This window comes from Eumetopias jubatus, unplaced genomic scaffold, assembly GCF_037043125.1.
Source record: "Eumetopias jubatus isolate StellerSeaLion01/CBP00866 unplaced genomic scaffold, mEumJub1_p1.0 scaffold_3, whole genome shotgun sequence".
Lineage (NCBI taxonomy): Eukaryota > Metazoa > Chordata > Mammalia > Carnivora > Otariidae > Eumetopias > Eumetopias jubatus.
The window spans coordinates 62,383,531-62,671,888 of NW_028274809.1; the positions used below are offsets into that span (position 1 = coordinate 62,383,531).

Sequence of the window (288,358 nt, forward strand, 5' to 3'; positions counted from 1 at the left end):
TGAATAAAGAGGATTTTTCTAACATGCTTGAACTAAAGACACCTAAACTAGCAATTTACATCAAGGCTGAAAATTAAAAATAGCTCTTAGCATTAGCAAGTATTTAACTATTTTCTCTGCAATTTTTCAGATTTGCCATTCTTTTAAATGTAGTTTGTAAACCCTGAACAGTAATAATCTTTTGCACAGTATCTTGTATACCTCAGGCAGTCAGTAAATGAAGAAGAACAATAAATTATACACACTACAAAGAAAAAAAGACAAAGTCCACATTCTAAATACATCCAACTGTGAAAAAAAAAGCTGTTTTAAAGTGTTGATTTTGTAGAGGTAGAGAAGATTCCCTCCTTAAATTTCAAATTCCTTGCTAGCTAAATGGAATCTTAATATACACTATACATTACAGGGTCAGAAGAGACATTTCATTCCACAGAATGATTCTGACCTGCACCCAGTGTTGATGCTACCAGGAGAAAAATTCACTACAAAGGTATTTTACTTTTTACCAAGTGTCCAACATTCCATATTACCTTTGAAAAGTAGAGATTATAAGGTGTTAACCCTACTGATTCAACTGTAAATACACATAGGATTTTTCTTGACCATTAATCACTGCGTTAAGGGAAGAGTGGGGGTTAAGCATGGGAATTCACCCATTATGTGCCAGTCTACAATGATAAATAAGGGACTCCAAATCCTGAATTCTCTTTCTTTCACTACACCCCAGAACAGTGATTACTGGGTCATTTCTATGGATTCAGTCAGACATTATACACACAAACACACCCATGGGACCGCATGGCACTTGGAAGATTGCCCACTATTTCCCACTTATTAAGATCTGGATCATATTTCTCAATGCTCTGAAGATATGTTCCCTTTGAGTAGGAGTATCCCCCAGTGACATAAATACATCCATTCATGATGACGGCACCACACTCCATCCTCCTTTCCATCATGGGAGCTATTTCTCTCCATTCATTTTGTTCAGGGTCATAGCATTCCGTGATTGTAGTTTGTCCACCAACTAGATAGAGCTTATTTTCAAATGGGACTGAACACAATCCATATTCTATTAAAAAGAAAAAAGCAAATTTTTATTAGGATAACAAACAAAAGAGATACCTTAGGTTGGTGATATAATAATCCCTTACAATGTAGCATACAAAAATAAGAGTCTTGACATTTTGATTCCTCTATCACAACATTGAGCCTTAAAATCCATCCCCTATCACCTGATTCAGATTACCTCTCCCTGCCATTCTCCTTGGGTAATCCTTCATCCAGCTTTGCAGGATGCCAGGGAGGAACTCATCCTCAGACCACTACCCTTCTGGGAAGTCTCCAGCACAGACACCTTTTATTCTATACTTCTGTGTACAAGTTGTGGAGACCCTCTGACATTCTGACATAAAGGTGTCTGAGGGAACGGGTGTAGGTTCCTTCGGGTCTTAGTTAGTAGCCACCCCCTACAACTAGGGGCAGGTGATCTGTAGCATCTGTCGCCCCGGGGGCCAGATGGATGGCCTGGCTCCCCTCGCTCACACTGCTGCTCAAGTTAAGGAGTTAGCGAAACACACAACCAGATTAGTGGGGAACTAGAGTCTATAGTCCTAAGAGACTAAAAGAAGCTCAAAGGCAGACAGCTATGTGAGGTCTGGGTCCCAGGCTGGGAGTCTGCCTCGGTTGGGGGGTGTAGGCAGCCTTCTGGGCTGTTTTAATTTTTCCCATGTTATGTATCCCCCCCATCCACATGCAAACCTGCTGGCTCTTCAGGGTACCCAGCTCTTTTGCAACCTCACTCCCTCTCCCTTCCCAGGACTGTCACTAGGGCGAGGCAGGCGGGATGCCCATGGTGCTCATTCTCTGAGGGACTCCGATTCTGTGCCTCTGGTGTCTCTCTGGCCTCACCCTGGTCCCCGCCGTGCTTCTTCCACGTCCCCATTTCCAGCACCACTACTAGCCTATGAGTTCATTCTCTGGGAATATCAACCATAAGATTACACTTAAATACGTCTAGCTGCAGGCCTGAAGGAAGAGCAGGACTCGTCAGGGGCCCTACTGTTACGGCAGATAAACGAAGACTCAGCTTGCCATTGCTGAGGGGTTCCTTCTGCCTAGAAACTCTTCTTTTCCCAGGACTTTGCACAGCCGCCTCCTTCTTATCATCCAGGTCTCATCTTACGGTCATCTCCTCAGAGGGCTCTCCCCTGACCACCCTGCCTGATGTGGCCAGCCAGGCATCCCCAGCACAGCGCCCAGTTTTCATGTGCTCCACAGCACTTCTCACTGTCTGATGTTTCTGGGTTACTGTCCCTCTCCCCTCTAACAGTGTGGCGACTGCGTCTCCATTCCTACTGGGGAATGGCAAGTGTTTGGAACCTTGTAAGGACTCAATAAAAAGTCTGTTGGATCAATGAATGAATTGGACCTTGTACCTTCTGTACCCAAATGTGCACTCCCATTACTTTGTGGAAAAAAAACCTTATAAACCCCGCTTTAGGAAGAGAGAATGTATAATCAAAAATGTGATTTCCCCTTTAAGAATGCAAGCACATTCTTATCAGTAAAGTTCTTGCTATCTAGGTTTCAAAGGCTAAGGAAAAATCTCAGAAGATGGGTATTTTTGCTTTGAGTCCACATACTGTTGTTCTCAAGAATCTGACAGCCAGGAAAATAAGAATTTTTCCACCTCTGAAAACCCCATTTATTTTACCTGAGTTTCCAGTTATTATACCATGCAGAATTTTTATAGAATTTACTTGTTTCAGTACTTGTGAAACTTTATTTATATAAATTATATGAATCATTCTATCAAATGGTTGTGAAAATTAATGATTCAGAAATTTTATTAGTTGGTGTAAGTGATTCAACAATGAGTTCACTAGGCTTTTCTTAAATTTCAAAGTTTAAAAAAATCCTCAATTTGTGGTTCTCATGTTAAGAAAAATATCTCAATCTTCCTATAGCAGGAAAAATGTTTAAAATAAGGCGATTCCTGATAGGTTTTTTTTTTCCTGTTACCCAAATACAACATAACCTACATAACCTTCTATTACTGTTGATGGAACCTTTTTCTTCCACAGCTGTAACCGCCTTTTTCCTGTTGGTCACTCTACGAAGCTACTGAGCCTAAGGGACTGTGCCTTGTTTATTGAGCTCCTAGCACTATACATCACATGTGGGAAAGGCTCAGCAAACCTCTGTTGGACAAATGAAGGAACGAACAATTTCAACCTAACTACAACAATGGCACCATCTGTCAATGCTCAAAAAGTTTACACACAAATATTCGCTATAAATACCCAGCAGTCTGTATTCATTGTTGCATGAGTGATAGGAATAAAGCCATGCAGGGATTCAGAGACAACCACAATATTTTCAGGTATTCAATATCCATTGAAATGATTTAGACTTTTTTTTTAAAGATCTTTATTTATTTATTTGACAGAGAGAGAGAGACAGTGAGAGAGGGAACACAAGCAGGGGGAATGGGAGAGGGAGAAGCAGGCTTCCCGTGGAGCAGGGAGCCTGATGTGGGGCTCGATCCCAGGACCCTGGGATCATGACCTGAGCCAAAGGCAGACACTTAATGACTGAGCCACCCAGGCGCCCCATGATTTAGACTTTTTTCCTAAGATTATTCTCACTGAAAAGACCTGTAAAGCTTATCTAACTTCTTAACTAGAAAGTAAGACCCAAGAGCTCAAGCCGCTGCCCAAGATTAGCCATGTGAATAAATGGCGGAGCCCGGAAAGAACTCTCTTCCCACTTCACATAGCTCTCCACAGGTTTTTCCCCTTTATCACTTCTTGCTTCTTCCCTGTTCTTCCCACGCTCTTCCTTTCCAGCTCATCCCTTAACTAGTGCTGTTTCCCCACTCTGTGCATAGCTGTACTTAGTCCTACCCTCCCAAGTCATCTCAACCAACTCCTCACCCACAGTCATCACCTCCAAGCAAATGACACCCAGATCTCTAAATTCAACTGCACTCTTCCTCCTAAACTGCAGACCCATATTTCCCATTGCTTGCTGGACAACTCTTCTGGGTGATCCAACTAGTCCTCCACAGTAAACTATAAAACTGAGCTCCAACTCAGTTCCTCTTTTCCCTTCCCACCAGCTTGTCCTTCAACTCTCCCCATGTTGAATCCATAACATTCCTCACATCTAGGCGTTTTCATCTCCTACCATTTCAGGCTTTCAGCATTTCTCACCTGGTGTATTACAATAGTTATAATGGATTTCCTTGCTGTGTTCCTCCTAATCTATTCTAAAAGGCTCTAAAACCTTTGGTAGTGCTCCATTTTTAAAATTTTCCTGACTGCCATTCAAAGCCCTCCATGAAATATTCCTCAACTGAACTCTCCCAACCAATCTCTCATTCCACCCCCTCACATCTCATCATATACATTCACTCAGTACCCAAATAAACCTGGAACTTGCCTTTCTGCCTTCCATCACTGGCTAACTTTCTGCCAGAAAACCTTCTTCAAAAAATACCTTAATTGTAGCCATTCTTTAAGGCCTAAATCATAACAACATACTCTTGGAAGCCTTCTAAGATTTCCAGATTTCCCTTAGACTCAAGCTCTTTCTACCCTCAATTTCAAGAGCACTTACTTGTATAACTGCCTTGTATTCCTGTTATGTATGTATATTTGCTACTAGATTCTGGGCTCCTGGAGCAGTAGAGACTAGTTCTTAATCATTTTTGTGTCTTATGCAATAACTAGAATAGTATCTTTCCCAAGGTAAGGTCTCAATAAATGTTATCTTGAATTTAATGGAATTAGAGTCCCCTGGTTTTTCACTTCCCAAACTACCACTCTTAAAGGCATTGAGAAAAAAAGATAACATTTATATTACCTTTGAAAAATAACAGTAGTCATGATTTCTTTGTAGTCTAAGCTATTATCTATAAGGGAGACCCAAGACTGGCACTTTACATTCCTCAGGAGGTGCTCCTACAATGCAGAAGAAGCATACTTGCTACAGTTCACAAGATGCAGATCCAAATGCCTTCAAGGGCTAAGGAGCTAACGGACTAGCTGAACGGAAAGCAAGCCAGGGATAGGAGAAGGAGAAGCAAGGGCACAGGCCCCCAGGTCTATGCCGGGATGAGAATGGAAGAGACTAGTGAAATGGAGCACGCAAGCGCCATCTTAAAGGGAACAGCCGCTACGGGGCTCCAGTGATCGCTGCCAGAAAGGAATGTAGTCCAAGGTTGCTACAATTATTCTAAAGGCCAGAAATCATGATTTTTATTTGAAATCTCCTGAATTTTAAATATTGGTAACAAGCCAGTTAAAAATATCTTAGGGGCACCTGGGTGGCTCAGTCATTAAGCGTCTGCCTTCAGCTCAGGTCATGGTCCCAGGGTCCTGGGATTGAGCCCCGCATCGGGCTCCCTGCTCAGCGGGAAGCCTGCTTCTCCCTCTCCCACTCCCCCTGCTTGTGTTCCCTCTCTTGCTGCGGCTCTGTCAAACAAATAAATACAATCTTAAAAAAAAAAATACCTTAAGCACTGAGAGCCAAAAAGAACAGAACATGTAGGGGGCCAATTTGCTACCTTTGTTTCTTGCATTATGGCAGGAAAAAGTCCAATGGAAAGCAAAAGTTGACAAACATTATATGTTCCCATTGATTTATACTCGAATTTAATATTTATTTACGATTGATTTTTCAGTTGGCCATGGATTTTCATGCTTTGGCTTACATCTCATTGCCTTTTAGACTCCCTTTCAAGCAGTGAACAAGTTACATACAACTTAAATATGTTACAAGATGTTTATTTTTAAAAGAACCCTTATATGAAATATATATTAAATTTGTAATGTAAATAACTGCCCTCTGATTTGTTAATCTGACTTTTCATATATTGGGTTTTCTTTGTAAAGATGTCAAAGTCATATCTAATTGATAAGGTTAACAGGAGGATCAAATGAGACAGCTGTGCAGTTGTTAAAAACATGGCCTCCCTGCTGGATTGCCTGGATTTGAACTCCACCTCTAACGAGCACTAGCTAACTGATCTCGGGCAATTTATTTACCGTCTCTGTGCCCCAGTGACCTACAAAATGAGATAACAGTAGTACCTAGCTCACAGGATTGCTGTGAGGTTTAAATAGATCAAGACATGTAAAATTAGTGGAATAGTTAGTGCCCGGCTCATATTTACTAAATAAATGTTAGCTATTACTTAATATGAGCTGGTATTATTACTTTCCATTATAACTTCATTGGTCAGAACAGAAAATGGTGGGGAGTCTGGGCTAATACATCTGGGCTCCTAGGAGATAGAAGGCTACCTGTTCCATGATGTCTTCAGAGCCAGGACAGCCTGTGGCTGAAGTCACTTGTTAGGCAAAGCCCGTGGCATATGGAGATGCAGCACCAGGTGCGGGGCGCTTCCCCTGAACTGCAAGACGAAATGTATGTTGCCTGGATGGATACAGTTACACTGGTCACGAGCAGGACAGCCCCGCTCCCTTAAGGAGAGGGGGGCTGTTTAGTGGCTACAGCACAGATTATACAATCAGACTGCCAAAATGAATCCTGGTCTACCACTTCCAAACCGTGCGAACTTATCCTTTCTTGCCTCCCTATCTAAATATGTAAAATGGGGGTAAATCATACCTATTCACAAGGTTGTAGACAGAATTTAAGGTAATATTACATGTAAAGTCCTTAGTCAGTACCTGACCTATAGAAAGTGTTCAAGAAGGTTAACTGTTACTTACTATCACTCTCAGATTGTTCAAGCTTGTGAATTCCAATTATGCTCACCAGTGACTCACACAGAAAGAAGCCTAATGTTATATGGAAAATGACTCAAAGTAGTATAGTGATATGATGATATAAATCTTTCCTAATGAAAAATCTTAAACACGTGTCATAACTGTAACAGGCTATGGCTCATACTTCCTCGGAGCTCTTCACAAAGGGACAAGTCAAAGAACAAAGACACAGAAGGCAGAAGGCCGGCCATTCTTTGTGGGCAGACCACATGTCCCCTTCGTGATTGTTAAAGTAAGGCTAACACAGGGTTCTGCCTATCACAGGATGGAAGTGTCTGAACCCAGAAAGAACATGCTTTTAAAAGAAACCATCTCCTGTTGAGCTCAATCAATGGGCACTCCTCCCAATTGTTTGACAGACTAGTGCTTTTTTTTTTTTTTTTGGCAGTTCTGTGACTTTTTTTTAAATTTAAATTCAATTAGCAAACATATATCATCAGTTTCAGATACAGTGTTCAATGATTTACCAATTGCATATAACACTCAGTGCTCATCACCTCACATGCCCTTCTTAATGCCCATCACCCAGTTACCCCCATCCCACTACCCACCTCCCCTCCAGCAATTCTTAGTTTGTTTCCTATAGTTAAGAGTCTCTCCTGGTTTTTCTCCATCTCTGATGACTTCCCATTCAATTTTCCCTCCCTTCCCCTATGGTCCTCTGTGCTGTTTCTTGTATTCCACATATGAGTGAAACGATACAGTGTCTTTCTCTGATTGACTTATTTAGCTCAGCATAATACCCTCCAGTTCCATCTATGTCGATGTAAATGATAAGTATTCATCCCTTCTGATGGCTGAGTAATATTCAAATGTGTACACACACCACATCTTCTTTATCCATTCATCTGTTGATGGACATCTGGGCTCTTTCCATAGTTTGGCTATTGTGGACATTGCTGCTATATACATTGGGGTGCAGGTGCCCCTTCACATCACTACATTTCTATCTTTGGGGTAAATACCCAGTATGCAATTGCTGGGTCATAGGGTAGCTCTATTTTCAACTTTTTGAGGAACCTCCATACTGTTTTCCAGAGTGGCTGCACCAGCTTGCATTCCCACCAACAGTATAAGAGGGTTCCCCTTTCTCCACATCCCTGCCAACATCTGTCCTTTCCTGACTTGTTAATTTTAGCCATTCTGACTGGTGTGAGGTGGTATCTCACTGAGGTTTTGATTCGGATTTCCCTGATGCCAAACGATGTGGAGCACTTTTTCATGTGTCTGTTGGCCATTTGTATCAGACTAGTACTTTTTAATTGTCCATAAGACTTGTGTTTTATATAATGTATATACATGAAAGAAAGTACACAAGAGAGGAATAAGAAACACAACAAAAGAATCTAGGTGAAAAAAAATTTAAAAAGAAACTACCATTTTTAATCACACAGGCTTAAAATGTGTCCCATAAAGACATCAGGGAAAGTATTTGTAGATGTGAAATCAGAATAGCTTGTGATTATTGTTAGATGGGCATATGAATATTTTGAGCCTTCTAATTACACCCATGGGTAGTCTGCTATAAATCTAGCATTTTCTTTTTCCAGGCCATTTTTAGCTGCCTGTCATACTGCTAAGCTGTATTGCAACATGTGCTATCTAGAAGAGTATTTAATTACCTGGATGTGGACTGGAGGTGATGAGGCTCCACTCGTTGATATCTGAGTTGTAGCTCTGGACTTTGTCATAGGTACAGCTCCCTCTGTAACCGCAGTGGCCGCCGATGACATAGATAACTTCATGTAAGACACAGGCAGTCGCGTTTCCCACACCTGAGTGTTAATTAAAATCATGTCTTCAGATTGATCTATCGTTGTGTTTTACAATGAATATTGGGCTAAGTTTATTATTGTTTCTGTTATTATTGACAGTAGATGCCAGGCCCTGTGCTAGGCACTATGAGGGACGGAAGAATGAACAAGAAAGGCTCCTTGCACTCTTTTAAGAGAGGGTGAGACACTTACACAAGTAATTAGAGCACAGGGTACGGAACCACTGTGAACGTTCAGAGCAAGGTGACATTGCTTAGGGCAGGTAAATCACGGCCGGAGGTGGCAGAATTCAATCTGGGTCTCGGCAGGTAGGACTTTAGCAGGTAGAGGGGAGAGGAAGCCATCCCACACGGAGGAAAAGGCAAGTGCAAAGGCTCAGTGGGCAAAGGCGAGTAGCCCCGTTTGATGCCAGCACGCGCAAGGGCAGGTGGCCCAGGTGGAGTCGTCGGATGGGAACTGAAGCTGACGCAGTAAGTTGGAAGCCACATCGCAAAGGATCCTGGCACCCAACTACGAAATGCAGATTTCATTCAGCAAGATTTTAAAGATTTTTAAACAGAGGAAGGGAGAGACTACAAAAGCAGAAGGACAAAAAGAGTCAGAAAGGGGCGCCTGGGTGGCTCAGTTGGTTAAGCGACTGCCTTCGGCTCAGGTCATGATCCTGGAGTCCCAGGATCGAGTCCCACATCGGGCTCCCTGCTCGGCAGGGAGTCTGCTTCTCCCTCTGACCCTCTTCCCTCTCGTGCTATCTCTCTCTCTCTCTCTCTCAAATAAATAAAAAATCTTAAAAAAAAAGTCAGAAAGATCCAGATATTGGCCTAGGTACAAAGTATTGAGGGCCTGATTTAGAAGGCGCTTTGGGTGTGGAGGGAAGGGCATGGAGGCAAGAGACACAGGTAAACACATAAGGCTTGATGACTGTGTCAGAAACAAGCAAAACTAATGGTGAGGCCCCAAGCTTGGAAAATCGGGAACTGCTGATGCTCCAGGAATATGGGGAGGAAGAGATGAGTAAAGAGAGAGAAGAAAGGAAGTAAAATGAGAGAGAGAAGTGAAGATGAGGCTCGTTTTAGTCGAATACATCGGTTTAGTCTTTCATTCAACTCTTATATACCACTGATACATGCTGGGTGCAGTTCAAGCTCCTTGTGCGTATCTACTCCAATGTAAATGTGAGTTTATAAGCAGGGCAGTTATGGTGAGGGAGAAAAAAAAAAGTCAGGAGCTCCTAAACAACCAAGTATTTATTTCTTCTCCGTACATCCCCAAACCAAAAAAGGAAATGAATTTGAAATTTGACTCTACCCAATTTAAGTTCTGATTACCAGGGGAAGCTGCTAGTTCACTTCAGGACTACAAAATAAAACAAACTGGGAAAAGTAATGTCACCCTTGCAACAGAAAATGAGAAACTTAAAGCTCAAAACCAGCATTGGCCAAAGCTAGGTATAATCGACACAGGGTTACCCTTCCCAAGGATGATTAGATATAACCAGGAATCAAACTTCAAGGTGAAAGTATAACTAAAACTTTGGAATTTCAGACACAGCTAGTGTGAGTGTGGCGGGGGGAGGTACTTCAGTGTATGAGGGTCTCCCATTCTACTCAAGGTGAAGGCAAGAACACATATGGCTTTCTTTAACTTTGGACCCACCATGGAAGCATTTCTTTTCAGCAAGCGTGTTTCAGATATGATTTTTTAAAACAGCAATAAAGTAATAAACTTTCATCTTCATGGAAATATGCTCTTAACTATGTAACCATGACAACTGTTATCTCATCATTAAGAAAGAGAGGCAGAAATGTATCCAGGTTAACAACAGCTGCTACAGTATTTGAACCTTCCTTGTTTCTTTAATAGGAAAGGAGTCAGGAGGACATTGAGGACCATCCTGGGGAGGAGACCAGGAAGGGGGTCAAGCTCAGGCAGAGTCCAAAACCAGAACAGCAAGAGCAGTGGGCTCTAAGCCCCCCTGTCCCCCTCTACCAACTACTACTGAACCTTCGGGCATGCAGGAGGGCAGACGTGATGTAGTATGAAAGATATTTTTGCTCTGTCAAAGTTGACATGTTCCTTTATAACGATCTTCATTATGACAATAATGAACAATGAATAATGACAATAATACCTACAACAACAATTCCTAAGGCTTACTGAGTGCTTACTCTGCTCCAGACACTGTTCGACACACCTCACATGCATAAATTTACTTAATCCTCTCAAAACACCAACAAGGAAATGGAAAGGCGGGATTTGGACCCAAGCAGTCTGGCTTTAGGAGCAACGGTGCCTGATCACAAGACTGGTCTGCCTCTTGGGCTTCCTGCTTGTCGTCCGACGATCACACCAGGTCAGATTCCCAGACCAGGTCAGATTCCCACACCCTCACTAGTATTAAAACAGAAACAGAAAGGCCTGGGAAGGAACACTGGGAATAAAATGACACAAATTTAGAAACAACCTACCAGTTGCTTTTGTGCAACTCCCCAGCACAAATGAGTAAAGGGAATTAAGTAAGATTTCAGTTTAACTTTTTTTTTGCCAGTGGGAGGGAAGGAGAGCAAGGCTAATCCAGTACTGAACACAGCAGAAAATACAGTGTTTATCAGACAGACATTGAAACCCAACAGTGTGCCTGGCTGTGTGGGCCACATGAGGGAGGGGAGGGGGTCTATCCCTATCTTTTACCCTCGGAACCAAGACCTGAATCACAAAAAGCAGGGGCAATCTGTCTCTAGTTTTTGAGAATGTAATTTGTTATGCTCTGTAGGGACCGAAACTTTCAAGGTTTTAGTGAAAGACCTTTGAAAAGAGAGAGATGATCCGATAGTGGGAGGGAAAAAGAATATTTAAAAGGAGAACTGAAAACGGTTTAACTTCAAGGGCAAGCAAAAATGAGTAATTGAATATGAATAAAACCACCCAACTTTCTCTTTTCGTTTAGTCTTTGACTTAAATATAAATTCTTAAGACCTGAAGCAAGATCTAGGCTTGAAAGAGGCTGTAAAGTAGAATTGCACTGTTTTCTTATGTAAGTGATATTTTTCTAGTCTGAGGAGCACACTCTAATCACATAACCTCAGACAAGTTGGGGACTTCTCTACTATGCTTCTACTTGGAACATTTTGTCCACCATTATTTATATAATCTATTATAGTTCCTAGATAGCATTCCAAAGCGATACATTCTTTTTAAAGTTCTTTGCAAGAGAATTTAGACCACTGGCCTAACCTGAACACCTAAAAATTTATAGAATAAATATAATCTATACTTACCTTTAATCATATTTGCAATAGGAATCCATTTCTCTTTTAATGGATCATAAAACTCGGCCTCTTCTGCAGGAGCCCCTTTTCTGTAACCGCCTAAAGCGTAGACACAGCCCCCCAAGGTGACTGCACAGTGGTAGTACCTGGCATTGAGCATTGGCAAACCTTCTGTCCATTCATCACTTTCACTGTTATAGATCCACACTGTGTCAAGAGCTTCTATGTTATCTGTCCTATAACCCCCAGTTACATAAATGTTGGGTCCCAAACATGTAACACCATAGCTCTCCCTAGTATAGTCTGGTATTTCTGCTCCCTGAATCCAAACATTTGTCAGAGGATCCCATATGTGAACCTCTGATAAAGGATGCCAGTAATAGCCTCCAATGATGTACATTGTGGCTGTGGACCTCTGGGAAATCTCTTTATGCAGGGGATTCAGAGCATTGTATATTAGAGATCGTATCTTATTTTCGGTTAGTAGGCAGCTTCTTTGAAGACCTAAAGCTGTTTTTAAATACACTGGATCTATATCTATGTTTACATAGCTTAGTACGTTATACAGGCATTCAATTCGATTTTCCACATCATGAGCAGTCCACTTAATAACAGGCTCTATGATAGCTTCTTCTTTCCAAACACTGAGATTCTTTCTGGACAATATAAAGAGAAACTTTTCAAGGCTGATTTCCAGAAATTCTTCTTGTTGCCACACTTCCTTAAACCTTGAACATAGAATTCTTCGAGATTCCTTCTCTAGTTCTGGACACATGTGAAATTCTGCAAAGGAGTGCATTCCAATACAATTATCAATATCCAAGTGCCTTACCAAAAACTGCTCACAAGCTTTCTTTACTGAAAGGAACTGTAGCAGATCTGCTGCTTCAAGCAGGCTTTGAACATTTCTTTTAGTTATTTCAATCTGGGAAGTGTATGCATAATTCACAAGGCCTTCCAAAATATCATGGTGGATGCCAGAGATTTTTATTTTATTTTTAAATTTTTCTTTCATATCAGCTGTGAACATTGCCTTAAAATAATTGCTGCAAGCAGCTAAAACAGCTCGGTGACAATGGAAAATTATGCCTGAAGGACACTGAAGGGTAATATCAGTAAATAATCCATCCAAGTAAAATGTTCTGAATGCATCTAGAAAATCCACTGGATGCGCTGTATCCTTGAAAAGGTAAATATAATCTTCTTGTCCTTTTAGAGCCATGGCTGCAATAAACATGAAATAAACGTGTTTTCAGTTTTGCAGATTACCGCAAATAATCAATGCTAAATACACCAATCCTTATGATGACTGATTAGCATCGCATATACTCCAAACCTAGACTAAGTTCAGCATTCTAAGTAACAAACCCAAAATGTGGATAGACTATTTCGTAATTTATGTGGTCAATTTAAATTCCGGGTAGCTTGAAGCCTGAAACGAGCCCCCCCCCCCCCCCGGTTTTCAGTAATCTTTTAAAGACGAAATATTGATTTGCTACCCCATTCACCCAGTCTCCGAAATCGGACCCGAGCTGGCGGTCCGAGAGAGAGAAGCCCCGCTTGGCAAACCAACTGTCCGAAGGGTCACCCCACTAGAGACCGGACTTTGGCCGTCTCGGCTCGGCCCCAATTCAACCTTCTTTCACTAGCTCCATCTCCCTTGCAAGTCGCATCGAGCTGCGGAGGATCGAAATATAATTGGAAAAGAAGAAATCTTGGAAAAGGGAAACCCTGTACCTTTCCGCTTAAGAAAGGAGAGAAAAGAAAGCGGCCGGGCCGCGGCCCCTGCACCCCCGCGCGCCCTCCCCCGCGGCTGCCGCAGGGGTTTCCGCGCGCCGCGCGCCCCGCGCCTGGGCCCCGGGCCCGCGTTCCCGCCCGGAGACCGCCCCGCCCCGGCCCTGGCGCGGGGAGTCGACTCGAGGGCGCCGCGCGCCGCCCGCCGGGCCGGGTGTCCGCGTCCCTCTGCCCCGGGACGCCGCACAGGTGTGGGGAGGGCGCCGCGGGCGGCCCCGCGCTCGGCCCGGCCCGGCGCCCGCGCGGCCATTGTCTCCGCGCCTCTGCCGCGGGCGGGCTCGGGAGGCGGCGCGGCCTCGCTCTCCCGCGCCCGGCCCCACTGGCTCCCCTTCGGCTGGCCCCGGGCGGCGGGGCCGCGGGGCACCTACCTCCGGCGGCGGCTCCGGGACGCGGTGCTGGCCGACAGGCTAGCGGCGAGCGGGGGCGGGGGCGCCTCCGGACCCTCTGACCATCTTTGGAAGAGGCGCGGCGGAGGGTGCCTGCTAGTGCAGCTCCAGCCCACAAGCGGCTCCTATTTTGGTGCCCCGGCTGCTCCCCGCCTCCAACCCAACAGCCCCCCGCGCGGCCTGGGCGCGGGGCCACTCGCGGGAACTCCCGGGTGGCGGGGCCGCGCTGCGAGCAGGGGCGGGGCGGGGGGGGGTACGGGCACGCGGCTGCGGCCCCTTCCCGGCGGTTCCTCCGCGCAGCAGGTGGGAAGGCTGCCCTGAGACCGCTTGCGCGACTACTTTCCCCTCTCTCCCTGGGTCTGGGTCTTAAACACAGCACACACCCCCGAGCGTTTTCGGTCTAGACAAACTCCCGAATTAAGACCACCTGTGGGGGCTGGAGGGGGATGCCTTTCCCCCTCCTTCGGTAGCTCTCACCAGCCCACGCCCTAGAGGGAGAGATGGAGGGGGAAGTGTGGAGAGAATGCTGCAAACCTTAAAGGTTTGGGCTCGAGGTGGCCTTGAGAATGCCAGAAGTAGCTGCCGCTTTCCCACGAACACCATCCCGCCCCCCAGCAGAGACCTCAGGAGGGAGCGCCTGGGGCTGATTTGCACACCAACCTGGAAGCCTTCAGAAAAAACGGAGAGCAGCCAGGGTGAAGGATTCAGCTTAAGGTATTTAGAGCAGAGTAGCTGGAAGAAGCAGCCTCTAGTCTTTCTTCCTGGTGACAGCAAGTCCCATCAAAGATGTCCATGTGCTACACCAGAAGGTTCATTTTGTTCTTCCAGCAAAAGCCAGTATCAAATCTTATCATTTATAATTCGTCCATTCATTTGCAAGTTTTTATTGAGGGTCTGATAGGGCTAGGCTCTGGTACCTAGAGTTCTTACGGAGCTTACAGTCTAGCTATGGTAAGGGAGGAAAGAGACCAGGATGAAATGAACACCAGAAGCCCAGTGTGTTTCTCGGAGTATGGGCTGAGGGAGAGAATATGCAAATGTGGGCAATGGCCAAACTGTATGTGAACACAGAACTCCGAACCATGTAAGAAGCCCAGGAAGCCACACCATAACCTCTGCAGCCGGACCAGAACAGTCAGGACGTCCTCAAGGACTACCAACTTCCCTATTTTTGCTGGACTTCCAATTCAGGACCAACCAGGGAAAACCAATATGCTCCCCAAACCAAATCACATAGAATACCCCCTGCCTCTAGTAGCCCTCCTCCAGCTTTCCCAGGCCAACAACCTCCAATCAGAAGATACCTGAGACCTTCCTCCTTTTTTCAGTTTTCTAAAGTTTTCCCACTCCCCTGCCTGCCTTTGAGCCTCTGCCAAAAACAAGTGATGGTGGCTGACTCTGTTGCTATAGCAAGAGCTGAATAAATAACATCTGCTTGTTCTCATTTGGGTGGTTTTAGTTTCATTCTACAGGTCAATCTTAATGACGCAGCACCCCACAAACACCACCACCACCCGGACTTCTCTGAGGTGGAGACCTAGGAATCTGTATTCTATTCAAGGGGCGGTGATTCTTTTTGCACATTTAGAAGAATGGATGTTGGACCCAAAATGGAAGGAACAAAATAAGGTTCAATACCTCAACATCTGGTAAACAGTTTGGTAGAGCATTGGACCCAAAATGGAAGAAAAACAAAACATTCAATATCTCAACATCTGGTAAACAGTTTGGTAGAGAAGAAAAGTATACGAGATTTTGTTTTATGCTTAAGGTTCATCTCTGCCACTTTTGTAACATACAGCCTTAAGCAAGTCACTAAATTTCTCTGATCTTTAGTTTTCTGATATGTAAAACAGAAAATACCACACTCTTCTCAACCTAAGATTATCGGAAAGACAAAATAAAATTACAAATGTGAGAGCGTGTTGGATGTGGCATATAAATGTTATATATGAAAGCTATTATAATGAAAGGATATTTATACTTAATTCTCCATCACAACCTCAACTGGGAAATTAGTATTTTTACACGTCTTCAAAAAATTATAAACTTTGGGTGCCTGGGTGGCTCAGTTGGTTAAGCGATGGCCTTCGGCTCAGGTCATGATCCTGGAGTCCCAGGATTGAGTCCCGCATCGGGCTTCCTGCTCAGCAGGGAGTCTGCTTCTCCCTCTGACCCTCTCATGCTCTCTCTCATTCTCTCTCTCAAATAAATAAATAAAATCTTTAAAAAAATTATAAACTTTGTAGTTAGTTGTGATTATAGACAGCTTGTCCTTCATGACTGATAGGAATGTTATTGTTGGTGCTATCATTCAAGGCCATGATTGTGACTGATTGAAGATGGGGCATTATTTCCATGTTTGTCACTGAAGTGTCACAGATGACTATGATGCCAATTTTGATGCAAAGAAAATACTATAGACTCCACCTAACTAAGAGCAGGGGCTTCTAGAATCAAGAGGGCATGGGATAAATTACTACTGAATAATAGAATTCACTATATTGTCATTGGTGCGGTTTTTTCAGATTGCTGTACAGACCAATTAAAACTTTTGCTTCGGGAACACCTGGGCGGTTCAGTCAGTTAAGCATCTGCCTTTGGCTCAGGTCGTGGTTCCAGGATCCTGGGATGGAGCCCCACGTCGGGCTCCCTGCTCAGTGGGGAGTCTGCTTTTCCTTCTCTGCCTGCCCCTCCCCCTGCTTGTGCTCTCTCTCTTTCTCTCAAATAAATACATAAAATCTTAAAAAAAAAAAAAACTTTTACTTCCATTGCCTGACGTTTCCTGGTTGTGAATTATTACTTAAAAGTGTATATGTTACACATCAATTATATCTCAATTTTTTAAAATGCCAAAAAAAGTGTCTATGAGTATATATTAGACTGCCTCAACTTGCCAAGGGAAGAGCAGGTCCTGTAGGGGACTGCCAGAGCAATTTCTCTTTACCACATGCTTTGTCAAAGAGACCACTGCAAATGCTAATAGATTTGATGCACTCAGAAACATATAATTAGCATTCATAAGTTAAATAAAGTAATGACACTGTTCAAGAAAACAAATGTGCCATCTGTGAATTCAAATCTTAAGGAAATAAAGAGCCACCATGGAGATGAGATATAAATGACTCTTGGCAGATATTGTGCTTGGCATGGAGTTAGATGCCTTTTGACATCACGTTTTGCTTTTCAAAAGACCCTTGGTTTCTAAAAATAACAATTTTATTTATTGTTTTTACTGTATTAGTACATCTTTCCACTAAGTATTGCTATGTCATTAAATGTTTGATATGCTGATTGTGATGTCATTATCAATGTGTGTAAATGATAGATATATACAGGAAGTTTTGTATACTTCATTTACATACTGGATTAAATAAGTTGCTGCTAAGTATAAAATAGTAGGTATAATTTATAAGGCCACCACATACAGCTCTGTAAGTTGTGCACTGCCTGCTTCCAGCTCATTCCCCTCAAGTAGAGTGCAGTGTGAACACTGTCCTTAGGAGTTGTACAGTACACAACGAGCGCAGGTGTATAATAGCTGCCTTAGAGCTGATAACATCTGGCAAAGCTTTTTGGGTATGCTTCCTGGAAAATAAGAAAGTGAACATTCCAATGACTGGGTAAAGAGTACTTTTGTAAGTCAGAAGTTTTCGAATTCCTTGTTTTTAGCAAAAGTCAAAGAGCATTTTTGACAAATAACTTGGAAAGAATCCACAAAATGAGTGGTACTGCTATAATAAAATTCCTCTCATTCCCATCTACTTGTCTATGTGAACACATTTTCTCATGGACTTTATCTACAGAAATGAAAAACAGGAATATCGTTGATCTAAACTCTGTCTCATTCCAACTGCAAGCAATACTTAGCCAAAGACATATGGCTTAAGTGAAAAGAAAATAGCCCAATTCATCAGATTGAAATAATTTTTGAAATTTTTACTTTTAATTTAAACACGTTTATGTTGTTTGAGCAATTATAATAATTGTAATGTTCATCAGCCCAGAATTCGTTTTACTACTTAAGAATAAAGGATATAAAGTAGTTTAAATTTTAATTTATGTCCATTTTTGTAGCCAACAAATTTAAAGAGGTGACTAACAAAAACTATAAAAGTATACAGACAATCCTTTCTTTGAATGGTTCCAACATGCATGAATTTCAGTTACCATGGCTTAGTTAAATAACACCAAATCCCCTAAACAGGATTCAAATTTCAATTACTATGGTATATTAATTGTAATTGCACAAAATACAAATTTCGCCCCTGCCTCTTCAATCCATGAGTCACCACATAAATAACAGATGAACATCCTGGTCAGTGACTAATCATGTTTCTTCTTTCAAAATCACTGGTGATTGGGCACTGTGCATTTCTTATTCAGTTCACATGCGGACAGCAAAGCTTGTAGTTGTCTTATCTCCATGTCTGCCAGTGGTAAATGTAGGTAATATTTTTTTATTAACAATTTTATTTATTTGTCAGAGACAGAGCACACGTGCATGCATGAGCACAGCAAGGAGTAGAGGGAGAAGCAGGTCCCAAGCAGAGCAAAGTGCCTGACGCGGGACTCGATCCAGGACCCTGAGATCATGACCTGGGCCGAAGGCAGACGCTTCACTGACTGAGCCACCCAAGTGTCCCTGTGTGTAATATTTTACAAAAAATAGATCATTGAAAGAGGACATTGGCCAGCAAAGAAATGAAGGATCCTGCCACAAGTGAAATTTGAATTGAATAGAATGAAAGTCTAGAAGAAACCACTGACCATGGGAATGTAGACACTGCCACCACTCGAGAGAGTATGGCTATGCAGCCGGTGGAAATTGCTGCAGGCCAACTTAGTGACTTAAGGGAGGAAACTGGTTGTTGACAAAAAGAATGAAGATGTCCCAGAAGAAGAGATGTTGGCAAAAAACTTCATATTAAAGGAACTTATGGAGATTCTTCACAGCACTGAAAATGCAAAGGATAAAATGTTGGAAGCCGATCCCAACTTAGAAAAAAGTATGACAATTCACTAGGGCACAGACTCTGTATTGTAAATAGTATGACGAAAAGAAGGCAAGAACTGTTCAAACTACTCAGTAAAATTTTTTTACAAAGAAATACTTTCATCCTCAATGTTTCTAACTGCAGTGCACTAAGTAAATACTGATACTGCTATGTTTTTCATTTTCCTATACATTTGTAACTGATAGTAAGTTTTTTTTTTTAAGATTTTATTTATTTATTTGACAGAGAGAGACAAAGCGAGAGGGAGAACACAAGCAGGGGGAGTGGGAGAGGGAGAAGCAGGCTTCCCGCGGAGCAGAGAGCCCGATGTGGGGCTCCATCCCAGGACCCCGGAATCATGACCTGAGCTGAAGGCAGACACTTAATGACTGAGCCACCCAGGCGCCCCAGTAAGACAGTTTTTAATGTTCTTATCAAAAAATGTAAAGGTCACAAGACAATTAAAATGCTTCCCACTAATTATTAACATTACTCTGCACAGTAATCTTACATGGTCATTTTATGCTCCCACACTCTGTGTGAAATGAGGACTGCCTGTATTTTCAGTAGGACAGCATTTTATGGGAGAAGTGGAACAGAAAAATGGGCTCAAGAAGAAAAAGGAAAGAGCTTAAAAATTTTCCACTGTTGAATAAAAGGTACGGCACAGGGAATATAGTCAATGGTATGGTAATAGGGTTGCATGGTGACGGATGGTAGCTACATTTGTGGTGTGCACAACATAATGTATAAGATTGTATAAACTTTTCCAATCACTATGTTGCATGCCTGAAACTAATGTAACATTGTGTGTCAATTATAATTCTATAAAAAAAGGGGAAAAAATTCACACTGTTAAAGAACAATTTATTTATGTCCTTTTTTTTTTTTTAACGATTTTAAGTAATATCTACACCCAACATGGGGCTTCAACCCACAGCCCCAAGATCAAGAGTTGCATGCTCCACTGACCGAGACAGCCAGGTGACCCTTGTTTATGTATTTTTAAATGAATGATGTTTTCAAATTACTATAGATAGCTTTTACTAAATAGATTTAAAAGTTATTTAAACTCCTATTAAAAAATCATCCCTGGGGCGCCTGAGTGGCTCAGTTGGTTAAGCGACTGCCTTCGGCTCAGGTCATGATCCTGGAGTCCCGGGATCGAGTCCCGTATCGGACTCCCTGCTCAGCGGGGAGTCTGCTTCTCCCTCTGACCCTCTTCCCTCTCGTGCTCTCTATCTCTCCTTCTCTCTCTCTCTCTAATAAATAAATAAATTCTTTAAAAAAAAAATCATCCCTGGATGGTTGGCTGGCTCAGTCAGTGGAGGGCACAACTTGATCTCGGGGTTGTGGGTTTGAGCCCCATGTTTGGTGTAGAGATCACTTAAAAAAAATCTTTTTTAAAAAAGTCATTCTTTATAATATATTAGAAATCACAACCTTGGGGGGCACCTGAGTGGCTCAGTCAGTTGAGTGTCCAACTCTTGATTTCAGCTCAGGTCATTATCTTGAGGTCATAGGATCAAGCCCCAGATCAGGCTCCGCGCTTAGTGTGGAGTCTGCTTGAGATTCTCTCCCTCTGCCCTTCCACTCCACTTGCACTCTCTATCTCTCTGGAAATAAGTAAAATCTTTAAACTCTCTCCAAAAAGAAATAAATAAAAATCTTTAAAAAAAAATTACAGACTTAGAAAATGTTTAAATTTATGATGAAAAGTTTTCAATATCAGTCTGAAAATGTAGAAGTGAGTACATAATGTTTCAGTTGTTTGGGAGCACTTGTTCAAAAACCTTATGAAAGGGGCGCCTGGGTGGCTCAGATGGTTAAGCGTCTGCCTTCGGCTCAGGTCATGATCCCAGGGTCATGGGATCAAGCCCCACATTGGGCTCCTGGCTCAGTGAGGAGCCTGCTTCTCCCTCTGCCTCTCTCCCTGCTCATGCTTTCTCTCTCTGTATCTCTGTGTCTCAAATGAATAAATAAAAAATCTTTAAAAAAATAAAAAAAAAACTTATGAAAGACTCAAAACAGGAACTAGTCTACTACTTTGTGGGGAAGGGTCACTTAAAAGATAGCAGTTTATTGAGAATATGTTTTTGGTGCCACAATTAAAGCTAAATTCCAGATAAAATTAATAGAAGACAGGATATAATAAACTAGAAATTTTTCTTTTTTTTAAATTTTATTTATTTATTTGACAGAGAGACACAGTGAGAGAAGGAACACAAGCAGGGAGAGTGAGAGAGGGAGAAGCAGGCTTCCTGCTGAGCAGGGAGCCTGATGCAGGGCTCAATCCCAGGACCCTGGGATCATGAAGGCAGACGCTTAACGAATGAGCCACCCAGGCACCCCTAGAAACTTTTTCAATTACAAGCAACAGAAACCCAATTCTTATGACCAGGAAAAAAAAATGGTAAGAACATTGGCCCAAATAAACCAAGACAAACTGATATTTTTAAATAAATCAGAGATTAAAGCTCTCCAATGACTTTGTGTCTCATTTAGTAAAAGCCAAATTTCGTGTAATGGCCTCCTGGACCCCACACCCAGCTGTGCTTTCTGCCCTCACTAGGGACAGCATTGCTTCTGTCCTCACTACTGGCTATTTCTTTTGCCTACAACTGCTTTTTGCGGCTACTGCTACACGACCCCCTCACTCGCCTCCATCAGGTTTTTACTCAAATATCAACTTCTCAGTGAGGCCTTCTTCTACAAACCTATTTAAAATGGTTTCCCTGCCCCACCTGTTATTTCCTATCCCTCTTACTGGCTTTATTTTAATCCATAGTACTTATTGCCATCTAGAAAATTATACCTATTTGCTTATTTATCAGATTATTGTGTGACTTCTCCCACTAGGATGTAAGCTCCTTGAAAGCACTGATTTTTGTCTGTTCATAGTTGTTATCTCTAATTCACTTCTGTATTTTTAGAACAATGTCTGCATGTAACAGGTGTTCAATAAATATTTGTTGTATAAATGAAAACATGAATGTATTAAAAGGAAGACTTTTGGAATTTTGTTTAAAAATTTGCTCAAGATCCCATAGTTCTCTAGGAAATGACATAAGTGTCTTAATCCACAGTCGTGCAGATTAGCATATGGTCTAAAAGGGTCAACTGTTTTTTAATTTTCAAATTCAAAGCATCTGGTTTATCCCTTCATTTTAATTCTCTTATCAGGTCTCTGTCCCTTCTCACTTGGTTTATAGCAAGACTTTCCTGTGTCATCTTTCCCCTTTTCTCCCAAGCTGTCCACCTTTCAATCTCCCCAAACACGACTTTGTGCACATCAGTTCCCTTTGCTTACTCCTGACAGCATCGCAGGAAGAATTCAAACTCCAGCAGTTAGCTTTCAAACCTGTCCATAAATTGGTCAAATCCCACTTACAAAACTGATTCCAGTCCTCCCCAGTTTAAACCCTTGACTTCATCACCTCATCACTGCCTCATGAATATGCTGTGCTCATTCCCATCTTGGTTCAAGTTATTCCCTTCATCTGGGAAGCTCTATACTTTTCATCTCTCCAAATCCTTTCCATTTTTTAAAAGTAATCTCCATGCCCAGCATGGGGCTTGAAAAATGACCCCGAGATCAAGAGCCATATGCTCTGCTGACGCAGCCAGCCAGGTACCCCTCCTTTCCATTTTTTAAGGTGTGGATCACAGTCAACCGCTTTCATAAAGCTTCTCTTATATCACAATTAATCAATTGATGGAGTGCAAAACACTGTGCTAAATGGTCAATTAGTCCTTTCTTGACCTAAGTACTTTCAGCTTATGCTAATTACTAAGATGCATTATGAAGCATACTTTGGTATTGTGCATTATAAATGTACATGTCCCACATCTTCAATCAAATTGTAAATTCTTAGAAGGGTATCTTTCTTTGGAAGAGATAGTCCTATACTTCCACAGGTTTTTGTTTTGTTTGCACATAGCAGGTGCCAAAAAAAAAAAAAAAATATTTGTTGAATGATTTTTAGCTTCCAAAATTGTGCAATAGGATTTTCTAGATTTAAGTGTGAGAAGCGCTAAGCTGTTAATAGATCCCTGAAAGGACATACTTTCATATTGAACTGAGGATAATAAAATATTGTTTGGACCAACTTGTGAAAAGAATTGTGATTTTTGTGTGTAACACAATCCAGAAAATGACTAAATGGTAGAAAAAATGTGAATGAGGGGAGCCTGGGTGGCTCAGGCAAGTAAGTGTTGGACTCTTGATTTTGGCTCAGGTCACGATCTCAGTGTCATAAGATCGAGCCCCACAGTGGACTCTGTGCTCAGTCAGGAGTCTGTCGCTCTCTCTCTCTCTCTCTCTCCCTCTGCCCCACTGCCCCAAGCTCATGCTCTCTCTCTAAAATAAATAAATCTTTTTTAAAATGTGAATAAGGAAGGTTTCCATTTTGCACTGATCATACAAATCTTATGAAGTAAAAAATATTTAGTTTAATTGTAAATAAATACTATTTACTCGTTGTTTAGATACACAAATGACATTTTATTATTTAAATATATAACAAACTGATTTTTTTTTACTAAGTAACATTTTCCACAAACAATGGGACTTTCTAAGAATTTCTGTGTTAGGAAACATCTAGGTTAATATTTTGTTTCCATTTGAACAGTCATCATACAGACATCAGTTTGTATGACATAAATGAGGATAGATGTAGCTTTTGGCCTAGATTATTCCACGAACCCTCATACAGCACATCAAAAATATCTGTCTACAACAGAACTATCATATTGTCCACCTAAAAAAGAAATCAAATAGGGTGCACAAAATGATAGGGTATTAGGTAAAAGAATGTAGTCAATTATTGTTTATACATTTCCTACAGTGAGTCTCATATGAAGATGTGTTGTGCGGTTATTACATCAGTAGAGAACTCTTCTCATCTTCTGTAAAAGAGCGTATCTGATTATAGGGGTAGGGAAGTGGCTATAAGTTCTAGTCCCACTCACACTATTAGCAGAGCTACTCCACCCCATCTGGAGTCTGCCCGCCGTTGCCCCACTGACACATCAGCCACCCCTTGAAGCAGCTTAGGAGACTATAAAAAAAAAGTCTTTTCTAACTCTCTTTCAGGGCTAGTATAAACCAGGAGCTGAAAAATTGAAATGCTGTAAAAGCAAATCAGTATGTGGGCGTATCAGGGGCGCCTGGATGGTTCAGTCAGTTAAGCATCCAACTCTTGGTTTCGGCTTAGGTCATGATCTCGGGGTCCTGGGATCGAGCCCCACATCGGGCTCCCTGCTCAGCGGGGAGCCTGCTTCTCCTTCTCCCTCTGCCCCTCCCCCTGCTCATGCTCTCTAATAAAGTCTTTTAAAAAAAAGGCAAAAAAAAAAAAAAAAGATGGCTAGATACAGGGATGTATAGATTATGTGAAAAAAACAGAGTTAAATGTTAATGGTAAAATGTAAATAATAGGTACACATCTATAAAAATAAAAGGTATTTAATAAGGGAATATTACAAAAAATCTCTGTCCCTGAATTTCACAAATTACATGAAGTCAAGTCCTTGAGAGACACTATGGTGGTTTTAAGGTATATCCAACATTCTTTAACTCCCTCTTCAAAAGCAGAGTCTAAGTCCCCCCTCCTTGGAGTGTGGGCTTAGCTTAGTGTTCTGTTTTAATAAATAGAGTATGGCAGAAGTGATGGTGTTTGGCTCCTGAGGCTAGGTCACAAAAGGCATTGTGGTTTCCTCTCTGCCCTCTCTCTTGGATCACTCACATGGCAGGAAACCAAGTCTTTGGGACACTCAAGCAGTTCTTTGGAAAGGCCCAAGTGGTTGGAAATTGAGGCCTCTTGCCAACAACCAGCAATAAATTGAGACTTCCTGATAACAAGCAGTGAGGAACTACAGCCTCCTGCCAAAAGCCATGTGAGCAAGCCACCTTGCAAGCAGATCCTCCAGCCTTAGTGGAAATTTCATGACTACAAGCCCAGCCGACATCTTGACCCATTAAAGATCCCGAACAACCCAGTGAAGTGCTCCTGAATGCCTCACCCACAGAAACTGTGAGATAATGCTTACTTTTAAGCTATTAAATTCTGAGGTAATTTGCTATGCAGCAATACATAAACATAGTCAACAAATGACCAAAGTTTACTCAAGAAAAATAATTCAACCTGGATAGTTCTGTACCTATTAAGGAAATTGAATTAGTAGCTAAAAATCTGCCAACAAAGAAAACTCCAGGCCTGGATGGCTTCACTGTTGAATTGTATCAAACATTTAAGAAAGAAATAATGCCAGCTATTAGATTAATTGTTGTTCTTTTCAATGTCATTTTTTTCTCTGACTGCTTTTTCCATCTTTGGTTATGAGTAGTTTTACAGTGCTGTGATTCCATGTGGTTTTTCTTTTTATTTATCTTGTTTGGGATTTGTAAAGACTCTTGAATTTATTTTGATGTTGTAAAGTTCTCCGTCATTATCTTTTAAAACACTGCATATTTAATTTTCTTTCTCCTCTCCTTCTGGGACACCAATTTCTTATGTTAGACCTTACATATCTTCCATGTTTCTTAATTTTTCTTCTGTATTTTCATTGTTTTGTCTCTCTCCACATCGTTCTGGATGTTTTCTTCTAACTTGTGCTCATTCACTAACTCTTCAGCTGTACCTGTTTTGCTGTCAAATTCATCCACCAAGATTCTAATTTCGGTCATGGTAATTTTCAGTTCTAGTATTTCCATATTGTTTATGTAATTTTCAGTTCTTTGTCAAAATTCACGTAAGTTTAGTTTGTGTCTGAATATGCTAATATCTAGAGGTCCTGCAGATATGTTTAAATGGAAGCTTCTGCTTCTGCTGGTATTCATTCATGTCTTTTGGTGTGGCTACTTTTTATTGTATGCCCTATAAGGTACTTGCAAAACTATTTATAGAAATTATTTTGAGGCCTATGGCATTAATTTTTCTATTGCTGCATAACAGTATTACCACAAATTTAGCATCTTAAAACAACAGGCATTGATTATCTCATAGGTTCTGTGGGTCATGAGTCCAAACATACCTCCACTGGGTCTTCTGTCCTGGGTTCTCACAAAGCCAAATCAAGATGTCAGCCTGAGCTGTGATCTCAGCTGAGGTTCCACTAGGAAGGGATCCACTTTCAAGCTCACATAGTTGCAGCATGCAGTTCCCTAAGGACTACTGGACCCAGGGCCTACTTTTTGCTGTTGGCTAGAGGCCACCCTCAATTGCTTGCCATGTGGCCCTCTCTGAAGTCCTGGTCACAACATAGCAGCTTGCTTCTTTATTCTGTATTTTTTTTTAAGATTTTATTTATTTATTTGACAGAGAGAGAGCAGGAGAACACAAGCAGTGGGAGTGGCAGAGGGAGAGGGAGAAGCAGGCCCCCCACCGAGTAGGGAGCCCAATGAGGGGCTCGATCGTAGGACCCCAAGATCATAACCCAAGCCAAAGGCAGTCGCTTAACCAACTGAGCCACCCAGGTGCCCCAGCAGCTTGCTTCTTTAAAATCAAGAGAGAGAATTAAAATAACAAAAATAAAATAGGGGCACCTGGGTTGCTCGGTTGGTTAAGCCTTGGACTCTTGGTTTCAGCTCAGATCAGGATCTGAGGGTTGTGAAATTGAGCCCCACATTGGGCTCCATGTTCAGCATGGAGTCTGTTTGGGATCCTTTCTGCTTCTCCCCCTGCTCACACACATGCGCACGCTCTCTCTTTCTCTCAAATAAATAGATCTTTAAAATAAAATAAAATAAAATTAGAGAGAATTCCTTAACAAGATGAGCATTACAATCTGATGTAATGTAATCATGTCACATTATCACATACAGCCCATCATCTTTGTGGTGTTCCATTGATTAGAAGCAAATCATAGGGCACCCCTACACACACACACACACACACATACACACACACACACACACACACACACACAAGAATACCAGGATACAGGGATCATGGGGGGCCACCTTAGAGTCAGTCCACCACACTTAGGATATTAATTTCCTCTTGGCTTCTGCCAAGCACCTGGGAGCTCTAAATAACCTAGATAATCTCATTTCATTTCTTACTCAATTACCTAAAAATAAACGTGTTTCAACATAATCTAATTTATTAATTTACAGCAAAACAAAGATTTACTTTTTTAGCCTAGAAAAAATAGATGGCACAAAATTTTCCCATTAAATTATATTGAAAATCTATTTTTGGAGATTTCCATAACGGAAAGAAAATTCTATTATTACATAATGGAAATTTATGCCTAAAACATGAAAATCTAGAAATTAGCATAGAATTATAAAACTTTCAAAGCAGTTGATGTTTTGCTAATATCCTCATATGAAAGTCTCTTAAATGTTGAATATTCCTACTATTATATATTGTATCACTCAAGCCTGCATTACTAATCTTGAGAAAGAAGAACAAAGCTGCAAGTATCACAATCCTAGATTTCAAGATATACTACAAAGCTATAATAATCAAAACAGTATGGTACCAGTACAAAAATAGACACACAGATAATGGAACAGAATAGAGTCCGAAATAAACCTAAAATTATGTGCCCAATTAATTTACAATAAAAGAGGCAAAAATATACAATAAGGAAAAGACAGTCTCTTTCATCAATGGTGCTGGGAAGGGGTGCCTGGGTGGCTCAATCACTTAAGTGTCTGACTCTTGATTTTGGCTCAGGTCGTGATCTCAGGATCATAAGATCCAGCCCCGCATCAGACTCTGCACCAGGTGTGGAGGCTGCTTGGGATTCTCTCTGTCCCTCTGCCCCTCCCCACTCTCTCTATTTCTCTCTCTCTCTCAAAAAGAAAAAGGAAGGAAGGAAGGAAGGAAGGAAGGAAGGAAGGAAGGAAGGAAGGAAGGAAGGAAGGAAAGAAAGGGCTCATATTTAAAAATAATAATAAATAAATGGTGCTGGGAAAACTGGACAGCTACATGCAAAAGAATAAAACCAGACTCTTTCTTACACCATACACATAAATTCAAAATGGATTAAAGACCTAAATGTGAGACTTGAAACCATAAAACCCCCAGATGAAAACAGGCAGTAATCTCTTTGACGCTGGCCTTAGCAACATTTTTCCAGATATATCTCCTCCAGGCAAAGGAAACAAAAGCAAAAATTAACTACTAGGACTACACCAAAATAAAAAGCTTTTGCACAGCAAAGAGAAACATCAACAAAACAGAAAGGCAAACTACTGAATGGGAGACAATATTTGCAAATGATATATCCAATAAGGGGTTAATATCCAACATGTATAAAGAACTTATACAATTCAACACCAAAGAAATAATCCAATTTAAAAAATGGGCAGGAAAAAAAAAACAGGCAGAGGACTTGAATAGACATTTTTCCAAAGAAGACATAGATGGCTAAGAGACACATGAAAAGATGCTGAACATCACTAATCATCAGGGAAATGCAAATCAAAACCACAGTGAGATGCCACTTTACACCTGTCAGAATGGCTAGTAACAAAAAGACAAGAAATGGTAAGTGTTGGCAAGGATGTGGGGAAAAAAGAACCCTCATGTACTGCCAGTGGGAATGTAGATTGATGCAGCCACCATGGAAAACAGTATGAAGGTTCATTAAAAAAAAAAAATGTAAATACTACATAAATCAGTAATTCCACTATGGGGTATTTACCGAAAGAAAACAAAAACACTAATTCAAAAAGATATATGCACCCCTATGTTTATTGCATTATGTATAACAGCCAAGATACGGAAGCAAGCTAAGTGTCTATCATAGATGAATAAATCAGATATGATGTGCACACACACACACACACACAGGAATATTACTCAGCCACAAAAAGGAACGGTAGCTTGCCATCTGCAAAAATATGGATGGGCCTAGAGGACATTAGGCTAAGTGAAATAAGTCAGGGAAAGACATATACCATATGATTTCACTTATATGTGTAGTCTGAAAAATAAAACAAAGCAGAAACAGACCCATAAATATTGAGAATAAACCCATGGTTGCCAGGAGTGTGGGGTGGAGGGAAGGGAGAATGGGTGAAGAGGAGTGGGAGATATAGGCTTCCAGTTATGGAATGAGTAAGTCACAGGATGAGAGGTACAGTATAGAGAATAGAGTCAACAGTATTGTACACGGTGACGGATGGGAGTTACACCTGTGCTGAACTTAGCCTGCTAAGTTCATAAACATGTAACATATAAACCTGTCCAGCCACTATGTTGTACACCTGAAACTAATGTAACACGGTATCAACTAAACTTAAAGAATACAAAGAAAGAAAAACAACAATAAAAAATGGGGCATGTGGCTCAGTCGGTTAAGCATCTGACTCTTGATCTCAGCTCAGATCTCAATTTCAGGGTTGTGAGTTCAAGCCCTGAGTTGGGCTCCATGCTGGCTGTGGAGCCTACTTAAAAAAAAAATAAAATAAAAGCTTGCATCGCTAAATAGAAATAACATACGGACTAAACCAGCATACTGGAATTATAGTCTGTGATGCTGATATAAATTTAAAATATTTGAAGAATGTTAATTTATTTCACTTTAAAAAGGAAAATCTGAAATTCATAAAAATTTGTGCAATAGACACTGCATCCCTATCTTTAAAATACTGATTTTAAAGCACGTGGGTGGCTCAGTTGGTTGAGCAGCCAGCCGACTCTTGGTTTTGGCTCAGGGCATGATCTCAGGGTCCTGGGATTACCCATGTCAGGCTCCACACTCAGCAGGGAGTCTGTGGATTCTTTCTCTGCCCCTCCTCTGCTCATGCTCTCTCAAATAAATAAATCTTTTTTTTTAAAGATTCTGTTTATTTGACAGAGACACAGCGAGAGAAGGAACACAAGCAGGGAGAGTGGGAGAGGGAGAAGCAGGCTTCCCGCTGAGCAGGGAGCCCGATGCGGGACTCGATCCCAGGACCCTGGGATCATGACCTGAGCCGAAGGCAGACGCTTAACAACTGAGCCACCCAGGCGCCCTCAAATAAATAAATCTTAAAAAAATAAAATATTGACTTGGGAGTAGGACATTATATACATTTTGGAATCTCTTATTCTTTTTTTTTAAAGATATTTATTTGTCTTAGAGAGAGAGAGAGAGCACGCGCACACAAGCAGGGAGAGCAGCAGGCAGAGGGAGAAGCAGACTCCCTGCTGAGCAATGAGCCACATGCGGGGCTCGATCCCAGGACCTGGGGATCATGACCTGAGCCGAAGGCAGATGCTTAACGGAGCCACCCAGGCGCCCCGCAACCTTTTATTCTTATGTGAATAAAGTATCAGGTTTATTCTTAAGCTTTGTAACGATGAGACATGCTTTTGAGGTAAGCATCTAAGAAACTAAAATATATGACTACTCTCTCTGGGAATAAATTTAAAAATATAATCTACCTATCACCCACCTTCGGTAGAGACACTAATTGCACCTACCTCAATCCCGTCCTCCTTTTTTCCTCCAATGTTCCCCAGGCATATGGTCGTCTGGAATAAAGGCTTTAGTTTTTCATCTTTCCTTGCAGTTAGGTGGGGGGCCCTCTCCCTTGCCGACTAGTGTTGATGCCAGGGAAAAGGCTTGAACAGCGATCTTGGATGTTAGACAGAACCCAAGTGCGGATGTTGCTAGAGCACACAGCAGCCTTGGGATACTTACCTCTGAAATTCTTTTAAGTGAGAGGGAAAACAAACTTTCTTTTTTTAAAACCACTGGTATTTGGGGTTTTGGTTTTATGCTGTTGTACCTAACCTTAACCGATACACATTTCAGTTGTTGGCATATTACTCCTTTATTAGAAATTGTAAATGAGAAATTATTTCAACACCTGAAGACCAAACTATAACAGAAGACTCCATAGGTTCAAGATTGTGAGACATTCTGGAAAGAGTTTTCTGTAAAGTGTATCCTTTCCGTGGCATGGCAACATCATTCTTCTTTAAAAAAGTTACCGGGCAGACATCATTTCCACCATCACCTATATAAACAATTCGTGTATAATTCACTCCCTTTTGTAACTGTTTATCTACAAATTCTACCAAAACTACATTTTTGCAAAGATTTTTTGGGCACCTGTTGCAAGAATGAGCATGATAATTTTCCACAGTGAGATGACCATTGCTATCAAAAGCTGCTGGATTTGTAAACACTTTATCAAACACATCACGAAAACTGGTAGCTTCTAAAACCCAATCTATGAAGACTGAATTTGAATCTGAAATAATGATGCAGTCAAATTTATCCTTGTTCTTTCTTATAAAGTTCAAAAGTTCCACCATCCCTAGAGTGAAAGGCATTGATGTCACTGCTCTTTTCATTTCATCTTCTCTTACACCTTCATCTCCCAAATACTTAAAGACTCTGCCCATAAATTCTGTCCAAAATCCTTTTTTGTAAGAATCTTGTAGTTCAATAGGAAGCTTTTTCTCTGGAGCACACTGTACAATCCAGGTGTCACTATTATCATCTATGATTGTATTGTCAAAGTCAAAAACAAGCAAAATTTTCATGGTTCCAAAAGCAAATGTGGGTTACCTGAAAAAGAAGAAATATTGTTTCCTAAACACACTGTTTTACATGTCCAGCTATTATACTTACTTAACAAACATTACTGAGTGTTAATCTGCTAAAACAAAGGGTTAATATAAAAAAATTAAAATGATTAAGCATTTAAGACTATCATTTAAGCACTTTTTCCTAAGAAGCAAAGTCCATTTTGAGTATTTTAAGTAAATGGAAACAAAATATCTAAAAGGATATTCACAGTATTTTTGTGTTCCGGTAGGGATGATTCTTTGAGCACTCAGAATTAAACTACAGAGTAAGTCAATGAGAGGAGTAATGAAATAATTATCCTCTTATAGTCTAATTTAGAAAATTTATTAAAAAAAAGTAGGCTAATCACTCTTATTGTTAAAATTATCAACCACAAATTAGCTTAAAATATTTACAATAATCCACATATAAAATAACAAGTCATATATAAATCCTCTGTATACTGACCTAAATTCTGACCAAATTTAACACTATGACATCTTGCAAAATTTGAGTAATTTTCCTAAAAAAGGTATTTAGCTTGAAATCATTAATGCCAGTGTTATAACTAAATGGTTGCTTGATGCTATACTTGAAATCCTAAACAAATTACTTAAAGTTCGGAGTCAATTCTATTCTTCTAGACTAGAAGTAACTTTTGTTAACAATTTTCACATTTATATTTTCTTGAGACAGTTTAGCTCTGGAATACCAAATAATCTGGGTATGTGTGAAAAATCGCATTGCTTATGATATGACAATTACTTAATTCTTTATTTTCATTAAATGATAATGAAGGTCATTAATTATAAATCTCAAGAAAAGGAAAAACTGGCCAACAGATGGTATGGATAAAAATTATGTAAAAAAGACAGTTATAAAGAATACCCAAGAGAAGCTACAATTACTGTGTATAAACAACAAAGAAATCTTTTTTTAAAGAGTAACTAATACTTTTAAAGATATCACAATACACCAGGCACTAGGCTAAGAACTTTACAATCTCATCATCTCACTGAACTTCATAACCCTATTAAATAGAAATTACTATCCTCATCTTAAAGATGCATAAACTGAAGCTTAAGTATTAGTTAAGTTAGTTAAGTTTTAGTTAAGTGGAAGAGCTGAAATTTGGACTCAGGTCCACTTGACTCCAAAGTCATGCTTCAAGAACCATATTCTAGTGCCCAAGAAATAGAATATTTAAAGCTTATTAATCAGTTTATTTTCTAAGTCTATTTATTTACTTTTTTGGAATCCCTACACCCATATGGGGCTCAAACTTACAACCCCAAGATCAAGAGTCACATGGTCCTCCAAATGAGCCAGCCAGGTACCCCACTTATTAATCAGTTTAAAAATAAATACTAGGTAGGTCATTTTGACAAAAAGATGTTTATCACATGAAAACATTCATTAGTCCCAAAGTACACACTAACCATAATACCACATCACGACCTACTTATAACCACTCTGAGGTTTTAACAACAAATCCTAAAAAGAAAGTGAAGAACCTCACCAATAAGAAAAAGAAGATATCAATCAGAAATGGAAAACATGGCATTTAACCACATATATTCTCTGGTTTCGCCAGGAGGTGAATAGATATCCAGCAGGTGAAAGTGAGAATAGAGTTTATTAACTCATACAAGACTAAGTATTCTATGTCTCTCAATTTAGAATATCTGGAGAATAACTAATCTAGAAGGGTAGCTCTTGTGTGAATTTAGACAGTATATAATACTGTGATACTCTGGATCCTTGTATCTCTAAGTATCTAATCCAGGTGTCTATGACTGGCTCCCAGAGATTTAAGTTCAGAATTCACTGTCATACAAACAATGTAACAAATAGCAATAAGGCATAGTTGGCAAACACGTTAGTACTACACTCTAGGCACACTTTAAATTAAACATGCTTGGGGCACCTGGGTGGCTCAGTCATTAAGCATCTGCCTTCAGCTCAGGTCATGATCCCGGGGTCCTGGGATCGAGCCTTCATTGGGCTCCTTGCTTGGCGGGAAGCCTGCTTCTCCCTCTTCCACTCCCCCTGCTTGTGTTCCTGCTCTCGCTATCTCTCTCTCTCTGTCAAATAAATAAATAAATAAATTTTAAAAATCTTGGAAAAAATAAATTAAACATGCTTTTCAAGCATTCTGTATTTATACTTTTTTTTTAAGTTTTTCAAATGTAACTCATTGGTTGAAAACTGTCTCAAACCTAGAATTAATGAGCCACAAGTTATCCAAATTCCTGAACTATTAACCTCAAAATAATAAGATATATCATAAGCCTGAAGTTAACATAGTTCTGCTATTGACTATTAATTTCTAACTGAAAGTGTACTTTTTTTTTTAAAGATTTTATTTATTTGACAGAGAGAGAGACAGTGAGAGAGGGAACACAAGCAGGGGGAGTGGGAGAGGGAGAGGGAGAAGCAGGCTCTCTGCCGAGCAGGGAGCCCGATGCAGGGCTCAATCCCAGGACCCTGGGATCATGACCTGAGCCGAAGGCAGATGCTTAATGACTGAGCCACCCAGGCACCCCTGAAAGTGTACTTTTCTTAATTTCAGATCTTTTTCTATCAGTTTTTTTGTCACCACTCAACATAAACCTTTATTAAAAAATACTTACCCAACTTAGTATTTCCAAGACAATTATTTTTACTTCAGAATAGGGTTTAGGTTAAACAGTCATGACAATCTTCAGTTTTAAACACCAGCCAGTTTTTAACCAACATTACTCCTACTCTATACGCAGGGAACAAAGTCTTCTGGTTTGGAGCAAAGAAAACGGAGACTTCTTAACTCCTAAAATTAATAAAAGTATTTAAAATATTTTTAAATTTATGTTTTCTAATTATGCTGTTTTCTCTTCTATCAGAGAGGCACGTATTGGCAATGGGAGAAACAAAATCTTGATTAAACAGAGGTCTTAATTATAAAACAGGGTATGTTATATGAATCTACCACTTTCATCCAGTGGATAAAATCACAAGTGTTAGGCTGATTATGTTGAGATTTCCAGATTCCATTTTTTATTTTTACTTGTTAAATAACAGACAAGTACTACATTCTGTTGTCAATAAGTTTTCAAAGATTAGTGCTATATTTTTTTAAAAAGGTCTCCAAAACTTAAGGATGTGCACAAAAATTTAGTTTTAAGAATGTGAATCTATTTTGAATCAAATTTGTTAAAATTCCAAAAGCAGTTATTAACTATTCTCTTCAAAAGCATGAGCAGTATCTATTTGGTATCTCTGCAATGTTTCCAGTATTAACAATAGCCTATGTGTTTTTTACAATAATGAAAATTGGAAACTACATAGACATCCAAGGATTGGGGACTGATTAAATAAGATATGTATGTGATAGCCGGATAATGGAATATTTATTTAGCCAGTAAAAGCTAAGATGTTTAGTACAAATTAGTCACTAAACAGTGTGTACTGTATAATCTCATTTTTGTTTTAAAAAAAATCTATGTGTACAGCGGTAGGATCATGGGTGCTTCAATTTCAGTGCATTCTTTTTCTACACTGATTTTATAATAATTTTTCCCCAGAATAATTTAAACTGTTCCAGATCAAAATGCAAATGCTACCTTAATTTCACAACAAAATGAAACACAGGAGTGGAGTCAGAGAGATAAATAACTAACTCTAGATAGACTTAGTTGTAAACGTCCATGGGTTAGGTGAACCAGGTATTGGAAGTTGAATGATATCGGGCTATCATGTCAAATTGGCAAATTACTGACATCGAATTTTAATGATTCAATACTTTCTGTAACCTATTTAGTTAAAATTCCAGAGAATTTTTGTTGTGAGGTAATTCTCCATGGGTCTCTATTGGTTCTACATGCCTTACAAGCAAGACATTCACTGCGCTATGCTCTGGGCTATTGTCTCAAAAATGTATGTATAGTGAAAAGTCTTGAAAGGCATGTTTATTGTTAAGTATAATAAATATTATGGTTCCCTAAGCTCAGGGCTCCCGTCCTGTAATGCAACACACCCCACCTGCAGGTGACTTCTGGTCCTCTTTCCATCACCCTGTGGGAAGTGGGGCAAAACTGCTGATATTGGGGCTACTGTTACTGCTGTACGTAATTCATCTCTGCCTAGGGGTCTGTGTCTTTACAAAACCGTGGCAGACTGCTGTTAGCGTGCAAGTGGGATAACAATTTCTGACCCTTCCCAGCTCTTGACATTTTCTAAAACTATGCTTTCAAAAAAACCCCACCAATGCTATATGTGCAAAAGCTAATTTCTGTCAACAAATATTTTATTAATCCCTTCATACTTACCAGCATTATTACGGTGGAACATCTGATAGAAAACCTGAAGAAAAACAGTACAACTATGTGTTAGAACTTTAGTGATTAAAAATCTTACCTCCTTTCATTTGAGCGACTCTAGTTTGGTGCCTAATGTGTAGGTGTCCTAGCCAACTAGCTTATAATGAAATCATCTGTACCCCGATGTGTCAGAAAAGGATCTTCTGAAACCAAGCCTGCATCCACTCTTAACAGATTTTTGTGTCCTTCGTGGTCTGACTGGTCCCACAGATACATTCAATTTCACTACACTGTATTTACCAAGCAATTTAAAATGTCCTAAAGGTCCTAACATGAATGTTCTGGGACAATATCCAAGTTCCCTCTCTTGCGGTGTCTCTCTCTGTCAAATAAATAAATAAAATCTTAAAAAAAAAATAAGGTTCATCTAGCCTGGATCATGGCTTAGAAACCAAAATATTTAAAAACAGATTTTCTGTCCATTAATCTCTGGGTTTCAATGGAAGGGAGGCCTCCGCCCTCCACCTTCCACCCACGAGGAGGTCTGTGGGCCGCACACAGCAAGCCCAGGCCTCGCTCTCCCACACACCTGCAGGGTCCGCCCTGAACGGAGGCGCAGGCACCTCGCTGGGGGTCATCCCCTGTGAGGAGAGCGTTGGATGAGTATGGGAGCACCAGGCCGGGCCGGGTCCCCAGGACTCCTCACTGACCCAGACCAGGCGTCAGCAGCTGTTCTGGCCCCCGTGCGGCTCCCGCGTACTCTGCCCTCCGACCTCGTTCCTGTGCCTGTCAGTGAGGGTAACCCAACATGCACGCTGGGCCACGACTTCCTGCGCAGGCGCAGTCCCGGTTTCCCAGCCCTACGGCCCGTTGCAGCGCGTTCAACGTTCCTTGGCGGCGGCGGCCGTCACTTCCGGCGGCGTTGCTAAGCAACTGAGCCGTTTGGCAAACATTCGGCCAGCTGGAGTTCTACTCGGCCAGCGTCGGAGTCGCCTTTCCAAGTCACAGAGTGCCAAGGGCACCCCGTCAGAGATGCTGGTGCGGTTTGGAAGGCGCTGTGGACGGCCGAAGGAAGGCACAGGTGAGCTAAACTGGCCTATCTAGGCACAGGGATCGTTTCTGGCCTCCAGGCATAGGGTGAGAGGCAAGGGTGGCAAATGAGAGTTTTGGTTACTTTTTGAAAAGGGCTCCACCAACTCGAAAGCAGCCCCATGGGCATTGTTGGGCTCTGTGTAAATGGACAGTTTTGCCTTCAAATAAATGGGTAGGTGGGGGAAAGTTTACACATATAGGAGCGGAGAAAAGATAAGTCAGAGACTCCCAGTTGACCAGTTGGTCTGATCCTCAAGCTGTGCAGTTGACCCTCCAAGAGTCTGGTGTTTGCTGAATTCCCTTAAGCTTTTGTTATTCATTGAGTGAATTGGTATATATTTTGGAAATATCAATGACCTCATTAGAGTCTTGGCTGTGCTGTGAACCTACTGAGTACTCTTAGGAAAGTCTCTAATGGAAATGTCTCTATTTCTTCATCTCTAGAGTGAAGGAGTGTAAAAAATAATGCTACTTAGGTATTGTAATCTAGATGACCTGTTATAAAAATCTGATTTCTGAATAGAGGAGGCCTAGGGGGACATCTAAAGAACTCTTTAGCAATTCCAATGATTTTATTTTAAGTCTGTAAATTCCCAATTAATGTTGTCATGGTGACCACTTGAACTTTGGGAGTTTGGACTTTCTTCATGTCATTGCCTGAATTTCTGTAGCAATAGAGCCTCCTTATGCCAGATGCAGAGTGAGGGCCAGCCATTATCTCACCAGTGGACACTACTGGGTATTTCTGCAGTGAAGGGCCATAAGTAGCAGCAGAAGGTCCTGACTGGTTGGAGAGAGACAGTACCCATGTGACATGTATTGAAAAAACACAACTCTCACATACTCATTGTATTATATACACAGTACTACAATAAAAGACTTTGACTTCTCTGATGTTAAATAATGTTTTGTGTCATTTGGTCCAAAAGTTACCATCTGAGGGGTATCTGACTGGCTCAGTTGGTAGAGCATGTGACTCTTGATCTCCAGATCGTGGGTGTGAGCCGCATATTGGGTGTGGAGATTACAAATAAATAAACTTAAAAAAAAGTTACTATCTGAGCCTCACTGCTAAATTATTATCTCCATTTAGAAGAGGGTGAAGTAGGAGAGGGGTTCAGATAGGTAGACAGCTATCTGTAAAACAACTATCTAAAGATTTAGTGGGGTGACATCAGCCAGAAAGGTGGCATAAGAATCTCCAAAAGTCCTCCTCTCTATTAAATCAAAAAGAACACTGACAAAAAGATTGTCAGAACCAACTTTTTTTTGAGAACTCAGGAAGTTAACCAAAGGCTTGCAACAACCAGGAGTGTTTGTCAGGAAAAATAGCTGAATCTTGGTAACAACAATAAGTTTTTTGGCATTTTAACTTGCTCTAATCCCATACTTTTCTCCTAGTCCCGTGGAAGTCTAGAAAACCACTGCAACCACAGTGAAATTCAGTGGCTTAGTAACCTGTGGAGGGGGCAGAACAGGATTGGATCCTCCCCAAAGCCTCACCCCCTTTCTTTAGATAACTGTTATTTGACCTGTCTCACAGTTCCCCTGGAAAATCCCACTCACAGGGCTTGACTTTATTTGACCTGACTCAGAACTTACTGGGTATGTTTGTTAAAATGATCAGTAGCAATTTTTTTTTAAGATTTTATTTATTTATTTGACACAGAGAGAAAGAACAAGCAGAGGGAGTGGCAAGCAGAGAGAGAGGGAGAAACGGGTTCCTGCTAAGCAAGGAGCCCAATGCAGAGCTCTATCCCAGGACCCTGGGATCATGACCGGGGCTGAAGGCAGCCGATTAACCAACTGAGCCACCCAGGCACCCCAGCAATTTTTTTTTAACATCACAGCTATCTGACATAGTGATAACTGTTGGGTATAAACAACAAACTAACCAAAAAACTTAAGAATACCTGGGAAATGAGATGTCCATAAGGGGCAGAAGCTCCCTACTTATTCCTGGGAATCCAGGACAAATACATGCGTAGTGCTATGCACATGCCCAGGAAGTACCTGAGAATGAAGCTTTCACCTCTGGCTGAATTTGAGGCTCTCTGTGAGAAAAAAAGTAAAGGCTAAGGCAGAGTTGTAAACTATCTGCCTGAGAGTCGAAGTCATGCTCCACCACTCACAGAGAGTTTCTTGGCAAAGTCTGGGAAACTTATTTAAGAAAATTTAATTTAATTTAAGGAAACTCTATCCAGTTATTAGCTGACAACTAAACTAACCAAGCTGAGATTCCAATAGCCACATACAACAAAGAATACAGACTTTACAGGCTTAGTTCAGGAAAATCACTAAACAAACAACAACAACAACAACAAAAACCTTGGGTGTAGGGGGAATCTAACATCTAGACTTGCCACATATTACTTAAAATGACAAGCATGCAAAGAAATAAGAAAGTATGTCCCAAACAGGACAAAAGTTTTAATAGGAACTGTTCCTGAGGAAGCCAGATGTTAGACTTCCTAAACAATTTTCTTGTGTAAATTTATAGCTATTGTGAGTATATTCAAAGAACTAAATGTCAAAGGAACTACAGGAAAATATTAAGAATGCCGTCTCACAAAATAGACCATATCAATAAAGATACAGAAGTTATAAACAGAAACTAAATAGAAATTTTGGAGTTGAAAAGCACAATAGTTTAAATGAAAAATTCACTAAAGGGTCTCAATAGCAGATTTGAGCTTGCAGAAGAAAAATTCCATGAATTTGAACATATGTTGATTGAAAGTGTCCAGTCTAAGGGGTAGGAAGTAAAAAAGAATGAATAAAAATGAGCAGATCCTCAGAGAAATGTAGGACACCAACAAGTATACCAACATGCATGCAGTTTGAGTCTTAGAAGGAGAAGAGGAGAGAAAGGGGGTAGAAGAAAATATTTGAAGAAATAATGACTGTAAACTTCACAAATTTGATGAAAAACATTACATATTACATATTAAAGAGCTCATTGATCCTCTAGATAAAATAAACTCAAACAGATCCAGAACCAGACATAGCTTGAGCAAACTGTCAAAAGACAAAAGCAAGAGCAGCATATATATTCCTCTCAAATGCACATGGGACTTTTTTAGGATAGACCATATGATAGGCCATAAAACAAGTCTTTATACATTTAAAAGAATAGAAATCATACAAAATATATTATCCAGACACAGTGGAATGACATTAGAAATCAATAATAGAAATTTGGGGAATTCACAAATATGAAGAAAGTAAATGCTTTTAGATTTTAAAAAATGGGTCAAAGAAGAAACTATGCAAATCAAAACCACAATAAATGGTGGCTGTATGGTGACTAACATAACATAATAAAAAGATGGTGGCTGTTAGAATGGCTATTATCAAAAGGATAAGAAATAACAAATGTTGGTGAGGATGTGGAGAAAAGGGAAGCCTTGTGCACTCTTGTTGGAAATGTAAATTGGTGCAGCCACTATAGAAAACAGTATGGAGTTTCCTCAAAAAATTACAGATGGGGCGCCTGGGTGGTTCAGTTGTTAAGTGTCTGCCTTCGGCTCAGGTCATGATCCCAGGGTCCTGGGATCAAGCCCCGCATCGGGCTCCCTGCTCAACGGGAAGTCTGCTTCTCCCTCTCCCACTCCCCCTGCTTGTGTTCCCTCTCTCGCTGTGTCTATCTCAGATAAATAAATAAAATATTTTAAAAAATTACAAATAGAATTACCATATGATCCAGGAGTTCCACTTCTTGGTACTTACCCAAAGAAAATAAGGACACTAATTCAGAGAGAGATCTGCACCTCCATGTGCATTGCAGTATTATTTATACAAGTCAGGATATGGAAACAACCTAAGTGTCTACTGATGGGTGAATAGGTAAAGAAAATATGGTTTATATGTACAAAAATATTATTTATACACAGAAAAGAATAAAATCTTGCCATTTGCAATAACATGGACTTTGAGGGCAATAAATCAGACAGAGAAAGACAAATACTGTATGATGTCACTTATATATGCGGAACGTAAAAAACAAACAAAAAACTCCGCAAACCTCCCCCAAAAAACCAAGCTCATAGATAACAGAGAACAGATTGATGGTTGCCAGAGGCAGGAGGTGGGCCGTGGGAGAAATGGTGAAGGAGGTCAAAAGGTACAAATTTGCAGTAAGTCCTGGGGATGTAATGTACAGCATGGTGACTATAGTTAATAATACTATACTGCATAATTGAAACTTGCTAAGGGAGTAGATCTTAAGAGTTGTCACAAGAAAAAGATATCAATATGCTTAACAATATGTTAATCAAAAGGTAGATGGTTTAACCTAGTAGCCTTTGTTTAGTTAGCCTTTAATTGCAAGTAGCACAAATAAAGTTGAGACAGTTTAGGCAAAACAAAGGAAATTTGTTAGAAGGATGTATTTGTCAGGACTCTTTGGTTACAAGTGACGAATCGAACTCATAATAGTTAAAAGGGGACGATTTTGGCTCACATAGCTGGGAATTTAGGTATAACTTGATCCAGGACACTATTCTACTTCCCAGCTTTGTGTAGTAGCTTTATTCTGTAGGCGGATACTTGGTATGTGATAGGCAAGATGGTACCTATGGTTCTAAACTCACACTTAACTTTAGCAACCAATTTCTCAATCCCATCAACCTTAATTCAAACCCCAAGGAGACTCTTAATTGATTCTGGCGGCTTTTCTCTCAGTATCTTTATCTCTTTCTGAAGTCATGTGATTTCTTCTGCTTTTCTCTGTATATGTTTCATTCCTCTTATAATAAAAATAGTAAACATAATAATAGCTAACATATATTGAGAACATATTGTGTGCCACACCCTATTCTAAATTTTTTACATATATAACTTCATTTAATTCTCACACCAACCACATAAAATAGGTCCTATTAATATCTCCATTTTGCAATTAAGGAATTAGTTAAATAATTTTGTCTAGATTTACATAGTTCATATGTGGTATGTTCATTTAGGATGCTTTTTAATTCATATATAGAATACCCAGCTCAATCATATTTAAAAATAAGGAAATTTATTTGCTCATGAAACAGGAACTCCAGGCTTCAGGTCTGATTGATTTGGCATCATAATGAGATCCTCATTGCCCCACATTCCTCCTTTGTTTTTCCTTTGTGGTTCACAGTAATAGCTTCATTGTAAGGCTACTTCCTTTTGTGGCCATAGGATGGTTGCCTATCCGTTCTTCATGCTTCCTTGTTCATATCTAGTTTAAGAGTCACTCTCAAATGTCTCTCCCAGAAGAACAAGAAAGAACTTTTCTAAAAGTCTCAAATAAATCTCTTTTCCTTTTGTTTTCTTATTACAGAAATAATTATTGGCAAAGGAGATGCAAGTATTCTTAAACTAATGAGACCTACCCTGAGACCGTTCTCCAAATTACATTGTTGCTACTCAGTTAGGAAGGGGTTGAATAGAGTCAATGATGATGTCTACAACTTCTAAAGATGAACGTCCCCGAAATTATCCATTTATAGACTGCTACTTGGTTAATTTTGAAAAAATGGGTTTTTTTTTTTTAAGATTTTTTATTTGACACAGAGAGAGAGAGAGATCACAAGGTGGGGGGAGGGGGCAGGCAGAGGGAGAGGGAGAAGCAGGCTCCTGGCTGAGCAGGGAGGCTGATGCGGGGCTCCATCCCAGGACCCTGGGATCATGACCTGAGCCAAAGGCAGACACTTAACCAACTGAGCCACCCAGGAGCCCCTGAAAAAAAAGTTTTAATAACATTTGTTTAAAACAACAATGTTTAATAATGATGTTTTAATAACAAAAAGGTATTATTGATCTCAACTTCAAAGATGTTGATACTGAGTCTCCAAAAAGTTAAATGACTTGCCTAAGTTTACAGAGTAAGGAAATGACCGAGGAAAGACTCAAATCTGTCTTTTGATTTCAAGTTCTTATATACTTTGCACTTAATCTCAGTGTTCTTAAAATCACAAGAATAAAATTATTTAAAACAATTTCCAGATATGACAATACAGAAATGTCTGAGAAAAAATATTTAAACTTTTGAAAGTCTTTAATATTCATTTTTAAAAATTTATTAGAAATAAAGAACTCTGAAGAAGATCAAGCTCTCTATCCACCTCTTCTACCTAGCAAGGTAGATCTCCGGCAGGTTACCATAATTCCACACAATGAGTGGAAAAGGATTCAAGATAGCCTTGACAGTTTGACAAGAGAAGCAGCATGTCTTCGTGCAGAAAGAAAGGCAAAGAAAGAAATGCATTTCCGGTCCCAAGAAATGGTAAAGCACTGGACTAATACATATGCAGTAAGTATTAATCACCCAGGAGTACACATGCACTGAAGACTGACTCTTTTTTCTTAGTACTCTTTTATAAGTATTTTTTACATGTAAAATCATAAAAAATACTTTGAAACACATTTTCAATAGCTTTATTTAGGAGAAGTGACATACAATAAAGTAGACGTATTTAAAGTGTACAATTTGATGTTTTGACATATTTACACATCCCTGAAACCATTATAATTAAGATAATGAACATACTCATCACCCAAAGTTTCCTCATACCCAGTTTACTCCCTCTCATTCCTCCCCACCCTTCTTCAGGCAACTGATCTGCTTTCTTTCTTTTTTTCTTTCAAGATTTTATTTTTAAATAATCTCTACACCCAACTGGGGCTTGAACTCACAACCCCGAAATCAAAAGTTACATGCTCCATCAACTGAGCCAGCCAGGCAGTCTTGATCTGCTTTCTTTCTTTTTTTTTTTCCTTTAAGATTTATGTATTTATTTGAGAGAGTGTGTGCACCTGTGCACACACAAGCAGGAGGAGGGGCAGAGGGAGAATCTCAAGCAGACTCCCCGCTGAACACGGAGCTGAATGCAGGGCTCCATCTCAGAACCCTGAGATCATGACTTGAGCTGAAATCTAGAGTCCATCACTTAACTGACTAAGCCACCCAGGTGCTCCTGCCCTCATCTGCTTTGTATTGTAAATTTCATTCAACACAATTATTTTGAAATTCTATCATGTTGTTGTGTATATCAATTGTTCATTCATTTTTATTGCTGAGTAGTATTCCATTGTATCACACTTTGTTTATCTGTTCAATTGTTGATGATTTTGGCATCAACCAAATCTTGATATATGAGCTGTTTCCAGTTTTCGGCTATTATAAATAAAGCTGCATATGAATATTCATGTATAAGTCTATTTGTAGACATATGCTTTCACTTCTCCTGGGTAAATATCTGGGTAGAATGGCTGGATAATATTATGGTTGCATATTTAACTTTGTAAGAAACTTCCGAACTGTTTTTAAAAGTAGTTGTAATTTTACATTGCTGTAAGAAGTGTATAAGTGTTCTATTTTCTCCACATTCTTACCAACTTGCTATTGTGAGTCTTTTTAATTATAGACATTCTAATAGGTATGAAGTAGTTTTAATTTGAATTTCTCTAATTACAATGATGCTGAACATCTTTTTATGAACTTTTTTAAAAAATTTTATTTATTTACTTCATAGAGAGAGAGAGAGATCACAAGTAGGCAGACAGGCAGGCAGGCAGGCTGAGGGAGAGGGAGAAGCAGGCTCCCTGCCAAGCACGGAGCCCAATGCAGGGGTCGATCCCAGGCCACTGGGATTATGACCTGAGCCAAAGGCAGATGCCCAACCGAATGAGCCACCCAGGCGCCCCTTATTTTCTATTGTCTGTCTTTGGTGAAGTGTTTATTCAAATCTTTTGCCCATGTTTAAATGGGGTTTGTTTTGGTGTGCACCTAGTGGTTCAGTTAGTTGAGCGTTTGACTCTTGGTTTCACCTCAGGTCATGATCTCAGGGTCCTGGGATCAAGCCCCGAGTTGTGCTCCGTGCTCAGAGCAGAGTCTGCTTGAGAGCCTCTCTCTCTCTCTCTCTCTCTCTAAACTAAACAATTAAATCTTTAAAAAATAAATGGGGTTTGTTTTCTTATTTCTTATTATTGGGTTTAGGGAATTTTAAAAATATATTCTGAATACAGATCCTTTATTAGATATTTGATTCAAAAATATTTTCTCCCAGCTGTGGGAAGGGACACAGAAACTTGTAGTACTTTGCTTTAGGAACAGTGTTCATAATTTATTCTTTTTTCTAGAAGAGGGAAAAATATCGTGACATATCATAATATTACATGTAATATTATAAATATTACATGTAATATATATTACATATACCATATATTACATTCTGAAAAATGCAAAACTACAGGGAAAGGAAACGGATCAGTGGTTGTCAGGGCCTGCAGATGGGGGAGTGGTTGGTATAACAGGGCATGAGGGTATTTTTGGGGGGGATGGAACTGTTCTATGAGTGACAACTGTGCATTTGTAAAACTACACTAAAAGGGTATGTAAATTATACTCTAAAAAAACTTGATTTTAGAGAAGTACCTGTCCATAAAGGGATGGGGGAGTGGAATATACTATATATACACACAGAAGTAGCACACTGTACGTAATACTTTATATCTCCATGGATGTTAAAATATAAGAAGAAATATAGTAAATGCGGTAGAAATGTAGTCATAAAAACTGTTTTATAGGCACAGAGATTGACAAAATAATAGATCGTAAGAGAGAGCCTAGAAACACTCACATGTTATATATGGGAACTTGACATATGACAAATGTCAGTCAAGTCAGAAGGGAAAGGATTGGGTATTCTATAACTAATACTGAGATAATTGGCATATGGAAAGATGAAATTATATCCTTATGGTATAGAATATACAAAAATGAATTTCAGCTGGATGAAAGACCCAGATGTGAAAAGTAAAACAGTAAAAATTTAAAATAAATCATAGAATATCTTCAGGATTTTAGGGTAAAGTAAGATTTTCTTAAGACATAAAAAGTATGACCCATAGAGGAGAAGAGAGACTTCATCTGACATGATACATTGGATAGACTCCTCATAGGTGTAGAAGAGCATATAAATATGCTACTGTTGATTTTTTTAAAGGAATAAAAACAGTAATATATATATTTATATAAATATGGAAAGGAACTTTGGAAGCAAATATAAGAAACTGATAATAGTGGTTATCTTCAAGATTGCTGATGGAAGTTAGGATTAGAGGGAGAGCTTCGCTGTATACCTTTACAATATTTTGGAGTTTTGAACCATGTAAACATGTTACCTACCCAAAAATGCAATTAAATTATTAGCTGTAGTGTAACATCATATTTTATTTATTAATGGTATATACAACTACAATAAAAACTCATAATGAAAGCTCAAATTATTTCATCATATGTAATGTTAAATTTTGTGAAATTAAGTTGAAAAGTGAAAACAGAAGACTGATTTTTTTCTTTTTTTTAGGGGATGAAAGAACAGAAACTTGAAGCCAAAAAGAAGCGTGATGAAGAAATAGAGGCAGAAAGACAAATTCTTGATATAGAGGAAGAAATATACAAACAAGGAGAAAGAAAAAAGGCTATTGAATTTGCAAAGCAATATCAATTTTACCAGACAGAAAGAGTGAAACACTTTCATGTACTACTTGGATTTTCTTGTATTTTTCTGTATATTTAACATATCTATACATAATTAGACTTTATTTTCTTAAAATGCCACAATTTTTTTTTTTTGTAGTCAGGACTTCTTCTTAGTAGAGTTATGAAAGAACGTGATGCACAGATTGAATCCCAAAAGAAAAAAATAAAATCAGATAAAAAATGGGAAGAACAATTGAAACTCAGCATTGAAAAAGCTTTTAAAGAAGAACAAGAAAAAGCAGAAAAACGACGCAGAGATAGAATGGCTCTTGCCAATGATCATTTAAAACAGTATGTATATATAAATTACCTTTTATTTTATCTTATTTTTCTCACAAAAGCTTTTTTTCAGATTATAAAAGTAATACATGCTGAAATACCTAGTAAGTAGAAAAAATACAAAGAAAGGTTAAAAGTCTCTATTACTCTCTTACCCAGGGATAATATATTAGTTACTATTGTCACAATAATGCTGCATAACAAACAACCACACGATCTAGTGTCATTCAACAATAAACGTTTATTTCTCATGCTTCCATGGGTTGGTTGGGCCTGGCTGTATAGCTTTTCTTCACACTATAGAACTGGTTGGGTTTGCTGGTTGCTGTGGGGAGGGCTCTGATCTGCTCCATGTGTATTCATTTTTAAGATCCAGGATGAAGGGGGCGCCTGGGTGGCTCAGTTGGTTAAGCGACTGCCTTCAGCTCAGGTCATGATCCTGGAGTCCCGGGATCGAGTCCCACATCGGGCTCCCTGCTCAGCAGGGAGTCTGCTTCTCCCTCTGACCCTCTTCCCTCTCGTGCTCCCTCTCTCTCATTCTCTCTCTCAAATAAATAAATAAAATCTTTAAAAAAAAAAAAGATCCAGGATGAAGGGACAGCAGCCACTTGGGGAAACTTTTCTCATGGTATTGACAGAGATGCAAGAGAATGAGCCCGAGCTTACAAGAATGTGGCTAAACTCAAAGGCAAAAGTCAAGGAAGTGCACTTGATCTACCATAAGTCTAAAGCAAATCATATGACCAAGTCTAACAACCATGGAACAGAGAAACGGACTCCCATGAAGTGGGAAGTGAGAGAGTGAATCATTTTGAGCAACAATCTAATCTACCACAACAATCTGTTCTTGTTTTGACATATTGGTATATAGCCATATGGACATTTTTTGGTGGTCGTGGATGGGGTCAGAGTCATTGAACTATAATTTACATTTACTAATAAAATTCACCTTTTAAAAAGCATATAGCTATATAACTACCCCTAAATCAAGATATAGAATCCTTCCATCCCAAAATTTCCCTCATGCCCCTTTGCACTAAGTTATATTCTTCCCCCTCGGGTCCTGGCAATCATTGAGCCACTGATACAGACTGTTTTTTTCTGAGCATATATACTCATATTTTATAAAATGAAATTGGATCAATAGTGTCATTTTATATTTTTTCACTTACCAGTATATCATGAGCTTTTGCTATATCAGTAAATAGAAATCAAACCTGAACTTTTGTTAAGAAGTAGCTACTATATATATCAGGAGAGGGGATTATATTTGTGTCCAATTTTACTTACTTTTCTAAATAGCTGATAAACATGCAAATAGGAAAAGGCACAAAGGGGATTCGGTAAAATGTCTCTTCCTCATCTACCGGCCACCTTGTTTTTCCAATGTGAGACTTACAGTTTCTTTACATTGTAGTTCAAATGTGCATAGATTGTGTAAATGTATCAAAACATTTTAAACAATATTATACTAAAAAGAAAAAAATTTTTTATACTTAAACATATCATTAATATATGATCATTATAGAATTACAAAATACAATAAAACAAAATGAAAATTAAAATCACTAGAAACTCTGTGATCCAAAGTAGGTACTGTTAACATTTGGGCATATATTTGTCTACTTTTCAAAGTTTTTTTTTTAATTTTGCAACTAATAAATGAATATATACTTGTTAAAATTCAATACAGCAAAATTTGGAATAAAATTGAAAAGCCCATCTTCATATCCACCCTTTTCAGTGTCTCTTTAAGTCCCATTTTCCTCTTCACAAATAGCCATTATTAATAGTTTTGTGACTACCCCTTCAGAATGTTTTATTACTATTACTAATATCTGTATACAGGGCATATTTAACTGTGTATATATTTTTAACAATGAATGTTTTACAATGTATTTTTCTGTGTCTTCATTTGTTCACTCAACAATATACCTTGAATATCTTTTTTGCCAGAATATATGGATCTGTCACATCTTTTACAATAATCATATTGTACACTAAGGATATACCATTATTTATTTAACTATGTCATTATTGAGGGAAGTTTGGATTTTTCCCTCCATTTCTAACAATGCTGTAGTGAACATCCCTGACCATATATATTTTGTAACTTTTGTGCAAAGATGTAGTTATGTAGGGTAGATTTCTTGAACTGAGCTTGGATTTTACATGTGGAGAGATACTGCAAAATTGCCCTCTGAGAAGGCTTTAAGTATGTAATCATCAGTTATATCTGATACCCTTTTCTTTATGTTATAGTCAATTCTGGGCAGTACTTTTTTTAGAATTTAAAGGACCAAAAAATAGTATCTTTTAATTTACGTTTCTCCTAATTTCTAGTGAGGCAGGTTATTTTTTCATGTTTAAATATTCATCTGTTTTGGTTTTTATCATAAATTGGTTACTCCATTGTTCTCTTGTATAGGTTGTTTTGATTAATAAGCAGTTTTTATATATGTTGGATATTAATCTTTATTGGACATATTGCAGATTTTTGTCATCTTTTCTGAATGGTGTTAGTATTTTCTTTTTAAAGATTTTATTTTTAAGGGGTGCCTGGGTGGCTCAGTCTGCCTTTGGCTCAGGTCGTGATCCCAGGGTCCTGGGATCGAGCCCCGCATCAGGCTCCCTGCTTGGCGGGAAGCCTGCTTCTCCCTCTCCCACTCCCCCTACTTGTATTCCCTCTCTCGCTATGTCTCTCTCTGTCAAATAAATAAATGCAATCTTAAAAAAAAAAAAAAGATTTTATTTTTAAGTAATCTCTGTACCCAACATGGGGCTCAAACATACAACCCTGAGATTGAAAGTCACATGCTCTACCTACTGAGCCAGCCAGTCACCCCTGAATGATTTTAGTATTTAGAAGACACTAATTTTTATGTGCTTAAATCTGTCTCTTTTTGTTATTATGGTTTTGAGTTTTGTATATATATATTTACTTCTCATAGTCACAAATGTCTGAGTAACATAGATATCAATTCTCAAGTTACATGTGTTGCCATATTGTGTAGTCTTCATTTCTTGTAATCCTTAGTAAAAAGAGAAGGGAAACCTCTGGATTTATTGTAATTTTTTTTCTTTGTCAGTGTAGAGACCCAAGGGTTTATGCAAGTTAGGAACAGAGCCATTGGCCGAGGGAGGCAAATAGTTGACCAGTGTGCCACGTTTGAGAAGTCTCTCTTCTGTTGGCTCTTGGGGCTCTGAGATAGTTACAGGTAGCAGACTGATCTCCAGGAAACTGCCTGGCAAGTGCTAACACCTTCACAGGCCATCTACCTACCTATATAACCTTTGCATGTAGATTGTGATCGGGCCACAGGATCCCATTTGCTTGTGGTCTTTCCATGTGCTGCTTAGAGGTTCCAGCAGGTCTAAGGTTTGTTTGAGTTGTTTCTTTGGCTTATCTTCAGTGTAGTCTAGGAGATGTTGATTGGGCTCTGAGGTCAGCTTAAATTCCTTTCCTTTTCATGGTGGGCTCTGTCTTTGTGAATGATGGCCAAGTATTACTTAACTTGACTGTACTCTCAAGTGCCCTTTTTTCGCTGAAATTTCTTGAAAATTCAAGTATAAGTTAAGACTTTGCTTTATTTTATTTCTAGTAGTGATATAAAATTTCTTCCATTCTGTTCGTTGCATTGTGGGGACTTGGGAAGGGAAGGATATTTGACATGTGGGCTTGGGTTGCCAATTTGCAAATTTCCAGAAGTCCTACATCTTAAATTTATTAGGAAACATTCAATTCTGTAATTGAAGACAACAAAGGAAAATTCAAATCTATTATTATAGATTTTTTTAGGCATATGAATTTACAGAATTATCACCAAGTAATATTCTGTTGGTTGTTGATTCATGTGTCAGTTTTATACAATTCAAAATGCGTGTCACTTAATATACTGTAGGAATGGTAATGAGCCCATAAAAAGCCTCTTTAAGTCAACAATAGAACTGGAATACTAACACTGGTATTAACCTGAATAGATACAGAGGACCATATGGTAGAAAAGAGAGGAGGAGAGTTTTCCCCCACTTTCTTGAATAGTAAGAAAGAGTCTATTCAGGGGCACCTGGCTAGCTCGGTAGAGCACACAACTCTTGATCTCATGGTTGTGAGTTTGAGCCCCATGTTGGGTGTGGAGCCCTATTTAAAATTAAAAAGAAAAAAATTTAAAATAAGGGTCTATTGAGGGGAAAAATTTTAAGATAGGCTATTTATTCATTCATTAGCAAATTCATTTATCCAATCATCCATTCATTGTTATAAACATTTATTGGACAATTTCCATTTGCCAGCTACTCTTCTAGTAACTGAAAATGTGAAAGTGAATACAATTTTTTTTTTTAAGAAGTTCACAATCTGGGGAGGAGTTTATAAATATGGAACAAATAATTAGGGTATTAATAGTAGATATTTTGGCAAATATATATATACAGAATGTGTGGAAGCATATAAAATGGACATCTGATCTTGTCTAGAGAGGGGACTAATTTTTAGAAAAGATCAGTTCTAGCACCAAAGTATGAAAACTGAGCAGGAATAAGTCATGCAAATAGTGGGGATGTAGAAGTATTTTAAGCAGAGGAAGTAGCAGGGGTGAAGGCCCAGAAGTAAGTTAGAGTATGGTGGATTTGGGTAACTACAAGTAGTCAAGATGACTATAGTAAGAGGCCTAAGAGAGCAGTGTTAAAGAAGAGATTGGGGAGAGGCAAGGGCCAGGTCATGATGTGCCATGTATCTAAGGTGTGCCAAAATTTGGAATGACTTTCCACTTTGAGAAAAGACCATATTTTAATTCTTTTAATCACAAAGAAATGGAAATTAGAGGATACCAAGAGGCACACTTTTTTGCATGCCCTGGTAATTATATTACCAAGTGCTATTCAGGTATTACCTGGTGGTGATTTAAAATATGTCCACACATTCTTTGATACTCCTCCCTTCAGAGGGTGGAATCTAATTCCTCCCTCCCTTGAGTGCTGGCTATACAAAGTAACTCATTTCCAGTGAAGAGAATGAGTAGAAGTTATGTTGTGTAACATCCTGAGAGAGATTAGGATATAAAAGGCATTGTGGCTTCCTTCTTGTTATCTTGGATCACTCATTCTTGAGGATGCCATGGTGTGAGGACACTCAGGCAGCTCTATGTAGAGGTGCATGCGGCAAGGAGCTGAGGCTTCCTACCAAGAGATATGTAAAAATGGGTTCTCCAGCCTCAGTCAAGCCTTCAGATGTCTACTACTCCAACTAACATCTTGACACAACCTCTGGAGAACCACCCAGCTAAGCTACTCTCAGATTCCTGAGTCTCAGAAATGGTGTGAAATAATAAATGTTTATTATTTTAATCCATTAAATTCAGGGGTAATTACTCAGCAATGGATAACTAAAACACACTGTACAGCTGCTGGCCCTGTGCCTGAAAGTGAGATTTCACACATTTTTAAAACAATCTCTAGGCTGCAGACCTGGGCAGTCTATTCCATTGTTGGGCTTTCAGCAGTATAAGAATCTTCCTGTGGCTCACAGCCCAGTGGGCATAATGAGGATGGGGTAAATGAAGGCCTCTAATGACACCAAAAATCCCCAAATGAAGGGATTTTGAGAATCTTCAGAATCTTAAACATAATTATTATTATTTTTTAAGATTTTATTTATTTATTTGACAGAGAGAGAGCACAAGTAGGCAGAGGGAGAGGGAGAGGCAGACTCTCCGCTGAGCAGGGAGCCGGATGTGGGGCTCGATCCCAGGACCCCAGGATCATGACCTGGGCCAAAGGCAGCCGCTTAACCGACTGAGCCACCCAGGTGCCCCTTAAACATAATTATTGAAAAGAAATTTAACAGTATCTGTAGATTATTATACTGCATATAATTCTGTTTCCTTCTATTGATAGGTAAGCCTTTCTCCGGGAAGGGGCCAATAGACCTTGCTTAAGAACAGCTCACTTAGTTAACTGTTAATCTCATCAGCTTCTCAGAAGGAAAAATCATCATAGGATAGTTTGCATCACTTCCCCCTGGATAAGATCATCTAGAGAAAAAGCAGAGAGAGATATGAGGGCTTAAGTGATCTTCATCCATTCCTAATGATTAAAAACCCATCTTAAATAACTTCCACATTTTTAACTCTAGTTCAGACCACTCCTTTGAGTCCCAGCTTCACATATCCAACTGCCTTTAAGACATCTCCATTTAGAAGTCTCATAGATATAAAAAATCTAAAATGTCTAATATGAAATAAAATTTTGATTCTCCACCTCCACAGTGGACTTTCTAGTGGCACCCTTATCCACTCAGTTGTTCAAATCAGAAACCTAGGAATACACCTCAATTTTTCATGTTCCTTTATTTTCCACAACAGATCTATCAGCAATTGATGTTGGATTTTTTTCTCCAAAATGAATCTTAAAATTACTGCTGTCATCTTAGTCCAGGCCACCTTCATGTCCCAATGGATTATTGCATCAACCCCTTAACTGGCCTCCTGTTCTCTCTTCCTAATTCATCATCCAGAGAGATTTTATTAAAATAAAAATTGATCATATTCTCCCACCTAAAACTTTTCAGTGGCATTCTGTTCATTTAAAAGAAAATGGAAATGATCATCTCCCACAAAGCCTTGTGTGATCTGGCCTCATCTTGTCAACCTCCTTTCCTACCACTCCTTCCCTTCACTTATTCTACTTCTATCATACCAATCTCCCAGGCCTTGAGCACCTGTCAAACCTTTGCTTGCCTCAGGGCCTTCTCACAGGTTTTTCCCACTGGCTGGAATTTTGTTCTCCCATTCTTCATCAGGTGGGTTTCTCACCAGTTCAAAGAATCTTCTTCTAAGAATCTAACAAACTAGATATACAGTAAAATTTTTTTGCAAATCTAGTATTTTTAGGACAATCATAAACCTGGTTTAGCTGTAGCGGCGCCTGGGTGGCTCAGTCGTTAAGCATCTGCTTTCGGCTCAGGTCATGATCCCAGGGTCCTGGGATCGAGCCCCACATCGAGCCCCACATCGGGCTCCCTGCTCAGCGGGAAGCCTGCTTCTCCCTCTCCCACTCCCCCTGCTTGTGTTCCCTCTCTCGCTCTGTCTCTCTCTGTCAAATAAATAAATAAAATCTTTAAAAAATAAAATGACACCTATAAATAAATAAATAAATAAAATCTTAAAAAAAAAAACAACCTGGTTTAGCTGTAGCCGACGGTGACTTTTTTCTTAGCTCCTCCCAAAGAAAGTGGCTGCGGCTCTGAAGCTGCTTACTCTGTACAGATGTATCAGCTGGGGATCTCCTGTCCTGCGCTAGCTTCCTGATACCACATGCGCTTACCAGCTCACCTGTGTGCTCCTCCATGGCCCTGGGGAAGGGGATTTCCCCCTCTGGAGCTGAGCGATGAGACTCCAAGAAAAAATTCTTTTGGATTGGGTGCATATGAAAGAAAGCTTTATTCCTCAGTCTTTTTTTAATGTAAGTGTGTTGTTGATCTACCCTGTGTCTACCTGTTCAGGAAGGAAAAAAATTAGAGACAGCAGATAGAGAATGGCAGTAGAGCAGCCTGCACACTTGATTGGCTGACAAGGATGCACGGGCAAGTAGGCATCTCAGGCTGAGCCGCCTTGCCAGTATGCAGAGGCTTGATTGCCAGATGAGGGCACTCAGAGTTTGCAATAAAGTACTGATGGTGGAAGCTCCTGGTAGTGATGGTGATGGAGCTGGGAAGGTGGGTTGAAGAGGTAGAGCTGGAGCTAAATTTCCCAGATCACAGCCCTGCAGTAAGGAGGGTGCTCAAGGATCTCTGAAGAACTCACAAGTAAGCCCTGTGTGGCTTACCACACAGAAGGCATCAATAGCTACTGAATGTTGGCTAGACGAAGAATGACAGCCAAGGTGGCTAGCCCATTTCCTAAGAGGCTAGACCCGTAGTGCTGAAATTGAGAAACACTAAGGATTAAGGACTTTTCTGTAAAATAATGTCACCATTCCACTATACTGTCATTCACTTACCTAGTTCTTTCTAAAGGAAAGGAACATTTGAATCTAGTATAGGACTTAATTTTGGTCAGGAATGAAACAAATTTTGGAGAAAGGAAAATATTGGCAATTCTGGGCTAACCAAAATTAGATTTGGCTTTAATTACTGCTTTTTATATATCTGTTCTTGTCCCCAAAGAAATTCACAAATTTCCCCACAGCTTCAAATCATCCCAGGTAAGAATCTAATTCATTTCTTCAAAATATAACCTATTTTTCTGCTTTGCTCTCAATTTGGTTATGTTTTTACTTTAGAATCAAGGAACATAAAGAGGAAGAAGAAAGAAGGAGAAAACATGAAGAAAAGGATGCTAAGGAAATAAAGCGACAAAATGCATTATACGAAATAGAAATGAGGAAAAAACTAGAAAAGAAAAAAGAAGAGATAAATGAAAGCAGAAGACTGTTTTCTGTAAGTTAAAAATACAGCATTTATTCAAAAAATGTATAAAGTCCAGGGGCACCTGGGTGGCTTAGTCGGTTAAGCGTCTGCCTTCGGCTCAGGTCATGATCCCAGGGTCCTGGGATTGCGTCTCACATCAGGCTCTCTGCTCAGCGGGGAGCCTGCTTCTCCTCCCTCTGCCTGCTGCTCTGCCTACTTGTGATCTCTCTCTCTCTCTCTGTCAAATAAATAAATAAAATCTTTAAAATATGTATAAAGTCCAATGCATGACTTTTAATATATTTTTTATAAATAATTGTGGAGTAGAAAACAATTTGTCATTAGGTTGGGTTTCTAACTGTACTTTTGGGGGAGCTCTATTTGCTATGGATTTATGTGGATGTGCTCTCATGCATGAACAAGAAAGAAAAGAATGAGACTTTTTTTTCAAGTAAATACATTTTCACATCCTTTTTTTAAAGATTTTATTTATTTATTTGAGAGAAAGAGAGCACAAGCAGGGTGAGGGGCAGAGGGAGAAGCAGACTCTCCACTGAGCAGGGAGCCTGATGCGGGGTTCAGTCCCAAGACTCCAGGATCATGACCTGAACCGAAGGTAGATGTTTAACCAACTGAACCACCCAGGCGCCCCACATCTTCTTATCCTTTAAATGAGAGTTGTGAGCAATGAATCGGGTGATGTGTGTTCCGTGTCTGCTGCACTGTTAATAAGTGCTCAATAAATGTAATAGTTATTTTGTGCCTGTTGCAACTCACTTTATTTTGTAATTTTTACATTTTTTTAAAGATTTTATTTATTTGACATAGAGAGATACAGCGAGAGAGGGAACAAAAGCAGGGGGAGTGGGAGAGGGAGAAGCAGGCTTCTCGCCAAGCAGGGAGCCGGATGCAGGGCTCGATCCCAGGACCCTGGGATCATGACCTGAGCTGAAGGCAGACACTTAACAACTGGGCCACCCAGGCACCCCTAATTTTTACATTCTTTTCTTTAAAATTAGTTTTTATTCTTAAGTAATACATGCATAGAATTTAAACATCAAACACCACCAAAAGGCTTAAAAGAAGAGTAGCAGTTCTTTGCTTTCCCCTTCTGCTTCAGGGAGACAGCCACTTCCAGGTTCTCTTAGTTGTTTGTTCTGATATGAAATTATATTCTAAATTATCTGCATATTTAAAAAATATATCAAGTTCTAAAGATTTGTGTCTTGATTTATCAATTTTAGACATTGTCTCTCTGGCCTGGTAGTTGAGGATTTAGCTCTTTTCTAATGCTGTCCCCTTCCCATTCTCCCCTTCCCCTGAAATAATTATGTCACAATTTTAGCTAAATCATTATTATTATATAAATATTGTTCTCTGAAGAGCCAAGTAATATACCATGATTATATTTCTTTGCTTGCATAAATGTTTTTCTGTGATTAAAATAATTGTGTATTTGCTTTGATGACTATATACCTTAGTTTTTTCCCATATGTTCTCTAAGTTGTCAAATGTATATTGATACTAGTTTTCAAATATTCATCTAAGTAATATTAAATTATCTATGTTCTTGATTTTCTTAGAGCTCCCCTATGCAAGTCCTCCATCCTTCTCTGGGCCTCCTGCCCAGCTGTCATTCTGGGACTTCCCTGGGTCACTTTCCTGGGCTGCAGTTCCCATTTCCTGAATTCCATGCCTTCCTTTTTCTTAGCTTACTTCTTCATCTTACTGAAATACATCTTCAAGTAACTTCCTAAGAAAGGGTATACAGATCAATTTTTAAAATTCTTACTTGAAAAGGTTGTCATTTGGGGCGCCTGGGTGGCTCAGTTGGTTAAGCCGCTGCCTTCGGCTCAGGTCATGATCCCAGGGTCCTGGGATCGAGCCCCACATCGGGCTCCCTGCTCATGCAGGAAGCCTGCTTCTCCCTCTGCCTGCCGCTCCCCCTGCTTGTGCTCTCTCCCTCTATCTCTGTGTGTCAAATAAATAAATAAAATCTTAAAAAAAAAAAAAATTTAAAGAAAAGGTTGTCATTTAAAGTCATATTTGCTTTATGGTTTGACTGGATATAGAATTTTGGTTCAGAATTCAGAATTTTGTATTCATTGTTTCATGATCATCTGACTTCCAGTATTGCTGTTGAGAAGTATGATGCCATTTAGGTTTTTCAGCCTATTTATGTGATCTGTTGTATTTTATTTTTCTCTCTCTTTCTGAAAGATTTCTGGGTCATTTTTATTTCACAGGGACATACTTTGGTATAGTTCTTTTTTATTATTTTGCTGAGCATTCAGTTGATGCTTTCAATCTGGAAACATATATTCCTTTCATCCTGGAAATTCTTCTTATTTTATTTCTTGTATAATCTTCCATTTTGTCTCTTCTGTTCTAGAACCCCTGTGATACACATTGGACTTTCTGAATTGATGCTGTAATTAAAAAAAAACTTTTCTCATTTTTTTACTTAGGGGAAGGCTCAAAGGTAATAGTACTTTAAATAAATTAAAACTTTGAAGTGCAGAGTAGTCATTCCAAGGCTGATATGGCAACTCCAGAATCAACAGGGACTGAAATGGCTTCTCTTTTTTTGCTTTGCTATTCTTGGAACATAGATGGCTTCTGTCCTCAAAGTTGCCCCATGGCCCTGAATGGCTGCTGGAGCTCTTGCCCTCATATCCACATTCTAGGCAGCAAGAAGGACAAAAAAGAATGCCCAACTATCTATTCTCCTTTTAAGGAACATTTCCAGAAGTTTCACTTAACGATTTCCACTAAATCTCATTGGTCATAATTAGACATACTTAGCTGAAAAGAAAGCTTGGAAATACAATCTTTTTAGATGAGCATGTTGCCACTCTGAACAAAATCTGGGTCCTGCTGCTAATGCAAAAAAGAAGAAAGAATCTTGGGTAGGCAATTAATTGTTCCTGCCATTTTTGGTTTTTGTTTGACTCTGAGAGTTATTCTCAACTTTGTCTTTTAAACTTTCTATTGAATTTTAAATTTAGCTACCAAGGGGTACCTGGGTGGCTCAGTCGGTTAAGCATCCAGCTCTTGATTTCGGCTTAGGTCATAATCTCAGGGTCATGGAATTGAGCCCCGAGTCGGGCTCCATGCTCAGCACAGAGTTTGCTTGAGATTCTCTCTCTCCCTCTGCCTCTGTTCCTCCCTGTTTCCTTGCTCTCTCTCTCTCAAATAAATACATAAATCTTAAAAAAAATAAAATAAGCTACCAAATTAAGCTACCAATTAGCTACCAAAGTTTTAATTTCCAAGAGTTTTACCTGTAATGCTATTGTTCCTTTTGCATAAAATCTTATTCTTGTTTCATGGATGCAATATGTTTATCTCTCCAAGACACTTTGGAATGGGACAGACGTTTGAATGCTAACTCTGCCACGAACTAGCAATGTGACCTTGAGCTGAGGCTTTCAACTTTTAAAAATGAGAATTAACTTTGTGTTAATTAACTCTGTTCTTTCCTATGAAAAAACAATCTGTTTGAACATTACAATAAACTTAGAAAAAAACCAGCAAAATAAAACTTTTAAGAAATCATTCAAAACAATCACCTTTAACAGTTTGATATTGTTATTAGCGTTTCATGTTGACTAATGCTTCTCCTAACCAGATTATGGGCTTTTAAAAGTAATAGCCATAAGATAGGAGAGTACTTAAGAATGCTAGATGCGTAGTAGACCCTGAGTTATAAATATATTGGAAGATAAAGTGTTGCATCTTCACTAGAATTGGTTTCTACTTACAGTAACTAAATACACTAATATCTATATATCCAGACTATTGTGTTCAAAGGCACCTATTTTTATGATGGCTAACTCAGGCTGGAGTCATGGAATATATGCTGATATGAACAGATTTTTATTTTGAAAAATAATGACCTATATCAAAATGTTTTGTTAGACTATATATCTGTATCTTTTCTTGTGTATATGGGAAAAGAAAGTCTGGACAAGAAACTAGTTTCACAGTGATCAAGTCTGGTGGAGGAATTGGGAATATAGGGAGACAGACAGTGGATGGGGAAGGAAGGACACTTTATACCGTGTATTATTTAAATACTTTTAATTTGTGTACCATAGAAGTATATTAACTATTTAAACATTAAATGAAAATTGATGAAAATATTTAATGTATTTTTTCTGATTATAGAATTTTTTTTAAAAGATTTTTTTTTTTATTTATTTGACAGAGACACAGCGAGAGAGGGAACACAAGCAGGGGGAGTGGGAGAGGGAGAAGCAGGCTTCCCGTGGAGCAGGGAGCCCAATGCAGCGGCTCGATCCCAGGACCCCGGGATCACGACCTGAGCCGAAGGCAGACGCTTAGCGACTGAGCCACCCAGGCACCCCTGATTATAGAATTTTTTAAAGATTTATTTTTTTAAAGATTTTATTTATGAGAGAGAGAGAGAGCGCGCGCAAGTGAGGGGAGGGGCAGAGGGAGAAGCAGACTGCCTTCTGAGCAGGGAGCCTGACCTGGGCTTGATCCCAGGACCCTGAGATCTTGACCTGAGCCAAAGGCAGACAGTTAACTGAGCCACCCAGGTGCCCCTTATTTATTTATTTGAGAGAGAGAGAGAGAAAGCACAGGGAGGGGCAGAAGCGGGTGGGCAGAGGGAGAGGAAGAGCATCTCAGGCAGACTCCTTGCTGAGTATGGAGCCCAATGTGAGGCTCGATCTCACAACCCTGAGATCATGACCCCCGCCGAAACCGAAACCTGCCTAACTGACTGAGCCACCAAGGCTCCCCTAGAATTATTTTTAATTACATATTTTAAAGAAATGAGATATTTGAAAGGAAATACAGAAAAGCATTAAGATGAAAAGTCACATATATAATCTCATACCCCAGAGATAACTATTAACATTTGATATATTTCTTCCAATAGTATATAGATTATAAACTTGTACCCATATATGTTTGCAAAACTGAAATTTGCTGTGTAGTATTTTATATTCTCCTTTCCCCCCACTTACCCATTATATTATTTGTATCTTCCCATATCATTGAGAGTATAATTTAACCGTTTCTTCATTATTAAAGATTTAGAGGTTTCCAATTTTTCACTCTTATAAATAACTTTGGGATAAAGTACATGGTACATAAAGCTTAATGCGTATCTCTGATTGTTTCTTTAGGATAAATTCCCAAGAGAGAAATAACTTGGACCATTTGATAAGTTCTTATTAGATATTCATATGTTGAAAGATATTTTTCTTTGTGATAATACACAGTTTTTTCCCCCAAGGAACATATGAATGACAAAAATATCATCAAAGCTGTAGAACAGCAGCAGCAAGAGGAGGAAGATGAAAAGATTAGAAAATTTATCAAAGCAAAAAAGCGTCTTACACAAATAGGGAAAGAAAAAGAAGCTGAAACACACAGGTAAGCTTTTAAAAGTAATTCATATAATTAATAAAGTACTATCTGAAATTATTATAAATCAGAAGTTGTGATATGAGAGGAGTTTTTAAGAATAAGTCATTATAGGGCATCTGGCTGGCTCAGTCGGTTAAGTGTCTGCCTTTGGCTCAGGTCGTGATCCTGGGGTCCTGGAGAGCCTGCTTCTCCCTCTGCCTCTCACTCTCTCTCTCTCTCTCTCACATAAATAAATAAATTAAATGTTTTGGGATGCCTGGGTGGCTCAGTCGGTTAAGCGTCTGCCTTCGGCTCAGGTCATGATCCCAGGGTCCTGGGATCGAGCCCCGCATCGGGCTCCCTGCTCTGCGGGGAGCCTGCTTCTCCCTCTGCTTGTGCACTCTCTCTCACAAATAAAGAAATAAAATCTTTAAAAAAAATCTTTAAAAAAAAGAGTAAGTCATTATATATAACTAGGGCATTTAGTGACATGATGATTTCAGAGTTAGGTTTCCCTTGGAATATCAAGGACATCTATCTGGTGGTCGGTTGGAAATAGTGAAATCTCTGCTGTAGGGGAGGGATATGAGCTAGAAATAGCTTTGTGAGCCATTGATATATAAGTGGTAGTTGGAACTGTGGATACAGCTGAGCTCACCTGTGGTGAGTAGGTAAGAAATGAAGGTGAGCAGCCATTGATGTTAGATCAATAGAGGGATTATATGAGATTTTTAAAGATTTATGTATTTATTTTAGAGAGAGTGGGGGGGCACAGGGAGGGAGAGTCTTAAGAAGACTGCACTGAGTGTGGAGCCCAACAGGGAGCTTGATCTCATGACCCTGAGATCACAATGTGAGCAGAAACCAAGAGGTGGACACTTAACTGATTGTGCCACTCAGGTGCCCCTTAATGAGATTTGAAAAATGAAATGTCAGATATGGAGGTCATTGCTTACCTTAGTGATAAGTTTGGGATGAGGTCAGAGAGAGGAGGCCAGTTTCAGTACACTGTGTTTCTGTCTACATTCCACTTTTGCCTTGTGCAGAGCGTTCCAATGGCTTTATATCATCTGTAGAGTATTTACTAAGGCCCATAAGGCTCTCCGTCATCCTAATTCCCAGCTGACCCCAGCCTCATCTCTTGGACTTTATCTTGTACTATTCTCTCCTTCTTTGCCTCCTCATCACTCACACTGGACTTCTCCTGTACCCTCTCTGGGGAATGCTGAGCTCCCTAAACTCTTTCAAAAGGATCATTACTCAGATGTTGCCTTCTCAGTGAGGCCTTCCCTGACTACCTTAATTAAAATTACAGCCCCGCCCCCCACATTGCTTATCTGTTTAATTGCTTACTTTTTCCTCATTGCGTGATATAACACCATTTTAATTATTTACTTTGTTCACTATCCCTCTACCCCAGCTGTAATGAAAGTTCTAGAAGAACAGAGATTTTTAATCTTTTTGTTTACTATTATATCCCCAGCACCTGGAATAATGTCTGGAACATAGTAGGCAATCAATAAAAGTGTTTAGAATATTGTTCTTGAAAGTCTAGATGCAATGTCACCTTTCCCATGAAGCCTTCCTTTTTACTCATCTGCCTATATCACTTTCTAGCTTTCTCATTGGCATGTATCACCCTTTGCCATGTATTGTTATTTGCTTAAATGTCTTTTCTCCACTTTAGACTGTAATTTCCTTGGGATATGCACTGTGTCCTTTCTTAACCAACTGAGCCACCCAGGCGCCCTGCACTGTGTCCTTTCTTATCATTTCTCCCACATTGCTTTGCAAATTCATTCCATAAATTAGTGAATCTGTCACATCTAAATTTGAAAGTATTTTTTGCCCAATCCTAAATGAAAATGCCCCTATTCCTTTAACAAATACCTAGTTATGGTTAATGATGTGCCAGTCACCATGCTTGGCTCTGAACTGGAGAGAGGACTTACCCATTCTCTGAGCTCAGGAATCTCATAGTGTAAAAGGACGTTGTCTACCTTCATATAAATAGATGAAGTCAATAAAGTGCTATGAATAAATTATAAACAGACTATATAGTAAGAGGATGGATTTATTCAGGATTTGGTAACTTTTACTAGATATTTTTGAGGTTTCATTTAAAGAAAGGCTGTTGATTTATTTTATAACCTAAGCCTCCAATGTTAGAGTAAGCAGGGTATCCGATTAAGTATTTTGAAAATTTTTTCATTGTGAGAATTTTAATACTTTATTTCCTACATGCATGCACGCATACACACGCATGTACACAAGATATTAAATGTATTACTTTAAAATATGCTGTATTCTAAAAATAAAAGTATTAAAAATAGTTTCCACTTAAAATAATCAGTACATATAAGGAGCATTGGGGCTCCTTTCAGTTTTGTAAAAAACTATAAATTATCTGATTTTTTTTTAAGATTTTATTTATTTGACAGAGAAATAGAGAGAGAACACAAGTAGACAGAGTGGCAGGCAGAGGGAGAGGGAGAGGGAGAAGCAGGCTGTCAGCTGAGCAAGGAGCCCGATGTGGGGCTTGATCCTGGGACCTCTGGGATCATGACCTGAGCCGAAGGTAGCTGATTAACTGACTGAGCCACCCAGGTGCCCCTAAAATATCTGATTTCTAATGAAATTATATTGGCTCCATAACAAATCTATTCATGAAGATTTAACAAGTGATGGTTATTTTGTTATAGGCTAATGGAAGAAAGGAGAGAAAGAATAAATAACGTGCTGAGTGAACTGATAAAAGAGAAACTTGACAATGAAGATTTGATTATTGCTAGAGATACTGCAGAAGCTGAGGCTGAATGGGAAAAAAGAGAAAAAGAAAAATATGAAAAAAACAAAGCAGAATTAAAAGCGATTGCAGAATATAGAGCTGTTGTGGTAAGCAATTCAATTACGACAAATAAAAATTAAAAAAAATTTTTAAGTCCTTTCCACTGTAGTTTCCATTCCCTCTCCCTCTCTGACAAAAAACTAGCAAAGATTTGAAAAACAATGTATGAGTTATCTTCCTATATTCTTGAAATCAGACCATGTTTAATTTCTAACAGAAGATCACATGATAATCAATTACAAATAAGATATTGATAGACACAAAATAATCTCTTCTGTTTCAGAACCATCTGAAGTGCAAAAATTGTTATTCACTTAATATACATTTGAGTGTTTTTAAGACTAACCAAATAAAAATTACCCATTTCTGTATTTCTTAATCCTTCAGATAATCCTTATCTCCTACATAATTGACTGTCGTAACATTTAATTTGGATAGTTTATAAACATTATAGCAGTAAATTTTTTACCTACAAATATTCCCCTACCTTGAGAAGATCTTGCTATTCTGTTCTTGTATTTTATTTTTTAAACCAGTATCACTCAAGTTTTCATTGTGTGTTTCCTGTTATTTGGGAAATAGAACAAAACCAAAGTAAACTGATCATGTGGGAATCAGCCCAGGTACCTGTAACTTCTGCCCCTGTATTGCTCCAGGCTTTCTGCTTGGAGCTTTCTAACTGTGCTTTATTAGAGAGCACTGGTTGATTAAAAAAAAAAAAAAATTGTTTCCCTTTGCTTTTTAACATCTAGATGAAAAATAAAGAGGAAGAAGAAAGACAGAGGAAACTAGAGGATAAAGAACAATTGCTGGCTATCCTGAAAGCAGATCGGATTTTCCAGGAGCATGAAAAGGAGAAAAAACGCAAAGCTGATAAAGAACGACAAGAAGTTCGAGATGCCCATATTCAGCAAATGGTAATTATTCTTAAATGTTTATACTTATTTTAACAGTAAATATGTAATGTAGAGTTGATGCTAGTTTTCTGTTTCCCGAGTGGTTTCATCTGTCAAATAAGATCAAATGATCATTATGGATATGACATAATAAAATACATAAAAAATGTGAAGTTAATTTCTCTTTTTATAGGTATTGAAGTTCCCATACTAGGTTTATGTCTTTTGCACAAATATTTATCCTTCTTCAGTGTCTATTGTGCTTTAGTAAATATTAAAGAAAATGCAATTGCATACAGCAGGCCATGATGCTTATCTTCTTCATTTTACTTTTTTCCCCCTCTTTATAACTATAGGCCAGAGATTATGTTGATTGGGATCTCATAGGTTTCAGAGTTGGGGTGATAGGGGTGCCAGAGATTTTAGAACACATATAGAGGACCTGGCATCCAATCATTTATGACTTAAATCTGTTTTCCAAAATGGCTATACCATTTTCCATTCCTACCAGCAACATATGCAAGGACAAACTGTTCCACATCCTCATCAACACTTGCTTTTGTTATCCTTTAATTTGAACTATTTCTAGCATAGTGATATCTCATGGGGTTGTTTTGCATTTCTCTAATGACTAAAGATTTTGAAGATCTTTTCATGTCCTTTATAGACATTTGTGTGCCTTCTTTTATGAAGTATGTATTCAGATCTTTTGCCATTTATTCATTTGAGTTGGTTGGGTTTTTTAAAATTTTATTTATTTGAGAGAGAGAGAGCACAAGCAGAGGGAACAGCAGAGGGAGAGAAAGAAGCAGACTCCCCGCTGAGCAGGGAGTTTGATGTGGGGCTCCATCCCAGAACCCTGGGATCATGTCCTGAGCTGAAGGCGAGTTAACCACCCAAGTACCCTGGGTTGTTTGTTTTATTATTGTGTTTTAACATTTTTTTTTAATGTGGTAGAATATACATAACATAAAATTTGCCATTTTAACCGTTTTTCAGTGTACCAGTTCAGGGCCATTAAGTGCATTTACTCTCACCACTATCCATCTCCATAACTTTTTCATTATCCTACACTGCAATTCTGTACCTTTTCATTCCCCCATTCCCCCAGTCCCTGGTGACCACTATTCTACTTTCTGTTTCTATGAATTTGAATATTCCAGGTACCTCATGTTAGTGGAATCATATTTGTCTTTTTGTATCTGTATTATTTTACTAATGTCTTCAAGACTCATCCATGTTGCAGCATGTGTCAGAATTTCCTCTTTTTATTAAGGCTGAATAATATTCCATTGTATGTATATACCCCATTCTGTTTATACATCCATCCATCCATGGACATTTGAGCTGTTTCCATCTTTTGGCTATTGTGAATAATACTTCTGTGGATATTGGTATGCAAGTGTCTGTTGAGTCCTGCTTGTTTTTATACACAGAAATAGAATTGCCAGATCATATGGTAATTCTAGGTTTAACTTTTTTAAGAACCACTGTACTATTTTTTTAAAGATTTTATTTATTTTGAGAGAGAAAGAGAGTACAAGTGGGGGGAGGGGCAGAGGGAGAGAGAGGATCCCAAGCAGATTCCACACTGGACATGGAGCTCTACCTAGGGCTCAATCCCACAACCCTGAGATCATGACCTGAGCTGAAATCAAGAGTCAGACACTTAACCGACTGAGCTGCCCAGGTGCCCCTTGAATGACCATACTGTTTTCTATAAAGCTATACCACTTAACATTCCCACCAGCAATATTCAAGGGTTTCAATTTCTCTGAATACTCAATATTTGTTCTGTTCTGGGTTTGTTGTTGATGGTTTTGTTGTTGTTTATAATAGCCATCGTAATAGGTTTGAAGTGGGTTTCACTTGTGGTTTTCATTTGCATTTCCCTAGTGATGAGTGATATTGAGCATCTTTTCATGTTTCTTGGCCATTTCTCTTCAGCCTGAAGACTTCCATTAGCATGTTTTATAGTGCAGGTGGGTTAGCAATAAATTATTTATGTGTTTGTGGAAATGTCTTTGTCTTCATTTCATTGAGTATAGAATTACTGGATATCATTCTTTCCCAGCCCTTTGAATATATTGTTCCATCATCTTTGGCCTTCATTGTTTATCATTAGCAATCTGCTGTTAATCATATTGTTGGTCCCCTGAATGTGATGCATCATTTTTCTCTTGCTGGTTTCAACAATTTCTTTACTTTTGGTTTTCAGCAGATTGACAGTTTGACAGTCAACCAGTAATGTGGGTGGAGTTTACGTTCAGTTCAGTGATGTTAAGACAGTGATGCTTTTATCCCTGCCGCACAAGCTATGTGTGGGTTGAGGATGTTATTCCTAAGAACAGCAAATTCACAATTTCCCCCAGGCTTTTAATTTTTGCTAAGCTCCCTGGGGTCTCTTGTGTGAATGTGTAGTTTATCAATGAGACAAGGATGTCCATAGAGTTTATTATTTCAGCCCTTCTATGCCTATCTCACTTCCAGAATCTCCCCCTTAAATTTCTAGCTGCTTTGCTACTCAATCCAAATGGAATCTGTCATCATTGTCCAGCAAATCTGCAAGTTTTCACCACCTGAGCTGGAGGAGCTGGAGGGATAGCAATATCCCCCAGAAAAGCTTGCAGTTCTTACCTGATTTAGTAGCAGTTTTTCATGAAAACACATTTCTCAAGTGGTTGCTTATACATGATCATTTAATAGTGCTTTGAAATGAGAATTTAAACTTGTTTTTATAGAGGGGAAATGACCAACCTCCTCATGTAGCCATTGCCAGAAGTAGGATCTGCCATATTATTTTGAAGCAAATCCCAGGTATCTTTTTATCAATGCAGTATATATCTCTCAAAACTCAGGGACTCTTTACAAATTTACATAATCACAATTCCATTATTACATCTAAACCAATTAATGTTCAGTCTTTAAATTTCCTTTAAATTATCTCGTATTTTTTTTAGTTTGTTGGTTTTTAAAAAAATTTTTTAAGTAGACTCCATGCCCAATGTGGGACTTGAACTCAAGACCCTGAGATCAGAAGTCACATGCTTTATGGACTAAGCCAGCCAGGCACCCCTTAGTTTGTTTTAATCAGGATCAAATAAGGTCCATATATTCTATTTGGTTGTATGTCTTTCAAGTCTCTTATCTAACACTCCTCCTCCACCCCTCTCTTCTTAAGTTCTCCCTTCTTGTCTTTTATTGTTTTCCAATTTATTTGTTGAGGGGTTTTACTGGTTTACAGGGTTTGTCTTTTAGAATTACTACAGTCAGATTTTTATGGTTGAACCCCTGTTGTGTAGTTTGTTTCCTGCGTTTCAGGTAAAATCTAGTTGAGGTCAGATTCAGGTTCAAATCTTTGGTGAAAATTAGTCTTACATGGTGTTGTATACTTCCATCAGAAGGCACATGGTGACGTTGTCACTTTCTGTGACATGAACAGCCTTTGATGACTATTGCCTAGATCTCTCAGTTCATGAGGTGGCAAGATATTGATAGTCTTTCATTTCTTCTTACTCATTTGCTCAAGTCTTCAAAGAACTTTTCATGATCAACAATTTCGTTTCCCTGAGGTACAGTTTTTAAAGAAAAGACAGAATAAATACTTGATCCCCTCCCTTTATCTTCCAGTATTCAAAATAATTAGCATCTCCTAAAGATGCTTGTTATTTCCCCCCATCTGTTACAATTTTTAGGAATTTAAAACAATATATTTTTAAAGATTTTTATTTATTTATTTGAGAGAGAGAGAACGAGAGACAGAGAGCATGAGAGGGAAGAGGGTCAGAGGGAGAAGCAGACTCCCTGCTGAGCAGGGAGCCCGATGTGGGACTCAATCCCGGGACTCCAGGATCATGACCTGAGCCGAAGGCAGTTGCTTAACCAACTGAGCCACCCAGGCGCCCCGGAATTTAAAACAATATTTTAAAAGTTTCTTTATAAATCTACTTATGCTTAATGCAATCAAAATTGAGGCATCAATCATATGATCCATTATACTAATCCTTTCCTTCCCTTGTCACTTCCTTTCTGTACTTGAGATGTTTCTCCTTGCTTCCTTAATATCTTTTCACAAATTGCTATCAAAGAAACATATCCTAGTTGCTCTTTAAGTTCCCAAATTATAGCATTTTACCTTTTATGAGAGTGGTTTTAGCTTTTTCTGATTTTCTCAATCTTTTTGAAGGGCATTTTCTACTTTTTCAAACTCCTGATATTGTATCACCGATTCAACAAATAGCACATAATCCTTTTAGCACATAAACTTTAATTTTGAATTTAGTATGGTATGGTTGCTCTATTTATTTATAAATTTCAGTGTACAGTAGTTATCAGGTTTGGGCTCTTTTATACTTAAGTGCTGGTTACTGATTTAGGAAAATATTTTCATAAATATTATATTCATAAGTAGACAAAATCACTCAATTTTTTACAAACTCAAACTCAGCATTTCTTAAAATGCTGCTAAGACAAAAAGTTGTCAATCAGACTTCATTAAAATCACCTCATAAAATCAGTTAAAAGAACAATATTTCTGCAAATATAAAGAGTTAAAAGAAAAAAATTATGAGATATAAATTGGCTTTTGGTAAATCACTTAAGAGTACTCCAACCAGTTCCAGATCAACCAACCTACACTGATAAATGTCACTTGTTACAAATTCAAGTTCCTGGGAAAAGAAAATGTAATTGGTTTAATTTCATTCAGATATTCACTGCTGATTTAATCTTATTTGGCTGGGTCACATGGTATATTGGGCTGACTTAGAACAGTGGATTTCAGTGAGTTCTTTCAGAATAGTAGATGGGGGAAGGGCATCTGGCTGGCTCAGTTGAAGAATATGCAACTCTTGATCTCAGGGTGGTGAGTTTGAGCCCCACATTGTGTAGAGATTTTTAAAAAAGGGGGGGGTGCCTGGGTGGCTCGGTCGTGATCCCAGGGTCCTGCTCTGCGGGAAGCCTGCTTCTCCCTCTCCCACTCCCCCCGCTTGTGTTCCCTCTCTCTCTGTGTCTCTGTCAAATAAATAAAATCTTCAAAAAAAAAAGTGGAAGGGTTGGAGGCAGTGATCGGTAAGTTTTCTATACCTGCCAAAGTACACATTTTTATAAATGGTAGAAACAGGATTCTAAACTCATTTAATTTTTACCTAAAGTTCATGCTTTTAACTACTTTGTTATATTGTTTGTTTGAAGATATGTTATTGCATAAGACTATCGTTTCACTGAGCCACTGCTTTGAGCATACTATTGTGAGAAGCATGGGAGTTTCTGAAATTATAGTATATACAGGTGCCCCTTGGACAATACAGGTTTGAACTTTGGGGGTCCACTTACACATGGATATTTTTCAATATATACATTGGAAAATTTTTTGGAGATTTGCTACCATTTGAAAAAAACCTGGAGATGAACCACATAACCTAGAAATACACCCACCCCAAATTAAGAAAACGACATTATTTTAAGAACGCAGCATGTAATACATATATGCATCCAAAATGTGTCAACTTTATGTATCAGTAAGGCTTCTGGTCAACAGGAAGCTATTAGAAGTTTTGCAGAATCAAAAGTTATCCATGAATTCTTTACTGTGCCAGGGGATGGCATCCCTAACCCCTGTGTTGTTCAAGGATCAATTGTAGTTGTTAATTCAGAGCTTGTCACCTATCAGCGAGTTTAGAAAATTCTATCTACAACTTCAAATACTACGTATATTTAGAAAATTGATCTTACCAATATGAAATTGCATTTTCTTTCTTTCCCAAATAGGCCAAAAATAAATTTAACAGAAAGCAAGAAAAGCAAGCAGAATTAGAGTATTGCAGACTTACTGAAGCTCTTGTGGCTGAAAAGGAGAAGGAATTTCAAGATTATGCCAGAGAAGTAATTCAACTTGAGTCTGAATCAACAAATAAATATATTTATCCTCTTGTAAAAGCTGTACAGGAAGGACATGGAGGTGGCTGTGGACCAGTTTTTGTGAACAGAGGTGGATTAAGACCCAGTTATCAGGCAAATGATGGCACCGGAGTCCAGCTCCCTTTCTATAACTCTCAGGGATCAAAATATAGTAATTTTCAAAAGTCTAAGGGAAAGCTAGGTTTTACATGGTAGAAAAAAGTTTAAGATTGAGAAGACTAAGTTGTAGCTAATATGAGCTACAAATAAGTGAATTTTATGCTTATAATTTGTTAATAAAGCTGCTTTTCATCTAAGTGCAATTACATCTGTTCTAATAGATTCTTCACTACCAAAGTTTAATCCCTTTGATAATACATACACAACAAAGTGTAATTTTAGTCTTTAAAAATACGTACTTAATGCTACAAGTATAGCTGTAATATTGTACAAACATTACCATATCCGGTTCCAGAATGTTTCATTGCTCCAAAGGGAAACCCTGTACCTAAGCAGTCACCTCCCACTTCCCCTCCCTTTCCACAGCCTCTGGCAACTTTGTCTCTATGGATTTGCCTATTTTGGGTATTTCATATAATTATATGGAATCATACTGTGGCCTTTTGTGTCTGGCCTATTTCACTTAGCTATTTTCAGGTTTCATCCATCTTATACCATTATCAGTACTTGTTCCTTTTTACAGTTGAATATTGCATTGTATTTTTCTCTTCAGCAGAAATTTATTTCAATACTTTTTAGTTTCAAACACTACCAATATTATTGCTAACAAAAGGATTAGTTTATGACTTGTGGTTTATTTTGTAGAGTGCATCTTGCTAGACTTGTGTAAATTACTGTTTTCGAGTTAGTTGAAGTAATTTTTCTACAAGTAGTTATATGAGCAATTTGATACACAGGTATACACAGGTGACTCAAAGGTTTGAGTTGTACAATGACTAAGTTTCACATATTATCCCATTGGTGAATGTGTTTAAGAGCAAAATACAGGTATTTTCCTTTTTCACAGGGCTACTAAATTGTTCAGTAGTTCTTTTGGCCTAGGGTTGCCACCATTTTAAAAGTTACCTAGATGCAAAGGCTCAATGAACTAATAAAGTCAGGGAACCTCTGCCACGTATCTTCTTCTTTAAATTGTTTAAGAAAGTACTGTACATTTGGGGGTGATTACTAGTTTTGGATGAAGCTATCTTCACATTACAACACAGGAAACATGTTTCTACAAAATGGTTAATTTCATAAATGTTTTATAACGAACTTATCCCAGTGAAGAACATAAAACATTAGACATTACTAGTTTTCTTCCCTTATGTAAACAGTTTCATCGTATTACTTTCAACTGGGCTGGTCTACTAGAGTTAAGCACATTTTAAAAACAAAAGGACTATGCAAAGTCTTAAAAATTAATCACAAAACAATTGAGTGACAAAAACTGAGTTGCAAGGCACTCGGAACAGTGGAAACACAACTGTTGTAATCTGCCAATAGGATAAGAAATCCACAGCTAAAATGTGGCTAAGGGCGCCTGGGTGGCTTCAGTCGGTTAAGCACCTGCCTTTGACTCAGGCTGTGATCCCAGGGTCCTGGGATTGAGGCCCGCATTGGGCTCCCTGCTCAGCGGGGAGTCTGTTTATCCCTCTCCTCTGCCCTCCCCCCAACCCACTTGTGCTTTCTCTCTCAAATAAATAAAATCTTTTTAATAAAATTAGTCCTTTAAAAAATAAATGTGTGGCTAAGATATGTATTTGGGTATTGAGGGGGGAAAGGTGTAAAAATTATCAATCAGCACTTAAAAATAAAAAGGAAATACCGGTATTAGGTTGGGAAATATGTTTAAGAAGGAAGCCTAAAAAGCAATGAAAATAGAAAAAACAAATTGATACTAAAAGTATTTTAATACACAATTAATTTACACAGTCCATATGAAGCACTCACATTTTACATATTCTTCTGGCTAAATAAAGCATTTAAAAACACTCCAGAATTCAAGAATTTAATACCTCTTAACACATATAAACCACTGAATGGTCAGACCATTTTTATCTAACCATATATATTTTCAGTGACTAACTTTCAAGTTGGTGCATTTTCCCTAAATATATCTAATTTAAATAAAAATGAAACCAAACAAGGAACAAAAACTAAACGATTTGTTTTACGAGTCAATTAACATCTATATGGCTTTACAATGTCAAGTGTTATATTAAAACTGGCAGGCACAGGATATAATACAATGTTCCCAATGCTGAGAAATTTGGAGGAATTAAAAAGCAAATGGTAGCATTCCAGTAGACAGTAATGCAAATTCCAAATCTAACCTTAAGTTTGCTGAGGCAAAAGACACACTGTAATCTGAAACATTATGATTAAACATTTACACTAGAATTTATCTCCAAACCTTCTGGAAATCATCACTGCGACTAAATTCCTAAAGAAGCTCAGTACTGTTAAACTCTTTGCTCAGTTTTTCCTAATACAAATTCTATATCCCCATGGGTAAAATAAAAGTATATTTTAGTTGATTTATCTTCATTATTTAGCTTTTAATAAAAATAAAGGTTGAATAACTAATACAACAGTAATTTTAAAAATACAAAACAAACTGTTATAGTTTATTTAATACAATGTTTAACTATAAAAGTTGATAGTTTCAGAATTTAAATTCTGTAAAATGCAGTTTGCAGAAAACAGTTTTAACAGTTACTAGACTAATAAGAGAAGCAGCATTTTGAAACTAATACAATTGTGACAACAGCTTTATTCCTAAATTTCATTAAAAAAATATACATCACAGTGACTTTTGAGCTAGGAAAAGAAGTGCATTAACTTCACTTGAATTTTTCCCTTCCACAAAGAGAGCAGCCACAACTTTTAACATCCCCACATACAAATAACCAATTCATTTATCAATCCTTCAAAGTACTAGAAACACACAAAACAGAAACAAAATATACAGCAAGGGCTTTTGGTAACACAGGCATTTGCTTAAAAAAAAAAAAAAAAAGAAAAAGAAAAACCAGAAACACAACTTAACCGCACAATTTCTTCCTATACTTAAAAACAAACAAAACCCCTCAACAACTCCCTTCTCCAACCTTGCTGATGGATTTTTATTTATGTGATTTTTCTTTTAATATTTACTTCTTGTGTTACACCACAGGCCAGCGTTTGCATTTGTCTGAATCCTTTAAAGGCAGCTGGGAAACCCGCTATGGGCAGGTGTCAACCAATGCTGCCCTTCCTGGAGTTTATCAATTTTTAAAACGAGTATTGTAACAAAACATATCTTTTCACAATAAACAGGTTATAAATCTACAATCCTTGGAGTTTATTCAACTGTAAATGTACGAATACTAAACTGAATAATTATAGTAAACATGACCGAAAGAAGACAGGAAAATACCCATTTTATATTTCTTTATATCAATCAACTATATATATGGTGTATATTTAAAGTACCTTCCAGTGAAGGGAAAGGGAACAAGTTTCTATAGAAATTCACTATAAAAGGTTCAAAGTGTGATGAAAAACAACTGCCACCTGGACTAAAAAGCATAGTGAGCTACTAAAAAAACCCCTAACTTTTCCATATACTAACTTGAAAACAAATTAGAGTTGTCCTTTAATATCATTACTCAAAATACCAGAAACCCAATGTGTTCCTGTCCATAATATTAAGAAATGTTTACTTTTCAGTTTCATACCTTTCACTGGGTACAAGAATCAAAGGCCATTCAGCAAAGCCAATACGAATCAGTATCACACTTGTGCAAAGATAGATTTATCAAATTCTTTGAAACTTCTGTGAGGGCTTTAAGGAACTCTATTAGAAATTACAATGCTCTATGAACTCATTAACTGTAATTTAAAAATATTTTGAAGCAACCCAGTAGATTCTCTACTGCTCATCAACATTAATCTCTGTTGTGTCAATTTGTGGCAGATGGTTTACCCCCAAAAAAGAATGAAATAATCATGAAAAAAAATTCTCAGATATTGCCAAACAATAAAATAAACCAATTAAATATCTTTAGAGGATATGAAGTCAAAGATAGTTTGAGGTAAACTGTAAGCTCAGACTTAACTATAAAATCAATTTGACAGGAAAGAGCCAGCTTTCAGGAAGGAGTATATTCAAAGTAAAAGCTAAAGGTGGCACAACTATTAAAAATGCAATAAAAGGACTGTTTGAGCTATGTGCTATTCAGATACAAAGGCAGACGAGGTACAGTTAATGCTGTTTAATTATTTTCTAAATGTTTTTATTCTGAAAATAAAATCTGATTGTCATCTTTCATCTCAATTTCTTCACCATATCTGTTCTACTATAAAAACTAAGTTTTTAAATGTCTATAAATGCTTAGCATGGAGTTGCTCTTTTGATAACCAGAACAGGAGAACACTACTTACAGAAATTGCTAAAATTTTTTCCCTATGGTTACTTGCCTATAATTCTTACTAGATACAGCTCTGTGATCAGACAACATGTATTTTTACCTAGCATGGGTTTTTTTTTTAATTGTTATTAGAAAACCTTTCTTAAATAGCACCTTGAAGCTCAAATAGTTTATAACAGATATTTTAAAAATGCAATTTACTGAATTTAAAGACAATAACTAATTTAAAATATGTAACAGATTATATAGCTTGGGAACTCAAGACTCAATCATCCCTAAAGTAGGTCTGTGGTCAAGTCTCTAAGGAATCAATCACCCCAGATTATCATAAACATCTATCACTTTTATCATCAGGAAAAAAAATTTAGAAAGACTTCATTGTGGATTATTTGCTTCAAGATATTCCAAACAATCTTATAATCATTACCTATTATTTGTTATGCAAACAGCTACCACAATGCCAAATGTTCATTACTGTATTAATCATTAATGGGAAGTATTATGTTAAGCACTGCTTTGCTCAGTACAAATAGCACTGAGTAGTTACTGGGTTTACCAAAAAGCTACCTTGGTAAGAGTTGATACTACATTGACAAATATGAAAGTACAAAACACTCTAAAGGCTACTATTAATTGGAATTCTGAAATTTCTTCTCAAATGAGGCAGGTTTTGTGTTTGCTGGATGTTCAATATTTTATTTAGAAGAGAAATTACAGAAAAAAAGGCCACACATCACAAAAATAGCAATATACAACACACAAAATTCTAAATGGACTTTGGGTATCTTTTACTGTTTAACTCTGTAAGCTATCAAATTTTGCAACTTTCTACTCTACTCTACGTGGCAATGTTGCACATGCCAAGCTAAATAATGTTAACAGTAATGGTATAAAGCCATCTGAATAGAAAGAAACCAGAGTCATAAACATGCTATACCCTATTGTGATATATATAGAACAGATGCATTTTCTTGCCATTTGAAACTCACAACTATGAGAGTTAGAGAAGTCAGCTCAAGTTAAAAAACCAAATCCAAAACAAGAACCATGCAGAATTAACACTCAACTCTATATAGATCAGTGGCCAAAGAGAAATCTTGGAAGTTAGTATGTCAATACTAACAATTTTTAGAATCTGACTTAAAGACCTGCACAAGTGGTATGTTTTAGTGAGAAAAATATCTTCATTTTAGAGAAAGGTAAGAGTAATTATAAAACAATGTTCCCCAAAGCAAAAATTTCCTCTCTCCAGACCAAAAGCAACATAGAATTGAGAATTACAATCTGATCTTCCAAGGTACAGTTCCTGTCAGATGCTGTATAACAGCAAGTCAAACTCAATCAGTACATCAACTGAAAAAATTACTCAACTATTTTTGTAAACAGTTAAGTAAATAAAACTAGGCAGGAAAAATTAGTATGCATCAAGCTACGAGTGGAATTATAAAGAATAACATAGGCAGTACAATATAAATAACTTTTAAAGCACAAATTACTATAAAATCAAAAGTGATGACTTAAGATCTCAAGTTATTAGGATCCTGCTTTTCTGTTAATTAAAAGCTGCTGCTGCTGCAAGCCTCTACTTAAATGCAATCAGAAAATCTATACAAGATTTCTTCTATCTAGTGGCTTCTAAAGTTACTTTAATCATGAGAAACACAAGCTTCTGTAACAATGTATTCCAACAATCAGTTATGCTTGTTTTCAACTGGCTAATCACACAAAGTGGGATGTAGAATAGCATATTTGCTATTGGCTGATTGTTGCAACACAAAAATGCATACATGAAATAGTTAAACACAGCACACAGTATTACACCAAAGTGTTTTTCTCATTTCAAGTTTATTAAAACTTTAGCAGTACAAATTATCCAGGTTGCAGATTATCAAAAGATCAACTCAATAAAGTCCACATTAAAAAAAAAAAAAAGACAAACATAAAACCCAAAAACAATGAAAAGAGGAAAACAACATAAAGGAGATTCATCAGCAAGTCTCTAAAACTTAAAATTTGAGCAGAATGGAAATAAGTTTACACAACTCACTCATCCACTTTTGTCTTCATCTGTTCCAGGGCTTGATTCATGATCAAATTTTTTATTTTTATCATGTATGTGGTCATTTTCTTGACCCTTTGATTTTTGGTTTTCTTTTTCCACTGAGGATCTGGTCTTCTCATCCTCCTTATTTTTCAATGTGGAGAACTTTAATTCATTGTCCTGACTACTTTGTTTTATTTTTGAGAACGGACTTTGATCTCTATCAGCCTTTTTTTCCCTATTATTTGAGCTATTATGATCTCGATTTTTAGAGTACATTCTCTTCTCACCCTCAGAATTTTCTTTTCTGTGTGAACTCTTACTTTCTTGGTTTCTATGTTTTTCTTTGTTTCTGCTTTGACTCTCCTCTCTGTCTGAGCTCCGTGAATCTCTCCTCCGCCTCCTTCTATCTTTACTTCTTGATCTTCCCGGCGTTGCCCTTCTCTCTCGGCTTCGGGACCTTCCCCGTCTCCTGTACTCTTGTTCTCTGTATCTATGGTACTCCTTGCTTCTGCTGCGGTCTCGGTCGTGGCTTCTGGATCGCACTCTTCTGCTCCTGTCCCTGCTTCTGCTTCGGTCCCTTGTTCTACTATTGTAACTGTGTTTGCCTTTAGTGGTATCCCGTTCTCTACTTCTAGACTGGGCACGTCTATCCTTTTCCTTACTTTTATTATGATCGTGCTCGTTACTTTTTGATTCTAACTGTTTAGACTTCTCTTTACTTCTACTCCTTTCCTGATCTTTTCCTTTAGAATCAGACTTTTCTTTTTCTTTAACAATCTCATGATCCCTTTCTTTACTCCTTGACCTCACCCTCTTTTCTTCATGTCTATTATGCTTCGGATCTCTTTCTTTACTCTTGGATTTCTCTTTGCTCTTACTCCTACTTTTCGATTTGGCCCTTTTCTTCACTTTGTTTTTATTATACTTATCATCCTTTTCTGAGTTTCTTCTGATGTCTCTCTCTTTGCTGTTAGATTTGTGGTCTTTAACTTTCTTTTCCTTTTCACTTTTTCTGTTTGGACTCTCAGACACATGCCTGTGATCAGTTACTTTTTTCTCTTTTACTCTAACTGGACTTCTTTGATTTTCTTTTATTTCATTTAACTCACTCCTAAAATAAAGGAGAAAAAAAGCTTTTTGGAATTTTATTAGAAAAAGGATGATGTCCATTATTAGCCAAAATGGTATTCTGTATTTTTAAAAATATTCAGAAACAATTGAAATGGCTATAAATTGAACTTTATGTACAAGAGTAAAAAGCGAAATACTTGTCACTACATATGAAATAATATAGGTAAATCTTACTTATCCCCTTTGATCCATCTTTCACCACTTGATACCCTCATTCTTTGTGCTCTCTGCATCTCTTGCCTCCAATGTGGAGGAGTCTCACTACGTCTGAAACGATCCCTTGATCTGGATCTAGAAGGAGTTCGGTAACGCTTAAAAAAATAAAATGGGAAAAATATTAACCTCCTAAGAATATAAAAGCATTACAATCATAGCTGTAGCCTATACATTTCTAGGTTCAAATAAAATGTCTTATACTTCTATACCCTCTAAAATAACTAAGATTTCCTAATTTTCAGGTATGAACCCAGTGAGGCAAAAATACTTTACTCACTCATACTATAAATTCCAAATAAAAAGCATTACCCACACAGACTCTAGCCACCCATGTCCTCTTCACAGAACTATCCTATTTAAGTGATGCTACTGGACCCTAACAGGTACAGGAACCCTTACAAGTTGCCAAGTTTCAATTTGGAAATATGTATTCTTGATGTTTCCAAGCAAATATCCCATATTAGGAGAAAAACTGAGTAAATGCATAATGTTCATTTATTTAACCAGTATTTACTCAGCTCTTGGAATGGCCAACCACTCTACCATGTGTTGCAGAAACATTAGTGAGCCAAGGCATGTCTCAATTTTGCTCTTTTGGAACTTGAATTCTATAAGGCTAGGAGAACCCCTAGATAGATATATAATCACAGATATTCTCAAGCACAAATCAGTTACAATTAGAATCAGCATAAAGGAAATACAAGGTGCTCAGAGAATATGTAACAGAGATCTGGCCTAGTACAGGGAAAGTTAAATGATAATTAAAAACTAACAACTAACAAACATGCATGAAGAGTTACATAGGCAAGAGTAAGGAAAAGAAGGTAGAAGTGTGAGGATGGATGGGTAAGGAAGAATATGGGAAGCATAAGAAATATCTTATTTGAAGGTCCCAAAACAGGAAAAAACATTGCACTTTTTAGAAATGACCACAAGATAGATCAGTATGGCTAAAGATAAAAACTGCCAGGGAGGGACGCCTGGGTGGCTCAGTCAGTTAAGCGTCTGCCTTCAGCTCAGGTCATGACCCCAGGGTCCTGGGATCGAGTCCCACATCAGGCTCTTTCCTCAGCAGGGAGCCTGCTTCTCCCTCTGCCTGCCACTGTCCGCCCCACTTGTGCGGTCTCGCTCTCTGACAAATAAATAAATAAAATCTTAAAAACAAACAAGCCAACAACAAAAAAAAACTTCCAGGGAAAGTAATAACTAGATAATACTGATGAGGTAAGCAAGGACTAGATTTTATAAGGTCTCATAGGCCATGGTAACAACTTTGGATTTATCCTATAATCGATGGCAAAGGAATGACATTTTCATTCTTAAATGACCATTCTGGGGGCGCCTGGGGTGGCTCAGTCGTTAAGCGTCTGCTTTCGGCTCAGGTCATGGTCCCAGAGTCCTGGGATCAAGTCCCACGTCAGGCTTCTTGCTTGGCAGGAAGCCTGCTTCTCCCTCACCCACTCCCCCTGCTTGTGTTCCCTCTCTCACTGTTTCTCTGTGTGTCTTAAATCTTAAAAAGAAAAAACTTAAAAAAAAAAAAGACCATTCTGGATGCTGTTTTGAGGAAGAATTCTATCAGTGATTCTCAAATTGTACTCTAGGGATCCCAAGACTCAGGGGATCTGTAAAGTCAAAACTATTTTCATTATATCATATTATTTGCCTTTTTCACTTTCACTCTTTCATTATTGTACAGTGGAGTTTTTCAGACTACATGACGTTTTAGTCTCTTTGCTCTCATAGCTAACGGAATGTGTGCTTATATATTCTTGTATTTTAAATAGTTCTTGGTTTTAATTTCTAAAACTATAAATATCGATGGATATAACCCATATCACAAAAGCTCCTTTGGATCCTCAGCAACTTTTAAGAGTGTAAAGAGAAGGGCACCTGGGTGGCTCAGGGATCGAGCCCTGCATCAGGCTCCCTGCTCAGCGGGAAGCCTGCTTCTCCCTCTCCCACTCCCCCCTGCTTGTGTTCCCTCTCTTGCTGTGTCTGTCAAATAAATAAAATCTTAAGAAAAAAAAAAAGCGTAAAGAGATTCTGGGGCACCTGGGTGGCTCAGTCAAGTGTCCAACTTCTTGATTTCAGCTCAGGTCTTGATCTCAAGGTTGTGAGTTCAAGCCCCACATTTAAAAAGAAAAAAAAAAGAGCGTAAAGAGAGTTCTAAGACGAAAAAGTTTGAGAACTGCCATGAGAACAGTGAGAAGGCCATTTATAGTTCAGAGAATATACAAAGGTAAACTGAATTAAGGTGGTGGGAGCGAAGCTTGAGAAGCAGATGGATTTCAAAGTATTTAGAAGGTTGAAATGAAGGGATTTGGTTTTGGTGCTGGATAAGATATACAAGGTAGGAAAGGAGAGAAATAAAATGATTCTTGGGCTTTAAGTAACTGCACAGGTGTTGGGTGTCTATCAGTGAGAGCAGGAACCTAAAGGGGGTCTGAAGAGGAAGTGCTTATGCTCAACATTATATACACTGAGTGTGAAGTGTCTGTTAAGCAACTAGCTGGCTGTCAAGTAAGTCTTGGCACCAGAAAAGCAGATGAGCATTTGATACTTATCAACACACAGGTAAGCCACTGAAGCTGTGGGAGTGATGAGACTGCCCAAGGACCATATGCAGAGTAAGAAGAGTTGGAACCCTGAGGTACTACTCTATTAAAGGCCAGGTATAAGAGTATGAACTGGCAGTGGACATTCAAAATAGACTGGCCAGAGACAGAAAGAAAACAGGACAGAAGCAAGTGGAAAGAGTATTACAAGGAGGGAGATTAAGTAAGACAAAGACTGAAAGGACCCACTGGATTTTATGACATATAGCCAACCATATAGGTAAGTGCTATTTTCAGCAGAATGGTAGAAGATGAACTGAAATGGTTTAGAAATGAGTAAGAAGTGAAGAAATAATATGCCAAGTAGAGCCACATTTCTAAAAAATTTTGAAGACACAAGATATTCGGATGGGGAGAATCCAGTAAAGAGGATGAAATACAGGAACAGGGTTAATTTTTAAAAAGATTAAGAGATATAATGGTCAGGAAGTAACAAGGAAGCACAAGAAAGACGCTGATCTCATTTTACACCATGCACATGTAAAATCTATTAACATCCATATATTTTCAGTTTGGAAGTACCAACACAAAGACGTTACTATGAAAAGAGAACATGGGGCGCCTGGGTGGCTCAGTCATTAAGCATCTGCCTTCGGCTCAGGTCATGATCCCAGGGTCCTGGGATCGAGCCCCACATCAGGCTCCCTGCTCAGCGGGAAGCCTGCTTCTCCCTCTCCCCCTCCCCCTGCTTGTGTTCCCTCTCTCGCTGTGTCTCTCTCTGTCAAATACATAAATAAAATCTTTAAAAAAATAATAAATAAAATAGAGAACATAATTCAATATCCATATCTACTCTAAATATTTGTTATGTATAAAACAATATTTAAGAAACACTCAAATTATTTATGATAAATGCAATATTAAGATTTCTGGGAAAAGAATCACCTACCCTTGGTCCTCTTCCTTTAATTTTCCTGCCAGACCTAGTAACTAAAAGTCGCCTCTGGTATGAAGCAGGCTGGGAGTTAGGTGGATTACTAGAAGGAAGCAAAGGGAAAATTAAAATACACACACACACACACACACACACACACACACACACACACACACTGGAATATTACTTGGTCATCAAAAAAATGAAATCTTAACCATTTGCAACGATGTGGATGGAACTAGAGGGTATTATGCTAAGTGAAATAAGTCAGACAGAGAAAGACAATTATGTGATTTCACGCAAATGTGCAAGTTAAACAAGACAGATGATCATAAGGGAAGAGAGGGAAGAATAAAATCAGACAAAATCAGAGAGGGAGACAAACCATAAGAGACTCTTAACTATGGGAAACAAACAGGGTTGCTGGAGGGATGGGGTAACTGGGTGAGGGCACCTGATGTAAATTAGCACTGGGTATTGTATGCAACTGATGAATCACTAGATTCTACCTCTGAAACTAATAAAACATATGTTAATGAATTAAATTTAAATTAAAAAAACTATAAAAATGAATCTGGAGAATATACTTTACTGATCTAAACTAATAAATTTAAATCTTATACATAATCAGTAGTTTTCAATGTTATCAATTCCTACTAGGTATCTGGAAAAGTATGGGAGCATTTTTCAACTGTCAATGACGAGACAGTGCTACTGGTACTTAGAACCATGAGTTAGGAATGCTAAAATCTTGTAATGCATGAGAATGAAGAACTATTCTGCCCCAAAATGCCAGCTGTGTGCTGAGAAACCCTGTTAATTAACCATTTTTAAGATGAAATTAACTTGAAAGCATTAAGGAAAATCAACATAGAAGAGTTCATATAGCTTAGCGTAGGCGGTATGCCACTAAGAAAATAATTTTAAAACTATCTTATTCCAGGGGTGCCTGGGTGGCTCAGTAGGGTTGAGCATCTGACTCTTGATTTCGGCTCAGGTCATGATCTTAGGGTCCTGGGATCAAGCCCTTGTCGGGCTCTGTGCTCTATGGGTAGTCTGCTTGAGATTCTCTCCCTCTGCCCCTCCCTCTGCTCATGCACACACTCTCTCTAAAATAAATAAAATGTTTAAAAAAGAAAAAAACAACCCCATCTTATTCCAAAGTAGCTTATAATCCTATAAGCAACTGTTCACTGTTAAGAGAACTATAGAAAAGAGTAATTAATGATAATAAAGTAGACACAAGCTGGCATGAATTAGCAAAACATATATATCCTGGTTTACACCAAAAAGGGAAACTGTTTTCAAAAAATAGTGAGTTAATATTTAATTAGCACAAACAATATCCATGTAAGTTATATTTGAAAAGTTCATTCTAAAGTAGTTCAAACATTATCTCTGTAATATTTATTTCCTTAAAAATACCTTTCCTAGTACTTGAGGAAAAATTAACTCAATCCAATCCACTGAAATTACTCCAAGTTTCAAATAACATTTTTTAAAAAGAAGCTAAGATTTATTTTTATATTTTTACTGTATTGTGAAAGTATACGGGAGATACTCAGAATTGTATTACTTTTATGTTATTAACAATACAATTCTAATCATACATAAGAAAATGACTTCAATCTTTTTTCTATTTTTGAACATAATTATTAAAATGATTTATAAAGAACCAATAGGCCAACTAATACTAATAATGTGAATTTACACAGAAAAATTTTCAAAGAACTTGAATATATCAATTTTAATTACCACAATACTATAAATTAGGCATGAAAACAGCAATAAAGGTTCTTACTTGCTTAGAAGTTTAACATATACAAATTACACAGTAAGACAGCTTGTTTTAAATGGAATTGGTCTGAAATGCTACAATGCATCTTTCTGCAGTGCTTATTTTTCAAAAAAGTAACTTTTAACTCAAAATCTGTTTGAATTAAATCAGTTTATCTTTTTAGATATATAGTTAACAAAAAGGAGCTTTGCTAACATTATCCTATAAAAAAAGATTTCAATCTTGGGACAAGGTCACCAATTAAATCTTGTTTAAAGTACATAAAGACTTAAAAAAAAAAGTTGTTTTAAAGAGTGTAGGGCACTCTACAAGATAGACACATTAACATACCACTCTCTCTCTCGCTCTCTTTCTCTGTTTTTCCTTTCTTTTTCATCAGCTTTAGGAGGACTTTTTCTCATTAGGAATCTGTTTTCAGGTATAGGAGGGATCTCTTCTGGACGGACAGTAGACTGGGGCTGTGCTTCAAGATTTTCAGTCTCACTTTCACTAGATGCACTTAACAGAAAACATACCAAAAAAAATTCCATTTCGTTATTATGCACCTATCCCCAATTTCCAATTGTTGGTATTTCTTTCCTTTGTAAGATGTCACAATATATAAGCCACCCTGCCCACCCCCTCAAAGATGCAATAACATACAGAAAATCCTCCTTCATTCCTCTGACAAACCAGCTAACCAACCCAAAACCAAAACCAACTGTTTCCATTATCACATTCTCAGAAAGTATTTTCCAATAAAATGGATCTAAAACATGGAACTCCACAGGCAATGTACTCTGATAAATTTAAAATACTTAAAAATGTAGGCAAAGAAATTAGTTGCTTTAAAGACAATAGGCATAAAACAAGTTTTAGTACATAGATTATTTCAGACAAAACAGAAAAGAAAGTAAATATACTGACAATATTTGCTTTTACCCTTGTTTTCATAGCAATAAAGGAAATAGAGGACAAAAAAAGCAAGAGAGACTGCTATAAAAAATAGGGAAAATAATAATCGGTTTCCTATAATTCTCATTAATCCTATATATTCCTCCTAAGAAACACAAACCTATAAAACCAAAAGCATCTTTTCACTGAGTTCAAACAAACAGAATTGAATGGCTTTGTTGAAAATGATATGAATGTACCTAAATTTAATCTACAGACTGTAGAATCAAAATGGTCTTATACTTAATGCTAGGAAATATTTCTCACTATTTTAATATTGCCATACAGATGATCCAAAATCCCAATAAGTTTACTTTTAAACTGAAGGGAATTAGAATATAAAGCTAGTATTATAAAAGAATTTAAAATTAAGACCTTTTCTTGCTTTTCTTTCGCTTCTTCTTTTCTTTCTTGTGTTTTCGGGAATTTTTCCTATGTTTCTTTTTTCTTTTTTTTGATTTCTCTTCAGAAGCACTTTCTGAATCAGAAGAATCAGAAGACGACTGAGAATCACTTGAGCTATCTGAGTCACTGGATGAGGAGGAAGATGATGATGATGACTTATGTCTTTTCTTTTCTTCTTTCTTAGCTTTAATAAGAAACAAAAAAGGTTTTGGTCAGCACTTTTTAGATAAACTTTGTAAGTGGAAATTGATTTGCAGCAGATTCTCACTAAGTCCAGTATTTAACACTTAGCTCATCCAGCTATTTGAACTGAGGAGTACAGGAAAGGAGTCAAGACTTACGATTAGAATCCAGATCTCTGGATTCATAGATCGAAGTTGTATCTATTACACCAAAGAATTTTGGAAAAGTAACAGGTAAGTCTAAAACACTAAGTTGATTTTAGGAAACATTTAAATGACAGTTCCTAAAAAGCACAGAATTTTAAGAGTCCCGGATTCAAATCTTCTTGTGGTTTTCAACTTTTTCTATTATCAAGAATAGAGGTAGAACTGTAGGAGAGAAATAACACAGACAAAAAATACTTTGCATAAATGTGGAAAATAAGAAACATGACTCCACTGGCATTGGCTTGTTTCAATGCCTGAGCATTCCTCTAATGATTAAGAAATTTAGCTTAGTTGAAGAGAATTACCACAGAGGGTAGTCATCTGCCAATGGTTAATAACTATGCTACAAAACTATGCTACAAAAATAATTTCAAATTGAAATTTTATTTTGGATTAAGTAGGTAATAATTTTTAAAGGGATCCCAAAACTCAAATGCTTTAAGGACTAGGCAACAAATATAAATAAGTGAAATTAACCAGGTATGACACAACAGGAATTGGGGAAAGAGAAGACAAACCGAAAAGAGCCTGACTCATCTAAAGATATTCTAATTCAAACTATGGTGGACTTAAAGTGAAATCAGGCCAAAGATGGGACAACACTGATATATGGATAAGTATAACAAACTGGAACACATCAAATATATTAGAATTCATCAGTTCATAATGATATTGGTAAATAAAATATAAAGAATTTATCTGCTTTTCCTTATACAAACTGTACCACAGGCTAACCAAATAGTAAATGAAAGGAAGATGCTCTTTTATCAAAAGTATTCCAGGAATAAATGAAGCAGAAATTATGATTAGGATATCATCATTTTGCAACTCATAATGAGGCACTGACATCAAGAACTGCTGCAGAGCACAAAAACTACTTTTCGTATACGACACTTGCTATCATCAAATAAATAAATAAATAAATAAATAAATCCATCCATCCATCCATCCATCCAAACTGCATCTGATCAACTTTCTAGACCTAACTACAAAGTCATATGAAATAGAGGCAAAAAAGAACACATTACGTAACAAAGATGCAATCAGTATAATCTAATGTCTGTAGTAATGGGGAACACTACAGGACAAATGACGTAGCTTGTTCAACAAATAAATCTCAAGGAAACAAAAGAGATGGTACTGGAAATCTGTTTAAAACAAAATCAAAAAAATTTCACAAACCCAATGTCTGAACCTTACTTGGATTCAAATTAAAACATTAAAAAAATTACATTAATGAAACAATTAGAAATTTGAACGCTGACAGGAATATTTAGGAATATACATTTGTGTACACATGATTATATTAGTTTTCTTAAAAGAATCGTTTTTTAGACCAATAATGAAATATTTATCAATAAAATGTTATGCCTAGAATTTGCTTCAAAATAACAAGAGGGGCACCTGGGTGGCTCAGATGGTTAGCGTCTGCCTTCGGCTCAGGTCATGATCTTCAGGTCCTGGGATCAAGCCCCACACTGGGCTCCCTGCTCAGCAGGGAGTCTGTTTCTCCCTCTTCCTCTCCCCACTACTCCTGCTCTCTCTCTCTCACTCTGTATCTCTCTGTCTCAAATGAATAAATAATTTAAAAAAATTCTTTAAAAAAACAAACAAACAAAATAACAAGAAAGAGAGAACTGGCCAGGATATAGGTAAAATGATACTGGCCATGACTTAATTGTTGAAGCTAAGTAATGAACACTACTGTTTGGTTATACTACTTCGACCACTTCTGTATATGTTAGTATTTTCCATGATAAAAAAAAAAATCAGAGCACAAAGAAAATACATCTTTGGACTGACCGTTGGTTGATTACAGACCTTAATTGAAAGGGTTAACAGCTGGTTTACAGCCTTTCGTTAGCCTCAGGAGCACCTGAGGATCTGGCAGTTGGCCAAATCATTCTTGAAACTCTTAGCTCAGAATTTATAGGAGTGTCCTAATTAAAAGATAAATGACAATCTGGCTGAAGTTACTATGTACTTTACCCAGGACTTGCGGTTCACCACACCAAGACTGTTTTTCCAGTACAGTAAGATGCTGCTGCACTGGAGAATAGGAATAAGGTATAAAAGGTGAAGGCAGGGGGAAGGGGAAAAAAAAAAGGTGAAGGGACCTGAGGTAAAGGCTTCGTCACACAGCCATGTTCCTCAGGATCATGAACATAACAAGAGTGAGATGCCTGGGACATATGCAAGCTCTGCCTAGAAATCATGAGATCTCTACTATGTTGTTGCTGTACAAACTACGCTGTTCCTGTCCTGAATCCTTTCTTAAAGGAAAATAAACTTAGTGCTGAGTAAAGTCTATTTTGTATTTTGTCTCATGAGTCCAACTGTTAATCTGAACCCAAGCCCACTACTGTCAGTTGAGGCAAAGAATGGGTATGTAAACATATACAAACTGAAACATCCACTTATATATACTACTACAAACCTGAGAGATGGGTGGGTGGGTAGGAGGTAATCAAACTTAAACTAAAGGAATAAATTCATAATGAATAACTCTAAATATGAGATCACAAAATAGGCAAGCAAAATATTTCACATAAACACAGTAACGCTTTACTTGATTACCATGATTTACCAGATTAACAAAGCTTTATTTACCAGTTCCAACTTATATTTATTTTGCATTGAGATTCTTTCCCATGATAAATACACTGCAGTTCGCTTCTTTAACAAACAAGCCTAATCTCCCCACCAAATGTATTAAATATATTTCAAATGACCATAATTTAGTTCACACATCACTTTTTTAAAAATATTTTATTTATTTGAGAGCAAGGGAGAGAGAGACAGAGAGAAAGCACCCACACGCATGCACCCACGAGCAGGGGGAGTGGAAGAGGGAAAAGCAGACTCCCTGCTGAGCAGGGAGACCAATGAGGGATTCGTTCCCAGGACCCTGGGATCATGACCTGAGCTGAAGGCAGTCGCTCAACCAAGTGAGCTACCTAGGCGCCCTCACACATCGCTTTTCAAGAAAACATCTGAGTGAAGCAAGATATCACAATATGACATGCCAGAGATTTATGATTTTTTATGGTAATATAATCTGTCTGTGTATCAGATGACATCTACTATAAGAGGAAAATAAATTGTGTTTTAGGAAAAATGCCTTGGAAAGGTGCTTAGAAAGTTCTAAGGTTGAAAAAAAATTCCCTCTTCTGATGTTTATCTATTATTTTACAAGTGAAATTTAGTTTACATGCCCTTTTCCTATGATCTGCTCAGGGAAAAAAAAGAGAAAATGTTTGAGAAAGAAATGGCAGTTGAAGAACAGAAGAGTGAAAAGGCAAAAAATAGGGACATGACAAAATCAGTATTGTTTTTTTTTTTTTTAAGATTTTATTTATTTATTTGACAGAGACAGTGAGAGAGGGAACACAAGCAAGGGGAGTGTGAGAGGGAGAAGCAGGCTTCCTGCAGAGCAGGGAGCCCGATGTGGGGCTTGATCCCAGAACCCTGGGATCATGACCCGAGCTGAAGGCAGACGCTTAACCAACTGAGCCACCCAGGCACCCCAAATCAGTATTAGTTCTAATAGAATATATCCTGAGTCTCAAAATCTGTGTTAAACTAAATTTAAAAATATGATTGAGGCACATTGTGAATCTGACTGAAACTTCATCCTTCTCAGATCAACAAATACAGATGACCACATCCTTGTACAGTCAAAATTCCATGTGTAATTTTTGACTCCACAGAAACTTAAATGGCCTACTGTTAACCAGAAACCTTACCAATAATTATAAACAGTCAAGCAAACCTACATATTTTTGTAGGTTTATATGGATTATATACTGTATTTTATTTTACCTTTTTAGAGAGGAGAGGTGGAGAGAGAGAAGGGGGGGCGGAGGGGTGGAGGGAGGGAGGGAGCGAGAGAGAGAGAGAGAGAGAGAGAGAGAGAGAGAGAGAGAGAGCGCGCAACTGTAGCAGGCTCTATGCTGAGCACAGAGTCTGTAGGTATGGGCCTCAATCTCTCAACGCTGAGATCATGACCTGAGCCAAAATCAAGAGTTGGATGCTTAATCAACTGAGCCACCCAGGCGCCCCTATATACTGTATTCTTAAAATAAGTGAGAGAAAAAATATTAAGAAAATCATAAGGGGCACCTGGGTGGCTCAGTTGGTTAAGTGACTGCCTTCAGCTCAGGTCAGGATCCTGGAGTCCCGGGATCGAGTCCCGCATCGGGCTCCCTACTCAGCAGGGAGTCCGCTCCTTCCTCTGACCCTCCCCCCTCTCATGCTCTATCTCATTCCCTCTTTCAAATAAATAAATAAAATCTTAAAAAAAGAAAATCATAAGGATGAAAAATACATTTACAGTACTATTATACTGTTTTTATATATTTTTAAAAATCCATGTATAAGTAGACTCATGCAGTTCAAACCCGTGTGGCTCAAGGGTCAACTGTATGTTTAAATGAGTAATATATAGATAGTATATAGTACATATAATAGTAAATAGTTTATAAATAGGTATGTAATATGAAGGCAGGATGTAGAGTATATGGGCAAGTTCCATAGTAAACTTAAAAGATATGCACCTTCCCTCACAGAGTTTAGAATCTATTTGGAAAATAAGACCAACAATTGTGCGTGCATTCAATAGCGAACAGCATCAGAAAATATACACTTCAGTAAATTTTCTAGAAACTGACTATAAATTGTATTAGGATTTAAAGTGAGTATGGTTAATAAACACAAAAGTAAAAAAAAAAAACACAAAAGTAGAAAGACTTTCAAGAAGTCAGTTCCACTGTTACACAACATATGTATTCCTATAAATCACTATGCTGTATATGAAAAATTACACATAAAAACTACATGGCTTATGGAAAAATGGGAAAGGGGGTGCAAAACCCAAAAATTTCATCAATGACATAAAAAAAGTACAGGAAACTAATAAAAATGGCAGCAGAGTTTTACACACGTTAAATGGTTAATACATAAATACAACAATAAATGTGGCACTTTGAAAAAAACCTAGGGTTCACCTGTGGCAATAAATATTAGGGGACTATAACTTGTGAGTTACTGTAAAGTAGTGGAAGGGTGATCTAAAATCAGATGTAAGGTTTCAGCAGTAGACTGTGCTTGAGTGTGACTCTTAACACAAGTAATTAACTGTGATAGTTTAGTTGATGTTTAAGGTGTGTGTAATGTGTAATTTTTGTGTATTCCTGTAAAGCTGTTACCCTGGATGTAATTTTCTGCATTCACTTTATGTTTCTTCTAAACAAGATCATGTATAAACGAAGGTGAAAAAGGTGTTACGTTGAAATTTTTTTCTAATATACCAATTGAATAAAACAAAAGCATGTTTTCAAAACAAACAGTATAGCAAAACTGACTATATTAAGATTTCATAGGAGTAGGAAAAGTGGGGAGTAATATCTGTACTTACAAAATGCTAATAAGCACGAACAAAAAGTCCCTTTATAGGTGTAATTTAAGAATGAGTAGATTAAGGGCACCTGGGTGCCTCAGTCGTTAAGCATCTGCTTTCAGCTCAGGTCATGATCCCAGGGTCCTGGGATCGAGCCCCGCATCAGGCTCCCTCCTCAGCGGGAAGCCTGCTTCTCCCTCTCCCCCTCTCCCTGCTTGTGTTCCCTCTCTCGCTGTGTCTGTCAAATGAATAAATAAAAGCTTAAAAAAAAAAAAGAATGAGTAGATTATAACCAAGGAGGTAAAAGACCTGCACTTTGAAACTATAAAACATTGATGAAAGAAATTAAAGATGACACAAATGGAAAGATATTCTACCCTCATGGTTTGGAAGAACAGATATTGTTAAAATGTCCACACTACCAAAACAATCTACAGATTTAATGCAAATCCTACTGAAATACCAAGAACGTTTTTCACAGAACTGGAAAAACAATCCTAAAATCTGTATGGAACCATAAAAGATCCTAATGGTCAAAGCGATCCTGAAAAAGGACAAAACTGAAGGTATCACAATCCCAAAATTTCAAGATACACTACAATGCTGTAGTAATCAAAACAGTACAGGTACTGGCCCCCAAAAAGACACAGAAATCAACAGAACAGAATAGACAATTCAGAAATAAACCCATGATTATACGGTCAATTAACCTATATAACAAAGGAGGCAAGAATGTACAACAGGTAAAACAGTCTCTTCAACAAAAGGCACTGGGAAAACTGGACAGCAACATGTAAAAGAATGAAACCAGACCACTTTCTAACATCATACACAAAAATAAACTCAAAATGGATTAAGGATCTAAATATGAGTTCTGAAACAATAAAAATCCTAGAAGAGAGCACAAGCAGTCATTTCTCTGACATTAGCCGCAGCATTTTTTTTCTAGGTATATCTCCAGAGGCAAGGGAAACAAAAAAACTATTTAAACTACATCAATATATAAAGCTAATATAAAGCATAATATAATGAACTATTCAGACTACATCAAAATATAAAGCTTCTGCAGAGCAAACAACAAAACTAAGACAACTAACTGAATGGGAGAAGGTATTTGCAAATGATATATCCAATAAAGGGTTAGTTTCCAAAACACATAAAGAACTTACACAACTCAACACCAAAAACCCAAACAATGCAATTAAAATTGGGCAGAAGACATGAATAGACATTTCTCCAAAGAAGACATCCAGATAGCCAAGACACATGAAGAGCTGCTCAACATCACTCATCATCAGGGAAATGCAAATCAAAACCACAATGAAGTATCACTTCAGACTTGTCACAATGACTAAAATCAAGAACACAAGAAACAAGTGTCGGTGAGCATGTGGAGAAAAAAGAACCCTCTGTACTGTTGGTGAGAATGCAAACTGTTGCAGCCACTCTGGAAAACAGTACGGCGGTTCCTCAAAAAATTAAAAATAGCATTATCACATGATCCAGTAACTCCACTACTGGGTATTTACTGACAAAATACAAAAACACTAATTTGAAAAGATATATACACCCCTGTTTATTGCAGCATTATTTAAAATAGTGAAATTATGGAAGCAGCCCAAGTGTCCACTGATAGATGAATGGACAAAAATGTGGCATATATACAATGGAGTATTACTCCGCCATAAAAAACAACAAAATCTTGTCATTTGCAACAACACAAATGGATCTATAGGGTATAATACTAAGTAAATAAGTCAGTCAGTGAAAGACAAATACCATGTAATTTCACTCTTGTGGAATTTAAGAAAAACAAACGAACTCTCTTTTAGAGAACTGATGGTTACCAGAATGGGGGGGGGGGGTGCTGAAATAGGTGAAAAGGATTAAGAGTACACGTATCTTGATGGGCACTGAGTAATGTATAGAATTGTTGAAGCATTATACTGTACATCTAAAACTAAGAGAATGTTGTATGTTAATTACACTGGAATTAAAATCAAATCAAATGGCTAAAGGAATTTCTCCAAAGAGAAAGGAAATAATAGAAAGTGGCCTGGAATTTCAGAAAGAAAAAACAAGAATGGGTAAAAGATACGAGATAAAGGAATACAATCAGTTCATGTAACTATAAATCATTCTTAAAAAGATGCTAGGGGCACCTCGGTGCCTCAGTCGGTTAAGCGTCCAACTCTTGGTTTCAGCTCATGTCATGATCCCAGGGTCGTGAGATGGTGCTTGGAGTCCACTTGAAGATTCTCTCCCTCTACCCGTTCCCCCATTTTCACACTAAAAATAAATAAATCTTAAAAAAAAAAAAGATGCTAATATCAAACACCTTAGAGTAATGCCAATTAAAATTAGCTGGAAAAAAAATCCCACCTATTATTAGGCTGACAAAGATTAAAGAGTTTGACAATACATGGCTTTGCAAAGTATACAAGGGTAATTAATTTTATGTTCAATGGCAGTGTCTATCAAAATTACAAATGCATGACCCCTATAATCTATTAATTCCATTTTTAGGAATTTATCCCCTGTAATCTATTAATTCCATTTTAGGAATTTGACCAAAATTCACATACATTTAGAATGATATACAAAATGTGGGAATGAAAACTGGGCAGAGACAGGAAGGAGACTTCATTGACTATCCTTTTTGGCCTCTAAATATTAAAGCAAATGAATATATTAAATTTTAAAAAATTACAGAGGGGCACCTGGGTGGCTCAGTCGTTAAGTGTTTGCCTTTGGCTCAGGTCATGATCCCAGGGTCCTGGAATCGAGCCCCACGTCGGGCTCCCTGCTCAGCAGGGAGTCTGCTTCTTCCCCCCCCACTCCCCCTGCTTGTGTTCCCTCTCTCGCTGTCTGTGTCAAATAAATAAATAAAATCTTTACCAAAAAATGAAAAAGAAAAGTTGTAGATACTGGGGTGCCTGGGTGGCTCAGTTGGTTAAGGAGCTTCCTTCAGCTCAGGTCCTGATCCTGGGGTCCTGGTATTGAGCCCCAAGTCAGGGTCCCTGCTTAGTGGGGAGTCTACTTCTCCCTCTTCCCGCACTCGTGCTCTCGCTCACTCTCTCAAATAAAATCTTAAAAAATTAATAAAAGGTTAAAAATTGTAGAAATTTTAAAACTTCCAAGTATGACAATAATGGTTTTCATTCTGCAAAAAATCCTCCTATAATTGCCTAACCACTTACACACAATCTGTTCCAAAGTACCTGTTAGAAACATGTAGGTATCCTTAAGGTCAAATTAAACATTACTAAAAGCAAAACGACAAGGCAAATTAAAAATCATAATGGATGAAAAGGAATTACAAAGAGTAACACTTTCAACTTTGGGCCATTTCTGGATAATTTTTTTAGATTATGTAGTTTGCTTATCATCAGGTAAAAGAATTTCCCAAACCTATTCACAGACCTTTTTGAGGGCTGGGATAGGATGTAGTGTAAACTATTAATTAGGCATTGACTTTACTAGTATGATATTAAAGTTAAAAAAAAAAAAAAGCTCCAGAACATTTTGCTTGTAAAAATCTCAGGTAAAAAAAATGCTGCCTTATTCATTTTTATTTGAGATCTACAGATTTCACACCAATGAATTTCATGTGAAACCTTTATATTGAAGGAAATTTCTAGGGCACCATCAAGTAAGATTAAAGAACAGAACAGAAATAAAAAACAGAACTACTCCTAAAACAGGTCTCCATTAGATATTTTCATTTCATATTACTGGTCTTATCTTCTAATCAGTTTCTAAGTTTAACATCCCACTATTTTCCATTAAAAGTGCCATCACCACTGCTCCTAATTCCAGGTTAAGGGCAGTGAATGGGATCCTGTTGCTATACAAACGAGTCTCTGATGTTCTTTACCATCTCCTGAGTACAAGATTCACTAGCTCCTTTCCTTGCTCTGTTCTTTGCATACTGCCAGGCAATGTTTCCTACCCACATAATATGCAAAATTTCTGCTCATATAACTATCTATTTATTGTCCTGTTGCCACAACTCAGCACTTGTTTCTGTAATATAGCAATGGCCCTGTTTCTTGTTGCATGGTCAAAGTATACAGACTTCTATTTTAACCCCTCTAGCAAACTCTGAAAAGACCATGACCTGAGGTCATGCCAACTCCTGAAAAACCAGTTAAGTATCTTGACCAAGGTAGTGGTTTCACCCTCTGGTGGTCTGTGTTCTATCCTCCACTCTGCTCTATGACAGCCTCTACAGAAATGCAGTTTTTATTAGCCTCCAGTGTTCCATTTCTGCATGTTTTGGAAGGTTCTTCTCCTTGACTGTGAACCTTCTCAGGCAAATTCAAGTGGCTACAAAAAGCAGAATTTCCAATCTTGCAACAGCAAAGGGAGAAAGGCCCAAGAAGATTGCCCAGACTCACCAAGACCATATACAGGTGGGCCCAGACAGTCAGAATTCTTCAGAAGTCTTTTTGTTTTCTTTCAGGAAGTTAGAAAAAGAAAAGAAAGAGTCTGTATTTATTTCTTTTTAAACTGGGGTGTAAATCTCTCAAACAAGGTTTTAAATATAATGATGATGAACACCACCATGTTGCACAAAACTTTTTGACCGTTTCCAATTTAAAACGGTTAAGGAGGCCATCAAACCTATAAACTCGATGTGAGACCCAGCTCTGCCTAAAAAAAAGATTATATAGATGCATTACAAAATCCATTCTGACGAATGTTCTGAATGGTAAATAAAGGACTATAGGGTCATAGGTTCCAAACTGTGTGACCTCGAATATAAAGATCTTTTCATATTTCCACAGTATGGTCCAGAACAGAATAGGCATGGAAGCTATCACTCAAAACAAATCTGACCTTCTCAGAAACTCCTGGACAGACACTAATAAAGGGCCAAATGTCCCTCCCCCCACCAAACTGCTGAAACTGGTAAGGGCAAGGCATGCTTCCTTAGCATAGTAAGATGCTATATCAATTTTCAGCACAATTTCTTGGTCATAATGGCATAGGTAAAATTAGCATTTATCTCTGTAAGTGAAAATATATTATAAAGACATAAATAGGGGTGCCTGGGCGGCTCAGTCAGTTACGCGGCTGCCTTCGGCTCAGGTCATAATCCCATGGTCCTGGGACTGAGCCCTGAGTCAGGCTCCTTCCTCAGCGGGGAGCCTGCTTCTCCCTCTCACTCTGCCTGCTGCTCTGCCTACGTGTGCTCTCTCTGTCAAATAAATACATAAAATCTTTAAAAAAAAAAAGACATAAATAATAACATATAGTGACATTCATTCACTTTCTCATTCTTTCAGCAAATATTCAAACACTGACATTTTATTACCAAAAGAATCTTTACACCAAATTTATTAGAGAATCTATGATAACTGCTTATGGTTTAAAAGGTGTATTTTTTTATTACTGCAATTTCTTTCCAACTATATAAACCACAGTATCCTTAACTTTTATAAGCAGAAAACAGATCCTAACACACAAGACCTTATAGACTATAAAATAAGAAAAAAAACCCTAATTTTTTATAGAGAATAAAAGATAGATTTCCTAGATGATATGGGAAGAAGTAATGCCTTAAACTAAAATGTTCCAATTGTACTAACAACACTCTGAAGAACTAAGTAACAGAACCAGGGTCTAAAACTTGCAGACATTAACACAGATTGCATTTTAATTTTTCATTTTTTAAAAAATAAAAGTTATTCAGTAACACCTCATTCTTTACTGGATCCTCACAAACACAAGGCATACATTATACCTGTTGCTTGTACATATAGACAGAGAGCCAGGCTCAGGAACACCAAGAAGTTATATAAACACTCCCATTATGAGCTGCAGCATATTCCTGCAATGGTTTATAAGGTATATATTTCATATTACAGAGAAGAAATCATAGGAATCAAAGTAGAAAACAGAAACAGAAAATTAAAAATAAGCCTTCTCTATGAACATCTTGGGTCTTTTTAAATTAAAACAAATGTGTATATTTCTTTTTTTTTTGAAAGATTTATTTATTTATTTGACAGAGAGAGAGAGAGACAGCAAGAGAGGGAACACAAGCAGGGGAAGCGGGAGAGGGAGAAGCAGGCTTCCCACTGAGCAGGGAGCCCCATGTGGGGCTCAATCCTAGGACCCTGGGATCATGACCTGAGCCAAAGGCAGACGCTTAACGACTGAGCCACCCAGGCGCCCCACAAATGTGTTTATTTCTAAATGACACAAAGAAATCAGTATACCTAAAACTTGAGAACAGAATGTTCTACTTAATGCCAATTCTGAAAGGAATGTTAAAGACTTTAAATGAGTTAGCAATACATAACAGAAAAAGGTCTAGATCTGGAGCCAGCAAGCTTGGGTTTGAAGCTTAGCTCCCTGATGTGGTAAATAACTTAATCTCCTTGACTATTTTCATCTGTAAAATGGGGGAAATACTACAGGGTTATTGTGAGGATCAGAAAAGATTATAGATGACTCTCACATTTGTTAAACATGGAAAACTAAGTATTGGTATTATTATTCCCTAGACTAGTTAGAAAGGGAAGAATAGAGTCCATTTATTATTTTATTGTTTTCTCCACAGGTAATCTCACCCTATACTTTTAGAATAACAGACCCAATACCTAATAAATGGTAGCAGTTACATATTTCACTTATATAATATAAACACTTAAAATATTCACTTAAAGTTCTTACCATTCAGATAATATATCAAACTATTGGTCATGTTAACTTCAAAACTTTTGGTCTAAGAAGTTTCTCAAATATGCCAGATGCTTCTGAATCTCAGGAGTGCATGAAAGGAAAATAATTTATTCCCAGTTTCATAGTCTATGTTATTCTCTTCAACTGTCATCTTCCCCCTTGCTGCGTGTTTCTCTAGAAGAGTATTTATTTACCATGCAATTTAGACAACTACCATTAAAAAAAAACAAAACAAAAAAAACAAAGTGGAAGGATAAATTATGGCAAGTAACAAGAAAATAAGTGATTCCATGGTAAATGAACAAAATATAAAGATAAAACACTTTTAGAAAACACAAATGCCTCATATTTATATTCACATTAATATAAATTTCATGCCAACTATTTAGAATGTCTCTGCTTGTTTTGTATGCATAAGCATTATCAGAAATATGCACTTGTTCTTACCTTTAGATTTGGGAATTAGCTCTCCACAACTGAGTATCCGCACCTCAGCAAATGGTTTGCTAGCTGCATCTGTTTTCTGGTTTTCTATCTCTCTCACAACTTCTTGACCAGATATCACTTGCCCAAAAACAACATGATGCCTAAAGAGTCAATTATAAGATGATCAATAACAGCTTTTAATTTTAACATTAATTTAAAATGGTCATAAAATAAATTAAAATAATCTTTACCCATCTAAATGAGGAGTTGGCTTCGTTGTTCTTTGGAAGTCATCAGATGGAATAAAAACAAAGTAAGAGAAAAACAAAGTTAGCAGCTCTAAAAAGGAAAAGAAAATAACTGCATTGGAAATAAAGTTGCAAAGAAATCAGATGCTATTTTAACATAATAGAATCTTACTAGATTAACCTTAAGTAGTCAGAAATAATGCAAGATGCTTTTTACATAATATATTTCAAAAACTTATTCTGATCATAAAAATTAAGACCTACTCATTCTTGAAATTTTATATGTAATTAAACATTTTGGTGTCATTTCTATCCATCTATGTTTCTTGCATGTGACTGGGTTCTTACTGAATATTCACAGGTGTATAAAGTTCTATGGTTGTATAATGTTCTATTGTATGGACAGACCATAATTTATCAAGATTCTACCAGTTCATAGGTTTAACAGTAGTGTTTTTCAATCTTAACATTTTAAACAGTTAAAGCATAGGTCAATCCCCTATCCATGGTTTTGCTTTCCACTGTTTCAGTCACCAACAGTCAATTGCAGTCATTCGCAGTCCAGAAGCAGATAATCCTCCATCTCACATACTGTCAGTTCAATAGTAGCCTAATACTACATCACAATGCCTGTTATTCACCTCACTTCATTTTTTTTTTAAAGATTTTACTTATTTGGGGCACCTGGGTGGCTCAGCTGTTAAGTGTCTTGCCTTTAGCTCAGGTCATGATCCCAGAGTCCTGGGATCGAGCCCCACATTGGGCTCCCTGCTCAGTGGGAATCCTGCTTCTCCCTCACCCCCTGCTTGTGTTCCCTCTCTCGCTGTCTCTCTCTCTGTCAAATAAATAAATAAAATCTTAAAAAAATTTTTTTATTTATTTATTTGACAGAGCACAAGCAGGGGGAGAGGCAGGCCAAGGGAGAGGGAGAAGCAGGTTACCCGCTTAGCAGGGAGCCTGATGTGGAGCTCGATCCCAGAACCCCGGGATCATGACCTGAGCTGAAGGCAGACACTTAACTGAGGCACCCAGGCACCCCTCACTTCTTTTCATCAGGTCGGCATTTTATCATCTCACTTCATCACAAGAAGGATGAGTGCAGTAAGATATTTTCATAGAGACCACATTCACGTAACCTTTGTTACAGTATATTATTATAATTGTTTTAGTTTATTACTATTGCTGTTAATCTCTTACTATCCCTAATTTATAAATTAAACTTTTATCTGTAGTTTCAGGCATTCATTAGGGGGTCTTGAAACGTACTCCCTGTGGATAATATTCAGATGGCCCTCATACATGTTCTGTTGGACCAGAAAAGAAATGGTCCTTATTGTGTTTATAAAATTTCCAATTAGCTGCCAAGATTCAAAACTTTGGATACTTTCACATAAAAATCCAGATTTCAGACCTTTACTGGAAAGCTGGAAGGTATGGCCCCTGGCATGTGGCAATAATGGGTCAGGCTGATTATCCCTGTCTTCTTAATACAGGGATTAATAGTGTAGATTCTTATCCCGGCAGGCTTTATTTGCTTATGTTACTTGCCTAAGACCTAAAGACTTTTGAGCTTTTTACCCCTGATAAACAAAGAAACTTCACAATGAAGAAAGAGATCTGGATTAAAACTTGGGACAAAACTCAGGACGCCTGGGTGGCTCAGTTGGTTAAGCGTCTGCCTTTGGCTCAGGTCATGGTCCCAGGGTCCTGCTTCTCCCTCTGCTGTTCCCCCTGCTTGTGCTCTCTCTGTCAAATAAAGAAATAAAATCTTAAAACAAACAAACAAGCAAAAAACTTTGGACCAAACTCAAAGTAAGCAAAAGTCCAACAAATGAAGTAATTTTTTAAAATCCTTTTTCCACTCCACACCAACCTTAAAGCCCTATAGTTAAGAAGACTGGTATCTGAGTAGCTCTGAAGACATACTGCTGCAACAGACTCAAGATGGGCACTGTATGTAATTTGTTATTTTAAAGAATCTAATCAAAAAAGGCATTAGAAATTTGGAAGAAGGAACACAATTTAAGCTAACCTTTGGTTAAAGCCCACACAATACTAATGGAAAAAGTTGAAACATGTACATGTATTTTTACAAGATCACCTTGCTTTTAAAACTAACCTATTATTGTTTTCTGACTCTAACAGCTATGCTCACCTGAACTTGCTTAAACCATCTAGAGATGTTAAAAACCTATGTGTATACGATATAGGTATTTGTATTACATATTACATTCAATGTGTGTGTGTGTGTGTGTGTGTGTGTATATATATATATATATATACAACTTGCATCCAGATTTAGTCAATCTTTGCCTCAGATACTATATTTGCCAAGTTCACTTGCTCACTAGAATTTACTTGTAACCCCTAAACCAATACTCCTCTGTTTTCATGGTCATTCTCAGATTGGTAAGAAAAAGAAAAAAAATGTATTGATGAGTAGAAAAACTAGAACTCTTGGGGGCGCCTGGGTGGCTCGGTCAGTTAAGCGGCTGCCTTCGGCTCAGGTCATGATCCTGGGGTCCTGGGATCGAGCCCCATGTCCGGCTCCCTGCTCGGCAGAGAGCCTGCTTCTCCCTCTCCCTCTGCCTGCCACTCTGCCTGCTTGTGCTATCTGTTGAATAAATAAATAAAATCTTTAAAAACAAAACAAAACAAAAAAACCCCTAGAACTCTTGTATAGTGCTGGTAGGAATGTAAAATGATGCAACCACTGTGGAAAACAGTTCAGTGGCTCCTCACAGAACTAAATATAGAATTACCATATGATCCAGCAATTCCACTTTTATGTATATACCTAAAATTGAGAAGGGACTCAAACAAATATGGTTATGTCAATGTTTACTGCAGCACTATTCATAATAGCCAAAAGGTGGAAACAACCCAAATGTCCACTAAACTAAATGTGGTATACACATATAATGGAGTATATTCAGCCATAAAAAGGAACAAAGTTCTGATACATGCGACATGGTTGAACCTTGAAAACAGGCTAAATAAAATAAGCTCGAAACAGAAGGACAAATATTGTATGATTCTGCTTGTATATCTAGAACAGGCAAGTTCATAAAGACAGAAAATAGAGGTTACCAGGGACTAAGGGTAAAAAGAAATGGGTTAGTTTCTGGGACAATGAAATAGTTTTGGATACAGTGGTAACAGCTCCATAGTACTGTGAATATAATCAATACCATTAAATTATACACTTAAAAATGGTTAAAATGGCAAATTTTATATCATATACATTGCCACAATAATTTAAGATTAAAAACTGAAGTTTTCTCCTTTAAAAACAATAAAACAAATTAAACAAGGGCAACCTAGAAATTAAGAGATAAGGAAAAAAACATATAGAGGGAAGATTCTGAAAATATACATGAAGGATTACATAAACTTAACAGAGAGATTTTGGTTAGCACAGGAAGGATTTTTCTTAAAAAAAAAAAAAGAGAAAACAAATGGTAATACTAAGTGTTGTTGAGAATCTGGTAATACTGGCACTTTGCATAGTGCCGATATCAGAGTACAGTAGCAATATACATGGAAAGGCTTAAAAATGTGTAAAAAAGGGGCACCTGGGGGGCTCAGTGGGTTAAACGTCTGTCTTCAGCTTGGGTCATGATCCTAGCATTCTGGGATCGAGCCCCTGTCACGTTCCCCTGTCACGTTCCCTGCTCAGCGGGGGGTGGGGTGGGTGGGTGGGGATCTGCTTCTCTCTCTCCTTTGGGCCCCTCCTCCTTGCTTGTGTTCTCTCTCAAATAAATAAAATCTTCAAAAAAACAATGTGTAAACATTTCACTAAGTAAACTCTTAGCAGCTTATGTAAAATAATTAAAAATGCATCAAACAGGTACAACAATGTTCAATGAGGCAGTGTGAAAACCAAAAAACAAGTCAAATGTTTAAAAATTAGCATAATACATTCAAACAATGGATTCACATATAGCTATTAAAATGTTAATTAATACTTCGTGATGTGCAGAGATTTATACTGTATCCAAAAGTTGATTAAACAGTATATACAACATTTATTTAAGATTTTTATTTGTCAGAGAGAAAGAGCACAGCATGGGGAGCAGCAGGCTCCCCGCTCAGCGAGGAGCCCAATGCGGAACTTGATCCCAGGACCCTGGGATCATGACCTAAGCCAAAGGCAGACGCTTAACCAACTGAGTCATCCAGACATCCCTATATGCAACATTTAGCTTACATTTTTATTGCCGAGAATGATACCCGGGAGATGGGAATGTTTTTCTTCTTTTTATCTGTGTTCTTTTTCTACAACCAACATGATATAAATCGTTTTCAATTTTTTTAAATAATCAGAAAAATCCCCACAAAGGAAATTGGTTGAACGAACTAGAGCAGATTCACACCACATTATGCAGCTGCAAAAACAAATGAAAAGGATCTCTATGAGCTGATATGGAGTGACTTCCAGGATATACTAAGTGAAAAGAGCAAAACATTGTATATGGTATATGCTGTCTACCATGTAAGAAAAGGAAAATAAGGAAATATATATGTACCTGTGTTTATTTTTATAAAGAGAAATACAGGAAGGGGTGCCTGCATGGCTCAGTTGGTTAAAGTCTGCCTGCAGCTCAGGTTATGATATCCAGGTCCTGGGATCAAGCCCTTCATTGGGCTCCCCGCTCAGCAGTGAGTCTGCTTCTCTCTCATTCTCTTTCCCCACTTCTGCCCCTCCCCACCACTCATTCTCTCTCTCTCAAATAAATAAATAAAATCTTAAAAAAAAAAATACAGGAAGATAAACCAGAATCTAATGAGGCTGGTTACTAAAATGGATGGGTGGAAATGGGATGAAAAAATGGGTAATGTCAATGAGGGTGAAGAGTTAGGTGGGAGTGATACTTTCAGAGGCATTCTTTTTGAATCACACAATGTTTTATAAACAAACACAAAACCAAAAACACAAAAAACAAAACAAGGTGAGAGAACAAAATATAATCATAAACAAATGAACCTAACATATTTTGAGTCACAAAACCACACAAAATTCACAACAAAATGTACTAACCCAAGTCACTTTTATTTTTATTTATTTTATTTTGGTTTTATTTTATCCACTTGAAAGAGAGAGACATAGCTAGAGAGGGAACACAAGCAGGGGGAGTGGGAGGGGGAGAAATAGGCTTCCCGTCGAGCAGGGAGCCCGACGCGGAGCTCGATCCCAGGACCCTGGGACTATGACTTGAGTCGAAGGCAGATGCTTAATGACTGAGCCACCCAGGCGCCCAAGTCACTTTTAAACAGTTATTTTAACTACATACCCTCAATCTAAAACCAAAAATAACTATAAATAAACAGTAACTCTAGTTAGTAGGTTACTTTTCATAGCAGTATATAGAACGGTGAATTTTTATTCTAGGATTCAGCAAATAGGTAGAAATTTTGAAGATAATGGGAGCCAAGTTTCTCACTGTTAAAGAAGGGAGTTACAGGGGCGCCTGGGTGGCTCAGTCGTTAAGCATCTGCCTTCGGCTCAGGTCATGATCCCAGGGTCCTGGGATCGAGCACCACATCGGGCTCCCTGCTCCGCGGGAAGCCTGCTTCTCCCTTTCCCACTCCCCCTGCTTGTGTTCCCTCTCTCGCTGTCTGTCAAATAAACAAATAAAATCTTTAATAAAAAAAAAAGGGAGTTACAAATATGAAACAGTAAAACACTGGAATAATCTATATGGTGCTTACAGATTAAGTTCCTCTTGAGAGTAGGAGAGTTTAAAGCTAATGAAGAGGAGACCAAATCTGTACCCATAGGTTTTTTTTATCATTAAAAAATATGCACTGTTTTAATTTTTTTTTTAAAGATTTTATTTATTTATTTGACAGAGAGAGACACAGCAAGAGAGGGAACACAAGCAGGGGGCGTGGGGGAGGGAGAAGCAGGGCTCCCGCTGAGCAGGGAGCCCGATGTGGTGCTTGATGCCAGGACCCCGAGACCACCACCTGAGCCGAAGGCAGACGCCCAACGACTGAGCCACCCAGGCGCCCCAAAAATATGCATTGTTGACAAGAGCCCTGGTCAAAATTTTTGGGGGGTCAGAATTGGAAAGGATTAACAGTACTGACTTTGGGGCTATAAACAAATGTTAGGGAGTACATGAATTCACAAATATAGAATCTCTTAATAATGAGGATCAATTATATTTTACTCTTTGTAATCAAGTAATTTATAAGGAGATACTCCGTAAATATCCTGTTTATTATTAAGTTTACCCTCTAAATAGATAATTCTTTCTTCAGTCAATCATTACTGAGATGAATGGAAAATGGTGACTTTTCTATCATTCCTTTTACATTACTAGCTGACATTCTACTAAGAAACAAGCTTTTCCTTCTCCCTTGTTATTTATTCATTTATTACTCAGAGCTGTATGGGCTCCTGGGTTTCTATTTTATTTGATAGTCTGATACTATCATTATTTATTTTGATGCTCAAATTGTTCTAATTTGGCCAGTGGGAACCTCACTCCTTCAGGCTGGCTCCTGTGCCCTTTTGACAAGTCTTTATCATTTTGAAACTTTAGTAATACAGTTCAATTTCCTTTCAATAATTTTGCTCTCTTCAACAATTCATTGTTCTCCTTCCTTCAAAAATTTTCCCCTTTATGGATCCCCCTATTAGTGATCAATGAGAAATGACACACCAAAAAAGGCTTATTTTAAATAATCACGGCATACATACTTACATGAAGAACTGTGAACCATTTGTATCCTTCCCTCTGTTGGCCATAGACAAGAGAAATTCTTTGTTGTGTTTAACAGCAAAACTCTCATCTACAGAAAAGCAAAGTTTATAGTTACATTACAGGTATAACCTCCAAAAAAGTTTCATTTTCACTCTTCATCTCTTTTGTTCATGTGCTCTTTAGCACCAGGCAAAATTTAGATAAAAGTCAGGTTAAAAGAAGAGAAAATCAAGTATTAACCAACTCCCTCTCCCATCTTTTTAGATTAAAATATTTCTAATTTTCAATCCCTTGCCATAAATCCAAATACTATTATCAACCCCCTTTCTTTCCATTTGCATTTGTCTTTTATATTTTTTTTGAAAAAACAACACAACTTTGATCATTCAAGCAAAAAATAAAATGTTTCTTAAAAAGCAAGAGAAAGAAACCAGATAGGATTTTTACATTTCATCTGTTTCATTTCTGAGCACAAAAAGGCACATATCCTATATTAAACACAGAGAGGCACTCATTAACTTAATCTCTGCCATAGCATCATTTATTGTAGAGTAGCTTGCCTTCCAATCTTGGATTAGAATATGAGAACGCAAGTAGAATGTGAAACAAAATTTCACTTAATCCCTAATGTGAAAGATGGGAAATATGAAATTATTTCCACATTCACATGTTTATAGTCTTTCAAATGATCTTCACATCAATAAAAAATTCCAAAGAGAAAACTTAAAGTTGAGAAAAACATTATAGCCAAAGTTTAATATATTAAAGAGTTTTTTTCAAAAAGTGCATAGAAAAATGGACCCACTAAACATGTGGATATTGTTACTATGAAACACTGCTAAATCTCTTTTAATAAAAATTAAGATTAAGCTATGGAAGTTCCCATTCTAGCACTATAATTTCAAGAGTTTATTATAAATCATTGAAATCCTTCAGATAACATGATGTATTAATGTCCTGAACACACAAAAAATCCTACCTCTGTAAGAAAAATCACATAAAATTTTTCACAAGAAAATTAACTTTCAGATTCACTGTAGTTGGATATTAGTATACTGTTTAATAATCCTGATTCAATAGACAAATAAAATAATATAGAAAACATTAAAAATACAATGTAAATGTAAATATCTTTACCTTCAAAAAATCCTCCATAAATAGATTCCCCTCCTCGTCCATTTCCTAAGAAAGAAAAACACGACTCAAACTCTCAAGATAGTAATCTCGTCGAATGTACCCCCTAAATAAAATATTTCTTACAAAGTAGGTGCTCAAATGATTTTGAATCAAAAATACTCAAAGATTCACAGCATATCATAAAAGATATTAATTTAAACTCAATATTGACAAGATCCCAAATTACTTTCTTTCCCCTTCAATACAATAGCAAAAATGTGACAAAGCCTATTAAGGTATGTGAGAAAAAAGAACATTCAGATTCTAATGATTATGTAGACCTTTGAACAAAAATTAGATTTTTTTCAAATCACCTTTAAAAATACAGTTTGTTTTTACAATTTAAAAGTATAGGTAAAAACTAGGGGCGCTAGTTTTAAGGCAGTTAAGCATCTGCCTTAGGCTCAGGTCATGATCCCAGCATCCTGGGATCAAGTCTCACATTGGACTTGTTCAGCAGGGAGCCTGCTTCTCCCTCTGCCTGCCGCTCCCCCTGCTTGTGCGCCCCCTCTCTCACAAATAAATAAAAATCTTTAAAAATAACGGAAGATAAATAAAAGTATAGGAAAACCTATATTGTAGTTAAGGATTACTAGTTTTGACAAGACGAAACACACATACTGATAGGTTACTAAGAGATGAATGGTGTTTTTTATTCAGAAGCAAATTTCTGAAATTACTTCATGCATCCAAAGTAAAATTATTTCCTATGTGCTTCCTTCTTTTTGTCTATTTGAGTATTTCTAGAGACTTTAAGATCTAGGATACTTAACAAAGCATACATGATTTTCTTACCTTCACTGAAGTCACCACCTTGAACCATAAAATCTTTGACAACTCTGTGAAAAAGACAACTCTTATAATGTAATGGCTTCTGAGTTGATTTCCCTGTCCCCTTTTCACCTACAGAGAAAAAAATTAGTAGGCCATTTAGTAGAAAGAAAATCAAGGAAGCAGTATTAAAGCAAAATTAATGATGAAAACTATTCTCTGTAAAATACACCTCTTTTAAACTATGTAGTCTTTAATCTATAAAATTTTCACTCCCCTCAGGAATTTCTTTTTTTTAAATTCACTTAAAAACCATCCATGTTTTTCTGGAGAGTGTAGAAATTTAGAAATCAATCTCAGATAAAAGCCCATTACAAGTAGTATTTCTAAAAATTACTTTCACGGGGTGACTGGGTGGCTCACTCAGCTAAGTACCCGACTCCTGGTTTTGGCTCAGGTCGGGATCTCAGGGTCATGGGATTGACCCCCCCCCATTGGGCTCTGCTGCTTAAGAATCTCTCTCTCTCCCTCTGCTCCCCCATCCCCGCTCACACTCTAAATAAATAAATAAATACTACTTTCACATCTTGGTCAATGGTACATAATCTGAAGAAAATTAAAATATGTTAAATAAAAAAATTAAAACCATAGTCAAATGGGACTACTATTAGGCCAACTAAAAATGTCAACAGGGCGCCTGGGTGGCTCAGATGGTTAAGCATCTGCCTTCAGCTCAGGTCATGATCCCAGGGTCCTGGGATCGAGTCCCGCATCGGGCTCCCTGCTCCTTGGGAGCCTGCTTCTCCCTCTGCCTCTCTCTCTCTCTCTCATGAATAAATAAATAAAATCTTTAAAAAAAATAATAAATAAAAAATAAATAAATAAAAATGTCAACAAACCTGTACAAAGACAACGAAAGTTCTCGCATGTTTTGGGGCACACATCAGAAAATAATTCAAAGACAACTCTTCCAGCTGAAAAAGAAGGAAGCTCATTTATACTTTACTAATTTAAAATATTAAATATTCATTTATAAATGTTACATGGGAACATTAATTTTCTTACCAGGTTGATTATTAATGGCAATGTCAAAAAAACATCGAGGACGCTGAACCTTTATTCCCATGGCTCCAATACTTCAATCTATGAACAAAATAGAGTTTTAGGCAAACAGACCAAAACAGCAAAAATTTCTTATAAATTTGTAGGGGAAAAAACCCTGGAACACAAATTAGAAATGTAGTTTGAACTTACTTTAATATTTACTTCCATTACATAAATAACAAGGATTTTTTTTCTTTAGAGATTAGATTGCATTTTGTGAAACAAAAGACACAAAAGAAAAACCTTAGCCATAATATAATAAAAATTCTATTTTAACCACTGAATATAGATTGCTACCCAAACAGAAAACTGTATTAAGTCTGTATGATTAGTGAACTCAAGCAGATTACCTTTAAATAGAGAAAAATCAAGGGCAGACTAATCCAATCCTTTCGCTCATTGAAAACAAAAAGGAGAGTTTTGATTAAAATGGTGTTTTAAAAAGAAAAACATTAAAATTCTAGAAAATACCAAAAATAAATCATCAAGGAAGAAAGTGGGATATTTTAACGATAATATATGGCAGCTTCTCATTCTGAGTAAAATCACAACACTACATATGAGGCTATTTTCTGTTCATTCAAAATTATTATATCTAAGCTGATAGCTCTACAAGCAGTGTGTGATATTTTAAGTCCAGCGAAGTTGTGAAAAATCTATACTCTCCATCCTAAATAGAGTCCTCTCTTTACCAATTTTTAGAGATATCCGTAGAGTCACTGTAGATTTTAAGAAATAATACGATAGTATGTACTTTAGCCAGTTTCCTCCAACGGTAACATTTTAGAAAACTTATATAATAGCACAACTGTAGCGTAAAAGCAGAACAATGTTGATACAATCCTTTATCCCATTCACATTTCCCGGTTTTACTGGCACTCATCTGAGTACTTGTGTATTTACTTAGTTCTACACAATTTCGTCACACATGTAGGTTTTATATCACCACCCCTTATCAATTTTACACAACCCACAAACTACAAATCGGAATACTCTGCCCAGATCACCAGCAATTTGAAAAATGTAGGTATGTATTCATTCATTTAATGCTGATTATATGAATTAGGGATTAAATTACATAAAAGATATATTGCATTCAAAAAGATATACTGCATTAAAATTCAGCCCAAGTGTTGGTATATTCAACTTTTGGCATTATTGCACGAGAAAGGGGGGAAAATACCATTTTCTCATGACTACTCCATTTTTTATTTCTAATAGAAATAATGGATACTAGAATTTGTTTCACATGAAACAAAAGCAAAAAAGCTAAACTTTCAATCCTCCTGTAGCCTAGCCTTACAGAAAACAAAAAAAAACTTAGCAATTTTAGTATCTTGCCAAGTTTGCTGCATTGTTTTTACTTGTACAGAATCTCAACTCCTGCACACTTGAAACTGAGAATATGTTCAATCCATAAATCTGAGGAAACTTTCTTAAAAACTTAGTATCTGATTATTCTTTATCTTTTATTTATTTTTACGAGAGAAAGAGAGAGAGCATGAGTGTGGGGAGAGGCAGAGGGAGAAGTAGACTCTCTGCTGAACAGGGAGCCTGATGAGGGACTTGATCCTAGGACCCTGAAATCATGACCTGAGCTGAAGGCAGACGCTTAACTGACTGAGCCACCCAGGTGTCCCTCCTTTATCTTTTAAATAATTTTTGTAGGCCTTCTTAAAATTTCTACTTTTGGGGGTAGAGGAAGAGAAGAGAAAGTTTAATGATTTATTTTCCCCCCAAAAAACCTATATAACTACTTATTTAACCACAATGCCAAAGGTGGAGATTTCTATTCTTACATGAGTACTATACTATTCTTACAATGAGTACTATAGTATAAAAAATACTGTCCCAAACATACCAGATTGTTTATAATTACAGCTAATTTCCTACATACAGTACTGTGTTCTTGAAAACCAGGCATAATTTGGGTGCCTGAATGGCTCAGTCAGTTAAGCGTCTGCCTTCGGCTCAGGTCATGATCCCAGGGTTCTGGGATCAGATAGTACTGCATCGGGCTTCCTGCTCAGCAAGGAGTCTGCGTCTCCCTCCACCCTCCCCCTCACAATCTCTCTCTTAATAAATCTTAAAACAAAACCAGGCATAATTTATGATAGGTTAGAAAAATCCCTAATTACCCATAACCTTTTAGACACAATCTTTGATAATCGTCCGAGTTTCTCAATTCTAGGGCACAATGTAAAAAGCCTATAGCTCTGGTACTTTAAATTGCAATGAATACCACTACTAATTTATGGAGTTATGAGCACAAGTGGGAGCTACCACGATAGTGTTTGTTTTGTTTTGTTTTTTTAATCTGAGAGATGCTTACCTGGGTGAGTTCACTTTGGGAAAACTGAGCTACACTTAGATTTTACGTAGGTTTCAGTACATTATATTGTACCTCAATAAAGTTTATTTTATTAAAAAATAATAAATCAAAACCAAACCTTTACTTCTCTACCCCCACTTCTCTCAAAACTTAGTAAATATTATCACTGTCCAAATCAGCCAAGACTGAAAACTTGGAATCATCTTTGGTTGCATTCTCCTTCATAGCCATTAACCAAACATTAAAAAGTCAGTTTAGCACTGACTTAATTTTAGCTTAAAAAATGCTCTCACCATCTTTACCATTATTATCATTTCTTATCTAGACTACTGCAATAGCCTCCTAATTGGTTTCCCTGTTTTTACTTGGTCCTCTATTATCTATTCTCCATAGAATAACCTGAGTGGAGTGATCCTTTAAAAGCACAATTTACCATTTCATTCCTCTGCCTAATGTTTTTTTTTTTTAATATATCACACTTAATCAGAATGTCTTTCCACGGATTTAAGAATCTAAACCACCACTGTCCAAGAGAAATATGAGCCACATTTATAGTTTTTAAATTTTTAGTAGCCACATTTTAAAAAGTAAAAAGGTTAATTTAAATATTTTATTTAACTCAGTAAGTCCAAAATATTACTTCAACATATATCAACATAAAAATGTGATAAGGAGATATTTCCCATTCTTTTTGGGGTATTAAGTCTTAGAAATCCAGTGTTTCTTAATTCAAAATAGCCATGTTTCAAGTGCTCAATAACTATATGTGGCTCATAGCTACTGTACTGTATAGTACAGCTCTAAATATTTTAGCCCTACTGACCTCTACAACTTCATCTAATATTCTTCTCAACTTTGCTTTAGATACACATGTTCCAGCTGTTCCTCAAACATCCCGGGGTGCCTGGGTGGTTCAGTCGGTTAAGAGTATGCCTTCGGGGCGCCTGGGTGGCTCAGTTGGTTAAGCAACTGCCTTCGGCTCAGGTCATGATCCTGGAGTCCCGGGATCGAGTCCCGCATCGGGCTCCCTGCTTGGCAGGGAGTCTGCTTCTCCCTCTGACCCAACCCCCTCTCATGCTCTCTCTCTTTCTCTCTCTCAAATAAATAAATAAAATCTTTAAAAAAAAAAATAGAGTATGCCTTCGACTCAGGTCATGATCCCAAGGTGCTGGGATCGAGCCCCATGTCGGGCTCCCATTTGACAGCTCTCTCTGTCAAATAAATAAAATCTTTAAAACAAACAACAAACATCCCAAGGCCTAGTCTCTTCATCAGGTCTTCCACATTTGTTGTTTCCTCCGTGTGGGATGCTCTTACCCCAGATCTTCGCTTGGTTCATTCCCTGACTTAAGTCATTGTTGAAGTATCCCCTCCACAAAGAAAGCATCCCTGACCAGTATACTCAAAGGAGCAGCCCGTCCTCCAACACTTTATATCCCCTTACCTGCTCTATTCTTCTTCCCTGCATTTATTGCTAATTTATTTTATTATAATTCAAGTTTTTTTTATCTATTCTTCTTACTAGAATATAAGTTCCATGAGGTGATAAACCTCTTCAGTTTTGCTCCCCTCTTAATTCCTAGTGCCGTAAACAGGGCTTGGCTATGGTAAGAAATCCGTATTTAATAGATACATGATTATACATGAAAGGAGAGGCATGTGTGAGAACAGTTTTGCAACACTGTTAACAATAAAAAGGAAACATCCAAAATATCCCACAATGAGAGAACAGCTGAATACATTCTGGTATATACATGCTATTTAATATTATATAGCAGTTTAAAAAGTCTACATACTCTATCCAAAAATCCTATTACTTAGTTGAAAAGAAAAAAAAGCAATTTGCACATAAGCATTGTGTTTATAAAATAAATACTCTATCTCTACAGATAAAGAGTTACATAGCAAAACCGACAGCACTCTGCAGAAGGAACTGGGAGTAAGGATGGAAGTCAATGGGAGTCTTTAGCTTTAACTATAAGGTTTGAATTTTTGCAATGAGACTATATTCATGTATTAGTTCCCCAATTTAAAATTAGTAAAATTTAGGAGCGCCTGGGTGGCTCAGTTGGTTGAGCATCTCCTTCGGCTCAGGTCATGATCCCGGAGGCCTGGGATCAAGCCCCATGTCGGGCTCCCTGCTCAGCGGGGAGCCTGGTTCTCCCTCTCCTCCTTGCTCATGCTCTCTCGCTATCTGTCTCTTTCAAATAAATATAAATAAAATCTTTAAAAAATAAGTAAATAAAATTAATAAAATTTAAGGATATATCCGCGTAATAAAATAAAATAGTAGGAAATACATGATAATCTAAGAGCCTATCTCTAAATTAAAGGGTCATATACGATTTTTTTTAGTTTCTCATTTCCCAAGTTTTCTACAGACCTGTAAAAGAAACTCTTCAAAAGAGCACTCAAGTTTTAATGTATTTTTTAAGTGTCTCACTTTCATGATTATTACTGCTGTTTAACATTTAAATCTAGAAGATCTTAGGAAATTATTTTTCTTTTTCACAAAACTGTGTACTCCTCCCCCAATGGAAACTAGGAAAACTACATGTAAATATTTATCCAAACTGGGTATTAAATAATTTTTCAGGTTCATGAATAAATAAATAAAGGAAATAAACAGATTTGACTTCATGAAGAAATTTATTATTCCTATTTGTCAGAAGGAAATTAGAAAGTAAAAAACAGGTGCCTGGGTGTCTCAGTTGGTTAAGCCTCTGACTCTTAGTTTTGGCTCAGGTCATGATCTCAGAGTGGTGACATCAAGCTCCATGGGGGGCTCTGTGCTCAGCAGGAAGTCTGCTTGAGATTCTCATTCTCCCTCTCCCCCTCCCCCACTCCATGCACTGGCACACGCACTTTCTCTCAAATAAATCTTACCAAAAAAAAGGTAAGTAAAAACGGGAAAATATTTTCAACAAACGTGTTAATTTTTTACCGTAGAACAGTGCTTAAGAATGGGGTGCTAGATAGAATGATTCTTCACTGACTAGGACCATCCTAACTCACTGCAGAACATTAATCTCCCATGGCCCTATTTAGGTATCAGCACATCTGACAACCAAAAAAATCTCCCAAGGTTCTTCTGCCCCACCTTTGAGAACCAATACCATAGGGAACATGCACCAAACAATTAAAAGCACAAAAATCACCCAAGGGAGCATGGACAATTTACAAAAAGTGAAATTAAAAATATAAACCATATTAACAATTTTGCTAAGCAACTTGGCATTACAGACCAACAACTTTGAATATATTCATATTCATTCTAACCTTCAACACTTTAGTAATTCAGTATCTTGGAATCTCTCTGAAGGCAATCATTTTAAATGAAATATTCTTTGATTTTGGTTTAATAATAATTAGAAACAACCTACATGCCCAATGTAACAGTTAAGTAAATTAAGAAATATTCATATGATGATCTATTACACTATGAAAATGCAATTTTTAAAAAATATGGAAAAAAATGTTAAACAAAAAACATTGTTAGATAGATTTTAAGTATAAAAACATTGGGGGCACATGGCTGGCTCAGTCAGAAGAGTATGTGACTCTTGATCTCAGGGTCACATGAGTTTGAGCCCCATGTTGGATTACTAAAAACATAAACTTACAGGGATGCCTGGGTGGCTCAGTCAGTTAAGTGTCTGCCTTCGGCTCAGGTCATGATCCCGGGGTCCTGGGATCGAGCCCCGCATTGGGCTCCCTGCTCAGCGGGAGGCCTGCTTCTCCCCATTTGTGCTCTTTCTCTTTTTCACAAAAAACAACACAAAAACAGAAACAAAAAAAAAAACAAAACAAACTCAAATCTACCCTTTACCTTAAAAAAATTCACACGTAGTCACTGAAGTGCTTTTTATAATACTAAATAAAAAACAAACTAGTTGTGCAGTAATATAAGCTGGTTAAATAAATTCTCTCATGAAATGGATGATATTTAGTGATTGGAAATCATATTCTTACATGTTAAAATGAGAGGTAACATTTTTCACCTAACAAAAATAAGCAATACTGACCTCATACATTGTTGCCAATAGTAAAGGGGTAAACTGATACAATCCTTTGCCAAATTGACAGCACACAATATTACAAGCGCATTAAATACTTTGATTCAGTAACCCAATTTAGAAAAATTTTATACATATCCCACACATTTGCAAAATAAGGTATTTTTAAGGTTATTCAAGGCACCATTGTTTCTGTGGTTTAAAGGCTGTAAATATAAATGTCCCTAAAGAAGGAGAGATTACATAAATCGTATTACATCCACACAACGTACAAGGCTATAGAAGGAATGAGAAAGCAGTTTATGTATTGCTTTAAAATTTAAACTTTGTTAAGTTAAAAAATAAAAAGCAAGGTACAGATACGGGTATGGCATGCTTTCTTTGTATATTTTTCAAAGAAGTAAAAAAATATGTATATATGTTTGCTTGTCTAATACAGAGGCAGCTGGTGGGAGAGGAAATGTGTGGCTGGGGAAGATGGGTAGGAAGTTTTGTTGTGGTGGTTTTACTGTATAACCAATCTTCTATACCTTTTCAGTTTTATACCACATGAACAGATTATTATTAAAAGTTACTACAAAAAATAAAAAGGAAAATTATCAAAAACTACTCATGGATTAGATATTAATAATATATTAAGTGAAAAAAGCAAGTTAGCAAAAATTCCCAACTTTACACATGAGATATATGTTAAAAAGAGATGAAACCACTATGCTCAAGACTTATCTGTACCACAATGTTCAGTGCAGCATTATTTACAACAGCCAAGACAGGGAGACAATTTAAGTGTCCATCAACAGATGAATGTATTAAGAAAATGTGGTATATTTACATATGTAATAGGATACTATTCAACCATAAAAAAACAAGGAAATCTTGCAATTTGCAACATGGATGGACCTAGAGGGCATTAAGCTAAGTGAAGTCAGAGAAAGACAAATACTGTATGATCTCACTTGTATGTAGAATCCAAGAAAAAAAGGTAAATAAAAAAAATATATGTATACACACACACCCTGCCCAAACTCACAGAAAAAGAAATCAGATTTTTAGTTACCAGAGCTGGGGAGAGAGGGTAAGAGCAATTGAATGAAGATGATCAAAAGATACAAACTTCCAGTTATAAGTACTGGAGATGTAATAAACGTGATGGCTATAGTTAACTGCTGTATGGTATATCAGAAAGCTGCTAAGAGAATAAATCCTTAAAATTCTCATCAAAAAAAAAAACAAACATTTTCCTCTTTGCACCTATATCAGACAATGGATGTTAACAAAACTTATTGTGGTAATCACATACACTTTAAACTTGTACTGTGCAATATGTCAATTACATTTCAATATAAGTGAAAGATAGGATTTACACCAAAATACTCATATTGATTATAAATTATGCAGCATTATTTATAACAGCCAAGATATGGAAACAACCCGAGGGTCCACTGATGGATGAATGAAAAAAGAAAATGTGGTATGTGCACACACACACATAGGAATATCATTCAGCCACAAAAAAGAAGGAAATCCTGCAGTGCCTGGGTGGCTCAGTCAGTTGGGTGTCCGACTCTTGGTTTCCGGCTCAGGTCATGGTCTCAGGGTCAATGAGATGGAGCCCCAGGACGGGTTCCACTCTCTTGAGATTCTTTCCCTCTCCCTCTCCACCCTCCTCTCAAAAATAAATAAATAAAATCTTAAAAAAACAAAACAAAACGGGGAAATCCTATTACTATGACAAGTATGGACCTAGAGGACATTATACTAAGTGAAGTAAGTTAGAGGAAGACAAATACTGTATATGATCTCACTTATATGTACAATCTTAAAAAAAATTAAAAACTAAATAAAAAACCTAAATTCATTTTAGGTCCTGGGGATGTAATGTACAGCATGACGACTATAGTTAACAGCACTATACTGTATGTTGCTAAGAGAGATGATCTTAAAAGCTCTCATCACAAGAAAATATTTGTAACTATGTGAGGTGATGATTAACTAGATTTAATGTGATCATTTTTGCAATATATACAAATATCAAATCATGTTGTACCTGAAACAGAGTATCAATTATAGCCCCCCAAAAAATAAGTAAAATAAGCCACCCCAAAGATTTACACCAAAATACTAACATTGATTATGTTTAGGCCATGAGTTTAAGGATAATTTTTATGTATTTGTTTTCTGAATTTTCTTCAAAAGACAGACACTAAGTTTACAATCACGAATATTTTTAAAGAAACACTAAGGGGAGCCTGGGTGGCTCAGCTGGTTAAGCCTCTGCCTTCGGCTCAGGTCATGTTCAGGGTCCTGGGATCCAGTCCCGCAAAGAACTCCTTGATCAGTGGGGAGCCTGCTTCTCCCTCTGCCTGCCACTCCCCCTGCTTGTGCACGGTTGCACGCTCTCTGACAAATAAATAAAATCTTAAAAAAAAATTTTAAAGAAAGTAATAAAATGAGATGTTTTGCTTATCAAAATAGTAAAGATCTTTTAAAAGACTAAAACAGTACTCAGCTCCTCTGGAAATATGTGAAACTCTTAAGTGTTTGCACATTAAACTGGGTTTTCACCTTAAACCAGTAAAATTCACATACTAGGTTATCTCTTGTAAGAAACTACCCTTTTAGAAAGCCTTCATGTATAAATTTAGCTATCAGTGCTCTTTTTAGGAACATATAATCAGAAGCAATCTAGTCACTATTACAAAAAAATGGTTAAATCATGGTCTCTGGTTGAACAAAATATCATAGTTGTTAAAGTACTGCTATAAACATTAGTAATTTGGAAAATGCTTATAATTTGTTAAAAAAATAAGATACAAAACAGTATATGCAAAAGCATTATAATCAACCACTCCTAAACTTCAAATTTAAAGATTTATAAAAAGAAAAAAAATTGAAAAGTCATTATTGTGTTGGTTGTAAGACCAAGATGGTTTCTGCCTTACTGTACTTCAATCTACTTTTAATAAATATAATTGGTATTATAAAGAAAAAATTCATAATAAAAAACATATATATAATCATCTAAGATTATAATGTACATACCTATAAGTGATTATAATACATACTTAGGTTATACCATATAAGGATACTTTTCACAGAAATAGATTAAAATTAGTTTTTCTGAAGTAAATCAAAAATGCCTTAAATTCAAGAAAGATGACAGCAATTATTAAAAGCACTACAGAAATCTCAAGTATGTAAATGTTGTTATAGCTAATGAAGAACAATGATGACAAAAAGATGGCTCACCACTATGTCTCTAATATTACTGAAATCAGGTTCTACCTAATCAGAAATATAGTACATAGTATTTCCTCCATAATTATGATTTCCTGATATTACTCACTAATACCTAAAATCAAACATGAGACAAGCATCTGATCAATTTTTCACGTTTTCAAGAAAAAGTAAACAATACAATACTGAGAGATACCAAAGATACAATTCAGGGAAAAATCAAGTCTATGCAATTTTCAATAAACTAATTCACGAATTTCCTAATGGTATATAATGAAAGATTTCAGAATGGTAGCCTGCTTTGTTACAATATTTGTTTAACCTAAGTGAGTTGCAGCTATTTCCATAAAATCCAGATATTTTCTTGAAAAACAAAAATAATGTGCTCCACTCCTGTACAGCAATCAACATGGTCTGCCTCCAACTATGGCCAGTTACTTGTTACTATTTACTATCTACTTGACCTCATGAACTCATTTCACCTGCCTGACTCCTTCAGAAATTTGAGTAATACTTAACCTCACCTACTTTTTTCATAATGAAAATACTTTTTACATAATAAAGCTAACAGACTCACTGAAAAAGTTGGATCACATAAAAATGCATAAAATCCTGACACTTAAGCTATAACTTTTAAAATGTTCATGTAGGGGCGCCTGGGTGGCTCAGTCGTTAAGCATCTGCCTTCAGCTCAGGTCATGGTCCCAGGGTCCTGGGATCGAGCCCCGCATCGGGCTCCCTGCTCAACGGGAAGCCTGCTTCTCCTTCTCCCACTCCCCTGCTTGTGTTCCCTCTCTCGCTGTGTCTCTCTCTGTCAAATAAATAAATAAAATCTTTTAAAAAAATAAAATGTTCATGTATATTTTTTTTCTAAGCAGAGAGAAATACAGTTGTTTTCAATGTTTACCCACAATATCATAGTTTTGTATGTATTTTAAAATAGCAAATGCTAAAATGTGTAAACTTCTGTAACAAATATACTTCATAAAAACCTAAGAGGAGGGCGCCTGGGTGGCTCAGTTGGTTAAGCGACTGCCTTCAGCTCAGGTCATGATCCTGGAGTCCCGGGATCGAGTCCCACATCGGGCTCCCTGCTCAGCGGGGAGTCTGCTTCTCCCTCTGACCCTCTTCCCTCTTGTACTCTCTGTCTCTCATTCTCTCTCTCAAATAAATAAATAAAACTTAAAAAAAAAAAACCTAAGAGGTAACAAATTCATACATAAAAAGTTTAATCTTGTAGTTTCATACATAAAATAATTTCGATATTCATCTTAAAGTAACATGAAGGATAGGAAAGGGGACAGGACAAGGACATAGGCAACTAATTACTAAAATATATGATAAAGGACACAATATTTGCAATTAGGCAATAAATAATGCAGTAATTTATGACATTCGAAGATTTAGAAGTTTCACACAGTATGAGGAGGTCAACAAAGTACTCAGTCTTCAAAAAGTAGACAGTAAATCTTTTAAACTATTAAGATTAGCAGGTCTTTGCCCTCTCTGCTTCCCTTGGCTAATTCCTCTGTGTCCTTAAAGATTCAAATAGCCAGAGTACACTCTATGGGAACTTCACCTTGACTCTCTAAAGCTTAAATGATCCTCCTTTGTTGAATCTTATTTTCGTTGTCATAAACTTGTCTGTAAACTCTTCAAATTCAGTACCCTGTATCTTCAACACCATGCACAAGGCCTGGCCCAGGACTACATTATCAAATGGAAATAATACTAGTAAATCAAGGCATGAGCAGAACTAGACTCTGCCTAAACTTCAGTACCCTCCTCCTATATGTACTGCTGCTCACATGGAATATTGCTCATTTTTATCTGTAGTCAGTAAATTCTTTTTTTTTTTTAAGATTTTATTTATTTGACAGAGATGAGAGCAGGAACACAAGCAGCGGGAGTGGGAGAGGGAGAGCAGGCTTCCCACCAAGGAGGGAGCCTGATGTGGGACTCGATCCCAGGACCCTGGGATCATGACCTGAGCCGAAGGCAGGCGCTTAATGACTGAGCCACCCAGGTGCCCTATAGTCAGTAAATTTTCCCAGAGCCTACCAGTCAGTAACCACCTTCTGAGTCTATTCCATAATTGAAACAGAACCTATTCCCTAGATCTGCCTGAGTTGCATTTTACTAATAAAATGTTTCTTTTCTTTCTTAATAAACAGAATCCATTATTAAGAGGGAGCATCCTCAGTTCAGGACTAAGAAATAAAGATGGAGGGGCACCTGGGTAGCCCAGTTGGTTAAACGTCTGCCTTCGGCTCGGGTCATGATCCCAGAGTCCTGGGATCAGCCCCACAACCGACTCCCTGCTGAGTCTGCTTCTCCCTCTCCCTCTGCCTCTCCCCTTGCTTGTGCTTTCTTTCTCTCTCAAATAAATAAAAATCTTAAAAAAAATAAAGATGGAAAGTTCTCGTCTGCTTAAGTTTAATAAAACAGGTAACAATTTTCACATATTTCCACCTCTAAGTGCAAGCATATTAAACTAATTAAAACCATAGATCTTGAAGATTACTTTCAAAGAAGGCAATGTGACATTCACACCAGCCTCTTCACCCCACCTTTGTTTTCTAAAAGATTTAAGAATTTAGGAAGTGCACTCCCCCTGCTGTGTTACCTCTATGTCTCTGTTGCCCCATCTTTTGCACTTTTAAGAGGTGTCTTAAAGCCATCACCAACCTCTTCTTGGAAGAGGTTGTACCTATAAATATAGGCATCAATTTTTTTAATATTAAAATAGTTGTTTTATTTTTTTTAAAGATTTTATTTATTTATCTGACAGAGAGATATAGCAAGAGAGGGAACACGAGCAGGGGGAGTGGGAGAGGGAGAAGCAGGCTTCCCACGGAGCAGGGAGCCCGTTGTGGGGCTCAATCCCAGGACCCTGGGATCATGACCTGAGCCGAAGAAAGACGCTTAACCGACTGAGCCACCCAGGCACCCCTAAAATAGTGGTTTTAAAACATGAATGATTCCTTAAGTCATTGATTTTAAAATGAATGAAGCCTCTTTATATATTATACTCTTAATTATGTATAAACTTGATGTATAACTTATGTATAAACTATGTCAGATAAATAAATAAAATATTTTAAAAAAAAGGGGGGGCGCCTGAGTGGTTCAGTTGGTTAAGTGGCTGCCTTAGGCTCAGGTCATGATCCCAGGATCCTGGAATTGAGCCCCACGTCGGGCTCCCTGCTCGGTGGGGAGTCTGCTTCTCCCTCTGCCTATTTGTCCTCTCTATCTCTCTGTCAAATAAGTAAATAAAATCTTTAAAAAAAAAAAGTGCAGGGGCGCCTGGGTGGCTCAATCGTTAAGTGTCTGCCTTTGGCTCAGGTCACGATCCCAGGGTCCTGGGATCGAGCCCCGCATCCGGCTCCCTGCTCCGCGGGAAGCCTGCTTCTCCCTCTCCCACTCCCCCTGCTTGTGTTCCCTCTCTCGCTGTGTCTCTCTCTGTCAAATAAATAAAATATGTCAAATATGTCAAATAAAAAAAAAAGTACAAAAGATTTCCCGTCTGGTACTGAAAGTACAAAGTCCCCAGTTACGGAAGTTTTCTCTGAGTATTTACACAATACTCCCTGTAGTAAATTTCAAGATGCAATATTGGCCCACAGAAATAAAAATACAGAGTTCTTATAGAGACAGTATATGCATTAAACCAGGGTAAAACCACTGACACTTAAATAAAAACTAAAGCTTGGTGCTAATATTAAAGCCCAAAAAAAGTGAAGTAACACAATATAGCAAAAATCTGCAACAAACTCTTCAAATCACTTGAGTTATCTATGGACTCCTAATGTGACAAGTTAGACATCTTAGTATATTAGAATACTAAAACTAAGTAATACATTATAATTCTATTGAAATACCCTATTAGTAAAAACAAAAATGGGAAAACATCAACATCTGTTTCTTAAAAGAGCAACACTGGAAGAATTAATTGCTAATGGTTCATACTATTGATGACTAGTTCATACTATTATGAACGGCTACCAATTTTCCTTTGCATGCACAATGGATGCTGCCTAACAGAAAACCTAATTTAAAATACGCAAAATATCTAAAGGACAAAAACTTTACTGAGGCCACTGATAACTGCAAGGCCACAATAATAAGCACCAAAAATGAAAGGCCTTTAATAAGTCACAATAAATGTATGTTCTTTAGGAGAACCACTGACTTCTTATCGAAAATCAATTTTACACAGAATTTTTAACAAACCTTATTATTTATTTCTGAAGCCCACAGCTGATGATAGCCTGAAATCAAAATATTTTACAGATGAAGAAACTGAGGTTCAGAAAGATGGTTGAGCCAGAAACAAATCCAAATTTTCTAAACTAGGAAGCTTGCATACTTGTACACTGCTGAAAGCAGGGGAAGGCAACCCTGACAACAGCCTGCAAAGACAAAAAAACCTTAAAAGTAAACACAATTAAAAAAAAAAAGCACAGAATCCTACTACAAGACCCATTGTGATTTCAGGGCACCTATAATCCTGAATAATAAAACCTTAAACGATGTAAAATGAACTCTAATTAAGAGAGAAGTAATTTATTATAGAAATAATCCTATCTAAAATGGTTAAAATAAAAAAAGCGGGGAAAGGGCGCCTGGGTGGCTCAGTTGGTTAAGCGACTGCCTTCGGCTCAGGTCATGATCCCAGAGTCCCGGAATCGAGCCCCACATGGGGCTCCCTGCTCAGCAGGGAGTCTGCTTCTCCCTCTAACCCTACCCCCTCTTGGGCTCTCTCTCTCTCTCAAATAAATAAATAAAATCTTAAAAAAAGGGGGGAATGCTAAAACGGGTAAATTTTCGGATACTTAAAAAATATGATGAGAGAAGCAGCCATTCTAGATATCCGTGCCTTTTCTGGATTTTACGGCACTATTGCGAAAATGTTCATACACCTCCTCACCCATCATTTTTACGAACCGGCAAATTACTGGCTTTTTTTTTTTTAATACCGACACACGCACACATGTTTTCCCCCTCATTTGGTTTTAGCTACTAAAAGTTAACGGACTCCCAAAAGTCCAGAACATTTAATTTTTTCTTGGACGTATTTGTCATCACTACTGCAAAAGCTTGGTCCTGAACAAAGTACTGCTGTAGGAATAAATTAAATCAACGGACAAAATGGTGCTTTTATAACATTTCCAAAATCACTAGGAGTTCTCCAATCCCGCAGACCCCGACTTAGCTCCTTAAAAGACTAAAGGTGAGCCAAATTCGCACACTTCCCCCAAGGCATATGGAGCTCTGAAGCCATCGCCTTCCTCCTAAAGAGTAATTATCTTCTACTAAGAGGCCTGCGCTGCTCACAGCTCCTCGGAAACGTGGGTGAACTTCCCTGGGATGAAAAGGGAAGAGCCTGGATTTCAGTTTTAGTCAAAAGGCCTGTATCACTTAACTATGTACGATAGCCGCTGTCTGTGAGAGGAAAAGATCGGAGTAGGAGGAAAGCCTGTTTTCAGTCTAATCTTAACCCCTGTGATCCAGGCTCCTCGCCCGCAAGTCTCCAACCCTAACCTGACAGGACGTCAGGTTACTCCTTCCCCACCAATTCTCCCACCTACCCCGCATTAGCGATTAGTCTTACGATTTTGAAGCTCAAAAATCACCCTTGTTCCCTAGAGTTCAGGCCGCCGCTGCTGCCGCCATATTACAGCTTGTGCGGCAAAATGCGTCAGGGAGGGAGGTGTGCGCCCAAGTGAGAGGGCGGGGGCTGGCAGGCGGAGGACCGTTTCCCAGGCCGGGGAGGCACGGCTGGAGGCCCTCTCCAGCTGCAACAGCTGCAAAGCCAGAGCCAACGTCCTTGAGGGGCTCGTTCAGGGACCAGGCAGCCCAGATACCTCGAGGCGAAGACGGTTGGCTCCGCCGGGCCTAACGCGTCGGCTCCGCCCCTCTCCTCGGGCTCTTCCCGCTCTCGTACCCACGGACTGCTGCAAAGGACGCCACCGAAACATAACGGGCTTCGCGCCACCTACCTGCTCCTGTAGTCTTCACTTCCCGGGGTCCGGTCCTTTAAAGCGCTTCAAATCTACCGCCGCCAGAAAAGGCGCTAAACCCCACTAACCGCCTCCCTCCCCCACAAGCCAGTCCCGGCGTGGAGGGAAATCGTCGCGCAGGAAGTACGTCACCCGTTGACCGCATCTCCTGGTGTTGTTCTCTTGCTTGCGTCACCTAAGCCTGGAGTTCCAGGATATTGGTACCTGTTAAATACCTAGTTCATAGGTAGTAAATGCTTCTGGTGTGAGTTGATTGGGAACGTTTGTAACCGTCAAAATGCCATATTCTTAGTGAAATGAAGTGCTTCATCCAGTAAACATGTATTCATTCTCTGCCAGAGTATTGGGAAGGAAGCCCTACCTTTAAGGAGCTTCCATTTCAGCTTCCAGTTAACGCTGTGACACAAGTTTTAAAAAACAGAAACGAACAAAGTGCTAGTTGAGGAAAAGAGGAAATTACATAAGGCATTGAGGCTCTCCTTTAAAATCCTCACAGCAACACCATGATATAGGTTATTAATGCTTGTTTTACGGATAAGGAATTCGAGGCTCAGGAAGGTTAAGTACCTCCTCCCTCCGCTAAATACACTGTTCCTAAATACCAAAGCAAATCTTTGACTCCAAATCCAGGGCTCTCTAGGGAAAATAGGACATATTGTGTTTTAATTGTTTTAAGAGGCAAGCATCCCTAGATTGGGTTAAAAAATAAATGCCTCTGTATTTGGAAGGAGGCGGGCTGACGACAATCCTTGTGGGGACACGGGACGTGGGGTAAATGAGTTTTAAAGGAACTAGCTAAAGGGACTTAGATTTTGTTATTGTATAGAAAGATTTTTCACTCATTTAAGGTAGGTAAATTATAAGCAACAGTTGGGCATGTGATATATGTAAGGGTCTCGACCAATTTAAAAAAATTTTTTTTAAGATTTTATTTATTTATTTGACAGAGACACAGCGAGAGAAGGAACACAAGCAGGGGGAATGGGAGAGGGAGAAGCGGGCTTCCCGTGGAGCAGGGAGCCCGATGCAGGGCTCGATCCCATATGACCTGAGCCGAAGGCAGAAGGCAGACTCTTACCGACTGAGCCACCCAGGCGCCCCTGGACCAATTTTAAGAGCGGTAAAACTGAGAGGACAATCCCCCTCCATATCCCCATCCCATCTTAAGGCATTGCCTGTGCTGCCCGTGAGCAGCAGCACACGAATTCAAATGCTAATCTCACCCGGAAACATCCTAACAGAAACACCCATAAATAAATGTTTAATCTAGGTAGCCCTTGGCCCAGTCAGGTTGACACAAAACCATCACAATGGGTATTGCACAATTTATTTATCTGTTCTACTTTAGATGGATATTTGTTTTGTTTTTGAATTTTAGCTCTTATTGAATAAAGCTGTGAACATTCTTGTATCTGGTGTATTAGAGAACATATATTTCACTTATATGTTGGAAATACACCTAGGAATGGAATTGCTAGGTTTTAGGATATGGGTAGGATCAGTTTTGGTAAATACTTCCAAAGAATTTTCTGAAGTGGTTGTACAATGTTCTTAATGTATATGCCTTGTGATTCCAGTATTGGTGAGAGCTCTCATTTGCAAATAAACCCAACTTGAGCTAGTTTAGGTAAAATTAGGAATGTATTGCTTCGTGAAACAACTGTTGCACAGTGTGGTGACTTTAAAATGTCTATAAATTCTCTAATGTGACTTTTAATGGATAGTAAAAGGCAGAGTGACAGTGTGATTTTGGAGAGTAGGTCATAAAAGGCATTTTGATTTCCTCCTCACTGTGTCTCTTGGATCACTCATTCAAGGGAAAATCAACTGCCATGTCAAGAAGATGCTTAAGCGGACTATGGAGAAGGCCATGTGACAAGAAAGGCTTCTTGGCAAAAGTCAGAAAGGGCTGAGTCCTCCTGTCAAAAGCCATGTGAGTGAGCCGTTTGGAAGCAATCCTCCCACCTCGTTAAGGCTTCAGATGACTATAGTCCTTGTTGATAACTGACTTCCGCCACATAAGAAACTGTGAGCCAGAACTGCTCAGCTAAACTACTTCTGAACTTCTGGCCTACAGATACTGTGGGATGATAAATGTTGTTTTAGGTCACTATGTCTTGGGAAGATTTATTACAATAGCAATGGATAACTAATACAGAGAAGAAAGAATAGATTGAATATCAGGGAACTTGCCTCTCGTCTAATTTGACTTACCTGTTTTTTGGCTACATTCTCTAGACTAAAGAGGTTACCTCACATTTTAATAATCTAAGTCGCTGCCAGCTCCAATTATAAAACTCCAGAGAAGTCTTTGATTAGCACTCTAGTGACAGCCCCAAAATTTGTACTCCCACTTACCGTAGTGAGGGGTGTTGCTGGCAAGTATCTGACCTGCCTACATTTTTTTTTTTTTAGCTGTCCCCTTGCATCTAAGTGAGGATAGGTGAATACTTCTCATCAGTGGAAAATAAGTGAAAATTATGTATATTACATCCAGGCCAAGATGTTTACAAAGTGCTATGTCTTCTCTGTGTCCTTTCTTCCTATTTTTGTTAGCTGGATCCAGAGAGTTTTAAGGCCCTGGGAGATTATAAAAGAAGTATAGTTTCCTGAATCTCCATATAGTGAAAATTCCTCCACTGACAAGGGATATCCACGTTGGAATGTGATATGATCAAGAAATCAAATTATGTTGATCCTAAAGGGCACCTGGACCACAATGTTTATAGCAGCAATGTCCACAATAGCCAAATTGTGGAAAGAGGCAAGATGTCCATCAACAGATGAATGGATAAATATGTGGTATATATGCATGGGATGTTACTCAGCCATCAGAAAGGATGAATACTTACCATTTATGTCGAAATGGAGGGACCTGGAGGGTATTATGCTGAGCTAAATAAGTCAATCAGAGACAGTTATCATATGGTTTCACTCATGTGGAATATAAGAAACAGCATAGAGGACCATAGGGGAAGGGAGGGAATATAAGAAACAGCATAGAGGACCATAGGGGAAGGGAGGGAAGTCATCAGAGAGGAAGAAAAACCATGAGAGACTTTTTTTTTTTTAAGATTTTATTTATTTATTTGACAGAGAGAGACACAACGAGAGTGGGAACACAAGCAGGGGGAGTGGGAGAGGGAGAAGCAGGCTTCCCACCAAGCAGGGAGCCTGGCTCAATTCCAGGACCCTGGGATCATGACCTGAGCCGAAGGCAGACGCTTAACGACTGAGCCACCCAGGTGCCCCACCATGACAGACTCTTAACTATAGGAAACAAACTGAGGGTTGCTGGATGGGAGGCGGATGGGAGGATGGAGATATTGGGTGATGGGCATTAAGGAGGGCATGTAACCTGATGAGCACTGGGTGTTATACGCAACTGATGAGTTACTGAACTCTACAGTTGAAACTAATGATGTACTATATGTTAGCTAATAGAATTAAAAAAGAAATCAAATTATGTTAGGTAAACCACTGACGTTGGGCTTTCTTTATCACAGCAGATAGCATTACCCATCTAGTAGGCTGTGGGCCTGAAGTACTAGATTTGGCCTAGCCTAGGTCATTTCAGTCTTTGTAGTGTGAAAAATGGGAGTCTGATACCGAAAGAGGGGAAGTTGCTGGGCTGGGCTACTTCAATTAATTTACCATTATTTTATTATTTTTAGAGATTTTTTTAAAAAGTATTTTTATTGGGGCGCCTGAGTGGCTCGTTAAGCAGCTGCCTTCGGCTAGGGTCATGATCCCGGGGTCCTGGGATCAAGCCCCACATCGAGGTCCCCACTCCACGGGAAGCCTGCTTCTCCACTCCCACTCCCTCTGATTGTGTTCCCTCTTTCACTGTGTCTCTCTGTCAAATAAATAAATAAAATCTTTAAAAAAAAAGAGTATTTTTATTTATTTTTGCGAGAGAGAGAGAACATGAGCCGGGGGGGGGGGGGGAGGGGGGCGGGGAGTGGAGGGGGCGGAGAGAGAAGCAGGCTCCCCGCTGAGCAGGGAGCTTGATGTGGGACTTGATCCCAGGACCCCGGGATCATGACCTGAGCCAAAGGCAGACGCTTAACCACTGAGCCACCCAGGTGCCCTATTTTTAGTGATTTATTTATTTATTTGCCGGGGTGGGGGAGGGGCGAAGGGAGAGGAAGAGAGAGAATCCTGAGCAGACTCCCTGCTGAGGGTGGAGCCTCATGCGGGTTTCAATTTCAGGACCCCAAGATCATGACCTGAGCCAAAAACAAAAGTCAGACACTTAACCAACTGAGCCACCCAGGCACCCCAATTTATTTTTTTAAACATTTTATGTTTCAGTATGTCTATACCCAATATGGGGCTTGAACCCTGAGATCAAGAGTCACAGTCTCAGGTACCTGGGTGGCTCAGTCTGGTTGGGCATCTGCCTTTGGCTCAGGTCATGGTCCAGGGGTCCTTGGATCGAGCCCTGCATCAGTCTCCCTGCTCAGCGGGGAGGCTGCTTCTCCCTTTTCCTCTCCCTCTGCCTCTCCCCCTGCTTGTGTGCTCTCTCACTCTCTCTCTCAAATAAATAAATAAAATCTTAAAAAAAAAAAGAATCATAGTCTCCACTGACTGAGCCCACCCCAACTTACCTATTTTTAGAAGAATGAAAAATTTCGTTTCTACCCACAGAAAATGACAAATTATTGTTTGTTCTTATTTTCTTCTATATCACCAATCATATCATCAAAAATGTTAAACTTTTCAAAAATACATGCTTATTGTCACATATATTTTACAATAATATAAGGTATTGTAAAATTCTGAACATTCCATAGAGGTTTAAAAATAATTGTCCCCTAACTTTTTCTAATTCCTTTCCCTTGAGATACCCAATAATATTCTTTTCTATTCCTGTACTGACATTTAAAACTTTCTCTCCCTTCCTTCAACAAAAATGAGATCTCATCACACATATTACTCTTAAAATGCTTTTGTTTGCATAAAAATATATTATGAGCATTTTTTGGTATCTATATACCAATTCCATAGTATGGATATACTACAATATATCCAGCCATTCTTCTCTTGGACATTTCAGTTGTTTCAAGTTTTGGTTATACAAACAATACTGTAATAAACATCTTTTACATATATCCTTATGTATTGATGCTTATAAATATGCAGGAAAGAGCCAGAAGTGAGATTAATGCATCTCAGAATATGTACACTTTTCAATGTGACATATAATACCCGATTAGTATCCTGAAAGGTTGAAGCATTTTAAGATTATATAAAAATGGCTCTTTTCCTTCATGAAGTTTTCCATTTTTTTTAGTTTTTGCCAATTTAATGGGTGAAAGAATGGTATCATCTTATTTTGTAATTTCCTTATTGCCAGTGAGGTTGCCCTTTTCTTTTTAAGAATACCTTTTTTTTTAATTGTAGTAAAATACACAATCTTAGCTATTTTTTAAAAAGATTTTATTTAGGGGCGCCTGGGTCTGCCTTCGGCTCAGGTCATGATCCCAGGGTCCTAGGATTGAGCCCTGCATCAGGCTCTCTGCTCAGCGGGAAGCCTGCTTCTCCCTCTCCCACTCCCCCTGCTTGTGTCCCCTCTCTTGCTCTCTCTCTCTCTGTCAAATAAATAAATAAAATATTAAAAAAAGATTTTATTTATTTATTTGAGAGAGAGTGAGCACAGGAGGCGGCGGGGAGGAGAGCAGAGGGAGAAGCAGACTCCCCACCGAGCAGGGAGCCTGACGGGGGACCTGGACTCCAGGATCATGACCCGGACTCTGGGATCATGACCAGAGGCTTAACTGACTGAACCACCCAGGTGCCCCAATCTTAGCCATTGTTAAGTGTATTGTTCAGTAGCATTAAGTATAGTCACTTTGTGAAATCAATCTTTAGAACTTTTTGTCTTGCAAAACTGTAGCTTTATACCCACTGAACAACTCTCCATTACCTTTTCCCCACATCTCCTAGTAACTGCTATTCTACTTTTTGTTTCTATGGATTTGACTACTCTAGGTACCTCATATGAAGGGAATCATAGAATATTTGTTCTTTTGTGTCTGGCTTATATTTTCATTTAGCATAGTGTCTTCAAGGTTCATCCATGTTGTAGCATGTGTCAGAATTTCCTTTCTTTTTAAGGCTGAATAAAATCCCACTATATGTATATATGACGTTTTCTTAATCCATTTATCTGTCAGTGGACACTTGGGTTGCTTCTACATTTTGGCTATCATAGATAATGCTTCTGTGAACGTTGCTGTTTAAATATTTGCTCAAGTTCCTGCATTTAATTCTTTTGAGTATTCAGAAATAAAATTATTAGATTACATGATAATTCTGTTTAATTTTTTGAGGAACCACCATACTGTTTTCCCACAGCAGCTGCACCATTTTACATTCCCACCAGTAATACACAACAAGGGGTTCCAGTTTCTCCACATCCTTGCCAACACTTGTTATTTTCTGATTTTTTAGTAATAGCCATCCTATTCGGTGTGAAGTGGTCTCTCATTGTACTTTGATTTGCATTTCCGTAATGATAAGTGATGTTGAACATTTTTTCATGTGCCTGTGACCATGGAGAAATGTCTGTTTAAGTCCTTTGCCCATTGAGAAAAATTTTTGTCACTGATTTGTATGAGTTCTTCATATATTCTGGATATTAATCTATCAGATATATCATTTGCAAATATTTTCTCCCATTCTGTGGGTTGCCTTTTCACTCTGTTGATAGTGTTCTTTGATGAATGAAAGTTTTAAATTTTGATGAAGTCAGGGGCACCTGGGTGGCTCAGTCATTAAGCGTCTACCTTTGGCTCAGGTCATGATCCCAGGGTCCTGGGATGGAGCCCCTCATCAGGTTCCTTGCTCAGTGGGGAGCCTGCTTCTCCCTCTCCCACTCCCCCTGCTTGTGCTCTCTCTCTCTGACAAATAAAGAAATAAAATCTTTAAAAAAAATAAATTTTGATGAAGTCCAATTTACTTAGTTTTTTCTCTTCTTGCCTGTGCTGTTGGTTTTATATACAACAAACACATTTTTACCGGCAGAATTACTCCAGGAGAAAAACATTCAAATTAATTTGTGAGGGGGAAAAAAAAACAGTCTCTGATGTTGGAGAAATGCTCATTGTTAAGACTCAATGTTATTTCAAACTAATCTGGCAGGGCTTAAAGCATCTTGTCCTCCTGTTGGACATAAACAAACTCACAGAACATTGACATCAGACAAGGTCACTGTTCCACACAAAATACCTAATACACCTCTCATTAAATGAGTGAATGCTACTTCTTTACCAATTTCAGCTTTATCCCCACATAGTCTGCTTTTCTTATTGTTAGATGTATTAGATGCCCCATCATAGAATTGCCCTGCTTCCTTAAAGCACCCAAGATAGAGCAAACATTTTCTTCCTTAGACCTTCCCCAAAATTACCCAATCAAAGCCCAAATCCTATAATAGTTTCTTTCTAGTACTCTTTTACTGAGCAAGTAAATGATTCCCTGCAGTGTGCATTTTCGTTAGCTGCAACAAGTAATAAACTTCAACTGCAGGCTTCTTGTGATTTTTGGCTGAAGGGCATTGACATTTGCTAGGAGGAAATTAAGAGCCAAACTTTGTTAACCACTTGTTAGCTTTTGTAAAAGATGCTTCTTCATGATTTAAATCATTAGCTAGAATACAATTTTATAGCTATGGACTTAAATTATTACCTTAATTTTGTTCTCAGGTGTGATTTATACATAAATATATATATCTTATGAATGCCCTAGACTGCAAGTAAAGAAAAAAGTTGCTAACAGTGGGGCGCCTGGGTGGCTCAGTCATTGAGCGTCTGCCTTCAGCTCAGGTCATGATCCCAGGGTCCTGGGATCGAGCCCCACATTGGGCTCCCTGCTCTGTGGGAAACCTCCTTCTCCCTCTCCTACTCCCCCTGCTTGTGTTCCCTCTCTCACTGTGTCTCTCTCTGTCAAATAAATAAATAAAATCTTTAAAAAAAAAAAGTTGCTAACAGTGACTAAACAAAAGGGTTTCCTTTCCTTACATAAACAAGATTCCAAAGGAAGGCAAGCTTCTGGTATTTGTTTCTTAGGCCAGTCTCCTTACAATTTTGCAAACTGGTGAGAAGGAGATGAACAGGTCCCAACAGTGAAAAAACTATAGTTACTTTCTTCTAGATAGTCCTGACACTATCATTTAGGCCTTATTGTTGCCAGGAGCTGGTCTGGCACTTGTAGCTCAGCATTGGTATTCTGTTGAACAATTGCACAGAACACCAACATGAGACAAGGCCACTGTCTGACTATGATGGAACAAGACACAGACAAGACCATTCCATAATCATACAGAACTGAGACCAAAACAAGAACATTGTCCAAATCACAAAAAATCACCAAACATCTACCTATCCTGGCTTTTATGAGTGACTGCTCCCTCTTTATCAAATACAGCTGTAACCTCACTTCATTCCTCCTGCCCTATAGACAAAGTTTATTAAGTTACCCAATAATGGAATTATCCCTGCTTCCTCACAGCATCCAGTCCAGAGAAAAGCTCCCTTAGCCTCTCCCAAATCACTTAACACAAGGCTGAATACCATAATAAGTTCTTTCTAACACCTTCTTAATTTGACACTCCTTGGGGTGTGTTCTGCTTCATTGCAACTGGTCAGTAATCCCAACTTTAATTATAGGTCTTTGACTGAAGGGTATTGACACAGGTTATGCCCAGTTTCATCCCTATGCTTTTTCTGATGTTTGTTCTGAAACTCTATCTATTCTGTGCATTAAGGTCAACCTCAGACTTCAAATTTGTTATCAGTTGATCTGTTTCCAAACAATCTAAATCAGTGCAACTCAAAATGTGCTCTGCCATTAGTGGTTGTCTATGGTGTTGGAGATGGGTGATGGGAAGTGACTGCTACTGGTTAGCTGGTTTCTTTTTGGACTTATGAAAATATTTTAAAATGAATTGTGGTGATGCTCCACAACACTAAATGAGGAAAAGCATTGAATTGTACACTGTAAATGGGTAATTTGCTTGGTGTGTAAATTATTTTTAATAAAGCTGTTAAAAAAAAAAAAGTACGGTTCCAAAGACTGGCCTCACCATGACACAAGGGTTGATACTGAGAGTAAGAGTTTACTCTTATAGCCATTTGACACTTATTTCATATATGTTGAATATTTTAAGAAACAAAAATCCACCTGTGTTTTTTCCGTTTACCTTTTCAAATTTCTATTTTCTAAATATTCATTTTTTATTATACGTATATTTTAAAGATTTTATTTATTTATTTGTCAGAGAGAGAGAGAGAGTGCACAAGCAGGAAGAACAGCAGGCAGAGGGAGAGGCAAGCTCCCTGCTGAGCAAGCAGCCTGAAGTGGGACTGATCGCAGGACCCTGGGATTATAACCTGAGCCGAAGGCAGACGCTTAACTAACTGAGCCACCCAGGCATCCCATTTTTTATTATATATTATTAAAAAAATCAGTCTTCCATGGACTGAGAGAAAACCTCAGATGACTGGGAAACAATGACCTAAAGCACCTATAACTTCAACAGTTTAAAATGTGTTGTCCCAGAGTCTCTCAACGTGGAACTACAATGCCCAGAATTCCCCGCGAATGCGTAGGCGACGTCCATTCCGTTGACCTCGCCGCTGCGTCCTCTGGGGCATGTAGTACGGGCCTTCCGCTGAGCACGCTCTGCTGTCCCGGCATTTTTTCCGGTTTGGGGACTGGATCGTCAGAAGATAGGTGATGTCTCTCGAGGAAAGGCTGCAAACTATGTGATATGGGGGTACGGGAGGGAACGCCACAACCGAGCCTGTTACGTCACTTGTTGGGGACCAGAAATAGTCCTGACTTATGAGCCATCGTGACCAGACTTACCTGGAATCCTCCAGAAAAGTTGAAGCTTGTTGAGAGAAGAGCTTAACCTGCAAGTCAGGGCCGGGTAGCGGCGGCAGCTTTTCTATCACCCAGCGTTTTTTCGGTCCTGAGATGCAAGGTTTAGCTGAAAACCTCCTTACGGGTATTGGATTTTTCCAGTGCTTGGAGGAAATTAGGGCTGAGCCCACTGCTAGAGGGGACGCGGGAGATCACTTTCATTGGTTCAGGGCTTACTGTGCGCCCAGCGTGGAGAATGCTTGTAATTTACACAGGGTTTCACTGTTTACCCTGCACTCATAGTCCCAAGGCCCAAACCTAATTTAAAAGGAAACCCTTTTGTTTAGTCACTGTTAGCAACTTTTTTTTTTTGGTTAAATGACTTCCCCAAGGTCATTTATCTGGGGGCAGAACTGGGGACTTGACGTGTTGGTATTCTAGCCATTGAGCTGCTTCCATTTTCTGTTGTGGGTAGATAGGAGAATCTTGAAGATATTCTTGCTGTGTGCAGGGTTTTTGTGTATGTGTGTGACCCAGGTTGGCTTTGGTCAGCATGCTGTACTGATAGCCACAAAGTACCAATACTGTTTTTTTTTCGTTCTTGTGAGCAGACAGCTTAGCATAGCTATAGAGAGGAGTCTGAGGCAATCTTTCAGTGTTGGTTTTTTGATGTAAGGTGTTTCAAGTTGAAAGAATTGAAATAACTGGGTGATTGTCTCAGCTTCACAAGTACTAGAATAGTTTTTTAACCTTTTTGAAAATAGCTTTTCTTATCTGTAAAATGCAAATGATAATATCTGCCTGGTAGGTTAGTTGAGAGAATTTAATGGAATGATATATTTTAGAAGTCCTTTGTGAAATGTTTCAGAAGTGTTAGATGCTATGATTTTAGTCCCAGCTTTTCTGTTGTTTCTCAGTTAGAAATATAAATATTTATAATATGTTTTTAAAACAAATTATCCTTTTTCATAATTATCTTCGGTTCTTAAATTGCTTCATCATGTCTTGATACATTTCTTGATTTCTTTATATGTCCTTATTGGAGCTTTAATCATCTTGCTTATTGGTTTAAACTGATCTAAGGTCAGTAGTGACCAAACCATTTGAGTTCTTTTAGAGTACTGGAAGAAGGGAGCAAGAAATTATCCTGAAAGTAAATATACCACAAACTATTCTGAAAAAAAATTTTAAAAAACATTTTACTTATTTATTTTAGAGAGAGAGGGAGAGTGCACATGTGCAATCGGAGGGGGAAGCAGAGGGGCAGGGAGAGGGTAAGAATCTCAGGCTGACTGGGTGCTAAGGGCAGAGCCCGGTCCTGGGCTGGATCCCACCACCCTGAGATCATGACCTGAACAGAAACCAAGAAGCGGTTGCTTAACCAACTGAGTCACCCAGGTGCCCCTGAAAAAATTTAGTTGTTCATTTATTTTATAAAAGGTTTTATTTATTTATTTGACATAGAACGAGAGAGAGCATGAGTTGAATGGGGGGGGGCAGAGGAAGAGGGAGAAGCAGGCTCTCCACTGATCAGGGAGCCAGACATGGGGCTTCATCCCAGGACTCGGATCATGACCCAAGTCGAAGGCAGATGCTTAACTGACTGAACCACCTGAAAAAAAAATTAAAAAAAAAATGTATGGCTCTCGGGGTGCCTGGGTGGCTCAGTTATTAAGCGTCTGCCTTCAGCTCAGGTCATGATCCCGGGGTCCTGGGATCGAGCCCCGCATCAGGCTCCCTGCTCCGCGGAGAGCCTGCTTCTCCCTCTCCCACTCCCCCTGCTGTGTTCCCTCTCTCGCTGTGTCTCTCTCTGCCAAATAAATAAATAAATAAATAAAACCTTTAAAAAAAATGTATGGCCCTGAATTAATGGCTGTTCCTTGTAAAAATGTTAAAGGTGATATATTTATTTGTTGCAAATAGTTTGACTCATTTGTTTAAAAAGATGGTTCTGAGTTTAGGATTTTTTTCCCTTCTGCTTTTGTGATCAAATTTGAAAACTACATATATGTCAGATTTAACAAACATTTTTTAAATGGAGTGCAGAAAGAAGTCCCTTTTCCTGGACACTTAGTTTCGGACCAAATCCTGCTGTTTGCTTCAGACTAAGAACAAAGTCTCTAGTGGGGTGCCAGTGTGGCTCAGTTGGTTGAGCATCTGCCTTCAGCTCAGGTCATTATCTCAGGGTCCTGAGATTGAGCCCCACATCGGGCTCCCTGCTCAGTGGAGAGTCTGCTTCTCCCTCTTCCTTGGCCTGTCTACTCCCCACCCACCCCTGCTTGTGTACTCTCTCTCTGAAATAAATAAAATCTTAAAAAAAAAAAAACCAAAGTCTCTAGTTAATGCAGAAAAAGCTTGTTACTTTATTTTGAATTTTGGAACTAATTTGTTATTAATAATATTAGCATAACCATGTTAAACCAATCCTTTTACAGAAGCTGCATGTTGGAATGAATGGGATTTGGAGTTATCATAATGGAAGCAAAATACGTGAAGGAAAAATAGTTACCTTTTTATCAGCGTATTGCACCTGACTACTAGTTGCAAGTGGTTTTCATTACCTAAGAAAATTTGTGATGTAAATGAAAAATTACCTTTTAGACTCATTGTTTATAAATATGCTTCGCCTAAGAGCTATTTGTCCGTTCTCCTGGAGAGTGTTTCAATTTCGAACCTGCAGCTGTAAACCACTAATTAGCCAGATGATTACGTGTACAGATGAAGAGCAAGTATTTGATCTTATTGAAAAAAACAAAGCCATACTTTCAGAAAAGCAAGTGGAATGTGCATTTAATATACTTTGGCAGTTTCAAAAGCAGAAGACCAGCTTTTTAAAAAATGTTGACTGTATCAGAGACCATCCCCAATTTCTTACTCTTCATAATTTAGCTACAAGTCAAATGGAATTCATGAATGATGATACTCTGGTGAATGTCTTGTACATCACACAACAGTAAGTAATGTACTTTTAGATTTTATAGAAATGATTGTAGTTTATTTTTATATCTTAATTTTCTAAAAATCTCTTTAAAATGAAAAACTGCGGTTTTTTCTGTAAATAGTTTTCCTGATCATCTAATATTTTTAAGATGTTTAGAGGATATTCATTGTATATGTATATCAAATATCCTGTTGTGCAACCTAAATACATACAATTTTTGTTAATCATAATTCAGTAAAGCTGGGAAAACAAAAAAAAAAAAGAAATTTTACATTGTTTGCAAGGGAATCCAGCCTGCAGAAGAAATGGATTTTCAAATAAAGTATTTAGCAGATATATAAGAGAAAAATAACACACAAAAGTTGCAATAAGTCTCTTTGTCTCTTTCATGGAAAAACAGCAGTTTTCTCACATGATTATCCAACCTGTATATCAGTATACATTTGCTTTCTCAGTGGTTGTATTAACTTGGAAAATGATGAATAAGACAAAATTAAACAAGTCTTTTTTGCAGGACTCTTCAGAGCCTTTAATATGTTAATATATGTTATAAATATCTAAGCGAGGTCAGGTTCCAACTTACCAAAACATTGTGTTAAATACCTCATCAGACTCATGTCTGTTCGGCAGATGGAGAAATGCTGCTTGGTGATGATTTGTCTAAAAACTATATTCCTATGTTTCCCTTCTAAGTCATATTTTAATAATGGAAGGATTTCAAGAATAAAATATAATTTTATTTTCAAGTTTTAAAAACAGCATGTAGTTCAATTTTGCTTCATGGCTCAACCTGAAAGTCTTTGATTTTTAGGAGACAAACTAATATAGCCTTAACATTATAAAGATGTTGAAATTGGTTAAAAAGAGATTTTTATACATACAAAATACAGTATATGTGTTTTAGTTATATAGAAAGTATTCATTGTTAATGAAGATATACTGGAAGAGGGACTCTTATGTGCTCTGGTGGTACAATATATATCAAAAACTATAAAAATACCCTGGATCCAATAATTTTGCTTCTAGGATTTATCCTAAGAAAGTAATCCAAGATGCATATAAAGGTCACTGTACATTGATATTCATCTCAACATTTTTTATAATATTGAAAAACTAAAATTCTAAAAGTAGGTGTGTGTTTAAATGATATTATATTCACGTAAGGGAATAGTATACAATGTTTAAAAATTGTTGTGGGGTGCCTGGGTGGCTCAGTTGGTTAAGCAACTGCCTTCGGCTCAGGTCATGATCCTGGAGTCCCGGGATCGAGTCCCGCATCAGGCTACCTGCTCAGCAGGGAGTCTGCTTCTCCCTCTGACCCTCCCCCCTCTCATGTGCTCTCTCTCTCTCTCTCATTCTCTCTCTCAAATAAATAAAATCTTTAAAAAAAATAAATAAAAATTGTTGTGAATAATATGTCATGGACAAATGTCCATAATATAATGTTAACTTATTGAAAAAGGCAGAATATAAAAGTGTAAAAGAAATATGTGTATTTCATATGTGTGTAGAAAAGATAACTGGAATAAAATGTTCCAAACTAATGATGGTGGTTATTTATTAGTACAGACCTATAAATGATTTTTAGTACCCTATTCAAGTTTTTCTTTATTTTACAAACTCTCTCCTATAAAAATATTTTTGTAATCAGAGCAAATTAATATATATTATGTGTACTTTTAACATAATATGTATCATTGAACATTTTCATTGTTTAGTGGAAGGCATTGAACAGATAAAAGAATGAGAGAGGCATGGGATAAAATGTAGGTGTTTATTATATTGCATCAAGGAAAGAGAATACTGAAAAGGGAATGGACCAGAAATAAGGACTGTGTAAGAGTACGAGAACTTGAGATTCACTTTTGCATTATAATTCTTACTTGCATAATTGTTTTTATTTTTTTAAATTTATTTATTTTTAATATTTATTTTTTTGACAGAGAGAGACAGCGAGAGAGGGAACACAAGCAGGGGGAGTGGGAGAGGGAGAAGCAAGCTTCCTGCTGAGCAGGGAGCCCGATGCGGGGCTCAATCCCAGGACCCTGGGATCATGACCTGAGCCGAAGGCAGACGCTTAACGACTGAGCCACCCAGGCGCCCCTTGCATAATTGTTTTTAATAATTTAAAAGTGTTTATGTATGGAAAATGATTTTCTCTTGATTTTATTGAGGTGTGCTACTGAAGCCCATGACCTGGTTGCAGCGCTAGTTACAGAAGCATGGAGAAGACTGGAAAGGCAAGTACTCTGGGTTCATCATCTTAGATTCCAGTTACCCTATACAAGGTTAACTCAGTAAAATCTTGTAGAGAAAGAATAGGGAGCTGCTGCCTACCTATCATCTTCACTGAAAAAAAAATGTGAACTCATTTAGGTTGAGGATTTTTTGATCGTGTAAAGGAAAATAATAAGGAATGTGTATTTTCCTTAAGAGGGAAAGAAAACTCGAATATTTTCTCTTTAAGAGTGGGAACAGTGTGCTTTTGCAAATATATAATTAATCAAAATATAAGTAAGGTGCAGTAACAGCTATTTGGCTTTTTGGATCTTCTTTTCTGAAAGATTCTACTTCAGAAAGAAAAGATTCAAGGTGCTTGGCTGACTTAATTGGTAGAACATGAGATTCTTGATCTTGGCATTGTGAGTTCGAGCCTATATTGGGGGTAGAGTTCACTTAAAAAACTTAAAAAAAAAGAAAAGATTCTCTGAGCGATAGGTGAGAAAAGAAGACACCAGTTTACTGGAAAGGGAAACTACTTAACATTGTTTAGCAGCATTTGTAGGTACTTATTTATCACTTCTTTATGGAGAGGCAATGAACATAACTCATAGGTGACTTAGAAGTTTTCAAGTCTACTGCTGTGAATATGATCAGATCTCTTTCCTGTACATAGCTATATTTGTAGCATGTTGCCATAATCAGTAATCATCTAGAAAAATGTAAAATTTGTTCCAGGTGTTTTTATGAGTATAGAGAAGTCTATTTTTTTTAAAGATTTTATTTATTTATTTGACATAGAGAGAGAGAGATCACAAGTAGGCAGATAGGCAGGCAGAGGGAGAGGGAGAAGCAGGCTTCCCGCTGAGCACAGAGCCCGATGTGGGGCTTGATCCCAGGACGCTGGGATCATGAGTAGACTCTCAACCGACTGAGCCATCCAGGGGCCCCTAGAGAAGTCTATTCTATAAATAAAAAACTATATTATTTATACTTTATAAGAATATGTGAGAAACTCCATTTATAAAAAAAAAAGGGAGATAATAACAGACCTTATTTTGGGAAATGTTTAGCTATTTCTGAAAATTTTGAACTTTTTGACATAGGGATTCAGCATAGCCTATATCCATTATTAGTGGAGTATAACAAATGTTAGTGAAGAAAGGGAAAATCAAAGTGGGAAAGAGAAAGGAGGATTTAAAAACCACAGAACAGAGAGGTGGTTCAAGATGGTGGCACAGAAAGACCCTACTCACTCTACCAAGGACACACCAAATTTACAGATACCTATGGAACAACTGTCTCTGAAAAAGACCTGAGGACTAGCTGAACAACTCCTCCACAACAAATGATGCAAGGCCACCTCGTGATAGGTGGGAGAGGCAGAGGCATGGTCTCACCAAGAACCCCACTCCCAACTCAGGGACTCACAAGAGGGAGGGATCTAACAAATATGGAGTGGATCCCTGAGGAGTGAGGAGTTTGAGCCCCACATCAGGAACCCCAACTCTTGGGACCTGTACCAGAGAGATGAGCTCTCAAAATTGGCTTTGAAAACCAATGGGGCTTACATCAAGGAAACCCAAGGGTTGTAGGAAACTGGGACTCTGCTCTTAAAGTGTTCACACACAGACTTACTTGTCCTGGGACCCAGCACGAAAGTAGCAGTTTGGAAGTGCCTAGGCCATATGTGATGGATTCACTGGGTAAGTTTAAAGTGCCTGTCAGAGGGACAGGGGTCTATTGGAACCCTCTCTGTGGCTAGAGGCACTGGTGGGCACTCTTTCTGCACTCTTCTACCTTGCTAGCACCAGCAATGGCAGGTGGCATTTTTGCATTCTCCCTCTACCTTGTAAAAGCTGTTTGCCCTGCCTTTGTGCTCCCCTATGGCTCTGCCCCACCAAACCTGTTGGGCCAGCTTCCCCTGGCCCAGTGCCCCTTGCAGCCCCACACTGCGAAAGCTGGTAGGCAGCTTTGCCTTGGCCTGGTGCTCCTCTTGGCCCTGCCAAAGCTGGCAAGTATGGCAGTCCATAGAAGGAATGCCCTTTGAACACCTGCCTCTGGTGTCCAGGGAGGCTTGTGTTTCTGGGACGCATGGGACTGAACCAGTCAGAGTTTTTGGCAGGCTAATACCCATAAAGGACTACACAGATAGCAGACTGAAATATCCCAGTCTTCCTGTGACCACTCCTTCACGACCGAAGAGATAGATGTTTTGCCTAATACATAGGAACAGACACTGAAAGTCAAGGAAGAAAGAAAACAAAGGAATATGTTCTAAATGAAAGAAGAAGATAAAACCCCTGAAAAAAACCTTAATGAAACAGGGATAAGTAACTTACCTGATAAACAGTTCAAAATAATGGTCATAAAGTGCTCACTGATCTCAGGAGAAGAATGGATAAACACAAAACTTCAAGAAAGAGATGGAAAACGTAAGAAAGGACAAACAGAAGTCATGGAACTGAAGAATGTAATAACTAAACTGAAAGACACACTGCAGAAGTTCAACAGCAGACTAGATGAACCAGAAGAAAGGATTAGTGACTGGGACCAGGGGACTCAAACAGAGCAGCAAGAAAAAAAAAAGTGGAGTTACCTTATGGGGGCTATGGGACAACATCAAGTGAATAGTGTTCTCATAATAGGTGTCCCAGAAGGAGAAGAGAGAGAAAGGGATAGAAAACTTATTTGAAGAAATATTAGCTGAAAACTTCACTAATCTGGGGAAGGAAACAGACATTTAGATCTAGGAATCCGAGAGAGTTCCAAATAAGATGAACCCAAAGAGATTCACACCAAGACACATTATAATTAAAACGTCAAAAGTTAGAGAATCTTAATAGCAGCAAGAGAAAAACAGCTTGTTATGTATTGTTATGTACAAAGGACCCATGATCCCCGCCCCCCCGCCCCTCCCTCCCCTCCGCCAAGACTCTTACCAGGTTTTTCAGCAGAAACTGCAGGCCAGAAGGGAGTCACATGATATATGTAAAGTGCTAAAAGCAAAAAAACTTCCAACCAAGAATATTCTACTTGAGAAGATTATCATTTAGAATTGAAGGAGAGAGGGCGCCTGAGTGGCTCAGATGGTTAAGCGTCTGCCTTTGGCTCAGGTCATGATCCCAGGGTCCTGGGATCGAGTCCCACATCGGGCTCCCTGCTAGGCAGGGAGCCTGCTTCTCCCTCTGCCTCTGCCTCTCTCTCTCTCTCTCTGACTCTCATGAATAAATAAATAAAAAAAGAGTTTAAAAAAATAAAAAGAATTGAAGGAGAGAAAGTTTTCTGGACAAGCAAAAACTGAACAAGTTCACCAGTACTAAACTAGACTTATAAGACACATTAAAGGTACTTTAAGCTGAAAAGGAAGGCCAATTGGTAACAAGAGAATATATGAAAGTAAAAATCTCTCTGGTAAAGGTAAATATATAAAGGGTAGTGGACTAATCACTTATAGAGTTAACGTGAAGGTTAGAAGATAAAAGTAGTAAAAATAAGTATAACTACAACAGTTAGTTAAGGGATATACAAAATAAAAAGATATAAAATGTGACATCCAAAACATAAAATGTGGGAAGGGAAGTAAAAATGTAGAGTTTTAGAGTACATTCAGACTTAACTTGCTATCAACTTAAAATACACTGGTATATGTATAGGCTGATATATGTAAGCCTCATGGAAACCACAGAACAAACATGTATGGTAGATATACAAAAGATCATGAAAATGGAATGGAAACATAACACCAAAGAAAGACATTAAGCCATAAAGGAAGAGAGCAAGAGTTAAAAGGAGCAGAGAAGAACTACAAAACAGCCAGGAAACATAACAAATGACAGTAGATAACCACGTATAATTATTTTTATTTATTTATTTTTTAAAAGATTTTATTTATTTATTTGACAGAGACACAGTGAGAGAGGGAACTCAAGCAGGGAGAGTGGGAGAGGGAGAAGCAGGCTTCCCGCGGAGCAGAGAGCCCGATGCGGGGCTCGATCCCAGGACCCTGGGATCATGACCTGAGCCGAAGGCAGACGCTTAACGACTGAGCCACCCAGGCGCCCCTCTATAATTATTTTAAACATAAATGGACTGATGCCCACTTCTGGCTCTGTGGCCTCAGCATGGTTGCTTTAGGTGTCCTGAAGCTGCACAGCAGTGTGGTGGCTCAGGTGGGCAGCCAGTGGCAATTGCAGTGAGTGCCAGTCTGGGGAGAAATGGGGGACCAGAAGCTGGGCTGAATCCTCACCGGACTGTTTTTCTCCACCCAGGCAGGGCGTGGCTTCCAGCCCCTCTGCTAAGGGTCCCTTACAGAGTTCCCAAACTAGTCTTACACAGATGGCTGTCCTGCACTCCAGTGAAAGGCTAGCTTCAAAGAAAAGCCCAAAGGGAGAAGTTTGCTAGATGAGTTATACTGCTGTCAGAGGAAATGGATACTAGATTACAGGCATGGCAGCTTAGGCAGCAGGAGAAGTTGCAGAAAGGAGAAAGGAAGCAGAAAAAAATGCCCTTAAACCTGAAGGGGCTCTACTGCAGAACGCACTACCAAGTCAATAAAAAGCAATTCCTGTCTCCCTTCCCCAGCCTCTCTCTGGCTTTCTTTTCCATCACCTACATGCCTCACCCTAGCCAAAAGAGAGCCTTCATGTTCCCCATCTGTCTTCAGAGCACAAGATCACTGCCTAGAGGGGTTGGCTCAGTGCCCTCATCCCTGGCTCCATTCCAGTTCAGCAGAATCTTGCTCTGGGATACTTACTCCTTTTGCAAGCCATAAGGCTGGCCCAACTATGAACAGTAACTGCTCTGTGAACGTGAAGAAGGGGCAGCAGTTTTCCTGGTTTTAGCTAAGGATTTAAGCCTTTAATAGCCCATACCCAGCTCAGGCTGAGTGTGGTTATTCATCCAATAAATGTTTTGGTGAAAAGGGCAACCCCTCCCCCCCATAAATGGACTAAATTCTTCAATCAAAAGATACAGAGTGGCTGAATGGATAAAAAAAGCAAGACCCATCTATATGCTGCCTATAAGAGGCTCCCCCCAGATGTAGCGACACAGGTTAAAAGTGAAGAGATGGAAAAAGTTGTTCCATGCAAATGGAAACCAAAAGTAAGCTGGGGTAGCTACACTTATATCAGACAAAATAGACTTAAAACAGACTGTAATAAAAGGAAAAGATGGGCATCACATGATGATAAAGGGCTCAATCTAGCAAGAAGATACATTTGCAAATATTTGTGCACCCAACATAGGAGCACTTAAAAGTATAAAGCAATATTAACAGACTTAAAGAGAGAAATCAACACCAATCCAGTGTTAATAAGGGCTTTTAATATCCCACTTACATCAATGAATAGATCATCCATACAGAAATAATAAGGAAACATCAGCCTTAAAATACATCAGACCAGATGGATTTAGATATATGCAGAATATTCTACCGAAAAGCAGAATACACATTCTTCTCAAGTGCATGTGGAATATTCTCTAGGATAGATAATATGTTTGGCTATAAAACAGATCTAAAGAAATTTTAGAAGATTGAAACCCTGTCAAGCATGTTGTCAGACCACAATGATATGACAGTGGGAATCAATCACAAAAAACTGGAAAAATTACAAATATGTGGAGATTTAACAACATGCCACCAGACAACCAATGGATCAATTAAGAAATTGAAGGAGAAATAAAATGAAATAAATAAATGAAAATGAAAATATAGCTTTCCAAAATCTGCAGCAAAAGCAGTTCTTTTTTTATTTATTTAAAGATCTTATTTATTGGGTGCCTGGGTGGCTCAGTTGGTTAACTGACTGCCTTCGGCTCAGGTCATGATCCTGGAGTCCCGGGATCAAGTCCCACATCGGGCTCCCTGCTCAGCGGGGAGTCCGCTTCTCCCTCTGACCCTCTACCCTCTCATGCTTTCTATCTCTCATTCTCTCTCTCTCTCAAATTAAATAAAATCTTAAAAAAAATAAAGATTTTATTTATTTATTTGACAGAGCGAGAGACAGTGAGAGAGGGAACACAAGCAGGGGGAGTGGGAGAGGGAGAAGCAGGCTTCCACTGAGCAGGGTGCCCAGTGCGGGGCTTGATCGCAGGACCCTGGGATCATGACCTGAGCTGAAGGCAGACACTTAATGACTGAGCCACCCAGGCGTCCAGCAAAAGCAATTCTAATAGAGAAGTTCATAGTGATAGAGACCTACTTTAAGAAACAAGTAAAATCTGAAATAATCTAACTTTATACCTAAAGGAACTAGTAAACAGAGCAAATGAACCACAAAGGTAGTAGAAGGAAGAAAATGACAAAGGTCAGAGAAGAAATAAATGACATAGAGACTAAAGAGGGGTGCCTGGGTGGCTCAGTCAGTTAAGTGACTTGGTTTCAGCTCAGGTCATGATCTCAAGGTTGTGAGATTGAGCCCCGAGTCAGACTCTGCTCTCAGCATGGAGTCTGCTTGAGAGATTCTTTCCTTCTGCCTCCTTCTCTGCCCCTCCCCCCATTTGTGCCTGTGTGTGCTCTCTCTCAAATAAAACAAAATAGTGAGAAAATAGAAAAGATTGATGAGGGGTGCGTGGGTGGCTTAGGTGGTTAAACATCTGCCTTTGGCTCAGGTCATGATCTTGGTGTCCTGGGATAGAGCCCCACATTGGGCTCCCTGCTCAGTGGGGAGTCTCCCTCTCCCCCTGCTCCCCCCGCACCCGGCCCACTTGTGCTCTCTCTTTCTCAAATAAAAAAGGAAAAGATCAATGAAACTAAGCTGGTTCTTTGAAAAAGTAAACAATTGATAAACTTTTAGCTATTTACTAAGAAAGAAAGCTTAAATAAATGCAATCAGAAATGAAAGAGGGAACATTATAACTGATACCAAAATAATACAAAGGCTAATAAGCAGCTGTGATGAACAATTATATGCCAACAAATTGGACAACTTAGAAGAAATGGATAAATTCCTAGAAACAAACAGTTTTCCAAGACTAAATCATGAAGAAATAGTCTGAATAGACCAATTACTAGCAAGGAGATTGAATCGGTAATCAAAACACTCCCAACAAACAAAAGTCCAGGAGCAGACAGCTTCAGTGGTGAATTCTACCAAACATTTAAAGAAGATTTAATTCCTCCTCTTCTCAAACTCTCCCAAAAATTTGAAGAGGAGGGAACACTTCCAATCTCATTTTACAAGGCCAGCATTACTCTGATACCAAAAGCAGACAAGGACACCATAAAAATGAAAATTACGTCAGTGTCCCTGATGAACATAGATGTAAAAATCCTGAACAAAATATTAGCAAGCCAAATTCAATAATACATTAAAAAGATTTGTGGTTCAACATCCACAAATCAATGTGATATAGCACATTAACAAAATGGAGGATAAAAATTACATGAACCTCTCAATAAATGCAGAAAAAGCATTTGACACAATTCAACATCCATTTATGATAAAAAACTCTCAACAAAGTAGGTAGAGAGGAATGCCCCTCATCATAATAAAGGCCATAAATGACATACCCACAGCTAAGATCATGCCCAGTGATGGAAAGCCCAACATTTTTCCTCATGGTCATGAGCAAGACAAAGATGCTCACTCTTATCACTTTTATTCAATACAGTATTGCAAATCCTAGCCAGAGCAATTAGACAAGAAAAAGAAATAAAAGGCACCCTAATTGGAAAGGAATAAGTAAAGCTGTCACATTTGCACATGACATGAAAAAATATTTTTCTATATATAAAACCCTAAAGACTCCACCAAAAGCCTGTGAGAACTAATAAAGTAATTCAGTGAAGTTACAGGATACAAAATCATTATAAAAAAATCTATTGTGTTTTTGTACACTAACAACAAACAGTGAGAAGTAGAAGGACAGTCCCATTGTAAGAGGACAGTCCCACTTACAATTGCCTCAAAAACAATTACATACCTAGGGATAAATTTAAACAATGAGGTGAAAGACCTGTACACTGGAAATTAAGACATTGGTGAAAGAAATCATAAGAGGACACAAAAAATTGGAAGATACTCCATGGTCATGGATTGGAAGAATTTATATTGTTAAAATGTCCCTATTACCCAAAGCAACATATTGATTCAATGCAACTCTATCAAAATTCTAATGGGGTTTTTCACAGAATTGAACAAATAATCCTAAAATTTGTATGGAACCACAAAAGATCCCTAATAGCCAAACAATCTTTTTTTTTTTTTAAGATTTATCTATTTATTTATTTGAGAGAGAGAATGAGCGAGCGAGCACAACCGGGGGGGGGGGGCAGCAGAGGGTGAGGGAGAAGCAGGCTCCCTGCTGATCAGAGAGCCTGGTACGGGGCTTGATCCCAGGACCCTGGGATCCTGACCTGAGCTGAAGGTAGCTGCCCAACCGACTGAGCCACCCAGGTGCTCCACCCAAAACAATCTTGAGAGTAAACAGGGGAGGCACCATTCTCCCTGATTTCAAACCATATTAGAAAGCTATAGTAATCAAAACAGTATATTATTGGCATAAAAACAGACACATAGATCAATGAAACAGAATAGAAAACCAGGAAATAAACCTGTGCACATATGGTCAATTAACTTATGACAAAGGTGACAAGAATATACAATGGGGAAAGAATAGTGTCTTCAATAAATGGTGCTGGGAAAACTGAATAGCCACATGCAAAAGAATGAAACTGGACTACTATCTTACACCATACACAAAAATAAACTCGGGCGCCTGGGTGGCTCAGTTGGTTGGGCGACTGCCTTCAGCTCAGGTCATGATCCTGGAGTCCTGGGATCGAGTCCCACATTGGGCTCCCTGCTCGGTGGGGAGTCTGCTTCTCTCTCTGACCCGCTTCCCTCTTGTGCTCTCTATTCTCATTCTCTCTCTCTCAAATAAATAAATAAAATCTAAAACAAACAAACAAAAAAACACAAAAATAAACTCAAAATGGAGTAAACCACTTGAATATAAGACCGGAAGGCATAAAACTCCTACAAGAAAACAGGCAGTAAGCTCCTTGAAATTGCTCTTGGTGATATATATATATATATATTTTTTTTTCTTTTTTTGATCTGACTCCAAGAGCAATGGCAACAAAAGCAAAATAAACCAAGTAGACTACATTAAACTAAAAAGCTTTTGCATAGTGAAGAAAATTATCGACAAAAAGGCAACCTACTGAATAGGAGAAGATCTTTGCAAATCATGTATCTGAATAGGGGTTAATATCCAAAATATATAGAAAACTCCTACAACTCAATTAACAACAACAACCTGATTAATTAATTAATATGGGTAGAGGACCTGAATAGATCTTTCTCCAGAGAAGACATGCAGATGGTCAATGGGCACACGAAAATATTCTCAACATCACTAATCATTGGAATTGCAAATCAAAACCACTATGAGGTATAATCTCACTACTGTCAGAATGGCCATTATAAAAAAGACAAGAAGTAACAAGTGTTGGTGAGGATTGGGGAAAAGGGAACCCTCTTGCACTATTGGTGGGAATATAAATTGGTACAGTCACTATGGAAACCATTATGGAGTTACCACAAAAACAAAAAGTAGAATCACCATTGATCCAGTAAATCCACTTCTGGGTATTTATCCAAAGAAAATAAAAATACTAATCAAAAGATACATGTTCATGGAAGCATTATTTATAATATTCAAGATATGGAAACAGCCAAAGTGTCCACTGATGGATGAACGGATAAAGATGTGGTGTGTGTACACACGTGAACACACACACATAATGGGATGTTACTCAGCCATAAAAAAAAGAATGAAATCTTGCCATTTGTAAACACATGGGTGGACCTTGTGGATATTAGGCCAAATGAAATAAATCAGACAAAGACAAATATGATTTCATTTATACGTGGAAATCTAAAAAGCAAATGAGTGAACAAAACAAAACATAAATGCAGAGAATAGATTGGTGGTTGCCAGAGGGGAGGGGAATTGGAGGTTGGGCAAAATAGGAGATGGTGGTGGGCAGGAGGTACAAACGTCCAATCACAAGTAAGTCATAGGGTTGCAATGAACAGCTTGGTGGACCATAGTCAGTGATATTATGTTACATATTATGTGACTTTATATGATGACAAGAGGAAACTAGACTTATTGGGGTAGTCATTTCACAGTGTATATAAATATCAATTCATCATGTTGTATACCTGAAACTAATGTAATGTTAAATGTCAATTATACCTCGATAAAAAATAAAAACCATGGAGGCTAAGTAACATGTTACTAAACAATGAATTGATGAACCAAAAAGTCAAACAAGAAATCAAAAATTACATTGAAACAAATGAAAATAAAAAAACCAAGTTTCCAAAATCTTTGGGATGCAGCAAAAGTTCTAAGAGGCAAGTTTATAGTAATATAGGCTGACATCAAGAAGCAAGAAAAAAATCTCAAACAATGTAACCTTACACCTAAAGGAGTTAGAAGAACAAACAAAACCACAGCTGAGCAAAAGGAAGGAAATAATGAAGATTAGAGCAAAAATAAATGATATAGAAACTAAAAATACACAATAGAAAGATCAATGAAACCAGGAGCTGGTTCTTTGAAAGATCAACAAAAGTGATAAACCTCTAGCCAGTGTTATCAGAGAGAACCCAAATAAACAAAATCACTAATGAAAGAGAAGAAGTAACAACCAACACCACAGGGGGCGCCTGGGTGACTCAGTCAGTTATGCATCCAACTCTTGATTTTTGGCTCAGGTCATGATATGGTTCTGGGATTGAGCCCTATGTCGGACTCCACGCTTAGCAGGGAATCTGCTTAGGATTCTCTCTCCCTTTTCCTCTGCCCCCTCCCACTGCTCATGCTCTCTATCTCTCTGTAAAATAAATAAAATCTTTAAAAAAACAACCAACACCACTGTTACAAACAACTGTAATAGAATATTATGAAAACCTATATGCCAACAAATTGGGCAACTTAGAAGAAATGGATGAATTCTTAGAAACATATAACCTACTAAAACTAAAGCAGGAGGAAATAGAAAATTTGAAGACTGATTACCAGCAATGAAACTGAATCAGTAATCAAAAAACCAAAAACCAGAAGTCTAGGACCAAATGGCTTCACAGGCGAATTCTACTAAACATTTTTTTTTTAAAGATTTTATTTGTTTGACAGAGAGACACAGCGAGAGAGGGAACACAAGCAGGGGGAGTGGGAGAGGGAGAAGCAGGCTTCCCGCTGAGCGGGGAGCCCAATGCAGGGCTCAATCCCAGGACCCTAGGATCATGACCTGAGCCAAAGGCAGACCCTTAACCACTGAGCCACCCAGGTGCCCCTCTACTAAACATTAACTAAACAGAGTTAATACCTATTCTTCTCAAACTATTCCAAACATAGAAGAGGAAGGAAAAGTTCTAAATTCATTCTGAGGCCAGTATCAACGCTGATACCAAAATCAGATGACACCACAAAAAGAACTACAGGCCAATATCTCTCATGCATATAAATGCAAAAATCCTCAATGAAATATTATTGAAGCAAAAGACTTTACTCTGAAAATTATAAAATACTGATGAAAGAAATTCAAGATGGTGTAAAGAAACGGAAAGACATTCATGCTCATGGATTGGAAGAAAAAATATATACTACCCAAAGCAATCTACAGATTTAATGCAATCCCTATCAAATACCAACAACCTTTTTCACAGAACTAGAACAAACAATCATAAAATTTGTATGGAACTACAAAAGACCTCTAATAGCCAAAGCAATTTTGAAAAAGAAAAAACTGGAGGTATCACAATACCAGATTTCAAGTTATATTACAAAGCAGTAGTAATTAAAACAGTATGGTGCTGGCATAAAACTAGACGGATCAATGGAATAGAACAGAAAACCCAGAAATAAACCCACAATCATATGGTCAATTAATCTTTGACAAAGGAGGAATGAATATCAAATGGGCAAAAGACACTCTCTTCAACAAAGTGTGTTTTGAAAGCTGGACATCCATATGTAAAAGAATGAAATTGTACCACTTTCTTTTTTTTTTCACCATACACCAAAATAAACTAAAAATGGATTAAAGATCTAAATGTGAAACCTGAAACCATACAAATCCTTGAAGAGAGCATAGGCAGTAATTTCTCTGACATTGGTCATAGCAATATTTCTCTAGATACATCTCCTGAGCCAAGGGAAATAAAAGCAAAAATAAACTATTGGGACTACATCAAAATAAAAAGCTTCTGCACAGCAAAGGAAATAATCAAAACCAAAAGGCAGCTTACTGAATGGGAGAAGATATTTGCAAATGACATATCCAATAAAGGGTTAGTATCCAAAATATATAAAGAACTGTTATAACTGAACATCCCAAAAACAAATTATCTAATTAAAAATCAGCAAAAGACATGAACAGGTACTTCTCCAAAGAAGACATCCAGATGGCCAACAGACACATGAAAAGATGCTCAACATCACTCATCATCAGGGAAATGCAAATCAAAACTACAATGAGATAATTCCTCACACCTGTCAGAATGGCTAAAATCAACAACACAAAAAACAGGTGTTGGCGAGGATTTAGAGAAAAAGGAACCCTCTTGCAATGTAAACTGGTGCAGTTACTGTGGAAAACAGTATGGAGGTTCCTCAAAAAGTTAAAACTAGAGCTACCCTATGATCCAGTAATGGCACTACTGGGTATTTACCCCAAAAATACAAAACACTAATTCAAAGGGATACATACACTCCAATGTTTATAGCCCCATTATTTACAATAAATAGCCAAACTATGGAAGCAACCCAAGTGTCCATCAATAGGTGAGTGACTAAAGAAGATATACTACATTTATACAATGGAATATTCAGTTATAAAAAAGAATGAAATCTTACCATTTGCAACAACATGGATGGAGCTAGAGAGTATAATGCTAAGTGAAATAAGTCAGAGAAAGACAAATACCATATAATCTCACTTGTATGTGGAATTTAAGAAACAAAACAAATGAGCAAAGAAAATAGAGGAGAGACAAACCAAGAAACAGATTAAGTATGGAGAACAAACTGATAGTTACCAGAGGGGAAGTGAGTAGGGGAGGGATGGCTGAAATAGGTAATGGGGATTAACAAGTAAAAAACAAAACCAACAAACCACAACAGCTCTCCTAAACCAAGTAGAAACCTAGGGCAGAAAGGAAAGGATTGACTAAGATGCAGAAGAGAGAACAGGATATTTATCAGTAGACAGAGAGGAGCAGGCATATCACTGGTTATTATTACCCCATCTTATGCCCTTTCAGCATAATGCTTCTTAAAGCATAAACCATGATAAATCTTAAAATTGTAGTTACATGTATGTATAAAACTGTATATATATGTAGTTATATCTGTTGGTCATTGTTAATATGTGCTGGATTAAATGAAATAGGATCAAACAGTTCTCTGGGCTGAGAGATTCTACATTCATTTACTGAATTGTGATTTTAATAAATCTCATGACCTAAACTCATCTGTCTTCTCTTCTCCATTTTTGCATTCCCTTTATCTGCAGTTATCTTTTATTGAGAGTAAGGAGAAATACCTTATTTCTTTTGTAAGGAGTCCAAACTACTGGATTTTTGGGTTAAATTTGGTCATTGTTGAAAATAGCTCAGATTTTAAAATTTTTTCTTTAAAGCAGCATTATTATGTGTATTATGCACCTTGAACAAATCAGTTGTAAAATAGATGCTTTTTTTTGTTTTTCTGTTAAACCATTAAATTACAAATGTACACTTGTACTTCCCAATCAGACATTTCCTTTTAATTTTTCATTTCAAAATAGCTTAGAAGATTTTATTCTATATGATGTTGTTTATTTTTAGTGATACTTTTATTTTTTCATAATGATAATGTTTAAAAAATTTTAAAACTCTAATTTGTATTTCCTATGTAGAATTTTTAATAGTGTCATAAAATAACTTCTGTTTTTTTGGTCTCTATGGCCTATGATGTTAATTTTTTTGTTACTACATTTGCTATTAATGATTTTGTTAAAATGTTTAGAAATGTTATATAAACATAATTTGTAATGATTCGAATATGGTACATTATGGGTTAACACTGTATGATGGATCTTAGCAAGGGTAATTAGCATGTATTTGAATTAGCATGTATTTGTTTTAAAGATTCCTCCATGATTTGCATGATTCAGTTGTTCTTTTTTGCTGTGTGGTATTTTATGAATATGTACAATTTATGCAATGTACTTTTGATAGATTGCAGTTTTTTGCTATTAACATGTGCTGCTGTGGACTTCATTATGCTTGTCTTAGTGAATTCAGTCTTTTTTTTTTTTTTAAAGATTTTATTTATTTATTTGACAGAGAGAGAGATAGCGAGAGAGGGAACACAAGCAGGGGGAGTGGGAGAGGGAGAAGCAGGCTTCCCGCCCAGCAGGGAGGCCGATGTGGGGCTTGATCCCAGGACCCTGGGATCATGACCTGAGCCGAAGGCAGTAGCTTAAGCAACTGAGCCACCCAGGTGCCCCTTTCCAAGAGTCTTTTAAAATCTGTAACAATTCTTCTTCCCTCTTTTCTGTTGCCATTTACTTATTGAAGAAATGGGATCATTTTTCCTACAGAAAAATTCTGGAGTTTTTCACAGCCTTGTTATAGTAGTGGTTGTTTTGTTAATGTACAACCTTATGTTGAAATTGATCTGTCACCTCAAAAAATTAATAGATAAATGATTCAAATAATTTCAGGTGATTTTTCCCTTTAAAAAATCTTCCAATAGTATCTGACTTTTTAATTGTTAGCATGGGTTACTTTTATAATAATAAAAAATCAACATTTAAAAAAAATTCTTTTATGTTAGTAATGTATTAGTAGTATATTAATACTTCTGATTGCTTTTTATAATTGTGTATTGTGTTTTAAGTGAAAGTAAATAGTAATGATGTCCTTTGTATATTTCCCTTAATAGGTTTGATATTAATGTGCTGTCAAAATTTTCCTCTTGCCTAGCAAAGCAAAATTTATATTTCAGTCCATTAATGGGAAAAATAGCTGATATTGTACATAGGAACCTGGAAACCATAGAGGACTTAAGGTAAATGTATTTAAGGTAAATATATGGTAGAGAGATTCTGGGCTTTGGATGCACACACACTTAGATTTGCCACTTACTACCTATGTGACTTTAATCTTTTGAAACTTTAGTATCCTTATCTATAAAACAGTACTACTTTGGAATCTCCTTTGCAATGTTGCTGTGGAAATTAGAGATAAAGTATATAAAGTATAACGTGATATTGTTGAGCTCTATGAAATACTTAGATTTTACTTTACTTGCAATCTAACAAGTTTGCCTGTCCCCGGTGGCCTCATTTAACTTTAATTACCTTCCTAAAGACCCTGTCTTCAAATATAGTCACATTGAGGGCTAGGCCTTTAATATATGGAGTTTGCGGGGGACACAGTTCCGTCTGTAGCACATATCAGTGTTGATAGCAGCATTATCATAATAGTCAAAAGGTGGAAATAACCTAAATGTCCATTGATAGATGAAGGGACAATCAAAATGTGGTATATAGCTACAATGGGATATTTCAGCCTTATAATTATAGGAAGGAAATTCTGACACATGCTACAACATGGGTGACATTATGCTAAGTGGAGTAAGCCAAACACAAAAGGACAAATACTGTATGATTCCACTTAAATGAGCTCCCAGAGTAGTCAAATTCATAAAAACAGAAAGTAGAATGGTTATTGCTAGGGGCTGGCAGGGGTGAAGAATTGAGAGTTACTGTTTAAATGGGTAAGGCATTTTAGTTTGAGAAGATGAGAAAGTTCTGCAGATGGATAGTGGTAATGGTTGCACAACACTGTGAGTATACTTAATACCACTGAACTGTACACTTAAAAATGTTCAAAATGGTAAATTTTATGTTATATATATTTTCACACACATATGGCAAAGTAGCTTATAAAAGAGAAAATAAAAATCAGTGTAAATTTTTTTAACTTTAAAAAATTCTTATAGATCCCCTTGAGAATCTACTAAAATCTTTGGACATTTCCCTACTCTAATCTGCAATTACAAATATACATGCAATTAAAAAAAATCATTTCAGAGGGTTTATGGTTAAATGAAATAGCAATGTTAAGTTACTAATTATTGTTGCTAAATATTAACATGAAACATTTGAGTAGAGAAGTCAAAGTTTGTACAACTGGGTTTTTAAAATATATTTATTTTGGGCGCCTGGGTGGCTCAGTTGGATAAGCGCCTGCCTTCGGCTCAGGTCATGATCCTGGAGTCCCGGGATCGAGTCCCGCATCCTCCCCCCTCTCATGCTCTCTCTCTATCATTCTCTCTCTCTCAGTAAATAAATAAAAATCTTTAAAAAAATAAAAAATAAAAAAAATATATTTTATTGGAAAGGTTGAAGAAATTTGAAAACAAAAATAAATGCAAACAGTCCCCCTATCCTAATGGTTGAGATAGTTTTATATTTACATTTTTGTGTCTTTTCTGTAAATGTTTTATTATTATCATCCTTGAACATTTGTTATATACCTTTTCCATTTTGCATTCCTTATTCTTATGGGTGCATTCTTGTATTTGTAGTTTTCTGATTTTTGTATTATGTTAAGATCTGTGTTTTGAAAGCAGGGACCTCACCTTTGTATTTTTGACGTCTCCCTCAAGGCCTGGAAGAGTGACTTATGTTCCTTCAAAGTAGTTTTTAGTGAAGAAATATTAAATGCTACCTTATGTTCAGTACTTACTGTCATATGTTACTATCTACCTAGCATGAGACATTAAAAAATATGAAGTCATTTATTAGTGAGAAATATTTTACCAAGAGTTTTATTCGTAAGTTATTGATACACAGAGAAAGGAGTAACAAAGTGAAGTCTACTGCCAAAAATATAAATTGAGACTTTTAATGTTGTATTCATGGGCTGTTGGTCCAAAGTGATTTCTGAGTGAATTTCACTAAAATTTTTTCCTTCAAGGCAGTTATCTATAGAGTAAGATATTATACACAGTTAACAAAAGATATTGTAATTTATTTATTTTTTATCTAAAGGCATTTGATTATTAGGAGGTCTGCATTCAAGTCTTGTAAGAATATTTAAAGGAAAAACTTTTGTGGTATAAAATCCATAATTTTTTTTTTAAAGATTTATTTATTTGACAGAGAGAGAAACAGCGAGAGAGGGAACACAAGCAGGGGGAGTGGGAGAGGGAGAAGCAGGCTTCCCGCCGAACAGGGAACCCGATGTGGGGCTTGATCCTAGGACCCTGGGACCATGACCTGAGCCGAAGGCAGACGCTTAATAAAATCCAAAATATTTTAACTAGTTCTTTTCTGTATCTAATCATTTAGTCTTAGAGTTGTTCTTTATTCTTAAATAAGGTGAAAATCTGCATCTTTTTCCTTTTTAGGTCCTTGTCTGTATTGATGGTCAGCATATCTTCTTTAATATCACAACGTTTTCAAGAACAATTAGTGAACAAAACAGAAAATCTTTTTGATACCATAGATTCTTCCCAGGTCAACGTTGCAAGAAGAATAGTACAATTTCTTCGAAATATTAAATATAGTTATTACCCACTATTAGAAAGGTGCAATAAAGTGTTTTTAAGCAATATGAACCACCTTGATTTGGACTCCATCAGTAAAATACTTAGTCTGTATCACTCTCTACAGTTTCATAGTTTTGAATTTGTTAAAACGGCTAAAAAGAGGCTAGCTGAAATGATTCCTCTGTTTGATCACCCTGATGGCTTTGTAAAACTGTTTGTAGCATTGGGACCTATTGCAGGACCTGAAGAAAAGAAACAGTAAGTTCAGCTAAAAATGCTTTACTTTTCTTGTAACTGCTTGGAGCCTTGCAAGCTTAGACCTCCTTGCGGTTCTGGAAGGCACGCATCACCCCATGCAGCCCTGGAAGGGAGAATAATCTCTTATGTCTGCTCCTTGATTCCTTCTCTGATTGTTTTAGTTTACATCTCAAACTCTTAGTCTACTGTTAAATTCTGAGAAAGAGCCAGTAACTCCATGGTGGTGGCCAACACAAGAAAGGATGAGGGAGATGGATAGTCTCTGTGGAGAATACCATTTTAAGTGTTTTTATTCTCCCTTCCTGGCCCATATGATTGACTTTCCACACAGATATAAGACTCTCCCACCTCCAGTATAGGGTGTAGAATATTCAGAATTATAATAGCCTTAACAATGGACCATTCTATCCTTTGTCGTCTTTATATTCGTCATCAAAGGCATTTCTTTAGCACCTTGGTAAGTGTTCCCTTGTCAGGTTGGAGTGAATTTCATCTTTTTCCTATCTTTTAAAAATTCCCAGTTTTGCCAGATATTGATGTAGATAGAACTGTTTGGGATATAAAGATGGGCAAACATTAAATTAATACATGATTACTAGGTATGAGCAAAGAGAGAAGTATGATTAGTAGATTCAATTAAGCAGGGGTTCCAAGAGTTGCATAATAGAGGTATCTACATCATTACCCTCTTACCAAAAGATTCATGGAGAGTTATTTTTAAGGGTCCTTTGAATTATATGAAGACATTTAAGGATATATTTTAAGAGACTGTTCAAGATGGGAACAAGATGACTACTTAAAAAGCTTTTATTGGAATTTTTTTTTTTTTGGTCACCAAGTACTGTTGGAATCTCATATGCTAAAGTAATACAAAAATTGAATTTAATTGGGTCCCTGCCTTTAAGGAATTTATATTCCAACTGGGGGGATAGAAATGTATATATAATAAAAATGTGTAAATACCATGATATTGCAATACTGTTATGAATAGGTACTCAAATTAGTGATAGAAATAGTAGATAGGAAAATGAGAGAAAAATGTGGACATAAATAGCTGGGAAAATCTTTGAGGAGAAGCTAGGTTTGAAATGTTTAATAAGGTTTATGAAAAGGATGGTGTAGAGCTATCCGGTAAGAATAGAGAATTAGTTTTTCCTGTTATCTTCAGATTTTATATTTTGGGCTTGCTTTCTAAATTATTCTGTAGGGGCACCTGGGTGGCAGTCGGTTAAGCCTCTGCTTTCAACGCATCATAATCTTGGGGTCCTGGGATGGAGCCCCGCCTGCATTGGGCTCCCTGCTCAGTGGGAGCCTGCTTCTCCCTCTCCCTCTGTGGCTCCTCGTGGTTGTGTACTCTCTCTCTCACAAATAAGTAAATAAAATCTTTTAAAAAAATAAATTATTCTAAAAGATACAGTTATATATAGATACTCGTATTAGTGCATGCACTACTTTGGGTGGTTTCAAAATGGATAGTCTTTGTAAATTTTCAGTTTATAGTGTCACAGTGAGTATTTAGTGTATGAGATTTCTGTTAATATGCAGGTATATTGACTTCCTGATCAGATCTTACTCAATTTAAGATAATTGGGATATTGTTAGAATGTCAGTTTTTAGTTCTTTATAGCTCTGTAGTACTGAATAATTTCACTGAATCGTTGTACTTTATAATCATTATAACCTTATTTGAATATCACTTTAAAAACCTTTTGTCTGTATTTTTTAAGAGCCAGTTTAAGATTAGAGTGTACTGAAGCCTTAGTTCCTTTGATAAAAACAATATATTTTTCTTTATTCAATCATTTATATTATCCCCTATTATGTGGGGAGAAAATTGATACTGCATATTGAATTCAGTTTTTGTTTGTATTTCTTTTCTATTCATTACCTAAGAACTTATTTTATTTATTTTTTTAGAGATTTTATTTATTTACTAGAGAGAGAACGAGCAGAGGGAGGGAGAGAGGGAGAAGCAGCCTCCCCACTGAGCAGGGAGCCCCACGTGGGGTTCCATCCCAGGATCCTGGGATCTGACCTGAGCCAAAGGCAGCTGCTTAACCAACTGAACCCCCCAGGCACCCTACCTAAGAACTTATTTTAAAAAAGAATTTTTTATAAGCTAGGGTGCCTGGGTGGCTCAGTTGGTTAAGCGACTGCCTTCGGCTCAGGTCATGATCCTGGAGTCCCGGGATCAAGTCCCGCATCGGGCTCCCTGCTCAGCAGGGAGTCTGCTTCTCCCTCTGACCCTCTTCCCCCTCATGCTGTCTGTCTCTCATTCTCTCTCTCTCAAATAAATAAATAAAATCTTAAAATAAATAAAGATTTAAAAAAAATTTTTATAAGCTAATCATCAGTTCTTCAACATAAAAATATTTTTCTTTACCTCTAGACTTAAATCAACTCTATTATTGATGTCAGAGGAGCTAACCAGACAACAGGCCCTGGCAGTGATGGGAGCAATGGAGGAGATGGAAAGCAGAAATTCACATCTGATTAAAAAGTAGTCTTTCCTGAAATTCATGGTGTTAATGTTTAGTTGTCATCCATAAGTAACTATTTTTTTTGAGGATGCATTATGTTTTTTTCTATAATCTAGCTGTTGGTTTTGAAGAAAGAAGGAATTAACACTTAAGGCGTTGTTCATAATCTAAATAGTTTGTTTTTTAAAATAGAGATGTTTAAATTGTTTATAGCATTTTTTCATTTCATTTGCTGCTGTTGTTATTTTCAAGCAGAGGATCATAATCTGGGAAAGTGGAGAGCATCTATGTGAACTTGAATTGCACACCACAGTTACCTTGAAATCATACTGCCATATATTGTCTTTTTTTTTTTAAAGAAATTTAAGAAGAAAAAAATACAGTTCAGATTATATATACTTAATGTTTTATTATCCATTGTATGATCCTTCTGCCCCGTTTCTTCCAACATACTCCCTCTTAGCATTTCTCATTGCTTTTAATCCATTCCATTGGAGGGCCAGTGAATTAAGGAAGAAAATTAAATCAGTTTTGCTAATTGTTAGTAACTCTTGGTAAAGATTTCTTTGTGGGGAAGATGTGGAATTTGATGGCTGTTTTGTGAGTTTTTTTTAATTAGAAAGTGAAACTTTATGCTTTTCTCTACTGTTGCTATTAATAATTAAATATTTACACTTCATTGATAGCTCTTATATCATTCTATCTTAATTGTTTACATTTCTGTCACCATTTTGAGGCTGCTCTTTAAGAGCAGAAAACCTTATTTCATTGATTGCTGTTTCTCCAACACAGCATGTCTGGCATGAAAGAGCTCCTCAGTAAATACTTAATACATAAATGAATGGATTGATTGTAATATATGTTTTATCATTCTTTATAGAATTGCTTCAATTCTGTATAAACATTTGGATAACTATAAACCAATAGAGTTATTGAGGATAACTCAAGCATTGATTTTTCTACATTTTCAAAGTAAAGAGCTTTTTGTGAGACTCAGAGAGTTACTGCTTAGGTAAGGTTACAGTATTTATTTTATAATCTGGACTCAATGTTTCTTTTGTTTGATTATGTAGAGAGTTGTTGGAACTTTTGGAGGCAGAATTAAGTGGCTTGTTATTTAAATGTTAACACACTTATCTCTGCCAGTGCTCATGCTTGGTATATTCTGAAATGAAGCCAGTAGGGCGATGAGTTCCCCAGGCATGAATAACAGTAAAAGCCAAGGCATTTTCCTTTCCTGCAGGAATACAATAACTATGAAAAGATTGGAGCTGCCCAACAAGGCAAAACTTCCATTTGGGAGCACTTATATTCAGAGGCCTTCAGTCTGCTTACGTGCCTATTTTAAGGCATGTTAGATTGTTTTAAAGCATATTAAATTTTTTAATTTGTAATTTTTAAAATAAAATATTTAAGGGCGCCTGGGTGGCTCAGTTGGTTGGGCAACTGCCTTCAGCTCAGGTCATGATCCTGGAGTCCCGGGATCGAGTCCTGTGTCGGGCTCCCTGCTCGGTGGGGAGTCTGTTTCTCCCTCTGACCCTCCCCCCTCTCATACTCTCTCTCTCTCTCTCATTCTCTCTCTCCAATAAATAAGTAAAATCTTTAAAAAAAATTTAAAAAATAAAATATTTCAGAGTAATGTTACTGAAAAAGTATTTTACCTTTATAATTTAATGTTTTCTGTTTTTCTATGGCTATAACATTCATATTTTAACAGGGAAGTTACTCAGTTTTCCAAGGATGCTTATGGAAATGGAGTCAAAATGGACTTTTGCATGAAAAGGTTTTTTATTTTAACAATCAGAATAATGACCTGAATGAAACTAAAATTAGATTAATCTTTTTCTCCGTTTTTCTATACTAGTTTGATTTCTGATTTTGATTCCTGGAAGACCAGGCATGGGATTCTATGCCATAATCAAAAGGATTGGCATAGAGTTGAAAATGATTTTAATTATAGTAAAATTATTTGCCGTTAAAGTTAAGAAGGATTTGAATTGAAGAATAAGAGGTGGCACTTTATCAGGTGCTTGTTAGGTATGTTAGTAGAAAGTTCACCCTTTTCTTAAAGAAATAACTTTTTTCTTACCAAGGTGATTATATGCAGGATTATTGTTTCTTCACCTTTTTCATATTTAGCATAGACTTTTTTTTTTTTTAAGATTTTATTTATTTGACAGAGAGAGACACAGTGAGAGAGGGAACACAGGCAGGGGGAGTGGGAGAGAGAAGCAGACTTCCTGCGGAGCAGGGAGCCCGATGCGGGGCTCGATCCCAGGACCCTGGGATCATGACCTGAGCCGAAGGCAGACGCCTAACGACTGAGCCACCCAGGCGCCCCAGCATAGACTTTTACATAGCCTCTGAATGTAGAATTTTATGTTCTAAATTAAGTATCATAAACTGGCCCAGGGACATGGTTTTTTTGGTCTGCACAATGATTTTTATTTTTATTTTATTTTATTTTTTTTAAGATTTTATTTATTTGAGAGAGAGAGAATGAGAGAGAGCACAAGAGGGAAGAGGGTCAGAGGGAGAAGCAGACTCCCCGCCGAGCAGGGAGCCTGATGTGGGACTTGATCCCGGGACTCCAGGATCATGACCTGGGCCGAAAGCAGTCACTTAACCACCTGAGCCACCCAGGCTCCCTGCACAATGATTTTTAAAAAGTGAAATTACACAGTCCTGTTTGCCTATAGGTATGTTAACAGAAAAATAAGAGCGGAAGTGGGAGTGTCAAAGGGAATTCCACTTTACCCGCGATGTTTTATTTCCTTTGTAAAATGACTTGAAGCAAATATGATAATGTTAAAATCTAGTAATTCTGAGTAGTGAGGACCCTTATACATCTCTGGAGTTTAAAATCTTATCAAAAAGTTAGTTGGAGGATGTTGTATGGAAATCATAGGTGCTTACTTTCCCCTACTTCAGTGCAGGCAGTATCAAATAGACTTTAGAAGGAACACAGTCTAATTAAACTATTCACATAACTATTCCTATAAATAAATAGCTCCTGAAGCCATTCAGGGAACACAGGGAATTCATATACTAGAATAATGTGGCCTTTTTTTTTTTTAACCATATTGAAATGTAATCTACATAAAATATACCTTTCTCCTCCTCATTACTCTGCTTCCCTGTCGCCCAGGTTAATTACTACCTCTAGTTCCAACTGCATGGATTAGTTTTGCCTATTTTGTGTGTCTGTTGTGTCTGGCTTCTTTTGCTTGATAATTATGTTTATGAGATTTACCCATATTTTTGCTGTATTGTGTTCTCTTTGTAAGGATATAACAAAAATATTTTTATCCATTCTACTGTTGATGGATATTTTATTTATTTCCAGTTTTTGCTATTATGAATAGTGCTGTTATGAATATCCTCATACATATCTTTTAGTAAACATATGTATGCATTGCTGTAGATATTTACCAAAGAGTGTAATTGTGGGTTCATAGGTTATACATACGTTGTTCATCCTCAGTAGATCTGGTAAATGGTTTTCTAGAGTGGCTGTTCCAGTTTATATTCCCAGTAGCAGAATGTGAGCTGAGCATGCCTGTTGCCCCACATCCCTGCCAACACTTGACATATTTTTATTTTCTAATTTTAGCCATGCTGATGGGTGTGTGGTGTATTGTAAATAAACACACATGCACATGTAAGTTTTGGAATTTGAGGAAGTGTTTCCAGGAAAAATATCAAGTGGAGGTTGGAAAGATTGTATCTGTTGGGGGTTTATTTTTAGACAGTTATTACAAGGTTGGTACATATTGAGGGAACTAGTGTCACTGAGTGATCACTGTATGGCAGGGCCTATACTAGGTCATTCCAGCCCCTAACAGGTCATATCAAACATTCAGCCCAAAATCTGTCTCTAGCAACAGCACTGGAAACATTGTTTTGACCCCGATCTTTGGTATGTTAGGGACTGTGGTTTCATTTTTGTATAAAATATTTGAGCGTGCCTTAGAAAAATCTTAAGACTTCTCATGGTAGTCCTTTGTGGACCTGTCATCTTTGAATTTATCTAACCCTTCTTAAATTAACTTGTATTTTACACCTCCCACACCTGTTAATTATAATAATAATTATGTATTCAGACTTTAAGTATTTTTCATTTTGTTACTGATTTATTAATTTTATTCTTTTCATTTTCATTTTCTCCCTCTTCCTTATAGATATTTGAAAATTAGTGTTATACCTAGTGAGATTTCCATCCTGGTCTATGCTCTTTCCATTCTTCCATCTTCTCACCTAGATGAAGTGGGGATATCTCGAATTGAAGCCATTTTACCACAGTGTGACCTAAATGACCTGAATGGTTTTGCTACATCTGTTTTAAGATGGATTCATTATGATCGCAAATGTCTGGATAATACCACTGGGAAACAACTGAAACTGCTTCAAAAACTAGATCACTTTGGTCTTCAGAGACTACGAAAATGCAACAATTTGAATCTGTTGTGGGAAGAACTTAAATCTTTAAAAGGAGACTGGTTTGCTGAGTCACTTCTTGAAGAAACAGCTGGTACTTTACACCGTTTGATGGAGGAAATTAATTACAAAAATGTTGCAGAGATTGCATCTTTTATTTCTAGAACTAACTACTTCAGTACTTTGCTACTTGATAGGATAGCCTCAGTGGTTGTTCAGCAGAGTCAAAAGGTGAAATTGAGTTTTAAATAGTTGTCAACTTCTAAAAGCATAAGTGTTTATAAGTACTTTAAGAACTTAATTGGAATTGGAATTTTATTATTTTTTATTTTTTAAAAGATTTTGTTTATTTGGGAGAGAGAGTGCGCATGCGAACTCGAGCAGGGGTGGGTGGGGGAAGGGCCGAGGGAGAGGGTCCAGCAGACTCTCAGCTGAGCAGGGAGCCCAACACTGGGCTGGATCCCAGGACCCTGAGATCATGACCTTAGCTGAGGGCAGATGCTTAACTGACTGAGCCACCCATGCATCCCTGGAATTTGAATTTTAAAAATTAAATTCTCATGTCTGGTTCAGCAATTTGTTTCTCTAAAGTTGTTTCCTCCAGCAGTGTAGACCTGGGGAGTATAGCAGTCATCTTTTGGTTCACTACGATATTTTTAAGATCTGTAGTCAAAATTTATTGTCTAGAAAGAAATACTTAAAACAATACTGTTTTAAGAAAATGAAGTATGAATGATTTTTGTTTTTTTTCTTATTTTCTATAATCCTATGATATTACTTTTATATTTAAGAACAACTATGTTCAAAAGTGTGAAAAATGAGGAAAACATAAGGTGTACACTGACTTCTATATTCTTAAATTGTCAGTGTGTCTTCTTACAAATTTATTTCTGGAACTTACTTGTAAAATGTTGCTTTTTGGATTATGTGAGAAGAAATTCACTTATTAAATCTATATCGGGATAAGGCTTTTACTTAAGGAGACAGTATTTCTTCCAAAGTAAAATAAAAATCTGTCTTACTTGTTTAGCATAGTACTTGGCAGTCATTAAGTTTTAGATGAATGAGTGAATAATGAAATTTTAAAAATGAATGAATGAAAGAAATGAATGAAAGAAAAATGATTATAAACTAACTTCCTTAATTACATTATATGATGAGTATATAAAGTGCACTGAGATCATGGAAATTAGTAATACTGTTTCCTATTCATTTTAATGATTAATGAATTCTGGAACAGGATTTTACACCTAACAAAAATAATTTGCAGATTATCTGATTAATTTTTTTCTGCATTGATACTTAGAGTTACTAGAAACTAGTGGTGGGACTAAATAGATTATAGCAGGGTGGAAAAAGTAATAAGTAGTGATGCATTTCTCATTTTACTCTAGGCATGTTAGAAAAAGATTTCTACTGAAAATAATAATTAGGTTAAATTTTTGTTTTATTTTACTGAAGTTTAAACTATAACATTTTGTTGTGTTTATACAGATCCACCCTTATGTGATCCTTGATATTATTCTTCCATTTAGCATCTTCAACTATGATCCACCTCAAAATGATGAATTTTTCAGGATTTGCATTCAATACCTGAATTCTTACTTAAGTAGGTATATTGTTTGGTAATACATTGAGTAAGTAGGTTGGAGGATACCATTGCCACTGTGGTAAGAGAGAGCTCTCATTTAAGGGGTAACTGTAAGAGCCATGAGTTCTAGACCTAAAAAAAGTTTGTACCCATTTTTGAAACATTTTTATTATGAAAAATATCAAGCTTAAGGAAAAAATGGAAAGAATCAAAGAGTGCCTATATACTCACTGGGCAGACTTCGTAATTGTTAACATTTTATCCTATTTGCCTTACTGTTTCTCTTTCTCTCTTATTTTTTTCGGAACCGTTTCACAGTAAGTTGTAGGCCTCATGACCCTTCACCCCTAATTGCTTAGGCGTATGCCTCCTAAGAATAATGACCTCTTATATCGCCACAATACTATTATGACACCTGAGAAAATTAATAGTCCCTAATATCTAATACACAGTCCATGTTTAAATCTCCCTCATTCATCTCAAAAATGGTTATTTTGGACCCAGCATCCACTCACTGCATTAGGTTGATACCCCTTTAGTCTTTTATAGTCTAGATACTGTTTTTTTTTTTCTTTACCCCTGCCATTGACTGACACCATGATACGATAACCATCTGATACTACTTTGTGAATAGAAAAGTAAAATGGGCTGCTGTGATATGTTTATATTTAGTCATGAATGGGCATATGGATGTGTGGCATTCATATATACCTCTTTTTAGTAACATAATTATGTAGAAAGAGGAGACTTGAAACTGAGACTTAGTATGCTCTCCTGGTTGGTTAGTCTTGTGCCGACAACCAGAAGGAAATGAAAGCACATCCTTTTAAAAAAATAATAACAATAAAGAGTTTAAGAGAAGAAAGGTTGAGAAATACAGCTTTGATTTTTTTTTTTTTAAGCCTTACCAAGAGAATGTTTGGAAAATTCTTGGAGACCTTTATAATTAAAATTTTAAGTAATGGCATAATAATTTTATTTTGAATAAATATTAGATTTGACAGGTCACTATTAACCTCATTTATGATTTGATCTTGATTTATTAAATAAACTCAGCAAACAATCCAAAAGGAAAGATTTAACATCTTTTTTGTCCTTTCTAAGAATATTGCTGCCAGTAGGGACCCCTTCCTTCTCATCAGAAATGTCTCTTGGACGAGGCAAATCAGCTAAATAACCTCAATCTTGTACTCTGGGACATGTGCCATGCTGTTGGGTGACAGGTAAGGGAGGAGGTGCTATTTGAAACTTGAGCTTCATATGTGTCTACACTCAGCCTGGATATTTGAGATCCCTAACAGCAGCACAGAATAGAAGTCCAGGCTCCGGAGCTGGGCTCTCAGGGTTAAACCTCACTGCCACTTGCTAACTGTGTGACTGTAGGCAAGTCATTTAACTTCTCTGTGCCTCTGTACACTTATTTATTTACAAAGCGGAGATAATCATTATTCCTGCTGTATACTGAAGTGAGATTTCAATGAGTTAATATATGTAAAGAGCTTAGAATGATACTGAACACATTCTGAGCACTATTACATTGTTATCATCAATACATAGAGACTCGGACCACTTATTACATACACTACTGACCTTTTGTTTTGAATTCTTTCTCTTTACAAAGCAATTTTTAAAACTTCTTATGAAGTAAAATAATATAGGAATATTTACATATCCTTAGCACATAGTATGAATTTATATAAATGGAATCACCCAAGGAATCAATACCCAGGTGAAGAAGCAGTATTACTACAGTGTCCTTTTCTCCTGCCCCCCTTTCCTACTCTACTCCCACCCAAAGGTAAGCACTTCACCACTCTCCTGACTTGTAACAGTATAGATTAGCTTTGTCAAGGCTGCGTTTGTATCATTATTTTAAAACCCAGCTTGACCTGAATAAAGTGTGTGCTTATGTATATGTGAGGTGGCTGTACATTATAATTTTTTTATCTTAATTTTGTTTTAGGTGGATTGGATCCTCTCATGTTAGTGTTTCTTGGTTATTCTTTGGCCACACTTGGATATTTTCCGGAAGATCTGCTGAAGGCAATTTTTAACATCAAATTCTTAGCCAAAATGGATTCTCAACTTGAATGTGTGTATCTACATTTTTAAATTTTAATTTCAATTTTTTTAATGATTTTATTTATTCATTTGAGAGAGAGAGAGAGAGGAAGCACAAGCAGAGGGAGGGGCAGAGGGAGAGAGAGAGAGAGAGAGGGAGAAGCAGGTTCTCCGCTGAGAAGGGAGCCAGATGTGGGGTTCAGTCCCAGGACCCTGGGATCATGACCTGAGCTGAAGGCTGATGCTTAACCTACTGAGCCACCCAGGTGACCCTGTATCTACATTTTAATTTATTAAACTATTACCTATACTTTACATCCAAGTTTCAGCTCTACCTATACTAAAGCATTTAAATGTTAACATAATTTTTTTCTGTTTATGAAAGTATTTCCTTCTTATGGAAAATTTGGAAAACAGAAAAGTATAAAATAGAAGATAAAAGATTACTCATAATCTTACTACCAAGTGAAACTACCACTTTTAATGATATTTTTGAGTATATTTTTCTTTTCTGTCTCTCTCCTGCTCTTATGTATATGTTTATATATCTGTATGTATTTTAAAACAAAATTTGGATTATTACTATATTCACTTTTGTATGTTGCCTTTTGTCATTGAACTGTATTTTGAACAGGTTTGCATGCCATTAAATATTTTTTGGTGTCATGATTGTTTTAGTGTCTATATAATTGGCTATGATAGGAATGTAATAACATTTGTTATCATGTAGGTTGTTTCCAATTCTTCATTATAAATAATGATTATTATACATGAATCGTTGACCTCATCTTTGTTTCTTTAGGATAGATACCTAAATGTTGAATATTAGGTCAATGAAAGTTCTTTGGTGGTATTTTTAAAAATGTAGTTGTAGTATTCATGATTAGTGAAAACAACATAGGAGTTAGTCCTAATCTTGCCACTGAATAATTTAAAAATATAAAGCATGTGTGTGCAAATGAAACAGTTTTATAAGGTGAGAATAAAAGTACTAACAAATAATGGGGATAAATGAATGTGAAAAAATGGATTGTCTTTGTTAGGTCCAACCTGTCAAAATCAATTAATATTTTGTTTTTGATTTCAGTTTTATGTTCATCTCTAAATATGAAGGTCCAGTTTCGTCTTATGGAATTAAATAGAGCAGTCTGCTTGGAGTGCCCTGAGTATCAGATTCCATGGTTTCATGACCGCTTCTGTCAACAACAGTATAATAAAGGTTTGCCTTGTCTTTGGGTCAGACAGCAAAATTTAATTCCCAAGTGAATTACTAGTTAGCACATTGTTAAGCCCAACCGTGACACCAGAGTTACCGAGAGTGCCATGACCTATTTGATAGAACCATTTTATAGGTGAGATTTGTGTTATAAGAATTTCTTAATATTTAGGACACTAAACCTCTCTGGTAGAGAGCACAGAACTTGTATCATTCTGAATTTACTACCATTGCATGTGCTATTATATCGAAGCTCTTGTTGAAAATATTAATCTTGATTTTTCGGTTTGCAGAATTGGGTTGATTTTCATTTGAAACTGATTAACTTATTTTAAGTGAACTAATTATCTTTATTTTCATAAAGATTTTGGCAGCATGAATGGAGCACAACAGCAGATTTATAAAATGTTAGCAGAGGTGCTGGAAGGAACCAATTGTGTAAAAGCCTCGGTTCTTACACCTTATTACCACAGAATAGGTGAGTCTGTCGTAGGTTATTAGGTACTCTCAGAAGACTAATTAAAGTAGAATCATCTTATCAAGTGGAAATTTCCAAACAGATCGAAATAGAAGAGTACAATGATTCCTCAAGTTCCCACGGGCCAGCTTTGATAACCATCAGCATTTTTTTTGTTTGGTTTTAATTTTTTACCAATCTTTCACCAATTCTAAGTAAAACCCAGATTCAGATTCACTGAACATTTCTAGATCTTCAAAAGTTTTTTTCCTCTCCACTAAGTACCCTAAAGTCAGGGAAATGACTTAGCATCATTTCATTGTTTTATGTCAAAAACAAAGTTGGATTATCCACCTGGATGAAGATTTCCATAGGTTTGTGCTCAACTCTAAATAAACTCATTAACCTTCTCAGTGGTCTAGCTGTAGAAGGCATTCTGATTTTGTAGTGGGTGACACAAAATTAGTAGGCTAGCTGATAAATTGGATGGCAACATAAGATTTAAAAAAAAATAGCTAAATTCAAGTGGTGGACTTAAAGGAAAAGATGAAATTTTAAGAGAATTAACATAAACTTTCTAAATTTAGGCTTAGAAAACATCTGCATACATACAGGATGTTATATAGGATTATAAGCCTGATATTAGCTAATACTGTAAGTGGTTGCCAAAAATCAAATACTATTTTAACCTATGTTATTAATAATAATAAGAAAGTTGGTAGTACCACTGTATTCTGCAGACATTTCTTAGTATTCTTTTTTTTGAGTGTTACATTTTGTGAGAGACAGTGACAAACGGGGCCTGGAAACAAAGGAGTCTAGAAATCCTGTCTTAGAACTACAGAGGACGGGGGGCACCTGGGTGGCTCAGTTGGTTAAGCGACTGCCTTCGGCTCAGGTCATGATCCTGGAGTCCCGGGATCAAGTCCCGCATCGGGCTCCCTGCTCGGCAGGGAGTCTGCTTCGCCCTCTGACCCTCCCCCCTCTCATGTGCTCTCTCTCTCTCTCTCATTCTCTCTCTGTCGAATAAATAAATAAATAAATAAAATCTTTCAAAAAAAAAAAAAAGAACTACAGAGGACGGGAACTGCACAGATTTCAATTCCTCAGCAAGTTCCTCAACCTCTGAATATTATTAGTTTCTTCATCTGTAAATGGGGATAATAATACCCAGTTAATGAAAAACATTTTATGAATGTTTTATGAAAAACATTTAGCACTGCCCTTGGAACATAGGGCTTAATAAATTTTATTTTAAAAAAAGCTAGGAATGTTTAATTTGAAAACTGGAAAAGTGGTAAGCATAACTTATAATGTTTGAAGGATTATTATGTGAAAGAAGAATTAGATATCTATTTCAGGATAAAAGTATGGTAAAAATTAAAGGAATCATATTTTAAGTCAATAAAAGGAGAATTTTATGAGAGATTTGTCAAAAAATGAAATAATGGGCTGCCTTGTGAAGAAGAAATGTTTAGGCAGAAGCTGGATATCAGATCGTGTGTTCAGAAGACTGAACCAAATTAGCCATTTATACCCCCATCTTGCACTACAAAACACATTTTCTCAGTTGTTTGGTCTTACGTTAGGATTTCATTTGTCTATGAGTGACAGAAATCCACAAATAACAGGAACTTAACAAAGTTTATTTCCTTCTCCCATACGCATAGGGTATCCAGGGCTGGGATGCCAGTTCCACAAGCCTTAAAGATCAAGATCCTTCTATTTTATTTTTTAAATATTTTATTTATTTATTTGTCAGAGAAAGAGAGTGTGTACAAACAGGGGGAGGGGCAGGCAGAGGGAGAAGCAGGCTCCCTGCTGAGCAAGGAGCCCGATTCAGGACTCAATCCCAGGACTCCAGAATCATGACCTGAGCCGGAGGCAGATGCTTAACTGGCTGAGCCACCCAGGTGTCCCAAGATCCTTCTATTTTATTATAAACTACAACCTCAACATGTAGGTAGCTTCCACTTTATGGTCCAAAATGGCTCCTTCTGCTTTACCCAACACATCTACAATCTAAGCAGAAGGTGGAGGGGAGGAAATGGAAGGGTGTCCCTTTAAGCACAGTTCCTTGAAGTTGCACATACCATTTTTAATTATACCATATGGCCATACTTGGCTATGAGTGAGTTTAGGAAATGTTTTCATTCTGGGTGGCCATGTACCCAGCTAAGAATTAGGAATTCTATTATTAAAAATGAAGGGAAGTATTAGATATTGGGGGACAACTTGCACTCTCTGCAAGAGGGTTGTTTTAGGAGATTGGTATAGATCTTCCTTGACTTACCATGGGATTATATCTCAATAAACCCATTATAAGTTGAAAATATTGAAGTCAAAATGCATTTAGGGATGCCTAGGTGGCTCAGTCAGTTAAGGGTCCAACTCTTGATTTTTGCTCAGGTCATGATCTCAGTGTTGTGAGATCAAGCCCCTCCTGTGGGTCTGTGCTGGGTGTGGAGCCAGCTTGAGATTCTCTCTCACTCCCTCCCTCTGCCCCCCTTCATCCCCCACTTGCACCTGCTCTTGCACACACTCTCTCTCTAAAAAAAGAAAAAAATGCATTTAATACACCCCTAACATGCTGAACTTCATAGCTTGGCCTAGCCTACCTTAAATGTGCCCAGAACACTTACATTAGCCAATAGTTGAGCAAAATCATCTACCACAAAGCTTGTTTTACAAAAAGGTGTTGAATCATCTCATGTAATTTATTGAAAACTGTACTGAAAGTGAAAAATAATCATTCTAAGCTTTTTATCCTCACTACTGGTGCCCAGCATCGAAAGAGATCCAAATTCAAAAATCTGAAGTATGGTTTCTATTGAATGCATATCACTTTGGTACCAATTGTAAAGTTGAAAAATCATAGGTTGGGGACCATCTGTATACTGTTAATCTGTACTATTTAAAATATATCTGTATTTTAAAATATACTCCTGTAAAAATAATGCTCACAGAAGGAAATGCACTAAAATATGAATATGAAAATGGTCTGTAATTCCATCTCGTAATTTAAAATTATTGAGCACCAACTTTGTGACAGGCACTGTGACTGGCTCTTTATTCCTCTTATTTCATTTTATTCTTTTTGTTTTGTTCTTGTTAATATTTCTTTCGAACTATAAATAGTCCTATCTGTGTAAAACATTTGGAAAATACAGAAAAAAAAATCATGCATAACAAATCATGCATAACGTGTAATTAGTACTGAAACTAGGATTACTATGTCCCAAGACCATTGTATTTCCAATTCATATTTGCACCTCCTGTTGTCAAGAGGCTTATTTTTATGTGAAATGTATATAAATCATTTAAAAAAATTTAATTGGTAAATTTATGTACATGGATATAGCGTAATTAAGACAATATAATAGTATAATTAATAACTATGGACTAGAAGCATTGCTTAAGGTTTAAAAAAAATTCACTTAAAAAAAATCACAGGATACCTACTTATAGAAAAACCAGAAAGGACAGATAACAAAAGAGAGAAATTACCATGATATGACCATTGTTTACTTTTGCTATTTTTGTAACTGACTTGTTTGAAACCAAAAATAACTTATACTATAATGTTTGTAGCTATCTTTATATATTGCAAATATTTTTCTGTGTCCAGAAATATACATTATTTTTAGTGGCTGCATACGTATTTCATTGAATTGAGTAAATGATGGTTTATTTAATCCTTAGGGCTTTTTGTAGGTACATGCATCTGTCAAACAGTGCTGCAATTTCATATAACAACAGCAATAGAAAATGATATACCTACATATTGTTTATTATGTGTTAGACATTGTTTTAAGTGTTTTATATATAATAAACTTATTATGCCCCTACCAGGTACATAAATTATTCTATTTCATAGATAAGGAAATTGAGGCTGAGACATTATTGTTTGCCCAAGGTTATATAGTTGACAACTGGTGGAGCCAGTATTTGACCTAGGCATTCTAGCTCCATAATTCATTCTCTCAATGAGAGAACTATATTTCACGTTTGATAATTAGCTCAAAGCTGCTTCAGTGCCCCAGTTTCCCTTATGTATAAAAAGCAGATAATTAAACCTACTCTTTCCTTTTCGTTTGTTGTTTCTTTTTTCATTTGTCCTTTTGGTCTTGGTTTAAATACTTTTACAGTTGTTTTTATTACAGAAAAATTTCAAACATATACAAAAAATAGAATAGTATGATGAACTCCCATCGAGCATCAACAGTTGTCAAAACTCACCAGAGTCCCACCTGATCCTTTTCAAGCAAATCACACGTATCATCTTAAAATGTTTATCTAAAAAGATACATAACTACAGTACCATTATTATCACCCCACCGCCATTCATAAAAATTTCTTAATATCACATAGCTTGTCAATGTTCGAATGTCTCAATTGTCTTTTATATGTTTTATTTTACTGTTTATTTGTTAAAATTGGGATCCAGACATTACATTTGGTTGATAGGCCTTTTTAAGTTCTACCTCTTTCTTTCCCCTTTTTTCTTTTTTTTTTCTTCTTTCTTTTCCCCTTACAATTTATTTATTGAAAATAAATATTTTTTTCACATTCTGGACTTTTCAGTTATACCTCTGTTGTATCTCCTAACCTGCTTCTGCATCCCTTGTTTTTCTGTAAGTCACTCCTTAGATCTAGAGGCTTGATTAGATTCAGGTTAAATTCAGGTTGGGTTTTTTTGTTTGTTTGTTTTGCCCAGACTATTTCATAGGTGATATGTACTTCTTACTGTATCATATCAGAAGACATACAGTGTTGGTTGTCTTGTTTTTGTTATATTAAAGATTTATCAGCTCATCCATGAGAAAGTTCTATCAGTTTTTCACCTACAGATTTTATCAGTCATTAAGATTATTGTCTAAATCCATTATTCATTAGGGGTGGTAAAGTAGTGATCTTTTTTTTTAAAGATTTTATTTATTTATTTGACAGAGAGAGACACAGCAAGAGAGGGAACACAAGCAGAGGGAGTGGGGGAGGGAGAAGTAGGCTTCCCATGGAGCAGGGAGCCCGATGCGGCGCTCGATCCCAGGACCCTGGGACCATGACCTGAGCCGAAGGCAGACGCTTAATGACTGAGCCACCCAGGCGCCCCTAAAGTAGTGATATTCAACATCTATCATTTCTTCTGCATTAGCTGGAATTTGTCTAAAAAGAACTTTCCCATATCAACTATTTAGTTACTCTTATGTACAGTTCATACAGGAAAGACAGGATACACGTTTGAATCTTTGCCTAGTCTTACTAGTTTTCAGATGAGTAGGTTCAGCTTCTTCCAAATGCTACTAAGAAATTTAAGAGGATTAAAATAAAACTCTTAATGTTATTTGACCTGTACCAGCACTAAATATAACTCCGTACTAAATATAGTTTAGTAATACTTGCTGGTTGATTTTTATTGATTGATTTCCAAAGAGAGGTGCCATTGGACCAGATCTTATAAAACAAGTTGGATCATTAGGGAGCTGTACATCATTCTTTCATGTGTGTGTGTGTGTGTATACATGTATATCGCTATATGTATACAAATTTAAAATATATCTTAAACTTTTACCTGTAAGAATTTACTTAATTCATACTGTTGACTCCTGTACTTACAGATTTTGAGTGTATCTTGGATAAAAGAAAAAAAGCTCTTCCATATGGAAGCCACAATATAACTTTGGGAAAACTGCCAGAAACGCACTGGGAATCACATACCCAAATAACTGGATCAAGACTGCCACCAGGAGCTGAAAGGTAACTTATTTCTTAGTTTCAGATTTTGTTAAACGTTAAGTTTGGCATAATTTAATGAACTCCGTTATCAAGGATCGATTGTAGGAGAATCTGCTTCTCATTTATCTCCTGCATTCTGCCTCTGTGCCTTTGCTTTTCCTCTGCCTTCAGCCTTTATGTCTGTCCTTTTTTGCTGTCCAACGCCTGGCAGTCTTAACTAAAGTGCTAACCTCATTGTCCTCAGTGGAAGCAAATAGTAACTTCTTTGAAACTCCCCTACCTCTCTGCTTACCCAGTAGCACTTAACTTCTTCCTACACTGTATTGCAGTTACTTAATATGTATCACATGTTGTTAGACTATAAGCTATTCTCTATGTTTGTATCCCTCACAGTACCTTCCATATGGTAGTTGCATGGTAAATATATATTGAACAAGGAAACGAATGAAAGCATGGAGATTTTTACTCTAATTTGGTGTAAATTATAATGAATAGGCTTACTTGTCATCAATTACTAATTTAAGTAGAAAAATAGCATACTCATTTATATTCATTTGTTTTTTGTATAAATTAATTTATAAAGATGCAACTTTGGTTTTTTTTTCACTTTTTTTTTAAGATTTTATTTATTTATTTGACAGAGAGAGACACAGTGAGAGAGGGAACACAAGCAGGGGGAGTGGGAGAGGGAGAAGCAGGCTCCCCGCGGAGCAGGGAGCCCGATGAGGGGCTCGATCCCAGGACCCTGGGATCATGACCTGAGCCGAAGGCAGACGCTTAACGACTGAGCCACCCAGGTGCCCCTAAAGATGCAACTTTGTTCCTGAAAGGCTTATAATTATTGTTTCTCATTTTGATTTCAGAAGTAAATATTTTTTTATCTTCTGTAGGATTGCTCTGGAATTTTTGGATTCAAGAGCTTTTTGTAGAAACATCCCTCACTTAAAAGGAAAATCTGCTATGAAAAAACGACAGTTGGAAATTTTGGGCTATCGTGTAATTCAGGTATGAAATACCCTCTAAAAAACCTAGCGAACTGGCTGTACGTATGTTTCCTTTTTTAAAAATTGGAGTATAATTAACATACAGTGTTTCAGGTATACAACACAATGGTTCAACAATTCTCTACACTACTCAGTGTTCACCACGATTAAGTGTAGTGATCATCTGTCACCATTTTTTCAGTCTTATGGAGTATATTCCCTATGCTCTACTTTTCATCTCCGTGACTTATGTATTTTGCAAGTGGAACTTTGTACCTCTTAATCCCCTTTATCTATTTCACCCATTCCCCCTCTAGCCCCTCACAACCACAGGCCTGTTCTCTTTATTTAAGAGTCTGTTTTTTTGGTCTTTTTCTTTGTTCATTTGCTTTGTTTCTTAACCACATATGAATGAAGTCATACGGTATTTGTCTTTCTCTGTCTGACTTATTTAACTTAGCATTATACCTTCTAGGTCCAACCAGTATGTGTTCCCTTTTTTTTTTTTTTTCTTTTCACCAGTATGTGTTCCCTTTTAATGTGAAAGTTCTAGAGTTACCTTTTTTAATATTAAAAAAAGTTATATTAAAATATCTCTGAAACAGAACCTCCTTCATTTTTCTTGAATAGTAAATAAAAATCATTTTATTTTATTCTCTCTAGAAGATCTATTGGTTTTTTTATTTATCTTACGAGAGGCACTGTGGAGATGGGTAGAGATACAAGAGAAAAAGGCTAATATATGTATGTTGGAAAGGTAATAGGAAGAATGTCTACTGTTGGTATTGTAGGAACAGGAGGATTAAAGGAACTGTGAAGGAAGTAGTAGGTCTCTGGGCTTTACCAGGAAGAAGGACCAACTTGGCTTCTAAAAATGGTTTATGTTTATGTAAACTAATTTCACAGGTTTCTACAGCTTGGCTCAGTGGTGCTTACAAGTTTTCCCTGATGTCTTTTTGTTGTTGCTTTAAAACTTCCATTCAAACTACATGGCTTATTTTACAGATCCCGCATTTTGAATGGAACTCTATGGCATTGTCAACAAAGGAAGCTCGGATGGACTACCTGAGAGAACGTATATTTGGAAAAAGCAAATCATGATTGTAGTTTTTATTTAAAATTAGTGACGATGGTGTGTGACAACTGCACTTATTTTAATTAAGTGGCCTGACTCAATGAAAAAATAATGGTACAGAATTGACTGATTTGAAGGTCAGTTGAATACCTATTGAAATAAACAGACATTTTACTTTCTCCCGTATTTCTTTACTATCTGGTTGGGAAATTGTATAAAATTCTTAATATAAAGGACTTGTAGCTTTTAAGAAACTTAAATAGTTTATAATTCATTCTTTGTCGGGTGCCTGGGTGGCTCAGTCGGTTAAGTGTCTGCCTTCAGCTCAGGTCGTGATCCCAGGGTCCTGGGATCGAATCCCACATCGGGCTCCCTGCTCTGTGGGGAGCCTGTTTCTCCCTCTGCCTCTCTCTCATTCTGTCTGTCATGAATAAATAAATAAAACCTTTAAAAAATAATAATAATTTTATAATTCATTCTTTGTCTACTAAGTGCCAGGAAGTGTTTTACATGCTGGGGATATAGCAGTGAATGTAGCGTATTTGCCATGGGTAGAGTCAAACAAAATAAATGAATAAATTACATTATACCATAGATGATATTGATATGGAGAAAGATTTGGGGGAGAGGGAGGGGATAGGAATATTTTGGGTAGGTATAATTTTAAATAGGTTGATATGAGGACTCACTAAGGTGGTATTTGAGTAAAGACTTAAGGAGATGAGGCTAACTGGCAGTAGAGTATTCCAGGCAGAGGAACCAATAGGTACAAAGATCCTGAGGTAGGAATATGCCTGGCATATTTGAGAATAACAAGGAATCCTCTGTGGCTAGAGCAGGACAAGTAGGAGGTTGAAGGTAGAAGTGTAATAGGAGAAAAGGTAAAACGGAGTCAAATACATATGACCTGACCTCATGGCTATAGTGAGTGAGATAAGCAGTCATTGGAGAGTTTCTATAAAGGAATGGTAAGAACTCATGTTTTAATTGAATCACTTGGGCTACTCTGTTGAGATGGGAAAAGACTGCAGTGAGGCAAGTGTATAAGCAGGAAAACCCATTAGAAGATCATTGCAAGAATCTAGACAAAAAAATAGATGGTTGGTGGGGCGCCTGGCTGGCTCAGTCAGTAGAACATACAACTCTATATCTCAGGGTCTTGAGTTCAAGCCCCACAATGGACGTGGAGCCTACTTAAAATAAATAAATAAAAAATAGATGGTTGGCTTAGAGTAGTAGCCGTGGAAGTAGAGAAGTGCTCAGATTTTTTTGATGTATTTTGAAGGCAGAGGCAACAAAATTTGCTCACTGATTGGATATGAAGTACGAGGGAAAGGAGTCAAGGATACTTCTAAGTTTTTGTCCTTACCAACTAAAAGGATGTTATTGCTATTGACTGAGATGGGAAAGTCTACAGGAGGAAGAAGTAGGGGGTGCAGTGGGTGGGAGGATCATGAGTTTGGTTTTAGAGATGTTGAGTTTTTGATGCCTTCTTATTTTTTTTTTAAGATTTTATTTATTTGTCAGAGAGAGAGAGTGTGTGTGTGTGTGTGTGTGTGCACAAGCAGAGGGAGTGGCAGGACTCGATCCCAGGACCCTGGGATCATGACATGAGCTGAAGGCAAACACTTAACCGACTGAGCCACCCAGGTGTCCCTGTGATGCCTTTGAAACATCGTAAGTGGAGATCTCAAATAGGCATTTTAATGAGTTTGGAGGTGAAGGCAGAGGTCCAGGGCCAGATATAAATTTGGAAGTTGTCAGCAGTATTTAATGTGATGAAAGTAGATGAAATCACTAAAATGTGATTAGAAGAGAGTGTGAATGGAGGAGAAGTCTGAGGACTTAGCTCCAGGTGCCCCAACATGAGGTCAAGGAGAAGAGGAATGAGCAAAGGAGGCTGGGCAGGGGTGGCCAGTGAGGTAGGAGGGAAAGTCATAGGTAGTGATACTTCCTAGAAGCCAAGTCGAGAAAGCATTTCAAGGAGGAGGAGGTGAGCTGTTGTATCAGATACTGCTGATGGCTTAGGTAAAGTGAGGACTGGGAAATGTCCATTAAATTTAGCAACATGAAAATCATTGGTAACCTTGAGAAGAGGAGTTTTGGGGAAGGGGTATGTGTGAAAGCCTGACTGGTTTAATAGAAAGTGGGAGGAGACAGGTTTTTGTTTTTGTTTTTGTTTTTTTTAAATAAATGGAGGAGAAGATATGGAGTGGGAAATGGACTGATCTTGACCTGGTCTGATCCTACCCATGATGGGGGAATAATGATTTTCTCTTGTCTTACAACACATTTATTCAATAAAATAGTTACTAAGGGTCTACTATGTGATATAATCCCTAGCCCTTCTTCCAATAGTGATGTATTTGTGCTGGGCTGAAAGCCATGTTGTAACTATCCTCAGGCCACCTGGTGGGAGTGTAGGTAATTAGCATCTGAAACTTGCTGTCTTCTGACTTCGTGACCCTCTAAGTTCATTTCAGCTGGTAGCCAGAGTGCCTTGAGTCTTACGGATAGCTATAAAACATGTGTCCTGCATAGATTTTGGTCTGTTGATACTTGATTTAGGTTTAGTTGAAGTACTTGTTCAAAATATTGTTACTTCGTGGGGCGCCTTCGGCTCAGGTCGTTATCCCAGGGTCCTGGGATTGAGTCCCGCGTCGGGCTCCCTGCTCACTCGGGAGCCTGCTTCTCCGTCTGCCTGCCACTCCCCCTTCTTGTGAGCACTCTCTCTCTCTAAAATAAATAAAATCTTTTAAAAAAATAATAAAATATTATTACTTTGCATGATGTGAAATCCAATACATAATCGTTTTGCAACATGTAAACTTCACAGAACCTTTTGTGAAAAACAGGATCAAAACAGTAAGCAAATGAAAGATGTCTCCTTGTAACCATTCTCCCTCATTTTGGATTTCCTTATGATATTCATTCGTATTAGCTGAAATGCTAAATTCTAAGTGTTTGTCTTCTATATTCATGAATGTGTTCTCTTTCCCAAGCCAATTATGAGAAATAAACCCTGAATAGGTTAAAATATTTTAGTCAGCAACTTTTAGAATAAAGTGATTAGACCGATGAGGATTATAAATTGTTTCCTTTGGATATAAATGAAAACCCAGTTATAGTAGACTTTGAATACATGGAAATCTTGATTAAATGACCCTGTTGTACCTTTCACTTACTGTTACACATACTCTGATGTCTCATGTGCCACATCTCTTACTGGTCTTCCTGTAGGCTGCCTGATTCAAATGGTTTTCTTTATATATATACTCATATTTTTTGTTTGATGGTTTTTCTGTTTACGTAACTGGAGTTGTTAAAAGCATTTTTTAAAGCATTCTTTTTTTCATTGAAATATAATTAACATACCATAAAATCCACCCTTTTAAAAATATACAATGCAGTGGTTTCTAAAATAATTCACTTTTGTGCAACCATTACCACTATTTGATTCTAGAACATTTTCATCATTGCAAAGTATTATTTTTACAGTTTAATCTCATGTCTGTATAGATCAGCACTCTCTGCCCAGTAGTAACCACTCTCTTGCTTTTATAGTAAGCACTTCGTTTAACAGTTTTTATCACTCAGGTTTGCATCTCTATAGACACCATAATTTGCACCTCCCCCACTTTTAAGTGTGTTTTAATCTATAAGCATCTCCCACCATCCCTTTCTCTTCCAGTTTTTCTGCTGAACAACCTGTGGAGTTTCCCACCCTCAGGATTTGTTGATTGTATAATCGTGGTATAGTCTAGCGCAGTATTTGTCAATACAGAAAAGTACCCAGGATTCTACTTCAGAGATCCAAAGTAAAACTGGTTTTTATTGGATGTTTCCATAGAGACAATAAAGCTGTATGAACACTCACCTGTTCTTTATGAAATTGCTTGAACACTCCAAATTAGTTCCAAGTCAGGTTTCTCAGAAAATAAGATGTGTAACGATAGAAGTCAAACGTGTCTATGAAAGCATGTGAAACCCATTAGTGATGATTAGTTGATGATTGCAGAGTTGAATGTGATGGTTGTGGACAGACTGAGGTGTCAACTTAGTGTGTACACTAAGAACGACATCTTGAATATGGTGTTTTACATCCCAGAAAATGCAACGATACAGTCACCTTTCTTTATATCAAAAATTTGCAAATAGGTAGCTCTTTCATGGAAAATATAGATAAAACTTAAACCAACAAATACACACCCTCCTCCAGTACGCTCACTGGCCCCAACTAATGCCCAGCAATTTAAAGAATCAGTTCATTTCCTAAGGACAATCCTTAACCCTTCTACCACAGATATTGTAGTTAGGAGCTTGAAGACTGTGGTTTACTGGTTTTAAATTAAAAAAAAAAATTAAATTTGATTTAAATCACGAACAATATACTAGTATCACAAAAGGAATGGAGAAAAAAAGACCCCTTGAATTTGACTAGAGATTTTTCCCCTTCAAATGAGACCCACTTATACTTCTTAAAAAGCATTTCCAAAGTTTTCTCATGGCATGTAATCTTTAACATAATGCATAGGATTCTTGTCATGTCTTGAAGCACAAGGGAAAGTGATATTTGATACTTTAAAATGTAGATGTACATATTTCATTCCAATTTAATTTATAATAAAAAATGAGTGTGAAGTTACTGTAACAATGCAAATGAAAGAATTAGTAAACAACTCAAATTTAGAAACCTTTACAATTGATTGAGACAGATTAACAAAAGAAATAATCCATTCAACTTAATATTTAATTTCTTACTAGAAATTTTTAAACAATGGTTTTAAACAATGATCATTACACCGAAGATTTCAGTGACTTTGAGGTTTTGATGCCCACTGCTAACCTCATGGACAGTTATTTAGTGAATAATTTCTACATGAATCTCTGCATAGGCTTTTGAAAAACAGAATAAATTAAAGCCCTATTTCCAAACAAAACACATCCCATTCTATTGTGTTTTTTCACCTCCCTGTTTATAGTTTAGACAGTTTGAAGAGGTTTAAACGTGTTGCTAGGCAACTAGCTCCTGAAGCGTAACGTATTTCCTTCAACATCCCAGCCCATTCTTTTTTATCATCTTCATACCTGATGGAGAAAAAAAAATAATCAATAAGCATTTTTTAAATAGTTCTGTAGGTCTCCTTGTATTAAATAGGGTTTTCGAGAAAACCCTACTGGCTCTTGTCCAGAGGAGCATGCACCCGACTGGTAGAGTGACATTTGAATTCCTCCCCAAATATGCTTTCTCTGAATGAGCGTATGTCTGAACTTACTGCCATGGTATTTAATATGGATGCTTAGGCAGTTAAGCCTTTTCTGGGGATCAAAGACTGTTCAGAGATGAAGAGTAATCAACAGTTAAGCAATCAGTTATTCACCTTTGGACCGGTTATGATGGCTGGTCTCCGAGTCAAGGTCAGCAGACTCTACCTTAAAAGTAAGAACTGGGAAGAACAGGGATGGCTAGTCACCTTGATTATAATTTCAATTGTTCCAATATACTTGTGTGGAGCATGGCACCTAACAGTAGGGATCCCTCCAGAAGAATCCATTCCCCTCCCGCTTTAATGTCCTGTGTGAGGACTACTCTTAGATTTTGCACTTGGTGTTAGGTAAGAACTAGCATTAGGTCGTTTCCTCCAGGGACTAGTCACGGTTATAAAGATGCAGGCAACTTGAATTGCTTTGAAATATGTGTGCCTCTCTTCTACCTGGTGCCTGGAATGCCTTCTCTGCCTGAGGAATTCCGAAACACTGCCTTTTCTCTGAAGCCTTTCTAGAAAGCCTTCCTCAAGCAGAGTTTGTAGTTTCCCCTCATTTCTCACATTGTCCTTTAAATATAGTACCTATTATAGCAGTTATCATTCCTTTAATTTTTCCCCCTATATTTATGTTCTCAACAAGCTTAAGGGTACTTGAAGGCAAATAACATCTTATGCATTTTAGTATCCTCCCCTCCTCCAGAAGCTATCAATAGTTGACCCATAGGAAATACCCCCAAATCATTCTATAATGATGAATAAGATTTAAACTAAAAAATTTAAAAAATTGGCTAATACCTATGTAAGATATGTGCTATCTGACTTAATTTCATCCGTGGTCCAAATTTAATCTTAATATTTGCACTAAGCACTAAGTGATTTTTATGTTGAGAAAAGTAGACAAAAATATTTTACCACTAATAAAGGGAAGAACCCTTAATTATCTCTACAAAATTTGGAGCAACACGCTAAGAGAGAAAGAATAGTTTTAAATGACCTAATGAAAAAGTGACCACATTTAAGCAATAGAAGGTTAAGTGAGTCTTAAAAGCATTTGCTTCCTAGCAGTTATATTTTTACTTTCAGCTTGGCCAATCCTAAATAATGGAAAGATTTCAATAAAAAATACAAGAATGGAAAAAAAATGTTTTTACACATTACACCAAGAGGGTCTATAGGTTTAGAATGTGGTATACCGATATACCGATAGTTTTCGTCTTTGAATTTCGTCTCTGCATGTGTGGGTAGATTCACTAGGAAGTTGAGGACAAGTGGGCAGCCACCTTTCTGCAGGTCAGTTGCTGTCAATGATAGCACACATCTGAGTCACCTGGAGGGCTTGCTCAAACACAGATTGCTGGGCCCCATCCCCAGAGTTTCTGTAGATGTGAGGTAAGGTCTGAGAATTTGCATATTTAACAAGTACCCAGGTGGTGCTGATGCTGCCTTGAGAACCACAGCAGATCACTGGTTCTCAAACTTGCACATTTGGAACCACTTAGAGACATTAAAAATAGACATTGGGGAGGGTATGTGCTATGGCAAGCACTGTGAATTGTATAAGACTGTTGAATCACAGATCTGTACTTCTGAAACAAATAATGCAATATATGTTAAGAAAAAAAAAGAGGAAGATAGCAGGAGGGGAAGAATGAAGGAGAGTAAGTTGGAGGGGGAGACGAACCATGAGAGACGATGGACTCTGAAAAACAAACTGCGGGTTCTAGAGGGGAGGAGGGTGGAGGGATGGGTTAGCCTGGTGATGGGTATTAAAGAGGGCACGTTCTGCGTGGAGCACTCGGTGTTATGCACAAACAATGAATCAAGGAACACTACATCAAAAACTAATGATGTAATGTATGGTGATTAACATAACAATAAAAATTATTAAAACAAATAGTGATGCCTGGCTCTCACCCCCAGAGATCGACTTAACTGAATATGGAGTATGGCCTGGGCATGATCATTTTTTTAAAGTTTCCGAAGTGATTCTAATATGCAGCAAGATTTGAGAATTATTGCCCTAGATTTTTATCACCCGCGCGGAAAACACCCCTACCTAAATTAAAAATTTTACAGCCAGGCAGACAGTGATGAATGCATTCTTGCCTTTCCCCAATCTGGTGGTTCCCAAACTTGTCTGCACATGAGAATCATCCAGGGGTCTTTTGAAAGTTTCAAAGTCCAGACTATACTGTAGACTAATTAAATCATAGTAAGGTAGGACAGAGGGGACAGTACTTTTTGAGGCTCCCTAGGTGAACCTTGGGAACCACTGCCCTACTCACAAAATACACCATCATCAGAGATGATCCCTTTTTCAGGCTCCCCGCAGCAAGGTAAGGGCTACTTTTAGCGGAGATGCTCTCCTTTGCTGCCTACAACATGCTCCTGCTGAAGCAACTTGGCTTTTGGTCACCATTAGGAAGCGTACAGGCTCATGTGGGATTCAGCTGATTGATGGCACCATTCCCTAACATCAATGTTTCTCAACCCTGGCTGCCTATTAGAATCACCTGAGAAGGCTTTAGGACCTAACTGCAGAAATCCTGATTCAATTGGCCTGCGTTGAGGTCCAGGTGCTGGTATATTTTAAAAGCATCCCAGGTGATTTAAATGTGCAGCCAGCGTTAAGAATCACTGCCTATTCACTGTTGGTATTTATCCCTGTTTTCCAAAAACCTGATCTTCTCAGCCCTCCATTATTTCATTCTTTTTTTCCTACTGCTTCCAGTCTTTTTCCATCTCAACTTCTCCCTAAGTCTTGCCTCTTTCTTCCCTGGAAATTTCTATTTTCTTTTTCTTCCTCCTCCTTTCTTGGGGGGAGATGAGTTAATAGTCAACTTCCCTTTATAGCCACTTTTTTTTCTTGCCCTCTACACAGCTAGTTACTATTACAACACTAGGAAATGATGTTTGATGCATAAAATAATTGCTTGGTTAAGCCATGGGCCTTTCAGCCTTCCCGTTCACCAGGGAATAAGGCATGTGCTGGGTCAGGTATAGAACCAATACCACTTCCACTCTCAGCCTTGGTGGTATGCCTTCATTGATCACTCTTCTAAAGCTGTACCTACAAATTTAAATGTGCATGCAAATCACCTGGGAATCTTGTTAAAATGAAGTTTTTCTGATTGAGTAAGTTTGGGGTGGGGCCTGGGATTCTGCATTTCTAAGCTCTCAGGAGATGCTACCACTGCTGGTCCATAGACCGTCCTTTGAGTATGTCCGAGGTTCTGGACAATCTGGTGACAGACCAGGTAAGGGCATCCATCCTTGAGTGGGGGCTGGCCTTTAAGCATGAGTTTGGCAATTTCTGGATGAGTGTACATGAATTCACTAATGCTCACCTCAGGCAACTGAGATCTCCCTACTATAAATTTTTCTCAGCAAGCACAGTTCCTGGGCTGAAGGCAACAGGCACCATTTGGCAGACCATGCGGTATCCTAATGGTAACCAGACATCTGAATACTGTATGCCCTGCCCAACTATGTGACTCTCTGTGCAGGACACAACCTACACTTCTGCTCCCAAGACTTCTTGTATATACCCTGGTCTCCAGGCGATAGTCACAGCATTAGAAACGGTGGCAAAATTTTCCACCCCCCACACACTGTAGAAATACTACATTCATTTTAAGCCTAACTTTAAAATATTCAACTGAATAACAACTGCAAGTGTCATATTTGGGACATCTGCCCAGCACCTATCTGAGAGGTAAAATGGATTGCTACTTTTCACTTTTTTCTTTCTTTTTTTTTTTTTTTGAAAAAGCTTTTGTAACAATCCTCAAAAACTGGAAAACCACTTAAATTAGATTCAAAATAGAATTAATGAATTCATGGAAAACTGAAGAAGCTAAATGTTTCTTCAGAACTCTGTTTTCTTAGGAAATAAAGAACTCTCTAGTAGAAAGGTTTTGAAGTAGCCTTTGCTCTACCAGATGCCTAGAGCATCACACTTTTAGAGCTAGAATGGAGCTTAAGGGATCACCAGTCCATGTCTCATTTTACTCATTTTCCTGATTTACAGGCCCAGAAAAATCCTTCCCCAGGCACAATTAGAAGCAGTACTTGACCCTCAAGTAAGTGGCACATGCAGAAGTCCAGTTAGGTTCGAAAAGTGTTTACTACCAAGAAGAAGCATACATGTTGGGAAAGTCTGGCCTACTCTTCACTGCAGAATTGTTTGTTTTATCTGTTATCAGTTATTTGACTGAATATTTGGTCCAGAAATTGGAGTAAAAAAAACTTACTTCCATATGTCATTGACTTCAGTGGGTGCAAACTCTTTAGACTCCAGTTGAATCATGGCAAAACCACCGATGGCATACAGGGACCCAGCTAGGCCGACCAAACTGATGGAACTTCTCTCTTGGGGAAATTCAGTCATTACCTCCCATCTAGGAATTATTGAAAATGGAGTCAATGTAAAACCTAAGGAAATGTCAAATGTATTTACTGAACAGTTACATAAAATTTTAATTTAAAAATTCAAGTAGCAAAGGCATCTAAAATTAGAAGGTTGAGTTTGTTATTGAAAAAATCCCTAAATATTCCTTTATTTGAAAGATGTAGCCAGATTAAATAGAAAGCTCTCAATATGTCAGTCCCAGAAAATTTCACCTTCATCAGTTAGCATATTCAGCAATCATGCTATAAACAGGGGGCGTTTTGTGGCAGTTCTAGGCCTCCTAGCTCCTAGGAGGTGTTGGATTTCATTTGAATGCGTATATATAAATTTTTAGAAACTCTGATTTCTGTCATTTCTCAAGAAATCTTTAAATCCTTTGCAATAAAGTCATTGTACATGACTTTACTTTATAGCCACTTTTTTTTCTTGCCCTCTACACTGCTAGTTACTGGCTTTTTAAAAAAAAATTTAAAAAGCCACATTGTACATCTAACCTTATATTATCCTAGTTTAGGAAACTAGGGTTGGTAATTTTCTTTTTAATGACTTATACATCATCTTTTTAAATAAAGGATTTAAGGGAACTTTTTAATGTTAACAGCCATATGACAACTAATGATAAAAATCAATCAAAATTAGTTGGAAGGATCAAGAGTCCAGAATGAGTTAATCATTTTGGCAACTCTCTATTTTATTACGGTGGCATTAAAAGTGGACCTTTACTCTAAACATATTATCTGTTTTTCTAACTATAAAAGTAGTATATGTACATTGTAGGAAATCTGGAAATACAGAAAGGTATAGAAGAAAACAAATACCACCCATGATCATAGCCTCCAGAATAATCATAAGGAACATTTTAGTGTAATTTTGTTATTTCTCAAAAAGCATACAAATTTAAATATAAACATCTATACATACATATGAAAAAAACTAAGAACATAGAGTATTTACAATTCTGTGTGCTGCTTTTTAACGTCTTATGAGTGTTTACCCATACTATATAGTTTTCAAAAAAGATGATTTTTAATGATCATTAAATCCTCTCCCATAAAAATTCCTTGGTGATTTTCAGATGCTAAAGTCTATTTTGTAATCAGGCATTACATGGTTCCTTAAAAAAGTAATGACAGTGCTCTAATTTTTTCTTCATTGCTAAACTATGAGTATAAAAACTATATACTTACCCAGATGAGTGAGCTCAAAAATTTGAAAAAGACTGATTTTACATAAAGAATATCTGTCAAGTATCTTTTCACATTAACTTTAAGTAAGTAAAAGCTTATATATGAATATTTTAAGAATATTATAAAGAGCATAAAAAAATTTCTGAAGCATTCCTGTTTTACAAACATCACAAGCTAAATGGAGGTCTTTCCATCCTTAAACAAACTACATATTTCAAATCAAATAACCCGTATGGGGACATGTATACCCATCCACATGCATATGATTATTTAGAAGTATTGCCTTTGTGTGACTAAATTCACAAAGTTAATAACAAGGATAAATTGGACATTCTGGCATTAACTTGAGGGTTATGTGTTCCAAGTTGCAAACACATGTAATGCATCAGAATGTTAGGCATTTCACACCCAGTAACAGCAGAAGAAACCCAGATCCAGATGCTTTCTCTTAATCCTTGCCTCCCTGCTCTCCTCTCCCTATGTCCCAATTAGAAAGCTTAATTTTCATCCAAAGTTAGAAAGTAGAGTGATTCATACGCTGTAGTAAGATACAGCAACTTACTTATTGGTTGTGAGGTCAAAAGCTTCCACTGAAGCTGAAAGACCATCTTCAGTGACACCTCCCGCAATCACAATTTTGCCTTTATGCACTGCCACTCCAAACATGGAACGAGGGGTTTTCATTGGAGCCAGATCCTTCCAGTCTCCTTTTTTTGGGTTGTAGATAAACACCCTGTTTGTACACTTTCTGTAAACATAAAAGACAACAAAATGGTTAGAACCTTCCTTTTCTGAAGGAAGCAATTTCACTAATCATTTAGCTTTGCTTCCCGTCTGAAACACATCAGAGTTAGAAAAACTTGGAAGTATTCTTAATCTGAACATATGACACAAGTGAAGGACAATTCCAAATGTGGGGTACTTAATTATACTACTGGAAGGTAGGATGACTTTCCTTTTGGCAACTGCCCAGAGTAGATTTTAATCCTATCTCTGGCTAAATTCAATGAAAGACAGGAACAGAGTTAAAAAAAATTCATAAACCCTTTATTGTGCCAAGTAACAAAAATGTTAAGTTTATCTTATTATTTGAATCTCCTAGGAATGAATCAGTTAATTTAAAAAATAATTAGGTATGAAAATATCTATTTTAAATTTAACTATAATATGATGGCTCATTTCATTTTAGTATATACTGATATACCAATGCATTTTAAGAAATCTGGGACTAGGGGCGCCTGGGTGGCTCAGTTGTTAAGCGTCTGTCTTCGGCTCAGGTCATGATCCCAGGGTCCTGGGATCGAGCCCTGCATCAAGCCCCGCGTTGGGCTCCCTGCTCGGTGGGAAGCCTGCTTCTCCCTCTCTCACTCCCCCTGCTCGTGTTCCTTCTCTTGCTGTGTCCTCTCTGTCAAATAAATAAATAAATAAATAAATAAATAAATAAAAGAAATCTGGGACTATAGATTAGGCAACTAGTCATCTGAGGAGTTGAGTAATGAGAACAGTTTTTACATGCTAAATGCTACCAGGAAAATCTGTACTCATCTGAATTATTCTTAGCATGTTCCTTATGGTTCATTAAAGTTATCCATAATTTACTGATGGGAGTTCAAAATGCTAAATAATAATTGATTAACTGGATATATTTCTGGGGTTTTTTGTTTTGCTTTTGCTTTTTTTGTTTAAGATTTTATTCGAGAGAGGGCATGCGCCGGTGGTGGCAGGGGGGGGGTGGGCAGAGGCAGAGGGAGAGGTAGACTCCTCGCTGGACAGGGAGCCCAACACGGGGCTCGATCCCAGGACCTGGAGATCATGACCTGAGCCAAAGGAAAATGCTTAACCATCTGAGCCACTCAGGTGCCCCAGTTTTTACTTTTTTAAAGTAAGTTTTATGCCCAATGTGGGGCTTGAACTCACAACCCCAAGATCAAGAATCACATGCTCTACCAACTGAGCCAGCCAGGCACCCCTGGATATGTTTGGTAAAGCCAAAAAGCAAACAAACAAAAACCCTAACTTTCTGTGAGGACTTTTTTCTTTAATCTTATGAAAGACCAGGTATTTGGAGTAGAAGCATTTCCTCTAATATTTGACTATAAGTATTACTTTAAAACTTCTTTTTTTTTTTAAAAGATTTTATTTATTTGACAGAGAGAGAGCACGAGCAGGTGGAGTGGCAGAGGGAGAGGGAGAAGCAGACTCCCCGCTGAGCAGGGAACCCAATGTGGGACTCTATCCCAGGACCCTGGGATCATGACCTGAGCTGAAGGCAGTTGCTTAACCAACTGAGCCACCCAGGCGCCCTACTTTAAAACTTCTCGACAAGGGCATGATTACAAAATCATGTTCTTCAAATTCAGTGGTGTTAACTAGTGCGATTCAGTGCTTACTTTTAGATAATGACTCATTTCAAAGTTCTTGACTTTGGCATTCATCAAGCAATGTTGTCTTGGTTAATCATATTCTGAAGATTAATATATTCTTACTGACAAGACCTGTATGCTTTTACTGACATATCAATTTCCCAGTTACTAATACCACTTGAAGGAAACAATTTAAATCATTTGGCAGGGTCACTACATTTCCAAAGTCAGAACACTGCTTAATACACATTTTCTATTCCATTTACTCAGGAAAAATACCCAAAATAGGATTTTGCACTGAGTAAGTTTATAATATGGCCTTCCTTTAAATATTTATTTGATGGGAATAGCTGGGATTAAGGAAAATATCAAAATTTCAAAATATATTATCTTTGAATATGGACAGACTGTATAAAAGCCCGTTATTTTTTTAAACAATTAATCATTTATTTTTATTTTTTAATTGAAGTATAACCGACATACCACATCTTATTACTTTCAGGTGTATATCACAGTGATTTGATCTTGTTATACATTATGAAATGATCACCCATGGTAAGTCTAGTTACCATACAAAGTTATTACAATATTATCTGTCCCTCCTCAACCTCTCCTGTCTCTGGTAACCACCAGTTTGTTTCCTGTATCCATGAGTATGTTTCTGTTTTGTTTTCTCTCTTTTTTTTTTAAGGTTCCCCTTGCTTTTTAAAATCACATTTCCTGTGCTATTTGTCATTTTAATTTAATAATGACCATTAATTATTCACTCAGAATATAGATCTTTATTTCTAGCACATTTCCATATTTTACTCTCCTTTCCTGCTTTGTCCATGTAATTCTTAATTCTGGTTCCCTTTCCAGGATTAACATCTTTATTTATTAAGTAACCTGGGCAAATGAGGACAAGCCAAATTAGGCAGAGTTTTCAGGGGCAGGAAATTAATTCTATTTAAACTGAAAATCTTCATTTTACCAGATGGGCTACTGGTTTAATTAACTGACTTCTGGAGCACTCTGAACTCACTTCTCCCTTTGAGCTACAAAATCTTTTTCCTAATGACCTGTCCCTTGAGAAGTGCGTGGAAATCAAGTTGTATGATTTTTATCCTGTTTTCCTCACAAGAGACTGGGAACGAGTCAGTGAACCAGGTGTAGTAGTTCTGTTTGATCAGTGCCTCTTTGTGACCAGTTGTTAAATGTTTTGAATATCACCTCAGTCCAGCAGTAAGTCAGTGAAACATTGTTTCGGAAATAACTGCCCTCTTTTCAGTCCCCATGCTTTTCAGTTTCAAACCATCTATCTAAATTCTCTTTTATGAATGTAAAGTACAAATCTGTAATATTTTTATGCACTATTGCTTTAGCAGTTATATTTTAAGTATTACATTACAGAGGTACACTTAATTTTTATTTAGTTACGGCCAAAAGAATAAGAAAACCCACTATTTTTTTTTAAGATTTATTAATTCATTTTAGAGAGGGAGAGAGAGTGTAAGAGCACAAGTGGGGGGGGCAGAGGGAGAGGGAGGGAGAATCTCAAGCCGACTGTGCACTGAGCAGGGAAGCCGACTTGGGGAGCTCAACTAGGGGCGCCCTACTAGGGCCTTGATCTCAGGACCCCGAGGTCACGACCTGAGCTGAAACCAAGAGTCCGAGGGTTAACCTACTGTGCCACCCAGGTGTCCCGAAAACCCACTGGTTTTAATGTAGTGAAATATAATTAAAAATTAGCTCAATTAAAAACTTGATTATGCTCCTAAGTGCTGCTTTTTCACTGTAAGAATGCGTATGATGGAGATATGCTAGTTCCTAGCAATATGCTGGAATCTACAAGTTTAGCAACTTTTTTTTTTAAGATTTTATTTATTTTAGAGCAAGAGAGCAGGGGGAGGGGCAGAGGGAGAAGGAGAGAATCTCAAGCAGGGTCTGTGTTGAGCGTGTAGCCTGATGCAGGGCTGCATTTCACAACCCTGAGATCATGACCTGAGCCGAAATCAAGAGTCGGACGCTTAACCAACTAAGCCACCCAGGGATCCCACATCAGCAACTTTTAAATTTTATTTAAATTTCCCTTCAGTTTCCCTTAGAAATAATTTATAATATTCTCCAATAGCTTTTCAAAATTTTATTTTGAAACTTTAACTTCTACAATATTACGGGTGAGAACCAAGTCCCATTTCAGTATGTAGAATCAAATGAAAGGAGGAAAGAACTCTTGCAATAAAAAAATCATTTGGAGGGGTGCCTGGCTGGCTCAGTCAGTAGAGCATGCAAATCTTGATCTCAGGGTTGTGAGTTCAAGCCCCACACTGGGGGTGGAGTTTACTTAAAAAAACACAAAGGTTTAAAAAAAATCATTTGGTTGTAAACCATAAGGGGATTTTAGGGTACTTACTTGTCATCTGTCTTTCCTCCTAGACAATATATCATCCCCTTATGTGATATCACACTGTGGCCATAGACTTTGATAGGCAGTTTTTTAACTTCATTCCACTTTGCAGCCCTGCAATGAAAAGATGATAGAATTTCTGTGCTTTCAGTTAGTACCAGGGTCTAAAATTATGAATATGTATTAGGCATTCATATACCCAAGTGCTTAGGAAACAGGAACGTCATGTCAACTTACACAGGATCATAGCATAAAACTGAATCCAGCGAAGCCTCTGTTTGAAGGTCTTTGCCTGCAACTACATAGATTTTGTCATCTACCTCTCCCAGACCAAAGAGACACCTGGCTGAAGGCAGAGGCGGAAGTCCAATCCACTCAGATGCTATGTGATCAAGCTGAAAGAAAAACATATGAAGAATTGTGGAACTTGTTAGAAAAAAGTTACAGTTGTACCGAGAAATATGCTATATTTTACGTGTTGTGTAGAATACACTGAGATAGTCAAAGATATTGCAGGTAAAATAAAACTGCAATCTGAAAGTATCGTATTTTACCTCTGGACTACCAAGAAAAATGAGAACATCTACTTGGCTTACTTAAAATGCCAAAATCTGCAGAAAAGAAGGAGAGAACAGAGTCACTAGAGGTCAGTTAGAACTGTGAGGTTCCTTGTCAAAGTTTCTTCCCATGTTGCCTTCTTCAGGTTCAAAAAAGGCATCATAATACTTTTAGGGAATTGAGGAAAGAGAGGTTGTCACTGTAGGGAGGGTCACAGTATGTGAGTGACCCCCGAATGCTATATTTAACACGCTCCCCAAGCCGGCACCCAGGACAGCTGGACCCGTCGCTTAGCCCACAGACAACTGGGATGTTAGGCAACATCTTTTTTCTTTTCTTCAAAATTTGTTTAGGTTCTCTCTGTTTCGCTTTATTACTTCTGACATAGGCAGGTGTTAACAGCTATAACCTCCTAGCCTTTTGTTGGAGGTCATTTGAAATACCCTTTTTTCTTTTTTTTAAAAAATTATCTTAGGAAGCAACTTGCTAGTTTATGCTACTGCCATTTCTGCAAGCCTAAGATAGCTCTCTGAGTGCTCATGTTCCCGCAGGTCATTCTGGTATGGCTGGTGTCGGTTCCAGCACTTATTATTGGTCATTTTAAGATTTTTCCAGTTTGCATTTTAGGACACCAAGGCACAAGAACACTGCTCCATGGAGTGCAGTTACAGATTTGTTGGTGTCTGTAGTGCTACTTCTGTGTAGCAGAAGAAAAAGGAATAAACCTGAGAATAACTGGTACCAAGAGTAGGTGCAGATATTAAAGGCTGCGGTCAAGGGAGGGATCTCCATAGAAGTCTGTGTATATCTTGCCAGTAACTCTGGTTAAAGCAAAGCACTAATTAAGACTAGATATGATGAGCAGTTTACTCCTCACATATGTATTGTTAGCTCTGCATTCACGAATTTTAACATCTAGATTGTGAGCCCTAATGTTTTCATTTTTGAAAACAAATCCTTTGATCAAGAAAGTGGTGTGTACTCCAGTAGAAATAATGAACATTTATGAAGTCTTGGTTCTGTGACAGGCTTTGTACTAAATGCTCACAGAACTTTTAAGTGATATTCCCAAATAGAAGTTATATAAATCCCCTGTTTGTTTTTTAAATGGGAACAGTAGCCATCTTAATCTCAGACTGGAGGGTGTACTATGCTGGACAGCACTGCCCACATCCCCACACCACCCCCAGTTAGGGCACTTACTACAGCAAATGTAACAGGAGACTGCCTACCAGACTCTTTTACAGATGAGCTGTCAAGCTATTTAACCTCTCTGGCTCCTGTTTCTTCATCCTCAAGATCGGGGTTTAGACCTAGATTACTTTAAGATGGGGTGCTATTCAAAGATTTGATGAATCTATTAATTTATGAAAAAAATCCCCTCTCTTACCCAGGTAAAAAATTCTCATTGTCTTGTTATAGCATACAATCAAAGATCATATTATTCCTAATTTCATACATTTTAAACAGATGGGGCCCAGCAGAAGAATACAATATAAAACCTGATATTCTCATACATGCATTTTCTTGTGAGTCATAAATAACCCTTTTTATAGTCAGGTGTTTTTATCCTGGCATCTTGTTCACTATTTGTGCCTTTTTAAAGGAGCAAGGCAAGGGCAATGACAGGAAGTTGATCTTTTCAACTTTGTGTAACTGTTTTTGTAGCTATAAAGAACATCAAACAGGTTTCTTAGAACAGAAATGAGAAGCTGTGCCAATGAAAGTAAAAATAGTAACAAGACAGAAGAGAATGAAGACTATAAGTATTTCTTGGATCTATGATTTCCAGATATCTGTCCCTCTGTATTTTTTTTGTTTTTGTCAATCTGTGTTTTGATGTCATTTTTACTTCCTAGATATAATTATTGCCTTTTAAATTGAATTTGGCTTTTCTGAAATTTCAGTGAATTTAAAATTAGGGCTTAGGAAATTTTCTGGCATGCATTCAAATACTTATGATTATGGCTTCTGTTTTATTTTTATATTTCGTAGTTAACACTCTTCAACAGAACTTTGAAAATTAAGGATCATGATTAACATGTATTATTACCTTTTTCAAGATTAGAAAAAGCTGGTTAAAGGTAGTATTTTTGTGAATGCACAGCATGTCACACACTCTCAGAGCACACAGTGACTGTGATATGACATTCTACACTTATCTTTGGCCTTTCCAACTCAAGTGCCCATAAACCTCAGGCTATGGGTAGCTATGACCTAAACAAACTCTCCTGAGCTAGCTGTAAGCTACAAAGTACTGGTATTGGCATTATTAAAGATAAAGGTTAAGCCACTGATTTCTTCATAAACTGATAAAATATAACATGTTGATAATATGAAATAAGCTCTCTTCATATAAACCACAAAGAATCTATTAGTTTGGAGGATTTGTTTTCTCAGACACTTCTGTGGTTTCACAAAACAGATTAACTTGTCATAATGTCTAAGTACAACTCTGATCCAAATACATGTGGTCACTTGTCATAAATAAAAATTAATGGGGTGCCTGGGTGGTTCAGTCCATTAAGCATCCAAGTCTTGATCTCAGCTCAGGTCTTGATCTCAAGAGTTGTGAGTTCAAGCCCAGCATTGGGCTCCACACAGGGTATGGAGCCTACTTAAAAAAAAAAAAATCATCATAAATAAAAATTTCTAAATATAATTAATGAATTCAAGTTAGTGGCACTGGTATAGATACTTTTTCCCCAGAAGGTAACCCAAAGTGTGTAAATTAAGTACATAAGTTCTCTTCATTGTCAACAAAATTATATTTTAGGCAGTAGATACAAATAACAGATAAAGTGCTACCTTTAAGAACTTCAGATCAGTTCAAGAAAACCTGGAACAAGGCTGCAAATCTGATCAATTATCATTTTTGTCATGTGTAAAGTCCTATGACTTAGGGAAATACTTTAACCTATTTTTCAGAAAAGAGGTACCAGGTTAAATTTAAGTTTTACCAAAACGCTGGGTTTTGAAAGATCATAGTCACCATCAGCTGTAAACTTGACATTTGGGTAAGAGCATACAGTAAATCTTGAGTCATCACTTACACATTAATTAGAACCTCATTCTTCGGGTTCTGAAGTGCAAGGGGCTGGAAGTCGGACCTCGAGCAGAATAGAACACAAGCGGCCTGAATACCTCACGCGTCAGCTAACGGGATGGTGCAGAAGGGTTTCCTTTACGCCTCCGCTTTCATAAAAACAGCGCTTCTTACCTGGAAGAAGTAGGACTGTAGAGGCTGATCTTTATTTTCTTCATCCACATACAGTCCCCCTACCACGTACACTTGATTTTGTCGGGTAACAATGCTGGAATGATTTCTGGGAATCTGCTCAGCCAGCGCAGTAAGGTAGCACTCGTTTTCTGTGGGATCATAAGCCACTGCCGCTGTGTCATTCACCAAGAGGATGAGGTCTTTGACAAACATTCCGTGCCTGGGAATGTCATTCAGGTAACCGGGAAGTAAATCTTCATCACCAACATCCCCATTCACCTCCCCAGCCCCAGCCTTCTCCGCATTTTTGCTTGGTTCCGGGAGTTTGCCTGCAAAGGCATCTTTAAGAACTTTGATTTTTTTCTGGAGTTCCGGGTTGCTTTTAATTATTTCATCTTTCTCAACATGATCTTTAAAATATTTTTCTGCCATAAGGCGAAAACGGATACAGTCAAACACTTCGCTGAGGTTTTTGACCCTGCTTTCTTTGTCTGTTCGCACCCATTTCATCACTGCCTCAAATACTGCTTCTTCCTTTTCCACATTGAGGCTGTCATTTGAAATGACTGAGATCAGTTCCTGTGGAGAGAGTTGCATAAAGTCCTCTTCCTTACAAATCTGTACAAAGCGATCCGACACAAATTCACGGGCAGAGATGGCAAGTCTCGGGCAGTCAAGAAGAAGTCCTAATCTTAAGATGGCTAGACAGTTACCAGGAGCAAGTCTTTTCTGAAGGTAAGAAACACAGACAGTGAACACCGAGGGGATCTGAAAGCGGCTGGCCAGGGCAAAAATATCTTGCACGTTTCCATCGTTGAGATCAATACTGGCGGAGTACAGGTACTTGATGATTAAATCCAGTACAGCAGGATCCACATTATCTAATACTACCTCCTTTTTTTTCCCCTCATCAATTTCAGATAAAAAATACTCACGGAAGTAAGGACTACAAGCTGACAAAATCAATCTGTGGCAAGGAAGACTTTGGTCACCTGCTTTTAGGGTGCAATCGATGAATTTTTTTTCTTCCAGGAGATCTTTTAGACCATCCTGAAGAAGAGTGGATTGGTAAAGCCGCAGTTCCTCTGTGAGCTCCCGCTGGGAATCCATTTTGTGAGTAACCTGGGTAAGGAAGGGGACACTGAAGGCCTTAGCTCCTTGCAGCACACAGGTCTAGCTGTAAAAAGGCAGATCAGTGTGCTTTGCCCAGCTTGAAGCCTTTGCAATTTAATCCCACCAGCTAAATATAGACACCAACTCTAACAACGGGAATTCAGGAGAGCTAGTTTGGAAAGAAGCGTTGTTCTTGCAGCTGTTCTAGATTGAAGGGAACAACTGGAACTTTTAAGCACTAACAGCTAAGAAACAAGAGATTGAAATGAAGTGGGAAGCTTTAATAAACGTAAAGCATTAGAGAACATATGCCAATAAAGGCATGTTTAAAGAAAGTGTTTATTGAACTGACAGAAAACTGAATCATAAAAATGAGTCAGTCCACTAAAAATGGTCTAGTGGCAAACTCCTTAGTTGTCTGAATTAATGATGCAAAGGTCAAGAATATGAGGTGAGTTCATTTGAATACTCACAAGCAAAACCCCTTTTCCAATTACTGTTACATACAAATTTTTATTTTCTACTTAAAACAGTGGTATTTACAATTTTCTTTTAGAAGTAGGAAACTTAAAGACTTCTATTTATGTACTATTAATTTTAAAAACCCCTTTAATAACAATACCCCATCATAATTGAAGTAATAAAAGCAGAGAACCTGCTAATTTTCTAAGATATTCTAAATTATCCTTCTTCTTAAGTGGAAAAACTATAATTGGTATTGAATTACATTATAAAATTATTTAAGTTATTCATACCCTGCCTTTCTCTACAAAGGATCTGATGTGGCAAACAATTACAAAACAAGTAGCATAAAGGCAAAAGGTTAAAATGAATCAAGTCCAGAAAGAAATAGAAATAGTTAAAAGTCAACACTAGGTAAAGAAAAAAATCACATATGATTACTAAAGATATCCTGTGATTTAAGTGAAGATAAAAAAATTAAATAAAAAGTTAAAATACAGAATAGATGAAACTCCATGAAAACAATGTTATCAACAGAACACAGCAAAATCAGGAAGAAGTGCTATATCACCTGCATAATTTGGAAAACAAGCCTATTCAAGGAAAAAAATATATAACTGAAATAATAATCTAAGTTGTTGACTGTAACAGAACACTCTATTAATTACAGAATGCAGAAGTCATTTGAAAAAAAAGATCTGTTTATATGCATATGACATCATATATACCTCTTCATGAACTATTTTATTACAAAATTATACTGTCACATTTTCTGAACTCAGTGAGGCTGCAGAAATACTGTAGAATTTTGAAGTTTGGTATTTTTTTTAAAGATTCTATTTATTTATTTGAGAGAGAGAGAAAATGAGCAGGGGGAGAGACAGCGGGAGAGGGAGAAGCAGGCTCTTCATTGAGCAAAGGGAGCCGGATGCAGGGCTTGATCCCAGGACCCTGGGATCATGACCTGAGCCGAAGGCAGTCGTTTAACCGACTGAGCCACTCAGGTGCCCCTCAAAGTTTGGTATTCTTAAACCTCAAAAGAATATAAGCTCCTTGAAGATGGGAATTTTTTTTTTTTTTTGGTTTGCTTTGTTCAGGGCTATAGCCCCAGGGCCTCATGTGCTCTAATATTTGTCGAATGAATAAATGCCCCCAGATCAGTGAATTGTGTATTTTTAAACTTCAAGGTCTCTATCTATGAGTAAAGGTTTTTTTCTTATTTTACATCACAGTGAAGTCAAAGGTACTGTCAGCTGCTAAAACAACAGCTGAAAGAGCTCATTGACTTTTTTCCATTTATAGATGTCACTAAAGGTTTTAACACACTAGAAAAAACTAACAGCTGCTCCCTTGTTTAAACAATAAATGACTCATTTCTCTCTACTCGTAACAACTAACATTTGAAAAGATTAATGAGTCAGATGCAAACACCATGATATGACATTTGAGATTTCTTACTAGTCAGCAATTATAAAGTCTGTTTTGCTTCAAAAACTATTTAAACATATTCCTGGCAGCATTTTGTGACCTGTGTAAATTTTTCAACCTTTTTTTCCCCCTTAATGTAGGTTGCTTATTATAACCCCATCTCTTAAAAATGTACAAATCCTTTCCTTTTTATTTTAAAGATTTTATTTATTTGAGATGGGGAGAATGAGAGAGAGAGAGAGCACATGAGAGGGGGGAGGGTCAGAGGGAGAAGCAGACTCCCTGCTGAGCAGGGAGCCCGATGCGGGACTGGAGCCCGATGCGATGCGGGACTGGAGCCCGATGCGATGCGGGACTGGAGCCCGATGCGGGACTCGAGCCCGATGCGGGACTCGAGCCCGGGACTCCAGGATCATGACCTGAGCTGAAGGCAGTTGCTTAACCAACTGAGCCACCCAGGCGCCCTCCTTTCCTTTTTAAATAAAGAAACCAATGTATAGCTTTCTTCATTGATTTTAATTAAACTCAAGTTAGCACTTGGCTAGCATTTTTTTTAAGGCTTTATTTATTCATTTGAGACACAGAGATGAGAGAGAGAGAGAGAGAGAGAGAGAGAGAGAAAGCATGAGCAGGGAGAGAGGCAGAGGGAGAGGGAGAAGCAGGCTCCTCGCTGAGCCAGGAGCCGGATGTGGGGCTCGATCCCAGGACCCTGGGATCATGACCTGAGCCGAAGGCAGACGCCCAACCATCTGAGCCACCCAGACGTCCCCCCCCCCCCCCCGCCTTTTTTAAAAGATTTTATTTGTGAGAGAGAGAGAGAGAACAAGCAGGGGGACTGGCAGGCAGAGCAGGCAGAGGGAAAAACAGGCTTCCCACTGAACAGGGAGCCCAATGCAGCACTCGATCCCGGGACCGTGGGATCATGACCTGAGCTGAAGGCAGATGCTTAACCGGCTGAGCTACACAGGCGTCCCCCTAGCATTTGGTTTTACTATGTGTTTATGGTTGTACATACAGTTGCATCTTATTTTGTATGTTGTTATTACACACTCACTCCTTTCCCTCTAGAGAAAGAGGGCTCCTTTGGCTAATTTCAATGATTTGACAAAGGTTCCTTACAATGTTTCTTTATACCAAAGCACTGGCAAAAAACACGGATGCCAGAGAAGTTCCCAAATCACAGCTAACCAAGAAATCAGAGAATATCCTATTTTTTGAAAACTTCAAAGAGGTTTCAATGGGTACAAAGAAAGTCAATAAATGAACAATTTATTTACAAACTATTTAAAACTATTTCCTTACAAAACAAATGTATTCTTGCCAAAACTATAAGATAGTGCCCAAAACATTACATAGGGGTTGATATACTCCAGAGTTAACTATAATTTTTAGGTTTTACAGAAATGGTCACTTAAACATAACAAGTTTAAGGGCTACAATTTATAGTAGAGTTGGCTTACATTTGGAGCTATTTGATAATTTATTTAAACCAGAGTTTTACAATTAAAAAGGCAGTATTTTGATTACTCCATAATAGTCTTATTCTTTTAAATAACACTTTCAAAACATTAAATGGTGCTGTATAAATTCTTTATTAAACCCAACATGATGCAGTCATTTATTATCTGCAGACAAATAATTTACAAGCATTAGGTACAAAATAAACATATTTACAAACCAGATACGTTTTGATTACAATTTTAAATATACGTTTTAGAAAAGTGGCAATAAAATCTTAGATAAATGAGTTTTTCCTTAATCATTAAAAAACTCTTTCTTAAAAGCTTTTTCTGTAAAAGTAGAAACTATTCCATGCCTTATAGCAGGCGCCTAGTATCTTTAATCTTGAGATATCTTTAAATAGAAATCCAGCTCAACTCAAGATCAACTCATTACTTCCCAAAGTCCCTGTAGGGTGAATCCATCCTTCAATTTCTCTATTGCAAGCCCCAGTTCTTCTGAAAACACAGGTTCACGATCTTGTTGCTTTTTGGGAGATAAGAGGATGAGATGGGAAAAGACAAGGTGGGCAAGGAAGAGGAAAAAAACAAAAAATAGGTTTCACATTAAGTGTTGTGAATACTCAATGCTGGAATATAGAAAGTTTTTATTTCATATACTATAGATAAAATGTCCTTACCTTATTGCCATCAGCAAAATAAGCCTATAAGACAAAGAAATTATATTTCACATACTTGACATATAACAGGTCAGTGGACCAAGGAACAAGTAATTAATTTACAGAACTGTGTAACTAAATGTATTTTACGTTCTGCTTCTGTGCATCTAATGGTGTTCACACCTGTCTTTACTGTGCTAGCAGCAGATTTCACTTCTGTCGATCATTAGTAATGACTATGAGTTATGCTTTGAGCTCCAAAAAATGTGTTTTGTAATTTAGTATACAATTAGCATTGTTAACTTGAAAGGAGATAAAAAGAATGACTCAGAAGCTATAAAACTTCATCCCTACTTTTGGTTTAGAAGAAGGTGCTGGCAAAACAAAACAATCAGTGCTTCAATGTGTCAGCAAATGCTGTAGTTTATAATTAAATATTTTATACTAATTTCACACTTTTAAAAAAATATTTATTCCCAGAGAGGTATGCTGGTCAGATTCATACACTACACTATATAGAAAGCATTAGTATTATTTTGGCTATGAATAATACAAATTTGGAAACAGGAAAGCTCATAGTTCAAATACACTTTTTAAGATAATATACCAATAAATTGAAAGGATGTCCATCTCATAAGGATTAATAATGAAAAGTATAGATTTTAAATTAATTTAACTATTTAACCTGTTCTATTATTCTAAGGTGTAAAAAATTTTTCATAGATCTGAAATCCTCTGAATAATAGTGTTCTCAAACTATTTCCCAGTTTGGTAATTTAGAAGTAATTTCACACAAAGAAAAAATCTTTAACTTAAAAAAAAATTACTTTCCAACTCATGTTTAAGGTAACTCTCAAAAGTCTCAAGTTCTATGCACTTAAGCCATTACTTACACATGACTCAGATTAAAAAAATCATAAGAAATTTAGTAGCTCTTCTTTGTCATGCTCACCACAAAAGCGTCCGTGTGATCATCAGAGTCTATTTCTACATCATCTTGAATCTGTTCAACTCTCAGAGCTTCAAGGGGCTGTGGCTAAAAATCAGTAGATATTAAAATGCATCAAGGAAAAAATGCATAAAGGAGACAATATTAATTTTAATAAAATGTGCTGTGAGAATGTAAATACTTGTAAAAGGATAAAACAACTGAAAACTACTCAAGTCTTAGAAAAATCATTGTATAATTTATATTCTATTAAAACTAATTTGAGTAATAAATCAGTTAAACCTAAGCTTTTAAATCTGAAGTCAATATCATCAAAAGTATTAATATGACAAATTTACACAAACTTAATATGATACTTAGAGATATCCTTAAAGAAAAACTCAATGGACTTAATTTGATTTTCTTTCACATAGTTTAAAAAAACTAAGTTTGGATATAGCAAATTTTCAATTTTCTTCAAAATAGTCATTAAATAGAATTTGTGAAAAGTAAAAGAACTAAGATTTGCATGCAATATTCCAATGGTAAAGCAGAATAAAATGTGGTGCTGATATTAATTCATTTTTCAAAAAAATTTTTTTAAAGATTTTATTTATTTATTTGACAGAGAGAGACACACAGAGAGAGGGAACACAAGCAGGGGGAGAGGGAGAAGTGGGCCCCCCGCTGAGCAGGGAGCCCGATGTGGGGCTTGATCCCAGGACCCTGGGATCATGACCTGTGCTGAAGGCAGATGCTTAATGACTGAGCCACCCAGGCGCCCTTTTTCCAAATGTTTTAGTATTTTAGGTGTGTTAGGCATTATGCTAACACTACCAAGGGTAAAAAGTCCTTACCCCTACCGACAAAAGGTTTGTAATCTAGTGGGGGTGGAGCAAAGGATAAAACACAATTACAAATAACTAAATATTAGGTTGGAACATATGAAATTGCCATTTTTATTAGTCAAACATGGTCAGATATTAATATATGGTTCAACCTATGAAAATAGTTGTAACAAATGTAGTATCTATCATAATAAAGAAGTTTAGAGACAGCACAACTTCTGGCTTGTGAATCCCAGAAACTTTCATGAAGAAAAGAATGGCATGTAATCTAGGCCTTTTAGAATGAGGATAACTTCCATAGGTAGGATTAGGGGAAAGGTATTTCTGGCAGAGGGGACCAGCATCAGCAAAGGTGAGAAACCATAGGATGCGCTGAAGAATGATGAATAATCCAGTATGGTCAGAACGGAAGAGTCCCATGAGACAGAAGAAGCTGTGCAGGGCTATTGTACTGAACAATCCCAAGGAGCATCATTCACACTAAAGCCTACATTTACCTGTTCTCATAGTTGAGCAGTGCACAGCCTCACAGCCAGATACTGTGGCTGTGCAGATAAGGTAGGAAATGTAGGCTGGTGTCCACTGAAATTCTTTAATACCAGCCCAAAGAATTCAGACTTTATCTATAGGTAATTGGTGGGAGGGTGTGTAGGGTAGAAGTATATTGCTTGACAAGAGTGACCTGATCCTCTAATCTGAGGATAGCCTCAATGTTTCAACAACGTTCAGAGTTGTGTGACTGTGTACAAGTAACTTTTTTTAAAAAAGATTTTATTTATTTATTCGACACAGAGAGCAGGAGAGAGAGAGAGAGAGAGAGAGAGCAAGCAGGGGGAACGGCAGGAAGGGGAGAAGCAGGCTCCCTGCTGAGCAAGGAGCCTGATGTGGGGCTCGATCCCAGGACTCTGGGATCATGACCTGAGCCGAAGGCAGCTGCTTAACCAACTGAGCCACCCAGGTGCCCCTCTGTACCAGTAACTTAACCTAGGTAAGCCTCAGTCTCCACAACTGTGAGATAAGGATAATAATAATGCTATACTTTATAGTATGGTTGGGAGGATTAAAAGAGACGATGCGTATAACATTCTTAGAGCAGTGAATGGGAACAGTAGGTGTTCAGTGCAATCATTCAACATCTATGAATATTCACTAAAGCGCCTATTATGTGCTAGTTCTAACTGCTGGAAATACAGTGGTTAAATAGATGAAAATCACTGACTTCATGGAGATTATTTATAGTGGAGACGACTGATGAGTGTTACCAAAAATAAAGCAAGCAAGCAAACAGGGATAAGGAACAAAAAAATGATGGAGGCTGCTGTTTTAGACGGTGGTCAGGGAAGACCTTCCTGAAGAGGTGGCTTTGGAGTAGGGCCTTATATGAGATGACAGAATGGGTTATTATGGCTGGTTATTATTACGTAGTGGGGGCCAAAAAAAGAAAAGAAATTAAAGGTAGAGAGAGAATGGGTAGGAGAACTAATATACTGAGTGTCTCTCATGTGCCAGGCATTTCATGAATGTGGTCAATAACTTTGTGAGAGAGATTATCTTCATTTTTTTTTGAAGTAAAAATTTTATTTATTTATTTGAGTGAGAGAGACAGTGAGACAGTACGAACAGGGGGGAAGGGCAGAGGGAGAAGCAGGCTTCCTGCCGAGCAGGGAGCCCGATGCGGGGCTCGATCCCAGGACCCTGGGACCAGGACCTGAGCCGAAGGCAGACGCTTAACTGACTGAGCCACCCAGGCACCCAGATTATCTTCATTTTATAATGAGAAAATTGAAGCTCAAATCTGCCTAGAATCACAAACGGTGAAATTGGGACGAAAGTCAGGTTTGCCAGGTTCCAAGGACCAGGCATGTTTTACAATATTATTATGCAAGCAAGAGTAATAACAGTAATTGTGGTTTGAGTGAAAAGAAAGGGATAGGAAAAGGGAGGGGGCTGTATGATTGAACGTGTAAAATAAGACAATCAGGACAATAAAAAATGAAATCTCTGAGGTTTTGAGCACAGCTGACTTTGCCAATGCTAAAAGTAAATAAGCAGAAAATAAATAGATACATCAGCAGGATGGTGCTTTTGAGAAAAATGATAGCATTTTAGGTATACCAAGTTTGAGATACTCAAGTCCCAGTGTATCTTACAGATTTGGAAAATTACTAGGACAAACTTTTAAGTGAGAAATTCAATTTATGTTGTTTGGAATGCTCATTTACATGAAAATATTCAGGAATATTTAGAACCATGCTCATCTGAGAGAATGTGTCAAGATCAGAATAAAAGATGTGGGAGTCATCTACAGAAGTACAGGTTGAGGAAACTGGAAGAGGGCTGATATTCCTGAGGGAAATACAGAGAAGGCAGAATGAAAGGGATAGTGTTGAAAGAAGTGTAGGTTGGGAGGAAAACAGAAAAGGATGCTTAAAGATGTGAAAAACATGAGTGTATGTATAATATAGTGTCAGCAATCCAGAGAGACGTTTCAGCTGGAAGGGAAGGGGGATATAAAGAGAATATTACAGGGAGAGAAAAAACTAGCAAGGAGCGCTACCAGGCAACAAGGGTCTGTTTGAAGTCAGAGGGTGTGAATTTGAACTCAGCTGCCCAGCCCTACTTCCCGATCTTCTCTGGTCACACGCTGCATTCCAAGAGCAGAAGAGATATAGATAATGTATGTGCTATGTGATAGGGCTCAACGTGCTGAGCACCAGCAGGGACGCTGCTGAAAGAGTGGGTGGCAAGGGCACCATTGTAGGGTACAGTGAGGGCGCCAGCAAAAGAACAGACAGCAAGGGAACCTGTCAGGAGTGGTCAGTGAGGGCACCTGAGACAGAACCTCTGGCCAGAATACCGCTGACAGAGCAGAAAGTGAGGACATCTCTAATGGAGTGACTGGTGAGGACACCAGTGACAGACCAGATGACAAGGGTCCCAGCTGGAGAGGCTGAAGAGTAAAGTCAAAGGAGAGCTGATGTACCTGGAGAGCAGGGTGGGTGTGGTGTCTGTGAGGCCTGTGAGGTTTGCCCAAATGCTAGTGGGAGGCAGAAGTGGAATAAAAATAAAACAGAGTGAGAGACTGAAGTCTGTCCACATCAGAGGAGCCTTGCACATGGACACTTCTCTGGATAAAATGTTCATCTAGAAGGGCAGGAATGAATGACGAAGCAGCCAGTGAGAAGACAGGTAGATGGCACAAATTAGTGATGGCCGAGGGGTCATGCTCTTTGAGCAGAGTCTTTATATCCATCATTTTAAACATAGTTCAAAATTAAACTGTATACAATGTGTTTATATCTGAATTTTATAGGCTGTAAAAGCAACTCAGCAAACTCTGTATTTTATATACTGAACAAATTACCTTTTCTTCCATCTCATAATCCACTCCAAATATAGGACTGGCAGAATAGACTTTGTGAAGTGAATTGATTTCCTTAACTGATTCTTGTAGTTTTTCCACAGGATCTATTTTAAAGCCAAGAACATATCCTCCGCTCTGTAAGAAAAAATAATGAATAAACAAAAAACAAGCCTGAGGAATGGGTATTTACAGTACATGAAAACTATAGCTCTAATGTCCTTATTTCAGAGCACCATAGGTAAGCTGATTTTTTTAATTAAAATTTTTGTAATGAAAAACATAAAGCATATACAAAAATAGAAAAAAGGGTACAGTAAGTGTCCATGTAGTCATCATCCAGCTTCAGTAAGTAGCAAATTATGCCCAACTCTGTTCCATCTTTAACATCCCCTTTCCCCAAATCTCCTCCCCTTACCCACTCAGGATTATTCTGAAGCATATCCAGATATCACATCATTTCATCTGTAAATATCAAAGATGATATTTTAAGATTTAAAAAAATAGACTACAGATTGTGAAGGCCAATGGAACTTTTTGAGCTAGACCTTGAAAAGGAACAGACCACATATTAAAAGAAAGGGAATGGCCCAGCTGAGGCTAATTCCTTGAAGAATTAGAAAGAAACCTGACCACGACATGTTGTTGTTGAAAAGTGTTAAGAAATTAAGTAGCATACTGTGAAAGGTGAGAGCATATGCTTTAGGTTGAGAGCATATACTTTTGAGTTTAAATTCTGGTTTTACAACAAATTTACTAGCTATATGATGCTGGGAAACATACTTTTCTTAATCTTTTAAGCCTCAATTTTCTTTTTCTTGTTATTTATTATTTATTTTTTATGATGTTCAGTTAGCCAACATATAGTAATCATTAGTTTTTGATGTAGTGTTCAATGATTCATTAGTTGCGTATAACACCCACTGCTCATCACACCATGTGTCCTCCTTAATACCCATCACTCAGCTACCCCATTCAACCCTCAATCTTCTAACCATAAAACAGTTATCTAATTGTTGTATTAAATAAAATAATGTACACATGATATTTGATACAGTTCCTGGAACATAGTAAGCACTCAGGAAATGGAAGCTACAAATCTGCAGACCAGGGGAAAGGTGTGACTAGACATTCTATATCTATATTTAGAATTTAGAAGAGCGTTGATTTTACAAATAAGTAAATGTTTTATTCAAATGTATTTCTGCAAAGATCTGGCCTAATGGGGCACAGCAACTGTAATTAGATATAGTATAATCTGCATGTGAGAGTATAAAATCTCAAATAGGGTGCACGTGTGTGTATATTTGTATATATCTGTGTTTCTCAATGACACTCTGGTGAGTCAGTCAGACCTGAATCAAAACCTATTCCCACCACTTACTAGTTGTGAGACTAACTTCTCCAAGCCTCAGTTTCCTTGAATGTAAAATGGGGAAAAATAGTAACTGTATCATAGGGTTGTGTAAAGATCGAGAGAATTCATGAAAAGTACAGTGACTTAACTCTGTCATTAAAAATGATAATCATAATGACAATAATGGTTATGTCTGCCCAACAAGGAAACATAAAAAGATTTTTCCTATGTGGACAATTACTATATGACTTTAAACTCTTTATTTAACATGTTACAGCTAATATTCCTCTTGGATGTAAACTGGTTACTATATAAATAAAACAAAAAATATAGACTGTCACATAGTTTAAAAAACCTATTAAAGATTAATACAGACAAAATATCTTACCTGCTGAGAGCTTTCTATGACAAGAGCTAAACCAAATTTTGAATCTCTAATCTTTATTGAACGCTAGATGTAAAATGGAAAAAAAGAAAATGCACGTTTTTATTATCTGATATTAGTGATTCTTTGGCACAAGTTTTTCAACTTCTATACAGTAACTGCATTTCATAATCTAAAGATTCTCCCTCTTTCCTTCATTATACTCCCATAGAGATCAAGTAAATGAAAATGTTCATACTAGAAACAGGCAGCAAACTTGTAAGGTAATACAAAGAAGACATCTCTGAAATATGCACAAAATTATCTGACTTGAATATCCCCCACAATCAGGGAGTCTACAATTTTTCTGAGTATTTTAAACCAAAGGCCAGTAATCTTTTAGTACTGGAGAGCCAGTGTTTTTTGTGGTTCCCAAGGCTGGGTTAGTTTTTAAAAGTCACATGAATATGACTGTCCTAGTGACAGACTGTGATGATATCAGATTGCAAGTTGTTTGGACCAGGCTGAATTCATTCCAGAGGCGATATTTGGTAACTGTATTCTTAAATAACAAAAAGTGTCTATCTGAAGAATAAAAAGCACAAGGTTGTTTACTACTCAGTAACTTTTTAGTATAATAGAGATTAGGTCAGACAAGCTGTTAACATATGTAAACCATATAAAACAGCAATGAACAATACAAACACCAGTTTATCAAATGCTTATGTAGACTCTGTCATATATTCCCAGCCACGATTATTAATTCTTGTATTTCTTTAGATGGCCAGAAATCACCTTCTTCCTATCAGACTCTATGATTTTTTTTTTTTAGATTTTTATTTATTTATTTGACAGAGAGAGACACAGCAAGAGAGGGAACACAAGGAGGGGGAGGGGGAGAGGGAAAAGCAGGCATCCCTTGGAGCACGGCTCGATCCCAGGGCCCTGGGATCATGACCTGAGCTGAAGGCAGACACTTGACTGACTGAGCCACCCAAGTGCCCCTTTATGGTGACTATTAAAAATTTTTATATCCAGTATATTTCTCTCTTAATAGCAAGTTGATAATGGTGGAGTTTCCCTTGAATGTAAGTACTATTGGATCTTTTCTATGTTGAAATTGTAAATTATCAACATTTTAAAGTCTGCTCTCAGCTACACTGCTGCCACTTAAAAAGAGGGAGACAGAATTCATCTAATCCTGAAAGTTCTATTAACTAATGAACAGAAATTATTTATTCTACATTAAAATAAGGTCACCAAAATGCATGCACTTACAATTTGTAGATATGGTATGCTGACGTTAAAACTGTCATTCATATTTGCATGCCACACAATTCTCACATTGGTAATAAAAAAGGTTCCTAAATTTCCCTGTAAAAGATGAGATACATCAATGATTATTTGCTTGACTACTTATTCTTTATTTTCTAAACATCAGAATAATTCTGATTATCACAGTAGCAGAGAATACCAGAATTAAGTACCATGGAGTATTAATGACTTCATTATTCACTGGATCGAAGAACTGTTAGATGACTGAGGGCCTGGATTCTGAAGTTAGACTTTAATCATTATACCATCAGTACTTATCAGTTGCCAGACCATGGGCAAAAATTTGTTCTTGGTGCATTGTGTCAAACGTAAAATGGAGATTTGATAAAATAACCCCTATAAATAAAGCCCTTATCACAGTGTCTGACACATAGTAAGCATTCTGCAGTGTTAGATCTTATTACAACTCTTATTCAAAACCTGGGATAAGTTAAGACAAGGAAGTTGTGGTGAGAGAAAGACAAAACTTATGTGATAACCCCCATTAGTCCACAAGAAATGTTTTACAGCTTTTCAATACTAACTATAAATCAAAACTGTCTTCCAATTATATGGCCCCTCAACATCTACTCAAAATTACTCCAGTATGGTAACTAAATGGTCTAAAAAAATCTGTAATACCTAGTACATGGCACCAAAATTAGCCACCTCTACCATTTATCCGTATCATTATCCACCTCCACCTCCACCTCCTCCCCACCATATACTCCCAGAGGAATTTATTTTATACGCTGAGTTTGGACACAAAACATTAACTTACAAACCCAAAACCTGAAAAGTCCTCTTCTGGGATGACCAGGTTTGAAACATCAGAAAAGACCACCTATTTCTTAATTATAATTAAGTTAATAAACATATGTGTAAGTGTCTAGATTTCCCTCCTCTACTCTCATCTTGCAAAAAAATTGTTATACAAAAAATTTTAGCCCCCTTTTCCTGGCCCACGTCCCATTAAACAGTACTAAGTCTAATTTTATAGGGAATAATTATTTATGTCATTCTTTCTTCTTATTTTAGAAGAGAGCAACTTGCAAAACTAAGGATTTTTTAAAAGAACAGGAGGGCATATTTTATATTTAATAAACATAAGTTAGGTTAACAATAACATTCCTCTTTTCAGTAAAATATTTCTGATAATCCTGAACATCTTAATTAATTTAAAATGCCTGTGGTGTGGTGCTAGATGGTAAGGATCTAACAGAGTGATTCCACCCCTACCCTTATAAAGCCTACTAATGTTGGGGTACAGACAAGCTCAGTATTTTAGAGCAGGAACAATGTAAAGTGGTAATTAAGTATAGCTTGCATCAGTAACATACAGAGGGAAGCTTATAGAAACTGACATCTAAGCTATGACCTAAGGTAGGGATCTGTAAACTATGGTCTGCGGGACAAATCTGGCCTGCTGCCTCATTTTGTATGGCCCACAAGCCAAGAAGCAAAGTTTCTTGGCCCCATAAACCAAGTTTTAGATTTTTAAATGGCTGGAAAGAAGTCAAAAGAATAATAATTCATGATACATGACTACTGTATGAAATTCAAATTTCAGCGTCCATAACAAAGTTTTATTGAAACATAGCCATGCTCATTTGTTGCCTTTGGCTGGTTTCACACTACAATGGCAAGTCTGAGAAGTTATGACAGAAATGGTATGACCTGCAAAGCCTAAAATATTTACCATCTGGCCCATTAGAGTAAAAAGACTGCTGAATCCTGATGAGGACTTACTCAGATGTAGAGCTGTCTATATACTACAGAACCATTATCAGTGTTTAAAACTAGAACTTTTTTTTTTTTTAAGATTTATTTATTTATTTGATAGAGAGGGACACAGCGAGAGAGGGAACACAAGCAGGGGGAGTGGGAGAGCGAGAAGCAGGCTTCCCGCGTAGTGGGGAGCCCGATGTGGGGCTTGATCCTAGGACCCTGGGATCATGACTGGAGCCAAAGGCAGACGCTTAATGACTGAGCCACCCAGGTGCCCCAAAACTAGAACTTTTCAAATGAGCAAAATTTAATTACAACTTAAGTTTATGATTCAATGTTTAGCAAGAAGCTCTTCATTCAAATGCTATAGCTTTACTCCAGAGGTTATCAGTCTAACCTAGGGTGTAACACAGAGGCTGGAAACTATTCTTAGGTAAGAGAAAATTTTTCTTTAGAAATTGATGTGTTACTTAATTCCAACTTAGATGTTTTAACTGGTCATAACTTCAAGAGCAAATAAGAAGTTATGATAATGGATATAGGAATCACCAAATGAGTTCTACGTTTAATTCCATAAGGGCCAGATTTTCTTTTTTTTTTTTAAGATTTTATTCTTAAATAAAATACACCCAACATGGGGCTTGAACTCACAACCCCGAGATCAAGAGTTGCATGCTATTCCAACTGAGCCAGCCAGGTGCCCCTAAAAGACCAGATTAAAAGTCTTCCACGACTGTCCACCTCATGGCTATCTTCCATCAGCATAAGTTATCAAGATGTTGAGAGTAGTGCAGCATGTGGGGAAGAACACAGTTCCCAGATGAACTAGATGTGTGAAGTCACTTAATTCTTTGGGGCCTGAGTTTTTAGTCTATATGTGAATGGAGACTGAACTAGATAATCTCAAGGACCACTCCACCTGTAAATTCTATGTACAACAAGTGTTGCTAAAAAGAACACAAACCCATAAAAACATGAAAATCAGAATATCATTTCATATCAAGAGCTATAATATTAGCTTATCAGGAGATACAATGCTAATTTTAACAGAGTTAAGTGAATATTCAAACTCAGTGACAATGGAAAAATGATTACCAAAGTACTGACCCAAAAGGTTCATTAGCTTTTTGCACAATACCTGATCACTGGATAAATTCCATACTCCATTGATTTTATCATATACATGTTCTTGTGGTAATAATCTTAGTTGCTTATTTTGAATTAGTGCACTTCTCAATTTAAAATCACGATACATTTTAGAAGTTTCATATGCTCTATAAAAAAGAACAAAGACCAACCCAAACTGAAAATGTGGTTTTCCTAGGTTATGTTTACTTATCTACCAAAATATACACTTATTAATACTTATGTATATCACTCAAGTAATTATCACAATAAATTTAAAAATTTGCTTTTCAATAAATTTTGGTGTCACAGTCTTTTATAGACTTTATCATTTTAGTGTAGTATTTCAGTAACCTATTTTTGGAGGTCTAATTTTTAAGACAACATGTATCATACAGCACAAATGAGAGGAAACATTTTCTCTTTAAGCTGAAAAACAATGCTTCCATATAACAGACATGGAAATTATTTTTCCCTATCAAAATGCTTCCCTCTGGGCACCTGGGTGGCTCAGTTGGTTGGGCGACTGCCTTCGGCTCAGGTCATGATCCTGGAGTTCTGGGATCGAGTCCCGCATTGGGCTCCCTGCTCAGCAGGGAGTCTGCTTCTCCCTCTGACCCTCCCCCCTCTCATATGCTCTCTCTCTCAAATAAATAAATAAAATCTTTAAAAAAAAATGCTTCCCTCCATTTCTGTTTTAGTCAAAGGCACCTTTTAGTCAAAGGCACAATTGGGAGTACAATTACTTTTCTCGTTGCAACTACAAACATTGTGCTCACAGCTACCTCTATAGAGGAAATTGGAATGATTCTGTACCAACTCCAAAAGGGACCCTAGGACAGTGTGTCTGTGTGCAATTTATATATATATATACACACACAAATAAAATATATATAAAATCCCTCTAACTTTGTTTTCTCTCCATGTCTTCCTATTGATAAATAATAAATACAGAAGAAAGTTCTGTATTATTAGTTTTGATTAGTTTTTTTAAGGATTTATTTATTTGAGAGAGAGCAAAAGAGAGAGAGCACACACAAACAGGGGGAGGGACAGAGGGAGAGGAAGAAGGAGAGGAACAGAAAGAACCTCAAGCAGACTCCCCGCTGAGTGTGGAGTCCATCATGGGGCTCAATCTCACAACAATGAAATCACGACCTGAGCCAAAATCAAGAGTCAGGATGCTTAAATGACTGAGCCACCCAGGCGCCCCTGATTAGTTTTATTATAAGTTTTTGGATTAGTTTTATTATAACATTTGATTAATTATAATTTTACCCCTCAAAATTATAGGCGAATTTACCCACTTAATAAAACTAAAGGATTTTCTCAGCCTGAATAACTTTAGAAATCATTTATATAAATCATAATACTCATTGTTAAACTTGTGATTTTAACTTTAATTAACCTAACATATAAATTGTGAAAGAGGAGGATTTGAGCATTTGCTTATAAATCTTAATTTCCTTTAGTGCTGTAATCATCAATGTTTAACCAGTGGACAAAATGGAAACTATTTATGCTGTAAGGGGAACACTTATTTTTATACTACTGAAGAAAAGCAGCTTATATACTCCTTTCATACTCATCTTCAGATTATATTTCTAAGTAAAGTAAAATAAAGAGCTCATAAGGTTTAGATATATGTCCAACAGAACTGAAAAATATTCATAATAGCTAAAAAGTAGAAACAATCCAAATGTTTATCAACAATTAGTGGGTAAACAAAATATGTTCATACAATGTAATGCTATTTAGCTATAGGAAAGAACGAAGTACTGATACATGCTGTAACATGGATGGTCAGTGAAAACATTATGTAAGTGAAATAAGTCAGATATAAAAGGCCACTATATTGTATAATTCCATTTATATTAAATGTCCCACATAAGCAAATCCATAGAGAAAGAAAGAAAATCAGTGGTTGCCAGGAGCTATGAAGAGGAGGGAATGGGGAAGGACTATGGGGACTATAGGACTATAAGAGTTTCTTTCTGGGGTGACAGAAATATTCCAGAATTGGGTAGTGATGATAGCTGCACAATCTTGTGAAATACTAAAACTATCAAACTGTAAACCTTATTTATTTTTTAAAAAGATTTTATTTGAGAGAGAGCAGAGTGAGAGAGAGCACACAAGTGGGAGGGGATGAGTGGGAGAGGCCGAGGGAGAGGCAGGCTCCCTGCTCAGCTCCCTGCGGGACTCCATCCCAGGACCCCCAGATCATGACCCGAGCCAAAGGCAGACACTTACCCAACTGAGCCACCCAGGCACCCCCCAAACTGTAAACTTTAAAATGGTAAATTTTATATTATATGAGTTATGTCTCAAAAAATTTAAACCATGGGATGCCTGGGTGGCTCAGTCAGTTAAGCAGCTGCCTTTGGCTCAGGTCATGATCCCAGGGTCCTGGGATCGAGTCCTGCATTGGGCTCTCTGCTCAGTGGGGAGCCTACTTCTCCCTCTGCCTGCAGCTCCCCCTGCTTGTGCTCTCGCTCATTCTCTCTCGCCTATGCTCTCTCTCTCTAGCAAATAAATAAATAAAATCTTTAAAAAAAAATTTAAACCATTATGTAGATTAGAAAATCATCAACAAAATATAAAATCAAATAACTAGGAAACTAAGAAATAAATTTGCAACATATATGACAGATGAGGACATAATTAAGAAATTTATAATAGAAAACTGTAAATAGCCAAAAAAGGAGAAAAATGTCAACATCACTAGTAATAAAGAAATGCAAATTAAAACAATAGCATATATATTTCTGTGTGTGTGAGTCTTAATTTGTGCATATGTGTAACAGCCTGTCATCTTAGCCAAGCTTTTAAAAAATCATCGTACTTAGGGCTGATTAAAAATTAAGAGCTAAGGTGCTCACTTCAGCAGCACATATACTAAAACTGGAATGTTACAGAGAAGATTAGCATAGACCCTGCACAATGATGACATGCAAATTTGTGAAGCATTCCATATTTTCTGCAGTTCCCCAGCTGCCACCCTTTGTAGATTAACTCGGAGGAAATGATATGAGCACAATGTGCAGCACTGAATAATGAAATTGTGACATTAGAAAAATATTCCTGCAAAGCAATTTATGACACGTGGATTGAGGCTGAGTTACACCCAAAAAATTATGTGCAAATATGTTGTTTCTACATATCTTGGAAATGAGAAAATGTCAACTTGCATTTCCTTATAGAATTAAAAAAAAAAAAAAGAAAGAAAGAAAAGAGCGGGGCCCCTGGGTGGCTCAGTTACTTAAGCAGCTGCCTTCGGCTCAGGTCATGATCCCAGAGTCCTGGGATGGAGCCCTACGTCGGGCTCCTTGCTCAGCAGGGAGTCTGCTTCTCCTTCTCCCTCTGTGCTCTCTCTCTCTCAAGTAAATTAATAAAATCTTAAAAAAAGAAAGAGCTAAGGTAGTGAAAATAATTTAGCAAACAAATGAACAAACAACCACAAAAGAAAACAACAACAAAATTCTTTGGGGAAATACCCAGACATGCCTTCTACTGCTAGTAAAATATATATATTTTAAGATTTATTTATCTTAGAGAGAGACAGAGTGCGGGGAGGGGGAAGGGAGGGAAAGGAAGTGAGAAACTCAAGCAGACTGCACTGAGTGCAGAGCCCGAGGTGGGGCTCAATCTTATGACCCTGAGATCACAACCTGAGCCAAAACTAAGAGTTGGAGGTTTAACTGACTGAGTCACCCAGGTTCCCCTAAAATAATCTTTTTAAATTCATTAACTGAATTATCCAACTTGGTTATCTATATTGAATGAACTCTCTATTTCACTGTAACTACCTTGGTAGCTTAAAAATTTAATAGAATCTTCAAGTAGAAATTTTTATGAATCTTCAGTAGTCTTATTGTTTTATAAATACTTTCAAAGTGCTTATTAAATGATAATGCAGAATGTTCTTCTATCTATCTTCAGAATATTGCAATTTTCTGAGCTTGGAGGAAAATGGTACCATACTTACACACTTTATCCTCTAAACCTCTATTATCATAGAATTGCCTTAAAATTATTCAATAATCCATAAAGTATTACCATACCTGTGTACTGCAATCACAGAAGTAAAAAGTCTAGGACTTCCAGGAACCAAATTTGTAAATATAAACTCAAAACGAGTACTATTACATTTTGTTAGTATATAAAGAGCTTCAGTCTGGCCTCGTAATTTCTGTAAGGACAAATTTATTTAAAAGTTCAGATTTCAAGAGCAATTTCCCATTTACAGTGAAAACAAAGTCCAATCTCAAATATCTAATGTTTCTTCACTATATATATTTCAGTAAATTTTTCAGACTTACAGAGTTAGCAGTCCTTGTTGTAATGTTCAATATGCAGTTGTAACCTATAGCTAAAATTCAAAAGCAAAGAATTTCAAGAACATGATATAATATACTGAGAGATAAAAACCTCTATATACAGAACTTTAAGTGTTAAAAATTAAATATATGGAAAGTACAACTTTAAAACATTTTAATAAATTACTACAAATTTAAGTTAAATAATTAAAAGACCTAAAAGTGAATTCTGCTTCTTCGGACAAACAACATTCAAAGCTTCTCTAAGGAAGAAAGAAAGGAAGTTTGCTTCTCTAAAACCTATACAGTATTATTTACTGAACATTTTAGCACCAGTACCTCAAGAGAAAAAGTCTAGCTGGACAATCTAAAATAATTTTAAAAAATATAAGTAAAACAAAAGTGAACACAATGGAAGGTTGCACTTTTATTAGAATTTAGATCTCCCTTCTTTGGGATTAGTTGAAACAGGTCACAGCAAGTTGTCAAAGATAAGCAAAGAACAAAAACCATTCAGTGTAAAAGCACTAATCTCGTGTATGTCCAAGAGACAAAACGGACTGAAAAATATTTCTTTTGCAAAATGGTACAGTCTGTGGTTAGTCTAAGATTGCTAAAGTTTTTATCAATTTAAGTTTTCCGCATATTTCATGGTATAGCTTTTTTGGTTATCAAAAGCCACTGTGCAAGTTCACCTGACAAAGTATTTTTTTTTCTTTAGTGTAATCTAACAAAGATACTTACAAAGATTGACTCTGGGTAATGCCAAAGAATGCCAGATAATTCTTAAATTTGTTACTAAGAGTCTACCTAAGAGCAAACAAACCAAAAAATAGGTTAAAGTAAGGACCCATTTTTACAGTACAGAAAGAGGTAAACATGGAACCTCTAGCTCAGTAACGGCAGTAATCCCCACAGATGTTCTCATACATTTATCAACTGAACATGTTTATGGCTCGTATCTATCCTGTGTAGTATACAATGCATGATTCACAATCCCAGAGAAACAAAATCTGATAGTTACAGAAGGGATACAGGTATTCAATGTCAACAGCTTGGTTTGACTCAAATTAGCACAGAGAACTGTGTCTTGGATTTTTGTCTTGGTGGAAGCTGTTCTGGGAGTCCTGGCAGGTCATAGGTGCACAACTGAGAATGAGTATGTGATAGAATAATTACAAAGCCATTTAATGAAATCATACTTCTCAAAGGACTTTCATATATACACTAATCTCTGCCACAGGACTGCTCTCTTAACAGTTCTCATTTACAGGTGCGACACTTATAAACCCATTTTTTTGCAATAAGCAAAAAATTTTTGCTCATATGAAGTTATGACCAGGCTGAAGTCTGCTTAAGGCTTTATGCTTTTCATTCCTAACTTCAGACTGATGTTCTTATACTGAAATAGAGAGTTAGATAAACTTCATTTCTCAAAGTGTGTCTTATGAAACAGTAGTCCCTATAAATGCTCTAGAAAAAAAAGTCAAGTAAATCTGAGCATGGTAAACTGTCTTACGGATTTATAATGTAATTAACATTTTAGCATAACTTTGTGATATCCTGAATAAAACTCACTTAACTTTAACCAACATTTCTTCAACAAATTATAACCATAGAATTCTTTTGATGAGTAATCTATAGCCAGGTAATACTTCTTCCTCCCTGAAAACCTCCAGAATATCCAAAATCAGAGAAACTAAGCTTGTATGAATGCTAGAGTGAGATGATACAAGGCGGTTACCAAAATAAAGGAAGGCCTTCTCAAGAGAAACTGTGGAACATAACATAATATATTTGACAAAAAATAAATAACCCATCATGGCAAGAGTATAAGATTCACTCAAGATCATAGAAGAGTAGACACTGCATCTATCGGTTGAGGTCAAACAGACAACAGATGGCACACTCAAATTAGAGTAACTGAAGTTTATTTATAAAATGACTATTATAAAGGTATGGGTGGGGTGTCAGGAACCATAAGTGAGTGCTGCAAACCTGTTACCACCCCGGGCCCAATGGGACAAGGACAGGGAACAGTTAGCCAAATCTGGAAGTCCTGCACAGCTGAATACCTTGAGAAGAAAGAACCAGGGGAATAAATACCCAGACCTCACTCTCCTGCCTCCCTTTGATCTTCTGGAATGGCTCTTCCAACCCAAAGCTACAGTGCATAAGAGCCCCCTGATGTAGTCTACACAAGTCATTTTTCCAGGGCAAGGGGGAAAGGGTGATGGATGCTGGACCTGGAGGGACAAATGTAAGCCAGTGGCATAAGCAAGAAAGACTCTTTGTGGACAAACTAGAAGTTCTTCAATGCTAGATCCAGAAATTCAGACTTAGAAACAAAAGCAAAAATAAACTACTGGCTAAATAAAAATAAAAAGCTTCTTTGCAGCAAAGGAAACAATAACAAAACCAAAAGGCAACCTATGGAATGGGAGAAGATATTTGCGAATGACATCTGATAAAGGGTTAGTATCCACAATATATAAAGAGCTTGTAAAACTCAACACCCAAAACACAAATAATCCAATTAAAAAATGGGCAGAAGACATGAACAGACATTTCTCCAAAGACATCCAGATGGCCAAGAGACACATGAAAAGATATTCATCATTTACCATCAGGGAAATGCAAATCAAAACTACAATGAGACATCACCTCACACCTGTCAGAATGGCTAAAATCTACAACACAAGAAACAGCATGTGTTGGTGAGGATATGGAGAAAAAGGAACCTTCATGCACTCTTGGTGGGAATGAAAATTGGTGCAGCCACTTTGGAAAACAGTATGGAGGTTCCTCAAAAAGTTAAAAATAGAACTACCCTACGATCCAGAAATCACACTACTGGGTATTTACCCAAAGAATACAAAAACACTAATTTAAATGGATACATGCACCCCTATGTTTATAGCAGCATTATTTACAACAGCCAAGATATAGTGCCCATTGGTTGATGAATGGATAAAGAAGATGTGGTATATATAAACTATGGGATATTATTCAGCCATAAAGAATGAAATCTTTCCATTTGCAATGACGTGGACAGAGGTAGAGAGTATAATGCTAAGCAAAGTCAGAGAAAGACAAATACCGTATGATTTCATTCATATGTGGATTTTTTTTAATATTAAAGATCTTATTTATTTGTCAGAGAGAGAGCGCGACAGAGCAAGAGCAGGAACACAAGCAGGGGGAGTGGGAGAGGGAGAAGCAGGCTTCCCGCCGAGCAGGAAGCCCAATGTGGGGCTTGATCCCAGGACCCCGGGACCATGACCTGAGCCGAAGACAGACGCTTAAGGACTAAGCCACCCAGGTGCCCCTCATAAGTGGAATTTAAGAAACAAAACAAACAAGGGAAAAAAGAAATAGAGAGATAGATAGAGAGAAACCAAGAGGTAGACTCTTAATTATAGAGAACAAACTGATGGTTACCAAGAGTGTGGGGGAAGGCCTTGGGTGAAACAGGTGATGGGGATTAAGGAGTGCACATGTTGTGATGAGCACCTGTGATGCATGGACCTGTTGAATCACTATATTGCACACCTGAAACTAATATAACACTGTTAACTAACTGGAATTAAAATAAAAATTTAAAAGAGAGAAAGTCAGACTTAGATCTGTTAGCAATGGAGGCAGAGTTGGGGTTTAGAATTGGGATTGGAGAGAACTGAAAATTTCTGAGAAGAGAATAATGTGATCCTAGCAGTTTGGAAAGCAATGTAGGCTGTTTGGTTCATCATTTGGTAGCTATGTGGCTTTGGAAAAGTTAATTAACCTCTGTTCCTTAGTTTCCTTATTAAGAAAAAGGGTGACAACATCCACTTCATTTTTTATTATTAATTTTATTATTAAATGATATTACACATATTATGTAAAAGATTCAGAACAGTGACTGGCAAAGAGTAAACATTCAAAATGTTAACTATTGTTATTTTTTAATATTTTAATTCTTTACAAACCAATTTTTATGATTTATTTTGTTATTATAGATACACTGATTTATGTTTTCCTTACACCATTTCATGTAAGTAACATTATGTCTCCACAACTGGACTATAAGCCTACCACATCTTTTGATTCTTTTTGTTATTTGTCTACTAGAGGATTCCAGGAACAATTATGGAGTGGTAAGTAAAGTCAGTGACCAAGTCTGATTACCTATTTTTCTGTTCTTGGTACATTTCCTACAAATCTCTATCATTCTTAAGTTGCCTCTTTCTTGCTGAAAGGCCTCATCCTATCGCTACAAACCCAGTGTCCTAGGCATGGACTTTACTCTCTTTCCAAACACCAAAATAATAACTGTCCCTGTTTTTCCTAATCTCAAACACTGAAATACGGCTGTTTCATTCCCATTCAGCTTCAATGTATAAAGCTAATCTGATAATTTCATGTCAGGGTACTTACAGTTGAAATGGATTAAATGTGCTAATCTTTTGGGGTATTTATAGTTTTAACACGGGTCTCCTGAACTTAATGAATGCCTTAATTGGGTCATTTTCAAACTGCTGGGAAGGAAGATGGCAGGAGAAGGCAGGAGTCCCCTTCTCTTTTCTACCTTCTTATTAACCAGAAGCTCTATGCCTTCCTGTAATATTCTATTTTCTGGGGAACTGTTTCTGAGGTGAGTACACATAGTTATTTTTATGAATAGGAAGATTTCAGGCACTCACTGTGATGGATACTTCTGGCCAGGGAGGTGTTTTGACCCCTCTATTCCAAAATCCTAGTATAAGATTCTGCACTCAATGAGTACTCAATGAATTGAAAAATGTTCTAGTACCCATAGTCTTTGTCTGGACTGGTGGATGGACTGTCACATAAGAGTTCCTGCCAGTCTGTATGAGAACCGAATTTTCTCTTGGCTTCCTTAAGTTAATTCACATTTGTCAAGATCCAGATATCTAGAGATTATTATTGCACTCTCAAAGGTCCTCAAAGGCACAAACTAAGACTTCTTGTTTGCTGCCACACCTTCACACCTCACTCTCACCTGGGCCTGCCCGACACTAGGAAGCATTTCATAAATGTGATCTAAGCATTCTTTTAAGGATGGGCCCTTGCCATTGACAGGATCTGCCTGTAGCTGGTGGTGACGACAGGTGCCCTTCACAGGGAAGAAAGGCCCACAACTAAACCTGCTGCTCACATTCCACCCCAGAGCAGACCAGAAGAAAGACTAAGAGAGCAAGTGGCCACTTGAAAGGCTGCAGTGAGCATGTTCTCCCAATAAGGGTTACTGTGGAGACTCTAGGATTTACTGATCTTTCTCACCTGAAGGAGGTCAGCTCCTTTGCCCCTGCTTACTCTTTTCAATAAGAGGTTTATGACCCATCCTCCTAAACCTCCTTTCCTCTAAAAAACCTTCTCAGATATACTCGGCTGCCCACTCATCCCCTATTTTTTCCCCCAAAAACAACAGTAATGATACTTACAAGACCTGGTCACTGGATACTGACTCTATGTACAGCTGTTGTGTGCAGCCTGGACTTTTCAAAGTTCCAGCCTTTGGAAAATTTGGTTTGAGAGGGAGTCCAGAGTCCAACTCTGGCTGCTCCTCAATGACATACATAAATGTCTCACAGGACTTTTCAGTGCTTAACCTACAAATAGACTTCACAATACAGCACTAAATTTGCTCTCCACATGTCCATCTCCAGGTGTCAGTCTGGGGAATTGTGAATTACTCTTGGATTTCTTAAAAGGAAGCATGGCTCCAGATAGCACAGCTGTGACCTACTTATGTTCTATGATGTCATATTCTTTGTGTGGGGAGGCAGATTCAAAAGTCAGAACTATTCCATGCCCCTTACAAACAGGGATCCCAGAGTTTTAACAGTTATGTTGGAGAAAGCTGATGTCAAAACTGGGACTTACTGAAGGACCAAAGTTCCGAGAAAGAACCTGTATTCCCTGGCTACAGGTTTAATACCCACCTTTTCTCCTGTTTAAGTCTGAGAAAAGTCTTATGTGGATTTAACTCTTTCACTGTCACAATTACATTTACATATAATGCTGTTTCATATCTTATTCTCCAGCTAGTATGATTTAACATTTGTAAATCAAACCAGAAATATAAAAAATATTAGAAAATATACTCACCTCTATCCCCATTATTTCCTTTGGTGTCTTCAATTGAATCTAAACAATCAATAAGGACTTCTCCAGGTCTTGTTTTCATTTGTCTAAAGTAAATATCAAGGCTTTAATAGCTACAACTATACCCACTTACAATCTAGTTAAGGAGAGAAGAGATTTATGCACATAAAACAGCCAACAGTATAAATGAAATAGTACCACATGCTCATGCATTTGAAAATAAGGGCTTAAGAACTTTAAGAATCTGGAGACCACTGGGGCCTGGAGTGACCAGGGACATGTAGAGAAGCCTGAAATAGGAGAGGTAGGATTTGGAGAAATAAGAGAGAGAGGGAGGAGAGTCCATGATTAAAGACCAGAAAAAAGAAATGATAAGGGAATGTGGAAAGACGGGCCTGGCAAGGGAAGAAGATCCATGTTACGAGGTAGTGAGAAATATATGCCACTACCTCTGAATGCTAGTCGGATAGGTATGGGCCTTGTCCTATGGACAATGGAGAACCCTCAGAGGTTTCTGAGTAGAGGAAAGGAAGTCAGGCAGTTATGGAAGGAGCAAGTTAAAGCAAAGCATGATCAGGACTTGGCAAACAATTAGATACAGGAAATAAAAGGAAATAAGGAGTGAAAAATAGTTTGCTGACTGATAGAATGCATTCCAGAGTGTCCTAAAACAAAAACGGCAGAATATTTGGTAAAGCCTTCTAACACATTCTCCATACAGCTGACTCAATTACCTACTGAAAATACAGATATAATCATAATATAACTTCCCTGCTTAAGAATTTTCCTGCCTAGAAAATGACGTCCAAAATCCTCAGCTAAACATTTTGGCTAATCTACCTGTTTGTTCCTCCATCCTCTACCTGCCGACCCTGCCTTCCAGCCAATGACGTTTATACTTCCAAGACTATGCTCCTAATGTTTTTTTTTTTTTTTCTGGAATACTCTCCTTCTGTCTATCCTGACAAGACCCTGTCCAATCTTCAGGGTTGAACTCAAATATTATTTCTTCTTCAAGGCCTTCCCCAAGCAAAATGAACTATTCTGTTTCTATGATACCCCAGCTTCTTGTTCATTTTTTTCAGGATGCTATTTACCACATTTTTAAAAATAGTTGTCTGTGTGTATCTCCTGCACTAAAATGGGGGGCAGGTAATATTTTATTATTTTTGTATCTCTAGCTATCAGCACAGTAACTAGCACATAGTAAGCATTTGATAAATGTTCAATAAAATGGAATTATTCATGAAATGGACTTTTGCTTGGATTAAGAACCCTCCAAGAATAGAAAATCACAGAATGTGTGCAATATGTAACCATCGTTTATAATTTTATAAATTCCCTTCCCTCACAACTTTTTAAAGGATCTAAGATGTTATTATTAGATATCTAGCTACAACTAAGCCTAGGAAATTATTTCATTTTCTAAGGTTTTGGTCATAATAAGGAATCATAAGAAGTGGCTAAGAAGCTTCATTCCATTAACCCTAGAATCTTAGCTTCACGGTCTTCCAACAGTTAATATCTCAATGGGCATTTTCCCCCTGGTCTTTGGGTAGGAGGATTTTAAGTATTCTTTCTTTAAAGCGTGAGCTTAAAAAAAAAAAAAAAAAACCCAACAAACCTCCCCTCCCCCCAAAAACCCAGAGTTTCTATTGAGAGGTTCCAAAAAGTAGTTCCTTCTTTCCATTGGTGATTTAAATGAAAGCTTATTATGGAAATAAAAGTCTGCGTGGTTAGGAATTTTGGAGGATCTTTATTCCCACCTCCCTTGTTTTACAGACAAAGAGGCTCAAGCTTAGGATAGCGACCACAAGGTGTGTCGCTATTCCAGGCCCAGGTTCAGAACCCTGGTCTCCTGAGTCCCTGCCCAGCGTCTCTCCACCACAGGAAACCGGCACTCTAAGCTCACTTGGGTGTACTGGACGCCCAAGCCCTACATGGTCCCGGACGTATTTGGGCTCAGCTTCCCCGGCGGGCTGGGGTCGCCCTGGACTGAAACGGTTTAACGGAGACGCCTTCCCGCAGTGGTCGGGCCAGTCCGGGATCTCCCGGCGAGCAGACCACAGGAGCAAACCTCCTCCCACTCTCGCGAGGGCCGTGAGCTCTGCGGGGGCGCAGGCTCCTCCTGAAACCGCGCTGCGGCGCCCTCTACAGGCCCCGGGAGCGACTCACTGCGAGGAGACGTCGAAGCGGACATCCCGGTCCTCCCAAAGCGCGTCCAGCACCGACATGGTGACCGAGGACCAACGCTGGCACTCTCCACAGCGGCGGAGGCCGAGTGGCGTTTCACTGGCTCCCAGGCAACGGGCCGCCTCTGTCACGACGTCTACGGCGGGCGCCGAGATCCAAACTTCCTGAGGTAGGACGCGCTCTTCCCCAACCCCTCCGCCCCCAGTCGCGTCATTAAGCGGATTTGACGCTCCAGGCCGGGTCGGGCGTCTGGGAGGAGCCAAACTGGCCCCGGCCCAGGAGCGTGTGCTTGAGCTCTGAGTGACTTTCCTAGCTCCAAACACACAACCTTAAGCCATTCCACCCTCTTCCTCCATTTTGCTACAGTCAAGAAATTTAGACTTAAAACTTTTTTTATTTTAAATTTTTTAATTTTACTTAATTGACAGAGAGAGAGAGACAGCGTGAGAGGGAACACAAGCAGGGGGAGTGGCAGAGGGAGAAGCAGGCCTCCAGCCGAGCAGGGAGCCCGATGCGGGTCTCGATCCCAGGACCCCAGGATCATGACCTGAGCCACCCGGGCGCCCGTAGACTTAAAACTCTTAATTCCTTACCTGGCCCCGCCAGATCTGGTCCTGCCCACCTGTCTGACCTCTTATGACCCGATTCTTCTGCCTACATTCCAGAGAGGCAGGGCCCCCTTTTTCTGCCAGGAACTCTCTTTCCCCAGATCTCTGCATGGCGTGACCTCTTTCACTTAAGTCTCAGCTCAAATGTCAACAGAAGCGGTTCCTGATCTTTCTGTCACCGTACCCTGAGTACCCCGAGGACAGGACCTGATCTATCTAGTTTACTTTGAACAGTAGCTGGCGCAGAGTAGGCACTCGAAAACTTTTCGAGTGAATTAAAACGACTTCCTTACCTCAACTTATGACAATTATTTAAAGCAGTGGTTTTAAAGTGTGGTCTGGCGATCCCTGTAGTTCCTTAAGATCCTTTCGGGGCACCTATAAGGTCAAACTATATGTGCAATAATATGGAGACATTCATTGCCTTCTACAGTGGCATTTTCCAGAGGCTGTATGATGTGTAATTGTATGTGGAAGCAGGTATGAGAGTCTAGCTGTCTTCCATTAAGCCAGGCGTGAAAAAGATTAGCAAAATCTTTGTTTTACAATGCTACTCTTCTCACATTTTTTTGGATAATATAATTATTTAAAAAAATGTTATGTCCGTTGAGCACCTGGGTGGCTCAGTCGGTTGGGCGTTTGCCTTCAGCTCGGGTAGTGATCCTGGAGTCCTGGGATTGAGTCCTGTGTCGTGCTCCCTGCTCAATGGGGAGTCTGCTTCTCTTTCCCTCCCTTGGCTTGTGTGCATTCTCTGTCTCTCTTTCTCACTCTCTCAAGTAAATAAATAAAATCTTAAAAAATGGGGCACCTGGGTGGCTCAGTTGGTTAAGCGACTGCCTTCGGCTCAGGTCATGATCCTGGAGTCCCAGGATCGAGTCCCACATTGGGCTCCCTGCTCAGCAGGGTGTCTGCTTCTCCCTCTGACCCTCTTCCCTCTCATGCTCTCTATCTTTCATTCTCTCTCTCTCTCGAATAAATAAAAATAAAATCTTTTAAAAAAATCTTAAAAAATGTTATGTACGTTAACATATAATGAGTTTACTACTTTTTAATGAATCAGTAAATGAAGTTTTAAATGTCTTACTAAAAATCAATACATATAACCCATATAAACAAAAGTTCTTTCAGGTCCTCAATAATTTTTTTTAAGTCTCAATAATGTTTTTTAAGAGTATAAAAGGGATCCTGAAATCATAGGTTTGATAATTGCAGCTTTAAATTATCTAGAGCTCCTCTGTGTTAGGCTCTGTGCCAAATGCTAGAAATGTGAAAGACCATAGCAGTTTTTCTCAGGTTGAAGAAAATAACGGAGACAAAGGAACATACTAACATGGCGCCCAATGAGTCATGCCTTTGTATAATCCTCTCTCCTTAGATGTGGGCAGAACCTGTGACTTGCTTCTAGCCAAAAGAATATGGCAAAAGTGATGGGATGTAAAAGTGACAGGAGATCATTTCCATGATTATGTTGTTATGTAAGACTTGATCTTAGCTGACTGCAAGACTCTCCTGCTTGCCTTGAAGTTGCTATGATACGGCGTTTAGGGCCAGTAGCCTCAGTTATATAAGTGCAAGGAATGGGAATTTACCTACAACCTCAATGAGCTTGGAAGCAGATCTTTCTCCAGCAATTCTTCTGATAAGCCCTTTGCTCCAGGAAATACCTGGGATGCAGCCTGGCATGCCCATAAGCAGAAAACCTGATAAACCATGCTTGTAGTTCTGATCTACAGGAACAGGGAGATAGTAAATGTCTGTTGTTTTAAGCTGCTGAATTGGTGGTAATTTGTTATATGCAAGAACAGAGAACTAAGACAGGTTGTAGAATCAAGGGTGGTGCTACTCTAACAAACAGCAGAGGCTAAGACCCAGCAAAATTCTGTTAGGAAGCAGGCTGATAAAATTACTCACCTACAAGTTTGTTATACCTTTCATGAAAAGGCAAGGATGGAAGTTTTTTTTAAAAATGGAAGTTTTGAACTGAAATATCTCTAACTGTTCTATGCCTGGTCCACCATTTTGTGATGGGAGTGTTGGGGACAGACAACTGGTCTCTTTAGTTTCCCAGGTCTGCCAAGAGGAATTGTGCTTCTTCGAGGAGCTGTACTTAATGGATTATACCCAGGAGCATTATTTGTACCACATATAGATGATTTAGATGATAAGATCATGGATTTTGAACTGCCAGTGTAATGGCAGGGGAAGGGAACCTTGGGAGGGAGTGAACTTCTTTTTCCTTTGGGGGGGAATGAATTACTGAGTGCCAGAGGGCAGACGATGGTAGGCAGAATTCTGAATAGCCCCGAAGATTCCTGTCCTCCTTATGTGCATACCTTATCTAGTCAACTTCCCTTGAGCATGGAAGAATCTATGAATATAATAGGATATCAGCCCTTTCATGAGATTATGTTATGTGGCAAAGATGAGATTTTGCAGATGTTATTAATGTCCTTTGAATTCATCAAAAAGGGAGGCTATCTGTGGTGGGCCTGACTTATCAGGTGAACCTTTGAAGGAGATTTTTCTGCTGGATTTGTTGAAATAGTAGACAAGTTGTGAGAAAGCCATAAGGCTAGGAACTGAGGGCAGCCTCTAGGAGCTGAGAGAGCCAGCAAGAAAACAAACTCCAGCCATCTAATCACGACGAACCTAATTCTGCTAACCTGAATGAGCCTGGAAGAGAACCCTAAGCCTCAGATGAGATCATGTCCCTCTGACACCTTGATTTCAAGTGAGACCCTAAGCAATGAACTCAGCCCAGACTCCCGACCCATGGAAACTGTGAGACAATAAATTTGTGTTGTTTTAAATTTCTAAGATTGTGAAAATTTATTGTGCAGCAATATTAAATTAATACACTGACATCACAGTAGGCCTTTTGTAACAAAGACTGAAATGAAGACTTATTTCAATGTGCTTATAACTGGAACTTCATAGACTTTGTTTCCCAGACTTTCTTTTTTTCCTGCCTTTGTAAGGAAAGTTTTGTGTGTGTATGTGTGTGTTTTTAAAATTTTTTTAATTTTGTTGTTTTAAAAATTTTAAATAAATTTTACTTAAGTATAATTTACATACAAATATGCATCTATGGGACGACTGGGTGGCTCAGTCGGTTAAGCATCTGCCTTCGGCTCAGGTCATGGTCCCAGGGTCCCAGCCCCGTGTCGGGCTCCCTGCTCAGTGAGGAGTCTGCTCTCCCTCTCCCCCTCCCCCTGCTTGTGCTCTCTCTCTGTCAGATAAATAAATAAAATCCTTTAAAAAATGCATCTATTTTATTTAGCTGTGCACTTTGATGAATTTTGACAAGTGTATGCATCCATGTCTATAGAACATTTCTGTCACCCCAAGAAGTTTCCTTGTACTTTGCAGTCAACTCCAGATCCTGGGAAATCACTTGTTTGCTTTCTATTACTGTAGATTGTTTTTCTATTTTATTATTTTATTGTGATAAAATAATTATAACATAAAATTTGCCATACTGTAAACTAATTTTGAATGTTCTAGAATTTTATATAAATGGTGTAATAAATTATATATATACTACATAAGACTAGTATATGTACTCTTTTGTATTTGGTATCTTTTATTTGGCACAATTTTTTTTTCTTTTTCAAGTTTTTATTTAAACTCCCGTTAGTTAACATACAGTATAATGTTAGTTTCAGGTATACTATTTAGTGGTTCATCACTTACATACAACATCCAGTATTTGGCATAATGTTTTGAGGTTCATCCATTTTTAAAAAAAATTCATTTGAGAGAGAGGGAGAGTGTGAGGGGGAAGAGGCAGAAGGAGAGGGAGAGAGAAAATCTCAAGCAGACTGTGCTGAGCACAAAGCCTGATGCGGGGCTCAGTTTCACAACCCTGAGATCATGACCTGAGTGGAAACCAAGAATGGAATGCTTAACTGACTGAGCCTCCCAGGCACCCTGAGGTTCATCCATATTGTTAATGTGTCAACAGTTCATTCCTTTCTATTGCTGTCTTGTATTGCATTTTTTAGATATGCTGCAGTTTGTTTTACCTGTTGGACATGTGGGTCATATTCAGTTTTTGTCATTAATAAAACTGCCAAGAACATTCATGCACAAGTCTTTTTTTTTAATTTATTTTATTTATTTTATTTTTTTATTATGTTATGTTAGTCACCATACATTACATCATTAGTTTTTGATGTAGTGTTTCATGATTCATTGCGTATAACACCCAGTGCTCCATGCAGAACGTGCCCTCTTTAATACCCATCACCAGGCTAACCCATCCCCCCACCTCCCTCCCCTCTAGAACCCTCAGTTTGTTTCTCAGAGTCCATGGTTTCTCATGGTTCATCTCCCCCTCCGATTTCAAATTTTCCTTTCTTTTGGGTAAATATACCTAGGAGTGGATTTGCTGTGTTATATGATAGGTGTATGTTTAACTTTTTAAAAAACTACCAGCTATTTTACAAAACAGTTATACCATTTTACATTCCCACCAACAACTCATCTCCATTACTTGTCAATCTTTTTCATCTTAGCCATTCTAGTGGGTATATAGTATCTCATTGTGGTTTTAACTTGTATTTCTCTGATGACTAATGGTGTTGGGCATCTTTTCATGTGCTTACCAGGCACTTGTAAATATTTTTTATAAAGTGCCTGTTTATGTCATTTCACATTTTTTATGGGGTTGTTTTCTATAATTGAATTTTGTAAGAGTAAAGTCCTTTGCTAACATGTGTGTGTTGTGAATATTTTCTCTCAGTCTCTGGCTTGCCTTTTCATTCTTAATGTTTGTCTTCCAGAGAACAGAAGTTTTTAGTTTTTAATGTTAATGAAATTTATCACTTTTTTCTTTCCTATTTAATAATGTTTTTTTGCATATCCTCTCAGAGAAATTATGCCCAGCCCAAGATCGCAAAGATTTTCTTCTGTTTTCTTCTAGAAGTCTTATAGTTTTGGATTTTCATATAAGTTTATGATCTGGTTTAGGTTGATTTTTACATATGGTGTGAGGAAATGTAGAGGTTCATTTTTGTTCTCCATAAGGTTCCTTTATTTTGTGTATGGATATCGAGTTGTTCTAGTACTATTTGTTGATCTACTCTTGCCTGCTCACTTCTTTCAAGAACACCTATTTTTTTGTGTGTGTGTGAGTGAAGTGATAGAAGTTTATTAAGTGAAGATACAGAAAAAACTTTCAAGAGTGAGAGGGGTCCCAACAGGGTTGCCAATGAGGGCCTTTAGGGTTGGCCAAGAACACCTATTTTAATATAATGTTGTATGTCAATTGTACTTCCATAAAAAAGAATACCTATTTATATTTATTTCTAAAAGCAAACTTAAGGGCATGAGGGCGTGGGGAGGGGGGCATGTATGATGACCTTGAGCCCAGTGAAAGACAGTACATAGCTTGGGTAATAAAGAAGTACAGTAAAGTCAAAATGCAAATAAAAACTCGTTGTTACCTTTATGTCACTGAGTCATTTCTTCTTTCCTCTACTCCACTCATCTCCTTTTTAAAATGATCACCTTTATTAATGTTGAGAGTTCATAGGTAATGATAATCTTTCCTTCAAGGTGTTAGTTTCTACTTTTTATTGCGTGTTCATAATACGTTGGATACCCCAGTATTCTTTCTGCCAAGAAGACACATCTTACTAGGAAGATATTCAGTAAGCCAAAATATATTTTATAACCTTAATATTTAAAAAATATAAAATCTAGAATTTATATAACAAAATATGCATTAGTGTAAATATGTTACTCTGTTCAATTAGATGGCAATCAACGTTGATTGAAATATATTTCTATCAAAATAAAATTATTGCACTTAGAAACAAATTTTCAAGTCCAACTACTAGAAAATGGGTACTAAGCAAAAAGCCTTTAGAGGAAGAAGTAATTATATTTGTGCTTTTCCAAGTGTTTCCAAGTGTTTGATCTGTTCCTTAGCTTCTATGTGAAGACAATCATTAAATACATGTCACGAGTCCCTGAGTAGCATTTACTATAAGCTGTCTTAAAATGTAAAAGCTCTACTAGATGGTTTTGATGTTCCTATAAAAATTTTTATTTTGAATTAATGTATATACTGAAATACTGAATTTATGGAATCCTTTGTTCTTTTGTTGAACAAAGATGTTCTTACTATGAAGAAGTTGTGGAATCCATTTAAAGACTTTAAGCCTATGCAAAATAAAATGAAACATGGTTTATTTATAAGATGTTCTGTGGGATGCTTTCCTAGACATCATAGAGGATGCATTAAGAAATGATGTTTCCTTATATCACTGAAAAGGAATGTACTGCTTAGCAACTGGGTGAAACATAAAAATTCTCAATTTGTGAATATTCATCAGCAATTAATATATGCGGTCAAGAACAGTATGCCATGCTTAAAAACTTGTTTGTTTAATTAATTAATTAATTAATTTGAGAGAGAGAGTGAGAGAGAGCACAAGCTGGGGGAGAGGCAGAGGGAGAGAGAGAAGCAGACTTCTTGCTGAGCAGGGAGCTCCGTGCAATGTGGGGCTTAATCCCAGGACTCTGGGATCATGACCTGAGCCAAAGGCAGATGCTGAACTGACTGAGCCACCCAGGCACACCCAAAACTTGTTCATTTTCTTAACGTACCACATCCAAAGTAGATGTATTCTTGTTCAGGTAGATTGAATTGAGTTTAGCGTAAAAGGTTGGGATTGTGCAGAGGAGGCAGATCTCAGCTTTAATGGGGACAGCAAAGAGTAGAGTAGGGAAGAGAGGAAGGCTATGTACTCCTCACCTTGTATCTTCCTACCTAGTTCTCATGGTAATAGCTATAGTCCTTCTGTTTTGATGCTACTAGTAATAGGAGGTATTAGGCCTCTTCTTTTCCCAATGTTAACAGCTCCACTGATCTGGTCAAATTGGAAACAAACCAATGACTCCGAAGTGAATCACCCTAGTTCCATTTACCATACGTCAGTGTGTCTTCCCTGAACTTTAAAAGGATGAATTCTCTTTATCATTATCATTATCAAGCCAGATTACCCCAAAATTCTAGCATTGCATCTCATTATTTACCAATGGCCAGGAATTCTGAACCGTTGAACTGATTCCCAGTATGTGCCTGTACTTTTCTTTATGCTGTTCCCTGCGTACACCATCCTTCCCAATCTAAACCTATCAGACTATCAAGTTATACTCCAAAATTCATATTTATATATATATTACTGCAACCTCCCCCAAAACTGGGTAAACCGCTATGTATTGACCATTGTCGTCAAAACGATAGACATTTCTTTGGCAGCCACCTTACCAAAACTAAGTATGGTCATTTATATCCGTACTATAATACAATTGTATTACACACATACATGGCCTTGATCTAAGTTGATCTACATCATAATTCCTGTGTATCTTCTGTATAAAAAAGAACAAGGAAAATGTCTGTAATTATTTATATTTCATTATTAATCATATTTACAAAACATTTTACAAACATTTTAAACTCACACTTCCAAGGTAGATTTACTGTGGTACCCAAAGTTATTTTAATAGCATGCCATTAGTAGTACATAGTAACACATTTAGAAGGTTATTATTTTGTTTTACAATATGATTTGTACACTCAAATTGAGCTTCAGTGCTCAATGGGCTGATGAAATAGCAACTCCTCACAGCATTAAGCATAAACATTATGAATGGAATGGGTTTAATCGTTACTGTTCTTTCATGCAAGTTGAAAACAAAAACAATCTGATGACGTTGGGGCTATTTACAGTACATTAAGCATCAGGTTAATTTTAAAGATTAAAGAGCATATAGAAAAGAAAAAAGTTACTGCCTATTTCTTAGAATTTCTATTGTCTGCTGATTGTAACAACTAGTAGAGTTTAGAAGAATCCATTTTGTAAGCTGTAATATCTGTACTAATAAAAAAGTAAACAGTATGAAAAATGCTTTCCAAGAGGCTTTCAGCTTATATACCTTTAGGATACTCACATTGTGAGGAGAGAGGGGGAAGAGAGGGAGAGGAAAAGTGAGAAGCCTGGAGGGAAGCTAAAGTAGAAATTGTGATTTCAACGTAATGTCAGGTCATTTGAATGGCATGGACATCTAACTCTGGATTTTAAGTTATCTGTAGAATTGTGATGTAAACCCCATTCATCTCACAAAACTTTAAAACACAAAGTCTTTGTGTGAGTATTTCTCCCTCAGTAGAAATCAGAAAGTGGTGCCAAATTTCGTGGCTCAGAACAGGGACGGGGATTCTTAAGAAGGGGCCATCCATAATCTTAACCAATTAATTCAGAGGAAGTCAAAGCTTGGAGCTGTAAACCATGAGAAGACAAACCCTTTGAGATATCACAGACATCTTGGATATTGAATAGAATGTGGAGAGGATGTTTTACCCAATCTTACTGTTAGAGTCAAGGTGATAGTGCTGACATCTGCAGTTCGTGTAGATTAATACCTGTTTTCACATATGAAAATAATGATATCTTGGGAATTCAGTGAAGATGTGATATTCTTTACCTTTCTTATAGTCCTTCTCATAGGTTTCATATTCTAACTCCAGTGATTCTTTGGTGTGTAAGACATGTATTCACCCACTTGCCACTTGCCTTAGCTGGGAATGGGCAAAGATTAGTAGTCCTGGGAGCTACTCTTTGTTTTTTTTTTTAATTTAAATTTTAGGTAGTTAACATACAGTGCAATATTGGTTTCTGGAGTAGAATTCAGTGATTCATCACTTACATAGAACACCCACAGACATATAGGCACTCACCATCTAACTAAGCCTTAACACTCTTGCCAAAAAAGACACTAAAGTTTAGAGTTGAGAAGGGAGAATTCAAATTTAAGAGTAGCATTAAATTATATTGTTGTAATTAAGTATTTTGAAAATCAATGAACGTAGAGAATGACAAATCAGAAAAGATCTTCAAAAGATGCTTTATGAGAGCACTTCTTCATGTTTGGAAGGAGACCAGAGCTATGGAGTATAAAGTTGCAAATTTCTCCCTAGAGCTCTTTCTTTTTGACCATTTCTATTTTTTAAAATTAATAAAATTACAAAAGTGTGAAAAAATTTAAAACCATACAGAAATACGTAGAATAAAGAGTGAAAATGCTCCTTCATCTGTCCCCTTTGCTCCAAGAAGACTTTTCTCCCTGGAAGTACCCATTGTTAACAGTTTGGTCTATTTCCTCTCAAACCTCTTCTGTATATTCCTGAATATACTCACACACTCATACCTATCCCTAAATTGTGGCAAGTGTGTAAAGAAACAAAAGAGATTTTAATTATATTTTTAAGATTAAATTTCCTTATATATTTAGATAGTTCTGTGATGTAGGTATGGGATCGGGGGTAGATGATATCAACATGACATTGCTGATAATGCCGGCCTTGATCACCTGGCTAAGGTGGGGTCTGCGCCAGGTTTCTCCACCGTCAAGTCACTATTTTCTCTTTCCCTGCTCAATTTTTGGAAGTCACTAAGTCCAGCGTACACCTAAGGGGGGGGGAGATTAGGCTCCATATCCTGGAGGTGAAAATATCTACATTTATTATTTGGAATTCTGTAAGAAAGATTTTCCCTTTTTTTTTCCATGTATTTATTTTTTCAATCATTTACTCATGTCAGTATGAATCATGGATATTTAACTTACTCTTTGAGTTATAATACAGTACTGTAGTTATTTATTTTGTTACTCAGATTCAAATGCTTTTACACTCACTCACTTATTTAGTCACTCACGTACTCCAGAGGCATATGTGAAAGTGGAGCGAGCATAATAGGATTCTATTTATGTTTTTGGCTTCTTACTCATTCCTTTCTCACTGAGTCACTGGTTTTTAATGTCAGCCTTCTGATGAAATTAGAGTCAGGTGGATGATGAGCAGTATATGAGGCACAGTCTAAGCTCAGTGGAGGTGGAATTAGGGTAAGTGGTTGAAGCTCTATCTGCACCTCACCAGCCCACACAAAACACCTATTACAGATGATATCAGTGATTTTTTTTGACTCTTCAGTATTGTCCATTCCTGATCAAAAGTCCCAGAAACAATGTAACCGGGTTCCTGGAATAAACTGGGACTAGTTTATCAAAGCTTCCTCTCTCAAGGGCTGGACCCAAGTAACCAGTGAGCTAAATGATTTTACCAGTTTGTATGAAAATGAAAAATAAGTTGAACTGACTAAAAAAGAATCTGCAAGTTTTATTAAAAGATACCACGTTTCTTTAATTAGATTAATTATAATGTCTATTATAAAAGATTTATTTATTTATTTATTTATTTATTTATTTGACAGAGAACAAGCAGGGGGAATGGCAGGTAGAGCAGGCAGAGGGAGAAGCAGGCTCCTGGCCAAGCAAGGAGCCTGATGCGGACTCAATCCCAGGACCCCAGGATCATGACCTGAGGGGAAGGCAGATGCTTAGCTGACTGAGCCACCCAGTCGTCCCTATTGTAAAAGAATTTTGGAAAAGAAGCAAATTTTATCATTTGATCATTTCGGGCAGAACCCAGGTTACAAACAGCAGGGATTTATTTATTTACTGACTATTAAATCTTCTCTAAAATGATTCCAGAGAGGCAAGCAGATAAAAGATACAGATAAAGAGATAAGACATTTTATTAAGAAAACTTAAAATTCGAGGTTCTTGGCTGGTTCAGTCGGTAGATCATGCAAATCTTTTTTTTTTTTTTAAGATTTTATTTATTCATTTGAGAGAGGGAGAGAGAACACAGGCAGGTGGAGCAGCAGAGGGAGAGTGAGAAGCAGGCTCCCTGCTGAGCAGAAAGCCCAATGTGGGCCTTCATCCCAGGACCCTGGGATAACGACCCTAGCCAAAGGCAAATGCTTAACTGACTGAGCTGCCCAGGCACCCGACCATGCAAATCTTGATCTTGGGGTTGTGAGTACAAGCCCCACATTAGGCATAGAGATTACTTTTTTAAATTTATTTTTTAAATTTTTTTAAAGATTTTATTTATTTATTCATGAGAGACAGAGAGAGAGACAGAGAGAGAGAGAGAGAGAGGCAGAGGGAGAAGCAGGCTCCCAAGGAGCAGGGAGCCTGATGCGGAACTCGATCCCAGGACCCTGGGATCATGACCTGAGCTGAAGGCAGACGCTTAACCATCTGAGCCACCCAGGCACCCGAGATTACTTTTTTTTTTAAAATAAGAATTTGTCTTTAATTTCTGTTTGTTTTTAAGAAATAAATGGCAAAATATATACACTGTGGAGTCTGAATCGCCAATCACAGAGTGTGAATAATGGTCCGGTTGTGCAGCTCCTGAATATACTCCTTGGTGTGGGTGACTGCTGCCTTCGGTGCTTCACGTGGAGGTGGGGGGGCCTTCCACCAACTTCACAAAATAATAGCAAAAAACCTTCTCCATGATCCCAAAGTGACCTCTGCCATGGTATTGGATGCGTTTCAGGTACTGGCCTCGCCCTGAGGTCGACTCAGCTATATATAAATTGGATCTGAATTCCACATTGTTGTCTCTCACTGCTATATCTTGTGCTTCTAAGAGAATCTCTTTAATTATTTGGGCCCCCTTTTTGTCACTGAATTCCAGTTGAGCCAAAGCCTGGTCAATGGACATTCCTTGTATGAATTTTGTCAAATACCACATCTTATCTTTGCTGTATTTTATTTGCCTTCGACAATGGTAGATTTCTGCTGGTGTCCGAGGTTCTCCAGGCAATTGTGGAGGATAGACAATTTTATTCTTCTTTTCCTATCTTTGAGAAATGTCCGGAGACCCACTCGTGTGGATATGTGATTGGGGTAAAACATTATGAGATGAAAGAAGCCGTAGGGCCAGCTTCCCCCTCAGATTCTGCATCTGTAATGCGCCCATATGTTCCAGTATTGCTGCCGCCATCTTTCTCCCTCCCTCTAGGCATAGAGATTACTTAATAAGAAAAATTAAAAAGAAAACAAAATTCAAGTTTGCCCTCTTTATTTATGTATTAGGGAACAGCTTTTTTTTTTTTTTTTTTCCCCCTTGGAGTCCTTCCTTCTGGAAATCTAAGCAGACTTGTAGGACTACAGGACCTAGTCCTCTTAAAGACAATTGCTGTCAAGACCAGTAATGGTAACCCACTGTTGCCATCAATCATCTTAATGGCCCCTTTGCTTTGGGATGTGGGCAGGCAAATACCTCCCTGGTCATTAGTTCATGTTATCACTTCATTGGCCTGGTTTTGCTTTTCTCTTTCTTGAAAGTGACAGTGAAGTTTTATTATTCTGCTTTTACAGTGATGTAAAAGAGCTCTTGCAGGAGGCAACCGCTCTCACACCCTTCTCTTTCATCCTTATAACGCGTACTATTGCAATGCAGGCCAGAGCTGTGGTATTTGCATAGAGTGGGTGGGGAAATAAGGTGTGGCAGACATTGTCCGGAGTGTGAACAGGGTGGTACCACCAATGTGCTCAGTGCACCAGGCTCACACATTGATTGAGACATCACCTTCTGTAGCACTGTCAGTTCAGCTCCGGCCCAGATCTCCTAACTCTGCAAGAATAGAGGGTAGGCATGGAGAGGCTTGGTTTTTCATCAAGGTCAAGAACTTTAAATCTAGGCACATCTGGATTCTAATAATAGTAACAGCTCATACTTTTAGAGGGCTTTTAATATGCCAGGCATTGTTCTAAGTGCTTTAGGTACTAACTTATTTGAACCTTACAACCTCCCAATAAGGTATGCATTATTAGTATCCCTTCCTTACAGAGGCCCACTGAAGCACAGAGAGGTAAAGGAACTTGCTGAAGGTCACACAGGTAGTGTGCTGTGGAATTCAAGATTTGAACCCAGATAGTTTGGCTCCTGATTCTGTGCTTTTATCCATTATTAAACACTTCCACATACTAGGCATGTAGCCTCCCTTGGGTAAGTTATTGAATGTCACTGAGTCTCATTTTCTCATTCTTATAGTACTTATCTCAATTGGTGGGAGGAAAATGCCTAGCACAATACCTAGCACGGTTTTCTCTCTGTGGATGTTATTCTTCACCACCAGGCGGGTTCTTGTCAGCTCATTCTATGCTGTGGGACTGGGTGGAGGACGTGGGTATTTATTTAAGGATTAATTAAGAGAGATAGCGGAGCTTTATAGATAGTTTTTCTTGTCTCCTACTTCAGAATATAAGATAATAGGTATAACTCTTAGCCCACATTCTCACAGACCCATACTTAAAAAGTAATGATTTCAGAAGATGGCTAATTTCAGCCACTTTTGTCCTGAGTAACACCAATTTCACTTCAATTTGGATGTATTGTTGAACTAATTCCCCAGAGGAGTTCATGATGAATATTATGGAAATTTATAAATTACATATTGGGCACTACTCTAAAAGCCCTTTTCTGGAAGCAGAAATCTACCCAAACTATGGTAGTTGGAATAGAGATCAAAGAATTGCTTTCTTTTGCCATTTACAAACAGTTCCTGTATTATGACTCCATTTATATGAAATGTCCAGTATAAGTGAATCCGGCAAGACCAAAAGTAGGTAAGTGTAGCCAGACCCTGGGGAAAGGGTGGGAGTGACTGATAGTGGGTGTGTGGTTTTCTTTTGGGCGCTAACAAAAATGTTGTGGCATTAGATAATGGTGATGATTGCACAACTCTCTGCATGGGCAAATTTTACAGTATATGAATATCTCAAAAATGCTGTTATAAAACAAAACTGTTCGGGGCGCCTGGCTGGCTCAGTCAGTAAAGGAAGTGACTCTTAATCTTAGGATCCTGAGTTCAAGCCCCACGTTGGGTGTGGAGCCTACATAAACAAAGCAAAACAAAACTGCTTATCTGAATGTTGTCTCTTATGCCATCAGTGGTGTCCAGAGGGAGGAAGGCACGAGCCAGGAGGATATTTTACAGGTGTCTGCTGCTCACTTTAGCAGTGATGGATGGATATTACCCCAGGTAGCACTATAGGATGTAGGACTATTATTACATTTTTCAGGTCGAGTAACCATGAGAGGCTATTTGGGATGACCAAATTCTCTATAGGTATCCTGAACCAAATCCCTATCCTATTGCTACCCTAAGCAGGGGTCTAATCACCTCGAGCTATTGTGAAAGTGACCAGATATGCCCAAACCTCTTGGCATACTATGATTTACATGATGCATATCACATAGCCAGTAATAAATCTTTGATGAATGAGTAAATGAGCAATTGAGACTCCCCAAGGATCCTCTGGGTTGGAGTAAACTTTCTGAACCCAAATAGTGCTTTTTAATTTTTCTTTTACACCCTGGACAGCTGCTCAGTAACCCCAAATATGTTGATGCAACATTTTTATAGTGATAATTCAAATGCAATGAATTGTGTTAATATTAAATTTTTAAAAAGCTTTTAGAATACAAAAGTAATGCCCTTCCCCGCCCCCTCCTCACCACACAGGCATTACTTAGTTTTTTAAATAATGGAGGTTGGGGGGAGGGGGCGTGGCATGGTGGGGGGAGCGAGGAGGAGGGGGGTTTGTATGCTCTTAATTTTTCTCTAGAACAATAGTGACACCCTGTGGCAAATCCTTGTAATAGACTATTTTAAATCGAGTGGGTATGGATTTCCTACTTGAAGGCCAAAAGTACTATTAACCAAATTAATCAGACTTCAGACTAAATGAGAATTTATTGAGTGCCTACTATGCACAGGAACTATGCTAGATATTATTTATTTATTATTTTATATGTCTCCCAGATGACCAGGTGCTAAACTAATTATACCTATGTCATAAAGCAGGAGTGGCATTCAGAATACCTAAAATTGTATGCAAAATGTGTTTATGTGTGTTTCTAGAGAAATGGGCCCTTAGCTTCCACAACACTTGACACTGCTACCTTAGAGCATGTTTCTTTCTTTTCTTTTTCTTTTTTTCAAGGTTTTATTTATTTGAGAGAAGGAGAGAGTGAACCAGGGGAAAGACACAAGCTGGTGTGGAGTGGGGGGAGAGGGAGAGAGAGAGAAGCAGGCTCCCCGCTGAGCAGGGAGCACGATGTGGGGCTCGATCTCAGAACCCTGGGATCATGACCTGAGCCGAAGGCAGATGCTTAACAACTGAGCCACCCAGGCGCTCTAGAGTACATTCTTATCAATACTGTTGTGATAGATAACCTTTGGACCAGTTTCATCCATCTCTTTTTCTCTGGAAGTTGCCATTTCTTCTGGCAAACATGTTCACCCTAGGTTAAAAAAAAAAAAACCTTCAAGAAAAAAGGAAAGAAAGGCAAAGAAAACAAAAAGGCAAGAAGAATAGAGTTAGAGAGCGTTACAACATTGCATAATGGAATGTGTATTGGATTATATCAGTCTCAAATCCATTACTTCTGCCCACGTGAGCTTAGTCAACTTCATCTTTGAGTCTTGGTTTCCTCATCTGCAAAACGGAGGTAATAATATCAGAGAGTTAATTGTAAGAATCAATAGATGGTGATGAATTTTTAGATACAACCAAAAGAACAATCCATGAAACAAAAAAGTGGTAAATTGGACTTTATTAAAATCTAAAACCTCTGCTCTGCAAAACAGACTGTTAAGAAAATGAAAAGACAAGCCAGAGGCTGAAGGAAAATATTTGCTGAACTCATGTCTGATAAAGGACTTGTATCCAAAATATACAGAGAACCCACTGAGAAAACTTATGCTGGGGCGCCTGGGTGGCTCAGTCGTTAAGCGTCTGCCTTCGGCTCAGGTCATGATCCCAGGGTCCTGGGATCGAGCCCCGCATTGGGCTCCCTGCTCGGCGGGAAGCCTGCTTCTCCCGCTCCCACTCCCCCTGCTTGTGTTCCCTCTCTCGCTGTGTCTCTCTCTGTCAAATAAATAAATAAAATCTTAAAAAAAAAGAAAACATATGCTTATAGGTTTGAAAGGCTAATGTAATATACAAACAAATTTTTATTTATAGCATATATTTTTTCTTGATTACAAATTAGTATTCAATTACCATAGAAAATATAAAAATGGGAGAAAAGGACAAAGAAAAAATGCAATTCATTCCATAGCTCAGTGGTAAAAATTGTTAACATTTTGATATATTTCTTTTCTTTTTTGCTAAATACACATAACTACAAACATACAGTGTCATTAGTTAACTGATGTTTAAAGTTATCTTATTTCTTCCACCTCAGAGGTCTGGATTTCTACCAAGAGAAGGAGGACCCCCTTTCCAACAGTGAGGAGTAGAATGTCAAATCCTGGTCTGTAGAATGACATGAGCCAAGTCCTGGAGTTGGGGTCAGGGTTGGGAATATAAGGCAGAAAACCTCTGGTCTGTGCTTGCTGCCTCTTGTGCCTCTGCATAGATCTTGTTTGTGTTTGGGTGTGTGCACATGTATGAGTGAACATGTGTGAGCAGGCACACACACACAGGGAAAGAAAGAAAGAGAGCTGAGAGTCCAGGGCTCAGACTGAGTGATTACACTGCTGGCTGCCCAGGAACCAGAGTGGCCTTGGGAAGCTGCTGCTCAGGGCTTTTTCCCTATCTTGGGAACATTTTGATTGAAGTATAACATAAATACAGAAAAGTACGCAGATCATAAGTACACAACTAGAATTTTCAATCTGAATACACCTAGATCAAGAAACATTACCAGCACCCCAGAACCCCCCACTATGCTCCCTTCCAGTGATTACCTACCCCAATGAGTGACCTGACTTCCCATACCATAGATTGTTTTTGTCTGCCAAACGGACTTTTAATTCTATTGGACTTGGAAAGGGAAAGATTGTACCCTCAGGTACACCGTGAAAAGAGTAAAGTTGCATCTGACATAAATAATTCAGAACTAGAGTTCCACTAAGGGGACGAGGCCATTTAGGCAGGCCTGTGGACTCTAATGTGGGAAGGCATCATCATAGCCTTGGACTTGGACAGCAAAACTTGGCTCTCTTGGAATCATTGGGGTGCCACATGATGTCTGATTGAAGTCCTATCTAAGTCATGCCTGATCTGTGTTAAATCTTGCACTTCCAACCTCAGATATACCAATACTGATCAGTTGGCTTGATTCATATCCCACCAGATAAAACTAATCCCCATACCTTCTCCTTGTCGCAATTCTTGTCAGCCTGATGGCTGCTAAACCTGCCTTGATGTTACCCACTATGACCTTAACTAGGCACTCTTACTCCTAATTTGTTGCCAGACTTTTGGAAGGTTTAGCCTTAGATAGTTCATACTGAGAAAACTAGAGAGTCAAATATAAAGAGTAATATTCAAATAATGGGAAAGGACAGGAAACAATAGGGGTATTTCTTTCTGCCTTTTGGTAAATTTTAAGACATGGAACTTTTTGGTTTCCTTTACTAGACTAGAGCAATGACCAGATCAGGGAAGTCAAAATACGTCTCAAACCTCATTTTAGTCCATTTTTAGGAAGATTCAATAACTCATCAAACATAAATAGAGCAGGGTCAAACATTCCTTATATGCGATTAGAGGTTATCCATTCTCTGCACAAGTTTAATTTTTTTCACTTGTTCCTCTGCATATCTTTCCTGTTGCTGGTTGGAAATCATTAAAACTGCCTAGAAGGCTGTTTTGGGACCGTCAGTATTAGGAGGAGTCCAAGGGGATTTTGTGAGCACTCTGTATCTAACGTACAATCTAATGAATTGTAGGGAGATGGAGATACAAGTGGGGGGGCGGGTGATTTATAATATCCTTTATAATTTAGAATACAGGAGGTGGAGTTCAAAGAGACCCAAGAGGTTAAAGAGATCAGTCTCCTACTTGGTGAGGTAATCCTTTTGAGGATAACCTTGACAGATGGTTATTTAATATCTGCTTAAACATGTTCAATGATTTCCAACGATGGGAAGCTCAGTGCTTATCTAAGCAGGTCATTTTACTTATTCACGACTTGAATTATCAGAAAGCCTTCCTTTATAGTTGTCTAAGGTCTGCCTTCTTGCAACTACTTCCCAGGGAGCCAGTTCCTTCCTGAGGAGTAATACAGAATAAGACTTAGTAAACAATTGAGCAATTTTTCTTTTTTTTTTTAAGAACATGTTTTTTTGTTTTGTTTTTTTTTTAAAGATTTATTTATTTATTTGAGAGAGCGAGAATGAGAGAGAGAGAGTACATGAGAGGGGGGAGGGTCGGAGGGAGAAGCAGGCTCCCCGCTGAGCAGGGAGCCCGATGTGGGACTCGATCCCGGGACTCCGGGATCATGACCTGAGCCGAAGGCAGTCGCTTAACCAACTGAGCCACCCAGGCGCCCGAGCAATTTTTCTAACAGAATAAGACAATTACCATGTCATTCCTTTTCTTCTCCAGGCTAAATATCTTCTTTCCACCATTCCCTATTCATCCTGGTCTCCTTCCTCTAGATAGTGTTGATTTTATCAAGGTCCAAAGAGAACAGAAAACTGTAAGTGTGGTCTGATCAGCTTAGGGTCCAATACGTCTATATCTTTCTTTTTTTCCTTTTTTTTTTTTTTTAAAAAAAGACACATTTATTCAGCGTCATGATCAGACTATTACATTTAGCAATCAACAGCATGGGTGCAAAAGAAAAAATCTACATTAAAACCCTTCGTTGGAATGCTTTACACTTTCCACAGAACAGAAACTAAAATAACCTGTTATTCGATTAGTCACAAATACATTCCTTGAGTTTTTTGCCCATACACATGAGTATTGTCTAAAACATGTCTTCTTTGTAGCAGCTAGGCCCTGCCACCACTGTGCTTGGCTGAGTTCACAAATCTGTTGTAACCTGTAGCTTCCCCGTCACTTCTCTGGCTCTCCTCTCCTGCTAAGCTTGGTTTCCTGGCAGTAATTAAAACCTTCTGTCACTGCCATAGCTACTGCTGCTGCTGGAACCACCATAGCCACTTTGGTTTTGTGGTTTGGCAAAGTATTGGCCTCCACCACCATAGGGGCCAGAGCTTCTGCCTCCAAAATTTCCTTCTTTCATGGGTGCAAAATTTGAGGATTGATTGTTTTAATGACCATTATAGCTTCCGCCACCTCCAGAGTTGCTTCCATCATGACCAAGTCCGTCATAGCCATCCCCACGGCCACCATATCCACCACCTCGACTGCCACCAAAGCCACCTCGACCACTGAAGTTCCCTCCACGACCAAAGCTGTCATTCCCACCAAAACCACCTCCACGACCACCACCAAAGTTTCCAGAACCACTTCAACCTCTTTGGCTGGATGAAGCACTAGCCATCTCTTGCTTAGAGAGGGCTTTCCTTGCTTCACAGTTGTGGCCATTCACAGTACGGTATTTTTGAATGACCATCTTGTCTACAGAGTCATGGTCATCAAATGTTACAAAAGCAAAACCTCTCTTTTTGCCACTGCCTCGGTCAGTCATGATCTCGATCACTTCAATCTGCCCATACTGTTCAAAATAATCTCTTAGATGATGTTCTTCAGTGTCTTCTTTCATGCCACCAACAAAAATCTTTTTCACAGTTAAATGGGCACCAGGTCTTTGAGAATCTTCTCTTGAGACAGCCCTCTTTGGTGCCACAACTCTTCCATCCACCTTGTGTGGCCTTGCGTTCATGGCTGCATCCACCTCCTCCACAGTGGCATACGTGACAAACCCAAAGCCTCTGGAGCGCTTGGTGTTTGGATCTCTCATTACCACACAGTCCCTAAGCGTTCCCCATTTTTCAAAATGGCTCCTCAGACTCTCATCGGTTGTTTCAAAGCTCAAACCTCCGTTGAAGAGCTTCCGCAGCTGTTCAGGCTCTTTGGGAGACTCTGACTTAGACTTGACGGTGGTGGGAGGGGAGACTTTAACGATGCTTACTCTGCAGCGTCCACCGGCAGAAAGGCACATCTATATCTTTCTTTGATTTGGATTTAATTCTTCCATTAATGCAGCCCAAGATGGTTTTGCGTTTGTTTTTTATGGTTTTTTTTGGTGATCAAGGCACACTTTTGGCATATATTGAGCTGTGGCCAACAAAAACTGTCTTATCTTACTTTAAAAATTTACATAATTAAACAAATTAACATACCGTAAAATTAGCATTTTTTTAGCGTACAGTTCTGTGAGTCTTAATACCTGTGTAGATTTGTGTAACCACCACCACAATCAAGATACAGGATAGTTTCATCATCTCCCCCAAATTCTCTCCCACTATATCTTTGTAATTACACCCTCCTCTGACTCCTAAGCCCTGGAAACTACTAGTCTTCTTTCCAAAATATAGTTTTGTCTTTTTAAGAACGTTATATAAATGGAATCATTCAGTATGTAACTTTTTGAGACTGGCTTTTTTCACTCAGTATAGTGCCTTTTTGATTTATTCAGTTGTTGCATGTATCAACAGTTCATTCTTTTCTATTGCCAAGTAGTAATCCCTTTTATGGGTACACCATAGTTTGTTTATCCATTCACTTGTTTAAGGGTATTTGGTTTTTTCCAATTTTTGGCAGTTTTGGTAGAGCTACTGTGACCTGTCATGTGTAAGTTTTTCTGTGAACATGGACTTCATATCTCCTAAATACTTTGGAGTAGAATTGTCAAGATACATCTAATTTTATAAAAGACTTCCAAATGACTTTCAAGAGTACTTGTACCATTTTGCATTTCCATCAGCAGTATTTGAGAGTTACAGTTGTTCTACATACTTGTCAGCACCTGGTATTGTCAATATTTTTTATTTTCACCATTTTAATAGGCGTTGAGTGATATTTCATCCAGGTTTCAATTTGCATTTCCCTACTGGCTGAAGATGTTGGACTACACTAATTTGCCTTCTAAATATCCTCTTTGGTGAAATGTCTATTCAAGTTTTTTCTCATCTTTTAGTTGAGTTGTTTTCTCATTATTGAGTTTTGAGAATATATATATATATATACATGCTGGATACAAGTCCTTTATCAGACATATGATTTGCAAATAACTTGTCCCAGTCTCTAGCTTCTCTTTCATTCTCTTAACAGTGAGTATTTTTTGTCTTTCATTCTCTTAACAGTGAGTATTTTTTATAGAGTAAAAGCTTTTAATTTGGATTAAGTCCAATTTATCCATGTTTTTCTTTTATAGATTGCGTCTTTGGTGTCATGTCTCAAAACTCTGACTAACCCCAGGCCATGAATCTCTTTTTATATTTCTTCTTTTAACCATTGTATAGTTTTATGTTTTACATTTAGATCTATGACCCATTTTGAGTTAATTTTTTTATATGGTTCAGGTATGGGTTGAGGCTTTTGTGTGTGTGTGTGTGTATGGATGCCCAATTGTTCCAACACCCTTTGCTGAAAAACTACCCTCTCTTCATCAAAATGCTAGGTCAAAATTAATGTATGTGTGATTTTATTTCTGGGTTCTATTCTTTCCCATTGATTTGTGTCTATTTCTTCACTAATAATACACTCTTGATTATTGTAGCTTTGTAGCAAATCTTAGAGTAGTGTGATTCTTCCAACTTTTTTCCCCAAATTTATTGTGGCTTCTCTAGTTCCTTTGCTTTTCCATATAAATATTAGAATCAGATTGCCTATACTACCAAAAATATTGCTGAGATGATGATTGGAATTCCATTAAGCCTGTAGATCAAATGACATCTTTACTATGTTGAGTCTTCCAATTCTTGAACATAATATGTCTCTCCATTTATTCACATCTGTTTTAAAAATCAGTGTTTTGAGGTTTATAGTATACAGTTTTCTTAGATGTATACCGATATTTCATTTTTTGGCGCCATTGTAAGTAATATTGTATTTTATTTATTTATTTTAAAAAATATTTTATTTATTTATTTGACAGAGAGAGAGACAGTGAGAGAGGGAACACAAGCAAGGGGAGTGGGAGAGGGAGAAGCAGACTCCCCTCGGAGCAGGGAGCCCGATGCGGGGCTCGATCTCAGGACCCTGGGATCATGACCTGAGCTGAAGGCAGATGCTTAATGACTGAGCCACCCAGGTGCCCCAGTAATATTGTGTTTTAAATTTCAGTATCTAATTGCTTATCACTGCTATATAAAAATATGATTGATATTTGTGTTTGTGTTGGCTGTTTAGCCTGTAGTCTTGCTAAATACATTTATTAGCTCTAGGAAATTTTTGAAATAGATTTCTTGGGATTTTCTACATATTGTGAGACAGTTCTAATCTGTATGCAATTTATTTTATTTTTTTCTTGCTTTATTTCACTGGTTAGGAATTCTAGTATAACGTTGCATTGGAGTGGTGAGAGTAGACATCCTTGTCAAGTTCCTGACCTTAGAAGGAAAGCATTCAGTCTTTCATCAGTTAAGTATATGTTAGCTGTAGGTTTTTCTGAGGATGACTTTTCTCAATAGATTGAGAAAGATCTCATCTATTCTTAGTTTGCTGAGGATTTTTATCCAGGATGGATGTTGATTTTCGTCAAATACTTTTTTTTGTATCAGTTGAGATGCTCATGTGGTTTTTCTTCTTTAGACTATTGATATGGTGAATTACATTGATTAATTTTTAAGATATTGAATGAGCCTTCTTTTCCCACCTAATCATGGTGTATTTTTTTATATTGCTGGATTAGATTTGATATTTTGTTGAGGATTTTTGCATCTTTGCTCATGAAGGATATTAGTCTATAGTTTTCTTGTACTGTCTTTGTCTGGTTTTATCATCAAGGTCATGCTAACTTCATAAAATTAGCTGAGAAGTATTCCCTCCTCTTCTGTTTTCTGGAAGAGATTGTGTAGAATTTGTGTAATATCTTTTTTAAATGTTTGGTAGAATTCTCCAGTGAACCCATTGGGACCTGGAAATCTCTTTTCAGAAGATTTTGACTATAGATTAATTCTTTCATTAGTTATATGGCAATTTGGGTTATCTATTTCATTTAGGTGAGTTTTGATATTTTGAAGTTAAAGATTTAAAAAAATTTTTTATTATTTTATTTTTTTCTCCAAGTTTTTATTTAAATTCCAGTTTGTTAACAAAACAGTGTAATATTAGTTTCAGGTGTAGAACTTAGTGATTTATCACTTACATACAACAGCCAGTGCTCATCATGAGTGCCCTCTGTAGTACCCATCACCTATTTAACCCATCCCCCCACCCACCTCCCCTCCAGTAATTCTGTTTTTTCTCTATAGTTAAGAATCTGTTTCCTGGTTTGTCTCTCTCTCTCTTTTTTTAACCCATGTTCATCTGTTTTGTTTCTTAAATTCTACATGTGAGTGAAATCTTATGGTATTTGTCCTTCTCTGACTTGTTTTGCTTACCATAATACTCTCTAGCTCTATTCACATCATTGTAAATGGCAAGATTTTGTTCTTTTTATGGCTGAGTAATATTCCAGTGTGTGTGTGTATGTGTGTGTGTGTGTGTGTGTGTGTGTGTGTGTGTATACCACCTCTTCTTTATCCACTCATCAGTCGATGGACATTTGGGCTCTTTCCATAATTTGGCTATTGTTGATAATGCTGCTATAAGCATCAGGGTGCATGTATGCTTTTGAATAGGTATTTTAGTATCCTTTGGGTAAATACCTAGTAGTGCAATTGCTGGATTGTAGGGTGGTTCTATTTTTAACTTTTTGAAGAACCTCCGTACTGTTTTCCAGACTGGCTGCACCAGTTTGCATTCCCACCAATAGTGTAAGAGGGTTTCCCTTTCTCTGCATCCTTGCCAACATGTGTTTTATCCTGTGTTGTTAATTTTAGACATTTGACTGGTGTGAGGTGATATCTCATTGTTGTTTTGATTTGTATTTCCCTGATGATGAGTGATGTTGAACATCTTTTCATGTATCTGTTAGCCATCTGGATGTGTTGTTTGAAAAAATGTCTATTCATGTCTTCTGCCCATTTTTAATTTTTATTTATTTATTTTTTATTAGAAGATTTTATTTATTTATTTGTCAGAGAAAGAGCACAAGTGCACAAGCAGGGGGAGTAGCAGGCAGAGGGAGAAGCAGACTTCTCGCTGAGCAGAGAACCCGATGTGGGACTTGATCCGGGACCTTGGGATCAGGACCTAAGCCGAAAGAAGACACCCAACCGACTGAGCCACCCAGAAGGTGTTCCTTCTGCCCATTTTTAAAAAATATTTTATTTGAGAGAGAGGGCCACGCTCATGAACAGCAGGGAGGGGCAGAGGGAGAGGGAGAAGCAGACTCCCCACTGAGTGAGGAGCCTGATGTGGGGCTCAATCCCAGGACCCTGAGATCATGACCTGAGCTGAAGGCAGATGCTTAACTGACTGAGCCACCCAGGCACCCCTTCTGCCCATTTTTTAACTGGATTATTTGCTTTTTGGGTGTTGAGTTTTATAAGTTCCTCATAGATTTTGGATACTAACCCTTTATCAGATATCATTTGCAAATACCTTCTCCCATTCCATAGGTTGTCTTTTATTTTTGTTGATTATTTCCTTCGCTGTGCAGAAGTTTTTATTTTGATGAAGTCCTCATAGTTTATTTTTGCTTTTGTTTCCCTGATATTTTTTTAAAAATTTTTTATTGTTATGTTAATCACCATATCTTACATCATTAGTTTTTGATGTAGTGTTCCATGATTCATTGTTTGTGCATAACACCCAGTGCTCCATGCAGAATGTGCCCTCTTTAATACCCATCACCAGGCTAACCCATCCCCCTACCCTCCTTCCCTCTAGAACCCTCAGTTTGTTTTTCAGAGTCCATCGTCTCTCATGGTTCGTCTCCCCCTCTGACTTACTCCTCTTCATTCTTCCCCTCCTGCTATCTTCTTCTTTTTCTTTTTTCTTAACATATGTTGCATTTGTTTCAGAAGTACAGATCTGTGATTAAGCAGTCTTGCACAATTCACAGCGCTCACCATAGCACATACCCTCCCCAATGTCTATCACCCAGCCACCCCATCCCTCCCACCCCCCACCACTCCAGCAACACTCAGTTTGTTTCCTGAGATTAAGAATTCCTCATATCAGTGAGGTCATATGATACATGTCTTTCTCTGATTGACTTATTTCACTCAGCATAACACCGTCCAGTTCCATCCATGTCGTTGCAAATGGCAAGATCTCATTCCTTTTGATGGCTGCATAATATTCCATTGTGTATATATACCACATCTTCTTTATCCATTCATCTGTCGATGGACATCTTGGCTCTTTCCACAGTTTGGCTATTGTGGACATTGCTGCTATAAACATTGGGGTGCACGTACCCCTTTGGATCCCTACATTTGTATCTTTGGGGTAAATACCCAGTAGTGCAATTGCTGGATCGTATGGTGGCTCTATTTTCAACTGTTTGAGGAACCTCCATACTGTTTTCCAGAGTGGTTGCACCAGCTTGCATTCCCACCAACAGTGTAGGAGGGTTCGCCTTTCTCCTCATCTCCGCCAACATCTGTCGTTTCCTGTCTTGTTAATTTTAGCCATTCTGACTGGTGTGAGGTGGTATCTCATTGAGGTTTTGATTTGGATTTCCCTGATGCCGAGCGATGTTGAGCACTTTTTGATGTGTCTGTTGGCCATTGGGATGTCTTCTTTGGAAAAATGTCTGTTCATGTCTTCTGCCCATTTCTTGATTAGATTATTTGTTCTTTGGGTGTTGAGTTTGATAAGTTCTTTATAGATTTTGGATACTAGCCCTTTATCTGATATGTCATTTGCAAATATTTTCTCCCATTCTGTTGGTTGTCTTTTGGTTTTGTGGACTGTTTCTTTTGCTGTGCAAAAGCTTTTTATCTTGATGAAATCCCGATAGTTCATTTTTGCCCTTGCTTCCCTTGCCTTTGGCGATGTTTCTAGGAAGAAGTTGCTGTGGCTGAGGTCGAAGAGGTTGCTGCCTGTGTTCTCCTTTAGGATTTTGATGGACTCCTGTCTCACGTTTAGGTCTTTCAACCATTTGGAGTCTATTTTTGTGTGTGGTGTAAGGAAATGGTCCAGTTTCATTCTTCTGCATGTGGCTGTCCAATTTTCCCAACACCATTTGTTGAAGAGACTGTCTTTTTTCCATTGGACATTCTTTCCTGCTTTGTCAAAGATAAGTTGACCATAGAGTTGAGGGTCCATTTCTGGGCTCTCGATTCTGTTCCATTGATCCATGTGTCTGTTTTTGTGCCAGTACCATACTGTCTTGATGATGACAGCTTTGTAATAGAGCTGGAAGTCCGGAATTGTGATGCTGCCAGCTTTGCTTTTCGGGTCTCTTCTGGTTCCATACAAATTTTAGGATTATTTGTTCCATTTCTTTGAAAAAAGTGGATGGTATTTTGATGGGGATTGCATTGAATGTGTAGATTGCTCTAGGTAGCATTGACATCTTCACAATATTGGTTCTCCCAATCCATGAGCATGGAACGTTTTTCCATTTCTTTGTGTCTTCTTCAATTTCTTTCATAAGTATTTTATAGTTTTCTGAGGACAGATCCTTTGCCTCTTTCGTTAAATTTATTCCTAGGTATCTTATGGTTTTGGGTGCAATTGTAAATGGGATCGACTCCTTGATTTGTCTGTCTTCTGTCTTGTTGTTGGTGTATAGGAATGCCACTGATTTCTGTGCATTGATTTTATATCCTGCTACTTTACTGAATTCCTGTATGAGTTCTAGCAGTTTTGGGGTGGAGTCTTTTGGGTTTTCCACATACAGTATCATATCATCTGCAAAGAGTGAGAGTTTGACTTCCTCTTTGCCGATTTGGATGCCTTTGATTTCTTTTTGTTGTCTGATTGCTGTGGCTAGGACTTCTAATACTATGTTGAATAGCAGTGGTGATAGTGGACATCCCTGCCGCGTTCCTGACCTTAGGGGAAAAGCTCTCAGCTTTTCCCCATTGAGAATGATATTCACTGTAGGTTTTTCATAGATGGCTTTTATGATATTGAGGTATGTACCCTCTATCTCTATACTCTGAAGAGTTTTGATCAAGAAAGGATGCTGTACTTTGTCAAATGCTTTTTCTGCATCTATTGAGAGGATCATATGATTCTTGTTCTTTCTTTTGTTAATGTATTGTATCATGTTGATTGATTTGCGGATGTTGAACCATCCTTGCAGCCCAGGGATAAATCCCACTTGGTCGTGGTGAATAATCCTTTTAATGTACTGTTGGATCCTATTGGCTAGTATTTTGGTGAGAATTTTTGCATCCATGTTCATCAAGGATATTGGTCTGTAATTCTCCTTTTTGATGGGGTCTTTGTCTGGTTTTGGGATCAAGGTAATGGTGGCCTCATAAAATGAGTTTGGAAGTTTTCCTTCCATTTCTATTTTTTGGAACAGTTTCAGGAGAATAGGTATTAATTCTTCTTTAAATGTCTGATAGAATTCCCCTGGGAAGCCATCTGGCCCTGGGCTTTTGTTTCTTGGGAGATTTTTGATGACTGCTTCAATTTCCTTAGTGGCTATAGGTCTGTTCAGGTTTTCTATTTCTTCCTGGTTCAATTTTGGTAGTTGATACATCTCTAGGAATGCACCTATTTCTTCCAGGTTATCTAATTTGCTGGCATAGAGTTGCTCTTAATATGTTCTTATAAGTGTTTGTATTTCTCTGGTGTTGGTTGTGATCTCTCCTCTTTCATTCTTGATTTTGTTGATTTGGGTCATTTCTCTTTTCTTTTGGATAAGTCTGGCCAGGGGTTTATCAATCTTGTTAATTCTTTCAAAGAACCAGCTCCTAGTTTCGTTGATCTATTCTACTGTTCTTTTGGTTTCTAGTTCATTGATTTCTGCTCTGATCTTTATTATTTCTCTTCTCCTGCTGGGTTTAGGCTTTATTTGCTGTTCTTTCTCCAGCTCCTTTAGGTGTAGGGTTAGGTTGTGTATTTGAGACCTTTCTTGTTTCTTGAGAAAGGCTTGTATTGCTATATACTTTCCTCTCAGGACTGCCTTTGCTGTATCCCAAAGATTTTGAAGAGTTGTGTTTTCATTTTCATTGGTTTTTTAATTCTTCTTTAATTTTCTGGTTGACCCATTCATTCTTTAGTAGGATGCTCTTTAGCCTCCATGTATTTGAGTTCTTTCCGACTTTCCTCTTGTGATTGAGTTCTAGTTTCAAAGCACTGTGGTCTGAAAATATGCAGGGAATAATCCCAATCTTTTGGTACCGGTTGAGACCTGATTTGTGACCTAGGATGCGATCAATTCTGGAGAATGTTCCATGGGCACTAGAGAAGAATGTGTATTCCGTTGCTTTGGGATGGAGTGTTCTGAATATGTCTGTGAAGTCCATTTGGTCCAGTGTGTCATTTAAAGTCTTTATTTCCTTGTTGATCTTTTGCTTAGATGATCTGTCCATTTCAGTCAGGGGGGTGTTAAAGTCCCCCACTATTATTGTTTTGTTGTCAATGTGTTTCTTTGCTTTTGTTATTAATTGCCTTATATAATTGGCTGCTCCCATATTAGGGGCATAGATATTTACAATTGTTAGATCTTCTTGTTGGATAGACCCTTTAAGTAGGATATAGTGTCTTTCCTCATCTCTTATTACAGTCTTTGTTTTAAAATCTAATTTGTCTGATATAAGGATTGCCACCCCAGCTTTTTTTGGTGTCCATTAGCATGGTAAATGGTTTTCCACCCCCTCACTTTCAATCTGGGGGTGTCTTTGGGTCTAAAATGAGTCTCTTGCAGACAGCATATTGATGGGTCTTGTTTTTGAATCCAATCTGATAGCCTGTGTCTTTTGATTAGGGCATTTAGCCCATTTACATTCAGGGTAACTATTGAAAGGTATGAATTTAGTGCCATTGTATTGCCTATAAGGTGACTGTTACTGTATATTGTCTGTGTTCCTTTCTGATCTATGCTGCTTTTAAGCTCTCTCTTTGCTTAGAGGACCCCTTTCAATATTTCTTGGAGGGCTGGTTTCGTGTTTGCAAATTCCTTTAGTTTTTGTTTGTTCTGGAAGCTTTTTATCTCTCCTTCTATTTTCAATGACAGCCTAGCTGGATATAGTATTCTTGGCTGCATATTTTTCTCGTTTAGTGCTCTGAAGATATCTTGCCAGTCCTTTCTGGCCTGCCAGGTCTCTGTGGATAGGTCTGTTGCCAATCTAATATTTCTACCATTGTAGGTTACATATCTCTTTGTAAGAGAGCTGCTTTCAGGATTTTCTCTTTGTCTCTGAGACTCATAAGTTTTACTATTAGATGTCGGGGTGTTGACCTATTATTATTGATTTTGAGAGGGGTTCTCTGTGCCTCCTGGATTTTGATGCCTGTTTCCTTCCTCACATTAGGGAAGTTCTCTGTTATAATTTGCTCCAATATACCTTCTGCCCCTCTCTCTCTTTTTTCTTCTTCTGGGATCCCAATTATTCTAATGTTGTTTCGTCTTATCGTATCGCTTATCTCTCGAATTCTGCCCTCGTGATCCTGTAGTTGTTTCTCTCTCTTTTTCTCAGCCTCTTTATTTTCCATCATTTGGTCTTCTATATCACTGATTCTCTCTTCTGCCTCATTTATCCTAACAGTTAGTGCCCCCATTTTTGATTGCACCTCATCAATAGCCTTTTTGATTTCGACTTGGTTAGATTTAGTTCTTTTATTTCTCCAGAAAGCGTTTCTCTAATAACTTCCACGCTTTTTTCAAGCCCAGCTAGTATTTAAAGTCATGATTCTGAACTCTAGGTCTGACATCGTACTAACGTCTGTATTGAGTAGGTCCCTGGCTGACGGTACTACCTCTTGTTCTTTTTGCTGAGGTGATTTTTTTCGTCTTGTCATTTTGTCCAGAGGAGAATAGATGAATGAGAGAACAAAATGCTAACAGGTTAACAACGTCCCCAGCAAATATACTGTATACAAATCAGAAAAGACCTGAAACCAGGGGAAAAGAAAGGGAGAGAAAGAAAAAAGAAAGAGAAAAAAAAGAGAAAAAGATAAAAACAAAAACAGAACAATACAAAAAAAGCAGAATATGATCACATATGATCAGGCTAGTGCATAGATCAGTGCCACACACTAGATTTTGGGCGTAATTTGGTCTTTTAGAAAAAAGTGCCTCCTAAAATTTTAAAGGAAGAAAGACATATATGTACAAAATAAGGGTTGATACAATGAAGGGATGGAAGATGACTGTAAAGATGAAAATTATAAAAGATTTTATAAAAGGAATTGATAAGTTGTTTGAAAAAAGAAAGAAGATTTAAAAAAAAAAAGAAAAGGAGAGAATGTGATCAGGCAGGAGACTAGAACAAAGCCATACACTAGTGATTTAGGGTATATTTTGATCTGTTAGAAGAAACTGTATCTCAAAATTTTAAAGAGAGAACAACTTATATATATATGCCAAAAATAAGGGTAACTACTATGAAGGGATAAAATATGACTCTAAAAATGAAAAATAAAAAATGTTTTTTTTAAAAAAGGGATTGATAAGATGTTGGTTGAAAAAGGGAAAAAGAAAAATAAAAAAAAAACAGTTAAAAAAATTAACTTTGATGAACTAATGAATCATGGTAAAAAAAAGCCATGAATTCTATGTGCAGTATTACCCTAGCGCTGGAGTTCTCCCGTTCTCCTTGATCGGTAAACTTGGTCTTGGCTTGCTGGCTGTTCCTGCTGATCTTCTGGGGGAGGGGACTGTTGCCGTGGTTTCCAAATGTCTTTTCCGGAGGCTGAATTGCCCCGCCCTTGTCGGTCCGGGCTAAGCAAGCTGCTCTGGTTTGCTCTCAGGAGCTTTTGTTCCCTGCAAGCTCTCGGGACAGCTTTGGAGGACCAGGGTGAAAATGGTGGCCTCCCAATCTCCACCCGGAGGAGCTGAGAATTCGGGCCCCGCTCCTCAGTGCGCCCCCAGAGAAAAGCAGTCACTCCCGTCTCCCCAGTCTCCGGCCACGCTCTGTGCTCACCCGGCCTGTGACGAGCGTTTCTATCTCTGGCACCCAACCCCGTGTGGAGTCTCCAAACCCAGCAGATCCCTGCGGTGCGCTCCCGCGCCGCTCCTCCCGGAGCGGAGGAAGGGGAGTCTCTCTGGCTTTGCCGCTTGTTGGGTCCCTGCTGGAGGAGCAGTGGCCCGACTGGGCTGTGGATCACAGTTTATGGCACCCCGAGCTGAGAGCCCACGCCTCGGCTCCGTCTCTGCAGCCGGCTTCCCCGCTCCGATACCTGGGAGCTCTGGCTGCACTCAGGCACCCCTGGTCTTTCTGTGACCCTGAGGGTCCTGAGACCACACTGTCCCGGGAGGGTTCCCCCCCCCCGCTTAGCCACTGGAGCGATACCCCTCAGCGGAGCCGGCTTCTAACAGTTCCGATTTTGTGCTCCGCGGCTCTATCACTTGCCAGAAGCGGCCGACGGAGGCCCCCTCCCCCGCCGTCTATCCTCCCGAATATCGCCTCGGATTCACTTCTCCGCATGTCCTACCTTCCAGTAAGTGGTCGCTTCTCTGTTCAGGGAGTTTTTGCTACTCTCCTCTTCGATCTCCTGTTGAGTTCGTAGGTGTTCAGAATGGTTTGATAGGGATCAAACCTGATCAAATTCAAATTCAGCTGAATTCCTGAGACCAGACGAAATCTAGGTCTCCTACTCCTCTGCCATCTTGCTCCGCCCCCTCCTTGTTTCCCTGATATTTTGAAGTTTTTAAGGAATTGGTCTGTTTTGTCTTAGTTGTTCTATTTATGTGCATTGAATTGTTTGTAGTATTCCTTATTATTCTTTTAACATCTCTGGGATCTGTAGTGATTCCTTCTTTCTTTCCTGATATTTGGTAATATGTGTCTTTTCTCCTATTTTCTTGTTGGTCTTGCTAGAGGGCTTTCAATTTTAATGATCTTTTCAAATAACTAGCTTTTGGTTTTGTTTTCTCTAGTGTACCTCCCCTCCTTTTTTGATTTGGTTAGTTTTGATCTCATCGATTTCTGCTTTTATCTTTACTAATTATTTCCTTTTGTGATATTTTTGTTTATTTTACTTTTCATTTTCAGTTTTTCTTTTTTTTTTAGGATGGAAACTTAGCTTATGGATCTAAGACTGTCCTTTTTCCTAATATAAGTATGTAATGACACGGTTCCTCTATAAACACTGCTTTAGCTGCACATCACATTTTTGTATGTTGTATTTTTATTTTCATTCAGTTTAAAATATTTTCTGACTTCCTTTGAGACTTCCTGTCTGATTTATGGATTATTTAAAAGTGTGTTTTTAAATTTCCATATGTTTGAAACATTTTTCTTGCTGTTATTGACTTTAGTTTAATTCCTTTGTGGTCAGAAAACTTTATACGAGTTCAATTCTTTTACATTTGGTAGGGTTTATTTTATGAGCCAGTTCTCTCTTCTTTTTTTTTCTTTTTAAAGATTTTACCCATCCATTTGACAGAAAGAGACACAGCGAGAGAGAGAACACAAGCAAGGGGAGCAGGACAGGGAGAAGCAGGCTTCCCACTGAGCAGGGACCCTGATGTGGGGCTTGACCCCAGGACCCTGGGATCATGACCTGAGCTGAAGGCAGATGCTTAATGACTGAGCCACCCAGGCGCCCCTCTCTCTTCTTTTTTAAAAAAGATTTATTTATTTATTTTAGAGAGATCGAGCACGTGTGCACAGGGTTGGGGGTGTAGAGGGAGAGGGATAGGGAGAGAAATCTCAAGCAGACTCCCCACTGAGTGTGGAGCCCCATGAAGGGCTCCATCTCATGACCCTGAGATCATGACCTGAGCCGAAACCAAGAATTGGTCACCAAACGACTGCATCACCCAGGCATGCCACAATAAAATATTTTAAAATTAATTTTTTAGACATAATGCTATTGCATACTTAATAGACTACAGCATAGTGTAAATAACTCATATGCACCAGGAAACAAAAAAATTCATTTGACTTGCTTTATTGTGATATTTGCTTTATTGCAGTGGTTTTGGAATCTAACCCACAATATCTCTGAGGTATGCCTGTGCCCAGTAGAATTGCTAGATCATATGCCTTGTGCTTATTATTTTTTTGTCTCATGCATTTTTTGAATATAGATTTAGTGATACTAAATTTTGTCATGTTAATATTGATCTATGTCCTTTTCATCCATTGTATTTCATCTAGTCATTGTTTCAATGTGTATAATTGCAGTAACTGATAATCCCTTTTTTTAATATATCTTCAACCAAGTCATTGATTAAAACATTGACTAGGTTAAGACTAAGGAAAAAACCTTGTAAGAATGTTATAAAAGACCTATAGGTTTATTTGTTCATTCATCACATCTTATTAAGTGTCTACTGTATGCCAGGTATTTTCTAATCCCCTGGAGATATGAAGGTAAATAAAATAAAATCTGTTGACAGAGATCCAGAAAACAATGTGCTTTGGGTATTGCTTTTCAGTCATCAGAATGCACCTAACTTTACTAAATCAACACAGATATTTTGAGCCTGGGTCAGGATCTGTGATGCATAGAGAATACACAGCAGTGAACAAGTTAATGACAGTCCCTGTCATCATAAAGTTGTCAGTCTTATCTGTACTATCATCTTGTCTTGGTTTCTCCATTTTGCTTACCAGGCCATTATGAAAGACTTTGTCACATGACTTTCTGAAATCCCTAAGTCGTATCAGTGATCTATCCCTGCTCTACCAATGCAGACATCCTATTAGAAAAGAAAAAGAGGTTAATTGCTCTGAGTTATCTCTAGTTCCTTTCTAAGTGCTAACCAACTCTATGTTTAAGCCACTTTATATTTTCTAGAGCCTGATATCAGCAAATCTGCAGAATCTAGAATCCAGTTTTCCCCTTTCAAAAAGCAAGTTTTTTGTTTATCTTTAACCTTAACTACTCTGCCAGCTTGGACTGTATCCAACCCATTTTCCCTCTTGGTAGACCTTCCTGTATCTTCTATTGTCCATGTTTGCTCTGTTATTAGACTTTGCCTTCTTTTTCTCTGATTATATTCCCACTTACCTCTCTTGGGAGCTTCTCTAGAGGGAGGAAGTGGATAACCACAGTCAGAGCAATTGATCTTTAGAAAAAGTGCAGGAAAGAGAACCACAGAGATGATGAATCCCATTGCTATTATCTGTACTTAGGTCTTACTTTGAATATAGATGTTTGGTATTCGACCAGTATTCATTAGTGGTATATACTCTCTTGGTTTGACTGTGTTTCAAGGCTAGGAGAGTGATTGCATATGGAATTGTTGGCAGAAAGGGTTTACTCCAGAACAGAATGAGTTAAATAGAAAATATTTATATTTTCTAGATATGGTAGTGCCTGTTCCTGTTATGGGCACTTTCTTGATGCCCCTGAAATCCAGGTAAAACTCTAAATATGAAAGAAGTCATTACTATTAAGGCCAAAATCTTCTCTTTCCTCTCTTGTAATGATAGCATGATAATCTCTGTACAATGAGAATTGATTAATACCTAATGTTGGATTCCAGTGTAGTGACTTCAAAGGCTCTGGTAAATATTGTGATCCAGCTACCTTTCCATGACAGATATAACTATTGCCTTACTATAGGACACTTTAAAACAACACAAACAACAGTAATAAGAACAATAGTGCAGCAACAAAACAATCTTTAGCAAAGCTCTGATTCCACATCTATGCTGTACAAACTCAGTACTTCCAAATAATTGCCTTATACTGTCCTCCCTTTCTCTCTCATTTCACAATACAGGACTTTCCCACTAAAATCAATCACTCTTTGTCTCAGCTCATGTTTTCCTATGTACAGGAGTTAGAATGGTTCTGGACAGTTAATTAGCCATAAATCCATCTCTAAAACACAACACGTCAGCTGCTTTTGTAAACTCTCGATGTTCCATTTTGCTTCAGTGCCTTTTTTATAAACCTAATTGTGTTAATGCACTGGCATATTTATTGTTCACCTTTTCACCCTTTATGCTGATCCCTGGCTGCCCACGGGGTCCTTTCAATCGATCAAAACCACAATCCCCTTGTGTAAGAAAGGTCACATTTACTCTAACAATGGGAGCCCACAGCCATGTGTTGCCTCAGTGTGGGTCACCAAGGGGCACATCAAAGCAAAGGCTGTGACTTTCATGGATCCCTTTTGAGTTTTTACTTTCCCAGTTTCAGACACAGAGGCACAGAAATGGTTTTTTAAAAACCTTGACTGTCATTTCACACTCATTATGAGTTCTGAGAGGGAAAGTGGGAAGTGCTGATTAAAAAGAAATATGTCTTTTCTCCACTCAGGCTTAGACCAGAATTTTTCTGAACATGACCCAGGACAAGTAAAGAACAGAGTAGGAGGATGGGGCGGCTAAGAGAATTCAGCTGTCAAGCTTCCTGGACAGCAGGACACATGTGGAGGATGTGAGTTTTGCCACATGCTACGTTAGTTTGTTCATTTATCCCTTTTTCCCATCCATCCATCATCCATCCATCCATCCATCCATCCATCCACCCATCCATCCCTTACACTGTAGAGATGTTAGAAGCAGAGACCCCTTTGGGGCATGAATGAGGTTTAAAGACTGTGCAAGATGGGAATTTGGGTGAACTGGAGGACACAGGCCCCATCTTAAAAAGGTGGCCACTACTCAGCCCTAGCATCTTTTAAACAGGAGTACAGGTCCAGTGTGAATTGAATTCAGCCCAGAGTGATCAAAATTATCAAGAGAAGCAGGAAACCCAGCTTTTTATGAGAAATTGCCCAACTTTTAAATGTTGACAACAACTCTTTGAAAGTTCTAAAGTCACAGTGCAGAATGGATCTGCAGTCTAAATTTGACTAGAACTTCAGGATGTCCAAAGCTCCACTGTCTCCCTGAAGTTTAGAGGGGAGATGGGGAGGCCAGAAGTGATTACTCTACAAAGTAGTGGATGGTGGGGGCCAAATGGGAGAGAAAATAGTGATGGTTTCAAGGAGAGAGATTAAACTCAGCTGGGACAATCAAGGCTTCTGGGAAAAGCTAAGACTTGATCTAGGCCTTAAAGAATAGGTCTTGAAGACCTGGAAGAGTTTTGATAGGCTGTGATGAGAGAGGATTAGGAACTGGGGGAGAAGGCACATATAAAAGCACAGGCATAGGCAATCTTAGAGTGAGGGTAGAGTATTGTATGTCATCAAATAGGGAGTTGGTGTAAATCTGGAGAGAGAGGTTGAAACTAGATTATAGAGGGCTCTGAAACCAGATTCAGAAATTAAATTTTATTAACATTCAACTGGCACTGAAGAGGCATTGAAGGATTTCAGAGAAGTGAAAAAGAGAAAATGTTTTAGGAAAGTTATTTGATATCTGTGTGTAGGATAATGAGAAATGGGAGAGACTAAGCAGAAAACTAGAGACAATTATAACAAAGCCGGCATAAACTAGGAAGAAGCAGTGGTAAAAGAAAAGAAGAGGTGGATGGAGGAAAATCCTGAGAAGAAAGTGTGAACAAGACTAATTGGTGTTTAAAATATGCCAAGTCTATACCTGGGATGTTCCTACTTCCACTGGATTTCTGGACTTCTTCTAGCCAAGGGAGGATGTGTGATGAGAGTTCTATGGAGTGATAGTAGGAGAATGGGGACATCTTGTAAGGTAGATAAGTAGATGGCTTCCTGGTCCATAATCTTACTAATTCATCTGCTACTGATGCCTGTCCTGGGGCTGGTGGGAGTCTTGTAGGAGTCCAGGATTGGTACAAAGTGCCAAGTAGGGGTCAGGAGTCTGATGGAAAGGTGGGTGCCCTTTCCTAACCAGCAGGGGCCACCGATCACAGAAGCCAGGGTTGCAGGGTAGATAATGCTGGGACACAATGCTTTATAGGCTTCTGTCCTTGCATTCTTGGTTGGATGAGCCACAGGTTAATCATGAAAGCACTCTATGTACTTTTTTTTAGTGTTTTGAGGGCTTGATTAGTCAGTCAGATTTTGAATGTCAGAGAACAAAGTCAAAATGCACTTTGATGTGGGAAGGTATTGAATAGGATGTTCTAGAAAAAGGAGACAAATTTATATGCTTGGTCTAATATTATCTTGTTCAAAACACTGTCCCTATTTTTTTTGTCTTCTCTCTCCTGTTATTTAAAATAAAATTGAGATATAATTCACATTATCATTCACAGTATATAATTTACAATATGTCATAGAATTCACCCTCTTAAAGTATACAATTTAGTGACTTTTAGTATATTCACAGAGTTGTGCAATCATCATACTAATTCCAGAACATTGTCTGAATGCCAGTGGCTGGGTCATAAGATAGCTCTGTGTCTGACTTGTTGAGGAACTGCCTGACTGTTTTTCACAGTAGCTGCACTGTTTTATACTTCCACTGGCAACGTATGAAGGTTTTAATGCTCCACATCTTTGCCAATGCTTGTTACTGTTCTTTCTCGCTCTTAAGAAAATTGTTATAGCCATTCTGGTGGGTATGGTAGTATGTCATTGTGGTTTTGATTTGTATTTCCTTGATGGCAGTGATACTGAGCATTTTTTTCATGTGCTTATTGGTTATTTGTATATCTTTTTTCAAAGAATATCTATTTAAATACTTAGGTTATTTTTTTTTGTTGTTGGGTTATTTGTCTCTGTATTCTTGAGTTTTAAGTCTTCTGCCATTTTTGCAGGCTTTACTTTTGTGGGAAAAAAGGGTGGTCCTCTTGCATATAATGCCTCTAAATCCTTTCTTATGGTGAATTGACCAGACTATAATTGGTGTATTATTTGGGGTCTTTACACCAAGAAGAGCAGTTGGTTCCATCCTCAGAGATAACCTGCACCAGCTAGGCAGTCTCTCTTCTTCAGAGAATCCTAGATTTTGGGGTTCCTCCTCTGAGGTTTTTTTTTCAATTTATTTATTTCAGGGAGAGAGAGAGAGAGAGAGAGAGAGAGAGAGAGAGAGAGAGCATGAGTGGGGTGAGGGGCAGAGGGAGAAGCGGACTCCCCGCCAAGCAGAGAACCCTACATGGGGCTCCATCCCAGGACTTCAGGATCATGACCTGAGCCGAAGGCAGACGCTTAACCGACTGAGCCATCCAGGTGCCCCCCTCCTCTGAGTTTTTGAGTTTTAATGGCTCCACCCTCTTCCTTTTGTGCCCCCTCGCTTTCAGGGTGATAGCTGCTTCCTGACACTGTTACAGTCTATATTACTTCAGACTTCTCTGTTTGCTTTTTCAGTTTTCCAAAATCTGTTTAACTAATTCCACGTAGTAGATTCTCTCTGTGGAAACAAGTGGTGTGGTTTCTGGTTTCCTGACTGATATAATTGTTTAAATTTGTTAAGTTACTCTCAAATTCTAGTTCAAGATTCTAATTTAGCTTCTGCTGGGCTAAGCCTCTAGCTTTGTATCAATGGTTATTTTTTCACAAAGAAAGTCAGTTGATAGCTATGCCCGTCTTCCTTCCCAAAATAAAACACCTCTCTTTAAATTTATTTTGGACAAGAATGCACCTTAAAATAAAGAATGTCCATGTCTAACATGTTAATTAGTGTTAAATTCTTATTAGTGACCAGAAATGGCTTTGCTTGGAATGAAATAAACACAAAAAGGCTAGAATCCCACTTTCAGCATGGGTTTATTCCAGTGCAGTTGTGAAGAAGACATTTCTCAAAGCACCTGATAGTTCCCCTGACCAAGAAAAATTCTAGCCTTGGGCTGTCCCAGTTTTGCAACTATGAGCCTAAGACCTGACAAAGGAGATTTTGGACACTGGTCACTTGCTGGCATCAGCCTTTGTTGACTAATTCCATTAGATCTAGTGTTTGTAAGTGTCTTTCATATGGTTGTATCCTTGAGGATCCAGTAAGATTCTCAGTATGCAGAACGTTCTCCTGGACCCTAGGAAGAACATTAAGTTGTGATAAACACATTTCCTTGGCCCTGATGAGGATTCTCATTAGCTGCACCCTGATGTTTCTGTTCATGTATAATAACACTGTCTCTGCAAAGATCCTCTCCCTCCCATCCTGCAGCCACAGCCCTCTCTAAACAGTCCCCAGCAGCTATTCCAACTCACTGGCTTGTAGTGTTAAAAAGGGTTTAGGTTATATACTCATTGTTAAATAGAGAAGGGTGGCCTAGTTTTTCCAGAGCCAAAATCTCACTGCAGTATATATGACAGGATAAGCAGCTTTTCTAGAGAAGGAGAATGCTATTTCAGACATACCTGATAACCAAATTTATTCTGTATCTCACACATAAAGCGAACAGGGAGGGATTCCTCTGTGTATTAGGAAAGGATAGAACCTAGCACTTTCTCCTGGGAGAGACCAGCCCCACATGCACAGCCTAGAACCCCTAGCACTGACCCAGCTGGTCTAGAAATATGTCTAGGGATGAGGCTCCAGGAACCTGAGCAACCTTGGCTGGGGTCTCCTAGAATCTCCACTTCTAGCTCCAGTACTATCCTCTGGCACCCCGACTCCTTTCAGGTACAGGAGGAATTCTCCTGGCCCTCCCTTTCTTTGGCCTCTGGGTTTCCTCCAGGTTTCTCCTCCAGCCCTCCCATGTACTCCCATGCTTCACTATGCCATGGTGGCCTGGAAGATCTCCCCCAGCTTTCCCTGGTTTCCATAGTTTCCCTCAGAAGCCCTCTCTCTAGCCTGAGAGTGGGGGGTAGTGTCCAGGGCCAGCCCGCAGACCTGGAGTTACTGCTAAGCCTTTCAGCAAACCCTGCCCTTCTGGAGGGAGGAACCTGGGAGGTGGCAGGGCAGGTTTGGGGAGACACACAGGGCCTCTGCGGTGGGCAGGTGGCAGACTGAGAAAGGACTGGCCAGAGGTGGGGATGGGGTGGGATTTCATGGTCAAGAACAGCCTTTGCTCTGAATATTTTTTTTCCAAATTTTTATTAAATTCTAGCCAGTTAACATATAGTGTAATATTGGTTTCAGGAGTAGAATTTGGTGATTCATCACTTACATACAACACCCAGTGCTCATCACAGCAAGTGCCCTTCTTAATCCCCGTCACCCATCTAGCCCAAACCCTGCCCACCTCCTTTTAATCAACCTTCAGTTTCTTCTCTATAGTTAAGAGTCTCTTATGGTTTGCTTCCCTCTCTTTTTTTCCCCTTCCCCTATGATCATCTGTTTTCTTTCTTAAATTCCACATATGAGTGAGATCATATGATATTTGTCTTTGTCTGACCAACTTACTTCGCTCAGCACAATACCCTCTAGCTCTATCCACGTCGTTGCAAATGGCAAGATTTCATTCTTTTTTTTTTTTTTTTTTAAAGATTTTTATTTATTTGACAGAGAGAGACACAGTGAGAGAGGGAACACAAGCAGGGGGAGTGGCAGACAGAGGGAGAAGCAGGCTCCCCGCCGAGCAGGGAGCCTGATGTGGGACTCGATCCTAGGACCCTGGGATCATGACCTGAGCCGAAGGCAGACGCTTAACGACTGAGCCACCTGGCTGAGTAATATTACATGGTATACACTCACACACCCTGCATTTTCTTTATCCATTCATCAGTCAATGGACATTTGGGCTCTTTCCATAATTTGGTTATTGTTGATAATCCTGCTATAAACATCAGGGTGCATGTGCCCCTTGCTCTGAGCATTTTATTTTTTTATTTTTTAAAGATTTTATTTATTTATTTATTTGAGAGAGAGAATGAGAGAGAGAGAGAGAGAGAGCATGAGAGGGGGGAGGGTCAGAGGGAGAGGCAGACTCCCCACTGAGCAGGGAGCCTGATGAGGGACTCGATCCCGGGACTCCAGGATCATGACCTGAGCCGAAGGCAGTCGCCCAACCAACTGAGCCACCCAGGCGCCCCGCTCTGAGTGTTTTAAAGGCAGAATATTCATGCTCCTGCCTAGCCCTGTGCCATTCCACCAATTCACCAACTCACTGACAAGCCTACCTCTGCGGTTCACTTCGTGCGCACAGGTCCTACAGCTTCACATGACAACTTAACAGACGATCAGTTTTCACTGGACTTATATGGGTGGCTACCTTTGCAATCTATCTGAAAATCTCTAAAATATGATGTCATGTGATTGTGAGATGGCTTTTAACAGCCTCTGCCCCACTTCCTGCTTGTTCCAGTCCTAGGTTCTTGGTTGCACAACTGAGAAGTGTCTGGTGGGACAGAATACATGCTGTGGACTCTTAATTTATCTCATCTGATCAAAGATTTGTTTTTAAAAGTATTTCATTTGAGTTTAAGAAATTGTGAGACTATTCATGCCTTAAGGATTTTCAGAAAGAATGTGGTGTTTTTTAAGGAAGTAGATATTTTTTAAGCTTAATTGCTTAAAATGATAATTGAATTTCTTAGAACTTTAATATTTATCCATTTTATTTACTAGGATATCATTGTTTCAGTTCCGTTTAAGAAAATCTGTTGTCTGTCTAAAATGGGTTAACTTTAGACATAGTAAGACTTTAAAAAATGTATCTGTATATGTTGCAAAATGATCTAACATTGTACTTTTTTAAGTTCTGAATCATTAAAAAAATTTTGATTGAGTATATTTGACTTATATGTAATTTAAGGCATACAATGTGTTAATTTGATGCATTTATATGCTATAATGTGATTGCTGTTGCAGTGATATTTAGCACCTTTGTCACATTGCATAATTATCCTTTCTTTTTAGTGGATGGGAAATGACGTTTAGTTTCTTAGCAAGTTTGATGATTGTAGTACAGTATTGTTGTCTGTATTCATTATACTGTGCATTAGATTTTTATGTCTTATTTGCTACTCACTGCAAGTTCGTACCCTTAAATATTGATCTTACTGCCTTAACTTTTTTTTTTTAAAGATTTATTTATTTATTCATGAGAGACAGAGAGACAGAGAGAGAGAGAGAGAGAGAGGCAGAGGGAGAAGCAGGCTCCCAAGGAGCAGGGAGCCTGATGCGGGACTCAATCCCAGGACCCTGGGATCATGACCTGAGCCGAAGGCAGACGCTTAACCATCTGAGCCACCCAGGCACCCCTTACTGCCTTAACTTTGAGAAGACTGATGTGGCAGAATCAACCTTTGCTCTGTACCTTTTCAGCCTGGTCAAAAACTTTCTAAATTTCTTAATATTTAAAAAAAGTTAAAAAATATTTTTTATGGGCAACCCTCTTGGGTCCCCTCTCTCTTCGGGAGCTTTGTACTCTCACTTTACTATCACTCAATAAACTTTGCTTTGCTGCCCCCCCAATATATATATTTACAACTAATGTCAATATAAAGTTTTCAGGGCGCCTAGGTGGCTCAGTCATTAAGCGTCTGCCTTCGGCTCAGGTCATGGTCCCAGGGTCCTGGGATCGAGTCCCACATCTGGCTCCCTGCTTGGCAGGAAGCCTGCTTCTCCCTCTCCCACTCCCCCGCTTGTGTTCCTGCTCTTGCTATCTCTCTGTCAAATAAATAAATAAAATCTTTAAAAGAAAGAAAGAAAGAAAATCTTAAAAAAAAATAAAAATAAAGTTTTCAATAATGGGAGCCTGGGTGGCTTAGTTGGCTGGGCCTCTGACTCATGGTTTTGGCTCAGGTTGCAATCTCATGGGTTGTGAGATCGAGCCTCTACACTCAGTGGGGAGTCTGCTTGAAGATTCTCTCCCTCTGCTCCTCAGTCCACTCACTTGTGCATATGTTCTCTCTCTCTCTCTCAAATAAATAAATAAATACATCTTTAAAAAATAAAGTTTCCATAGGTCAATAGGTCCATTTATATAGAAATTATATATATATTTTAAAGATTTTATTTATTTATTTGACAGAGAGAGACACAGTGAGAGAGGGAACACAAGCAGGGGGAGTGGGAGAGGGAGAAACAGGCTTCCCACTGAGCAGGGAGCCTGATGTGGGGCTCGATCCCAGGACCTGAAGGCAGACGCTTAACAACTGAGCCACCCAGGTTTCCCTATGTAGAAATTATAATGTTAACAATGAATCATGGAACACTACATCAAAAACTAATGATGTAATGTATGGTGATTAACATAACAATAAAAAAATTTTAAAAAGCTAAAAAAAGAAATTATAATGTTAATATTATTTAAGTGATATATTACAACCTAAAAATAAAGTGCTACAGTACCTTATACATTAATCAAACTAGGTAGAAGCATTCTTCCAGCAAAATTAGTGATCTTAATAAGATACTGCTCACCTTTTAACTTTCATTAGAAAATTAATGGCTTTAGGTGGAGGTAGCTAGAAATGTTTTAATGAGTTGACATTTTCTTATTCAACAGCAAATTTTTGATGCCAGGTTATGTTATTTTGGTAACAATTTTCCATATTCTTATGACAGTTCTGTGGCTCAGGTGTACTTACACTCTGAAAGCCTCATTCAATTTGGCAGAGTTTAGCCGAATGCATATGGTGCTTGGCAGTTCTCTTACTTGGATTCCAGGCATATGAGATATTCTCTCCCATGCTATGCACTTTTTGACTTGTAGTCTGATAAAATTAGATCATCAGCTATGATAGTGCATCAACTAGCCAACAGTTGTAACTGTCTCACATAAGTCTTATTTTTCTTAATAACATTTAATGTTAAGATTTCTTAATAGCATTTAATTTACTTTCTTAACATTTTTAAAAATAACATTTAAAACTTAATTGGAATTTATTTCATAAAATAAATAAGAATTGTATAATTCTTATAAAATGCATGGTCATAGAAATTAAATTAGATTTATTGTTATGAATGAATGAATGAATATGGCTCCCACTTCAAAAGAGAAATGTACCTTCTATATTAAATGAAGGTGATTAGCCTATAGCCACTTTATTTTATCTTATTTTTTTTAAAGATTTTATTTATTTATTTGAGAGAGAGAATGAGATGGAGAGAGAGAGCATGAGACGGGGGAGAGTCTGAGGGAGAAGCTGACTCACTGCTGAGCAGGGAGCCCGATGCGGGACTCGATCTCGGGACTCCAGGATCATGACCTGAGCCGAGGGCAGTCGCTTAACCAACTGAGCCACCCAGGTGCCCCCTATAGCCACTTTAGAGACTCTCCTTAGCAGACATTTTAAAAAAATATTTAATTTATTTATTTGATAGAGAGCACAAGCAGGGGGAGAGGGAGAAGCAGACTCCCCGCTAAGCAGGGAGCCCGATGCGGGGCTCGATCCCAGAAGCCTGAGATCATGACCTGAGCCGAAGGCAGACGCTTAACCGACTGAGCCACCCATGCGCCGCAGCAGACATTTATTACCTGTCTCTGTTTAGAAAAATTATTAGTGATATAAAAAGAGACTTTTATTTTAAACAGAGGTATATAATAAACGTACATTAAGGAGAGCATCTTTTTTTTTTTAAGATTGATTTTATTTATTTATTCCAGAGAGAGAGAGAGAGAGAGAGACAGGGAGAGGAGGAGCAGAGGGAGAGGGACAAGCAAACTCTGCACTGAGTGCAGAGCCTGATGCAGGGCTCGATCCCAGGACCCCAAGATCATGACCTGAGCCAAAACCAAGAGTCAGATGCTCAACTGACTGAGCCACCCAGGCGTCCCCAGGAGAGCATCTTCAAAATAATCTAAATAAAAATTCAGTCATCTTACATATTTATAATTACAAACTGATTAAAAGAACTAAGTGAAGGGGCACCTGGGTGGCGCAGTCGTTAAGTGTCTGCCTTCGGCTCAGGTCATGATCCCAGCGTCCTGGGATGGAGCCCCGCATTGGGCTCCGTGCTCGGTGGGGAGCCTGCTTCTCCTTCTCCTGCTCCCCCTGCTTGTGTTTCCTCTCTCACTGTCTCTGTCAAATAAATAGATAAAATCTTAAAAAAAAAAAAGATCTAAGTGGAAAGACTATTTATCTGGTCTAGAAAAATATTCCTTCAAGAATTAGATTTTTGGGGGACCTGGGTGGCTCAGTCGTTAAGTGTGTCTGCCTTTGGCTCAGGTCATGATCCCAGGGTCCTGGCATCTAGCCCCACATTGGGCTCCCTGCTCTGCGGGAAGCCTGCTTCTCCCTCTCACACTTCCCCTGCTTGTGTTCCCTCTCTCGCTGTGTCTCTCTCTGTCAAATAAATAAATAAAACATAAAAAAATTAGATTTTTAAACGAGTAGTTATATTTAAAAATGTATTAAGGTACATGCTAAAAATTTGAACAGTTCAAAAGGCATAGAATGAAAAGAAAATCTTTCTTCTGTCCCAGATTCTAATTTCCCAGTCTTCCTACACCAGAAGCAACTTCTGTTGCTAGTTTCTCACGTAGGTTCCCAGATATATCCTATATGCATGTATATCTCCTTTAAAAACCACAACAATAAAGGGGAATACAATATGAATATTGTTGGGCGCCTGGGTGGCTCAGTTGGTTAAGCGTCTGCCTTCAGCTCAGGTCATGATCCCAGCGCCCTGGGATCGAGTCCTGCATCGGGCTCCCTGCTCAGTGAGGAGCTTGCTTCCCCACCTCCCACTCCCCCTGCTTGTGCTCTCTGTCTCTGTGTGTCAAATAAATAAATAAAATCTTAAAAAAATGAATATTGTTTTGCATTTTATTTTCTCACTTATGTGTCTTAGTTATTATTTTTAATCAGTATATACATATATAATTCATTCTTTTACTGCTGTGTAGTATTTTATTACATGGCTGTACCATAATTTATTTAACTTTTTTTTTTTTAGGTCAAAACATTTACTTTGTGTTACAAAAACAAAAATAAAAGAATAAATAGGGGCACCTGGGTGGCTCAGTCGTTATGTGTCTGCCTTCGGCTCAGGTCATGATCCCAGGGTCCTGGGATCCAGCCCCACATCGGGCTCCCTGCTCTGCGGGAAGCGTGCTTCTCCCTCTCCCACTCCCCCTGCTTGTGTCTCCTCTCTTGCTGTGTCTCTCTCTGTCAAATAAATAAATAAAATGTTAAAAAAAAGAATATATAAACATATTTTTTAAGGTGTCCCATCCTGGGTTCTCTGTCCTAGAATTTGGTAACCAGTTCAAGCTTAGGTTGCTTCAACAATTCTGGATGCTATGAGGTCTCCATCTTATAACCATGTTTCTCTGGTTCACCTTAGAACTGACTGGAGAAATTACCTTCTGCATTGTCATCATCCAGGTTATCCTCCCACAGGTTTGCTTCTTCATCTTCATCTAAACCAGACCAATCTTCCTCAGGGAACTCCTTGAACTTGTCATCCTCCCGGAGACCCAAGGCCACCAGCTGCCTTTTCTCTGACATTGCAACCCTCCATGCCAAAAACCTCTTAGGCCAGTGGCAAAGTTGAAACCCTCACTTTCCCTCATGACTGCTGTCTCCGAGGAGCCTGGCTCTACCTTAGAGATGTGGGGTATTTAACTCTCTTTATTGTATGAGTTTAGGATTCTTTTCCTATTCAAGCAAAATCATCATGAACATCCTTGTAGAGGTATCTTTGATTAGAAATGAAAGCATAATGGTAGAATAAAATTTTAGATGTGAAATTGTCGAGTGAAAGAGTATATGTATTTAAGTTTTGAAATATTTTGCTAAGTTTCTTCCAAAAAGACTGCCAACCTATAGCACCCCCAACAGGGGCCACCTGGCACACTTCACTCTTACCAACAACACAGTGTATTATCAAACTTTTTTAACTTTTCAGTTTGATAAGTAGAAAATAGCATTTTATTGATGTTTTCATTTTTATTTCTTAATGAGTAAGGCTGAACATATTTTAATATGCATAAAAACCATTTGTTTCCCCTTTTCAATTATTCATCAAATATTTACTGACCATGTATAATATGCCATGCATTGTGCTAGGTAATATAAAACTGAACCAAATACACACAACCTGTGATTCATGGAACTTACTGTCTAGTAGGGGAGGCAGACATGAAACAGTTCATTACAGAAACAATTATTTGATTACTGTTGTGATAAGGGTAGGATGTTACAATAAGAGGATGTAACAGGGGGCCTATCCTAGTCTAGGAGGATAAAGAGGATTCCTGGAGAAGGAAACTGAGACCTGAAGGCAGGCTGTATTAACAGAATGCTAACAGCAACATCTCAATGTCTTGGTCCCTCCTCCCTAACTCTTCCAGATCCTAGAGAATGACTGCACTTCCTTCTTAGAGCAGACTCAGGCCCACCTCACCAAGAGGTGACCAGAGAACAAGATGGGAAAGCAAATCTGACTCATTTTCATTATTTGATCTGGTGAAAAGTTTGGTGGCCAAGTGGCTGAAATCAGTGACAAGATTTTGTTTTAAAATGTAGATTTTAATATCCTATTTGTTAATTTGTCAAAGATCAAGAGATAAATAAATTGAGTTCTATTTAATAGAATGACAAATTTTTCCTCACTCCACAATCTTACATTTCTGTTTTCTTTGATTATCAAAAATCAGATTCATGTACTATATGTTGGCTAACTGAATTTAAATTAAAAAAAAAATCAGATTCCATCACCTGAACTTAATGTTGTCTAACAGTTGTAAAATCTTGGAAGTTTGCTGAAAAGATCTTTTTTTCAGTTATAGCCCTTTATATTGAGACCTTGAGAGTAAAATTTCATATTTGAATTATAGAGAAATGAGAGCTGGAAGACCTTTTTTTAATAATAATTAAAAAAAGAGATGAAATTAGCTGCCAGCAAATAACTTGGGGAAAGAATACTGGGAAGTCATGTGACCTCAACCTAGCCCTCATCATCTTACCTTGTAATCATATCCTCTTGTTCTAATCCTGTCTGAACCTATCTGAGGATTGCATTATGTAATTAAAAAGATTCAGGTTGCTCCCCACTATGAGCCATTGGTACCTAGCACTGTAAGATCCATGTGGTTATGATTATTATATTAGCTTCTTGAAGACCAGCTGGTTTGGCTTTTGGGGGATGTCAATAGCTACTTTGATAGCTACATGAAGTGCTCAACCTTTCTGTACAGTTACCTTGGAAAATCACATTCTTTGTTTTTGTTTTGCATATTTATTTATTGTGATTACTTTTTATTTTTATCAAACTAATCATCCACATAATTAAATGATATTACCTCGCTTCTCTGAAACTCTTATTCCTATTCCTGAAAACTACCCACTATCTACTATTTTATTTTTCATTTTTTAAAAAAAGATTTATTTCTTTATTTTGAGAGAGAGGGTGCATGAGTGCGGGGTGGGGAGGGGCAAAGGGAGAGGGAGAATCTCAAGCAGACTTCCCGCTGTGTGTGGAGCCTGATGTGGGGCTCAATCTCACGACCCTGAGATCATGACCTGAGCTGAAATCAAGAGTGAGACACTTAACCAAATGAGCCACCGAAGCACCCCAACTATCTACTATTTTAACTGTTTTCCGAAGTATTTGCCTCTGTGTTTCTAAATGTGGAATTTATACTGCTCTACTCTATCTTGATTTAATAATTTTAGATAGTATATTATATATGTCCTGTTAATGGTAGACGTGGATTTAGCAATTTAGTACTCTGAGTATCAGGCTGTACACTCCTCCCTCTGCTTCCCACCCCATAAAAAACCCAAAACAATTAGAATGCTTTCAAGTGAGGATTACAGAAGACCCTGACTTTACTGGCTTAATAAGGACATTTATTATTTCCATTTAACAGAAATCTAAAGATAGTATCTCTCAGGGTTGCATAACTCAGTGGCATCATCAAAACCTGAGTACTTCTGATCTTTGCTTTACTATCCTTGGGGTGTTGACTTTGTCTTTAGATTGCCCTCATGATTGCTGGATGGGGGCAGCAAATTTAGTTGTCTTTAACGTATATCCACAGAAAGAAGAGGAGACTGACTCTTCCTTGCATTTCTGTTTAAGAAGCCCCTCAACAGAATTGGACATATGCGTCTTCCTAAAACTTTCATAACTGAAGGGATGGATGGGATTATCCTGATTGGGACTAATTATATTTATCTTCTGGGGCTGGTATTGGGATCAGCCTCCTCCAAAGGACATTGCCAGACAGAAAATGGTAGATACCTGAACAAAACCTAGGTGGAAAAAGGTGGGACAGGGAGGGAAGGAATACTGGCTAGATAGCAACACTCCACCATCATAATAGAATTATAATTTTTAGTTCAATTGGTAGTCATGGATAACACTATACTATATAAATATTATTTATTCCTATGACAAATAATGTATTATGATTTAATTTTCTTGCTTTTACAGTTCTTGTGCTTGTTTTTCCTGGAGTTGATGATTGTAACATTTGTTTTACTTGCATACCTTTCAGTATTTATCTTTAATTTTTCCATGAGGTTTGTCTAACCCCTCCCAATAATTTCCCCAATGCTAAGCAAGTCAGGATAGTTTATTAACTTTCTTGTTTTTCTAGGAACTTTCCTCCCAGAGCCCTCCAGACTGGTTGTTCTCTAGGTCAGCTGTTATCCTGCAACTATTCTTTGACTCATTCCTGAATTAGATACCCTGGTTTTTGGAATCCATGATTTCTCTTTTTCTTGACTTATTTACTTATTTTGCTGGACACATAGTAATTTTTATGAGACAGGAAGTAAATTTATTTAGCCTTTGTGTGTTGGCAAATGCTTTTTAGTCCACTCTAAAGCCTAACCACGTAGAAATTCTAGGTTGAAATTCTACGTTGAAAGTCATTATCTTTCAAAATTTTAAAAAACTTCTGATCTTTTGCCTTCTGTCATTTAGGGTCATTATTGAAAAGTTCAAGGCCATTCTCATTTCTTTTATTCTCTCTTCTGAAGACTTAAGGGATTTTCAGTTTATCCCCAGTAGTCACTAATTGTGTGATGCAGTCCTTGGAATGGAACTTTTGAAATTAATCCTGCTGGTCACTTGGCAAGTCCTTTCAGGCTACAGACTTATGTCCTCAGCACCACTAGTTGTCTTGAATTACTTCTTGATTATCATTCTTTCATTTTGTCTTTTTCTTTTCCTGGTATCCAGACCTATTAGATGTTCCATGGCCAGGACTGATTGTCCAATTTTATCTTTTATCTTTTGTGTCTTTCTTCTATTAACCTGCTTTCCTTTTCTCTACTTTCTGGGAAGACTTTATTTTCCAACACTCCTATTTAATTAAAAATTTTCTTAGTGTATAGATTTTTAAATTCCAAGAACTCTTTCCTGTTCTTTGATTACCTGTCTTCTTTGCACCTATTCTTTTTTTCAGGATACACCTTCTCTTATTTCTCTGAGGCTATTCTTTGTAAGTTTTTCTCTCTTCTCTGTATTGTGTCCTTTTCCCTCCCACCCCTCAAAATTTTCAAGTTTTCTTTCTCCCTTTCTTTTCATATTGTTTGCTTGTTTAGGTCTTTCTCTTCCATGTTGTTGTTGTCCAGAAATATCTGATAAGTCTTGGGTGTTCATTATATTTAAGGGTGGAACCTTAAGCAGTTGGTTGGCCACTTCTTCTATGAGGTTTTTCATGATTCCTCTAACCTATGTGTTTTTACCCTTCTAATCCCCAAAGCACTCTGAATCTCTTCTACAGCATTCACATTCTGCTTTACATCAGTTTCCTCTAAACTAGCCCTATAAATGTAAACTCTCCTGAGATATGGATTCATTCCCCTGGGATAAAGACTTCAGCCGAGGCTGGATAGCCCCGGAGAATTTTGTGTTTCTTCCATTTCACTGTCAGTGCAGTTTATCACTGTCCATTCAGGAACATGGTTGAAATTCCTGGATTATCCTTCCTTGCATAATCTGGTAAAACAAAGCATAAAATAGTTTGGTAAATTTACTAAGTAAAAGTTATAGGTATTTTCTTTTTGTATTTTCATTGATCTCTGGGCAGAATATTTATCCTTTGAGTCACTGGGTTTGCCAATAATCAGGGAGCAGCAAATGATACTCCAAGAAGCCACAAAAGAGGGCTTGCTAAAAACTGGAGTGATTTGTGTGCATTCATTATATCAAATTGTAGTGTATAATACATGCCTCTCAACTGAAAATGAAAATATGATCAGAAAAAGTGTTTCTCTGAAGGATGATGAAGAGCTTCTAAACAATATAGTACTTGCTAGCAACAGTTTTGATTACAGAAAAAGTGTTTCAAAGTGAATACATTTTTCTCAATTCCCTTAGCAGTAGTCATTGTTTACTTGGTTATTAAGAATGTGTGTGTGTGTGTGTGTGTGTGTGTATTTAATATATATTTTTTATTTTATTTTATTTTTTAAAGATTTTATTTATTTATTTGAGAGAGAGAGGGAGAGTGAGCATGAGAGAGAGAGCAAGCACCAGCAGGGAGAAGGCAGAGGGAGAAGCAAACTCCCCACTGATCAGGGAGCCCTACACGGGGCTTGGTCCTAGTACCCCAGGACCATGACCTGAGCCGAAAGCAGATGCTTAACCAACTGAGCCACCCAGGCACCCCAAGAATATATATATATTGTATACAATATATATATTTTAGAGAAGATAAGAATGATTTCAGTACTAATAGATTAAATACTTCTCTATGGACTAGAAAGAACATTTACCTTGAAACATTGTTTATATAATTATATATCATGAAACAATAGCTAGTGTGAAAATCAATGATGTTTTAAAAAATTGAATCAAGTGGTGTAAAGGAGTTGATAGAAAGCTTACTAAGATTTTCTGAAAGATGAAAAAAATGAAAGGTTAATCTTTTTGATGGTGAACAGTTCAAGATTTGCTTCCCTGTGCAGTGGGGGGAAAAAAAAGGAAAATCAACTCTGACAGTTTTCCTGAATCTTAAAGTTCATTTGCTTAATTAATTCCCTGAAAACTATGGTGTGTACTCAGTGAGTGAGTATGTATGCTTATGTGCTTGTGTGTGTACTTGGCCAGGTTGAGGTGGTAAAAGGAGAGGCAAGCAGAGTGCTTTATCTCAGAGAAGCCTTACAAAATGGGGAAATGATAACAAAAATAAAAATAGACATGCACTTGGGATAATCATGCATGTATTCAAGTGTTGGTCAGGGAAGGTATGGCGGTTTTAAAAAATTGGCTGCAATTTTTTTTGCCACCCCTCCTCTCAAGAGGGTATATTTCCCTTCCCTTTGAATCTCAGCTGGCTTGTGATTCATTTGACCAATAGATGCAGCAGAAGTGATGCTGTGTGACTTCTGAAGCTAGGCCAGAAAGGTGATGTAGATTCAGCTTTTGGAACCCTGAGCCACCATGTAGTTCCCATGCTGCCATGCTGGGAGAAAATCCAGGTCACACAGGAGGCGATGTGTAGGTGCTCGGCACCAGCTAAGGTCTGACAGGCTGCACCACCAGCCAGGTATCTGAGTGAATATACCTCCAGGTGATTCCAGCACTTCTTTCCCTCCCCTACCCTAGAGTCAATCCTAGCTGTTGAGTCCTCCCATCTGAGACCTCAAATATCATGGAGGTGGAAGCAAGTCTTATTCACTGTGCCCTGTTGGAATTCCTGATCCACAGAACTCATGAGCATAATAAAATGGTTGTTTTAAGTTGCTAAGTTTTAGAGTAATTTATTACATGGCAATAGTAAATAAAATAGAAAGGGTCAAAGGGAACAGATTCATTAGATTCCAGGGGAAGAAAGCTGGGTTGAGAGATGACTACTGAGTGGAAGCAAAATTTCTAAACACATGGATAAGCCATGAGCAAGGCTTCATGTGGCAGTCCTTAATTGTTCTGCTACAACCCTGGGGAACTCTCCTTCATGTATATTTAACAGCAACCACAAGAGTGCAAAAGAATTAGGATGCTAATGTTCTCTTATTCTATCCAGTTTTTCATGAGTTCCTCCAGCTTTCATAGAATATTGCTGGGTGGTATAGATCTCCTTTCCTAGTGCCTTTGGTGACATCTGAAACAGTGTTTTTAATACTAACATGAAGTTATGTTAAGAAGATCAATAAATGGAACCATATCAAATATTAGGAGTCTAAGTTCACACAAACTTTGTGGGACTCCAAGCTGTACAGCTCATTTATCTAATTTGTAAATCATACCACTTAACTTCTCTTATAGGTGGGTATTTAAGCTCATGGGCACACTCAGTCTTTGCTGTCACCCAGTGTTTCCTGAGATGCTCAGCAAGCCACAAATCTTGTAAATCAGAATATTTTCTTTCAAGTTCACTCCATTTTTTAAAAGTTTTTTTTTCATTTATTTAATATCTACATGTAACGTGTGGCTCAAACACACGACCCCGAGATCAAGAGTCCTGTGCTCTTCCAACTGAGCCAGCCAGGTGCCCCAAGCTCACTCCATTTGAACCATCATTTCTCTTCACTGTTGTTCTTGATTTGGCTGCCTTTGGTTTTTTGTTTTTTGTTTTGGCTGTGAACATTTTTACCTCTTGCTTTCATTGAAGATACAGAGGGAGCAGTGGGGCATCAACTCACTAAATTATTCTCCATACATCTTTCTGGGGTTACAGACCTATGGGTACACAAACTATTTTGATGTTGATGGGGGAGAGGACACCTGACCTTTTTGCAGACGGTTGCCAGCTTGTTTACCCCTTCATTCTATTGCTTTTTCTCCAGAGAGTTGCTTTCTGTTTCCATTGGGTTTTTTTTGTGGACCCCTGTTTTCCAAGCCTCTCTTATTACATGCGTGTATTATACTGAGGGTAAGTAAGAATCAAGGTGGGATAACATTTAGTCATAACTTAAATGTGTTAAATTTTAACTTTCTTCCCCCCCCATACTCGAACCTATGTTGCTCATGAGTCGTTTTTTCCTCTAGTAGTAGAAATCACTTGTGTTTTTTTTTTTTAAAGATTTTATTTATTTATTTCACAGAGAGAGACAGCGAGAGGGAACACAAGCAGGGGGTGTGGGAGAAGGAGAAGCAGACTTCCCACTGAGCAGGGAGGCCGATGTGGGGCTTGATCCCAGGACCTTGGGATCATGACCTGCGCCAAAGGCAGATGCTTAATGACGGAGCCACCCAGGTGCCCCTAGTAGAAATCACTTGTAATAGGATCCATAAATGGAAGTTTAGGCTGGGATCCTAAAATGACAAATGCCAGATGGCAGAGTAGATTGTGAGATCACAGAGTAGAATTTGTAAAATTTCCAAGGAAGTTTCTAAACTTTTTTGGTATTGAAGTTCTAAAAGATAGCTTTGGAAATGGGAAGAGAGGATTGGATAGAGGATGTCTTTGAAAAGAGTTCTGTTGTAAGCTCTTCCTGCCTTGTTTTCCCTCATCTCAAACCTGGCGAGAAGAGTTCCTTAGAAACCTTGATATGCGTTGCGGGCAGGAGGGTGGCAGTGTGGACTGGTGTTTGACTTCTGACTGAAAAATGTAAAAGGCAGGAATGTGGACTATCCAGCTGTTCCAAGGTGGGAGCAAAGGATGTGTGTGTGTGTTTACTCCAACAGATACGGTCATTGGGAGAAAGAACAGACCTGGGGCTCTTTTAAATCTTGTCTAAGCCTGGACCAAGTGATGGGAACCCAAGGGAGAGAATGGGTTGTGGAATGCTGAGGTGGAGCAGCTAGGCAGAGAAAAATGCATCCACCAGGACTAGAAATGAAACTGAATATTCCCAGTGAGGATTTCTGAAGGGGCTCATAAAAGGGCCTGTAAGAGCCAGCTTTAGACATCTGTCAGACCAGAGGGCAAGGACCATTGACAGTCTTGATCAAGTACTAACTTTCCTGTTCCCCCTCCCTGCTCCCCTTTCCCTTTTCTCTTCCTCCTGTTTTGACCTTTGAGGAGTCAGAAAACACAGCTAGCAAGATAGCAAGATAGGGGTTGAAGCCTGTGGTGGGGAAATAGCATCATGTTCCATTCTTTGGGTCTACCTACAAAGACCCCAGTTGAAAGAGGGGAGAAGTTGAACTGTTAAATCAAATGAAATTGGTAATTACTTGAGGTCGCACACTTTTAGTTCCTGAACGGAGACTTTGTTTGCAACTTGATGTAACCATTTGGGCTTTTTACTATCTAAGAATGACCAGAAAAGTCTGAGACTGCCTAAATTTCATCCAGGGTGAAGGGAGGGAACAAAGGAGCAGACTCCTCACTTGTATTTGAACTTCCCTCCTTCCCCCAACTGAGAAAGGTCTTTAATCCTCCTTGTGGGAGTAAAAATCTGCCCTTACTTTCTATATGGAACTGTTGCTATGGCTAATATAAAACTCTTTGCTTAATCTTTTGTGCTTTGGCTGATATCTTGCAAGTCAAACCTTATTGCAATTAAAAAAAAACAACAACCATCACTGTACCTTATCAAGCACTTGCAACTTAGTCCCTTTGCTTTTTTATTTTTTTCTAAAAAGACAAAATGTTTTATTTTAAAACATTGGAAAACCAAAATGTCCATTCTATAACCATGAACGTTAAATATTTGGAAACTGTAAATCTTCTAAAATGTGGTAGGTACTTCTAAAGAGCTAAATATTGCAAATTATTCCACTGTATATCTTCCCTAATATCAATAATACTTGATATGATGAAAAATACCAAGAGGATCCAAATAATTTATTCAAAGTCACCACCTTAGGGTTCAACTTAATTACACAAGTAAAAGTTTTGTCCAAGATGTTCCTGACACATGAAGCTTTGGGTGAATTTCAGAAATGTTAACAAAAGTATCTTCCTGTTTTGCTTGTGAATGTTTGGATATTGCTGTATTGTTGGTTAATATCCACTATAGATACTGGTTGTAGGCCGGCCCAAGGGTCTTCAAGCACTGAAGGCTTCAAATAACTTTCCAACTCATTAGACATTCTTTTTTCTCTAACACACCCTGAGCCAAATGGTGTCAATGTCCTTGGCGATCTCTGGGGTAGGTCTGCTGCTGCCCTGGGGAGTAGCCAAATGATGGCTGGGACCCCGTAGGGGACTTGGAGTAGGAGCCAGAATAGCTGCCAGGGGAAAAGAGACCTGAATCAGGCCTCCAGGGAAGCTGCCGCCATCTGGTGGAGAGTGGCTGCTCTGGAAAGGCCTAGACCTGGCCCCTACCGCAGGCGGGCGGTGTGTGGTAGGATGTCTTGGAGCCCGGTATTGTCCTGAGGGGAGTGCGGCCATGGTCCTCCTCTGCCAGGGTACCCTGGAAGCTGCTTCCCTTAGTCCCTTTGCTTTTGCTTTGAAACGTGTGTGTCTTCTGAGAGCTGATGAAGCAACTCAGTTGGCCTCTTTGTTCCAGGCTATAGGTAGGAAGCCTCAGGGAAACTAAGAATTACTAAGGGTTATGAGACCAAAACAGCATCAGTTTAATTTTTCAAAATATGATCCTGCCACATGCCAATATTAGGCAGGCCCATGGCATATATTTCCACTGGTCTTCATTTGGCTTATAATGTCAAGGAAGGGCATGACATTTGTAAGGTTATCTTTGAGCTATATGAACAGGTGTAGAAATATCAGCTGACTCCATTTCAGCAATTGTGACTGGAGGGGAATTATTGCTTCCTTCACTTTGTGGTGTTGTGAGATCTTGGTTGGTGGAGCTGAATAGAATAGCCTAGCATAGCATAGAATAGAATAGAAGTAAGTAAAATCAAAGCCAAATGACACTAGAGGAGATGGTGGAGGAAAATATTTATTGTCAATCAATATGGCAATTCTAAACACTCATCTGAACTTGGAACAATGTACATAAGAGTCATCATTATCTCAGTTATGGTTGCAGGAGCCAGGAGCTCTTTTTTTTTTCCCTTTAAATTTTTTAATTGTTATGTTAATCACTATACATTACATCATTAGTTTTTGATGTAGTGTTCCATGATTCATTGTGCATAACACCCAGTGCTCCACGCAGAACGTGCCCTCTTTAATAACCATCACCAGGCTAACCCATCCCCCCACCCTCCTCCCCTCTAGAACCCTCAGTTTGTTTTTCAGAGTCCATTGTCTCTCATGGTTCATCTCCCCCTCCAATTTACTCCCTTTCATTCTTCGCCTCCTGCTATCTTCTTTTTTTTTTTTTCTTAACATATATTGCATTATTTGTTTCAGAGGTACAGATCTGTGATTCAACAGCAGGAGCTCTTTTTTTGTTCAGTTGTAGAGATCCTACTCTTGTGGTTAAAAAAAAAAAAAAGAGTGGCATGTAGGTGCAGATAGAGCAATGTCTCAAACAGTTTTGGGCTGTAGTTCCTCAAGGAACATGGACTAAAATGGTTCAACCAGCATTCTGGAACTAGCTATATGTACCATTAATCACCTAATAGTATTTACTACTCTTGTTGAATATGGAGTGACATATTAATGGTATGAAACTGGGAAAGTCTTATTGGTCAGGCTCCTTGAAAGATCATTGATATTTTGTACCATTCTTTCAGACTGTTTACTTGGACACCAGTTCCCTATCTGTTACTTCCTTAATCTCACGTTGGTATAAACATAGGTGTTGTAGGAACAATTTTGTATTTCAGTGAAAAACTACACACTATGTAGCGGACACTCTTCCATGTTATCTGCTTCTGATTGTATAGGAGCTTTTTTTATAATTCTGTAAATTGTAGGTAACTGATAGTCATGTAAACAAAATTCTTCTCTATAGAAATGTAAATTCTGTCTTATCTAATAGAGGTTCCATCAACTATCCTCCACACAGAAGCTAGTTTTGCCTTCATTGGCTCATTCGTTTCTCATTTCTTTACTCCATGTAAATGTGTGCTGTTTTTGACTTCTGCTTTGAATTGGTTGTAAAACCTCCTCAGTTTCCTCACTGAATTAAATAAAATCTTTAATACACATTCATTTTTGTATCTGTATGAGAGTCATGGTTTTACCTTGTTTTGAAAACGATCTTTTAACAGTGAATTGTCAAAATATTAGTATCTGGTAATCCATGTGTTGCTAACCAATGACATGAAGCTGTGATTATTGTAGCTGAGGTTTGATACAGAACTATGAGTTGTTTTTATTTATTTATTTATTTATTTATTTTTAAGATTTTTTTTATTTTGTCAGAGAAAGAGAGAGAGGGAGAGCACAAGCAGGGGGGAACGGCAGGCAGAGGGAGGAGCAGACTCCCCGCAGATCATGACCTGAGCTGAAGGCAGACGCTTAACCGACTGAACCACCCAGGCGTCCCCAGAACTATGAATTTTTAATCGAAATTTAGTGGTCATTTGTCTTGGAAAATCAGTGGCTTTGGTGATTATGCTGGCAGCCTGTTATTTATGGGCAACAGGGCAAAGATTGTGCAGGTCTGGCGGGGCAAGAGAATTCCTAGGACTGCAAAACTACTATGGGATCCCTCAGCGACTTCCTCTGCTCGCTCTCCCATTACTGAACCAGGGACAACGGGAGCACAAGAGAACCAAATACCAACATCAGATTACAATAGGCCAAGGGCACCTGTACCTCCCTGTGCTCCAGGACATCCAGAATGACTTCCCTTCCGATAACATCAGTAGAGACCATCTCCTAGGGGCTCAGGGAAATGTAAAGGCCAGTTTCTATATTTAATTAGAAGACTTTGATGTTTTTTGATGGCAAATTAAAAAGAATCAGAGTGGTTCCTTGGCATGAAAATCTTCTCTAAACACACAATATTATTATAGCAGCAAGTCATGAAAAAGGCCTGATACCGGTGGACATCCATGACCTTGTCAACATTGCTGGGAACTTGTGTGGAAACCAACTTTTGTCTTCTTTGAAGTCTGAGGTTTTGAGTCCACTCTTGCTGCTTTGCTAGGGCTCTGATGCTGATTAGTTCTGATCTCTACCCTTTAAGATTCTCTTAGCAATTTAGCTGCTGCACAAGTGCTGCCAAGGGCATGTTCTACTGGTCCTCACAAATAGGGTAGAGTACTTGGCTGTGCAGTTTCTGACCCAGAAGGAAACAATGCCAACCAAAGTGAAACACTGTCACTTGTTGAAGTAAAAACATATTCTAAGGGAGTATGTTATCCTCATCTACCTGGTCCCACGGAATCATTCTGCCTCAGACAAACCCCACTTTCCATACTTGATACTGGGTCAGTCATCAGATAGGAATGGAAAAAGCTGTGTCTAATTAGAGCAAAGGTGTCATATGGGTCTGGTACATGGCTCTGGACACTTTTTTGGTGATGGGAACAGAGTTATTCCCATCTAAACTCGATGATAGTTGTATAAAGAATTGCACAGTTGCCTCAGATGAAACACATTCACATTTTATATTTGAATTTAGGAGTGGAAGCCACTTGGCAAGAGCCTTGGGCTTACCTGCTGCTATGGGTCTGAATTTCGTTAAACTGTTTCCTAAATTTATATAATTGGATCATAGCTAAAGTTCCAACTTCGGAGATAGCTTTGTTCACTAGAGCATGAGAGTGTAGGGTATTTCTTTTTAAATCAGGACTTTAAAGCTACAGTAAAGTGACCTGTTGCAAATTATGGCATGATTGCCATTCTGTAAGATTTGTGAGGCTAACTCTTACAATATCATAGTTAATTTATGCTTTCCATATATCTTTTTAAAGTGCCTATAAAAATGGGATTGTGGTGCTTTTTCCATTTCTCTGAACTTGGGGAATTAGGGTGAGCTCATTAAAATTTCATGTGGATTATTGCCCTCTATTAAGACTTTATATCAATGTCTCTGAATTTTACAAAGCAGGGGGAGGGGAGCATCATCCCATTCCGATCCCTGTGTATCTATAGAGTTTAAAAAGATTTTTGCTTTCTTGATACTCACAGATGTTTTCAATTCAAATGACTGTTTTGTCATTTATTTTTTTTCATTCTGTATATTCTATATTTTTAATTCTAAAAATCACCTTTTAGGTTTAACATGATTTCTGATTTTTATTTTTGAGTACAAAGAGGGAGATAAATGAAATAGAAAATAATCAGCATCAAAGGAAGTGTTAGTAATTATCTTCCAGATTAAGTGTAAATCATATACATTATTTAATTTTTTTCCTCTTTTAAAAAAATTTTTATTATGTTAATTACCATACATTACATCATTAGTTTTTGATGTAGTGTTCCATGATTCATTGTTTGCGTATAACACCCAGTGCTCCATTCAGTACGTGCCCTCTTTAGTACCCATCACCAGGCTAACCCATCCCCCCACCCCCCTCCACTCTAGAACCCTCAGTTTGTTTCTCAGAGTCCATAGTCTCTCATGGTTCGTCTCCCCCTCTGATTCCCCCCCCTTCATTTTTCCCTTCCTGCTATCTTTTTTTTTTTTTTTAACATATAATGTATTATTTGTTTCAGAGGTACAGGTCTGTGATGCAGAAGGTATATTGGAGCAAATTATAGCAGAGAACTTCCCTAATTTGGGGAAGGAAACAAGCATCAAAATTCAAGAGACACAGAGAACCCCCCTCAAAATCAATAAAAAAAGTCAACACCCCAACATCTAATAGTAAAACTTACGAGTCTCAGAGACAAAGAGAAAATCCTGAAAGCAGCTTGGGACAAGAGATCTGTAACCTACAATGGTAGAAACATTAGATTGGCAACAGACCTATCCACAGAGACCTGGCAGGCCAGAAAGGACTGGCATGATATATTCAGAGCACTAAATGAGAAAAATATGCAGTGTTTTGTCATTTAAAAGATAGCCTAAGGGGTGCCTGGGAGGCTCAGTCAGTTAAGCATCTGTCTTCTGCTCAGTTGTGATCCTGGGGTCCTGGGATCAAGCCCTGTATCGGGTTCCCTGCTCAGTGGGGAGCCTGCTTCTTCCTCTCCCTCTGCCACTCCCCCAAGCTTGTGCTCTCTCACTCTGTCAAATGAATAAATAAAATCTTAAGAAAAAAAATAAATCTTTAAAAAATATATTTAAAAAAAAGATATCCTATATATCTGTTGGGTTTTTTTTTCTTAATGGTGATTCACAGTTATCCATCCAAGGAGTTCCTGGCTGGCTCATTCAATACAGCATGAGACTCCTGATCTCAGGGTCATGAGTTCAAGCCCCATTTTGGACATAGAGATTACTTAAAAAAAAAAAAAGCATAATCACAAGTATCCATCCAAATGAAATGTGGTATTTTCCAAGGTAGTGAATAATTTGTTAGTTCCTTAAGTCATTATTTTAGGGAGATAATAGGGTGCTGTATGTGTTGCAACTAAGGCAGACTTAGATGTGAAACATGCTGGAACCTTAGGAACATGGGCTGGCATGAAACAGAAGGAAGCTGGGATTGAGATGGGACAGAAGTGAAAGTGTGCCGGTGGGAAGGCCAAGCAACACAATGCTCTGGGTGTAAAGGGTGTAGCAATATGAGCTTGTCAGGCAGTTAGTGAATTGAGGTACATGCATGTGTAGGAGAGTGCTTATGTGGGCTCCAATATGTGCTCTACTTAGTAAGTAAGTCTAGAAGCAGGAAGTTGTGTATGCCAGGTCAGTGGTTCCTGGCAGGACTCCTGCAAACTTATAATAAACAGGATCCAGAATCTAGATTAGGCAGGAACTAGGCAGGGAATCAGGATGTGAAATATTTTGGAAAGAGCATGTGGTTTGGAGCCAGACTGAAATGGTTATCCAGGCATCTTCCCTTCTTAGCTGTGTGACTTTAGCAAGTTACTTAACCTCTCTGAGGTAAATCTGTAAAGTGGAATAATAATCACCACCTCACAGATTGTTATAAGGATTAGAAATACCCAGTACAGTAGTAGACCCACAATATGGCATCCACTCTTAATTGGTCCTAAACAGTTGAACCAAGGCAGATGCTCAGTCTTAAGGACTGAGATGACTTGGTCAGGGAGAAGTCAGGTAGGAAATGCTGTGACCTGCCTATGTGGGATTCCAGGGCTCATTCCAGGCAAACCATACATCTTGTCTACAGGCTGGAGGGCCTGGGGCTGCTGATAAAGAAGGGCTCAGAATGGGCCTAGGACAGAGGCCAGCCCCTGTAGTGGTCAGAGGACAAAAATACACATTTTATCTAAACTGAGGTCAATGCTTTTTGTTGGTAAAACCTGTGGCCTATGGGGTAGTCTATGGTCTTTGTCTCTAAAGGGACCAGATCTTTCTTTTGGTCTGGGAAGATACTGAATTCTCGTGTGTGTGTGTGTGTGTGTGTGTGTGTGTGTGTGTGTGTGTGTGTGTGTGTGTGTGTATGTTGCAATTTTACTGTTGTAGGAGGAGAGGGCATTAGCAATAATGATTGTTATTCATAGAATCCTTTCACTAAAAATCTGTATTATCATTTATTGTATGCTCTCCTTGCAGTAAGTGTGAATATTACCATTTTTGTTTAATACATGAGGAAAATAAAGGTATAGAGTGATTGATTTGTTCACACCACAATTGGAACTAGAATCTAAGTAGCATTGCTTCTAGACCAGAGCTTTTCCCCTTGTATAGATTTTAAAACATGTTTTGGAGGGATTTTTGGCACCAGTAATAAGACATATTTTCCTCTCTGACTCGTGGGCTTTTTTTTTTAGCCATATAATAAGAGTATATTAGTAATTGTACCTTTAATTGTACTCTATGTAGATTACAGGTGGGTACAATTTACGGGGAATTTTATGGCAGAATTTAAATTGCCAATCCCAGAGGAAACTTGCCTGACAGCACACTTTTTGAGGTAGTTAACAGCTCAGTAAAGAACAGGATGGTTCTGGATTTGTCTGTAGCTAGCTGTGTGGCTTTTAGTGTCTCCCAGACTTAAAAATCTGGTGGACTGTGTCATCCTAGTGTTAGTGTCCTAAGTGACCTTTGGAAAGCTTCTTTCACCTCTAATTAATGATACTGTGCTCCAAGCACTGTGTTTTATGGACAGTCTCATTTGTGGGTATAATCACCTTTCTTTGATAGAAGAGGACCTGGAGGCTCAAAGAGAGGAAGAGATTTGCCAAGGCCACACCAGCCATAAACGGAAGAGCAGTTTCCAATGCAGGAAAGGATTGGGTCTTCAAAGCCCTTGCTTGTTGCATTGTGCACAGTTAATTTCTGTCCCCTTTACTGGTGAGAAGTCAGAGAACTGTTACCGTAATGGCCTCCAGAGTAGGGGGTATTCTCCCAGGCATGTGTAAAACACTCCATTGTGAAATAGAAAAGAATATCTCCACTTTAGATTTGTAATTATCTCATACTTTAAACATGTTTGGTTTTGGGCATATTTTATAATGTACATAAGTAGTCAATAGTATGTCTATATGATTTATAAATAATTTACATATATCATGTGTGGAGGTTTATATGATATGCACTACACTTGTTTTTTTCCTTAAAGGAGAAAAGTTTGGAGAGCCCTGGTTTTCAATTTCATTTAAATGTTTGATTTAAAAAGTGATTGTGAAGGTAAATAGGCCATAAAAGTATTGTGTAATAGAAATCCACTTGTAAATGATATTATTTGGATTATTCGATCTTTTGGGTTATTTATACTTTCAGATTATCTGGGGCCACTGTTCACCTGCATCAAAGCAGGTAGCTGGAAAATTGATTCAAGGAGAAATCTGCTTCACGTGGGTTTGCCTTTAGTCACCTTGCTGTTTCTGGTATTTGATAATAGTAACAGATATATGTTTATGTGCCAGGTGCCATGACAAGTATTTTAAGCTGTATCTCATTTAATCCTCACAACAGCCCTGCAAGGCAGGTTTAATAGCTCCATTTTATAGACAAGGGATTTGAAGTTTAGCAAAATGCTGAGACTTGCCCAGATTGCCTCGGTAGAATTTGGACTTTGATCTTTCTGACTCTTAAATTCATGACTTTCTTGTTTGGTAATTTGTATTAAACATGTCATATGTATTTGCTAAAATATTAATTTCCTAAAAATCAAGGTTTTTTCTCTCTCTTCTTTAGAACCATTAAAATGGATATCACAATACACATTTTATCTAAACTGTATCGCAAAACTTCCAAAGTGCTCATGTAAGAGATTGCTCTATGAAATTATATATTTCATGCATTTTTTTTCTCCTTCTCTTTAAATAGAGGTACAATTCAACTCTGATAGGGTTCCCTAATTAGCATATTTTGTGAACAATTGTCACCCTCAAGATTTCAAAATTAAAATCATTAATGTTTAATT

The 288,358-nt window shown here is 38.0% G+C and overlaps 7 protein-coding genes, 1 non-coding gene and 3 pseudogenes across 21 annotated transcripts; 4 read left to right on the forward strand and 7 right to left on the reverse strand.

The window, feature by feature from the left end:
• Positions 1-381: 381 nt before the first annotated feature.
• KLHL23 (kelch like family member 23) lies at positions 382-13,078 on the reverse strand. The gene is made up of 3 exons (XM_028123560.2): positions 11,851-13,078; positions 8,423-8,575; positions 382-1,072 (listed from the first exon to the last, which is right to left on the reverse strand). The coding sequence occupies exons 1-3, from the start codon at positions 13,076-13,078 to the stop codon at positions 762-764; spliced, it is 1,692 nt and encodes a 563-aa protein (XP_027979361.1). The 3' UTR covers positions 382-761.
• Positions 13,079-27,324: 14,246 nt separating this feature from the next.
• Positions 27,325-36,637, reverse strand: PHOSPHO2 (phosphatase, orphan 2). Of its 2 annotated transcripts, none has more exons than XM_028123535.2 (4): positions 36,425-36,637; positions 35,845-35,878; positions 34,171-34,346; positions 27,325-31,537 (listed from the first exon to the last, which is right to left on the reverse strand). In XM_028123535.2, exon 4 carries the CDS (start codon positions 31,510-31,512, stop codon positions 30,787-30,789), a length of 726 nt encoding a protein of 241 aa, XP_027979336.1. In that variant the 5' UTR covers positions 31,513-31,537; positions 34,171-34,346; positions 35,845-35,878; positions 36,425-36,637; the 3' UTR covers positions 27,325-30,786. The 2 variants fall into 2 exon arrangements, with proteins under 2 accessions (XP_027979336.1, XP_027979345.1); XM_028123544.2 differs by having other exon boundaries at positions 36,546-36,618.
• A 169-nt stretch (positions 36,638-36,806) lies between these two features.
• CFAP210 (cilia and flagella associated protein 210) lies at positions 36,807-70,376 on the forward strand. Its single transcript, XM_028124250.2, has 9 exons — positions 36,807-36,916; positions 42,990-43,216; positions 46,275-46,448; positions 46,548-46,741; positions 55,010-55,166; positions 60,406-60,545; positions 63,221-63,413; positions 64,119-64,283; positions 70,032-70,376. The coding sequence occupies exons 1-9, from the start codon at positions 36,868-36,870 to the stop codon at positions 70,374-70,376; spliced, it is 1,644 nt and encodes a 547-aa protein (XP_027980051.2). The 5' UTR covers positions 36,807-36,867.
• Positions 70,377-72,054: 1,678 nt separating this feature from the next.
• PPIG (peptidylprolyl isomerase G) lies at positions 72,055-123,225 on the reverse strand. 8 transcript variants are annotated; one of them, XM_028123833.2, is made up of 14 exons: positions 122,709-122,948; positions 121,328-121,365; positions 107,471-107,548; positions 107,305-107,379; positions 106,430-106,537; positions 105,596-105,640; positions 104,459-104,546; positions 97,749-97,778; positions 97,519-97,658; positions 84,562-84,775; positions 83,584-83,751; positions 81,471-81,558; positions 77,925-78,061; positions 72,055-77,730 (listed from the first exon to the last, which is right to left on the reverse strand). In XM_028123833.2, exons 3-14 carry the CDS (start codon positions 107,529-107,531, stop codon positions 76,623-76,625), a joined length of 2,262 nt encoding a protein of 753 aa, XP_027979634.1. In that variant the 5' UTR covers positions 107,532-107,548; positions 121,328-121,365; positions 122,709-122,948; the 3' UTR covers positions 72,055-76,622. The 8 variants fall into 8 exon arrangements, with proteins under 8 accessions (XP_027979634.1, XP_027979644.1, XP_027979630.1 ...); XM_028123843.2 differs by lacking the exon at positions 122,709-122,948 and adding an exon at positions 122,686-122,701; XM_028123829.2 differs by lacking the exons at positions 121,328-121,365; positions 122,709-122,948 and adding an exon at positions 123,097-123,225.
• Positions 123,226-132,791: 9,566 nt separating this feature from the next.
• FASTKD1 (FASTK mitochondrial RNA regulator 1) lies at positions 132,792-176,449 on the forward strand. Of its 5 annotated transcripts, XM_088021646.1 has the most exons (16): positions 132,792-132,855; positions 135,423-135,940; positions 138,103-138,168; positions 153,101-153,226; positions 155,576-155,974; positions 158,364-158,474; positions 159,335-159,466; positions 162,636-163,122; positions 164,386-164,500; positions 166,161-166,280; positions 166,446-166,574; positions 167,631-167,762; positions 168,124-168,237; positions 173,835-173,973; positions 174,843-174,957; positions 175,941-176,449. In XM_088021646.1, exons 2-16 carry the CDS (start codon positions 135,570-135,572, stop codon positions 176,034-176,036), a joined length of 2,652 nt encoding a protein of 883 aa, XP_087877772.1. In that variant the 5' UTR covers positions 132,792-132,855; positions 135,423-135,569; the 3' UTR covers positions 176,037-176,449. The 5 variants fall into 5 exon arrangements, with proteins under 5 accessions (XP_087877772.1, XP_027980998.2, XP_027981029.2 ...); XM_028125197.2 differs by lacking the exon at positions 166,161-166,280; XM_028125207.2 differs by lacking the exon at positions 166,161-166,280 and having other exon boundaries at positions 132,838-132,898.
• LOC114225534 (large ribosomal subunit protein mL52-like) lies at positions 142,273-142,705 on the forward strand (annotated as a pseudogene).
• A 4,381-nt stretch (positions 176,450-180,830) lies between the features above and the next one.
• KLHL41 (kelch like family member 41) lies at positions 180,831-196,515 on the reverse strand. Its single transcript, XM_028122929.1, has 6 exons — positions 195,406-196,515; positions 191,865-192,022; positions 191,634-191,741; positions 187,438-187,623; positions 185,531-185,677; positions 180,831-181,098 (listed from the first exon to the last, which is right to left on the reverse strand). Exons 1-6 carry the CDS (start codon positions 196,513-196,515, stop codon positions 180,987-180,989), a joined length of 1,821 nt encoding a protein of 606 aa, XP_027978730.1. The 3' UTR covers positions 180,831-180,986.
• Positions 196,516-199,712: 3,197 nt separating this feature from the next.
• BBS5 (Bardet-Biedl syndrome 5) lies at positions 199,713-224,324 on the reverse strand. Of its 2 annotated transcripts, XM_028125520.2 has the most exons (12): positions 224,155-224,324; positions 221,983-222,065; positions 216,616-216,681; positions 215,875-215,924; positions 215,617-215,744; positions 211,566-211,701; positions 208,664-208,759; positions 207,410-207,472; positions 205,668-205,802; positions 201,480-201,563; positions 200,549-200,572; positions 199,713-200,394 (listed from the first exon to the last, which is right to left on the reverse strand). In XM_028125520.2, exons 1-12 carry the CDS (start codon positions 224,211-224,213, stop codon positions 200,293-200,295), a joined length of 1,026 nt encoding a protein of 341 aa, XP_027981321.1. In that variant the 5' UTR covers positions 224,214-224,324; the 3' UTR covers positions 199,713-200,292. The 2 variants fall into 2 exon arrangements, with proteins under 2 accessions (XP_027981321.1, XP_087877773.1); XM_088021647.1 differs by lacking the exon at positions 207,410-207,472 and having other exon boundaries at positions 224,155-224,289.
• On the forward strand, positions 214,427-214,533 carry LOC114226098 (U6 spliceosomal RNA). The gene has a single exon (XR_003612680.1). It is a non-coding gene; the product is annotated as a U6 spliceosomal RNA (small nuclear RNA).
• Positions 224,325-236,018: 11,694 nt separating the features above from the next.
• On the reverse strand, positions 236,019-236,652 carry LOC114222892 (large ribosomal subunit protein uL22m pseudogene; annotated as a pseudogene).
• A 33,846-nt stretch (positions 236,653-270,498) lies between these two features.
• Positions 270,499-270,708, reverse strand: LOC114222854 (26S proteasome complex subunit SEM1 pseudogene; annotated as a pseudogene).
• Between the last annotated feature and the right edge of the window lie 17,650 nt (positions 270,709-288,358).

Excerpts from the sequence above, each read along its gene's own strand:
- KLHL23 (XM_028123560.2), bottom strand. The coding sequence starts at position 13,078 with ATGTTTATTGCAGCCATGGCTCTAAAAGGACAAGAAGATTATATTTAC. Across the intron at positions 8,576-11,850 it reads TATTGCAAATATGATTAAAG|GTGTGGGAAACGCGACTGCC; the intron begins GTAAGTATAGAT and ends ATTAACACTCAG. Across the intron at positions 1,073-8,422 it reads CACCTCCAGTCCACATCCAG|AATATGGATTGTGTTCAGTC; the intron begins GTAATTAAATAC and ends TCTTTTTAATAG.
- PHOSPHO2 (XM_028123535.2), bottom strand. The coding sequence starts at position 31,512 with ATGAAAATTTTGCTTGTTTTTGACTTTGACAATACAATCATAGATGAT.
- CFAP210 (XM_028124250.2), top strand. The coding sequence starts at position 36,868 with ATGCTGGTGCGGTTTGGAAGGCGCTGTGGACGGCCGAAGGAAGGCACA. Across the intron at positions 46,742-55,009 it reads GCCAATGATCATTTAAAACA|AATCAAGGAACATAAAGAGG; the intron begins GTATGTATATAT and ends TTTTTACTTTAG. Across the intron at positions 64,284-70,031 it reads ATGCCCATATTCAGCAAATG|GCCAAAAATAAATTTAACAG; the intron begins GTAATTATTCTT and ends TTTCCCAAATAG.
- PPIG (XM_028123829.2), bottom strand. The coding sequence starts at position 107,531 with ATGGGAATAAAGGTTCAGCGTCCTCGATGTTTTTTTGACATTGCCATT. Across the intron at positions 106,538-107,304 it reads CTTTCGTTGTCTTTGTACAG|GTGAAAAGGGGACAGGGAAA; the intron begins GTTTGTTGACAT and ends TTTTCTCTGTAG. Across the intron at positions 84,776-97,518 it reads GCTAATTCCCAAATCTAAAG|CTAAGAAAGAAGAAAAGAAA; the intron begins GTAAGAACAAGT and ends TTCTTATTAAAG.
- FASTKD1 (XM_088021646.1), top strand. The coding sequence starts at position 135,570 with ATGAAAAATTACCTTTTAGACTCATTGTTTATAAATATGCTTCGCCTA. Across the intron at positions 153,227-155,575 it reads GAAACCATAGAGGACTTAAG|GTCCTTGTCTGTATTGATGG; the intron begins GTAAATGTATTT and ends TTTCCTTTTTAG. Across the intron at positions 166,281-166,445 it reads TACTCTACTCCCACCCAAAG|GTGGATTGGATCCTCTCATG; the intron begins GTAAGCACTTCA and ends ATTTTGTTTTAG.
- KLHL41 (XM_028122929.1), bottom strand. The coding sequence starts at position 196,515 with ATGGATTCCCAGCGGGAGCTCACAGAGGAACTGCGGCTTTACCAATCC. Across the intron at positions 192,023-195,405 it reads TACAGTCCTACTTCTTCCAG|CTTGATCACATAGCATCTGA; the intron begins GTAAGAAGCGCT and ends TTTTTCTTTCAG. Across the intron at positions 191,742-191,864 it reads GTTTTATGCTATGATCCTGT|GGCTGCAAAGTGGAATGAAG; the intron begins GTAAGTTGACAT and ends TTTTCATTGCAG.
- BBS5 (XM_028125520.2), bottom strand. The coding sequence starts at position 224,213 with ATGTCGGTGCTGGACGCGCTTTGGGAGGACCGGGATGTCCGCTTCGAC. Across the intron at positions 208,760-211,565 it reads GGAATTTATCCAGTGATCAG|GGAAATTTAGGAACCTTTTT; the intron begins GTATTGTGCAAA and ends CATCTTTTACAG. Across the intron at positions 207,473-208,663 it reads GCATACCATATCTACAAATT|CGTTCAATAAAGATTAGAGA; the intron begins GTAAGTGCATGC and ends TTTTACATCTAG.